The 288,358-nt window shown below is 44.0% G+C and overlaps 1 protein-coding gene and 1 long non-coding RNA gene across 6 annotated transcripts; one reads left to right on the top strand and one right to left on the bottom strand.

Annotated features, from left to right (window-relative positions):
* Positions 1-86,591: 86,591 nt before the first annotated feature.
* Positions 86,592-240,249, bottom strand: DCLK2 (doublecortin like kinase 2). Of its 5 annotated transcripts, none has more exons than XR_005776359.1 (18): positions 239,619-240,249; positions 198,815-199,149; positions 151,809-151,911; positions 148,941-149,039; positions 146,412-146,459; positions 139,680-139,774; positions 131,454-131,520; positions 130,659-130,767; positions 128,336-128,393; positions 125,017-125,136; positions 121,542-121,688; positions 106,760-106,893; positions 106,234-106,311; positions 104,151-104,247; positions 102,570-102,650; positions 96,447-96,560; positions 92,536-92,624; positions 88,526-88,655 (listed from the first exon to the last, which is right to left on the bottom strand). XR_005776359.1 is itself a non-coding variant. In XM_040418534.1 (18 exons), exons 1-17 carry the CDS (start codon positions 240,031-240,033, stop codon positions 92,607-92,609), a joined length of 2,118 nt encoding a protein of 705 aa, XP_040274468.1. In that variant the 5' UTR covers positions 240,034-240,249; the 3' UTR covers positions 88,636-88,655; positions 92,579-92,606. The 5 variants fall into 5 exon arrangements, 4 of the variants coding, with proteins under 4 accessions (XP_040274465.1, XP_040274466.1, XP_040274468.1 ...); XM_040418534.1 differs by having other exon boundaries at positions 88,636-88,655; positions 92,579-92,624; XM_040418531.1 differs by lacking the exon at positions 92,536-92,624 and having other exon boundaries at positions 86,592-88,655.
* LOC120990031 lies at positions 184,770-221,219 on the top strand. Its single transcript, XR_005776360.1, has 3 exons — positions 184,770-184,864; positions 220,010-220,077; positions 221,092-221,219. It is a non-coding gene; the product is annotated as an uncharacterized LOC120990031 (long non-coding RNA).
* Positions 240,250-288,358: the final 48,109 nt, after the last annotated feature.

The following is a 288,358-nucleotide window of genomic DNA, read 5'->3' as shown; positions in this document are numbered from 1 at the left end:
GGGAATAATGAGAGTGACAAGGGAGAGGGGGGGGATAATGAGAGTGACAAGGGAGAGGGGGGGAATAATGAGAGTGACAAGGGAGGGGGGTGGAATAATGAGAGTGACAAGGGAGAGGGGGGGGGATAATGAGAGTGACAAGGGGGGGGGGGTGGAATAATGAGAGTGACAAGGGAGAGGGGGGGGGGGGAATAATGAGAGTGACAAGGGAGAGGGGGGGAGAAGAGAGTGACAATGGAGTCCCCAGAGCCAGACTGCAGCCAGAGTCCAGATCATCTTATTGTCCTGGTGGTAAGTAGACAATGCAATATGTTTATTATTTAATTGTTTAGTTATTAATACTACATTGGAAACTAATTTTCTCAGCTTGACACCGGCCGACACTGCGCATGCGCTGGGAGCGAGCCTCACCAGCGGTTAGGGTAGGGAAAAAGCACTGGCCCGTACGTAATTTTTCCCTTCCCTAACCGCTGGTGAGGCTCCCGGTGCATGCGCAGTGTCGGCCGGTGTTCAGCTGAGAACATCCATCCGATCACTGCGCCTGTGCATTGGCCCATAGTTTTTCCCTACCCTAACCGCCGGCGAGGCTCCTGGCGCATGCGCACTCTACTGTGAAATTTCCCTAACCTGTCGTTGTGCGCCTGCGCGGCGCTGCACACCTCCTCACGTCATGTCCGGTGCGACCGGAAGTGACGAGGGTAGGGAAATCTCACGAAGTAGGGAAGTATAACATTACAGCGGCCTTTGGGGTGTGTGGGCTGGTAACTACTTGGTTGGATAATCAGCCAGCCTATGCCATGATGCCAGCAACAAGCAGTGTTTTTTTTTTTTTGGTGGGAGGGGGGGGCGCCACAAGGTTAGCTCGCACAGGGCGCCTGAACACCTAAGGCCGGCCCTGCTGACAGTGACATTACCAGTGCCACACCTGGAGTGTAACGTGTGCGCTGAAAAAATGTATCTGTGACATACAGTGTACTTTTTCAATAGACGGTGTCCGCTTCTGACAGTGACATTACCAGTGCCACATCTGAAGTGTAAAGTGTGCGCATCCAAAAAATATCTGTGACATACAGTGTACTTTTTCAATATACTGTGTCCGCTTCTGACAGTGACATTCATTTCCAGCAGAATCGATATACATAAATATTGTTGGGTATATAATTGTAAACAGTTCCAGCATAGAGAATAACCCCTAAAATAACAATTTTATTGATATACCTTAAAAGGGTTCCCGATTGGGTCCACTCGTTATGACATAAATAATATACAACCAGAGTAGTGTATCCTATAGTCACATCCAGTATAATTGGTAACCTGGGGTACGGGGATATTTGTCCCTATATCTACCCCTATCCTATAACCTCAGCCCAGGGAGGGCTCCTAATGGTGGAGGCCCCCTGTCCACGTACCTAAACTCCTACCCCTCACAGATCCCTATAGGGGTGCAACGGGGATGTTTCTAGATTATCTCAGGTATGGGGTGAGGATAATAATTAATCATAGATATATATATATATCAACTGGATGCAAGAAGAAAAAAAACAATAACATAGTACAGACATATACAAAAAATACGATTGGTCAGGGTTGACTGGATAGTCATACACCTTAACTACCTCATTACCAGTGCCACATCTGCAGTGTAACGTGTGCGCTTAAAAAATGTATCTGTGACATACAGTGTACTTTTTCCGTAGACGCTGCGGACAGTGACATTACCGGTGGTACCACTCCTATATAACATTTCCTCATGCCAAATACCTGTGACATTCCCTGTAATTTTTTATTAGCTGCTGGTGACAGCATTAACATTATCTGCGGTATATCTCCTGTGTGAGGTTTCCACATCCCAAATACCTTTTTGAATTTGTTTGCGCATACACTTCCAAATCCTACGCTACTGTACGTGTGACAGACCTTCAAGCATACAGTCAGGTCCATAAATATTGGGACATCGACACAATTCTAACATTTTTGGCTCTATACACCACCACAATGGATTTGAAATGAAACGAACAAGATGTGCTTTACCTGCAGACTGTTAGCTTTAACCACCTCCCGACCTCCTAACGCAGGGATGTGTCCTGCGGGCGGCCGGGTTATTCCTCCTGGACGCATATACGCGTCATCTTGCGAGACGCGAGATGACGCGCATATGCGGCCCCCACATGTGCAGTGCGGGTCGGCAAAATGCGCACAAGGAGTTGGTCACCAGCCTGCCAGCCAATGATCAGCGATGGCAGGTTGGTGACTTTTAAAATAACGAACCACCAGCCATATAACACATTATATTTATAAATATAATGTGTTAAATGGCTTCTGTGCTCTCCGCTGGGTCCTTTTCGTCGGTTGGTCCCAGCAGAGAGCACAGATCACAGAGAGTACACCAAGCACTACATATTTAGCCCCAGATCACCACAATTAACCTCTTGATCACCCCTGTCAATCACTAGTGAAAGGGAAAAAAGTCACTTTTTTTTTTCCCCACCAGTATTGACTGTTAGGTTTAGGTTAGTTTAGGCCCCTTTGGTAGGTAGTTAGCTTCAGTTAGCGCCCAGCCCACAGCACCACAGTCACTGATTCGCTGATTAGCGTATCGCTAATCAGCATTGGTACTTTATAGTATCTGTAAGTGATCAGAACTGATCACATTCAGATCTATAATAGTATTAGTGTCACCTTAGCTCGCCCTCCACCCAAAACGCAGTGTTTGCCCGATCAGGCCTGATCGGTCGCCCACACGTGCGTTCACCCACGCCCGCCCCGCCGCAGTGACAACATTTTTTATTTTTTTTTATCACTGCACAATCACTACACAAGCGCTGCGGCGATAAAAAAAAAATCAGTTTTGAAATTTTTTATCAATTGCAGCGGCTTCCTGTACTTCGCTACCCTCCCATTTGTAAGACAGGCTTGCTTTTTTTCTTGGGTAGTCTCAGGGAATACCCCCTAAATTTAGTTGACCAAATGGCAAGGAAGGGGTATTCTTCTGAAGAGGCCTACAGGCTTCTGAACCACTCGGATGAGGAATGGAAACCCTAATCTGACGAATCCAGCGGGTCAGAATACGAACCTGTAGAAAGCAGTGGCAGTCTGACCCAAAGTTCGGACGATGAGGTTGAGGTCCCGGATACCACCAGGCGTACCCGGCCCCGTGTTGCTAGACCACAAGTTGCGCAGGATCCGCTTCAAGGGCAGTAGAGTGGGGCTGGCACTGTCGGATTACGTGGTGAGGCATACACCAGCAGCGCAGCCCATCCTGGACCTAGAACCAGCACTGCCGTAGAACATGGTGAAGTGGCGAGCACCAGAAGGGCAGTTGAAGCTGGTACGATGGCACGTGCAGTAGTTCCCCCGTCGCTGCCACCGCACAGACAGGCCCGTAGAGCCCCTAGAGTCCCTGAGGTGCTGGCAAACCCTGATTGGCAGCCCCCATCTTCAGCCGCACCAGTAGTTCCCCCTTTCACCGCCCAGTCTGGAGTTCGGGTTGAGACAGCTCATATCGGATCGGCACTGGGGTTTTTTGAGCTGTTCTTCACTGCGGAGCTCTTTGACTTAGTCGTGGCAGAAACAAACCGGTATGCCACTCAATTTATAGCCGCCAACCCGGGAAGCTTTTATGCCCAGTCTTTCTGGTGGAAACCTGTCCAAGTTTCCGAACTTAAGACTTTTCTGGGCCTTCTCCTCAACATGGGCCTGACAAAAAAAGCATGAATTGCGGTCATATTGGTCCATGAACCCAATTCATCACATGCCCATGTTCTCTGCTGCCATGTCCAGGACACGATTTGAGACCATCCTGCGTTTCCTACACATTAGTGATAACAGCACCTCTCGTCCCAGAGGCCACCCAGCTTTTGACCGGCTCCACAAAATTCGGCCTTTCATAGACCACTTTAACACCAAATTTGCAGATTTCTATACCCCTGAGCAAAGCATCTGCATAGACGAGTCCCTGATACATTTTACCGGGCGCCTTGGCTTCAAACAATACATCCCAAATTGTATAAGCTCTGTGAAAGGGCCACAGGCTATACGCACAAATTTCGTGTCTATGAGGGTAAAGATTAGACCCTGGAGCCGGTCGGTTGCCCTGACTACCTGGGGAGCAGTGGGAAGACAGTCTGGGACTTGGTGTCACCCTTATTTGGTAAGGGGTACCACCTTTATGTGGACAATTTCTACACAAGTGTGCCCCTCTTCAGGCATTTGTTTCTAGATCAGATTGGCTGCTGTGGCACCGCGCGACCTAGTCGCCGGGGCTTCCCCCAATGCCTCGTTACCACCCGTCTTGCAAGGGGGGAGAGGGCTGCCTTGTGTAACGAAGAACTGCTTGCGGTGAAATGGAGAGACAAGCGTGACGTTTACATGCTCTCCTCCATTCACGCAGACACGACAATCCAAATTGAACGGGCAACCAGTGTCATTGAAAAGCCCCTCTTGGTCCATGACTATAATTTGCTCATGGGAGGGGTGGACTTTAATGACCAGATGTTGGCTCCTTATTTACTCTCCCGCAGGACCAGACGCTGGTATAAGAAGGTGTCTGTATACCTAATTCAATTGGCTATGTACAATAGTTTTGTTCTCTACAGTAAGGCTGGGAGAACAGGATCCTTCCTCAAATTTCAGGAAGAGATCATCGAGAACCTCCTGTATCCAGGAGGTTCCGTGGCCCCAACCACCAGTGTAGTGAGCCGTCAACACGAGCGACATTTCCTCAATGTCGTTCCTGGTACCTCAAACCAAGCGTCACCCCGAAAAATATGTCGTGTCTGTAGCAGGAGTGGAATAAGGCGTGACACCCGCTATTTCTGTCCTGACTGCCCTGACCACCTTGCCCTATGCTTAGGGGAGTGTTTCCGGAAGTACCACACACAGGTACACTTAGTATAGGGATTGCGTGACACAGGACAGGCACACAGGAGTCTTAGGGCCCTTTCACACAGAGCTGCTGCAAACCTCTCCTTTCACCTGGGACAAAGTGCATAATGTACTTCGCCACATCTCTATGCGATTTGCGCTTTGCACATTGTCCCATGGGGAAGGAGAGGTTTGTCCTCTAAAGGTTAAAAAAAATATAAAAAATCACAGGTAAGCAAAAAAGTTAATGTTCCAAAAGTTCAATAAAGTTTATAAAAGTTAATGTTCTGTTTCAAATGTTATATAAAGTTAATGTTAATAAATTTATTGCGTTGCTGCCTGTTTTTTTTTTTTTTTACCTTCTAGGTGGACCAAGCGATCAACCAGCTGCAGCACTGATGTGCATTCTGACAGAAGCATTGCGCTGCTGTCAGATTACGATTACACATAAGTCGGTGTATGCGGCGCTGCAAGACGAGATTTCTCCTCTGCAGTAAAAAAGATACGTTTGCCGAGGCTTATGAGCTGAGGGGCGGTGTTCATATGCTTTGGCAAACACTTTGTATATAAAAAAATAAAAATAAAAATTCCGGCAATGATTTATTCATCCACATCGATTGATGTGAATGGAGAAATTGGGTTTGCCAGGGCATACGGGTTGAGTGGGTTTGGATGTTGGGAGGAGCTCCTATGTCCTGGCAAACGCCTTTCCCCTCTTTTTTTTTTTTTTGCACATTTTTTGGCAGAGATTCTTTCATCCACATTGATCGATGCGAATGAAGAAATCTGTGCCGTTCATTTTTTCTTTCAGCCCAGAGGCTGAACGAAAAAAAAAAATCTCATTACCCGTATGTTCAGCAGAAACTCCTAATGCTGGCCATACATGTAATGATTGCGGAGACCCTCAAATGCCAGGGCAGTACAAACACCCTACAAATGACCCCATTTTGGAAAGAAGACACCCCAAGGTATTCGCTGATGGGCATATTGAGTCCATGAAAGATTGAACTGCAAAAAAGTGTCACACATGTAGTATCGCCGTACTCAGGAGAAGTAGGGCAATGTGGTTTGGAGTGTATTTTTACATATACCCATGCTGGGTGAGAGAAATATCTCTGTAAATTGACAACTTTGTATAAAAAAAATGTAAAAAGTTGTCATTTACAGAGATATTTCTCACACACAGTATGGGTATATGTAAAAATACAGCCCAAAACACATTGCCCTACTTCTCCTGAGTACGGCCATACCACATGAGTGACACTTTTTTGCAGCCAAGATGCGCAAAGGGGCCCAAATTCCAATGAGTACCTTTAGGATTTCACAGGGCATTTTAACGCATTTGGATTCCAAACTACTTCTCACGCTTTAGGGCCCCTAAAATGCCAGGGCAGTATAAATACCCCACAAGTGACCCCATTTTAGAAAGAAGACACCCCAAGGTATTCCGTGAGGGGCATGGCGAGTTCATAGAAGATTTTTTTTTTTTGGCACAAGTTAGCGGAAATTGATTTCTTTTTTTATAAAGTCTCATATTCAGCTAACTTGTGACAAAAAATATAAATTTTCATGAACTCACCATGCCCCTCACGGAATACCTTGGGGTGTCTTCTTTCTAAAATGGGGTCACTTGTGGGGTATTTATACTGCCCTGGCATTTTAGGGGCCCTAAAGCGTGAGAAGAAGTCTGGAATCCAAATGCCTAAAAATGCCCTCCTAAAAGGTACTCATTGGAATTTGGGCCCCTTTGCGCATCTTCGCTGCAAAAAAGTGTCACTCATGTGGTATCGCCGTACTCAGAAGAAGTAGGGCAATGTGTTTTGGGGTGTATTTTTACATATACCCATGCTGGGTGAGAGAAATATCTCTGTAAATTGACAACATAAAAAAATGTAAAAAGTTGTCATTTACAGAGATATTTTTCACACACAGTATGGATATATGTAAAAATACACCCCAAAACACATTGCCCTACTTCTTCTGAGTACGGTGATACCACATGTTTGACACTTTTTTGCAGTCTAGGTGCGCAAAGGGGCCCAAATTCCAATGAGTACTTTTAGGATTTCACAGGGCATTTTAACGCATTTGGATTCCAAACTACTTCTCACGCTTTAGGGCTCCTAAAATGCAAGGGCAGTATAAATACCCCACAAGTGACCCCATTTTAGAAAGAAGACACCCCAAGGTATTCCGTGAGGGGTATGGTGAGTTCATGTAAAATTTTATTTTTTGTCACAAGTTAGTGGAATATGAGACTTTGTAAGAAAAAAATAAAAATAATTCCATTTCCGCTAACTTGTGACAAAAAAATAAAAACTTCCATGAACTCACTATGCCCATCAGTGAATACCTTAGGGTGTCTACTTTCCGAAATGGGGTCATTTGTGGGGTGTTTCTACTGTCTGGGCATTGTAGAACCTCAGGAAACATGACAGGTGCTCAGAAAGTCAAAGTGCGTAAATTAATTTTTTTGCACCATAGTTTGTAAACGCTATAACTTTTACCCAAACCAATAAATATACACTTATTGCATTTTTTTTTTTTATCAAAGACATGTAGAACAATAAATTTAGAGAAAAATTTATATAGAAATGTAGTTTTATTTGAAAAATTTTAAAACAGAAAGTGAAAAATGTCATTTGTTTGCAAAAATTTCGGTCATTTTTGATTAATATCAAAAAAAGTAAAAATGTCAGCAGCAATGAAATACCACCAAATGAAAGCTCTATTAGTGAGAAGAAAAGGAGGTAAAATTCATTTGAGTGGTAAGTTGTATGACCGAGCAATAAACCGTGAAAGTAGTGTAGTGCAGAATTGTAAAAAGTGGTCTGGTCCTTAAGGGGGTTTAAGCTAGGGGGGCTGAGGTGGTTAATTTGAGGGTATTTACATCCAAATCAGGTGAAGGGTGTAGGAATTACAACAGTTTGCATATTTGCCTCCCACTTGTTAGGGGACCAAAAGTAATGGGACAATTGGCTTCTCAGCTGTTCCATGGCCAGGTGTGTGTTATTCCATCATTATCCCAATTACAATGAGCAGATAAAAGGTCCAGAGTTCATTTGAAATGTGCTATTTGCATTTGGAATCTGTTGCTGTCAACTCTCAAGATGAGATCCAAAGAGCTGTCACTATCAGTGAAGCAAGCCATCATTAGGTTGAAAAAAAAAAAAAAAAAACCCATCAGAGAGATAGCAAAAATATTAGGCGTGGCCAAAACAACTGTTTGGAAAATTCTTAAAAAGAAGGAACGCACCGGTGAGCTCAGCAACACCAAAAGACCCCGAAGACCATGGAAAACAACTGTGGTGGATGACCGAAGAATTCTTTCCCTGGTGAAGAAAACACCCTTTACAACAGTTGGCCAGATCAAGAGCACTCTCCAGGAGGTAAGTGTATGTGTGTCAAATTCAACAATCAAGAGAAGACTTCACCAGAGTGAATACAGAGGGTTCACCACAAGATGTAAACCATTGGTGAGCCTCAAAAACAGGAAGACCAGATTAGAGTTTGCCAAACAACATCTAAAAAAGCCTTCACAGTTCTGGAACAACATCCTATGGACAGATGAGACCAAGATCAACTTGTACCAGAGTGATGGGAAGAGAAGAGTATAGAGAAGGAAAGGAACTGCTCATGATCCTAAGCATACCACCTCATCAGTGAAGCATGGTGGTGGTAGTGTCATGGCGTGGGCATGTATGGCTGCCAATGGAACTGGTTCTCTTGTATTTATTGATGATGTGACTGCTGACAAAAGCAGCAGGATGAATTCTGAAGTGTTTCAGGCAATATTATCTGCTCATATTCAGCCAAATGCTTCAGAACTCATTGGATGGCGCTTCACAGTGCAGATGGACAATGACCCAAAGCATACTGCAAAAGCAACCAAAGAGTTTTTTAAGGGAAATGAATGGAATGTTATGCAATGGCCAAGTCAATCACCTGACCTGAATCCGATTGAGCATGCATTTCACTTTCTGAAGACAAAACTGAAGGGAAAATGCCTGAAGAACAAGCAGGAACTGAAGACAGTTGCAGTAGAGGCCTGGCAGAGCATCACCAGGGATGAAACCCAGCATCTGGTGATGTCTATGCGTTCCAGACTTCAGGCTGTAATTGACTGCAAAGGATTTGCAACCAAGTATTAAAAAGTGAAAGTTTTATTTATGATTATTATTATGTCCCATTACTTTTGGTCCCTTAACAAGTGGGAGGCACATAAGCAAACTGTTGTAATTCCTACACCGTTGTAAATACCCTCAAATTAAAGCTGACAGTCTGCAGTTAAAGCACATCTTGTTCGTTTCATTTCAAATCCATTGTGGTGGTGTATAGAGCCAAAAATGTTAGAATTGTGTTGATGTCCTAATATTTATGGACCTGACTGTATATAACATTTAATATGAAGAAGGCGAGCAGTAAGGGACGGGGCAGTGGCCGTGATGCTGATTGTGCATGCAGAGGCCGTGGCCCTGGGCGCAGTGGAACTGTGCCTGCTGCCAGAGCACAAAAAAACAATCATCCACGATACCTAGCTTCATGTCCCAGTTTGCAGGGCGGCTCAGGACACAACTCTTGAAGTCAGACCAATACGACCAGGTGGTCGGTTGGATTGCAGCAGATAATGCTTCCAGTCGGTTAAGCATCACCCTGTCTTCCACCAAGTCCAGTCTCAGTAGCCAAGAGTCTGCTCAACACAGTCCTCACCCTGATCCTCCTTCCTCCCACCATGGAGAGTCTGGGCAAACAAGTGATCCCACACTCGGATATACCGAGGAGCTCTTTTCTACGTCATTCTTTGATTTGGCCCTCTTACCAAGCACGCTTGAAGAGGGACAGATCTTTTGCCCTGATTCCCAAACTTTTGAGCATCCACAGTCACAAGAAGATGACGGTGGGGAACGGCAATTACTGTTTAATGAGGTGGATGACGATGAGACACAGTTGCCAATAAGTCAACGGCAATTACTGTCTCAAGAGGTTGATGAAGAGGATGAGTTGCCAATCACTGAGGTTGTGGTTAGGTCAACAGTAAGGAGGATGAGCAGAGTGAGGAAGTGGAAGAGGAGGTAGTGGACGATGAAGTCATTGACTCAACCTGGGAAGGTGGAAAGCCGAGCGAGGACAGCAGTACAGAGGGGGAGGGCTCTGCTGCACCACAACAGGCTGAAAGAGGCAGTGGGGTAGCAAAAGGGAGAAGGCAGGCCACACAAAACAGGCCCGCAACTGTTCCACTGAGCACCCCCTTACAGAAATCTCCCTTGCCAAGGGGTAGGTGTTCCGCAGTATGGCGCTTTTTTGAGGAAAGTGCGGATGACAAAAGAATAGTAGTTTGCAACCTGTGCCGTACCAAAATGAGTCGGGGTGTGAACACTAGCAAGCTTACCACCACCAGCATGATCCGCCACATGGCATCCAAGCACCGTAATAAGTGGGCTGAATGCCTGGGTCCACAATATGTGTCTGCGGGTCACACCACTGCCTCCTCTTCCCCTGTGTTACCTGCTGACCAATCCCCTGTCAAAGGTGCAGGCCCGGTTACCTCCCGCCCTGCACCTGGACCTTCGCAAGTACCATCAGTGACCACATCCACTTCCGTGTCCCAGCGCAGCGTACAAATGTCCTTACCCCAGGCATTTGAACGCAAGTGCAAATACGCAGCCACCCACCCACAGGCCATAGCACTAAATGTGCAAATTTCCAAATTACTGGCCCTGGAAATGTTGCCAATTAAGCTTGTGGACACTGAGGCCTTCCGCAGCCTGATGTCGGCGGCCGTCCCGCGTTACACAGTCCCCAGCTGCCACTATCTTTCAAGGTGTGGCGTGCCTGCCTTACACCAACATGTGTCCCGTAACATCACACGTGCCCTGACCAACGCAGGGAAGGTCCACTTAATCATGGACAAATGGACAAGTGTATTCGGCTAGGGATGCTACATTTCCCTGACAGCACACTGGGTGAACATTGTGGAGGCCAGGAGCGAGTCGTACCCTAGGATGGTACAGGAGCTACCGACGCCAAGGATTGCGGGCCCTACTTTGATCAGGGTTTCCGCCAGCGCCTACTTTAGTGGCTCCAACCCCCACTTCTCCTCCTCCGCCTCCTCTTCCACTTCCGAATTATCCGCATGCAGCACCAGTCAGCCATCAGTTGGTAGCTGGAAGCAGTGTAGCACTGCAGTGGGGAAGCGGCAACAGACCGAGCTGAAGCTGATATGCTTAGGGGACAAACAGCACACCGCCGCAGAGCTGTGGCAGGGGATAAGAGACCAGACTGAGCTGTGGCTCTCGCCACTCAACCTAGAACCAGGCATGGTTGTGTCTGATAATGGCCGTAACTTGGTGGCGGCTTTGGAGCTTGGCAAGCTCAGACACATCCCATGCCTAGTCCACGTCTTAAACTTAGTGGTTCAGCGGTTTCTCAAAACCTATCCCAATTTGCCTGAGCTACTGGTGAAAGTGCGCCGTGTGTGTGCACATTTCCGCAAGTCATCGACAGCTTCAGCTGGTCTGTCAACGCTGCAGTAGCGCTGGAAATTGCCAGCTCACAGGCTGTTGTGTGACGTGTGCACGCGATGGAACTCGACATTCCACATGTTGGCCAGGCTTTGTGAGCAGCAGAGGGCAGTCGTGGAATACCAGCTGCAACATGGTTGTCGCCTTTCCAGTCAGCATCCTTTATTCACAAGCGACGAGTGGGCATGGATGTCTGACCTCTGTTAGGTTTTAAGAAACTTTGAGGAATCAATACAGATTGTGAGCGGCGATAATGCTATTATCCCCCTTCTGTGTCTACTCAAACGCTCGCTGCTCACAATTAAGGACGACGCTTTGCATGTGGAAGAGGTGGAAATTGGGGAAGACATTACACAGAGTGATAGCCAGACCAACCTCAGTTCGTCTTCTCAGCGCGAATTGGACGATGGAGAGGAGGAGGAGCAGGAGACGGTTGCCTCTGCTACAGGGGGTAGTACCCATGGAAGTTTAATTCCATCTGTTCTGCATGGGTGGGCAGAAGAGGAGGAAGAGGATGAGGAGAATGAGTGTCATTCTCCTGATGACGACAGCGAAGTCTTGCCTGTTGGTACTCTGGCACACATGGCTGACTTCATGTTAGGCTGCCTTTCCAGCGACCCGTGCGTTATACGCATTTTAGACAATACGGATTACTGGTTGTTCACCCTTCTCGACCCCCGCTACAAAGAGACCTTCTAATCTCTCATTCCTCTGGTGGAGAGGAAGAGCAAAATGGTGCAATACCAGAAGGTACTTGTTAAAAAATTGCTCCAAAAAAACGCTGGCGGCAGAGTCCGTAGTTCCTTGGGCAACTGAGGAGGGGAGACAAGGGAAACACACAGCAGTTCCAACAGAGGCAGGGCAACACTCTCCAAAGCCTGGGACAGTTTCATGACTCCCTGCCAGCACCTTCACCCTGATGCGCGGCCTACTGTGGCAAGGAGGGAAAAATTTTGGAAGATAGTGAAGGAGTACATAGCAGACTGTGTAAGCGTCCTCAATGATCCCTCAGTGCCTTACAACTACTGGGTGTCCAAGCTGAACACGTGGCACGAACTGGCGCTCTACACCTTGGGGATGCTGGCCTGCCCTGCCATCAGCGTTTTGTCTGAGCGGGTATTTAGTGCTGCTGGTGGCATTATAACAGATAAGCGTATCCGCCTGTAAACTGAAAATGCTGACAAGTTGACTCTTATAAAAATTAACAAGGCCTGGATTGACCATGACTTCTCGACTCCACCAGAGGAAAGCTGATGAACATAAAGGTACTTTAAATGTGTTGTTTATAATGTACTGAATACACTGTATTCCCATGCACTCCTTCCACCACAAACAAGTGTATATGGTTGAATCTTCCTTTTCTCATCCTCCTCCTCCTCTTCCATCATATAAACATGCTTATTCGTCGCATATAATACCCTCGCATATAATGTTTTGCAGGGTCAGCTCACCAGCAGGCCCTCGCATATAATTTTTTAGAGGGTCAGCTCACCAGCAGGCCCTCGCATATAATTTTTTAGAGGGTCAGCTCACCAGCAGGCCCTCGCATATAATTTTTTAGAGGGTCAGCTCACCAGCAGGCCCTCGCATATAATTTTTTAGAGGGTCAGCTCACCAGCAGGCCCTCGCATATAATTTTTTAGAGGGTCAGCTCACCAGCAGGCCCTCAACTACAATCTTTTACAGGGTCAGCTCACCTGCAGGCCCTCACATATAATGTTTTACAGGGTCAGCTCACCTGCAGGCCCTTGCATATAATTTTTTAGAGGGTCAGCTCACCTGTAGGCCCTCGCATATAATTTTTTAGAGGTTCAGCTCATCAGCAGGCCCTTGCTTACAATTTTTTACAGGGTCAGCTCACCTGTAGGCCCTCACATATAATGTTTTATAGGGTAAGCTCACCTGCAGGCCCCCGCATATAATGTTTTACAGGTCAGCTCACCAGCAGATCCTCACCTATAATCTTATACAGGGTCAGCTCACCTGCAGGCCCTCGCATATAATTTTTTAGATGGTCCATTTACCTGCAGGCCCTCGCATATAATATTTTACAGGGTCAGCTCACCTGCAGGCCCTCACCTTCAATCTTTTACAGGGTCAGCTCACCTGCAGGCCCTCGCATATAATTTTTTAGATGGTCAGCTGACCAGCAGGCCATCAGTCGTAATTTTTCAAGGGTGTATGATGCCCTCCTTTATGTGTAATAAAGGGTGTATTGGAGTGATGGTTCCTTGTCTTTTTTGGCAGCCCTTTCACTTAGTGCATAGGCTTTATGAGTGTAGGAGTCCCTCTACCTGAACAATTGTACTACAATGTGAATGAGGCCCTCCTTTATGTGATATACAGGTTGTATCAGAGTGCCTTCTGTAATTTTTGGCAGCACTTGCACTTTAATACAAGTAAATATACAGGAAAGAATGTTTCCTAACCATTTTTCCTCTAAAATCGATTTTATCTTCATTTTGGTGTGCATTATTGTCAGTCTGTAAAAGTGGCGTACTACTCGGACAACATCGTTCCCAGCAGCGACCTGGGAGTCCAAGATGCATCCAGACATCCACCCCATGCTGTTCCCGAACCATTTCAGTGGTGTTTCCATCAATTTCGGACCTTTTCATATGAACCAGACACCCTTCCCAGGGGGTGCCTGGTTTAATGCTCAGGTTCTCCCATTGACTTACGTTGAGCATCCCGAGGTGTTTGGCCGAGCACCCAAGCACTTTGGTGCTCGATCAACACTAATTATTATAAATATTAATTATGTGACTTTTCTATGTTATTTTTCACCAGTTTTTCCCCTCTTCAGAGTTAATCTCCAGTTGCCAGTTTTCCTTGAGCTAGTAAATGGAGACTGCCTGTTATGATGTCTCCCATACACATGACACAGACAGAAGATGAGTTCCTGCTTCCCCCCCCCCCCTCTCTCTCTCTCTCTCTCTCTCTCTCAGATGCAGAAGCGTGGAGGTCATCATATAGCAGTACTGAGCAAAGTAGCTGAGAAGCACAGGTTTAAAGTAAACAGCTTGCCATATGCAACTGCCGCCTCTCTGTGTGTCCCTCTGCCTCTCTCTCCACCAGCAGCTCCTCCCTCCTCCTATTTCCCCCTCCATAGATTTTTTTTGGGCAGCAGCTGTAACCTGATCTCTCATTGAACTGTTAACCAGTATTAATTAGCAGTAAACTGAGAGTGAGTGCTCAGTGCAAGCGAGGCAGGCGGGGGCATGAAAGGAGTCTGATAAGTGAAGAGTGAGGCATTTTTATGCATTGAAATAAATTGCGCTTTCTTATATTTGCTTATACTATTGATTTATGAAAAAAAGTTGAAACAACAGCTAATCTTTAAGTTGCATATTTATGGAAAGGGAACTGCTTGTATTTGGCTTTAGTTAGCTGTCACTTAACTATCCAATCACCTGCCATTACCATATGTACTTTATACCCTGCAAATATTTGATGTCAAATTTTGAATTCAAAGTTAAATCATCTCTGAAGACACCGTTATAAGTGTTATCGATATGATGTCATTTGATATTCTCATCTAAAGCATACTTGTGGAACATTCATTGAAATGGTAGCTGAGCCAACTGCACTAAAACATTGTAGCAAATCATCAGGACAGGAAAGATATTTCAGCTGCTGTTGTATTTAGCCTACAGAGGACAACCAGAACTGGATACAATTATATACATCAGTTAGATGTGATTAGGCTCTATTGACTCCACATTTTGTGCACGCTGGATGTATCCATAGCATTCTTTTGGTAGACTTCAGTATAACTACTTTTTTTCACGGTATGAAATAGTGTAACCAATTGCACTGTTCCATACAAATGCATCCAGGGAACAAATGTATACCTCGTGGTATACTCTTTATTTTCAACATGCGTGTTGTCCAAGTTAGCCCTGTCTAACTAATAGTAAATCTGGGCCAGTGGGGGTGATTTAAACCAGTGCAAAGAAAAACTGACTTAGTTGCCCATAGTAACCAATCAGATTCCACCTTTCATTTTTCGGAGCTTATTTGGAAAATAAAAGGTGGAATGTGGTTGGTTGTTATGGGCAACTAAGCCAGTTTTCATCTCCACCAGTTTTGACAAATCTCTCCCTTTAACTTCTAAGACTTCAATGGAGAAAGCTGCATAACCATTTTACCATTAAAACTTGGTTTGGTCGGTGTCAGGAGTGCATGTCTGCCTGAAAATCTGCTTCTGACTGTAACATTTGGTGTTTGAGTAATAGTGGTCTGGACTCTGGAGCTAAGTATTAGCATTAGTTTGGACTATTACTCAATGGATATATTGCTACAGTGATAGTGACGTTCCACAAAGCAGATAGCAAGGCCCATAAAAATCCTTTGCTGAGGCTGAATTTGTGTTAAAGAACTCGACATAGAACTCTTAATGTTTTTCAACTTGGAGCCTTTGAACTTGATGGTGTCTTTTTTTCAGTGCGAGCAGCTATGTAATTAGAATTCCAACCGTGAAACAAGGTCTTATTGCCACCAGTGTTCAGCCTCATTAATGGACATAAATCCTCACAGCTAGGATCTAAAACCTGCCCAGATGAGGTGAGGCTGTGTTAGGCCGCCTTCACATGCGGCAGATTTTGTGGAAGACAATTCAGCGGCTGAAAATCAGTTCTATTTATTTGAATGGGGAAGCAAGCACATGGATTTCTGCAAGCCTCATTAAGGTGAATGGAACTGATTTTCAGTCGCAGAATTTTTGGCCACAAAATCTGCCGCATGTGAAGGCACCCTTAGATTGCGTTCACATCTCCATTTCGGAGATCCACCTGCTTGATCCGATGTACATGCTAGAAATCAGCCGGATCACCGCCAGGCCCAACCCCCCTGAGTGGAGTAGTTTTTTGCCAACATTTACACCTGGAAACAGGCGTAAATGCTAATAAATTTGCCAGGTTCCAGGTCTCAGCTCTGACCCAGTCCCTGCCACTCCCAAGTGGCGAACACGATGCAAACACACCCATGTGACGAAATATTATCACACAGGAAAATTTGCAAAAAGGGGATATGCGACTTTTGTTCACCAAAAATTGGTGAGATGCGTTTAGTAAATGACCCCATTATGTCTCATAGATCTTTAATCCATGCTGTTTATTAATGTAAATCTTGAAAGAAATTTTAACATTTGACAAACACCTTTATACTGTTTAGGCGTCATGCACGTGACCCGTTTTGCAGTCCACAAATCGCGAATCTTTGTTGTCCGTGTTGCATCTGCATTTTTTGCGGACTCGTTCACCCACTTCAATAGATCCGTTGTCCGCATTTTGTGGACAAGTATAGAACATGTTTACCTTTTTTCGGAACAGACATATGGATGCAGAAAGCACACGGATCATCTGTGTGGTTATTGCATCTGTATGTCCGTTCCGCAAAAAAGATTGTATATGTCTGCAAAATGTGAGCCACGGACCCATTGAAAACAATAAAATGCGGAAGACACACGGACCGCATCCGTATTTTGCAGATCCATGATTTGCGGATCACATTATGGATATGGTTGTGTGCAGGAGGCCTTAATCTTATATAATCTAATATACAGTAAAACGACAAGACTGAGATACACTGAGGTAATTACATAGAAACCTAACCCAGAGACAACAAGTCATATTTGCTGATACAGTCATTTTATGCAGCGGCGGGTGGTAAGCTGAACATGAAAGCGAACACTTTCGGATGAATTCCCATTGTACAGTAATTAGATGTGTGGCATCATTAATATTTGAATATGTTTTAACTATCATCCTTGGTTTTGCCTGCATTATTAATAATGGTCTATTGCCTGCATTTATCAGCGCGGTCATGTACAATATCACTCCATGCTGTGTGACTCTCTGGGGTAGATTTATTCAAATTCTAGGAATAACAACATGGAAACATTTATTCAAGTACAGAAGGGATACCGTTCTGTTAATTCTGTATCATCTTTCAGGTGACTGATAATTCACATTTATATCTGTGCACAATCTCACTGATTTCTGATGATAAAAGAGCACAATGCAGTCTTCTTAATAACACCACACTTATTTATATGGTAAAGAGGAGCTGTCACCTCTCCTGACATCCTTCAGAGAACAAAAAGAGCGGAGACAGCACGTCCATTCTTTGTGATTTATTCCAAATGGACCAAATCACATCTCTGGCCACATGGAATGCTGCAACCATGCGCTGGCCTCAGTGGTGACATACCTTTTAGCATCCATGGACTCAGGTGACCTAACGTTCAGAAGAATCAAAAGAGGCATAGATGCTCATGACAAGACACATAGGGGATCATTTATGACCAGATATACCCCACTTTTGTGGCATATATCAGGCACAGATTCTGTTGCATGCCATGGTCTAACATGCCGGTCTTAATAAATGTGCCCCATAGTTTTACCTCTAGAAATCACTACTCAGGCCACATAAGGAATAGTGTTGGGAAGCAGGGTTTGAGAATACATCTGAACAGAGATAGGGCGACCAAGGTAATTAAGGGAATGGGTGGAATGGTTCATTGCTAAGACAGGGTAACCAACATGGTGTAATTCAGTTTAGAAAAAAATACAAACGTTCAAATACATGAATGGACAGTATAGAGATCTTACAAATTATCTTTACTACACCTAGATTTGCAATCAAGGCAAGGGGGCATCTTCTACGTCTAGAGCAGTGTTCCTCAACGCCAGTCCTCAGGGCCCACCTACCAGTCATGATTTGAGAATATCCCACAGAGTGAATACCTATGGTAAGTCCTGATGACACTAATTATATCACCTGCTCAGTACTAAGGAAATCCTGAAAACATGGCTGGCAGGTGGGCCCTGAGGACCGGAATTGAGGAAAACTGGTCTGGAGGAAAGAAAGTTTTGCCATCAGGATAGGAGTTCTTTACTGTGAGAGCAGTGATACTATGGAACTCCCTACCCCTCTCGGATTCCTTTCTTGAATGTAATATCACAAGTTATGATTTCTAGATTTCTGGAGATGGGACCTTGATGCAGGTATCTATTCTGATTTGGGAAATAATTATTTCCTTAATATGGGTTTTCTTATTACCACCTTATAAGGGTTTTTACATTCTGGATGAACCTGTTTTTTTTTGTCAACTATGTAATTGTTGTGGCCCCAAATACAAAATCTGTAACATGGCCCCACCTATCATGTGTAATTTATATTACTGGTGTTATTTTATGTGGTAGAGGGACCTTTGGGCCCATTAGGCATCAAGACTAGAGTGTGACTTTTACTTCTATACTCCCTGTAGGTCCACCCTCCGTTCTTATGTAGCTGGATATTCAACACTACTGAGACCTAATGAGATATAACAGGTCTAAAATCTTGGATTGGTGACTGCAGAAGAGTGACATATATATCAGCCAGAAGTTTGTCACTGTAAGAGCTCTTTCACACGAGCGGATCCCGTGCGTGGAATCCACTGTGTGAAAGAGAGCCAAGCCCCGTTCTGGACAGCAGAGACACGGAGCATTAACATGATTGATAATGCTCTTTGCCTCTCTGTGACCTTTTTACTACAAAATCACGGTGACAACTTTATCTCACTTTGATTTTGTAGTAAAAAGGTCACAGAGAGGCATGAAGCATTATTAATCATGTTAATGCTCCGTGTCTCTGCTGTATGGAACGGGGCTTGGCTCTCTTTCACGCAGCAGATAAACTGCACGGCATCCACTGACGTGAAAGAGCCCTAAAGCTGACACTGGTTGATTGGCTGATGGGTATGAGAGGGGTCTCTTAGTATCAACAAGCTGCTGTGAATTACAGGTACACCTGTTATCGGTTGAGGGCCCCTGAAGTGAAGCTGTAAAGAATCATAAACTGTAAAGTGAGGAAGCAATTTCTATAATATTATCTAAGAAATTACTAGTTATGCAAATTCCTAATTTAGTTGTTAAAGCACATCAAATCCAAAACTGTATTCCACATATAGGGCTGTATCAAAAAATAAGACAAAATTAAGTCTAATGCTTTCATGTCAAGTGATGTGTAAAATATTCCATATTGTCTATGCAGTAAACAGCTTGCTTTAGCACTGAACGTACAGTGGATATACAAAGTCTACACACCCCTGTTAAAATGTCAGGTTTCTGTGATGTAAAAAAATGAGACAGAGATAAATCATTTCAGAACTTTTTCCACCTTTAATGTGACCTATAAACTGTACAACTCAATTGAAAAACAAACTGAAATCTTTTAGGTGGAGGGAAGAAAAAATAAACTAAAATAATGTGGTTGCATAAGTGTGCACACCCTCTTATAACTGGGGATGTAGCTGTGTTCAGAATTAAGCAATCACATTCAAAATGATGTTAAATAGGAGTCAGCATACACCTGCCATCATTTAAAAAGCCTCTGATTAACCCCAAATAAAGTTCAGCTGCTCTAGTTGGTCTTTCCTGAAATTTTCTTAGTCTCATCCAACAGCAAAAGCCATGGTCCACAGAGAGCTTCCAAAACATCAGAGGGATCTCATTGTTAAAAGGTATCAGTCAGGAGAAGGGTACAAAAGAATTTCCAAGGCATTAGATATACCATGGAACACAGTGAAGACAGTCATCATCAAGTGGAGAAAATATAGCACAACAGTGACATTACCAAGAACTGGAGGTCCCTTCAAAATTGATGAAAAGACGAGAAGAAAACTGGCCTGGGATGCTACCAAGAGGCCTACAGCAACATTAAAGGAGCTGCAGGAATATCTGGCAAGTACTGGCTGTGTGGTACATGTGACAACAATCTCCCGTATTCTTCATACGTCTAGGCTATGGGGTAGAGTGGCAAGACGAAAGCCTTTTCTTACAAAGAAAAACATCCAAGCCAGGCTACATTTTGCAAAAATACATCTGAAGTCTCCCAAAAGCATGTGGGAAAAGGTGTTATGGTCAGATGAAACCAAGGTTGAACTTTTTTGCCATAATTCCAAAAGATATGTTTGGCGCAAAAACAACACTGCACATCACCAAAAGAACAGCATACCCACAGTGAAGCATGGTGGTGGCAGTATCATGCTTTGGGGCTATTTTTCTTCAGCTGGAACTGGGGCCTTAGTTAAGCTAGAGGGAATTATAAACCGTTCCAAATACCAGTCAATATTGGCATAAAACCTTCAGGCTTCTGCTAGAAAGCTGAACATGAAGAGGAACTTCATCTTTCAGCATGACAACGACCCAAAGCATACATCCAAATCAACAAAGAAATGGCTTCACCAGAAGAAGATTCAAGTTTTGGAATGGCCCAGCCAGAGCCCAGACCTAAATCCTATTGAAAATATGTGGGGTAACCTGAATAGGGCTGTGCACAGGAGATGCCCTCGCAATCTGACAGATTTGGAGTGTTTTTGCAAAGAAGAGTGGGCAAATCTTGGCAAGTCAAAATGTTCCATGACTCATACCCAAAAAGACTGAGTGCTGTAATAAAATCAAAAGGTGCTTCAACAAAGCATTAGTTTAAGGGTGTGCACACTTATGCAACCATATTATTTTATTTTTATATTTTTTCTTCCCTCTACCTAAAAGATTTCAGTTTGTTTTTCAATTGAGTTGTACAGTTTATAGTTCACATTAAAGGTGGAAAAAGTTCTGAAATGATTTATCTTTGTCTTATTTGTTTACTGTATGTCACTTTTGTACTGTATGTCACTTTTCTGGGGTTAATAATCATTGCCATTTGTCAATAGCCATGCTATTTATCAGTATGCTTCTGTATAGTCTTAGCACTCATGCACATAAAAGATTTTTATGTGCTGGAGTTTAATCCCTTCCCGACTGCCACGCGGCTATATACGTCCTATCTGCACATACCCCGTGCAGCTAGCACGTGTATAGACGTCATGGCAGCTCTTTAATCCAAGCGCTGCAAAACGCTTGGATTAAAGCTTCTGCCCCTGCCCTGCTGCTGTCACGGACAGCATACAGTCCAGTAATGCCGGCAAGGGACCAATCAGAGTGGTCCATTGCCGGCAATTGATCCGATTGGTTAGTCTGTGGCAGACTAACCAATCGGATCGCGGCAGTGTAAAAGTGCCTGTTCCAGGCTCTGATCTGCACTCTGCAGATTAGAGCCTGAAATCAGGTAATGTGTCCTCGTGCCCCCCGATCTGTGGGCCCCATCTGTGCCCCCCATGTGCGCCTCCAAGCCCCCCTCTGAGCCCTGCCTCTTTGCCGGGCAGGCGCTCTACCGTTTGGCCATCTGTCCCCACTTGCCCCTGATGTGGTCCTCCCCCATCCATGTATTCTGCCCCCAACTGTGCCCCTGATGCGGTCCCCCCCATCCATGTATCCTGCCTCCATCTGTGCCCCCCGCCCCCGATGCAGTCCACTTGCTGTATTTAATGGCGGCGGCTTAGTTCCTGAGCCACCGCCATCAGCAGCGAGTGTCAGCTGTATGCTGACATTCTGCTGTAACCCCTTAGATGCCGAAGCAGCGGCATCCATGGGCTTAATAGAGGGAGGGGGCTCCCACTCTCAACCATCAGGGCTGCCGCGCTGCGACGGCAGCGCCCAATGGTTGCCATGGCAACCGGACGCTTTGCAAAGGAGTCAGGTGTTGCCATCTACAGGAAATCTAATAGTACTATACTTTGCAATGCAAGAGCATTGCAAAGTATAGTACAGCCATCAGCCCCACTGAATCTTCAAGATCCAAGTGAAAATCAGGAAAAAAAAAAAAAAATGTAAATTAAAAATAAAATGAACGACCAACTCTGTAAATATATCACATGATCCACCCCGTCCGATAAACACCATAATTTTTTTTTTTAACTGTCAAAAAAAGCCATTTTTGTCACCTTACATCACAAAAAGTGCAACACTGAGCGATCAAAAAGGCGTATGTCAAACAAAATGGTACCAATAAAACCGTCACCTTATCCTGCAAAAAATGAGACCCTACATAAAAAAATCGCTCAAATAATTAAAAAAAACTATAGCTCTCAGAACATGGAGACACAAAAACTTTTTTTTTTATTTCAAATATGCTATTATTGTGTTAAAGTGAAATAAAAAAAAAGTGTACATATTAGGTATTGCCGCGTCCGTAACATGCTCCATAAAAATATCACATGACCTAACCCCTCAGGTGAACACCGTAAAAAAAAAAAAAAAACTGTGCCAAGAAAGCCATTTTTGTCACCTTACATCACAAAAAGAGCAACACCAAGCGATCAAAAAGGCATATGCCCCCAAAATAGTACCAAACGGTCACCTCATCTTGCAAAAAATGATACCCTACTTAAGACAATCGCCCAAAAATAAAAAAAGCTATGGCTCTCAGACTAAAACATAATTTTTTTCATTTCAAAAATGCTATTATTGTGTAAAAAATAAATAAGAAAAGTATACATAGTAGGTATTTTCCACATCCGTAACGATCTTCTCTATAAAACTGTCACATGACCTAACCCCTCAGATGAACGCTGTAAAAATAAATAAATAAAAACTTTTCCAAAACAACCAATTTTTTGGTCACCTTGTCCTATAAAGTGTAATAATGAATAATCAAAAAATCCTATGTACCCAAAAATGGTACCAATAAAAACCTCAACTCTTTCTGCAAAAAATGAGCCCCTGAACAAGACGATCGGCAGAAAAAAAAAAAATAAATGGCATTCAGAAAATGGACACACAAAAACATAATTTCTTTTTCAAAAATGCTTTATTATCTAAACCTGAAACAAAGAAAGTAGACATATTTGATATCACCGCGTCCGTAACAACCTGCTCTATAAAAATAGCACATGATCTACCCTGTCAGAGGAATCTTGTAAAAAAATAATTTAAAAAAAACGGTGCGGGGGGCGGAGCTTGCCAATGGCGGAGTGAGCAGCACACTGCCTGAGCTCCTGAGCACCGCCGGCATTTACAGCCCCATATAGCATCCAGAAGCCCACAGATTTTTCATGGGTCGCAAGAGGGGCACAGCTAACACCCCGGCACCCGCATCACGAGAATCGGGGGACATCACAAAGTTCCTGTGCCCGTCCAGCCAGCCTGAAAGCCTGAGATCCGGCGCCACAACCTCCAAGATGGCGGAGCAGGCGCGGGAAACGAGCGCCTCTACTCCTCTGACTAGAGGGAAAACTGCGGCCCTCACCTCCAGGAACCAGGGGGAACATAGCACCGGAGGACCTCCGGTTTCATATGCAGCAGTGGCAGCAGCGGTGAGTCCTACCTTGGGGTCCGTCCCTTCATCGCCAGCCTCCAGGGGTTCAGAGGCCTATTCAGGCCCACAGCTCTCCCACCACAGCTCCCCTGCCTTGTCGGCTGCCTCCAGTAGATCGCCCACTGCCCTCTCCCATGAGGATGACTGGGACTGGAAGCTCCATTTAAAATCCCTTCCCACTACTGCTGAGGTAGATGCTTTGCTCAGCAGGATGGAAGCTTCCCACAAGCAAGATATTGCGGCCTTGCATCAGGATATCAGGCATGTGGGGCAGAGGGTAGAGGAGGTGGAGAACAAACAGGAGCAGATCTTTAATACTCTGGATTGTCACCGTGCAGTCATTAATGAGCACGCTGCTCAAATGCAGGACATTCTAACCCACATGGACGATATTGAAAACCGCAATAGGAGAAACAACCTCCGAATAAGGGGGGTCCCTGAATCTGTAGAAGATCTGCCATCCTGGGCGCAACGCCATTTTGCCTCACTTTTGGAAATTAATCCGGACAGGATCATTGAGATAGATCGGATCCATCGGGCGCTGGGCCCAAAATCAACGGACCTGAAACGTCCCAGGGACATTATTTGCCGTATTCACTTTTACAAGGAGAAGGAGTCCATCCTCAAAGCTGCTCGAGCTGCGGCTGGCCCTGAATCGGGCCCGAATACCATCCAGATCCTCCCGGACCTAGCACGCCGCACCTTACAACTTAGGAAGGCCTTGAAACCGCTTCTATCCACACTCAGGGACAATGAGATCCTGTATAGATGGGGGTATCCCTTCCAGCTCTCGGCCAAGAGAAACGGGAAGTCTGCTACGTTCAAATCTCTTGAAGACCTCCCCAGATTTCTGGCTACACTAGATCTCCCCGCGGTGGAGCTGCCTGACTGGCCCAGACCCCTCATGGTGCCGCCCGTTAGTGATCGTGAAGAATGGCAAGAGGCGATCCCGAAACCGCAGAGGCATCCCAGACGCCATTCCAGACCACCTGTTTGAGCCTAATTGGCTTTCGTGGGACTTCACATATTATCCCAATGCGCTGGTTCAGTGTATAGTATTCATGTTCTAATGTTTTATGCTATATGTTATATATCTTTGATATTCCTTTTTATATGCCGGGGGTCAGTGGGGCTGCTGCCTTGCCCTTGACCTCTCCTCCCCTCGTTAGGGGTATCGACACCTGGTGTCGAACGTGACTATAGTCACTTACTAGTCTACCTCGGAGCCATAGTTTTTGGCTCTCTCTTATAGGAGGTTTTTCTTTTGTTTTGTTTTTTTTCTTTTCTTTTTCTTTGTTGTTTTATCTGCGTGTTGCTTGTTAGTCCTTGTCTCTTTCCTTTTGTTTGGATCCTCGTGTTCCCTCCCCCACTTAATCCAGTTTCCTCTCAGAGGTCGGTAAGATGTCCCCTCTCTCTTTTTGTACGTATAATGCCAGGGGCCTAAATAAACCAGAAAAACGTAGCCAGATTCTATATCGCTTTCACCGGAAGCGGGTCATGCTTATTATGTTCCAGGAGACCCACTTTAAGCTTGCCTCGGTTCCCAGGTGTGACCGTGGGTATTACACGACTTGGTTCCATAGTCCCAACCCCGTCAAAAAAGCAGGAGGTGTATCTATTGCATTCCATAAATCTTTTCGGCCTACGATTTTGGCTACAGATATTGATAGTAGGGGGCGCTATGTATTCCTCAAGCTGTCTGATGGTCCACGTGTATACACGGTTGCTAATGTCTATTTTCCCAACCAGGGGCAGATTCCATATGGCTCCAAGATTCTCAGGAAACTGGCTCGCTTTGCAGATGGATCCTCTATCATCCTGGGCGGTGATCTGAATATGGTGATGGACCCGGATCTGGATTCTTCGTCTGGTAGGTCAGCTATCTCTCCGACATCCCAGCGTTCCTTTAGGGAAATCCTGTCCTCTCTCCGCCTTGTAGATCTCTGGAGGGTGCTGCATCCGGGAGTCAGAGATTTCAGTTTTCATTCTTTAGCCCACAATAGCTATGCCAGACTAGACCATTTATTTATTTCACAATCTTTGCTTGAGGAGGATCCACTTAGCTCAATGGATGGCTTCCTTTGGTCTGACCACACTCCAGTGTATGGCCTACTGAGATTTCAGCAGACGCCTTCCCGTCCCTTCACGTGGAGATTGAATGACAATCTTCTTAACGACCTGGTGTGCATGTCAGACATTAGGAAGGCCATCTCTGAGTTTACAGTTAACCACCAAACAGACCCCTCTCCCCCGCCGATTAAATGGGAAGCCCTTAAGTGTGTGCTCAGGGGGATTTTCATATCTCATGGCGCTAGACTCAAAAAGGAGAAGTCCGCTAAACTCTCCTCCCTACTTTCACAACTCGACGGGAAAGAGACCTCAAATAAATTGACCCCCTCTGATCAGTTGAAAGCTGATATCTCGCTGCTCCGCCAACAAGTAATTCAAATTCTAGACCAAAGATCACTATGTTTGCGTGATAAGGTAAAATTTGGATTTTTTGAATATGGCGATAAAAGTGGGAAGTGGCTTGCCAGAGCTCTACATCCTAGGTTACCCCAGACCCAGATATCCTCACTTAACACATCCGACAAGGGAATTGTTTATGCTCCATCCGAAATCTCATCAGAATTCCGCACCTATTATAGCTCTCTTTATGACTTGAACACAGGGAGGGACTCAGCGTCTGCTTCCTTTACACAGGATACTAAAGATTATCTAGACCAATTCGGCCCTGAAAAGATTCCTAGCGTAGATTCTTTGGCGCTGGAAGATGACTTTTCATCCCCAGAAATTGCGGGAGTTATAAGAGATCTCAAAAATGGGAAAAGCCCAGGCCCAGATGGCCTTACCCCACGCTTTTATAAGCTTCTTATAGATGAGCTATCCCCCTTATTACTCGAATCTTTTAATTCCATAGCAGTGGGAACCCCCTTCCCTCCCCAAACTTTACAGGCCCATATAACGGTTATACCTAAACCTGATAAAGATCCCTCTTATTGCTCCAATTATAGGCCTATTTCTCTTTTAAACGTGGACCTAAAGGTGTACGCTAAATTACTAGCCTTACGATTACACCCCCTCATCCCGAAGTATATCCATCAGGAACAGGTGGGCTTTGTCCCGGGCAGGGAAGCTCGAGATAGTACCTTGAAGACCTTGGGCATCATAGCTAGAGCTAGGAATACTAGGTCTCCTCTGTGTTTACTTTCAGTGGATGCAGAGAAGGCCTTTGACAGGGTCAATTGGGGCTTCTTAACCTTAACCCTGGAGCATTTAGGACTCGGTTCTAAAATGATTAAACGTATTATGGCTCTCTACTCTTCTCCCTCAGCTCAGGTAAGGGCTAATGGCCTTTTATCCACACCTTTTGCTATCAAGAATGGTACACGCCAGGGTTGCCCCTTATCCCCCTTCCTATATATTCTGACCATGGAATCCTTAGCTAATGCGCTGCGCAATAATCAAGATATAAAGGGGGTGAGAGTTGGAACTAAGGAGCATAAACTTTCCCTTTTTGCCGATGATTTGCTTCTCTATCTCTCGGACCCCAGAATAGGCCTTCCTTCGGTCCTGCGGGAATTTGAGAGATTTGGGAGGCTTAGTAACTTCAAAGTTAATATCCAGAAATCTGAAATCTTGAATATTTCGTTACCACGCAGGGAAATTTCTCATGTTAAAGAAAGCTTCTCGTTTAAAGTAGCCTCGGACTCGATTCGCCACTTAGGCATTAACCTCCCAGCAAACCCCAATCTCCTCTTTCAAATGAACTACAAACCCTTATTTAGGAAGGTAGAGGCTTCTCTCCAGAAGTGGTCCCCCCTGCAGATTTCTTGGTTTGGTAGAATAAATGCCCTAAAGATGGATATCTTACCCAAATTCCTCTACCTGTTCCAGACTGCCCCGTGTATTATACCAAATAGTTTTTTTGCCCAATTGCGGTCATTAGCTTCTAGGTTTATCTGGAATGGCACTAAGGCCAGGGTGAGTTACAGAGTTTTATCCAGAGCGAAGAGTGTGGGGGGAGCTGGCCTTCCTGACTTCCAGGCATATTTTAGAGCTTCCATTTCTAATTGTGTTCTAGACCTTATACACAAACGATCTCTGAAACTTTGGGTAGACATAGAACACACCCTCGAGCCCCATATGGTACCTGGGATATTTTGGCTCCCTATAGCAACACTAAATAGCCTTCTACATACTCTTTGTTCTCCCCTACTTCAGATCCTGATCAAACTATGGAGTAGATTTGCCTCCAAAATCAAGTTAATCTCCGCACCGGGTCCTTTGACGCATATTGTGGCTCATCCTGGCCTCCCCTCACAGATCAAGAATCTCCCCTTCTTCCGCACAATTCCCCCGCCCCGGATCCTAATTAGGGACATCTTTAACAGCTCAGGGCTCCTACCTCTCGTGGATCTATCACACATATTCCAAAACTCCCCGAGCCGCTGGTTCCACTACTTTCAACTTCGTAGCTTCTTGGGCTCTCTGGCTCCCGGATCGCAGCTGTCTGCCCCTCTGACAAATTTTGAAAAGCTCTGTGTTGCCAACACAGGCCCAGATCATGGTATTTCTTTGATATATGGCTTGCTGGGTGCCGGTGGAGATGGGGACCTATCACTCGTTGAACAGATGAGAGGTGTTGGGTTTGCCTCTGGTTGGGAGAGTGAACTGACGTTCTCCCTGTCCTCTGAGCAATGGAATCGTTCCCTCTTATTTACGCATAAATCATCCAGGTCCTGTCGTTTACAGGAGTTGAACTATAAGATCCTTACTCGTTGGTATAGGACGCCGGTTAAGTTGCATCATTTTTATCCATCGGTCCCCAACACCTGTTGGCGGTGCCATTCAGAGGTTGGTTCCATGCTACATATCTGGTGGGACTGCCCTGGGGTCGCCCCTTTGTGGCAAGATGTTTTTTCTCTGTATAATGCACTTTACCGGTCTACTATATCTCCCTCCCCTTTGATTGCCCTGCTCTCTATATTCCCGGGTAGGATCAAACATGTCAAAAAGGGAGTACTTAAAACATTTGTCCTGTCTATGAGACAGATCATACCACGCCAGTGGAGATCCTCAGACAGTTTGCAGAGAATTACGTGGATACGTGCCCTGGATGCCTTATTCAGGATGGAAGAAATGGAAGCTGAGGCCTGTAACCAAGTCCAAACATTTGCACTAACCTGGGAACCTTGGAATCAATTTAGGAGCTCCTCTCGTTTTCAAACCTGGTTGGTCTCAGGTGACTGTACCTGGGATACGTGATATGATGTCTTGTCCTTTCCCCTTCCCCCCCGCCCCCCCTACTTTCCACCCCCCCTCCCTCCCCTGTCTTTTGTTTCGTCGTGTTTTGTTCTTGTCTGTCCCCCTGTCTCTCCTAGGTTAACGATTTAATCTGTTTCACTTAAGAGTTACATATTAGTAGCCCTTTGTTCAAAACGCCATCACTGAGTATCTCAGGATTGTGTCCTAAGTTCCTTTTGCCTTCCCTTTCAGTAGTCAAGGTTCTTCATATCGTACTGTATGTATCTAATATTGCTGAACCTCTCCTTTAGCATTTATTTGATGGCATTTGTTTTCTCTGGTCTTCATGGTTGCGTCCCAGAGAAATATGGTGGTCTCTGAATCCATCTGTGCACTTTATTTTATGTTTTACATGGTCTTGGAAATGGAATTGGAGATATACTTTTCATACAATGTCTTGGTTGCTATGTATGATTGTTGTGTTCTTTTTCTATTCAATAAAAATAGATTCAACACTAAAAAAAACGGTGCCAAAACAGCCATTTTTTGGTTACCTTGCCTCACAAAAAACGTAATATAGAGCACTTAAAAATCATATGTACCCCAAAATAGTACCAATAAAACTGGCACCTTATCTAGTTTCCAAAATGGGGTCACTTTTTGAGATTTTCTACTCTAAGGTGCATCAGGGGGGCTTCAAATGGGACATGGCATCTAAAAACCAGTCCAGCAAAATCTGCCTTCCAAAAACCATATGGTGTTCCTTCTGCTCCCTGCCGTGTGCCCTTACATCAGTTTACGACCACATGTGTGGTGTTTATGTAAACCGCAGAATCTAATAAATATTGAGTTTTGTTTAGCTGTTAACCCTCTATGTGTTAAAGAAAAAAAATTATTAGAATTGAAAATCCGCCAAAAAAGTGACATTTTGAAATTTCATCTCCATTTTCCTTTAATTCTTGTGGAACACCTAAAGGGTTAACAAAGTTTGTAAAATAAATATTGAGTAACTTGAGGTGTGTAGTTTCTACAATGGGGTCATTTATGGGGGGTTTCCACTATGTAAGCCCCACAAAGTGACTTCAGATCTGAACTGGTACTTAAAAAGTGGGTTTTGTATATATATTATATATATATTTTTTTATTGCTTCTAAACTTCTAAGCCTTCTAACGTCCTAAAAAAATAAAATGACATTTACAAAATGATGCTAACATGAAGTAGACATACGGGAAATGTTAAGTAATAAATATTTTATAAGGTATTCATTTCTGTTTGAAAAAAAGAAATAGAAATTTTGAAAATTGCAAAGTTTTCAAACTTTTTGGTAAATTTAGAATTTTTTCATAAATAAAGGTGAAATATATTGACTTAAATTTATGACTGTCATGAAGTACAATGTGTCACGAGAAAACAGTCTCAGAATGGCTTGGATAAATAAAAGTGTTCCAAAGCTATTACCACATAAAGTGCCGCATGTCAGATTTGTAAATTTTGACGTGGACACTGGGGCATCAATGACCCTTGGTCATGAAAGGGTTAAAATAGACAGCACCCAAGGTGAAAAATTACCCACTAAAGTCAGTGGGTGTTTTTTCTCATGTATGATCACCATGTGTGAAAAAATAAAATCGGCAAGTGCTGTATTTTGCATTTTTTCAACAGTAATTCCCCATTTAGGTCAATGGGTCAGTGAAAAAACTGAACCACCCTAATGGACTGTCTGTTTTTACTGTCTATGGATTTCCCATAAAAATGAATGGAGCAGCTGCGCTCATGCCCAACCAGCCGATCTGTTCGTTTCTGGGGACTCCATGGGTACAGGGTCCCCCTTCTAGTGACTGGTGGGAGTCCCTGTGGCAGGACTACCACTGATCTAATAACTGGAATACCCCTTTAATATCTCCTCCTATTGTCTTCCATTATTATCTTCCTTTACGTAAAGTGATGAAATAACTACTTAGTAAGCAAAAATTCTATAAACTATAAATCTTTCATTTGTATTATACACTTTCTTCCAAATGTATGAAGCAATAGGAGCAGCTCATGCCTGAATAAACTAGCAGCGCACTACACAGATGGATTTTTAAGTAAAGAGTGACATCTAATGGTCACTGGTGTAATTGCCAAAAGGTTATCTCATCAGTGCCACCAACAGATTAGGTACCCTGGAGATCATCATATATAACCCCATACATCTCACAGAGAAGGTAGGGGAAATCAAGTTTTCATTTAAAAGATGACAAAACAAATTAAAGATGCAAAACCGGTATTTAAATGCAGTGTTGGATTGGGATGCCTAGGGCCCACCATTAATATTTATTTTGGGGGCCCACTGTACAGACACATTCAAATATTACATGCTCACAAAGCAGCAAGATAATACTAGATGATTGATGGGGGTCCCTGCAGCATCTTTGAGAAGGTAGGTCCTGGGGAAAAGAGGATACTAGCTAGCTTTCCTCTATACCTAGAAGTCATCTCAGCTCTGATCGTGTCTATAATTAGGGATGAGCGAATTGACTTCGGATGAAACATCCAAAGTCGATTTGCATAAAACTTCGTTCTAATACTGTATTAGAATGTATTGGCTTCGATGAGCCAAAACCATTTCCCGAACTCGGGTTCGGTTCCAAGGTACCACTTTCGGGAAATGTTTTTTTACAGTACAAATTAATGAAGTTATTGGGAGAGACTTCCCGAAGCAATAACTTTGGCTCATCAGAGCCAATACATTCTAATACTGTACGGAGCTCCTGCTCCGCACAGTATTAGAACAAAGTTTTATGCAAATCCACTTTGGATGTTTCATTTGAAGTCAATTCGCTCATCCCTATCTATAATAATAAACTGGGGAGTTTCTTAAATATTCTACCCAGTTTTTTATATGAACAGAGGCTCGTTGAGGTGCTGTACACTGCATATCTATATGTATTGCACTTTTTTTATGGGGTAGGAGACTAGGCGCCCACCGGGGGATTCAGCTGTACCCCTGTGGATCAATCTGAGCTTGCATAAATGAAGGGAAGCAGATGTGTTGTAGAAGTGGGAGTTCTGCCCTGGACAATTACTGGTTAAAAAGTGTAAATCATACATTTAAATGCTTCACACTGGTTGCTGTTTATGTGCATTTGCTAAAGCATGCAGTACTTATGAGTTGAAGGAGGATGTAAGTGTTTCCCAGCTATGGCTCTGTACCAACTTTATTTAGGCCTCTTTCACACTTGCGTTGTCCGGATCCGGCATGTACTCCACTTGCCGGAATTACACTCCGGATCCGGAAAAACGCAAGTGTACTGAAAGCATTTGAAGACGGAACCGTCTTCAAAATGCTTTCAGTGTTACTATAGCACCCAGGACGCTATTAAAGTCCTGGTTGCCATAGTAGGAGCGGGGAGCGGGGGATCGGTATACTTACAGTCCGTGCGGCTCCCGGGGCTCTCCAGAATGACGTCAGAGCGCCCCATGCGCATGGATGACGTGTCCAATGCGATCACGTGATCCATGCGCTTGGGGCGCCCTGACGTCACTCTGGAGCGCCTCGGGAGCCGCACGGACGGTAAGTATGCTGCTTCCCGCTACACTTTACCATGGCTGCCAGGACTTTAGCGTCCCGGCAGCCATGGTAACCATTCAGAAAAAGCTAAATGTCGGCTCCGGCAATGCGCCGAAACGACGTTTAGCTTAAGTCCGGATCCGGATAAATGCCTTTCAATGGGCATTAATTCCGGATGCGGCCTTGCGGCAAGTCTTCAGGATTTTTGGCCGGAGCAAAAAGCGCAGCATGCTGCAGTATTTTCTCCGGCCAAAAAACGTTCCGTTCCGGAACTGAAGACATCCTGATGCATCCTGAACGGATTTCTCTCCATTCAGAATGCATTAGGATAATCCTGATCAGGATTCTTCCGGCATAGAGCCCCGACGACGGAACTCTATGCCGGAAGAAAAGAATGCAGGTGTGAAAGAGCCCTTATTCAATTATTTTACATTACTTTAAAATATTATATCATTGTAATTCATAAATGTATCCCTTTGGTTAGATTCCTATAGAGTGTTTTATTTTCTGCTCTGTCCAGTTGAATACATCAGACATGGCTGCTATTAAAATTAAATTACACTAAAAATTGTTGGAAATGGAGTAAACAGAGTGTGCTCTGCTGCCTCCTGCTGGAGAATTTTAAAGATGCAGGAGATGTATAAGAAACAACATTTCCGAGGTATAAAGGTGAAATGCTGCCAGTAAAAAGTATAACTCTTCCCATAAAAAATGGAATAATAGCAATATTATGGGCCTTGGAAGGTGAGGATTAAAAATCAAAAATGTAGTTTTCAAAATTGTTCTGGTCCTAAAGGGGTTAAAAGCTGCATGCCACTACGGTTTTCAGTCGCATTGTGGGATGGAGTGTCCCTGTCACCCTGGTTGATCTCACTCTACTACTTTACTGATATATTAAATACTTGGTAAGGACATTATTGGGGCTTACTTCCAACGTTGGACGAAGTCCATTGGGCCCATCAGAGGAAATGATTCTGAGGGCCCACCCTCTGTGCATACAGGACCTTAAGAACCCTTCTTTATTATAGGTCCATTAATGTCAGAGTTTGGGCCCAATGGAGGATACTCTGGTGCGTCAGTCCGACCCTGCTTACTTCTGTGGATATGAACGTGTTTCATTGTACCCAGCAGCTCCATTGTGATTTACAGTGTGATTTATGTACAGTATTCATACCTATTGAACACATTTTTTCACGTTACACCCACAAACTTAAATGTATTTTATTGGGATTTTATGTGATAGAGCAACACAAACTAGCAAGTATGTCTAAAGTGAAAAGAAAATGGTACATGGTTTTCAATCAATAAAAATCTGAAAAGTGTGGAGAGCATTTATATTCAGCCCCCTGTACTCTAATACCCCTAAATAAAATCCAGGGTGACCAATTGCCTGCGGAAGTCACATAATTAGTAAATATAGTCCACCTGTGTGTAATTTATTCTCAGTATAACTGCAACTGTTCTGTGAAGGCCTCAGAGGTTTGTTAGAGGACATTAGTGACCAAACAGCATCATGAAAATAAGGGAACGCACCAGATAGTTCAGGGATAAAGTTGTGGAGAAGTGTAAAGCAGGTTTAGGTCATAAAAAATATATATTCTATCGCTATGAACATCTCACGGAGCACTGTTCTATCCATAATCCGAAAATGGAAGAGGTATGGCACAACTTCAAACCTACTAAGAGATGGCCGTGCACCTAAACTGACAGCCCAGGCAAGGAGAGGACTACAAATCAGATCAACAAAAGGCGACGGCAGCATCTCCAGTTCTTTCTTTATTGATCATACTTCAAAGAGAGTGTATATAAAATGCCAGACAGCAACGTTTCAGCTACATAGTAGCCTTTATCAAGCTAAATAACAAGTGATATCTCCAACCATATTATAGTGTCTAAAGCCCCTCCCATTTAGATTGGGAGCCAATCAAATGGGTGTCACAACCCCCACTTTGTAAAAATCGCCAATCCAAAGTGAACCCTCATAAAATATTGTATCCATCACAGTTGTGTATAATTAAAACAGTTGTGCATAATTAAAACACGTGTTTACCTTATCAGAGGCGGTAGTCATCAGTGGTACGCATGTCAAGAGAGGTTTTTGATATAGATCAGTCTTGAGCATGCCCTCCTCCACATATACTCTTACATCGAGGAACTGAAGTTCCTCCTGAGAAGCAGTTACAGTAAATTGTAAACCTGGTACTCCCCTGTTCAAATGCTGATGAAAGTCATCCAATGCCTCTTTAGTACCACTCCAAATCATGAAAATGTTGTCGATTTAACGCCACCAGCACAGGACTCTCTCCATATGTAACGTGCGGTAAACCAGTCTGTCCTCCACATACTACATAAAGATGTTAGCGTACGTGGGGGCCACGTTTGATCCCATGGCCACACCCCGTTTTTGTTGATAAAAGGTGTCTCCAAAAAGGAAATAATTCCTCAAGACCACCTCCAAAAGTTGGAGGACAAACCGGCGTGCACCAGTAGAGAGCCCTGTGCCAGTTAGCGCCATATCAGCGACATTTAGCCCATATTTATGTTCAATTGATGTATATAGTGATGTTACATCAAAACTCACCAGATAGAAATGAGTAGGCAAATTAATCTCCCATAACCTCATCAGGAAGTGGCCTGTGTCCCTGACATAGGAGAGAGCGCTGACCGCATGGACCCGAAGCAACTTATCCATAAACATTGCAATAGTGCCAAAAATAGATCCCCTTCCAGACACAATCGGTCTGCTAGCGGGATCCTCTAGCCTCTTGTGAATCTTGGGAAGGACATACAGCAGCGGGGTGATGGGGTGTAGCACTGTCAAGTATTCACTCAAATCTCTATCGATGAATCCCTTATCGAAGGCCCCATTGATGATATGCTTCAACTCATTCATAATGTCCCACTTGGGATCACCACCCAGTGCTTCATACACCTCCCCATCACCCAGCTGTCTGCGCACCTCCCCAACATATTTGCACATGTCCATCACGACCACCACTCCCCCCTTATCAGCCGGTTTAATCGTCATTTCTTTATTCTGTTCCAATGACCTGTCATGCCCCACTCTGACGGTGTGATGTGCGGAGGTCGGCCAGGATTGCAGCACGAGTTTAGTGTTTGTTTTGGAGTCGTGCTGGATCCGCCCCTCATCAGGTGCACTGGGTGGAGTCATTAGTTTAAATAGCTCCTCAGCCCAGTGCCCTGAGCGGATTATACTCATCATTGTGATCTTGGAAGCTAGGAAGGAAGGTTGGCTGTCTGTTCCAGCTCAGGAAGATAAGTGTTGCTTCTAGTTGGTTGTTTTGTGTCATCTATCCCATCCAGGTTCTGTGCGAGCAGGCTGTTCCTATTTCCCACTTCACCATCTCAGGGAATTCAGGGTTTTGTCAGCCCAGGCACGGGGACATCTCAGATCTACCTTCAAGGTCTGTAGGTGGGCTGAGCAGTGCAGAGAAAGAGGTCAGGGATTAGCTAGGAGGTGACCCTTCCCCTGTCTCTCGCCCAGAGCCTGGTTGGTTCGTTATCTGTTATACTGAGTGCACGCCCGCCGTGACATGACCTCAATGCATGTGTCATGTTATACCTTGATGTCACATTATTCTGTTCCCTCAAATCTTTAATCCGTTTTGTCACTATTTCAATATATTATTCAATGATATGATTATTCTGTGGAGGTGCAAAATAACTCTTTTTCTTCAACTCTAAATCTTTCAGTGACAATTCAACTGTCTCACTATTTAACACTTTAGTATCCCCCACTGTGGAAAAAAAGCCTTTTAATCCTAACCTCCTAAAAAAACGCTGTAAGTCCACTTCAATGTCAAACCAGTCCACGTCCCAGTACCCTAATCTGATCAGTATTAAGTTCCATGGAGGAGATATTAACAACTAATTGATTTATTTCTTCTGATTGCATCTTGTCGGTGTCACTTGGGTCTCCTTGCCGTAGCCCAGATACATAGGAGGGGGCAGATTTCTTCTGGGACCTGTGGTACCTCCTTCCGCCCCGTCGACATTTCCTTCTATTATGTGTTTTGATCGTCCTAAAAAAATGATTTCACTGATTCGTCGGTGGACTTAAAGTCACAAGTGGTGAATCCAAACTGCCCCTGTTCAAACTTCTTCCCCTTTCTTCTCCTAGGCCTATTTTGACCCTGTTGAGTTTGCTAATTATATACACGTCCAGATTGGTAATCCTCCAGATCTCTATGCCACTTATCACGTTTTGTTTTCTCAACCTCGGTTCTGTATCGTTGTACATGTTGAGCCGTCTTTTCTTTATGTGTGGCAAAATCCTCAGCCCCCAGCAGACTGTGTTTGTGTGTCTAATGTTACCAAGGTTTTCTTAATGGTGTCCACCTCTTTATGTAAATACTCAATATTCAACAACATCAGTTCAAATGAGTGTTGTTCAGCAACTCAAATTTCTTACAAAACTCCTCATTATTAGGGAAGAGACTGGGACGTAAGTGGGACCTCAATCCCCATGGAATTCTCTGTGTTTTATAATATTCTCTCAATATATTAAGGTGTAGTTCATTGGTAGTGAGTCTTTTCGTTTCTTGTTCATATTTCCTTTTTAACAGATCGATTGGTGTACTGAGGAAAGAGACATCACTCGTATCCTCGTTAATCAATCTGTGTATGTCCTCTTCTGTATATAGATACACACTCCCAAGTGGGACATTATGAATGAGTTGAAGCATATCATCGATGGGGCCTTCGTTAAGGGATTTATCGATAGAGATTTGAGTGAATATTTGACAGTGCTGCACCCCATCACCCCGCTGCTGTATGTCCTTTGCAAGATTCACAAGAGGCTAGAGCAGGGATGGGCAAACTCGGCCCTCCAGCTGTTTTAAGACTAAAAATCCCATCATTCCCAGTCTGCCTACAGCTATCAGCCTACAGCAGGGCATGATGGGATTATATTTTAAAACAGCTGGAGGTTCGAGTTTGCCCATCCCTGGGCTAGAGGATCCCCCTTGCAAACCGATTGTGTCTGGCAGGGGATCTATTTTTGGCACTATTGCAATGTTAGATCCCCTAACATTGAGGGTGAATTTAATAACCCACCATTAATGGAATACAAGAGGAATACCAATTTATGTGATAATTGGTTAAAACGGATATAGGGGCTACGGGTAGAGATGGACAGAGTTACTTGGCACCAAGAAAAATTGGTAATTTTCACTGTCTGGGTTGCTGCAACTGTGGAAATATGATAAAAGGAAATACCTTTGTCTATCCCTACAGTGGCAAATTTTACAGCATTAGGGATTTCTATACACGTAGATCAAGATATGTTGTGTACATGATTCAATGTCTCTGTAGCCTAATTTATGTGGAAATTAGAGAAAGAATGGACAAACATAAGAGCACAATCAGGAAAAAAATGTTGGATTAACCGGTGGCTAAGCATTTTGTGGTGTGTGGCCACTCTGTCATCCAGCTGAGATTCCGTGTGATAGACTTGGTGGGCATATTGAGAAGAGGGGGTGACAGAACAAATCCGTAGGAAAAAGGAATTAAAGTGGATATTTACCTTGAAAGCCTTACAACCTTATGGGCTTAATATTGAGTTCAATGTGAGTGGTATGGAGTAATATACATATTATATATGTCCAATTCAGTATGGGGTCTTTTATTTTAACTGTTTAATTGATTTTAACTTGTCACTTTTTTATGTCATTGTCTATAGGTGATTTGCGGAGTCCAGTGGGCTAATCGAGACACCCGGATTCTACTTACGTCTGTAATAGGAGAACATATATCCCTCCGGCAGTAGTTTATCCTTTTTATCCCTGTGCTCGTGCGCAGGATCCCCTATTAGATGGATTTCCATTGGGTGTTTTTTTTGCGCACGCGCATAGTGATTCATTCTGCTATATGAATGCGTCTCCATGGCGAGTAAGACGCTTTTTAGCTGAGTATATTGGCATAGATAGACACAAGTTGAATAGTGATCATACGATTATCACATGATCGATTTGATGACGTGATACTGCACGCCGCTGGTTGAGGCGTGCGCTGACATGCGCAGTTGAGATGTAGAGATGCGTATGTGGAACCCAGGTCTCTCAACATGCGTACCACTGATGACTACTGCGTCTGATAAGGTAAACACATGTGTTTTAATTATGCACAACTGTGATGGATACAATACTTTATGAGGGTTCACTTTAGATTGGCGATTTTTACAAAGTGGGGGTTGTGACACCCATTTGATTGGCTCCCCATCTAAATGGGAGGGGCATTAGACACTATAATATAGTTGGAGATATCACTTGTTATTTAGATTGATAAAGGCTACTATGTAGCTGAAATTTTGCTGTCTGGCTTTTTGGATACACTCTCTTTAAAGTACGATCAATAAAGAAAGAACTGGAGATGCTGCCGTCGCCTTTTTTTGATTACTGATCTGATGACTGCTGAGGATCTGCGGTCTTGGCTTGGCTGATGCATTCAGGTGTGGTCGATGAGGTCCGTGAGTGCTGCTCTGCAATTTGTGTCTGTACTTTTGGGGAGCTGCAGAGATCCACAGGACAACTATTACTTGTGTACTCCACAAATCTGGCCTTTCTGGACGAGTGGCAAGAAGAAAGCCATGTTTGCCAAGTTGGGGACACAGCAAACGTGGAAGAATGTGCTATTGTCACATGAGATCAAAGTTTAACTTTTTGGCCTAAATTCAAAATGCTATGTGTGGCGGAAAACCTAACATGGCACATCACCTTAAACACACCATCCCCACTTTGAAACATGGTGGTGGCAGCATTATGCTGTGGGGATCTTCAGCAGGGACAGGGAAGCTGGTTAGCGTTGATGAGAAGATGGAAGGAGCTAAACACAGGGCAATACCCGAGGAAAGCCTGGTAAAGTCTGCAAACGACTTAACACTGGGGCGGAGGTTTACCTTCCAGCAGGACAATGACCCTAAAAACAGCCAGAGCTACAATGGAATGGTTTAGATCAAAGAATATCAATGTGTTAGAATGGCCCAGTCAAAGTCCAGACCTAAATCCCATTGAGAATCTGTGGCAAAACTTGAACATTGCTGTTCACAGACGCTCTCCATCCAATCTGACTGAGCTTGGGCTATTTTGTAAAGAAGAATGGGCAAAAATGTCAGCTTCTAGATGTGCAAAGCTGGTAGAGATATACCCAAAATGACTTGCAGCTGTAATTGCCTCTAAGTCTACAAAGTCTTGACTCAGGGTGGCTGAATACAAATGCACGCCATACTTTACAGATTTTTATTTATTAAACGTTTTGAAAACCATGTATCATTTTCTTTTCACTTCACATATACTTGCTACTTTGTGTTGGTCTATCACATAAAATCCCAATAAAATACATTTAAGTTTGTGGGTGTAATGTGAAAAAATGTGGAAAAGTTCAATGGGTATGAATACTTTTTCAAGGCACTATAAATCACAATGGGGCTGATGGGTACTATACCCGTTCATATTCTCTACTAGAATCCACAGAAGTAATCAGGGTTAATCAGAGTATCCTCCGTTGGGCCCAAACTCTGACAATAATGCACCTATAATAAAGCAGGGTCCTTAAGGTCCTGTATGCACAGAGGGTGGGCCCTCAGAATCATTTCCTCCGATGGGCCCAATGGACTTCCATCCAATGCTCTGTGTGACCATGTGTTACACTATGGCTTGCAATTAATGTGCTGTGGTTATGCATATCGGATTTTGATATCAGGTTTGTGCCAATTTTTTTGGGAAAGGAAAATATTTTCTGCTGTGATATAAGCAGCACTGGTACTTTTTATCTCAGGCTGGGTTTACACCTGAGCGTTTTACAGCGGTTTCCTACTCGCTGAAAAACGCTCAACAGGCAAAAACCAATGATCCCCTATAGGCATGGTTCTCACCTGAGCGTTTTACAGCACGTACGAACGCGCTGTAAAACGCCCTACGCCCCAAGAAGTATAGGAGCTTCTTTGGGACGTATGGTCGCACGTTCCCACACATAGACTTCCGGGAACGCGCGACAATGGGCATATGCTTGTTTCCCTCCCACGTATGTAAACGCCCGATAAAATCGCGTATACAGAGTACGCTCAGGTCTGAACCCAGCGTCAAGATTACCCCGTCTTGTATGCTAAGTCTTTTTAACATTGAATTCTCTTTTTGGTATATTTGGTATATTTTTGATAGGTTTGCATTTTGTTGGTGAAGTTTTATCTCGCTTTCCCTAGAATATAATTTTGAGGCTATGTTTTGGATGAATATTCTTATTCACATGCAATTTTTTTGCCGCAGGTTTGCAGAAATTGGGATTTTAGTTTTTTATAATATTTAAAGCATTGTTCCACAACTCCAGTCCTCAGAGCCACCTGCCACTCATGATTTGAGCATATCCCACAGAATGAATACTTGTGGTAAATCCTGATGCATTGACACTAATTATATCATCTGAAGGGCTAGGCAGGAGTGATCATGTTTTTACTGCTTGGCCCGGTCAAAGAGGAAAGGGCACGTCAGTTAGAGCATATGAGAGAGCATACGAACATGGGACCAACACAGATGCCTTCAGCTGCCATGTAACAGGTCAGCCAGTAATCAGGGGCGGACACAGATAGCAGAGGGCCCCTGTGCAAAGAATGTGCCTGGGCCCCTCCACCCCCATGCTAAATTCTCAACCGAACCTATTCCCTCCTAATATTACATACAGCAATACAAAACATACATGGTAAGGCTACTTTCACACCCGTGGCACTACAATCCGTCCGGACACAAACCACAGCATGCAGCGGTTTATGTTCCGCTGATTCTCTGCATTTTTGCCAGATTGTGGTCGGATCTCTACCGTACCCCATTATAGTTAATAGGGCCGGTGGGCATTCCGTCTGCATCCAGCACTGCCGGATCCAGTGAATTCCGTCAGGCTGTTCTTAGCTGGAACAGCCTGCCAGAATCATTAACGCAGATGTGAAAGTAGCCTAATACAGCACCACATACCTTGTACATCCAGTGACGTCTTCTTAGATCTTATCTTTCCTCATCTTCTCCTTTCAGACCAGACCATGATGATTCCTTTCAGCCGTCTCTTCTCCCTGCAGAGTTTGACAGACATCTTAGTTTCCTACTTTTCCAACATCCTCCAACCTTCTGAACACCCCATCCTGTCCCTGCTGTGCTCCCCAATACTATACTGCAGAAACAGATAAACCCCCTGAAAATACTAGTACCAGATAGTGCCCCTTCAATAATTATTGGCACATGTGTCCTAAAAAATAACTGCGCCCAGCAAATAGTGTCCCTGACACTAATAAACATAATGTCCCCCAAAATGATACCAAAAATGCCCTGTTGTGTGGCAGTAAAATAAATACCTCCTGTTAGTGCCCCTAGTAGACCCAATGTCCCTATAGTGCCCTCATAATGTGCCAATGACCCCTACTGTGTGCCCCCAAAAAAGCCTCTTAGTGCCCCCAGTGGAGCTAAAGTCCCCATAGTGCCCCATAATTTTGCACCAATATAAAATACTCCTATATAGTGCCCCCAGTAGATGCACCCATAGTGCTCCTCCCCCCGTTCCATGGTGCCTGACATAATGTGCCAGTATAAAATGCCCCTATAATGTTCCTCTTCCCCCTTCCCCATAGTGCCCATATAATGTATGCAAGTATAAAATGCCACTATGGTACTCATCCCCACCCCCATATTGCACATATAGTTTGTGCCAGTATAAAATGCCCCTATATAATGCCCCCATAGTGCTCCTCTCCCCCACTTCTCCATAGTGCTCCCATGCGTGACAGTATATAATGCCAATATATAGGGCCCCCAGTAGATGCCCTCATATGGCTCCTCTCCCTCCATAGTGCCAGTATAATTTTAATATATAGGGCTCCCAGTAGATGCCCACATAGTGCTCCTCTCCCCCATGTGTGCCAGTAAATAATGCCCCCTAGAAGATGCCCCCATAGTGCTCCACCCTCCCATGTGCCAGTAAATAATGCCCTCTTGTAGATGCCCCCATAGTGCTCCCTCCCATCTGTGCCAGTAAACAATGCCCCCTAGTAGATGCCTCCATAATGCTCCTATCCCCCCCATGTGTGCCAGTAAATAATGCCCCCTAGTAGATGCCTCCATAGTGCTCCTCTTCCCCATGTGTGCCAGTATAATGCCCCCTAGTAGATGTCCCCATAGTGCTCCTTTCCCCCCATGTGTGCTAGTATAATTCCCCTTAGTAGATGCCCCCATAGTGCTCCTCTCCCCCCTTCTGGGCAATGGTGTTGTATGGTTCAGGCGGCGCGATGATGTCAATGCGCTGCCTGCACCGTCCTCTGATAGGCTGCAGGCACTAGGCCTGCAGCCTATCAGAGGAATGGGTAAAGGAAACACTTCTCCCCTGCCCCGCTGCAGCATCCATCTGTATCGCTGTCCTGAGGACGGCGATACAGATGAATATAGAGATGAACACTTCCACAATGCAAGCGCTCATCCTTCCCTGCCCTGCCACAGAACCTCTCATGGGCCCCCCTACCGCACTGGGCCCCTGTGCAGCCAAACCGGCTGCACAGGCGGTATGTCCGCACCTGAGCCAGTTTGATAGGTACAAATTTGTTGACAGATGCCCCTTTGTTCCTCAACTCCAACGCTCAGGGCCCACTTGCCAATCCTGATTTGAGAGTATCCCACAGAATGCATACCTGTGGTACGTCCTGACCGACAGGTGAACCCTGAGTACTGGAGATGAGGAGCACTTAAAGGGCATCTGTTAACATATTTGTACCTATGGAACTGGCTGACCTGTTGCATGTGAGCTTGGCAGCTTAAGGCATCTGTTTTGGACCCATGTTCATATGTACCCACATTGCTGAGAAAAATGAAGTTTAAATATATGCAAATGAGACTTTAGGGGCAATGGGGGTGTTGTCATTACTCCTAGATGCTGTGCTCCCTCTGCAACTGCCATTCCTTCTCCCATTTGATTGACAGGGCAAGGCAGGAGTGATCATGTTTACACTGGATATAAGTATAGGCTATCAATATCAAAGTTCCAGGAAACCCCAGACTGGGTATCACCACATCACAGATGGAGCCATATGGGGCAGTTACAAATCACTTGCCCTTTAAATTGAACGCAGGAACCCACAGCTGTAAGACAGTTATGTGGTTGAACCTGCTATAGAGGATGGCCAATATAGGAAGCATGGTGTGCCCATGGTTCCATAATGTGTAATGTTGTCCAAATTCAATGTAATGAAAAGTGTTTAAAAAAAAATAAAGAAAAAAAAAATCACCTTTTAAAGGCTTGCAGTTCCAATACCACAGCTCCCATCTCTATTGTTTCTAGTCCCTCTATGGTTTCTAGTCCCTATAGCATTATCTGCTCACATGACCCCTACAGCCAATCAATAGCAGAAATGCCACATTACCACAGAGGCTGAGTGGTTATGTGCCGTTCGAGTTCTTTTCGGATCTTTCGGTTCTTCCTGGATTTTTTATGTGACCATAAAAATGCTCACTGCACAGGGAGATGCTCTGCCGATGAAACAGAGAATGTACTGCCAACAACGTAATGTGTGCATGGGATGAACAATCACAGTAATGATAATTCATCCCCCACATAGTTTTGAATACCCATATAAAGGCTGTTTAAATGAACACTTATCAACTTTTTTATCATCAGTTGGTGCCTGCTATGGCCCCATAACAGGCTGTCTAAAAAGACACTACAAGGGTAGGTTCAAATGTCAATTCCAGCAGGAAGCAGACAAACCACAATGAGGGTTGTGATGCTTAGAATTTGAACTGCACACAGATAAGGCTTCTATAATGTGCAAATCACACTGTTACTGTATGTAATGTAGTGCACCATGCTGGCTTACAGTCTATTAGCCATGCCCACGCTGGCCAGTCATTGTAATAGAAGTTTAGCCAGCCTGATTTATTAGTAAAAGTGTGACCAATAGGCTGCTTTCTGGGCTCGGAGGAGGTGTTAACACCAGCAGATTCTACTGTATGATGTGTGTGCGTGTAAAAAAAAAAAATATATATATATATATATATATATATATATATATATACACTGCTCAAAAAAATAAAGGGAACACTTAAACACTTCTGTGAAATCAAACTGTCCACTTAGGAAGCAACACTGAGTGACAATCAATTTCACATGCTGTTGTGCAAATGGGATAGACAACAGGTGGAAATTATAGGCAATTAGCAAGACACCCCCAATAAAGGAGTGGTTGTGCAGGTGGTGATCACAGACCACTTCTCAGTTCCTATGCTTCCTGGCTGATGTTTTGGTCACTTTTGAATGCTGGCGGTGCTTTCACTCTAGTGGTAGCATGAGACGGAGTCTACAACCCACACAAGTGGCTCAGGTAGTGCAGCTTATCCAGGATGGCACATCAATGCGAGCTGTGGCAAGAAGGTTTGCTGTGTCTGTCAGCGTAGTGTCCAGAGCATGGAGGCTCTACCAGGAGACAGGCCAGTACATCAGGAGACGTGGAGGAGGCCGTAGGAGGGCAACAACCCAGCAGCAGGACCGCTACCTCCGCCTTTGTGCAAGGAGGAACAGGAGGAGCACTGCCAGAGCCCTGCAAAATGACCTCCAGCAGGCCACAAATGTGCATGTGTCTGCTCAAACGGTCAGAAACAGACTCCATGAGGGTGATATGATGGCCCGACGTCCACAGGTGGGGGTTGTGCTTACAGCCCAACACCGTGCAGGACGTTTGGCATTTGCCAGAGAACACCAAGATTGGCAAATTTGCCACTGGCGCTCTGTGCTCTTCACAGATGAAAGCAGGTTCACACTGAGCATATGTGACAGACGTGACAGAGTCTGGAGATGCCGTGGAGAACGTTCTGCTGCCTGCAACATCCTCCAGCATGACCGGTTTGGCATTGGCTCATTAATGGTGTGGGGTGGCATTTCTTTGGAGTGCCGCACAGCCCTCCATGTGCTAGCCAGAGGTAGCCTGACTGCCATTAGGTACCGAGATGAGATCCTCAGACCCCTTGTGAGACCATATGCTGGTGTGGTTGGCCCTGGGTTCCTCCTAATGCAAGACAATGCTAGACCTCATGTGGCTGGAGTGTGTCAGCAGTTCCTGCAAGACGAAGGCATTGATGCTATGGACTGGCCCGCCCGTTCCCCAGACCTGAATCCAATTGAGCACATCTGGGACATCATGTCTCGCTCTATCCACCAACGTCACATTGCACCCCAGACTGTCCAGGAGTTGGCAGATGCTTTAGTCCAAGTCTGGAAGGAGATCCCTCAGGAGACCGTCCGCCACCTCATCAGGAGCATGCACAGGCGTTGTAGGGAGGTCATACAGGCACGTGGAGGCCACACACACTACTGAGCCTCATTTTGACTTGTTTTAAGGACATTACATCAAAGTTGGATGAGCCTGTAGTGTGTTTTTCCACTTTAATTTTGAGTGTGACTCCAAATCCAGACCTCCATGGGTTGAAAAATTAGATTTCCATTTTTTTTTTATTTTTGTGTGATTTTGTTGTCAGCACATTCAACTATGTAAAGAACAAAGTATTTCAGAAGAATATTTAAATAATTCAGATCTAGGATGTGTTATTTTTGTGTTCCCTTTATTTTTTTGAGCAGTGTATATACATACATATACACACACACAAAACTAAACATATAGAAAAACTAAACAAAAACAAAAAACAACACAAAACAGTATTTAAAAGATGTTTGGGTACTAACTCCACCCTATAAAAATATCCAAGTTACTTGGAAGGTCCACTATATTCATCCACTTTCAGATCCTAAATGTCCAATTGGTGAATCACCACATATGCATATACAGTCAGGGTATACGTATAAAGAGAAATGGTACTTGTCTGTATCCGATGTAATTCACATTTAGGCATTAGTCCCTCTGTATAAGTCATAGTTGTTAGTATAATCAGTATCCCTTATTGTAAAGCCAGTGGACAGTTGTTAGTTGTCTAGTTACCAGACTTGCAATAGTGGCAGTAACTAAGCGTTGCCAGTATAGTTATACTGCCCAGCATATAATTGCTCAGTTAGTCACTTAGCATTCCCATTAAGGATATCTTACAACATCCATATTAGAATTATTATGCCGTACTTTTCAGATCCTGTGCCCGTCTCTATACCCCGTTTCTGTCCGCACTGCTGGATGGACGTGCATATGTTGTCTAGCTTACCGATCTTCACAGGCTGCGTACCACGTGTTCTCGGCGTAGCATGTGGCGTCCCATGTGGTTCACTTTCTTCAGCGCTATTGGTCCTGTAGTAGAATGTTGCGGTGGTATTTATTAGAATGGTAGAGTGGGTAGGAACGGTTGAGTCTATATGCATAGATGATAATAAGACTTAAAAATCTCTCCAAAAGATCTCCTTATATCATCGATGTATACCAAACGTGTTTCGGAACTAAAATGTTCCTTCTTCAGTAGCTAACAGCGATTACTTAGGATTTTTCCTTTTTTATAGTGTATCTACTTAATACGAAGGAGGTGTCTTTATGTATTATCTAAAAGATGGACCGGATCCGTGGGCTATATATTCTGTCCAAATATCTGATACAGTGCGAAATTGTATAGGCTCCTTTCACTTGGGGTACAATATACACAATAAAATCACTAAAAAGGTGCTCTTTTGTGATGGTTCTACTTATAATAAGTTCTATACATTAAAAACATCTGATTTGCAAAAAATGGAGAGACTGGAAGATGCACAGAAAGGCATAGAAGTGGACATCCTTTGGCCCATCCCACACTGATGACCGCTTCATTGTAAACAATGCCCTGTGGAACTGGATGATAAATGCTACACAACTCCTGCTAGACAACCTGCAAGGGTACCTGACCACAGACGTCATCGTCTTGCATGGGCCAGGGAGCTTTAACACTGGATGAGTGACCAGTGGGCCTCAGTGCTATTTACTGATGAAAGTCGATTTAGGCTACGCAAAAATGATGGCCACCAACGATGTTGGAGACGTCAAGGCTATGCATCAGCCACTGCTGAGCCTTTGGTGGTGATGGTGGTTACAGTGTTGGCAGGTGTGTCTAGTCAATACAGAACTGCCCTTCTGTCACGATGGACGTGCACAGTATAAAAGATAACACACCAACCAGGCTCTGGACGAGAGACAGGGGAAGGGTCACCTCCTAGTTTATCCCTGACCTCTTTCCCTGCACTGCTCAGCCCACAGGCAGACCTTGAAGGTAGGTGTGCTGTGTCCTCCAGCCTGAACTGACAAAAACCCTGAACTCCCTGAGATGGTGAAGTGGGGAGATAGGAGCAGCCTGCTTGCACAGAACCTGGATGGGATAGATGACAACAACAACCAAACAAGAAATGACACTTATCTTCTGAGAGCAGGAACTGACAGCCAACCTTCCCAGACCAAAATGATCAGTATAATCCGCTCAGAGCACTTAGCTGGAGACCATTTAAACTAATGACTCCACCCAGTGCACCTGATGAGAGGCGGATCCAGCACGGCACCAAAACAAATACTAAACTCGTGCTGCTATCCTGGCCGACCTCCGCACATCGTCAGAGTGGGGCATGACAGTACCCCCCCTTCTACGGGTGACCTCCGGACACCCTGGACCAACCTTATCCGGGTGGGACCTATGAAAGGCCCTCACCAGTCGGCTGGCATTGACATCTGATGCCGGAACCCACATCCTCTCCTCAGGACCCTATCCCCTCCAGTGCACCAGGTACTGGAGGGAACCCCGCAGAACTCTCGAGTCGAGAATCCTGGAGATCTCGAACTCCAAGTTTCCCTCGACTAGAACAGGAGGAGGAGGCAATGGCGATGGTACCACCGGTTTAACATATTTTTTTAGTAAAGACTTGTGGAAGACATCATGGATCCTCCAAGTCTGCGGCAGATCCAGTCGAAACGCCACAGGATTGATCACCGCAGAAATTTTATACGGACCAACAAATCTTGTACCCAGTTTCCAAGATGGCACTCTCAACTTGATATTCTTAGTGGACAACCACACCAGATCACCCACAGACAGGTCCGGACCAGTCACACGTCTCCTGTCAGCCATTCGTTTATACCTCTCACCCATCCTCTCCAGATTCCCTTGAATCCTCCGCCAGATAGAGGATAAAGAATCTCTCCTCCTCTGGCATCCCGGAGGAACCAGACCCAGAAAAGGTACCAAACTGAGGATGGAAACCGTATGCGCCAAAAAATGGCGACTTACCCGTGGACTCCTGCCTACGGTTATTCAATGCAAATTCTGCTAAGGACAAGAATGAGGACCAGTCCTCCTGATTCTCAGCCACAAAGCACCTCAAGTAGGTCTCCAGGTTTTGATTGGTACGCTCCGTCTGACCATTCGACTGTGGATGAAAAGCCGACCAGAAAGAAAGTTGAATGCCAAGTCGAGAGCAGAACGCCCTCCAAAACCTGGAGACAAACTGCGTGCCCCTATCAGAGACCACATCCGAAGGAATACCGTGCAATTTCACAATATTATCCACAAAAATCTGCGCAAGAGTCTTAGCGTTAGGCAGACTTGTTAGTGGTATAAAGTGAGCCATTTTACTGAAACGGTCGACTACCACCAAAATCACTGTTCTCCCGGAGGAACTCGGCAGGTCCGTAATAAAGTCCATGGACAAATGCGTCAAAGGACGAGATGGAATAGACAATGGAAGAAGTGAACCAGGTGGTCGAGTATGAGCAACCTTTGACCGAGTGCAGGTTTCACAAGCTGTCACGTAATTCTCAATACTCTTACGCAACCCTGGCCACCAGAACCTCCGGGACACCAGATCACAGGTGGACTTACCACCAGGATGTCCAGCGAGAACAGTATCGTGATGTTCCTTGAACACCTTGTATCGTAGGCCCTCAGGAACAAACAACCTCCCTGGGGGACACGAACCAGGAGCCCTCTCCTGAGCTCCTAATACCTCCATCTCTAATTCAGGGTACAGAGCGGAGACCACGACTCCATCCGCCAAAATCGGCGCTGGATCTTCTGAATCACCTCCCCCAGGGAAGCTGCGAGACAAGGCATCTGCCTTGACGTTCTTGACCCCTGAAATTGAACCTGGTAAAAAACAGTGACCATCTGGCCTGTCTAGGGTTCAGACGCTTGGCAGATTGCAAGTAAGCCAAATTCTTATGGTCTGTATATACAGTAACGGGGTGAGAAGCCCCCTCTAACCAGTGACGCCATTCTTCAAAGGCCAACTTGATAGCCAACAACTCCCTATCTCCAACATCATAATTCCTCTCGGCGACCGAGAGCTTCCTGGAGAAGAAGGCACACGGAACCCACTTGCCAGGAGAAGGACCCTGCGAAAGCACCGCCCCAACCCCCACCTCTGATGCATCAACCTCGACCAGGAATGGCTGAGATACATCCAGCTGCACGAGAATGGGAGCAGACGCAAAACGCTCTTTAATAGCCGAAAAGGCCTGCAATGCCTCATCCGACCAGACAGAGACATCAGCTCCCTTCTTGGTCATATCAGTAAGAGGTTTGACTAGCGTGGAACAATTCGAAATAAATTTTCTAGAATAATTCGTGAAACCCAAAAACCGCATCAAAGCTTTCGGATTCTCCGGTCGGTCCCACTCCAGAACCGCCCGGACCTTTTCGGGGTCCATACGAAAACCGGAATCAGAAAGCATGTATCCTAAGAATTGAAGCTCTTGCACCGCAAACAAACATTTCTCCAATTTGGCGTATAACTTATTCTCCCGAAGGATCGTCAAAACCTGTCTCACATGATCCTGATGGGTCTTCAGATCAGGAGAATAAATTAAAATGTCATCTAGGTAGACTACTACGAACCTCCCCACCAAGTGATGAAAAATATCATTGACGAATCGCTGAAATACCGCTGGCACATTCGTCAACCCAAAAGGCATTACCAGGTTCTCAAAATGACCCTCGTGCGTATTGAAGGCCGTTTTCCACTCATCCCCTTCCTTGATCCTTATCAGATTGTATGCTCCTCTCAAATCCAACTTGGAGAACACTTTGGCTCCAACAATCTGATCAAAAAGATCAGAGATCAAAGGCAGGGGATATGGATCCCGGACTGTAATACGGTTCAGCTCCTGGAAATCCAAGCACGGTCTCAGTGATCCATCTTTCTTCTTCACGAAGAACAAACCTACAGCCACTGGAGACTTAGATGGTCTAATATGACCCTTTGCCAAACTCTCGGCGACATACTTTCGCATGACCTCTCTCTCGGGTTGAGAGAGGTTGTAGAGCCGAGACTTAGGCAATTTAGCCCCCGGAATGAGATTCACTGGACAATCATAGTCACGATGAGGGGGCAATTCCTGAGCCCCACCCTCCGAAAAGACGTCCGAAAAATCCGAGAGATACTGAGGCAAGGCCGTAACGGACACTTCAAAAATAGATGTGACAAGACAATTATCCGAACAAAACTTGCTCCAACCAATGATTTGTCTCGCTTGCCAGTCTATAATTGGGTTATGTCTAGACAACCATGGCAACCCCAAAACTATTGGAGCTGGCAAATCCATTATGACGAAACAGGAAATAATCTCAGCATGTGAATCACACACCCTTAAATGAATACCATGAAAACCGTGAGTAAGGCTTCCTTGAGAAAGAGGGGAAGAATCAATAGCAAAAACACGAATCTCGTTCTCTAACGTGCAAGTACTTAGTCCCAAACCCTCAAGAAACAGAAAGTCAATTAAATTTACCCCAGCACCACAATCAAGAAAAACATCAACAAACACATTTCTAGACTCTAGCGCCACCATAGCTGAAAGGAGAAAACGGGAACTGCAGGGAACTTGCATACCAGTCTGCTCCACCACACCATTCATACTACCAAGTGTGAGGGGAGTTTTTTTTTTCTCTCTTTTTTCTTTATCTCTTCCCCCTGTGGTTCAATATACGGACAAGAAAAAACAAAATGACCCCTCTTCCCACAATAGAAACATAGATTGTGCACTTTTCGAAAGTCTCTACTATCCGAATGGCAAGATATCTGACCTAACTGCATGAGTTCCTCCCCTACCCCAGAGTAACAAGCAATATCACCCTGAGCAGCTGGTGAAACAAAACCACACGCGGGAGGAATCCCCTGCACGGAGGGACCCTTACACCTCTCTCTGATACGTCTATCTAAACGTATAGCCGAAGACATTGCGTTCTCCAAAGTATCTGGGTATTCATGAAAAGCCAGAGCATCTTTCAACCTTTCAGATAACCCCTGACAAAACTGGCTACGTAACGCGGGGTCGTTCCACCCCGACTCAGTAGCCCACCTCCTAAACTCTGTGCAGTAAACCTCAGCAGTATGTTTACCCTGTAGTAAGTTACGTAATTTTGATTCTGCCATCGAAACTCGATCTGGGTCATCGTAAATCAATCCCAGGGCTTTAAGGGCTTTAAAAAATTCCTCCACCGACCGGAGGGCCAGAGAACCGGGCGGCAGAGAAAAAGCCCAGGATTGCGCGTCCCCTTTAAGCAAAGACATGATGATACCCACCCTCTGATCCTCATTACCTGATGAAAATGGGCACAATCGAAAGTACAAATTACATGACTCTTTGAAACGGAAAAAATCATCAGTACCCCCTGCAAATTTCTCAGGAAGAGCGACTTTAGGCTCCCCAACAATTTGACCTGTACCTGAAGCCAACACCCTCTGACACTGTGTGACAGTACTACGCAGATCCGCAACCTCCAGGGACAAACCCTGCATGCGGTCAACCAATGCATCAATTGACGCCATCACATAAATGCTGAGCAATGGCAGTCACAGTATGGCGGATTATAATGTCATGATGGACGTGCACAGTATAAAAGATAACACACCAACCAGGCTCTGGACGAGAGACAGGGGAAGGGTCACCTCCTAGTTTATCCCTGACCTCTTTCCCTGCACTGCTCAGCCCACAGGCAGACCTTGAAGGTAGGTGTGCTGTGTCCTCCAGCCTGAACTGACAAAACCCTGAACTCCCTGAGATGGTGAAGTGGGGAGATAGGAGCAGCCTGCTCGCACAGAACCTGGATGGGATAGATGACAACAACAACCAAACAAGAAATGACACTTATCTTCTGAGAGCAGGAACTGACAGCCAACCTTCCCTCCAAACTTCCCAGACCAAAATGATCAGTATAATCCGCTCAGAGCACTTAGCTGGAGACCATTTAAACTAATGACTCCACCCAGTGCACCTGATGAGAGGCGGATCCAGCACGGCACCAAAACAAATACTAAACTCGTGCTGCTATCCTGGCCTACCTCCGCACATTGTCAGAGTGGGGCATGACACCTACAAAGTAGTTATGAATACTCAAACTTTGATTCCCCACCATACTTAATGGCTGTAGACATGGTTCTAAAGGTCACCAAACATATGAGATAAATATTCTTAGACAGGTGGACCACCTATCCATTTGTACTGCAGGCCAACTGTATCAGTGTTAGATACATACCTGTATATGAAGCAGGGAGTTAAAAAGATAAATTACTGAAAAAAACTGTTAATAGATAAATCATTTGAAATGTTCAAAATTAGGATTTCGGACGATTTTTTGTTCAAATCTTATGTGAATAGAGTCCCTTAAAGTTCCTTTGTGCTTTCACTGCCTTCACAAGGCCTTCAATCACTCTACGGTTTAGAATCATCAGTCCATGTACCTTACCCCACATCTATGGCTATGGAGTCATAGTGGAGTCTACCATCTGTGGAGCTTGTTTTAGTATTGGGTATTTGGAGCTGGAGTCAGAATGTAGAAAAATACAGTCAAAAGTTTGTCTTACTGGGGGGGCGTGTCTGGATGTCAACTAAGATGGCCGCTTGAGTGATCGGCTCCTGCCTGCACCGGCGCACTCTGGCCAGCGACACCCGAAATCTTAGCCAAATGGGGGGAAAAAATGCTCCCCGAAGGTCCTCTCCTCCTCCCCGATCTCCCTCGTAGCCCAGGACGTGGGCTCCCAGGACAGCGCTCCACGCTGCAAGGAGTCTCCCACCATTGCTCCCTCCCACAACCTCGACAAAGCGCTCGAGCGGGAGCACGGGAAGAGCCACAGGAGCGGAGGGACGAACCACCCACCATCATGGAGGCGGCTTCACCACCTGGAGAATCTGCACCCCCAAAGACCGGACCGGAGCTCTCTTCTGCAGCGAGGGACTTGTTGCCTGCCACATCCAGGAGGTCAGGAGTTAACATGGCGGCCCCAGAAGACAGCGCACAACAGGGGTCTGCGGATACAGGTACTGTGCCCTTACCCGCCCTACAGAACGCAGCTCCCTCATCCTCCTCACAAAGACCACCCATTGCCCTTTCTGGGAACCCCTGGTCTGCCCCTCCAGAGGGTACCCCACCTTCCCTGGCTAATGAAAACAGCAGCTCCCCATTCCCCACAGATGCCTGGGCAAGCTCACCAAGCCCTCCCCCACTGGCTGCTATGTCTCCTCGTGCTGCTCCTGAGCCCCCACAATCCTGGGCAGTTTACCTCAGCCAATTCCCTACAAAAGATCGGATGCTCATATCTTAGTTAAGTGAGCCTGCAGGGCAGAGATTGCTGCTGCCCGCACCGATATTAAGCATATTGTCGATCGAGTGGACTCATTAGAAAATGCACACGATGACACCAGACAGCACATATTCGCGAGTCTGTAACATCTCAAACAGCGGCTCTTAGGGAAATGGGTTGGCACTTGGAGGATCTGGACAATAGGTGCCGCAGAAATAACATCAGAGTCAGAGGTCTCCCGGAGGCAACTGGAAACGAAGACTTTTTGGTCACTTTGGAGGCTATATTTAAAATAATTCTTAGAGAGCCACCCTCGCACAAGATCAAACTGGACAGGGCCCATAGGGCACTGAAACCCAAGGGCATCTCCACTCGTCCCAGTAACATAATTTGTCGTGTCAATGATTGCACTCTCAAAGACCATTATGGCGAAGGCTCGGACTCTACGCAACTTTGAATTTGATGGGGCCCCCGTGCAGCTCTTCCCTGACCTCTCCTAGATTACCTTGCAAAAAAAGGAGACACCTACAGCCTCTCCTCACATTGCTGCGAGACCGTCAAATAGCCTACCGCTGTGGATTTCAGTTTGCTCTGCCAGCACGCCAGCAGGGAAAGACAGCAACCCTTTGATCCTTCTCAGACATACTGTACACCCTTTCTGCGAGATGCTGGGACTTCCTGTACCTGCAATGACGGACTGGGAGATTGAACCTCCTGTGCCACCACCACCCCGTGTCTGGTCCTAGGTGACAAGGAAGAGAAGAGCAGGTCTGAACGCAGACCCCTCTATCTCCAGGACATTGATCGCCCTATTGATCCCTCTTTAATTTAGGTAGAGTGTTACAACCCCGATTCTGCCCCTGAGCTACCTACACAGGTAGGAGTCCCCTATCACTGCGGACATTATGCTGCTATTTGTCATATCTATTTGCTTTTTAGCCTGTTACTTACATAATGTTATTTTGTTTTTGCTTTCATGTTGCAGGCCCCCCTGAGCACCGGTTGACCTTAGAAGGTCTTGTTAGTCAGTATTTGCTCCACAAGGAGCCTCGGTCAGTTGACCTCTGACACTGCAATCCCAGAAGAGGCCCCGATAGTTGCCTCTAGCAGGGATATACATCCCTGGAAATTGTTATTCACTGTTAGTTATATTTTTTTGAGTTCTGTCTTTTCTTGTCCTCCCCCCCCCCCCCTTGTTTCCATATCCCTTTCTAGCTGCCTCACATTCCTCGATCAAGGCCCCTACACTGACCTCGGCATTAGACGAGAATTCATCAGACGTGAAGTTCTTCAACTAACGAACAAGGAACACGTAGAATTAATTTCTGTGAATATTGGTAAGCTGTATTCTCCCTGCACTTCACTCCCTCCTACATTACCATGGTGCAGTGTATGACCTTAAATATCAAGGGACTCAACTCCAACGCCAAGAGGAGACTTTTGCTCTTGGAGTTGAAATCCCTCAAAGCGGACATAGTGTTTCTTCAGGAAACCCACTTTGACGAAAACTTCTCCTTTCGCTTTGCATCTCACCTATATCCCACTGCATACTCTCCCACCCATTCTCGCCGGAAGGCGGGAGTCGCCATTCTCATATCAGCCCACTACTCCATCAGAATTGAATCTTCAATATTAGATCCGCAGGGGCGCTATATCATTCTGAGAGGTAAACTTGCAGGACAGTCAATCACACTTTGTAATTTGTATGCCCCGAACACGTCCCAGATTCATTTTCTTAGCAGGGTGTGTTCCACAAGGTTTTCGGATTTCCCGATTCATTGGTCCTACTGGGAGGGGACTTTAACACTATTTTCTCTGACCCTATGGACAGGCTGGCTTTGCCAGGCAGGCCCTTACACTTAACACAACAGCGATTAACTAGGGACTTTCGCAAATTAATCTGGCGATACTCCTTACTCCTTATACGAGCTTTGGCAATTTAATTATTAATTACTGATAGGTCTTTCTCCTTTTACTCTGCCCCACATGGTACCCACACCTGAATTGATTTCTTTTTTGGAACCATCTCCACTCTCCATGTTAAAGGGGGCTAATATGGGTCAAATCACCTGGTCCGACCATGCCCCAGTAATGGTTGGAATAGACCTCAGGTCTGGTCACACTCGCCAATGTCATTAGAGTCTTAATGACACCCTGCTTAAAAGACCACTATTACGGGATGAACTACGCGGTCACCTACAATCCTATTTTGACCTTAATGAAGGGTTGTGGGGATGTACGTTCCCTATGGGAGACCCATAAGGTGGTAATGAGAGGGCACTGTATCACCCTGGGCACAAGACTAAAAAAAGGACTCAATAGCTACAGTATGGTCTCTGAAATCCCGTTTGCATAACCTGGAGGAGACTATCATGCCCTGCTCAGGTTATGTGCGGAGGTCTGCCAGGCTAGCAGCACATGTGTAGTTTGTTTTGTTTTGGGTTTGGATTTGAGCTGTATCCGCCTCCTTCCAGGTGCACTGGGTGGGGTCGTTTGTATGAGTTTAAATTACTCCCTTTCCCAGTGTCCTGTGCGGGTTATAGCTTCTATCTTGCTCTGTGGAAGGAAGGAAGGAATTGCTGTTTCTGCTCAGATACAGATAACTTGGTTTTGTTTCTCTCTTGTGTTCTTTCTAGGCTGTTAGGGAGACACCTGCTCCCTCCTTGCTTGAGGAAGCAGGCTGTCTCTTTTCCCCTTTTCCACTATCTTAGGGATCTTAGGGTTTCTTCAGTCTTAGGCACGGGGGCACGTTTATTCCCACCTTCAGGGTCTGAACGTGGGCACAGAAGTCCAGGGAGAGTTGGTAAGGATTTGCTAGGAGGTGACCTTTATCCACAGCTTCTGGCCTAGACACTTGTTTCATGGTTTTCTGTGTTTGTATTGTATCTTGTATCCTACCCAGCGTGACAGAGACCATGTCTGCCCATCCTACCCACCGCACACTAAAGCATATAGTTGAAGTTAGAGCCCATCTACATAGGATAGCCCTGGGCAAGGTCGACAAGCTAATGTTATACACCCAAAAAACAATATTATGTATGGAGGAATAAGCCCCACAGGCTGTTGGCGAGACAACTTAGGAATCGCCCCTAACAAACAGGCCCATGTGCAGTTAAGGGAACGGATTGGACAGTTCACTATGACCCCAGGGAAGTTGTGGAGCGATTCTCGATCTACTATACCACCTCTATAATCTGCCTAGTGACCTCTCCACAAACAAAGGGACCAGAGAGCGTCTATTGCAGTTATATTTGGCCTTATGTAACCTCCCCACCCTTTCGACTGCAGATACTACTGCCGTTAATAAACCTGTGATTGTGAAAGAGATAGAGAATGTAATTGACCACCTACCGGAGGGCAAGTCCCCGGGCCCTAACGGCTACTCCTATAAATATTAGAAGATCTTTAAGACAGAACTGATCCCCCATGTGGCAAATCTTTTTAATCAATTCCGATCAGGTAATGCCTACTCCCATGTCCCACTCATATCTTACGTTGATCCCGAAACCCGGAAAGGACTCTCTCGATTGCCAAAATTATAGGCCCATTGCACTACTTAATTCAAGCCTCAAAATTTTTACTAAAATACTGGCCTCCCGCTTAAACGCCTTTCTCCCCTCATTGATTTATAAAGACCAGGTAGGTTTTGTCCCATGTTAACAGTGACAACACGAGATGGAACATCGACTTCATGGAGGTGGTTGACTGGTCGGGGGAGGAGGCATTGCTTCTTAGTTTAGACGCTGAAAAAGCATTTGACCGCTTAAGATGGCCGTTTCTGTTCGCGACCTTGAAGGCATATGGTCTTTCAGGCCATCCGAGGCTTATACTACTCCCCACGGCAACAATCAAGCTTCCACACGCTGAGTCTCGACCAATACACATTGCAAATAATAAGGGGGATAAGGGACATCCCTGTCTTGTACCATTGGCTATGTGTATTGAACCCCTAGCGGCTAAAATCAGGGATTACCCAGATGTCAGGGGTATCATGGTCAGGGATAAAGAGTTTAAGCTGTCACTATATGCGGATGATGTCCTCCTCACCCTCACTAAACTTCATGTCTCCCTCCCAAACCTCCACTCCATTTTACAGGAATTTCGATCACTGTCAGGGTATAAGGTCAACACCCATAAAACTGAGGCTCCCCCGCCTCAATATACCTTGGGGGACCCAAGGCTTCCTCCGGGCAAACTTTCCTTTCCATTAGAAAATCCTGTACCTGTATGAGACCTTACCCATTCCGGTCCCCCTCAAAGATTTGAGATCTGTTCAGTCCCAGCTCCTCTGATTTATATTTGCCGAGAGACGCCATAGGATCCCTAGGTCTGTACTTCTGTCAAGCAAGTCACAGGGTGGTCTGGGAGTACCTCACCTGATCAAATATTATTGGGCAACTCAGTTAAACTGCATCACAGCTTGGGCATCTCTGCAACCTTATTCTATCTGGATGAAGATAATTCCCTGCTATGGTCTAGCCCATATAGTACGTCATCAACAAGGGAACTTTTGGGGGGCATGGCCTCCACTAAATCCATTTGGCGGACCTGTAGTAGTAGGCTTCCTCTGGTCTCTCGACACTCTTCCATGACTCTTCTATATCCGCCTCTACTCCCAGCGAGTCTCACAACTTCAGCGACGAGACTATGGTTTCAACGCGGCGTCTTTCAATATACGGACATTGTAGATCCATTCACAAGGGACCTTTTACCCTTCTCAGCTATTCAGAAAAAATATGGCCTTCCCCCTTCGACCAACTATTTCTACATTCAGATTAGACACTTTGCCCAATCTATCTTCTCGGGGTTCAATGTTTCCCTCCTGACGACATTTGAACGCCTGTGTAGAAGAGGGGTGCATATAAAGGGGCTAATATCTGACCTGTACTCCATTTTGTTGACCCCTTCCCGGAACGGATTCAAAGACACTCTTACATGGTCCGTTGGTAGGAATACTTGGGGTGAGTTCTGCCAGATGCACTGTGGCGCCTTATATGATATTACTGTAGGGGAAAGCTTGAGATCTAGTGATCACCAGTCAGTGTGGTTTACTATAAGTACAGTGACTGAGTCACACCACACAAAAACAAAAGTTTTAGATTTTAGAAAAACTGACTTTTCTAAAATTAGATTAGTGGTATACGAGTCCCTATCAGATTGGAACAATTTCATTGGAGTCCAGGAGAAATGGGACTACTTAAAAGTGGCACTATTGAAGGCAACAGAAAATTGCATTAGGCTTGTCAGTAAAAGCAAAAAAAGGAAAAGACCACTGTGGTACTCAGCAGAAGTGGCCAAAATCATTAAAAACAAAAAGATAGCATATAGGAATTATAAAAAAAAAAAAACGAGGATGACAGGCTAATTTACAAGATTAGCCAGAGAGAGGCCAAACAAGTTATAAGAGCTTCTAAAGCACAGGCAGAAGAGAAATTAGCTCAGTCAGGAAAAAAAGGCGATAAGGCATTCTTCAGATACATAAATGAAAAAAGGGAACTAAAACAAGGAATTACAAAATTAAAAACAAAAGAAAGAAGGTATATGGAAGAAGATAAAGAACTAGCTGACTGCCTCAATGAATACTTCTGTTCAGTCTTTACGAAGGAAAATGAAGGAAAAGGACCTCAGTTAGGAAAGAAGACTAATGAATCTTTTGATGCATGTGTCTTTACAGAGGAAGAGGTTCTAAGTCAGCTGTCTAAAATCAATACAAATAAGTCACCGGGGCCTGATGGGATACACCCAAAGCTATTAAAAGAGCTCAGCGGTGAACTAGCAAAACCATTAACAGATTTATTTAACCAATCACTGGCAACAGGAGTCGTCCCAGAAGATTGGAAATTAGCAAATGTTGTGCCGATTCACAAGAAAGGTAGTAGGGAGGAATCGGGCAACTATGGCCTGACATCAATAGTGGGGAAATTAGGGGGCGGAGCTAGCGCCAGACGGAGATGGTGGTGTGTGTCTGAGCTCCGGCTAGCCTGCATTCTATACCTCAGCTAACGTTAGCCCTAAAGACCTGAGAATGGTGAAAATAGGCAACCCGAAACAGGGGGAACCTTCACATCACCCGAAATCATCTGTCGCAACGGGCGACATGGACAAATTCATTAAAAAAGCGGCGGCTATACATGTCACTAAAGAGGCTAAAATGGCGCCGGCAGCCATTCAGGATGATGAAATCCAAGACTCCGCTGAAAGAGATAGCGACTCGGAGGACACTGGAGGTCGATCAAATCTCCCTATATCTAGGAAATACCTCAAGTCTGTCCTAACTAAAGCCCTGGATCCGCTGGTAAGCGAAGTTTTTTCCCTGCGTCAGGATATTAGGCACATCGGGGGAAGGGTGGAAGATTTGGAAACCGCACAGACCGCTATGCTCGATTTTCAAGCTGCGGCCTCCAACAACTTACATGCGGTACAGTCCCACTTAAACTCTGTTTATGCGGCCTTAGAAGATCAGGAGAATCGGGGCAGGAGAAACAATTTGAGATTTCGAGGCCTGCCTGAATCGATTATTAATTCAGAAGTACCGGAAGCTATAATGGCTCTCTGTGAACAGCTCCTGGGTCCGGATCACCCCAGCCCGATCATAGAAAGGGCTCACAGGGCCCTCCGCCCTAAACCTAAACCTGCTGAACCACCTAGAGACATAATATGTCGTCTGATAAATTTCCAAGACAAGGAAGCCATTTTGAAAAGTGCAAGGAAGAAATCGGAAGTCATGTTTAGAGAACAACGCATCCATGTATATCAGGACTTAGCTCCGATTACCTTGAAGAAGCGCAAGACACTTAAACCCCTGACTGAGTGGCTTATACAGCGGAAAATCATCTATCGGTGGACTTTCCCTTTCGGCATATCATTCCTTTACAAGGGGAGTAGGATCACGATCAGAACATACGCCGACCTACAGCACGCGTTACAGCATCTAGAGATCCCTGATATGGAGATCGAAAACTGGGACTTCATCCAAGATGTCGCCTCCTTACCTGAAGTCCCTAAACCGCAACCCTTTGAACCCAGGAGGACCCCCAAAGCCCATCGTCAAAGGAAGAAAGCCAACTTGATCTCTCCTAGACGTCTTTCCACGGACTCTTTTTGAACCTTTCTCCTGGTTCTTTATTAAGTTGCCGGAGAGGAAACCTCATTGGGATAAGGTGGAAATAATCGGGTTTCTATTCCCTTCCGTCCATATGTAACTATTGTTATGGTTTTCTGGTTCCTTACCCTCTCCCTCCTTCCACCCCTTTCCTCCCATCCCTCCCCCCCTCTCCCCCCCTCTCCCCCCCCCCCTCCCTAGCCTTTCCCTCATTGTATTGTATTTTCCTTTCTTCTTCACTTTCTATGTATTTCTTTAAGGGAGCGTTTTTCTATCCAATTTGGATTTAGATGCCTCTCCTCTGGTATGATCTCCTTTGTTTCACTACTCCCCTTCTGGTTCTGTCCATTAACCCAGAGCTAGAGGGAATTTTTTGGCTCACCCTTAGGTTTGGGAAATATATCATTTGCTTTCTCGGTATTAGAATGCAAGTATAAGGGTCATTACCCATACTTCCCCCTATGTACATGATTTTGCAGATATACTGCTTATGTTTCTTGTTTTCTTTTCATTATTTTAGTTATTTGGTTCGTTACGTTACCTCGTCACCAGAAAATTCCGGAAGGATGGTAATGGTGTGGGATGCACGATTAAGGTTTGACCTGACTATACTGCCTATAGATCACTACACTCCTTCATCTATCAGAGTAAAGCTCCCTTCCCCTCACGTTCAAGATGGCTGACCTCAATTAGCATCTTACAACGTCAGGGGCTTTAACTCCCCTTCCAAAAGAAGGCAAGTGTTCGGAATGCTGAAGAAGGAGCGAGCCACAATAGTGTTCCTTCAGGAAACGCACTTAAAGATAGGTCATTTCCCTAACCTTACCTATTCCTACTTTTCTCATTGGTTCCACAGTGGTTCTAATTCTTCCAACTCTAGAGGTGTGAGTATAGGGATGCATAAAGGAGTTCAGTTTCATCTTCTGGACCAATGTTTGGATCCAGAAGGAAGATACATAATGTTGAAGGGGACAATCCTTCAAAACTTATATACGTTTGTTAATGTATACGTCCCTAATAAGAAACAAATTCCATGGTTGAAAAATATTCTGGACAAAATTAACAGTTTTAGGGAAGGCACATTAATACTAGGGGGAGATTTTAACTTGGTTTTAAACCCTCTTTTAGACTCCTCATCAGGAAAGTCTCCTCACTCTCAGTTAGCAATTCGCTCCTTAACCTCTAAACTCTGGAAAGCCCAAATCATTGATATTTGGCGTACCTTCCACCCAGATACTAAGGATTACTCCTACTACTCAAATGTCCACGGCTCTTATCAGCGTCTGGACTATTTCTTTATCTCTAAAAATAACCTCCAGTATTGTAAGGAACCATCCATAGGTAATATTCTCCTTTCCGACCACTCCCCTATTTATATTTCTATCAACTTGCCAAAGAAAAGTAGAACCTATACATCTTGGAGATTGAATGAGCAAATTCTTGGAAACACTGAGTCTATTGCAAAAATCCAAAAAACTCTGACTGAGTATTTCCATCTTAACTCCACCTCAGAAATTTCTCCCCAGACACTATGGGACGCCCACAAAGCTGTGGTGAGAGGACAGTGCATTAGCATTGGTGCCCATCTCAAAAAAACTAGAAATAAAAAAATAAACGATCTCCATGAAAAAATTTCTCTCTTAGAAAAATCCCATAAAGTGTCTCTACTAAAAGCTCATTTGGAGGAGTTAAATAGTTATAGACGTTCCCTTAGAGACCTTTTAAATACTCTCTCAGCAAAATATTACTTGAATTCGCAATATAAGATCTACGCGCATGGAAACAAAGCCTCTAGGTTTGTTATTAATAGGGTTAAACAGAGGAAATCAAACAACTTCGTACATAAACTAACTAATGCCTCAGGTTCACACATTTTTGATTCAGATCAAATTGCAAAGCAATTTAGGAATTATTATGAATCCCTATATAACCTGGAGGGACTTACCCCCTCTCCTCCATCTCCTGAGCTATTATCATCCTTTTCCGAGTTCTTGGGGAAATTACATCTCCCCTCCTTGTCGGAAGAGAATAAATCACTGTTGGCTTCCCCCTTCTCTCCTACTGAACTCCTAGAGGTTATCCATAATTCTCCTAAAGGGAAAAGCCCAGGCCCGGACGGCCTTCCTATTTCTTATTACTCTACATTCCAGGATATTCTTATTCCCCATCTCATTCCGCTTTTTAACCTTACCCTAACCAGTATTCCCTTATCCAAAGATATGACCAAAGCCCATATTGTCCTAATTCCCAAGGAGGGTAAGGATCCCTTATTATGCCCTAGTTATAGGCCCATCTCTCTCCTTAACATCGACCTCAAATTACTAGCGAAAATGCTGGCGAATCGACTAGCTTCTATACTACCTTCTTTGATCCACAGAGATCAAACTGGCTTTGTTAAGGGGAGAGAGGGTAAGGACAATACTGCTAGGGTCCTTAATATCCTCTTTCACGCCAAAAAAAAAGCTGTTCCATTGGTCCTTCTCAGCACAGATGCTGAGAAGGCATTTGATAGGGTTAAATGGTCCTTTATGAAATATGTCCTCTCCTCTCAAAAATTCCCCTTACCTTTCCTATCAGCCATAGATGCCATGTACTCAAATGCCTCTGCCTCAATCTCCATTAATAATACCTTATCATCCCCATTCATGATATCTAATGGTACCCGTCAGGGTTGCCCCCTCTCCCCTCTCCTCTTTGTATTGATTATGGAACCCCTATTGCAGTCTATTTGATCTGACAAGGATATCAAGGGGATACGCCTTGGGGACCAGGAACATAAGACAGCGGCCTTTGCTGATGATCTGTTGATCATGATCAGTAACCCAAATGTTGCTCTCCCCAGAGTTTATCATCACTTAGAAAATTTTAGTAAACTTTCCAACTTTAAAATTAACCACAGCAAATCCTTAATCATTCATTCTGGCCTTTCTAACTCCTTGAAAAATCGTCTAAAACTGAACTCACCCTTTAACTGGACGGCCCCGCATTTAACCTATCTTGGCATTAAAATAAGTAATGATCCCTCCCAACTTTTTGCCTTAAATTATACCCCCCTTTTGAGTCACATATCCACCACTTTGAAAAACCTAGACCTGCCAATATTTTCTTGGTTTGGTAGGAAAAACCTTCTTATGTCTTTAGTATTACCCAAACTGTCTTACTTACTTCAGGTCCTCCCTATTCCCATTCCCTCTTCCTATTATGCTTCGCTTAGATCACTTTTTAGCTCATTCATCTGGAACAGAGGGAAGGCCCGACTCTCATACAAATCCCTAAACAGACCCAAAGCTCTTGGTGGTATTGCGCTACCGGATCCTGAATTGTATGGAAAGGCCATCCTCCTCTCCAGAATTGTGGACTGGTTGAGATCTCCCCCCCATAAATCCTGGGTCCAAATGGAACAATCTTTAGCCAAAACATCCTTTAAAACTCTCCTACTGGGCCATAAATGCCCTCCCCCTGTGTCACCAGACGTAACCCCTTTAATTAAAGCTACTTACAATACTTGGAAATGGCTTCAAGCCACTCATCTTCATATCCCCTTCCCTTCTCCACTTCTCCAAATAAGAGATATCTTACAAATTGCTCCCAAGGTTTTCCAAGAGTGCTTACCCACTAACCTGAAAGAGTCTGAGGTTAAGCTGAGAGATTTATACCAAGATAACAAGCCCATATCTCTAAATAGTTTAAAAGAAAGCCTCTTAATCCCATCATCTCTCCCACTCAGGAATCCCATATATTTTATTAAGGCTTACTTATCTCAACATGTCTCTTACAGTGACCTGATAAGACCTCTGAACTGGTTTGAGAGCTTGGTAGAGAGTTCGCAAGACCCTATAAAAATGATATCACAATTTTACAGCAGAATAAGATCCCAAACAACTTCTATTTTACCCTCCTTTATCGGTTTATGGGAGAAGGACTTAAAACATACTTTTTCAGCTAAAGAAATTCATATTATTTTGAACTCTCCTCACAAAGCATCTAGATGTGTACGCATTCAAGAAAATGGGTTCAAGATAATCACTAGGTGGTATAAAACCCCGGACGTGGTCTCTCGATACTCATCATCTGGTTGTGACAAATGTTGGAGATGTCTTGCTGATAGAGGTTCTTACTTACATATTTGGTGGGAGTGTCCGAAATTACTATCTTGGTGGAACAAAATATTCCAAATTAGCAATCACATCTGTGGTGGGGATCTCTCCCCCTCCCCCGAGATAGCTCTCCTGAACATTTTCCCTCTTAACCATAAAATCCCAAACCTAGGTCTTTTTAAACATCTGATTGCAGCAGCCAAACTGCTTATCCCTAGACTTTGGCTCTCCACAGAAATCCCTCCTATTAAGCAATGGCTTTCGAAGGTTGACCAGATGCACAGATTTGAGGAACTTTCCTCCTGGGAGCTGAGAAACTTCCAAAAGTTTTCAAAAACGTGGGAGGCATGGAAAACATTGAGGAACTCCAACGACTTGCCAACAGTATAAGCTGAACTCAGTGGGGACTATTGCATCCTCTGAACAGGTCTTAACCTGAGGGTTTTCACCCTCCATTATCACATCTCATTATCAATGTGTCTTTGCACCCATACCTTACCATCTCTTTCTTGTATGCCGGATCCCTGGAAAGGCAGGCTTTATTATACAATGATATCCTCGCACTTATATATGTCTAAGTTATGTGACGTTAAAGTTGTATGTTATTTGACGCTACAGACAGGAGGTTACCCCTCCTTATTGTATGGAATGCTGAAGTTTCTTAATAAAAAATTTATAAACAAAAAAAAATAAAAAAAAAATTGTGGGGAAATTAATGGAAACCATATTTAACCACTTTCCATCCGCCCATAGGATATAAACGTCCTATGGGTGGATCTCTATTTCTGAACGGACGTTCCAGAACGTCCGTTCAGAAAGTGCAGCTGCACGCTAATCGTGCAGCTGCTGATCGGGTTGCCCGCTGTCAGTGACAGCAGGGCAACCCAGAGAGAAGGCAGGGACAGTGCCCAGGTGTCCCTGCCTTCTAGATCGCTGCATACACAGCGCTCACCGACCGCTGTGTATGCAGAGCAGGAAGCGCTATGCGCTTCCTGTTCCGGCCCGGCGGTCATGTGACCGCCGGGACCGGAGAGTGCAGGAGCTGTGTGAGGTCTTTCACAGACCTCGATCAGCCCTGCACTGAGGCTGTACAGCGCAGAATTATGCTGTACAGCTTCTCTGGGGGGTGTATTTGTCCTGTAACTGGGGCTACTATGTCAGCCCCAGTTACAGGAGAAATCAACAGTGAAAAAAAAAAGAAAAAGTGAAGTAAATGTCCCCCAGAGGTCTTGTATGACCTTATGGGGGATGAAAAGTGTAAAAAAATAAAAATAAAAATAAAAATAAAGGGTTGAAAAAATAAAATAAAAAAAAGTTTCACATGTGAAAGGGATTTTCATAATCTTACTTTTGATACATCACAGATTAGACATATATTATACAAGCCTCATCTCTTGTGGCATACAGCACATCAAATTAGCACATATCACACCCTGCCAGTGCTGGACACAATAGCAGCATCCCTGAACAAAGGAGCTATTTAACATCTCACCTCACATACAATGAAATGAACTGAGATACCCTATTCAACTTATTAGCATATAGAGGAAAACCTGTTCAATGTAAAATAGCTCTTTTGCAAGTATTGTATATAGCAGATACCAGCATTGTTTAACAAAGTTTCAACTGTATTTTGACAACACATGTTTCCCAAGGCCTGCTGAGAACTACCAGGATTGTTCCAATTGGATCTTGAGAGACAATATGCGCCCACCCCCAAAAAGCCCTATAAGTATGTGCTGAAAAATAAAGATGTCAGATATTTAACAACCTAAGTTCAGTCTGGGCTGGTTATTTACCTCCTGATCAGAAGCAAACCGGATATTCGTTGCACAGGGAAATATTCATGGGTTGGAGGTTTGATGCCTCATTTTATAACCATCATAAACCTGCCTGAAGAAAACCGCTAACAGTTTGGTGTCAGAAGGTGGGATCCACCAAAATACAGTATCGGGTAAGTGATTCTATATTTAAGATATATATTATTACTGCCCTATACTGTAAGAGTGGATTATTTGAACCCGGTAAGCGCTTCTGATAAGCGTCTCCCAGGAATCTGATATTCCTAAAGAAATAGAGGGATCTGAAGTCCCAGAGGAATCTGATATTCAAGAAAAAAATGGGGTCTGTAGTCCCCTAATCTGAAAAACAGTATTGTGTGCAACGAATATCCTTTGCTAAAACCTGTATATTGCTGTATAGTTGCTTAATCATTTTTAGTCGTTATATATATATATATATATATATATAAGGTTGAATTTTACTGTATAGACTGTGTATAGATTATGTATAGATTGTATGTGAGTTCATGCTGAAATTGAAGGTATAAAATTGGCCATCAATAGTTTAAAATCTGCCATAAATTCAGGAGTAATATGAGCCTGAATTAGAAGTAATACCATCCAGAATAGTTTAAAATCTGCCAAAAATTTCTGGAGTAGTTATGAACCTGAATTAGAAGAAATAGGAAAAAAAACCCACATAAACTGATAAGCATAAGGTTTATCAGTAAGTATTTTTGCACTGAACACAAACATAATCATCCTTTGATAAACCTCCAAATTCAGCTGATCTCACTGTATATTTTAGCTAAGTAAAAATGGGCAATTCTTATGGTAAGGAGGATCCCAAAAATAAACTGAATTTTTTAATTTAGAACTGAAAATCATGTTCTGAAAATCTGCTGCGAATCACTCTATGGTGAAACTGTCTCCTAAAAATGAATTGGGGGAAAGTCCAAAAATGTTTAAAAAAAAAAGTCCCCAAGTAAGGAATAAAAAAAAAAAATGTTAAAAATAGAAAAAATAAAATAGAATAGACATATTTAGTATTGCCGTGTCCATCTCTATAAAAATATCACATGACCTAACCCCTCGGGGGAACACCGTAAAAAAAAAAAAAAGATGTCAAAACAAGCAATTTTTGTCACCTTACATCACAAAAGGTGCAACACCAAGTGATCAAAAACGCGTATGTCCCACAAAATGGTACTAATAAAACCGTCACCTCATCCCGAAAAAAATGAGCCCCTACATAAGAAAATCTCTCAAAAAATAAAAAAACTATAGCTCTCAGAACATGGACACATTAAAACATAATTTTTTTGTTTCAAAAATTCTATTATTGTGTAAAACTTTAATAAATGAGAAAAAGTATACATATCAGGTATCGCCACGTCCGTAACAATCTGCTCTATAAAAATGTCACTTGACTGAACCCCTCAGGTGAACGCTGTAAAAATAAATAAATAGAAACTGTGCTAAAACAACCAATTTTTTGGTCACCTTGCCCCATAAAGTGTTATAATGAATGATCAAAAAATCATATGTACCCAAAAATAGTACTAATAAAACTGGCACCTTATCCCCTAGTTTCAAAAATGGGGTCACTTCCTGGGAGTTTCTACTGTAAGGGTGCATCAGGGGGCTTCAAATGGGACATGGCATCTAAAAACCATGTGGCGTTCCTTTGCTTCTGCGCCCTGCCGTGTGCCCATACAGCAGTTTATGACCACATGTGGGGTGTTTCTGTAAACCGCAGAATCTGGGTAATAAATATTGAGTTTTGCTTGGCTGTTAACCATCGATGTGTTAAAGAATTTTTTTTTATTAAAATGGAAAATCTGCAAAAAAAGTGAAATTTAAAAATTTGATCTCCATTTTCCTTTAATTCTTGTGGAACGCCTAAAGGGTTAACAAAGTTTGTAAAATCGGTTTTGAATACCTTGAGGGGTGTAGTTTCTACAATGGGGTCATTTATGGGGGTATCCACTATGTAGGCCCCACAAAGTGACTTCAGACCTGAACTGGTCCTTAAAAAGTGGGTTTTGGCAATTTTCTTAAAAATTTGAAGAATTGCTTCTAAACTTCTAAGCCTTATATCGTCCTAAAAAAATAAAATGACATTTCCAAAATGATGCCAACATAAAGTAGACATATGGGGAATGTTAGGTAATAAATATTTTATGAGGTATCACTTTCTGTTTTAAAAGCAGAGAAATTGAAATTTAGAAAATTGTGAATTTTTCTAATTTTTTGGTAAATTTGGGATTTTTTCATAAATAAAGGTGAAATATTTTGACTCAAATTTATGACTATCATGAAGTACAATGTGTCACGAGAAAACAATCTCTGAATGACTTGGATAAATAAAGGCGTTCCAAAGTTATTACCACATAAAGTGAGATATGTCAGTTTTGCAAAATTAGGCCTGGTCAGGAAGGGGGCAAATGGCCCAGATGGGAAGTGGTTAAGGAGAGGATTGTGGAACATCTAAAATCCCATGGATTGAAAGATGAAAAACAGCATGGGTTTACTTCAGGGAGATCATGTCAAACTAATCTTATTGATTTTTTTGATTGGGTGACTAAAACAATAGATGGCGGAGGTGCAGTAGACATCGCTTATCTAGACTTCAGTAAGGCTTTCGATACTGTCCCATATAGAAGGCTTATCAATAAATTGCAGTCTTTGGGCTTGGACTCCCATATTGTTGAATGGATTAGGCAGTGGCTGAGGGACAGGCAACAGAGGGTTGTAGTCAATGGAGTATATTCAGACCAAGGTCTTATTACCAGTGGGGTACCTCAGGGATCTGTTCTGGGATCCATATTGTTTAATATCTTTATCAGCGAAATTGCAGAAGGCCTCGATGGTAAGGTGTGTCTTTTTGCTGATGACTCAAAGATTTGTAACAGGGTTGATGTTCCTGGAGGGATACACCAAATGGAAAAGGATTTCGGAAAACTAGAGGAATGGTCAAAAATCTGGCAACTAAAATTTAATGTGGATAAGTGCAAAATAATGCACCTGGGGCGTAAAAACCCAAGAGCAGAATATAAAATCAGTGATACAGTCCTAACCTCAGTATCTGAGGAAAGGGATTTAGGGGTCATTATTTCATAAGACTTAAAGGTAGGCAGACAATGTCATAGAGCAGCAGGAAATGCTAGCAGAATGATTGGGTGTATAGGGAGAGGCATTACTAGTAGAAAGAGGGAGGTGCTCATGCCGCTCTACAGAGCACTAGTGAGACCTCATTTGGAGTATTGTGCTCAGTACTGGAGACCATATCTCCAGAAGGATATTGATACTTTGGAGAGAGTTCAGAGAAGAGCTACTAAACTGGTACATGGATTGAAGGATAAAACTTACCAGGAAAGATTAAAGGACCTTAACATGTATAGCTTGGAAGAAAGACGAGACAGAGGGGATATGATAGAAACTTTTAAATACATAAAGGGAATCAACAAGGTAAAAGAGGAGAGAATATTTAAAAGAAGAAAAACTGCTACAAGAGGACATAGTTTTAAATTAGAGGGGCAAAGGTTTAAAAGTAATATCAGGAAGTATTACTTTACTGAGAGAGTAGTGGATGCATGGAATAGCCTTCCTGCAGAAGTGGTAGCTGCAAATACAGTGAAGGAGTTTAAGCATGCATGGGATAGGCATAAGGCCATCCTTCATATAAGATAGGGCCAGGGGCTATCCATAGTACTCAGTATATTGGGCAGACTAGATGGGCCAAATGGTTCTTATCTGCCGACACATTCTATGTTTCTATGTTATATGGAGGAAAGCAGCGAAATCCTCAATGTCAGTTCTCTGCCAAGAGAACCAGTATAAGATCCTGATGTACTGGTACCATACTCTTGATCTCCTCCATAGATTGAACCCAGCAGTTGTGAGGGTCTGTTGGAGATGCGGGACACATGGGGGTACGCTACACCATATCTACTTGGACTGCCCTCTAATATGTCCCTTCTGGACCAGAGTCAGCACTCTCTTGAGTGACATTTTTGCCTGCAGTATACCACCTGACCCCATATCCTTCTTACTCAATATCACTCCAGCACATATAAGGAAACATTCACTTAAACTGTTCATACAAGTACTGAATGCAGCCCGCTGCCTTATTTCCTGCTTCTGGAAACGCCCAAAGGTCTCATACCTATATGCCATGGTGACGGAAATCCGGCCCTGGAACATATGACTGCAATGTTCCAGGACAAAACAGATCTATTTCATGCTATTTGGGATGCTTGGGACAATTACTGGGCTACTAGGCTACCCTGAGAAGAGCCCAAGATAATAATAATGTAATCCTCCCCCCCTCCCCTTGATGTGTCACTGTCTGTATTGTCTACGTCTCTGTTGTTATAGTGTTTTTCAAAATAGGTTTCACCCTAATATTAGATTAATGTAGCTACTCCCTCGTGAGAGTTCCTTATACGATGGGACGCCATTGATAATTGTCTCTTTTTTCACTTATCATTTTTCTTCTTTTTCAATATCAATTTTTATTAAAGAAATGAGTACAAGATGCAGGAATCTCATGTAACCTTTATTGACTCTTGTCTGATTTACATTGCACATAATATGTGAAGTTATAGTATATGCTCATTTGTTGAATATGTTGCTTTGTTCACTTTACCTTGTACAATTGTGCATACAGTTGAAACAGAATTGTTTTGTTGTATTTCAATAAAAATAAAATTATTTAAAAAAACGTTTGTCTTACTGATTACACAGCCCTGCCCAGCGTCTTATCCAATTCCCTTTTCTAGTACAATTTTTTAAGGAGCAGTTATTGGACAACCATCCATATTTCCAGACCTATGAGCTTTCTTCCTTCAATGTGGTGGTGTTCAAATCTGAAGGAAAAGTGGGGCCCTTTTCATTCCTTAAGCACATGAATTACAGTATATATAATCTCCTTCTTTAGCTATTTTTGAAGCACATGAGAAGGACAGTTACAATGGTGGTGGAGGTGTGTTAAGTAGTTACTTGTGTGAATATCCATCTCTGAACGGTAATAAAATATGACATTTGTTGGGGAGCCTTTTGGTCAGTGGACACAGCTGCAACTTTTTGGTTTTTACAGTTTGTGAACATGCAACTGAAACCATGCAAATTTTCCACTGTGGATCTGCATGTAGCAAATCCAGTGTTTTCCAGTGCCAGAAAAGTGGATGATAGTTTAAGACAGTGATGCCCAACCTACGGCCCGCGAAGCCGTGTCATGGACTTTATCAGCGCAGGGAGCACTGCGAACGGCACAGGCAGCAAAGCAATGCTGCCTGTGCCTGCAATCTCCCCGCCCAGCGCCGGCTCCTAGCTAATTTATTCACTGCACTTGCCTCTGTGAAATTGAAGAGAAGCGCCGTAAGCTCACACAGGCGCACTGGCAGAGGCATCGAAGTGCCCATGCACCGTCTTCCCGGCCTCTGCCAGTGCGCCTGTGCGAGATTACGGCGCTTCTCTTTAATTTCACAGAGGCAAGTGCAGTGAATAAATTAGCTAGGAAGCGGCTCTGGGTGGTGGGGGGGATATCTGTGGACGACACTGAAGGGGGGATATCTGTGGACGACACTGAAGGGGGGATATCTGTGGACAACACTGAAGGGGGGGATATCTGTGGACGACACTGAAGGGAGATATCTGTGGACGACACTAAAGGGGGGATATCTGTGGACGACACTGAAGGGGGGATATCATAATTTTTTTTGCTATGGAGCCCAGTCATTTCTAGCTACGCCCCTGATTGGTAAGATTGGGCAGGCACTGGAGCGATAAAGCGCCCTGCTGTAGGAGAAGCCGGCGGGAGATGAAAGGAGGAGGGGCCAGCTCCTGGTGGTGTCGGGCACACGGCGCAAGCATGGCGGTGGAGGATCTGACTGAAGCCTAAAGACCAGACATCAAGGTAGACCTACAGAAGAAGGTGACAGCGCAGTATGTAATGTATACATGTGTGCAATGTATGTAGTGCAGTGTGTGATCATCAAATACTGCACTACATACATTACACACATGTATACATCACATGCCCCCTCACAGTAATAATGCCAAGATATGTGCCCTCTTCACAGACGTAATGCTCACACATGCCCCCTCACAGTAGTTTATGCCCAGATATGTGCCCCCTCACAGTAATAATGCCAAGATATGTGCCCTCTTCACAGACGTAATGCTTACACATGCCCCCTTACAGTAGTTATGCCCAGATATGTGCCCCCTCACAGTAGTTATGCCCAGATATGTACCCCCTCACAGTAGTTATGCCCAGATATGTGCCCTCTTCACAGTAGTAATGCTCACTCATGCCCCCTCACAGTAGTTATGCCCAGATATGTGCCCCCTCACAGTAGTTATGCCCAGATATGTGCCCCCTCACAGTAGTTATGCCCAGATATGTGCCCTCTTCACAGTAGTAATGCTCACTCGTGCCCCCTCACAGTAGTTATGCCCTGATATGTGCCCTCCTCACAGTAGTTATGCCCAGATATGTGCCCTCCTCACAGTAGTTATGCTCAGATATGTGCCCCCTCACAGTAGTTATGCCCAGATATGTGCCCTCTTCACAGTAGTAATGCCCACTCGTGCCCCCTCACAGTAGTTATACCCTGATATGTCCCCTCCTCACAGTAGTTATGCCCAGATATGTGCCCTCCTCACAGTAGTTATGCCCAGATATGTGCCCCCTCACAGTAGTTATGCCCATATATGTGCCCTCTTCACAGTAGTAATGCCCACTCGTGCCCCCTCACAGTAGTTATGCCCTGATATGTGCCCTCCTCACAGTAGTTATGCCCAGATATGTGCCCTCCTCACAGTAGTTATGCCCAGATATGTGCCACTCACAGTAGTTATGCCAGATATGTGCCCTCTTCACAGTAGTAATGCTCACACATGCCCCCTCACAGCGTTTGCATTTCTTTCTGGCAAAGCTACCTGGTTCCGGCCTGCGAAATTTATACCAAGTCTAGTGTGCCCCTCAGACGGAAAATGGTTGGGCACCACTGGTTTAAGAGATCTCATTCACATGATGCAGAAAACATCTTTGGTGTAAATTGACCTGCGGTGTACATTTTAAATTCGCAATGTCAGTTAATGCTGTGGATTTACACGGCAGATTATACTCTCTTAAAATCCTCAATGTCACAGCTTTAGATCTGTATGTTCCCTGAAGGCCTCATGCACATGACTGTATTTTTTATTCACATAAAATCCAGATTTTTTGCAAATAGCACACTGAGCCATTCTATGGGGCCACGCACACATTAGTATTTTTGGCAGATCCGTGTGACCGTTCTGCAAATTACAGAACATTAGTACTATTCTTGTCCATATTTTGGGGAGGTTGATGGGAGTAAGAAAAATGCAGAATGCATTCCATATTTCGTGGATCTGCTGGTTTTTCAGACCGAGGAACACAAGTTAGGCTACTTTCACACTAGCATTTTATATTAGAATAGTGGCTCACCCTTTAATTGTATCGGACCAGGTGCTCTATCCGTATGATTTCACCCTATCACAATGTAGCTACAGTTGTGTTCAAAATAATAGCAGTGTGTTTAAAAAAGTGAATAAAGCTCAAAATCCTTCTAATAGCTTTTATTGCCATACACACAAATGCATTGGGAACACTGCACATTCTATTCCAAATCAAAACATGAAGAAAAATATATCAAAAGTGAAGAAAAGTGAATATTAGCATATATTATAAAAAAATAATAGCAGTGTTTGTATTCTTCTTTACAAACTCAAACATTCACTATATAAACTGAAAATTTTTATAAGTTTTTGCTTTCCTTTGAATCGCTTAACTAATATTTAGTTGTATAACCACTGTTTCTGAGAACAGCTGTACATCTGTGTTGTATGGAGTCAACCAACTTCTGGCACCTGTGAACAGGTATTCCAGCCCAGGATGATTGGACTACAATCCACATTTCTTCTCCATTTCTTGGTTTTGCCTCAGAAACTGCATTTTTTATGTCACCTCACAAGTTTTCTATTGGATTAAGATCCAGGGAATGGGCTGACCACTCCATAACGTCAATCTTGTTGGTCTGGAACCAAGATGTTGCACGTTTACTGTTGTGTTTGGGGTCGTTGTCTTGTTGGAAAACCCATTTCAAGGCCATTTCCTCTTCAGCATAAGGCAGCATGACCTCTTCAAGTATTCTGATGTATTCAAACTGATCCATGATCCCTGGTAAGCGATAAATAGGCCCAACACCGTAGTATGAAAAACATCCCCATATCATGATGCTTGGGCCACCATGCTTCACTGTCTTCACAGTGTTCTGTGGCTTGAATTCAGTGTTGGGGGTCATCTGACAAACTGTCTCCAGCCACTAGACCCAAAAAGAACAATCTTACTTTAATCAGTCCACAAAAAGTTGCGACATTTCTCTTTAGGCCAGTCAATGTGCTCTTTGGCAAATTATAACCTCTTCAGCACGTCTTTTTTTCAATAGTGGGACTTTGCGGGGGCTTCTTGCAGATAGCTTGGCTTCACGTTTTCTAATTGTAACAGTACTCACAGGTAACTTTAGACCTTCTTTGATCTTCCTGGAGCTGACTGAGTCCTTGTCACGATCAGTGTGGGGGGAATCTATCTATCTATCTATCTATCTATCTATCTATCTATCTAAATAGACCTGGAAGGTAGGAATATTTATATGCAGTATACCTAGGCCTTTATATCCCTATAAGGCCCTGGAAAAAGTTAGGACCAGAGACAACCCATTCCTCCCCAGATGGACGAATGGAAGTCTCTGTCTCAGGCCTAGATACAAACAGAGAATATAACAAACAAATGTGAGGCTTCCGGTTCCGGCGCTGGTATGAGGAGACGCGCTTAGCGGAGCTCCGCCACCTTCCCGGACAACTTCACCCTCCGATCACCGCCTACGGGCTCAATTAACCAAGTGTCGGAAAGTGTCGGAAGCCGGAGGACGGAGACGAGCCGCGGCCGGAGCGGCTGCATAAAGAGGCCAAGATGGCGGCCGAGATTGAGGCCACGCCGCGGGCTGTTGATTTGAATCAGCCTCTACTATCCTCACAGGAGGACTTGTTCCAGCATACCCCGTTACCAGCTGCGGATCTCAAGAGGCTGGCAATAGAGGTTGTGGCCCACTTGGCACCTGATCTCAAATGCACGCTAGCAGCGACGATACAGGAATCCCTTACAGAGCTGCAGGAAGCCTACAGCCAGCAGGGGTACCGCATAGACAAACTTGAACAGAGGACGTCCTGCGTGGAAGAAGATATGCAAGGCACACAATCGCGAATGAAAACGCTGCTACAGACGGTGAATGAATTAAAAGATAAAGTAGATGACCTTGAAAATCGCTCACGCCGTAGTAACCTCAGGTTAGTGGGTCTCCCAGAGGAAATACCGGGCTCAGAACTTAAACATATATGCGAGTCAGAACTTCCCAGAGCGCTGGGACTATCTATTCCCCGCAAAGTGTAAAGAGCGCATAGATTGGGGTCATTGCAAAGCCCTCCTGGGGGATCCAAGGAGGTATCAAATCGTCCGCAGAGGGGCAGACAGGTCATAATGAAATACCTTGATTTCTCTGACAAGGAGGACATTATACGCGCTTTTAGGGCGCGAAAAGAACCTCTGACCTATAGGGGGCAAAAAAAATCATGCTCTTCAATGATTACTCGGCAGTGATCACAAAGAAAAGGAGAGGTTTCAGTGAAATATGCACGTCATTGTTCCAGAGGAAAATCCGTTTCCAATTACTGTATCCGGCAGTTTTAAAAGTGAAGTGCGCAGACGGAGTCTATAGGAACTTTAATAATGCATCGGATGCTACAGCTTTTTTTTCACAAGGCCCATATATCCCCGAACCCGAGGATCCGGCGGAAAAGGGGAGAAAAGGATCACAGAGTCCACAATTTGGTTCGCAAGGGACTTCTCGTGACAAGTCGCAACGGAAGGAAGAGGTCCTGCATTTTTCGTCCAGTAACCAGCGGAAGTAGCGAAAGTGAGAGACGTTATACATCATATATAAACACCTCCATAAAGGGGGGCGAAAGAAATTAATGAGGGGGCTGATTGATCTGGTAGTTTTAATCCTCCGATGTCAGCTATCCAGGGGGAAGTTTGTGGTAATGTAAGATGGTACCAGAAAAAAGTGAAGCCCAGGATGTGATGTTTTGTTCACTTGCATTCACAGGCTACTCAGGGATGTTTTTTTATGTTCTTTTTTCATGTTTCAGTTATGTTAGAATTGTCCTGCCAATCTTCAAGGTTTATACATGTGACAGCGGGGGGAAGAACCTACTAAAAATGTGGGGTAATGATTAAGATTCTAACTTGGCACATCAAGGTCTTGCGCTCCCCGCAGAAACGCATAATGGTGCTGTGCCATCTGAAGCACTTGGGGGCAGATATTGCGTTTCTGCAGGAAACGCATCTCCTAGAGGCAGATTTTATGAGAATGTCAAGGCTATGGGTAGGAAAGGTCTATGGGTCTCCAGCAGTGCAGGGCAAAGCGGGTGTAGTCACTCTGGTACATAAGAATTTAGTGCATAGGATCCAAGGATATGCTGCAGATGATGAAGGCAGGGTGTTGGTATTAGCAATGAAAGATGGGAGCAGGAATCTCAACATGTATAATATATATGCCCCCAACGTAATGCAAGGTCGTTTTTTTGCCTCCCTGAGAGACAAGCTCTTGGCGGATCCCGTGGGTAACATACTGGTGGGAGGGGACTTTAATGCCACAATGGTGGAAAGCGAGGACCGTAAACAGTCAGATCTGGTGAGGAAAAAAGTCCATGGGAGAAGTGGGGTTTTGTATTCTCTTATAGAGGACATTGCTATGGTGGATACCTGGCGGATCTCACATCCGGATGAACGAGATTTCCCCCACTTCTCCCATGCACAAAATTCATGGTCTCACATAGACTACTGGTTTGCTAAACCAGAACTTCTTTCCAGAGTTAGTGAGGTAGTTATTGAAAATTTGGTGATCTCCGACCATTCGCCAGTGGTTTTGACATTGGCGGATATGGAACCGAGAGGGGCAGAACATATCTGGAAATTCCCGTCTTTCCTAGCTGATGATGAGACCTTTGTAGAATTACTACGGTGTTAGTGGCTGGAATACAGCACTCTCAACCAGGAGCATGAATCTGACCCTCTACTTTTTTGGGAAGCAGGCAAGTCCGTTCTAAGAGGCAGATTGATAGCATATATAACAGGTCTGAAGAGAGCTACGAAGGCACAATTCATTAAGTGTAGTCAAGAAGTCCAGAGTTGCTACAGGGTTTTTGTGCAATCTCCAACATTACAGAACAAAGACAAATGGATTGCAGCTAGGGGGGATTTTGAGCTCTGGGCAACGAGAAAGGAGTTTTTTCATAAAGCTAGGTGGGAATTGGAGCTGCACAAGTTTGGCAATAAGGCTGGTAGACTCCTGGCCAATTTGGCTAAGGGGCGTAGACAAACAACCCCAATTACCCATTTACGGGACTCCGCAGGAAATTTGAGGTCCCAGCCCCCCGACATCTTGAAAATCTTTAGAAGTTACTACTCTGACCTGTATAGTAGACCACCTGATAATGTAGTGACAGACCCCAGTTTATTAGATGGCTTAAATCTCCCAATGGTCACACAGGAGGATCTGGCCCAGCCTAATATGCCCATCACGGAAGAGGAAATTCTGAATACGATATCACAATTACCTGGGAATAAGGCACCGGGACTTGACGGTTATTCGGGTGACTTCTATAAAGCCCTAAAAGTACAAATATCACCAGTACTATCTAGTTTGGGTAATGTCCTTTTACAGGGGGGAAGGCTATCCGCTCAAATGAACATGGCACATATACGCATGCTCCCTAAGGAGGGTAAACCAACAGAGGACCCCGCGTCGTACAGACCGATATCTCTCATCAATCAGGATGTTAAAATCCTACCGAAGCTTATGGCCAACAGATTAGCACGCATCCACCTGAGTCTGATCAGCCCACTACAGGTTGGTTTCATAAGAAATCGATCAGCGGTCACCAACATACGTCGAGTCTTGGCGGTCTTAGACTACAGTAGGTGGGACGGAGAAAGGGAGATCGACACCCTCTATAGTCACCCTGGACGCTGAGAAAGCTTTTGATAAAATACACTGGGAGTGGCTATGGAGGGTGTTGGACAAATTTGGGGTAAGGGGCTCTTTCAGGGAGTACCTTTCTCAGCTATACACAACTCCTATGGCCAGGATAGGCATGCAGGGCTTTCTTTCTGACCCTTTTAGCTTACATAGGGGAACCAGACAGGGCTGTCCCTTATCCCCTTTGCTGTTCGACCTGGCTGTGGAGCCACTGGTTCGTCTCCTAAATTTGGGTGGGATTTTTGAGGGTATTAGAATAGGGAATTCTGAACTGAAAGCAATTTTTTTCGCTGATGACATACTCTTATTTATGAAAAACCCCATTTCAGATCTACAGGCGGTATTGAACAGCATAGCAGAATTTGGTCAGTTCTCTGGTTTTAAGATAAATACATCCAAGTGTGCTCTTTTACAACTGGGGAGGGGGGGGGACAAGATTGAACTCGAGGAGTGATATAGGTGGGATACCGGTGGCTAAAGACCACATTACATATTTAGGAATCAAGATAGGTCCCAGAGCAGAATCCTTGTATGGTCTAAACTACACCCCTCTACTTAACAAGGTGACTTCTGAGTTGCGTAAGTGGCAGAATCTGCCTCTACCCCTACTGGGCAGAATTCATTTAGTCAAAATGATCAGCTTCTCCAGACTTCTTTATCCTCTCCAAACGTTGCCCTTGCTGATTAAACATGTGGACGTCAGCAGACTTCATGGTGAGGTGGCATGTTTTATCTGGAAGGGAAAGAGACCAAGAATAAGTCTGAGAAAGCTGATGGCCCTTAAAATTAAAGGGGGAATGAATATGCCTGACGTTATAATATACAATCATGTGTGTCTTCTCAGACACATTATTGACTGGCTACGTCACACAAGTTTTCACTCTGACTATGCTTTAGAGAAGGAACTTTGCGCACCTTGGGATCCTTGCACCCTGTTACACACGGCTTTGAGAGCCCTCACCATGCACCTGCGGAACTCAACTATTTTCCGTCACACTTGGGCAGCGTGGCGAAGTATTAGGAAGAATTTGCGACTCTGTCAGAGGGTTTCAAAATTTTTGCCTTTGTGGGGACATCCGGAATTCGAGCAGGGAAGGAGTAATTTCTTGTTTAAGGAATGGAAACAGAAGGGAATACTAACGGCCCAGCAGTTGTTGCATAAGACCGAGAATAGATGGCTGTCATGTCAGGAAGTTAGGGACATTTTTCACCTGAGTCCTTTTCAAGCTATTCAATACACCCAAGTCAGTAAATTCCTGACCGATAGGTTGAGAGATGTTTCTAAGGAAATAACGAAAAATGAGTTTGACAAGATAGTATTGAAGGGCACAGGCCCACAATCCATATCTCTCTTATACACCCAGTTACGGGAGACTTTGGGGGACGGTCTGCCACACATGGCTTTTCGCCCATGGGCCCGTATCTTAAAGGACGATGAGGCAGGGGAGAAGATCTTGAAAGGATGGTGGGCTTTGAGGAACTCAGTCATAAATGAAACTTGGAGGGACACGCATTTCAGGATAATGCATAATGCCATCTATGCTTTCAATCTCCCGACAGCTCCTAATAGGCCGGACAGGATCACTAGTTGCCCAAAATGTAAGGTAATGCACACCGACCTATTTCATGGTCTATGGTCCTGTCCTCAAATACAAAGCCTATGGATCCAGGTAGCCCAGATTTCAAAGGATAGTTGGAATCTGACGGTCCCGTTGAATCCTGTGATCTTCTTGTTTAATTACTGGGAGGAACTGAAGGATGGGGTCCCTATGGAACGTAGATTGCCGACCCTCTTCCATGCACTTTGTATGGTAGCCAAAAGGAGCATATTGCAACACTGGCTTCAGCCTTCAGTCCCCTCTAGGGATGACATTCTAGCCTGTCTCAAAGAGTTACTGACCTTGGAGCGAGGAGATGTAATAAAACATAAGGAAGGGAAGGGAGGCAAATTTCTCAAGAAATAAAGAGGCTTCCTGGCACAGTTCTTCTCTGATTATTTTGTGTTTCCTTTGAAAAATAAAAAAAAATTCTTAAAAAAAAACAAATCAAATGCGGCACTTAACTTCTGTAGAGACGGACGAGCAGGAATACCAGAGAAACTCACACCAGCTCAGCCAAACCCAAATTAAGCTATCTACCGCATAGTCAGAAGGGAGGGGTCAGACTATAAAGGGTAGAAGTGATGACTACTGAGCAACAGCTGAGAAAAGGAAAGTGGTCATTAATCCTATCAACACTGAATCAAGAGAAATCAAGGAGGCTGTTAGATTCCTCCACATTCAGCCAATCGCCTTGATTTCCTGACATCACCCCCCTTCTAAGGGTGACCTCTGGGCAGCCAGGACCGACCTTATCAGGATGGGCTCTGTGAAAGGCCTTCACCAGACGATTCGCATTAACATCGGCCACTGGAACCCACATCTTCTCCTCTGGTCCGTAACCCTTCCAGTGGACGAGAAACTGGGGGGATCTACGGAGAACCTGGGAGTCCACAATCCTGCTGATTTGAAATTCTAAATTACCGTCCACCATGACAGGAGCAGGAGGCAAGGAGGACGGCTCAATAGGTTCGACACATTTCTTCAACAACGACTTATGAAAAACGTTATGAATTTTCAAAGCCTGAGGAAGTTCAAGACAGAAGGCTACAGGGTTAACAATGGAAGTGATCTTATATGCCAAACCCAAATGAAGCTATCTACCGCATAGTCAGAAGGGAGGGGTCAGACTATAAAGGGTAGAAGTGATGACCATTGAGCAACAGCTGAGAAAAGGGAAGTGGTCATTAACCCTATCAACACTGAATCAAGAGAAATCAAGGAGGCTGTTCGATTCCTCCACGCTCAGCCAATCTCCTTGATTTCCTGACATCAGTCACCTGAGGGACTGTGAAAGTCCTTGCCATTTTGGCTATTTTTCTATCCATTCAAATGGTAGTTTTTAGCTTTCTTCCACGTCTTAGGTTTTGGTTGCCATTTTAAAGCATTTGCGATCATTTTAGCTGTGTAGCCTACCATTTTCTGCACTTCTTTATATGTTTTCCCCTCTCCAATCAACTTTTTAATCAAGGTACGCTGTTCTTCTGAACAATGTCTGGAACGACCCATTTCCTCAGAATTTCAGAGAGAAATGCACTGTAACCAGCATGTACAACATTTGCTGCCTTCCTTCCTTAAATAAGAGCAATAATTGGCACCTGTTTTTCAAAGAATGAATGTCCTCACTAATTGAACTCCACACTGCTACTATTTTGAACATGCCCCTTTCAATTAGTGATTCAATTACACAGAATCAGCAGCATGCATGTCATGACTGTTGGATTTCTATTACTATACTACACCTGCTAGTAAATGATCTGCCATGTAGAAATATAATTTCTACCAAAAACAGTGATTGATCAGGTTAGTGATGTCTGACTACTATTATTTTGAACACAACTGTATATATATATATTTATATGGTTAGAGAGGCACACTTCATCTGGGATTGCTTAGAGACTTTTGAATTCTACAAGTCGTTTATTATAACACCCTATATATGTGCCGTAGCACAGCTCAGTACATACAGGTGAAACTCGAAAAATTAGAATATTGTGCAAAGTTCATTTATTTCAGTAATGCAACCTAAAAGGTGAAACTAATATATGAGATAGACTCATTACATGCAAAGTGAGATATTTCAAGCCTGTATTTGTTATAATTTGGATGATTATGGCTTACAGCTTATGAAACCCCAAAGTCTCAATTTTGAGGTATCTTTTGCTCAGGGAGTATGGATTAATTAGCTGACTAGAGTGTGACACTTTGAGCCTAGAATAGTGAACCTTTTCACAAAATTTTAATTTTAAGTTGCATTAATCCAATTCCTTTTCATTTGCATTACTGAAATAAAAATGGACTTTTGCACGATATTCTAATTTTTCGAGTTTCACCTGTAGGTCTTAAAATTCCAGAAAATACTTGACCAAAAATTGCAGCTATAAACAGTAAAACATAATAAATATATTAAAACATATTGCAGTTAAAAACAGTTAAAGGGTGTTATTATAAACGACTTGTAGAATTCAAAAGCCTCTGAGCAATCCCAGATGATGTGTGCCTATCTAATGATATAATTATATACTGTCACACTAGCATTTTCAATTCCGCTATTGAGATCCGTCATAGGATTCATTGTCAATGGGGAGAAAACTGAACTGAACTAAACTGAATGCTTCAAAATGCATTCCGTTCCGTTTGCAAGCAGCGTTTTTCTGTCCGCGATGTGGTGCGGAGGAAGACGAATCCGTCCTGGCACACAATGTAAGTCAATGGGGACGGATCCGTTTTCTCTGACACAATAGAAAAAGGATCCCTCCCCCATTGACTTTCAATGGTGTTCGTGAAGGATCCATCACGGCTATTTAAGACATAATACAACTGGATCCGTTCATGACGGATCCGCAAACAACGCTAGTGTGCCTTAATGAATTAAAATATCAGTGGGGTGTACAACAGTATATAGTGGGGGAAAAAGTACGGAATTTGGTAATGTTCTGATAAAGACTTAGGTAACTTATTGTTGAGGGACGTGTTGGATTTAAATATAGATGTATATATGCCCTTACATATATGCATGTATATTGGCCCTTTTGCATGGGCCGGTCCAGGTGGTATGGGTGTATACATGGAGATGTATGTATGCCCCCTTGTCAGCATACATCTCTATGTATAATATATCCATATGCAGGTGGGCTTATTACTGCCCATTTATGATATTGTGTATATGGACATGCATGTAGATGTGCCCCAAACATCTATATGGATGTATATACCTAAGTGCTCCCAGGTTGGGTAGTATGTATATGTGTACATCTATATATATATATATATATATATATATATATATATATATATTGATCAGCCTGGTTCGTTTATGACGTGGGAGTGTGTGATGTTATGTAGCAGCTGGGGGCTTACAGCTTGTGCAGAAAGTCCTTTGTTTCAGCTCTAGCATTCCGTCAAACGACCCCACGATGATGTCATCACCCTCCTGTTGAAGAAGGAGGAGGGGGCTGCTTTTGTGCTATAAAACCCCAAACCGGACAGAGTTGCGGTCTCTTGGATACCTGGACACATGGGAGCTGCACCCTGAAGGAAGAGAGGCCACATGGCCCTGAGAATGGCTGAGTAACCCTTTCCCTCCAGACCCCCAATACACCTGCCCTGATTCACCCCTTCCCTGCCACCAACTCATACCCCTGTAGCTGCCCTGTAATCTGCCTGCATACCCCAGTAGTAACTGAGTGTGTGCTGCTAAGGAATGTATGTATGTGTATTGTACAGCTAGAGTGTGGGGTGGAATTGTCTAGTGTAGTGAGGTTTGTATTGTGGTGTGTGCATCTATATGTATATATATTTATAACCATTGATCTATCAATATATATAGATATAGCGTATAATTAGACTTGTATTGTTGTAAGTGACCCCCCCCTGGTTAACCCCTATTCCCCCCCCCCCTGGTTATCCAAACCCCTACTTTGCTTTATCCAAACCCCTGCATTGCTGAATCTCCTTATACTTGCAAGGCATTAACCCTTGCCTTGTTTGTGTCCCTGATGTGCACCCTGGGCCCTGATTAACCCTTGCCTTGTTTGTGTCCCTGGTACTGGGCACCCTGGTCCCCCAAACCCCTGCCCTGATTTCCCTGATCCTGTGCCCCTGATATACCCTTGCCCCGATTACCCTTCCATTGTCACGGTACCTTACCCCATTATTTGTGGTTTACTTACACCCCTGTAAGACCACCGTTAACCCTCGTCGTACCCCATAGGGATAGTAAATAGAGACAGGTGGGGTGGGCTGCTAATACGTGTGTGTATGTGTATTGCATAGTTAGTTTGTGGGTGGAACTTGGGAACTGTGTAGTGTAGTTTAGTGCTGTATTTATAGTACTGTATTGTTAGTGTATTGCGTGCTTAGTGTATTGTTGGTAATAATAAATACTGTGTTTTATATATAACTATCTGTGTAATGTGTGGTTATTAGCGATAGTTAGTTTAGTAAGGCGCATGCAACTAGCTTAGTGATTAGCGTAAGGTAAAGTATAGTGAAAGTATTGTAATATTATTGTATAAATGGGCGGAGTCATCAATAGACGGCTCCTCCCATTTATGATTATTGATATTTGCATAAATATTAGTGATTAATATTCCCCCTTTACACTTATCTTTTACATGATTTTACTAGAAATCTAAAACTGCATTTACTGTTATTTATGCTACAGCAATGACCATCACTGACAGCTAATCAAATAATCTACGCAAACGAATCAATAAAGAAATACAGCAGTCTTCCATGAAGAGGATGTTTATTGGAAATATTTTACATCTCTAATACAAAATGAAAGCCATATACTGAGAGGTTCTAAAACATGATGTCTGGAAAAATGAGTAGCAAATACATGAATAGATAATACCTTGTGAAAATGTACCTGTGCACCTGAAAAGTGCAATACTGCCTAAAATAAGCAACCAAATGACTAAACTCTAACATTCATATGGAGAACCTTTAGGCGATATTACTGCTCTCTGCCGTCTTACAAGGACTCGAGAGTTAATGCCTTTGAACAGGCTTGACTTAACTCATTGGGCTATTGTCCCTGATAGGTCCATTCCAGGATAAAGATGCTCAAATAATCAGTACTTTCATTTCTTGCTTATTGTCATGGTTTTGTTGTTTAGCAGGATGAGGTTGCAGGAAGTCCACATTGACCATTACAGTCATTCTACCTGGGCATATGTGATAATGATATTGGGTGCAGGACAAACAATTTTTCTGGGAATCTTGTTATATAGACTAAAGGCTATTGGATAAAAAATTTTAACTCGACTCGACCAACTTCTTTCCAGACAATGAGGTTTTGGTAGAAATCGTCCATTCTCTTCAATTATTGCATATAGGCCCTTTTGAGTAGGCCCCATAAATGGAACTTAACAACCTCGTCATCTATAGGGATGTACAAGGAAACATTTCATTTATATCTCTTTTTTTGGATGTTACATGACTATAAATTACCAGTTTAGGTCACATTTCAACTGGCCTGTGGAAATTTTAGTTCACTGTTAGAGTTAGTCTCTAAACTTTTTTCTTTAATTCTGTATACGAAATACACCAGAAAAAAAAAAGTACTATACACTTAAATGGATTATCGAACCCCTATAATGCCCCCCAAAATGCCTGGGCACCTCATACAGGTTATACTTACCCCACTCCTCGACAGATCATAACATCCAGCGATGGGGGAGCAGCCGATAGCAGGCCGCAATGGTGACAAACCTCCCTAGCATTGCAGGTCCCGGTAGAGAGGCTCGTTCCAGTCATGGTCCGCTATTACCTGCCCCCTTCCCCTGTCTGTTTTGATCCGCGCGATGGAGAGATGCGTTGGCGGCTGTGCTGGGGAGCGTGGTAAATATAACCTGTATGAGGTGCCTGGCCATTTTGGGTGGCATTATAGGGGTTGGATAGTATAATGAATAAATGAAACATTTAAAAGCTATGGACACCTTTGGGCATTTTTTTTTTATTGTATTCTACTCATTTTGGGCTAAAAATAATTTTTTCGGTGGTTCTCTTGTAAAAATGTTCACTTTTTTTTCTCTACAGCTTTCACTCATTTAGCCCAAAATAAGTGGAAAGCAATAATAAAATAAATTGTCCTCAAGTGTGTCCATAACCTTTAATTACATATAGCAGGGATAGGCTCATTTTTAATAAATATATGTATTCATTTAGACTTTATTCAAATTGCTTAATTAGGCCATTTTGGATAGTATTCATGCAGTTGTGTTTATTTAGCTTGATGTCCACATTTTCAGTTTCCAGGCCCCTCTGTTGAACGTATCTTCTTCTGCTCTTGCCATATAAAAGAACAGCATAGAACACTCTTATTCTACTGCCAGATTTAATATATAAAAGTTAACCCTTGGTGTACTATTTTCTGTTTGAAAGAGTCCTAACCAGACAGCTATATCCATACCTTTGGCTACTATCCAAAAATATAAATTTCATTAGGCATGTTCTGTTTGTCTTGGGAGATTCTTAAACTTGAAGGTCTACAGGCAGGTGATCTATAGAGGAGAGGGCAACCCTTACCAAAGGTCAAATTACCCTATTAAGGTTTCACACATTACCAATTCTTCGTCCCCTTGGTTGCTTACAATGCAGTTGTACAAGCAGATAAGAGTCCTGCACAAAGACATAAGACCAACCAAGGCAGGATCCCATCCTTCCAAAAGCCCCATAGCAGCTGCAGTGTCTACCTCGGTGGTAGGTACGCCTTTGCCAATAGGGTCTATGAAGTTCCCATCACATTTAACAATATTACCAATAATAGTCTTGTCCATTTCGAGGTGATTTTTACAGAAAATTAGAAAATATATTTACTCTATAATATCAAACCAATTGCTTAACCTTTTCAGGCCACTGTAGAATGAGTAGGCCCATTAACCATGATTGTCTTTACCTCTTTAGAGATAGGTGGATTCCTGTGATAATTTGTGATAACAGAAGGCCCTATGTAAGTAGCATAACAAGTAGAAACCATGCAGGATAGCAGCTTCTAACCAGGTATGGACCTGATGAGCAATCTTTGCTGCAAGTTGGTTGTTTGAGCAATGAGCGCACAATATGGAAGGGTTATTAAAAAGCATATCTATATGCTTGTGTATGTTTAATGCTAGAATGGTCTATCCAGTATGACCATGACACATTTTAGATTAGCCCCTAAATTACATATTCCCGCTGCTTATATGGATATGGAGCAGTAATTTTTTCTTAGAAAATGTTTTAAAATATTTAATTGCACCACTTCTGTTGAGATGTGACATGCAGCAACCTCTACATTCCATTCTGTAACAGAATTATTAGCAAGTTCGTTTTACATAAATAGTCGTAGATCCAAAAAAAGTAGTCACACATCAGTCAATGGAAGAACATGTCTTCAAATAAATACCCACGTGTTGAAACCATGTACCCTTTTCACCAAAGGTCTGAAATACTGCAGAATTTTTAAACTTGGCCCATTACATTGTAGGATTCTAGAATCCAATTTTAGGATTTCTTAAAAAACTAAAAACTATAGAGAAAATGAGAATCCTCTGTACCCCCCACCTAAAAAAAGGAACTACCATGATCAAAGCTGAAATTAGGACGTGCCATAGAGATTTTCTTCTTAAAATCTTAGTAGTGTTAACAAATCAGTAGCCATCGGACCAGTACTTCTTCTTCAGGAACTAACCAATACAGAAACATATGGAAACATAACTATACCTGTCAGAAACTAATTCAAAGTCCAAATCTAACACTCTAGTATAGTCCTTTACTGATTGTAATGAAAACTGGTGGAAGTCAGTAAGTGTTCCTGAAAAATAAAAACAAGTTGTAATAAGAACAGATATCACCCGCTGGATATGGTCATTAGTTATCCTCAAGGTTAGTGATCACGCTGCCCAGTAGACATTAATCTGCTCCAGGCTTGTATCCATCACATCAATTTGGTAGACCCCAAATCCAGGTGACGGTCATCAGCCAACGCTGTCACGGTGCTGGTGTTCTCCGGGTCAGTGGTACCATTGTTGTCACAGCGTTTGCAAGAAACAATCTGCCCTTGTTTATCAAGAGCTGTGTTCTGTAGAAGGATATGGATCATATGTTAGAAAACCTGAGACATTTCATACAGTAATTGGTGACATTGATTATAGGCATGCAAGGAAAAGGAGAAATAATAATGTGAACTTCCACCAAGATCATTGCTGTGGTTGGTAACCTCTTTAGATGACCCTGGTTGCACTCTGATCATCTAGTGTGGTATTACTGCTTGGACAACATTAGCTTCATGAGTTACCGTCTCTGTAGCCAATCCTAGTATTAGACATATTCCCAAATTATAATAAAAATATAAAAAATTATCCAGAGTGTTAGATCTACGTAAACTGTGAGTCATTTTTTCAACTGTTTGATGCTGTATATTATCATTATTATAGTTGGATTATGACACTAATAGTACACGATAACAAAGAACACGCCAATAGACATTGTGTATGGGAAACAAGTTTTCATGAAACAAAGTGACACTGAACTGTTTTAATGGAAGGCACATAAAACTGGTTGAACTGACTAACAAAATTGCTGCACAGTTCCATGCAACACAGTATTGAAAGGAGTCTTCCAGCCTCAGCAAATAAGGCTTATTCATGGTACGGTGAAAAAATATCCACTTTTTATAGGACTTGTTCACATCTGTGTTGTAGTCTCCATCAAAAAGACTGGCCAAAAAAAGTTCTGAATGCATGACTTTTTTGTATGGTAAAAAACAGGATCCTAAACACATATTGATCAGACTCCATTGTAGTCGTTGGAGTCTGTACAATCCATTCACCTATGTGCCCAATCCGGTACTTCTGTTATTTTTGTTGTTCTGCCCTTTAAACAGGGTGGAATGGAAATATATAGCAATGATGTGAACTTACCCTTATGTGTGTGTGTATCATTTCCTCACAGTTTTCAAGATTTGCCTTATGTTAGTGAATGTAATATCTACATTTTTCTTCCAGAGGGTCACCATGAACAAGCACAGATCATGAAAACTGATGAACTGATACACACCACATAGCATGGTGCATATTTTTTTCCCTTTATACAATGAATGATCTTTATTTGCTGAAATCTAGACAATCCCTTTAACACAAACACTACATCTAATCGACAATAAATAATGGCTACTTACATAAGTGCCATGCAGAGGGTACTATTAGAAGGAGAGCCAACAAGCCACTTTTCAAGGGAAAAGTCACATATATGGTATGTGGCCTGCAATTACTGTTTTATCCACATGGCGGAAAGCCATGCCCACTGCAATGCATAGGGTCTGCAACCAGGGCTGAGAGTCACTTGATCATACTGATAATCTCTAGCTACATGTTTTTTATATTTTACATTAATAATTTGAGGGGAAATCTTACATGCTTGGACAGTTTGACTTTTCCCCCCTCCGTAATAATGATCTCACAGTTTATATATACAGGCATTATTATATCTCCTTCTCTTTAATGGAACAGGGTACTATGTTATGCATTTATGCAGCAGATAAAGCATTGCAGATGCAGTTATACATACCATTGTCCTCGACCTATGCAGAGGGGAAGCAAGGCAGGCGTTTGGAAACAGGAGGGATGGAGGAAAGAAGCAAGGGATAGAAACTAGACTTACTAGAAGCAAAGTCAACAACACTGAATACAATAGAAACAACAATGTATGTACAGCACTACCGATGCACCATGGCAATCCTCGAGGAACGATATAGCCCACAGTTTAGGTGTTCTTAAAATAATACATAGGGGGGAATTTATCATGAGGGGAATAGTTGAAGTCAGTCTTGCTTGAGTCTATGTTGGAGTATTTTATGCCACATTTATTAAATGTCACATGTTTAATAAATTTGTCTTATCCTTAAACCTAACACTTTTCTAGAAAAGCTACTCCAATTTTCTTACTTCACCCTCCTACTGGAGTGAGGCTGAGTGATAAATCTGGAGTGAAAGTCATTAACACGTCGCAAAAAAAAATCAACAAAAAAAACTCATTTGCGACTTTCTGTATTCAGGAGTGAAGAGGAGATAAATCAGGGCCATAGTGTCTATATTGTACTTTAAGGTGGATTTAGACGGCCAGATAAATCGGGAACGAACGTAGTTCCTGCGAACACTCAATTCTAACAATCTGCCCGTCTAAAGGTGCAGCTGATCACAAGTGAACAACGAAATGCTCGTTCATTGGGTGAAACAGTCGTTCAGGCAGGCACCTAAATTATCGTTTGAGGGCAGCAGATCGTGCCGTCTAAACAGTGATCTGATGCCCCAAAACAAGGCAGCAGATGTGGTAATCATTCGTTCTTATACTGTAGAGGTGATCACTGCATGTAAACGCTTCCTTCCTGACAATCTGCTGCTCATCGGCCCGTCTAAATCCACCTTTAATAATACAGGACTAAGTGCTGACCGGTGTCTGGCCTGTTTATTGCTAGCAGTAAGTTAAAAACATAAATGGCTTCAGTATCCTCTTGTAACTATAATTTCAACAAGTGACAAAAAAGGAAACAAAAAACGTGAACCGTTATGTAACTTTAGATAATAATTTGACATGGAGAGATTTTGGACATTTTCCTCTAGGTTAAATGTTCTTATGGTTGTTCTTTGGTTTGGCCATTCCATAAAAGTCACCATCTCACCTTGCTATTTAGCTGCTGTTATACTTTTTCACTCTACTACAATTCTATTATGCAGAAAACTGCATTCACTATAAAAGGGGCTTTTACACTGTGCCAACTAGCAAACAATTATCGGGAAGAAAGCGTTGCTTCCTGACCTGCTGGTCAGAGGAGGTGAAGAGCTGTATTTACATGCAGCGATCTCCTCCATTGTATAGGGACAAGCTATTGCTACTGCTGCCGTTTGACCTCATACAAATTAAATTGTTTCTGGGCAGCAGATCATGGTTTACACTGCGCAATCTCCTGCCCAGAAACAAGGATTGAGGTATCAGCGCGAACAATTATTCCACCTGATGCTTGTTTTGATCTGCGGCACCTTTACATGGGCAGATTATCATGAATGAGCATTTGTACCAAACAATCGCCAGTGTAAGTGAAGCATTATAATGGCATACTATGTATCCTGTAATCCTTGGGCATTTACAGTATACAACTATCTTCCAATTCAATTATATTAAGCAGAAGGCCTGAGATTAGAGTGATAGGTCTCCATTTTTGAAACACTTGAAACAGATATCTTTAAAAAATTCTTAAAGAACATAAAAGACTGGGTATGTCCAAATGACTAATAATGCTGTTGTGCAAAAATGGGGAGGTTTTGCCCCCCCCCCCCTTCCCATTCTGCTGCACATGCAAAAGGGAAGACTACTTACCTGCTTCCTGGCGCTGGCTCCCCACCACTTCTACTGCAGGCCTGTGATGGGCTCTAGCGAGGTCAACATCTGATTTGACATTGCCACAGCCACTGATTGGCCGCTGTGTTGTCCGTCTCCCATGGTGTCATGTGACCATTTGTCATGATGCAAGGGGAGCCGGACACTGTTGTGATGTCAAAGCAGATGTTGACATAGCTGGAGCCTAGCCCTGCAGGAGAAGAAGCAGGAACCAGCACTGAGAAGCAGGTAAGTCACCTTCTCTTTGGGTGTTTGGCAGAATGGAGGGGGGGGGGGGAGATGGGGGTTTCTAACCACCCCCATTCTTCCACAAACCCTTTAAAGAATACAAGAGAACATACTAGAGACATTTATAACAATGAAATCTCTTCAGTATTCATGTGCAATTTGAGAAGTCTGTTAGGTTAGCAGAAATTATTTTCAGAGACTTTTGTGAAGAAAGCAGTGCTGGAAGTCAATTTTAACTTTCCCCAGCAAGAATTGAAGAACAACGTGAAAGAAGAAAGCCAAGATAAGTGGCATGCAGAAGATTTCTTATTAAAGTGTAGCACAGTATATTTGTATACCAAGCCTCTGCTGCCTTCTCATCGTCACTGGCCCAATACTAACGCAAGATTTGGCGGTCAGAAGTGTCTTGTTACAAGTCAAACTCAAACTGTGAAATGAAATGTAGACAGCATCATCTGAAAGCTTTTCAGAAGTACAATTCTGGTTTATGGGGTTTAAAGCTTTAAACTACATTAACTGTAATCATTGTATTAGGAAATGCAAGTTTCAATTTGTCACTGTAAGATCTCTGCTGTCAGTGGATGAGAATATTCTTTTAGGTAATCCTATATGAACTAAAGTGTAAAGGTGGATTTACACCACACAATTGTTAGGCCGATTATTGGGAACGAACCTTACTATGAATGGTCATTCCCAATAATAGGCCCTTATAAGTGTGCTGCCGATCAACTAATGAACAAGCATAATGCTAAAATGATCTTTCATACAGCACATTAAATAATAATTTCTAGACAGCAGTTCATGTAGTCTTAACTGTGATCTACTGCCCGTAAACAATGAATCTGTATGAGGACGAGCGATTGCAGTAGCAATTAGTCATCCCTATACAGTGAAGGTAATCGCTCCACGTAAATGTAGCTTTTTACCCCGACTGATGAGCAGGCAATTATTGAGAAGGAACAGTCCCTTCCCGATAATTGCCTGAACAGTTGGGCAGTCCATTTGGTCATTTTCTTGCGGACAAATCTATTGCTCTGTCTTATTGGCTCTGTCTTATTGGCTGATCCTCTTTCACTTCTCGATAACGACATCACGGAGCTGGTGGATGTTAGAGACATTCACCAGTTGTCCCATGAAAAGATACAATAAAATATTTACAAAAATGTGAGGAGTGTATTTTTTGCGTCTCGGATGCAGACCCATTGACTTCAATGGGGCTGCAAAAGATGCGGACAGTACTCCACGTGCTATCCGCATCCGTTTCTCCGTTCCATGGCCCAGCAAAAAATTAAATAAACATGTCCTATTCTTGTCCATTTTGCTGTGTGGTACGCATACGGCTGGCATCCGTGTTTTGCGGATCAGCAATTTGCGACTGCAAAACATCACAAGGTCATGTGCATGAGCCCTAAGGGAGAGTTCAAATCACAGTTTTTTTTCCCCCTTTCTTCTGATCCGTCAGAAGAGCAGAAAAATAAAGAAAAAAAAATGATCCTGTAAAAAACCTGAACTTGTGCATCAGTTATGCACATTTGGCATCCGTAAGAGCCATTTCCATCTGAAATCCATTTTTTAGACAGAAAAAAAAAGCACAAAAGACTTTTTCTGTCTAAATTAACGGATTTCAGAAATGGCTCAAACTGATGCAAAATGTGCATAACTTACACAGGATCCATTTTTTTCCTTTATTTTCTGATCTTCTGACGGATCAGAAGAATAAAAAAAAATAACAGTCATGTGAACTCTGCCTAAGGAAGTCAACAAGAGGAGTGGGACTGTGATATTCTGAAGGAAAAAAAATTATGCATTTTGATGGTAGTTTACAGGATAGATGGTGAATTTGAGAGGGCACTAAAAAGAAAATGTACTTTTATATTTGGACATTCATGAAAAAATTAAATACATAAATCAACAATATTATTTACTGACTCCCATATGAAATTTAAAGACTATTAATACCTTATTATTTTAATTGAATCTAAATATTTTTAGAATTTGTTTTAATAAAAAATTCTCAACTATTGTCTTTTGCCACCTGTACGTGTTCACATACATTGCAGACTGCTCAGTCCCATCAGATGATCTTTCGTATGGCCCATTCTGCAGCCCTTATCTCTGCTCTCCTTAAAGGGGTTGTCTCATCATGGACAATGGGGGCATAATGCTAGGATATGCCCCCATTGTCTTATAGGTGCGGATCCCACCGCTGGAACCAGCACCTATATCGAGAATGGAGCCCCGCAAGGTGGCGGCTGGAGGACTCCGGTCCGGCAACCAACAAGCCGACTCCCCAAATAAGTGAATGGGAGCGTACCAGGCATGCGCGACCTCCACTCCCATTCATTTGTATGGGGCCGACGGAAATAGCCAGCGCTCGGCTATTTTTGCCGGCCCCACAGAAAATGAATGGAGGGCGGCTGCGCATGCGCAGTGCGCCCTCCTTCACTTGCGGGGCTCCGTTCTCGATATAGGTGTGGGACCCGCACCTATAAGACAATGGCGGCATATCCTAGCGATATACCCCCATTGTCCATGATGAGACAATCCCTTTAATGATCTTTATAAGCTGACATCTTTGGAGCCCAAAAAAATAAACTTAAATCACAACAATTTCAGCTTGAAAGATCCTTCAAGAGAACAGAAATAAGAGCTACAGAGTGAGCCATAAGAGAGCTCATCTGATGGATTTTTACTCTGAATGGAACCGAGCTGCCTGCAATGTATGTGAACACATTGAGACATTGAAAGACAAATGATTGAGAATATTTCATTTTAAACAATTAGAAAATATTTTTTTTATCACATAACATGCAATTCAGTAAAACATATATTTGAATGTGTCCATAGCCTTCAAGCCATACAGTTATTAAGAAGGTATATTGGTATATTCCATATGTGGGTTGCTACTAAACACAAAGCATATAAGTTTCCACTCAAATGCTATATATTTTAAGGTTTTCACTGATTTTCAAGCTATGCTATTTAGGTTATATTTATACCCTCTCTGCTTATTCTTAGATCCACTTCTAGTTAGTATAATTTTTTTTTTAAACATACACAGTGAGGGTTGTTTAAAAGTGGACTTGATTCATGACATTCCAGTTCTCACAGGCATGTAGTAGTATAATAACACTGATATACACAATGGACAGTGTCTAAAATTTACTAATTGAACTACCTAGAAAAAGCAGATATAGTGAAGACATTTTAGTGGAGACCCATTTCCACTCTTTTAAATATCTGTACCTTGTGTAATTCATCTGAATACCTTTAGGGTACATGCACACTTTCAGGATTCATGTGCTGAGAATCCGCACTGAAATCCGCAGGTGTTCGCAGGCAAATCTGTGCGGTCAATCCGCATCAATTGGTGCGGATTTGTGTGCGGATTTTCCTAAATTAATGAAGAAAATCCGGTCAGGAAAAAAATAATTAAAATCCGCACCGCAGGTCAAAATCTGCATCGTGTGCATTGAGAATTTCAAATTCTCATAGAATACAATGTACATGACCTGCACGCAATCCTGATCGTGTGCATTTAGCCTTAGACTCCTTCTAATTGATTTTGATGTTAAGGCTACTTCATAAATGCTCTATAGGTAGAAACACTTGGATGTAAAGTGTGCAGACTAGTGTGGGCCCCATACCATACATAAAAGGGTGGCTGGTTTATTCCAACACAACCTACCATTCCAGAACAGAAGAGCTCAGTTCTTGATACCTTCCCCCACCCTTAACCCATCCCTTGCATAAGAGAAGACTGGCATGGCAGTGGTTTTGACTGCTATCTTTGTTTTAATTGTGAATAGAAGCCCTGAATAGGTTCACACAGCAAATAGGAAAGGTGCACCGTCTATTTGGTGTATTTCAATAGGATGGCTCTGATATAAAGTGGGTAATTAGGTCAGGACTCACTCTCTAAATTACTAAAAAGGTCATAAACACTTATTTAAGCCACATTCTTATCAGTAAGATAATTGAGCCATAATGAGTATCTAGAGAACTAGTGTACTAGAGAATCTCAAGACTGTACAGAGAAAAGGGCTCAAAGTCTTTAATAAAGACCAATTGAAAAAAAATATTTTGAGCTCAAAATAAGTACAATGCACTATTAAAAGCTGTACATAGCCTTTAAAATGTTTAAGGTTATGTTTTATTGTTACAGAGAAAACTATCACAGAAAACATACATTATGGTACATGCATCATCAAGCAAGCCTTTAACACTGCAGAGAGTAAACCATACTTACCATGATCACAGACACTGCAGCTGTAGTGTTATTATCCTTAGGTAATGAGTTAAAATGCTGTTTTAATTTACCTGTGACTTCAACCTGCATATTATTCCCCAGTGAGGCATCGTCCTGTATTAAAAAAAAAAAAAAAAAAAAAAAAAATTGCACTTATTAATTGCCATTGTAACAAAATAAATTTCGGCTGACCTCCCTGGTGCAATCAGCTGTTTGCTAGGGGTGTCTGGTGCTGGTCTGTTTGCGATCAACTGATTGCAATAGCGGCTTGAATATGAAGGGGGTTGTCTCTGATTAGGCTACTTTCCCACTGGCGTTTCTGGGTCCGCTTGTGAGATCCGTTTCAGGGCTCTCACAAGCGGCCCAAAACAGATCAGTTTAGCCCCAATGCATTCTGAATGGATAAGGATCCGTTTAGAATGCATCAGTTTGCCTCCGTTCAGCCTCCATTCCGCTCTGGAGGCGGACACCAAAATGCTACTTGCAGCGTTTTGATGTCCGTCTGACGAAACTGAGCGAAACGGATCCGTCCCGACTTACAATGTAAGTCAATGGGGACGGATCTGTTTTCACTGACACAATATGGTGCAATTAAAAACGGATCCGCCTCCCATTGACTTTCAATGTAAGTCAAAACGGATCCGTTTGCATTATCTTGCATTTTTTTGTTCATGGTAATGCAAACGTATCCGTTCTGAACGGATACAAGCGTTTGCATTATAGATGCGGATCCGTCTGTGCTGATAACAGACGGATCCGCACCTAACGCAGGTGTGAAAGTAGCCTTAGACAACGGCTTTAAGGGCAGCATATTATTATGACAGGTGGGGCTAGCAATTATACCAAAAGGCACAAACAATAGTGTGCTGATTAGATAATAGCCAAGAAGATACAATACAGAGGACTCCCTTCGCCTCCAGCCTCCAATGACTAACAGCCAAAGACTCTGCTAAAACACTGCTAAAATAAGCGGTCAGCCATTCATGAAATGGTGAGGGAGTGCAGAGATCATGAATACAGCAGCGTCATTTCTATAATGCATTTTTTCTTAACTATAAGAGCGCCATAACACTTTTCTTTTTCTAATTGGACCACGCTTCCATAGTAATTGCTGAAAGCGTGGATACATTTAATATAGGATTGGACATCCTCCTTGTAAAACCCAATATGCAGGGTTAGGGCTCATTCAGACGACCATATGTGTTTTGTGGTCTGCAAAACACGAATACCGGCTGTGTGCATTCTGCATTTTGTGGAACGGAACATATTCAGCTCTATCTTTTTTGCAGGGCAACGGAATGGAAGTGTAGATGTGAAGAACATCACATCTTTTGCGGCCCCATTGAGGTAAATAGATCCGCAAAATTGTGAATCGGATGCGGAAAGAAAAATATGGTCATGTGAATGGGCCGTTAATGGTATTAAAGGGATTCCGTCACCACAAAATGCTGTCTAATTTGCAGGCAGCAGATCATAAAGCAGAAGGAACTGAGCAGATTGATATATAGTTTTGTGGGAAAAGATTCATTATAATGTGTTTATTCATCTAAATCGTTCCTCATTCTGAGCCAAGGAGTCCTGTGGGCAGTCCAAATCAATTTAGATTAATAAAAGTCTCTGCCTCTTTTAATCTGGCAGAGAAGTGGCAGCTTTCCTCGGCAGATGTCAGTGGAAAGAAGGGTCAGGCATGTTGTATTTGTCACGGTGCGGTTCACTGTGAGAGTTGTGCCGTGTAGGCTGGCTGCATGCCCTCTCGCGTACTGGTTGCAGGCCGACTCCTGTGTATGCTGGTTGCTTGGGGCTGCATGCTGGCTGCGGTGTCTTGTGTGAACTGCTGCCTGTGAATGTGTGCACTCCCCGTGTCTGCTTCTCAGTGCAGTCACTGTTGCCGTGCAGGCTGGCTGCAGGCTCCCTTGCGTACTGGCTGCAGGCCATTACCTGTGTATGCTGGTTGCTTGGTACTGCGTGCTGGCTGCAGTGTTGTGTGTGAACATGACCTGAGTATGCATGTCTATTTGTATCACAGTGCAGGTGTGTTACTCGTTGTTGTGTAGGCTGGCTGCCTGTAACCTCGCACTGGCTACAATTGTCCTGTGTATGCTGGTTGGCGTTCGGGCGTGCTAGCTGCAGCATTCTGTGTTAAATCTCTTTATTATTCAATTATATTCTGCAGGTCATAGAATACAAAGAAAGTATTTTTCTCACAATAAACAGCACAATCTTTTAGAGGTTTAAATATGAGCCATGACAAATTGTTCTAATGCAAACAGACTCTTCTTTAACTGACTGCATTTTGATGTCTACCTCTACAGTGCTAGTGAGATGTGGATCAACAAATTTGAAAAAAAAAAACAGAACAAAATTAGAAGGGTAAAAAGCGAAAAAGAGAGTAAAAAAAATAAAGAAAAAAGGTAAAAGGTTTGGGAGGTAAGGGGCAGTGATGGCCAGTTCGCAGTGTTCGCCAGCGAACACATGCGGGCAGCCATCTTAACTCACAAGTCCGGCGATGCACAGTTAAGCCCTTACCTGTGCCGCGCGCCGGTCTGAAATAAAATACGGTCACGGGGAGCAGGCAGTTCCAAGAACAGCCCCCGGGGCCTTTTACGGGCTGTTCTCGGAACTGCCTGCTCCCGGTGACCACATTTGATTTCAGACCGGCTCACGGCACAGGCAAGAGCTTACCGGTGCATCGCCGGACTTGTGAGTCAAGATGGCAGCCCGCATGTGTTCGCTGGCGAACACTGCGAACTGGCCATCACTGGTAAGGGGGGGTTTAAAGGTTATGGGTTGCACTAGTTCATCGTAGGGTGCAAGTAGTAAACTATAGGTAATATAAAATTCAAGGCTGTGTAGGAGCCAGGTGGGATGTGTCCATGTATTTGGGATCCCAGATTTTGAGGAAGGACGTTCTGGTCATAGCTTCCCAGTGAGCTAGGTCCTCTAGTCGAAGCATTTGATTGACCTTATTGGCCCAGTCTTGTAGGTTTGGAGGCCTTGGGTTCCGCCAGAATGTTGGGATTAACAATTTAGCTGCAGATAGTAAGTGGGTATATTGTGTTTCCGCGGCATAAAAGAGGAGGTTGGGAACCACACAAGAATCAACTGAGGGGTAGTTGCAGCATTCTGTCTGGTGTGAACTAACACTTGTAATTGTAGGTTCTTTGGTTCTGAAGGGGTTAACTTCTCCTGGTCTGTTCCTGGGTGTGGCTTATCAGGTGCCCTGTTAGCAGCTATAACTATCTGTGTGCTGCTCACCCAGGAGGTCAGTCTATCGTCTGCCTTGCTGGGTGTTACACCTTGCTGCTCACGCAGGGGGTCAGTTCTGTCCTGTGCCTTGCTGAGTGTTGCCCCTTGCTGCTGACCCAGGTTTTTTTTGCCATCTGCCCTTTTGTGTAGTGTCGTCAGGTAAAGTGTTGTTGTTGCCGCCTAGTCTGATCTTCTGTGCCTGTTCTGTAATGTTGTTTCCTTGTCCATGCCTTGCCTGTTCTTCTATTCCTGTTCTCTGTCTGGATCCACTCTGTTCCATGTCTAGCCTAGCAGTGTTCTAACTGCGTCTGATAGCCTGGCAGTGCTAAACTGCTTCTGATCCTGTCCTATGTCCAGCCTGGCAGTGCCTACTGCTTCTGATCTAGTCTGTTCCTTGTCTGTCCTGCAGCGCCTTACTGCTTCTGTTCCTGTGTTTGTCCTGCCTTTGTGAGAGGGTCCCTGGATTCTCCAGAGGGAGGATCTCTAGTCTGTGTACAGCTCTGCCTGAGACGACCATGCTTCCATTCCACTTGGGGTCCAGGCACCTGCTTCTGTGCTGGTTCCTGTTTGTCTTGTTGTCTGATCCATGTCCTGTGTTTGGTTGGGTTCCAGTCCTGTGTCAGTGGTTCTCCGCAGGTAGCAGCCAAGTGTACCGGGACCTTCCTGGAGGTGCGACCAGTGAGCCCTCGGTCCAGTTCATCCCCACCACCAGGAGCTATGTTAAGAACAGGGCCCACTGGCTCTCTGGTAGTGCTACCACTATAGCCTAAACTGCATATGTTACTGTCGAGTTTATTTATTACATGTGAAATAAAGTATTCTGTTGGTCCCTGGTCTGAATCTTGCCTGTGTCCTGTTTGCAAGATGTCCCGGAGGTCATCTTGCAACATGTCCGGTCACCTGGTTCCACTGACAGAGAGCCACTGCCACTGAGAACACCATCTACTGGGGACAACAGAAGGACTGTTAGGGAGCCGTCGCACGCGACAGATTTTGTTGCAAAAAATTTCTGCGACTATGAAAAATATTGAGTAAACATCTCAGAAAACCCCTTTAAATGAATACTAAACAAACAAAATGTAGAAAAAAAATTCTTAGCAATTTCTCCCTTAATCTTCTCCTGTCCTTTGATTGTATTCTGTGTTATATTACAATTAAAACTGAGAAATAATCTTTTGTCTCAGGTGATCAGCCATTACCTCTTCCTGTTCCTTGTGTATGACTATGTGACAACTGGCTTCAGCAGGAGCATCCTCCCTCTGCAGCAGGTAACCAAGATTGATAAGCCCCACCCGTAGCTAAGCCTCACCCCCTGGTTGGTCACCAGCCAAAACTGGAAGAGACCAGCAGGAAATTAACCCCTGTGTTCTCTGCATAATTTCTACAAGACTGCTTGTTGCAAGAACAAGTGTGAGTTATAGTATCTCTTGGTATCATTCATATCTAGTGATCCATCAATTCTATTTGTTCTGCAAACATGACCTATAGTCAGTGACTTCTTACGCCTACTAGGTGCTCTCCACAAGGAATAATAGTACTCCCGCATCCTGAAAAAGGCCTTTCACCCAGTTTTCTCTGTTCTGCGCTGATGAGGGGCAATCAACCCAAAACAACTGTCTGCAGATGAGTTGCTGGCTTAATTATTATCCAAGTTATGTCTCAAGGCCTGTTTAAAGAGTCAAACATTGACTTATGGGAAAGCTACCTTACATCTGGTGACACTAGAGATGCAGCTTTAGCTTCTTTTTTTTTGAAGGAGTGCTAATTTGTATGCTCTAAGGCTGTGATGGCTAACCTCCAGCACTCCAGCTGTGGTAAAACTACAACTCCCAAGATGCACACTTGCTCGGCTGTTCTCAGAACTCCACAGAAATGAATGGAGCATGCTGGGAGTTGTAGTTTCACCACAGCTGGAGTGCCTGAGGTTAGCCATCAGTGATCTAAGGTGTTAGGGAAAAAGAGAACAAACCCAGATAATTCTTCCTGCTTTGTTTTCTTCCTTATGTACTGTTAAAATATGTATTGATGCACAAATGACTGTACATGTGTCTTATTTTCTTTATTTTTACAAAACAGATTTTTGCTGAAGGCCTTTTTTTTTTTTTCTCTGAAGATCACATTTTTATAAAACATACAGAGGAACATTTATTAAATCCCTTACGCCACTATTGTGGCAAAAGTCACACGTTATGGCACACACCCCTGGCTGGCGTAGACTTCAGTTTCTGGCGCACAGCAGGGCACAGATGCGACTAATTTATTAGTGACTATCTTTTATTGTCTTACTGCCCCCGATTCTCCGCTGTCAGTGCTCATAGCTGCACTGAAATACAAAGTCCTGAGAGAACATAATGGAGAGGACTTGTGCGCATGCACAGCAGTCCTGACAATGTATTTCAATGTAGCTCTGAGCGCCGACAACTGGGAAACGAGGGGGAGTAGGAAATAAAAAAATAGTGATCTGGGCTCCATATCAGCAGTACTACTCGTGTATTACTGCAGATAATGGTCCAAAATCAGGGTGACAGATTCCCTTTAAGAGACATCTGCCTCTTAATTAGATGCATCTCAAGCCAGTGCAGGGAGATCAAGACTGGCATGTGGGTACACCAGTCTTGATTAATCTCCGATATGTTGTCAAATGTCTAAACTACTGATGAACATCACTTTATTGAAAGAAACTCTGCAAACCACTCTATTCTGTTTCTTTATCTGATGGATGCAGTGTTTCCGGCTGTACACCCGTATGAACAATACTTTAGTAAAACATTTCATTAAATGAGAAAGGAAAGGATGGTCAAAGGACACAAGCAGCAGGGTGATAACTTTTTAAGTAGCACATTCACACTACAGGATGGATATTGGGATTGTACTTACAGACACCCAGGGGTGAGACAGGATCTGATCTGCTGTGAACCTGTCATCTACATTTACTTGTAACATACAACTGATCAGCTCCTAGAGAGAAAATGTCTCCATTACTTTTTACAATACTGATTTCAGTGTTTGAGAAATGCAGAGCCCTACGTTAATACACCGTAAATGTAGACGAAAAGACATGGGGAGATTTATCAAAACTGGTGTAAAGGAAAACTGGCTTAGTTGCCCACAGCAACCAATCAGACTCTAATTTACAGTTTTCAGAGCTCCTTTGGAAAATAAAGGCGGAATCTGATTGGTTGCTATGGGCAACTAAGCCAGTTCTACTTTACACCAGTTTTGATAAATCTCCCCCATGGATCGCACAGCCACATGTTATGCATTTGCCAAGCAAAATTTAGTACATGCGGTTCTTAGTCCATATTTTGACCAAACTGTATAGGGCAACTTGCCAACTTCACAATGACCTCTTTCAAGTTGGGCCCTAAATGAACATCTGGCAGCCACATGGGTGACAGTGGGTATCATCCCATGCAAACAGAGTACCACAAATGAACATCTGGCAGCCACATGGGTGACAATGGGTATCATCCCATGCAAATAACCACTGTAAACCCAACTGGCCAGTCCTGTACTTCATATTTACTGCTTCATGTTATATGCCCTGGTTATAAAAATGTTTCATCATTACTGCATATTTATATATTATAAATATTTTACATAATAGCATATTATATTACAGTACAATATCCCTTATTACATAATTAGCTTTCAAAATAAATATGATGGGGGGGGGGGGGGTCAAGTCAATCATATTTTACATATCAGGTCCAGGTACTGAGTACAGAGCCCTTAAAATGGATTGGTTGAAAATTATTTCACCAAGATTCAAACTTGTCTGTTTTGTTTCCAGTCAATAAAAAAATAGTTGTAACTATACCAATATCTAAAAGATAAGGGTAAAGCTTTACATATTGATAAAAATGAAATCTATTGACCTAGAGGTAACTGTCCAATAAAATAATAGATTTAACTGGATTTCTCTGCTGGCACTGAAATAACAAAAAACATCCAAAAAAACTACACTAATAATGAAGGCTCATAAAAAATATATGTTTAAATGGGCATTCCCTGGCATCCCTTGAAGTTAAATAATGCCAAATAATTATTACTTAATGCTGATTTTGCACACAATGCAATCCCATGATGGCACATTTCAAAAGCTCATTACTACGGTAAATTACTGATGACAAACCAGCGGTCATTACCCATTCCAGTCTCCTTAGGCTGCCTCATACACATTAGACATCCAGTTGCTGGGGGTCATGGATGTCACATCATATCTCCAGACAGCCATCATATAAGTCTTGCACACACTAAACAGTGACTTATAAGGCCATATGAGTATGTATAAAAAGTGCGTCTTTGGACAAAAGCAAACTATTATCCCCTGCTTAAAAGCAGTTGTTATATTACTAGATATTACTAAAACAGTAATGCATCCACTGGATCGAGCATTATAAAGCTCCATCTATAATTATTTTATGATACAATGCCATTCATATTTTAAACTCAAACCTTTGCAGAGTCTGTAATGTTATCCCAGTATGGAGAAGGGAATTCCAGCTTCCCAATCAGAATCTGATCAAAAAGATCTTCCTGAAGATTATTCTCACTGTGAAGAAAAGAAATGACCCAAAATTCTGAGGTTAGAACATTTCCATCTGTCTGCACAGGACTGCTTCCATCAAGTTGTCCTTTGATGTCATCTGTGAGATGGAGGCTGTTAGTTCTGTCTATATACCAGGGCAGTTCATTGATTCCAAGTGATGCATCTAATCAGCTCTGAAATGGTTCCAGGCTGATATGCTCAGACACGTCTGATGAAATATGACAACTGAGCTTATCTGCCCCTAATTACTGCTTTACGGTATACTGGGTGTACATATACACACACACAGGTATGCATACCTCGAGCTGTACACTGGATGCAGAACGGTTCTAATAAATAATCTCGACAGACAGATTAGCACACCAGGGTGGTCTATTTGAAATGAATGGGAGCTCAGCTGCAGTACCCCGACACGGACAGTTGAACTATCGGCTCCTTTCAAAATGCTAGCTCTGGCAGGGCTCCCAAGTTAGAATAGTGGTACGAGGAGACTGCAGTGACCCAATGTTTGGAGAAGCTTGTAGAGTTTAATCCAATCATAACTCCTCTCTGGCCTCCTACTTGTACAGGCAATTTAGATTTTTTTGTTCCCGTCCCTTTCGTATTGCAGCACCAAAACCAAAAGTCCTTTCCTTTTGCACGACTGACACTTTATGAGGTCATCTTTGTCCCCCACAGCTTCTTTTTGCTCTCCGTCATCCACCCTCATCCTCTCTATATCCCCCTTTTCCCTTATTTCTTTCTTCTTTCCATTTGTTATTTCTTCCACGTTTCTATTATTGATTATAGTGATGTATCTAATTATATTTAACATTTTTTGGTTATAGTTATAAGTGATTCTGCTTTCTTCATTTGCCTCATTTATTTACCAAGGGCTCATGGATATTGCCATTGCCGTATACCTACATGTCATGTGTTGTATTAGGTTTGCTTTCTTCACATCTTATAATCTTATAAAACAATAAACCACTCAAATAAGTTAAAAACATATACAATGTAGTAAATTTATTATTTTTACAATAAGAGATGAAGGCAGACCGCAATCTGTAAAGGCTAAACCAGCAGAAACAGAGGCAGCACTTCAAGACTATCAACGTTGGAGGTTTCTCAAACTACAAAACTTCACTTCACTTGCTGCAGTCCAAATTAATGGTCTTGGTACTCAGATACACCAGGCCTTAAGTGAAGCAGAATTACTTAACATCCAGGACATTCGCTAGAGAAGATATATGCATAATAAGGTTACAGATGAAGCTGGATAAGAATGACAACGGATGAGGGAGATGGAGTCCAGCAATGGAGCAGTTTACAATGGCATACAGGTGGAGAGTGATTAATGTAGCCGAAGAATGAACTGACAAAGACCAACAAGACAGCAAACAAAATCACACAATCACAAAACCCACAAAAAAACTAAGTGGACAAGGATTTTAGACACTGGCAATAATTGCGCAAAGCTTGCACTATACTCAAAGACTATGAAAAACTTTAACACTTAACAATCAAAAAGCCCCTTACAGCAAACACTAGACTAAGCAAGTTTATAACAGAACCAGATTCAAAGTTAGTAAAAAAAAAAAAACAGGCAAGAGATTGCTCATAACAAAGAATTCCAAAAGGATGTGTATATTTACTCATCCATGGTTGAGACAACGGCTCCATGAAAATAGATCCATGGAGGAGATGAAACGGTGCATTTTCTCAACCATGGGTAAGTACATTTACAAGTCTAGGAGTGCTGCCTCTATTTCTGCTGGTTTGGTTTGACTTTGAGGACATGTGGTTGAGTCTTAGGATGTCTGGCACCCGTTGCCAGGAGCATAATTGTCACAGAGCTGCTTAAACCTATACCTGTTGTGTCCAGGCTATACATCCTTATCATATAGATTGTGTAAAGAGAGCTCAAAGCTCTAAAAGGTTTCATTATTCAAACAAGTTACAAATTAGCTATATTGTGTCTTCATAGTGAAAAAATAAAATACATGTTACCTTCTGAAAGGCGGGAATCCACAGAGTAAGATGTATGTGATCACACCAGCTGCCCATATATCAACCTTTAAACCATACCTAAGATAAAACAATGCACGCACGTTGATTTCAATAGGAACATGTCTGCAGTCTATAGCATATTAACATGGTGGCATTCTGATAAGTTACGTAAACTCTTGCGGCATCTCCATTGTTGCAATTTATATTCAAGGTAGGCCAGAGGTACAGCCTCATAGCAAAATGTGGAATGGGACCAAGGCCCACCAAAACCACCTTCGACAGCAAAGTCTAATGTTTCTTTTCCTCATCTCCTTGGTCTACAAGTTTATTTCCCTTCCACAATGATCACAGGGTTCCCTTCACCTCTGAGTGGAACAAGGTCTCCTAGGCTTGCAGCTTTTATATCTGCCACTCTAGTTGTTATACCCATGGTATGGTCAGACTCTCATACTCAAAAACATGCAGTCATCCCAGTAAAATAATACTTGGGTCACGTAGCAAATATGTGACACATTATGGAACTTACCCAGTCTCTGCAATTATTTCTGGAGCAACATAGGTTGGTGTACCGCAGACCGTGTACAGTGGTCCATCCACTATTGTGGCCAGTCCAAAGTCTCCGAGCTTTAGAGATTTAGTTTTATCTGGATATTCACAAACCTTAATGAGATCGAACACATTAAGAAACAGAAAATATTTTGTCACAACCAGTCACTTTTTGGGTCTTCTTTTGATTACAATAAAAGACTTAAGAGGAGATTTATCAAAACTGGTGTAAAATTGGCTAAAGCAACCAATCAGCTAAAGCATCCAATCAGCTTCCATCTTCCAGCTTGACAACTTTATCTCACTGTGATTTCGTAGTAAAGAGATCACAGAGAGGCACGTAGAATTATCAATCATGTTAATGCTCCGTGCTTCTGCTGTCTGCATCGGGTCTTGGCACTCTTTCACGGAGCGGATGCCACGCACGGCATCCGCTCGTGTGAACTCAGCCTAACTCTGAGCATACACTTAGGAAACTGTCTAAAACAGAAAAGCGAAGATTTATCAAAACTGGTGAAAAGGAAAGCTGGCTTAGTTGCCCACAGCAAATATTCAAATTCCACCCTTCATTTTCCAAAGGAGCTCTAAAAAATAAAAATAAAATTGGTTGCTACTATGGACAACTAAGCCAGTTTTACTTTATACTAGTTTTGATAAATCTTCCCCAAACGGTCTTTGATGCTCACAGCAGCCAACCACAGCGCAGTTTTCATTTCTTAATGCACCCTTGAAAAATGAAATCTGCACTCTGACTGGACAACAAAACAGTGTTTCTTCTTGACAAATTTCATTAATTTGCCCTTTTGGGCTTAACCTACACAACGTAACAGTTTAATTAGCTTAGAAGAGTGGATCTGGAGATCGTCCTAAGAAGACTATTTGAAGAGATCAGTGCTGGACAATGGTGCATCATTAAAAAGATGCTTAGAAAATCCCTTCTATATCCCCCTCAAACTGCCAATCACAGGGTATAAATCCAGGTTTGTTCTCTCTACGTTATCCATTTAGGCTTTATCTATAAAATGGAATTAGCTATTTTAAACTAATACCAGTTATCTTCTTATAGACCATCACTTTAATTTAGTCCTTAATACAGCCAATGCTTGTCTAGATTAAGGCACGCAAATTCCAGAGAAACAACGCACTGAAGGAATGTGAAAAAATGTAAGCCCATCATATTTGTACAGATCTGTAAAAAAAAAAAAAAACACTGCCAGGAATGTGCCATTCACTGATTATTAGGTTAAAGGCAATCTGTCCACACTGTCCAATACCAGCAGGGCACAAGTCGCCAGATAGGCTGGACAGACAGCAGGACCATTACAAATAAAATGTTTTTCTATTTTTCTATTAGAAAACTGCCGAGCCACATACTATACTAATAACCTGACCTCTTTGTCAAGTGCTGCTCTGTGGTACTAAATATTCATGTCTGCTGAAGTGTTCACTGAGAACAGCAGTAATAATAAATGCTCAAACAGAAAGGAGAAATTCTACTGCAACACATGGCGGCACGAATGCTGCGAGAGGTTTACAGACTGTAATTAGATCTTGTAAAACTAGGACTGTTAATATGACAGGCAGTTTGTTTTCCTTTGGAAAAATGGGCCCAAAAAAAAAAAAAAAAAAAAAAAAAAAAAAAGACTCTGAAAAGTCAAAAATTGTTAAGTCTTTCAGAGGGATGTAGCACCCTTGAAATTGCTAAGATATTGAAAGGGAGTGTGCCAGTAATTGGCATTTGCCCCTCATGGTGTCATTGAGACATATAAAATGTATTGTTGGTGGCCATGTCTCTCTACCCCCTCTGCCCCCTTCTTTCTCTCCTTTTCCCGACATTTATTTATCCTCAGGTAAATCTGTGGCTAGCCGGCAGCTGAATTAAAGGTGATTGGCAGAAAAGGGTTGCTGACCAGTTGCTGGGCAAAGGGCTATTTTTAGCTGGAACAATGGATTGGTCAAGGGCAGTTTTCGGCAGGAATGAAGTAGTATTTATAGAAGACACTCACCATTGGAAGCTCTGTCAGCGGCTGAAGAGTGAAGAAAGAAGATAGTGTCCCGCCCGCCCTCCCAAGGGTTTAGTCGCGGTCTTTTGAAAAAGGGGGAGGTAGGGGGGGTTAGTCGCTCAGCCTTAGGCTCCATTCACACGTCCGTTTTGGTGTTCCGCATCCGTTCCGATTAAAAACGGAACGTTATGCGGATCCATTCATTTTCAATGGAATCCACAAATAATCGGAGAGCACTCATGGTGCTCTCCGATTCCGTGATTCCGTTCCGTGGGATCCTGGAAAAAAAATATACCCTGTCCTACTATTTGTCCGATTTTGCGTTCAGTCATTACATTCTAGTCAATGGATCCGTCAAAAAATCGGATGACATGCTAAAAGCATCCTCATGTCATCCAGATTTTCGGATCCGCAAAAACCAGGAACGTTTATCTGGAACGGTAAAAATACTGACGTGTGAATGCACCCTTACTGGGTGGACTCTTGAGTAGTGCACTAATGGACTTGAGTTAATATTGGTGGGAATTTCAATGGTTGAATAATTTATGGAATTTTATTATTTATGGTTACCCACTCCCCCCCCAGTTTAAAGGGCTTCTGTCACCCCACTAAACCCATTTTTTATTTATTTGCGTACTTATAATCCCTATCCTGCGATATATACTTTTATAATATGCTAATTACCGGTCTACCAGCAAGTAGGGCGTCTACTTCCTGGTAGCAGCCGCAAAAAACTGCCCCCTCCTCCTGTTGATTGACAGGGCCAGCCGCGATCTCCTCCTCCGACTGGCCCTGTCAGCTTTTCAAAAATCGTGCGCCTGTGTTGATTCGGCGCAGGCGCTCTGAGATAAGGAGGCTCGCCTCCTCAGCACTCCCTCAGTGCGCCTGCGCCGATGACGTCACCGAAAGAGAAGACGTCATCGGCGCAGGTGCACTGAGGGAGTGCTGAGGAGGCGAGCCTCCTTATCTCAGAGCGCCTGCGCCGAATCAACACAGGCACGCGATTTTTGAAATGCTGACAGGGCCAGTCGGAGGAGGAGATCGCGGCTGGCCCTGTCAATCAACAGGAGGAGGGGGCGGTTTTTTGCGGCCTACTTGCTGGTAGACAGGTAATTAGCATATTATAAAAGTACGTTTTTTTACATATCTACTGAACTAAAATGATTAATAACATAATGTATAGATATATCGCAGGATAGGGATTATAAGTACACAAAAAATAAATAAATGAGTTTAGTGGGGTGACAGAAGCCCTTTAATAAAGACCGCGGCCATTTTTATCCACAATGGTAGTCTTGTGTATTTATTATAATGGTAAGGTTAAAGTGTCGAGTATGGCACCATGGGGTGTGATCACAGAGCCATTAAACGTTTTGTTGCAAATAGTCAACAGGGTCGAATGAAAAAAAATACACAAATAAACTGCCAAACTGATGAGAAGAATCAAACGTGAATTGACCATGAACCCATTATCCTCCAGTGCTGTCATATTCCTTAAGTGCAACCTCCCTTGAGTGCCCAGAAGTATGAGGTTCAGTGCTCAGAGACATGGACAAGGTAAGGAAGCCTGACCCCCACTGAACAAGGTACATAAGTTTAAATGTCAAGACTGGGCCCAAAAATATCTGAAGACAGATTTTCCTTTGAATCCAAAGGAAAAAAAGCAGTCTGGTTTTAGAGATGCACGTATACAAGCAGTCAAACATTGCGAGTTTGTGAGCGTTCGAGTGTTTGATTTCAAGTGTGCGTTTATATTAAGTGTGTTACATTAGATTACATGACTTGAGATTCAGGGACTTTTGGAGGCGACTACAGCAAGTTAGATTCTTATCACTGCACTATATTGTATTTTTTCTCTTTTCCTGGGTAATCCCCATTGGTATGTGTTCAATTATTGACAGTGCAGTTCAGTGCACATCTTGTCTAATGTATGCAGTCCTGGAACAGCCGTTTGAGGGTGCATATCTTTGTTCAAAATGTGAGCACATTGCCCTTTTGGAATCGCACATAGTGTGTCTAACCGGGAAAGTTTCAACACTGAGAAGCGTTGACAATTTGGAAAAGAGTTTGCTGCTCACTGAGCAACTACTATGGGGTAGATGTGGGAAAGGGTGGTCGCGAAGAAGCTCAGGAAAGTGAGGTAGGTAGCTGGATAACAGTTAGAAAGTGGGGTAGAGGGAAGAGTGCCAGGGAGGCTAGCCCTGATCTGACACAACCCAACAAGTTAGCAAGGTTGGCAGATTAGGGGGATGTCAGTTCAGGGAGAGCACTGCTGCAGCCGGACACTTCCTCTGCCAGTCAGGGGAATGTCAGCTCCAGTAAGCAGGGGACCAGGAGAGCAGGGCAGGCCAGACAGGTGCTGGTAGTGGGAGACTCAATTGTTAGGGGTACAGACCGGGATCGCTGAACGGTGTGTTGTCCTCCTGGCGCTCGAGTTCAACACATCGCGGATCGGGTTGACAGATTACTGGGAGGGGCTGGAGAAGATCATGCAGTCATGGTCTATATCAGAACCAATGACAAAGTTAGAGGTAGGTGGAGCGTCCTTAAAGATGATTTTAGGGATTTAGGTCAAAAGCTTAGGGCAAGGACCTCAAAGGTAGTGTTTTCCAAAATACTACCTGTACCACGAGCCACACAAGAAAGGCAGTGGGAGATTAGAGAGGTTAACAAGTGGCTCAAAAACTGGTGTAGGAAGGAGGGGTTTGGGTTCCTGGAGAACTGGGCCGACTTCTCTGTCGGCTACAAGCTCAATCGTAGGGTTGGGCTGCATCTCAATGGGGAAGGGGCAGATATGTTGGGAGAGAAGATGGCTAGAAGGTTGGAGGAGTGTTTAAACTAGGGACTGGTGGGGGGGGGGGGGGGCTTGTGTGTAATAACATTATAGTATCAGATAGTGCAGATAGAGACCGGGGGACGAGGTAATGGAACTGGGGGAAGAATGGAAGGAGGGACTAGAACAGTTCAGAAGGAAAGGTATAGGGTAAAAAATATACATAAACCTCTTAATTGTATGTATACTAATGCCAGAAGCCTGACTAATTAAACTGGTGAACTGGAATTAGTGATGTCCGAGGCGGACTATGACATAGTGGGAATAACTTAGACATGGCTGTATAATAGCTATGACTGGGCAGTTAATGTACAGGGTTACAGTCTGTTTAGAAAGGATCGCCAAAACCGGAGAGTGGGAGGCGTCTGCCTTTATGTAAAGTCCTGTCTAAAGCCCACAGTCCGAGAAGATATAAATGAGGGACATGAACAAGTCACGGAGTAGAAATATATGGCAAAAACAATAATAAAATACTAATAGGAGTTTATTATAAATCACCTAATATACAAGAGTCCACAGAAAATCTACTACTAAACGAGATAGACGAGGCGGCAGATCATAATGAGGTCGTTATTATGGCGGACTTCAACTACCCAGATATAGACTGGGAAACTGTGGGCCATCCACTTAGCCCTGCCCCAGAAGTGGAAGAGATTGAGTGCACTGATGCCCAACCACTTATGTTTCTGCATGTGGACATGGGAGGACCACAGCAGCACTGTCACGGCTGTATGTGAGCAACAATAGTAATTCACAGTACAGAGCAACTGACTGGACCCAGAACTAGGGAGGATAAAGGGTGACCCCTGTCCGACCCTCAACGCTTTCCCTATTCTGCTAAAGCACATGCCCGGATCCAAATGGCGGAACGAGGCATGCCCACGTGCCTAAGACTAATGACCACTGTAACCCCTACAATAGTGGAAGGGGCACGGCCACCAGTGCCCTACTCAGTATATGGAGGGAACCGTGGCCACCTCAGATCCAGTCAGAAAACAAACAGGAATACAACAATGTCTGCAGACTTAGCTGAAGGTGTTATAGCCGCAGAGAAGATGGATCCAAGGACAGGCTGGCAATATCCGGAGTGCTAGCTGCAGCAGAACACCGGTCCAGTGAACTGATAGCTACAAGTGAAGAAACTAAAGCAAGAGCTACAACTGAAGTGAGAACTATAATCCACATCCTATCATAGGAGGAGGGGTGATATAAGGAGAGGGAAATCAAACACATGAAGAACAGCTGTGGTGAAAGAAACCAAAAGTAAACAGAGTAGTGAGAACTCCTCCCAGCTCTAGTAGTGACATCATCACAGGGGTGGAGAAACAGAGCTGTGAGAACGTCCCAAAGCTCTGGTAGTGACAGTACCCCCCCCTCTACGGGTGGACTCCGGACACCCAGGACCCACCTTCTCAGGATGAGCCCTATGAAATGCCCTTTAATGTCCGACACCGGAACCCACATCCTCTCCTCAGGACCATAACCCTTCCAATGAACGAGGTACTGAAGAGAACCGCGGACAATGCGAGAGTCCACAATTCTGGAAACCTCAAACTCCAGATTGCCATCAACTAAAATCGGAGGAGGAGGCAAAGAGGAGGGTACCGTGGGCTGGACATATGGTTTTAAGAGAGATCTGTGAAATACATTATGTATCTTCCAAACCCGTGGAAGATCAAGACGGAAGGCAACAGGATTGATGACTGACAAGATTTTATAAGGCCCAATAAACTTGGGACCCAATTTCCAGGAGGGAACCTTCAACTTAATGTTTCTAGTAGACAACCACACCAGATCACCCACATTCAGGTCCGGACCAGGCACACGTCTCTTATCAGCCACACGCTTATACTTCTCACTCATTTTTTTAAGATTACTCTGAATCTTTTGCCAAATGGTAGACAAAGACGAGGAAAATCTCTCCTCCTCAGGTAAACCAGAAAGAGCCCCTCCCGAGAATGTCCCAAACTGCGGATGGAACCCATATGCACCAAAGAATGGTGACTTATCAGAAGATTCCTGACGACGGTTGTTCAGAGCAAACTCAGCAAGAGGGAGAAATGAACACCAATCCTCCTGGTTCTCTGCCACAAAACAGCGCAAATATGTCTCCAGATTCTGATTGAGGCGCTCAGTCTGACCATTCGACTGCGGATGAAAAGCAGAAGAGAAGGACAGCCGAACCCCCAGGCGAGAACAGAAAGCCTTCCAGAACCTGGACACAAACTGCGTGCCTCTATCGGAAACAATATCAGAGGGAATGCCGTGCAATTTAACAATATGGTCGACAAAAGCTTGCGCCAACGTTTTAGCATTGGGTAAACCAGGGAAAGGTACGAAATGAGCCATCTTGCTAAAACGGTCCACCACCACCAGGATCACCGACTTCCCCGAGGAACGAGGAAGATCCGTGATAAAGTCCATGGACAGGTGTGTCCAAGGACGGGAAGGAATGGGTAACGGGAGAAGGGAACCTGAAGGCCGTGAACGAGGGACCTTAGCTCGAGCGCACGTCTCACAAGCAGCCACAAAACCCTCCACCGACTTACGAAGAGCCGGCCACCAAAATCTCCGAGCAATGAGATCTACCGTGGCTCTACTCCCGGGGTGACCAGCAAGAACCGTATCATGATGCTCCTTAAAGAGTTTGTGACGTAGCTCAGGAGGCACGAACAACTTCCCAGAAGGACAACGGGCAGGTGTCTCAGTCTGGGCAGCCTGGACCTCGGCCTCCAAATCGGAATATAGAGCAGAAACAACTACCCCCTCCGCCAAAATGGGACCCGGGTCCTCTGAGTTTCCTCCTCCCGGAAAACTGCGAGAGAGAGCATCAGCCTTCACATTTTTTATCCCAGGTCGGAATGTAACAACAAAATTGAATCTGGAGAAGAACAGAGACCATCTGGCCTGTCTCGGATTCATACGCTTGGCCGACTCCAAGTATGCCAGATTCTTATGGTCGGTAAAAACGGTGATAGGGTGCCTGGCCCCCTCCAACCAATGGCGCCATTCCTCGAAAGCCAACTTGATGGCCAACAACTCCCTATCTCCCACATCATAGTTTCTCTCTGCCGGGGAGAGTTTTTTTAGAGAAAAAGGCACAGGGTCGCCACTTGGCAGGGGAAGGGCCCTGGGACAAAACCGCACCCACACCCACCTCGGAAGCATCCACCTCAACAATAAAAGGTAAGGAAACATCGGGATGCACCAAGACGGGAGCAGACGCAAAATTCTCTTTAATCTTAGAAAAGGCTGTAAGCGCCTCCTCCGACCAAGAGGAAAAATCCGCCCCCTTTTTTGTCATGTCAGTGAGGGGTTTGACAACAGAGGAATAATTCAAAATGAACTTTCTGTAATAGTTCGCAAAACCCAGAAAGCGCATCAATGCCTTCTGATTCTCAGGAAGCTCCCACTCAAGTACAGCACGGACCTTCTCGGGATCCATGCGAAAACCAGAAGCAGAGAGGAGAAAACCCAGAAATTGAATCTCCGATACCATAAAAAGACATTTCTCCAGCTTGGCGTACAATTTATTTTCCCGCAGAATCTGCAGAACCTGAAAAAGATGATCCTGATGGGTCTGAACATCAGGGGAAAAAATCAAAATATCATCAAGATACACCAATACAAATTTCCCCATTAAATGATAGAAAATACTATTAACAAAATGCTGAAAGACGGCCGGAGCATTCATCAGGCCGAAAGGCATAACGAGATTCTCGAAATGCCCGTCAGGGGTATTAAAGGCCGTTTTCCATTCATCCCCCTCTCTGACCCTGACCAGGTTGTACGCGCCTCTCAAATCCAATTTGGAAAACACCTTGGCCCCAACAATTTGATTGAAGAGGTCCGGGATCAGAGGAAGGGGATAGGGATCGCAAATCGTGATACGGTTCAGCTCCCTAAAATCTAGGCAAGGTCTCAGAGAGCCATCTTTCTTTTTAACAAAAAAAAAACCCGCGGCCACAGGTGACTTTGAGGGACGAATATGCCCCTTTTCGAGACTCTCGGAGATGTAAGTTCGCATAGCGATTCTTTCCGGTTGTGAGAGATTGTAGAGGCGTGCTTTTGGCAGCTTGGCGCCGGGAATGAGGTTAATGGGACAGTCAAACTCCCGGTGAGGAGGTAGCTCCTGAACACCGCTCTCGGAAAACAGGTCCGAGAAATCAGAGAGAAATGATGGCACCGTTTTAGTAGACACCTCTGCAAAAGTCGCTGTGAGACAATTCTCTCTACAAAAATCACTCCACTCATTTATTTGCCTTCCTTGCCAATCAATAGTGGGGTTATGTCTAGTGAGCCAGGGTAACCCCAAAACTAGAGGAGACGGCAATCCGTTAAGGACAAAACAAGATATATCCTCCACATGAGTGTCACCTACAGCTAGCCGGATATTGTGAACAATGCCCTTCAGAGATCTCTGTGAGAGTGGAGCAGAGTCAATAGCAAAAACAGGTATATCTTTATCTAATGTGCAAACCTGAAAACCATGCATGGCTACAAATTGAGTGTCAATAAGATTGACGGCCGCTCCACTATAGACAAAAATCTCACAAGAAATGACTTTGCTCTCTAGCGCCACCCTGGCAGACAGGAGAAAACGGGAACTGCAGGTCAGAGGAAAAGCATCAAATCCTACATCAACTTTGCCCAAAGTAGCAGATGAAGCAGAACCTGATGATTTACCTTTTGAGATTTTTCTCTTATTATCGCTCTTAGTACGGTTCAAGAATCTCCTAGACGGACAAACATTTGCCAAATGACCTATGCCCCCACAACAAAAACAGACCATACTCTGACGACTAAATCCTCTTTTATCAGGGGCAAGTCGAGCTAGCTGCATGGGCTCCTCCTCAGAGGGGAGCGAGACAGGATGAGGCCCCTGCACACTGAATGAGTCCGCACCACTGCCCCTAGACTGACAATGGTTGGACAGAGAGGTCTCGTTTCTTTCTCTTAGACGCCTGTCAAGGCGTACCGCCAATGACATGGCAGACTCTAAGGACGTTGGTCTCTCATGGAAAGCAAACGCATCTTTTAATCTCTCCGAGAGACCATGACAGAACTGACTCCGGAGTGCAGCATCATTCCAACCCGAATCAGCTGCCCATCTCCGAAATTCAGAACAATAAAGCTCCGCAGACCGTTTGTTCTGGCATAAAACACGTAGGTTAGATTCGGCCAGAGCAACACGATCCGGGTCATCATAAATCTGCCCCAGGGCCACAAAAAATCCCTCCACGGATCGAAGGGAGGGATCCCCTGATGGCAGCGAAAAAGCCCAAGTGTGAGCATTACCCCTGAGCAGGGAAATGACAATCCTCACCCTCTGCTCCTGATTACCAGAAGAGTGAGAACACAAGCAAAAATGGAGTTTGCATGCCTCTCTGAAACGAACAAAATTCTCACTGCCCCCGGAGAACGTCTCCGGAAGTGAGACCTTTGGCTCGCAACAGACTCCATGAGCCGGAGCAGGGCCCAATGCTTGAAGCTGGGTCATAGATTGACGGAGATCCGCTACTTCCAAAGAAAGACCCTGCATGCGGTCAACCAGGTCAGAAAGCGGATCCATGTCAAAAAAGGACGGTTTTGGTGGATTATAATGTCACGGCTGTATGTGAGCAACAATAGTAATTCACAGTACAGAGCAACTGACTGGACCCAGAACTAGGGAGGATAAAGGGTGACCCCTGTCCGACCCTCAACGCTTTCCCTATTCTGCTAAAGCACATGCCCGGATCCAAATGGCGGAACGAGGCATGCCCACGTGCCTAAGACTAATGACCACTGTAACCCCTACAATAGTGGAAGGGGCACGGCCACCAGTGCCCTACTCAGTATATGGAGGGAACCGTGGCCACCTCAGATCCAGTCAGAAAACAAACAGGAATACAACAATGTCTGCAGACTTAGCTGAAGGTGTTATAGCCGCAGAGAAGATGGATCCAAGGACAGGCTGGCAATATCCGGAGTGCTAGCTGCAGCAGAACACCGGTCCAGTGAACTGATAGCTACAAGTGAAGAAACTAAAGCAAGAGCTACAACTGAAGTGAGAACTATAATCCACATCCTATCATAGGAGGAGGGGTGATATAAGGAGAGGGAAATCAAACACATGAAGAACAGCTGTGGTGAAAGAAACCAAAAGTAAACAGAGTAGTGAGAACTTCTCCCAGCTCTAGTAGTGACATCATCACAGGGGTGGAGAAACAGAGCTGTGAGAACGTCCCAAAGCTCTGGTAGTGACAAGCACGTCTCTGATGATGACGAAACACAGGTGCCAACTGCTGCGCCTTTCTGCAGTGTGCAGACCGGCAAGGAGGTCAGGGATGAAGAGTGGGTGGAAGATGATGTGGAGGATGAGGAGGTCCTAGACCCCACATGGAATCGAGGTCATGTGAGTGACGTGTGCAGTTCGGAGGAAGAGGTGGTGGTCACAGTGCCAGCCACACAGCAAAAGAGGAAGCAGGGTGCAAAAGCAGAGTGACCGTCCCCTAGCCAGTACGCCTGCTACTGCCCACCGCACCCAGGAATTGAGCACACCAAAGCCAGCTCCAAGGAGTTCCCTGGTGTGGCAGTTCTTCAGACAATGTGCTGATGACAAGACGCGAGTGGTTTGCACGCTGTGCAATCATAGCCTGAAGCGAGGCATAAATGTTCTAAACTTGAGCACCACCTGCATGACCAGGCATCTAATTGCAAAGCACGAACTGCAGTGGAGTACACACCACAAAAATCACGAAGGATCTCAGGCTCCTCCTGGTCCCTCTTCTGCTGCAGCCTCGGCCTCTTCCTCCCCCTCTGGAGTGACATTGGCACCTGCCACCCCGCAAACAGAGGATGTGGCAGCAACACCACCACCTCCACCAAGCATCTCCACACTGTCCCATGGAAGCGTTCAGCTGTCCATCCCCCAAACACTGGAGAGAAAGAGGAAGTACCCCACTACCCACCAGCGATCCCTGGCCCTGAATGCCAGCATTTTCAAAATTCCTGGCCTTTGAAATACTGTCATCCCGTCTGGTAGAGACAGAGACTTAAAAAACCTTATGGCAGTGACTGTCCCACAGTACGTGATTCCCAGCCGCCACAACTTTTTTAGGCGGGCCATCCCTGCCCTGCACAAAAATCAGGTGTGCACTGCGCAACGCCATCTGTGGCAAAGTCCACATAACCACCGATACGAGGACCAGTAAGCATGGGCAGGGCCGTTATATCTCCCTAACTGCACACTGGGTAAATGCAGTGGCGGCTGGGCCTTAGGTGGATAGCAGTTTGGCGCATGTTCTTCCGCCACCAAGGATTGCAGGACGTTTCTCGTTGCCTCCTCCTCCTCATCCGGTCAGAGTAACACCTGCACCACTAACTTCAGCACAGCCAGGGGGAAACGACAGCAGGCTGTTTTGAAATTCATCTGTTTGGGGTAAAAAACCCACACCGCACAGGAGCTGTGGACGGGTATTGAACAACAGACCGATGAGTGGCCCGGCCTGGTGGTGTGCGCGAACGGGCACAAGCTCGTAGCAGCTCTGGGCCTAGCCGATTTGAGGCACATCCCGTGCGCATGTGCTGAATTTGGTGGTGCAGAGGTTCCTAAAAAAGTACCACGATATGTCAGAGCTGCTGCAGAAAGTGCGGGCCGTCTGTGCGCACTTTCAGCGTTCTCACCCTTCTGCTGCTCGCCTGTCTACACTGCAGCGTAACTTTGGCCTTCCCGCTCACTGCCTCATATGCAACGTACCCACAAGGTGGAACTACACCTTGCACATGCTGGAGAGACTGTGTGAGCAGCAGAAGGCGATAGTGGAGTTTCAGCTGCAGCACACACGGGTGAGTCGCTCTGTGGAACAGCACCACTTCACCACCAACGAGTGGGCCTCCATGCGGGACGTGTGTGTCGTGTTGCGCTGTTTCGAGTACTCCAACTACCAAAATGGCCAGTGCTGATGACGCCGTCCTCAGCATTACTATCCCACTTCTATGTCTCCTTGAAAAAACGCTTTGGGCGATGATGGAAGAGGATGTGGCACAGGAGGAAGAGGGATCATTTCCACGGTTATCAGACCAGTCATTCACAAGTGGCTCGGAGGGTGGGTTCCTGCACCAACAGAGGCCAGGTACACAACTGTCCAGCCAGGACACAGTTCTGGAGGATGATGAGGAGGAGGAACCGTATTCACAGCAGGGTGGCACCCAAAGCAGCTCATGGGCATCAGTGGAGCGTGGTTGGGGAATACAGAGGGCACAGACGATATACCTCCTACAGAGGACAGCTTGTCGTTGTCTCTGGGCAGCCTGGCACACATGAGCATTTACATGCCGTAGTGCCTGCGCAATGACCGTTGAGTTGCCCACATTCTAACCAGTGCTGATTACTGGGTGGCCACCCTGTTGGATCCCCGCTACAAGGACAACGTGCCGTCCTTAATTCAGTCACTGGAGCGTGATAAGAAGATGCGCTGCTGATGGCATTCACACCTGACAGCGGGGACTCAGTGGAAGCACAAGGCGAAGGCAGAGGAGGAAGTCGAAAGTCGCCAACGCAGCTGGGGCACCACCAGCACCTCAGAAGGGAGGGTTAGCATGGCTGAAATGTGGAAAAGCTTTGTCAGCATGCCACAACAACCAACTCATATGGAACGTCTTAGCAGGAGGCAGCATTTCGGCAACATGGTGGTACAGTACGTGTGCACATGCCTACACGTACTGACTGATGGGTCTGCCCCATTCAACTTCTGGGTCTCCAAATTAGGCACATGGCCTGGGCTTGCCCTTTACGCCTTGGAGGTGCTGGCCTGCCGTGCGGCCAGTGTATTGTTCGAACGTGTGTTTAGCATGGCAGGAAAGAGGGGGGGTGATCACAGACAAGTGCAGCCGCCTGTCCACAGCCAACGTAGACAAGCTCACATTCATTAAAATGAACCAGGCATGGATCCCACAGGACTTGTCCGTACCTTGTGCTGAATAGACAAGTATAATGGCCGCACCCAGGTATTGTTATATTCCAGCGCACTTTCTCTTTGCGTTCTCTTTTCCATTTCCCAATCTTTTGGGGCCTTCCCAAATTTATAAAAATTAAATAAACCAAAAAACAAACAAACAAACAGTCTTGGCTATCTCCTTCTCCTCCACCGCTGCTTCCACCTACATCACCACATCTTCCGCCTCCTCAACATCCTACTCCACTTTGACCTCCGCCTCCTAACTCAAGATTATTATTTTTCATTTTTTTTCCATTCTATGTTATTTTAAGTCATTTCCCTATTCACATTTGTTTGCAGGGCAATTGTCATGCTCTTACCCCCATTTTGCTTCCTTTTGCAGCCCTCTAGCCCTTACTATTACTATTTTACAGCCATTTTAGTGCACTAAAGTTCGGGTCCCAATTGACTTCAATGGGGTTCTGGTTCAGGTCCTGAACCCGAACTTTGACCCGAAGTTCGGCCGAACCCGAACATCCAGCGGTCTGCTCATCCCTACTTGTGGGCACTTCTTAAACGGGAGATTTACGGTAAGGGAAGAGTCCACCTTTCTGAACTGTGTCTGGGAGGTAAATCTTTTGTGGTTTGTTTATTATTCCCACTTTAACAGAAGAAAATAAGGCAAATTTATTTTTTATTAAATTACACAATAAGCACACAGATATTCCAAAGCCAAAACCTCCCTTTTATTTTCTTAAATATTCAGGTTTGATTAAAATTTTGGATTGACAGACAGCACTGTTCAAAATTAATCCTGAAAAATACAGCTTGCCTAAAAGTTGTATACACAGTGGACAACTAGTGAAAAAGGCTTTCAACCAAACCATGCAAAATATGTGGACACTGAAAATATTTCTGCTAGTATAAATCAGCTTGTAAGTTTTCTTATCATCTATATAGGAAAATGAATCAAGTATCAGACAAAACCCATCAATTCCAACTTACCAGAAGGTTTTCAGGTTTGATGTCTCTATGAACTATATGAAGGCTGTGAAGATACTTCATAGCACTAGCAAGATTGTATATCATTGCACTGGCATCTCGTTCTGTGTACTTTGTTGAAGATGTGATTGCATCAAATAAGTCTCCTCCCTAGTCATATAGAAAATGGGATTGTAAAACATAATAGTCATTCAGAATAAGTGTTCTCACAAGCAGAGACATCTCAGAAGTAGTGACTGGTGGAGTTCTGGGTGCTGGGAACCCCACCTATTGCTAACGACAAGGGGTGCAATCACTCTGTTAAGTGCTGTATCCCTTTAGCTCCCATCAATCTTCCCTGCGGGCATCCTGCTGCATGCTGAGAGTCAAAGAGAACCTGTCACCACGAAACGCCGTACAATCTGCAGGCACCATGTTATAGAGCAGGAGAAACTGAGCAGATTGATAAACCGTTTTATGGAAAAAAAGTCAATAAAACTTGTAATTTATACTTTTAAATCTCTGCTATTTCTGACTTCAGTTGTACACAGAGGGCATTTTATCAGGGATTGATAGCATTCTCTGTGTAAGTGTGTATACATAGCTGTCAGTCACTGATAGTTGTACAGGTGGGAGGTGTTATCAGTGATTGATAGCATTCTCTATGTAAGTGTGTATACATACGGCATACAGGTGAAACTCGAAAAATTGGAATATCGTGCAAAGTTCATTTATTTCAGTAATGCAATTTAAAAGGTGAAACTAATATATGAGATAGACTCATTACATGCAAAGCGAGATATTCCAAGCCTTTATTTGTTATAATTTGGATGATTATGGCTTACAGCTTATGAAAACCCCAAAGTCACAATCTCAGGTACCCTTTGCTCAGGGGGTATGGATTAATTAGCGGACTAGAGGGTGACACTTTGAGCCTAGAATATTGAACCTTTTCACAATATTCTAATTTTAAGTTGCATTACTGAAATAAATAAACTTTTGCACGATATTCAAATTCTTTGAGTTTCACCTGTATAGCGGTCAGTAACTGATAATTGTACATAGGGAGGTGTTATCAGTAATTTATAGCATTCTCTGTGTAAGTGTGTATACATAGATAGCTGTCAGTCACTGATAGCAGTACAGGAGGGAGGTGTTATCAGTGATTGATAGCATTCTCTCTAAGTGTGTATACATATATAGCTGTCGGTCACTGATAATTGTACACAGGGGAGGTGTTATCAATAATGGATAGCATTCTCTGTGTAAGTGTGTATACATAGATAGTTGTCACTGATCGTTCTACATGGGGAGGTGTTATCAGTGATTGATAGCATTCTGTGTAAGTACTCAGTCACTGGTAGCTGTACACAGGAGTCATGTGACCATTTGTCATGATTTAAGGGGAGCTGGTCACCTTTGCGGCCAGTGATTGGCTGCAGGCAATGTTTAAACTCCATTCTTGCACAGCCCCTTTAAGTTCAGAAATAGCAAAGATTTAAATGTATAAATTACAAGTTTTGTGGAATCTCACTCAATAAACCTATATATCAATCCCCTCAGCTTCTACTGCTCTATAATATGTTGTCTGCAGATTGCACTGCATTTTGTGGTGACAGGTTCTCCATGAAGATGGGCCAAGGACACTGAGATATTTGTTTAAATGATAAGTAACGAAAACCTGATGGACCCATTACATGTCAGATCTGACATGGATCCTGTAAAAATGGACGCCATGAACACAGCCTTGGCTGGTCTTCAAAACGGCTTACTGTTTCCACTAGGTGTATGTTACATTGCTCCAACAAATGCTAAATAGTAGCAGCAAACTGATTTTTCTTTGGTGCTCTTTTAAGGACCATGCGTCATGTGAGAGCTTCAATCGTTCTTCACTCATTATAATGTCAGAAGTTAATTGAGCGACATCCTCTGCGTCTGGAGGAAAGAAGGTTTGTACACAAACATAGAAAAGGATTCTTTACGGTAAGAGCAGTGAGACTATGGAACTCTCTGCCTGAGGAGGTGGTGATGGCGAGTTCACTAAAAGAGTTCAAGAGGGGCCTGGTTGTATTTCTGGAGTGTAATAATATTACAGGCTATAACTTTTAAGGACGCTATTTGGTTTGCTAGGAACCGGCTCATTCTCAGGAGGGAGAACAAGTCCGTCCAGGACTGCCGCAGACTTATCCATAGTATGCTGCAGGACTACAACATCTCGGACGTCGACGAAGAAGAAGAGGACTAAACCCCTCTCCTTCCCCTTCTCCCCCCGTTTGTATTTGTCTTCTCAATAAAGATAAGGACATGTGATTCCCCCTCCCTATCCCCTCCTTCCCACCTCCCCTTCCCCTCATCACTGTCTAAATGCTTTGTTGGAAGGTTTTGTGATTGAATAGGTATGCTAGTGTAGCATTCATTGCGATGTATAGTGTGGGTTAGCCCGTGCTTTACATAACAATACCATGCTCGCAAAGACGACTGTAAGTAATTTATTATGTACTGTTTCATGGCCTGTGCTGCGTCACAGTACTAATGTATGTAAGTATGATGACTGATTGTAATAAAGACGTTTCAATCAAAAAAATATTACAGGCTATAACTACTAGAGAGGGGTAGCAATATTACTGAATAAAGGCAGCTACACTAAATTCGAAGCATAGCATTTTTGTGGGATATTTCCAATAATTAATTTGAAGATAATAGTAAAGGGTGGCCCATGAAAAAGTAGCCTGCCTTCAATATCTCCAAATCAAAGTGCCTAATAGTAAATCTGTATTAGTTGCCCATAGCAACCAATCAGCTTTTAATTCCTACCGGGCCCTGAAAAAATTAGAGATATTGGAGGTGGGCTACCCTGTATATGCTTCTTATCATCAAGCTGTACAACTTGCCATACATATTAGATACATTTCGGCCAAACACACCAGTTTTGGTAGGCTCAGCTGACCATCTCGTGTGTATGGAGGCCTCCTGATGCTCTCCAAAAGATAGATTTTGGGGAAGATAAGGATAGAGTATTCAGCCAAAAACTACCCAAAGCTGGAAGGAAGAGTTTTTTTTCCTTTTTAGTACAATAAAATAACAGAATGTACGAGTATCTGCACATTGCTTGGCCTTATGATCCTATCATAGCAATTAGAGATGAGGACTCCCCTGCATAACGGAAATGGGACGGATCCGTAATGCAGGCCATAGACTTCTATTATGACGGAATGAATAACAGAACTCCTGTAAAGGCATTCCGTCATAGAATTGCGTTATTGTCAGTGGTAACGGAATCCATAATGCAATTCTGCTTTTACCACCAAACGAAGCGTGAATGAATTTCTAAATATGAAATTCGCTAATCTCTAATAGCAACCTTTAAGTAACTGTTCCATTTAGTGGTTTTCTTAAGTTACTGGATCTACTTTATCATCCTAATTACAATCATGTAATCTTATTAATGCCTCTGTAGAATGCCCACTTATGATTAATGAAATTGGGATAATCCTCTTACCTTGACTAATTCCATCACCAGATACAGCTCTGTTGTAGTGTCCATCTCCTCTATGAGCATTATAATATTGGGGTGTTTCACTTGGCGCAATATTGACACCTCATTCTCAATCAGATGCTCCTGTAAAGTGGGGAGACATCTTGAATTAGAAGTAATATAACTGGTTAAAGGGAACCTGTCACCTGAAAAACACATATTAAACCGACCACAGTACCTTACAGTATCCCCCAGTGTGTTGCTAATCATGTTTTTCTTGCCTCTTTGTGTTTCTTCATACTTGTTAAAAATTATGCTTTAATGTCGGTTGGAGCTGTCTCCGAGTCAGGCTTGGAGTCAAGGGGGGCGGCGGCCTAGGCGTCTCCAATCCTGCTCTCCCCGCCTCCCGCCGCATCTCAGTGCCGGGACCGCGCTCTCAGCCCGCATGCGCAGTAAAGGTGCTGTAGCGCGATCCCGGCTCCGTCTCGTACACTCAGCCGGCTTCCGTCTCGCTACAGCGCATGCGCCCGCCAGCCTTACATACTCGCGGGCTGAGAGCGCGGTCCCGGCACTGAGATACGGCGTGTCAATCAAGGCGGCGGGAGGCGGGGAGAGCAGGATTGGAGACGCCTAGGCCGCTGCCCCCCTTGACTCCAAGCCTGACTCAGACACAGCGCCAACCGACATTAAAACATCGTTTTTAACAAGTATGAAGAAACACAAAGAGGCAAGAAAAACATGATTAGCAACACACTGGGGGATACTGTAAGGTACTGTGGTCGGTTTAATATGCGTTTTTCAGGTGACAGGTTCCCTTTAAGTTCATTAAATGACGAAAGCTTTAACTGGCATGTTTGGCTTGGCATCGCACACAGATTACACAGGCTTATCTGGGTATATTATAGAAAACCAGCAGCTGACTGAAATATGCTCAGAGCTAAATAGCTAACTAGAAAAAACTGAAACATACCATACCCCAGTGTAGTAATTCTATAGTATAGTCAGTAGTCATGAACAGGACTATATAGGCACAAGAGCTTATACACAATTCATAGGGCCTGGAGGCAAGGAAGTCCAATGGGTTTGGGGGTAAGCTGTCAGGCCAGGCTGACATACAGACAGAAGACATTAGTGGCAAATATTACCAGACTACTGGCCATACATACTGGACACAAAATAGAATGAAAATCTATGCAACAGGTATAACTAAAATATGCATGTCATTTGCTGTTCAAAGGTAACTGGACTGTTTTTGCTAAGATCATTTTTTACAATACCTAAATACCTCCATTGCCCAAACTATGTAAAAGATATGTTAAAAAAAAAACCTATGAAACAATGTAAAACTGTGGAATTTGCCATCCTAACAAACAAGAAATTGTGATGAAAGTTTGAGAAACTCTATAGCCCCTTAGCAAACAAATGCAATCCCCTACCCAAAGCCTAATAAAGCTGATATGAGTTGCAGCGGTCATTAAAGACCGTGTAGATACAGCAATATTAGGGTCCATTCACACGTCCGTGGTGTATTGCGGATCCGCAATACACCCGGCCGGCACCCCCCATAGAACTGCCTATTCTAGTCAAGAATAGGACATGTTCTATTTTTCTGCGTAGCGAATGGGTCTGCACCTGTTCCCGATATTGCGGAACGGATGCGGACCCATTTGCGGACGTGTGAATGGAGCCTGTTATATGATCAGTAACCCAAGGTATGAAGCACAATGTTTCACTTATAAATCTTACAGCATTAGGCTTATTGCTCAAATTCCTCATTTGCATATTTTTTAAAGTTGCTTTTTCAGTCATACCGGACCTACTACATGAGAAATAAAGGTATGGTTTTTGTCTGCGTCATCAGCCCTACCAGGCTATATGCCTGGTAGAGTAGGCTTGAACCGGTTGACAGAGCCTTTTTAAATACAAAAGTGACATGGAAAATGAAAAACAACATCAAAAATTATAAAAAAATATGTTAAACATAAAAAGTGCCCCTAAACGGAGGGGCACTTTTGCAACCAATTTTCTCGCCTGCACTAAGAAATTAAAGCTGGAATATAATCCTGCAATTCCCTTGATCCAATGTGTTCATGTGGATATCAATTCGGTTATTATTAGTTTCTTACACTATTAAGAATGAAAGTCTGGTCAAATCAGAAAATGTAAAGGGAATCCGTCAGTAGTTTTGACAATGGTAAACTGTTGACAGCACTAGGTAAGGGCTGGAGAGAGCAGTATAAACATACCTTTTGCGGAGCTTTTATTATCAGGAGTAATGAGAATATAAACTTTATTCTGCCAGATTCTGCTCCTTAAGTGCAATGGAGGTGGAGTTTCTCTGTGGAGTGCTCTCCACATTATGAGGCTTCACAGGCTATCCCCTCTGAGTGACCTCTGGAGTGGTCTCCTTGTTGGATGCTATAGCTGTCACTTAGGGAGATGCTATGAAGCAGCTCAATGCAGAGAGAACTTTACAGTGAAGCTCCTCCTCCATGGAATATAAGGAGCAGAATAAAACTTCATAGTCACACTACTGATAATTAAAGCTCAACAAACGGTATGTTTGAACTGCTGTCTCCAACTTTTTCCTAGGGCTGTCAGCAGTTTAGCATGGATAAAACTGCAGAATCCATAAAAGTGCACCACCCATAAAAGTGCTCTCAGGTGGTCAATGATCCTGACATTCTCTTGCTTTCTCCTTGCAGAAACGTGTGAAAGCATGCAATTGTTGTAAAGTTCAGGGCAATGGTTGTCATAGGCTGCCCAAGAATCTCTACAGGGAGTACGGCTGACCATACACATGATAGTTCATGCATATGTAGGCTCTGCCGAGTGTGTATGTGTTCTAATTGGGAGAGAGGATTTAGCCTGCTGCCCCTGTCCCCTTTAGACACCTCTGGCAGCAGCATAGCTTCTAAAAACAAAAGGATAAAGCACACCGCAATCCAACAGTCCAATGCTTATCCCCTCTAAAATCTGCCATTGGGACCCCCACCAATCTGAACAAATGAAGCGGTAGTCAAGCATGCATGCCACCAGTCCATTAATCTGTACAGGGCTGCTGGAGGTAGCTGAGCACTGTACTAGGCTATCTCAAGCAGCCCCATAGAGTTGAATGGACTGATGCTCCGTTCACATAGGGGACTTAGTGACCTCTGTTCTCATTATCAGTGGGAGAGGTTTGTGGACATGTGATAAGTTTCAATCTTGGGCAAACCCTTTCAGTTTATATGTGCTACTGTCTGTAATCAAGCCAAAAGAACAGAACGCTAAAGATCCACATATTAATAAAGTTACAAAGAACATATAACTGCAAACACTAAGACCTGGGTTATTACAGTACCTTTCCGCAGCACTTTGCCTTGTCTATGATTTTTAATGCATATTCTTTGCCTGTAGACCTGTCAAGAAGAGAAAATATATAAGAAATCAGAGAATGGATACCGTACGTTCCTCATACTGACCAATGATATTTAAATGTCTACCTGTACATAATGAAAGTAAAGTAACAGAAGGAATATGGTAATTCTGTTTTAAATTAGATTTTTGTTACAAAGCTCCCATTAATTATCACTTCTAAATTATTCTGTGTTAGAAGCCGAGTCTGTGTGACTCATACTGTCTGCTTATATAAGTCGTAGAATGATTTCCATTGGTTTAGGGCTTTGACACTTCACAGTGAACATATATAAAAGTGTTCCTAGAGACCAGTATAAAGTCAGATTGTTATATTAACCCGTTTTTACCAACTCTAAACCATTCAGAACCATAGGATCTGTACCTAAATACATCCCACACATTGCAACGGTTCCACACTGGTCCGGCTTGATGGTCCATCATGCGCCTACGAATAAACACACACACACACAATGCTCGGTGTGTGAGAAAGGTAAGACAACAGGGTCAGACTGGCCATAGACCTTACAGGACAGTCTCCCAGTAGGCTGATGCTCATGGGGCCGCCCCCAAGCTCTCCTCTCTGCCGCCGGCCGGGTAGATTATAATTTAAAATTATTTAGCAAAAACACAATAAAGCAGATTTACTATTGCATTTGCACCAAAATTCTGACTCAAACTGAAACCGAAATCTGGCATGCAGGCGGTGCATCACATTTATTGTCTTATTTAGACACTTTTTTGCCTTGTCTAAAAAGGGGATGTGGCCTAATGGAAAGAGGGCATGACTTTGCAGCAGAGGGGCAAGGCTTAAGATGTGCCAAAATTGCACCATGATTTTTGCACAACATTGTGACACAAGGTAAGCCACCTACCAACTATTAAGTAGAAACTTAACTAGACAGTCTAAAGGTGCACCAGATTTATCATCCAGCATCAGCCATTGTGACTGCCCATAGTCCCTCAATAGATGCCAACCGAACGCTCATTTGGCTTAAGGGTGTATTAGACACCCCGATCACACAGACGATTGTCAGGAGGGAAGCGTTCCCTCCTGGCAATCGCCTGCTCATTTGCTGAGGAGACCGCTGTTATTACATGCGTCGATCTCAACAATGTGGGGAGGAGCGATCGCTTTGCCATCGCTCGTCCCCATGCTCTAAACTTGTTTGCCACTGGCAAATCCTGATCTTTCAGCATGCTGACAGATCTGGATTGCCTGATGAACGAGCGTTTACTTGTTCACCGTGCAATCGGCGGCAGTATTACACTCCCAGATGATCGCGAACAAGCATTACTTCAAACGTTTGTTAGCGATCATCGGACAGAAAATCTGCCCTTCTAACATACCATTTACAGCTCACAATACTTGAATATGTATGGAGGCCTGTAGACAGCATTAGTAAGGGCTCTTTCACACCTGCGTTATTGTCTTCCGGCATAGAGTTCCGTCGTCGGGGCTCTATGCCGGAAGAATCCTGATCAGTTTTATCCTAATGCATTCTGAATGGAGAGAAATCCGTTCAGGATGCATCAGGATGTCTTCAGTTCCGGAACGGAACGTTTTTTGGCCGGAGAAAATACCGCAGCATGCTGCGCTTTTTGCTCCGTCCAAAAATCCTGAACACTTGCCGCAAGGCCGGATCCGGAATTAATGCCCATTGGAAGGCATTGATCTGGATCCGGCCTTAAGCTAAACGTCGTTTCGGCGCATTGCCGGAGCCGACATTTAGCTTTTTCTGAATGGTTACCATGGCTGCCGGGACGCTAAAGTCCTGGCAGCCATGGTAAAGTGTAGTGGGGAGCGGGGGAGCAGTATACTTACCATCCGTGCGGCTCTCCGGGCGCTCCAGAGTGACGTCAGGGCGCCCCAAGCGCATGGATCACGTGATCGCATGGATCACGTCATCCATGCGCATGGGGCGCTCTGACGTCATTCTGGAGCGCCCCGGGAGCTGCACGGACTGTAAGTATACCGCTCCCCCGCTCCCCGCTCCTACTATGGCAACCAGGACTTTAATAGCGTCCTGGGTGCCATAGTAACACTGAACGCATTTGGAAGACGGTTCCGTCTTCAAATGCTTTCAGTACACTTGCGTTTTTCCGGATCCGGCGGGCACCTCCGGCAACGGAAGTGCATGCCGGATCCCAACAACGCAAGTGTGAAAGAGGCCTAATTCGGCACAATGATTTGTCTTTAAAATGTACAAAAAAAAAACACAGGGTGACAAAGACAATCGTTGTATTCACATATGTATCAATATACACACCTTTCAACGCATTCTTTCACAACGGCAAAGTTGCCATCTCCAATCACTTTCCCTATTTTATATTTCTCCAGGATTGTGGAAGCATCAAGATACCTATTTCCATTAAGTCCTTGAGAAGAAAAAAATGTAAATCGTGAAACACAATGGACTGCACAGCCAAAGTAACCAGACACTAAATATAAGGCCCCATTCACACAGCATTTCATTGTGGATTCTGTGCAAAAAGCTGGCGGCAACCACGTGTTTGTGTGGCTAGTGATTTAAAGCCACAACCACGCCTAGAAAGGGGATGTCCTTTCTCGACACGGTCTCTGGACAGAGGCCTCTGCAAGCTGCGGTGGGTGTCCATTTGCAGTTTAGATCCATTCAATGGGACTAAACCACAAGCGGGTCCACGGCCTTCAATAATCTGTGTGTACATAAAAACGTGTTTCATAACAAGCTTGGTAACGATTTATGGCCACCTTATGGTGTCACTTGTGTGTACACCTGGATTAAAACTTTTCTATAAGAAAGTCATACATTACTGTATTAGGCTAGGTTCACATATGGCAGAAGCCTCCGTCGCCAACTCTGGCAAAAAAAAAGAAAAACGAAATGCTGTTGCATGCAGTGGTATTTTGTCCAGCAAAATGCCAGTATTCTCACCAGACGGACCTCATTATAATGAATGGGATCCAATGGGCGTTGGCAATGTCTGTCATATGCCAGAATCGGCGGTTTCAGTATTCTGGTATGCTGGAACAGATTACAACAATCAAAGCGCATATGTGGATGTAGCCTTACCGAACTTACCTTCAGGACTATTAGGAGCGTCAGGAAGACCGTTCACATTAGACGTTGATCCAAAATGAGGCGAAATCTGGAAACGTAAGAATTATTTGTTACCAACAACTGCGTGCATTTCTGATGGTGGCATCTGTAATCATATTCAGGCTATGTATCCTCTGTCAGGTGCCCTTCCTAAGGAGAACCCCATAACTCTTTTTTAAGTAAATAACTGTAATGCCAACAATTTCGGAGCATCTTTTCTTAGAATTCTGTGTTGTTACATTCCTCTAGTATTCATCCTTAAAACGTATGACGAAATTAACAACTGGGTGTTATCATTACCTTGTCAATATGGTGTGACCCTACACAATTGCATACTATCAGCCCATACCCTTTCAATTACTAATCGCCCACATCTCACCAGACTCGCCCATACACATGCATGCCTGTTCAAGGGAGAGAGAGGAGAAAGCCACTGCCGACCACCTCTTGTGTCCTGGGAGAACATAAAGATCGGGTGTGAAATTCAACATGCCCGATCGTTCTTTCCCATGTATAGGGACATACCTCATTGACAAGAGGAAAGATAACACATAGTTGTCATTTGATTTATACACTTCCAGGAAGAATCACAGAGGAACAGCACAACATATATGATCCATTTCATGGGGAATGTACTTACTAACATACACGTAAGGAGGGATGACACATACTTTTAAAAAGAGCAACAAAACACTGGACCAGATGGGGACTACAGCCAGTAACTGTAATATATATATAGGCTCATACATGAGCCTGAGAAAGGCTCATGTATGAGCCGAAACGTTGCTCTTTGCCACCATATGGGTGAATAAAAACACACTGTTTTACTGAAGAACCGTCTGGAGTGCAGTCCGATTTTTGCTCTTTATAAGTGGGTAAGCACCTGTTACCATACTTGGACATTGCACCAGCTCTTTTCCCTTATACTCTTTTTGGGTGGTGCTGCCGGTGTTTTTTTCTGATATATATATATATAGTAGAGACCAAAAGTTTGGACACACCTTCTCATTCAAAGAGTTTTCTTTATTTTCATGACTATGAAGGCATCAAAACTATGAATTAACACATGTGGAATTATATACATAACAAACAAGTGTGAAACAACTGAAAATATGTCATATTCTAGGTTCTTCAAAGTAGCCACCTTTTGCTTTGATTACTGCTTTGCACACTCTTGGCATTCTCTTGATAAGCTTCAAGAGGTAGTCCCCTGAAATGGTCTTCCAACAGTCTTAAAGGAGTTCCCAGAGATGCTTAGCACTTGTTGACCCTTTCGCCTTCACTCTGCGGTCCAGCTCACCCCAAACCATTTTGATTGGGTTCAGGTCCGGTGACTGTGGAGGCCAGGTCATCTGGCGCAGCACCCCATCACTCTCCTTCATGGTCAAATAGCCCTTACTTTCAAAGTTTTCCCAATTTTTCGGCTGACTGACTGACCTTCATTTCTTAAAGTAATGATGGCCACTCGTTTTTCTTTACTTAGCTGCTTTTTTCTTGCCATAATACAAATTCTAACAGTCTATTCAGTAGGACTATCAGCTGTGTATCCACCTGACTTCTCCTCAACGCAACTGATGGTCCCAACCCCATTTATAAGTCAAGAAATCCCACTTATTAAACCTGAAAGGGCACACCTGTGAAGTGAAAACCATTTCAGGGGACTACCTCTTGAAGCTCATCAAGAGAATGCCAAGAGTGTGCAAAGCAGTAATCAAAACAAAGGGTGGCTACTTTGAAGAACCTAGAATATGACATATTTTCAGTTGTTTCACACTTGTTTGTTATGTATATAATTCCACATGTGTTAATTCATAGTTTTGATGCCTTCAGTGTGAATCTACAATTTTCATAGTCATCAAAATAAAGAAAACTCTTTGAATGAGAAGGTGTGTCCAAACTTTTGGTCTGTACTGTATATGTATATATATATATATATATATATATATATATATACATACATATATATATACACACACATACATACACACACAGACATAAAATAGTATATACAAAAAAAGATAACTTCTGCATAACAAAGACTTTTAATGATTCAGAGCAGACACTCAAAAGTTTCTGATATGTGTGATGATTAACTGGACGTGCTTGACCACATGGCTAAAATAAGACATATCCAGACAATTAGTCAGGAATAACCAATGGAAATGAAAAGTTGATAATTTGAGAAAAATGAGAAACATATTCCCAAATCTGCTGAACTAAAGGGGTCGTCCAAAGATATTTTTTTATTCTTTGTATGTTTATATCTAAACAAAGCAGATGAGGTGCTGGCTTATTTAATATCCAAGTCATATCTCAAGGCTTATTTTAAGGGTCCATTCACACGTCCGGAAGTGTTCTGCGGATCCGCAACACACGGACACTGGCAATGTGCATTCCGCAATTTGCGGACTGCACATCGCCGGCACTATAATAGAAAATGCCTAATCTTGTCCGCCATTTCGGACAAGAATAGGACATGTTCTTTTTTTTGCGGAAACTGAAGCACGGATGCGGAAGTGCGGATCCGAAAATGCGGACAGCACATTCCAGCACCATTGAAAATGAATGGGTCTGCACCTGTTCCGCAAAATTGCGGAATGGATGCGGACCCATTTTGCGGACGTGTGAATGAACCCTAAGAGCTGAACATTGACTTATAGGATTAGCATTAGAGGCAGAGCATTAGAGGCAGAGCTTGTTAAGAGCTCATTTGCATCCCTTCCCTCCCAGAATTCCAGAGGAGCATGTATGGCCTGTAAGTCTCCTCACACTGATTAAGGTGCTCTCTCCCTAAGGAGAGTTAGTTCCCCCCTGACCCGGACACAGGCCTCTCACCCAGTTAAGCCAGTACTCTCTGCTCTGCACTGATGGGGGCAATCACCCCGAAACAGCTGTCTGCAGATGAGGTGCTGGCTTATTTAATATCCAAGCCATGTCTCAAGGCTCATTTTAAGAGCTGAACATGGACTTATAGGATAGCTGCCTTCCATCTGGTGGCATTAGAGGCAAAGCTTGTTAAGAGCTCATTTGCATCCCTTCCCTATCTAAACAAAATAATGTATTTTCAATTAATTAACTTCTTCTACAGTGGCCCCTTCTCATATTTCCCATGTTCTGTGACATCAGCTTCTTTGCCTGCTCCGATGACATGCCGTGCACCAGCCTAGAGCTGCAGGAGGGAGCAGTCCTGCCCTGGACATGGAACGTCACTGAAGTCTGATCTTTGGGCTGTGCTTGCCAGAGGGACAAGCCATGCCCCCTGTGCACGGGTCCTCACTATTGAGGTCTGCAGGCTTAGCTGTCTCTCTATGCTCCATCCACCCTTAGCTGAGAGCTGTCTAGTTCATTCATCCTCAAAGAAGCTAGCTTGCCAGCTGCCGGTGTGTATGGGCCATAGTCATATGCAGGTAACATCAATACTGAAAGCAAAAAAATGGGCGGAGCTTGTTGTCGCGAAGTGACGACCCCTGCAACTTACTGGAGGCAGAATAGATTTTATAACCCGAGCAGAATGGGAATTCCTCTCACCATGAAAGTAATGGAAGAAGCAGCAAGATGTAAATGGCCAGGAGAGCAACAGAAGAAAGAATGTCTGTGTGAGGTCAGTAACTACTGGGAAGAGCTGCAGCAAGAGAAGATGGATCTGTCAGCAAGACTGTGCAGGGGGAGGGGGAGGCAGTCTTAGCTGGCACCCCCAAATATTCATGAGAAGAATGTCACAGCTCTGCAACTGCATGTAAACAAAGGGGCCAGAGCAGCACTAGGTTCGTGTGGAAATAGCATTTTCTCACTTATTGAATGTATATATTCCTATTCATCAGGTTTCCACTGTCTCAATTTTTTCGTAAGGCTACTTTCAAACTAGCATTTTTGCTGCATCTGGCAGGGTTCAGCAAAAAACGCTTTCCGTTACTGATACATCCGTTATAAATGGATCCGGTTGTATTATCTTTAACATACCCAAGATGGATCAGTCATGAACTCCACTGAAAGTCAATGTGGGATGGATCAGTTTTCTATTGTGTCAGAGAAAATGGATCCATCCCCATTGACTTGAATTGTGGGTCATGACAGATCCATCTTGCTCCGCATCCCAGGATGGAAAGCGAACACAGCATGCTGCGGTTTGGTCTCCGGTATGAGAACGGAACGGAATGCATTTTGGAGCGTTACGTTTTGTCCCCATTGACAATGAATGGGGACAAAACGGAAGCGTTTTTTTTTTCTGGTATTGAGACTAGGGATGAGCGAATTTCATATTTTGAAATTCGTTTTCGGTTCGTGTTGTGGTATAATGTGAACTGCGTTATGGATTCCGTTACCACAGACCATAACGCAATTCCATGACGGAATGCATAACTGAATGCCTTTAGATGCATTCCGTTATTAATTCCGTCATAATAAAAGTCTATGGCCTGCATAACGGATCCGTCCCGTTTCCGGACTCCAGCATAACGTAAACCGGACGAATCAGTTATCACTATTTCCTGCATGCCTATACAAACTGAGCCAATACTGTGGATTAAACTCCAGTTACGGAGTAAACATGTAAAGACAACCCACTAGTATATATTCTGTTTGATGGAATTTTGGAGGCCCATTCAAGGACGACCTGGCCAATTGCCCCTTTTTTGTACAAGCTATAATAAAGCCAGGTCCCTGTGAGATAATTTTTTTATCATTTTTATTATTTTTGGGTTGGAATTTTCTGTCAACCATCCAGGGTTTACTAGACCAGCAATATATAATCTAATATTACAAATGCACAATTTGGACCCCCCCCATTCTTCAATTAGATAAACTCATCTGGACCCTGTATAAATCACAGCCAGACGATAGGTTGAACTCTTGCTCTAGATTAAAATAAAGGGAAGATGATAAAAGTTTCCTCCATTGAGACCTCAAGTAAAGGTCATATTGTAGGCATGTATGTGACCTTTTCTTACAATGGCTGGGAAGCCTTTAAACGCAAGCGAGAGCATTCTGACAAAACATACGATTTCTAGAAATGCTGACACTGGAAGGATGCTGCCAAATAGCAACAGTGCAGCCATCCAATTATTTATTTGGCTCCCTTCACTAAACTGCAAGAACAGAAAAGCAAATGAACTTGCTATGGGATAAAAGCAGTAAATGTGTTCATTATTTAGGGCACCGGAAGACATTTCTACTAAGTGAATAATTAGAGACCTTCCTTGGTGGACTTGTTTAGACGTTCCAATCAGAAAGTGAAGAAATTGACCAAGACCAATCAAGTATGTCAGTAAATGCATTAGACTGGCCATCTAGAGGAAGGTGTATAGTTCATGGAGGAATCCGCACCAGTGTATATAGCTGTAGAGCAAGGATCAGAAACTACAACTCCCAGAATCCTCCTTTCACATCTATGGGAGTTACAAGAACAGTGGAGTAAGTGTGCATGATAGGAGTTGTAGTTTCACAGCAGCTGTCGTGCCAAAGGTTGCTGATCCCTTCTGTAGAGGAAAAGCTGGGAACTGTGATCTCTCTTTAGAAATGGTATTAGCACTTCCATTCTGTGTGTTTGGAATGAAATCCCTCGATTATACAGGGCTCATGCACACAAACTTATTTTGTGTCTGTGTCCATTACGTTTTGTTTTTTTTGCGGGCCGTATGCAGAACCATTTACTTCGATAGGGATGCAAAAAAACGGAAATGACTCCATGTGCATTTCGTGTCCGTATGTCCGTTCCACAAAAAAAAAAAAAACATGTCCTATTATTGTCTGCATTATGGACAAGGACAGGACTGTTCTAGTATTGGCTGCCTGTTCTGTTCCGCACAATGCAGAAAGCACACGGCCGTAATCTGTGTTTTGCAGACGGCAAAACAACAACGATCGTGTGTATGAGCCCCAAGTATGTTTCAGCTTCCTGTTGCTACTATATTTGTGTCTTAACCGGTCATGGACGTTCTTTCAATGGCTGCTATATCTGTATGACGCCTTCTTTTGTATCACAGTAAGGCCTCATGCACACGACTGTCCATATTACAGTCCGGAAACCGTCCTGTGCAATCCACATTCTTCTCACTCCCATTACTAGAAATTACTATTCTTGTCTGCAATATGAACAAGAATAGGAAATGGGTCTATAATTTGTGGAACGGACACACAGATGTGGACAGTACATGGATGATATCAGTGTACTGTCCGTTTTTTTTGTGGACCCATAGCAATCAATCAGTCCATGTGCAATCTGCAATAAATGTGTATCGGACACGGACACAAATACGTTTGTGTGCATGAGGCCTAAGGCTGTGTTTACAATTGCGTTGAGCTTTCCGTTCTGATCCACTTTAATTTAAAGGGACACTGACAGGCCCAATTAGCATATTTAGGCATATATACATGTCAGTACAGGTCTTATAAAGTCTATTAAAATCATCTAAGTATCCCCCCTGTCCACCTTATAAATACCGAAATATTAAGTTTTATAACCTGCTTGTCCGGTCACCAATCTGCCCAAGGGGCGGCGTTTCATCTGAAAATGCGCCCAGCCAGCCGCTCCCAACTGCCGTCTGCAGCCCCGCCCAGCTCATCAATATTTACTTCGCTGGGCGGCGGCTACAACTCTCCCGACTCAAGATTCTGCGCACAGCCCATTCGATCCTCTGGGCACGTCCTCCGTCCAATCTTCAGCGCATGTGCCCGGCCGGGGTCACATCGCGCCTGCGTACAGAGCGCTGCAGCCCCTGCTTTTTGCGCATGCGCCGGGCACTTGAGTCGGGAGAGTTGTAGCCGCCGCCCAGCGAAGTGAATATTGATGAGCTGGGCGGGGCTTCAGACGGCAGTTGGGAGCGGCTGGCTGGGCGCATTTTCAGATGAAACGCCGCCCCTTGGGCAGATTTGTGACCGGACAAGCAGGTTATAAAACTTAATATTTCGGTATTTATAAAGTGGACAGGGGGGATACTTAGATGATTTTAATAGACTTTAAAAGACCTGTACTGACATATATATGAATAAATATGCTAATTGGGCCTGTCAGTGTCCCTTTAAGGATCAGTTGTGTTCAGTTTGTTTCCGTTCAGGACCTTTTCTCCCATCAAAAATAACTGAAGTCTGACGGAACTGACACAACCTGATGCAAATTGAGCACAACTGATGCCATTCAAATGGAAATTTTAAAAAAAAATCTGTTTTTCTTTCAAATTCAGAAGAACAGAAAGTTCAACTCAAGTGTAAACACAGTTTATTAGGTTGAAAAAAGACAAATGTCCATCAGTTGCAGATGTAATCTTACAGTGTTGAACCAGAAGAAGAAAAAAAATAAAAAATTAGGAGAATGCAAATTGACCCATATTAGGGGAACAAATTCTTCCAGACTCCTCCAAAGAGGATCAACATCTACACAAATCTAGTGTACATAATGTGCAATGTTATGTTTTTTCAGAATGGCATCCAGGCCCTTCTTGATCTTCCATGAATGAACCACCACAACCTCCTCCATTTCCATAGTCTCACTGCTCTGATGATGGCCATTGTCCTGGTTACAGGTGTAAAACAATCATTAGAAAGATGGCTTCACTGTCCATCATGCCTACTGATGTTATGTATTAGGCATTGCATGGTATTGCCAAGCACATCTGCTCTTTTTCTGTTCTCTGTGACAGTTTTACCTTGGTAGGCAGTGTATTCTAGATTGTAACTGTGCTGGCAGCAGGTAAGGAAAAAAGTGACATGGTAGCAATCAAACATTGCCATTCCTCATTTCACACTACTAGTATTTCTTGACAACAGGAATATGAATATGGAAACTCTGCAAGGCTTTGAGAATTAAAAGAGTTTTCCGAGATTTTATTACTGTCCTATCCTCTGGAAAGATCATCAGTATCTGATCGGAGGGGGTCTGACACCCGTGACCACTGCTGATCAGCTGTGTAAGAAGGCACTGGAGCTCACGTGAGCGCCGCGGTCTTCTCTCGGCTCACCAAGCACAGCGTTGTACATTGTAAAGCGGCCTTGCTTGGTATCGCGCTCAGCTCCATTCACTTCTATGGGGCTGAGCTGCACCTAGGCCAAGTGACAGATGGACGTGTCGTCAATGGCCTGGGAAAAGTTGGGAAAAGGCCGAGACGCCAGAGGAGCACCAATACCTTCTCAAACAGCTGATTGGTGGGTGTCCCGGATGTCAGACCTCCACCGATCAATAATCTAGTGTACCTGTAAGTACATTTTCTATCTTACCTTTAGACCTCGGTAACTTCCAGGACTTGTTGGCGATGAACACGATGATTTTGTAGATTTTGGAGTAGACAGCTGGCTGCTTGGTGTCCCATTTACTAAGATATAAAATTACAATGATATTTGTAGTTTAAACCATGTATCTAGTAAGCTATTGTACAGCTACAGTCCAAAACATTAAAGGGGTCGTCCCATGAAAATATCCTACAGTTTTCAAACCAGCACCTGGATCTAAATAATTTTTTATTACATACAATTACAAAAGTATGCAATCTGCTACTGGCTCCTTCTGATCAGCCCCCTATCCCAGGACATATGGTGGTGATAGAAGCTGGCAGGCCCTGCCAGCTTCTGACTCCACGTCTCAGTTCTGCAGGGGGGAGGGGGGTGACATGTAGCCCCCTTTTTGCTGCTCAGTGGCTGAATGTGCTTCCAGAAGGAGTATAGGTGAAATGTTATACTGTGCCTCCTCATGAAATGTTTTGAGGGCCATTTATTTGGTGTAGTTGTGCCCACGATTTTGACATTAGGGAACAGTGGGTGACCTAGGAACTTACAAGGGTCTCTCTAAGCGCTAGGCTCTCATTAATCCATAGCAGGCACACCAACTCCAGTTTTAAAGGGGTTGTCTCACTTCAGCAAATGGCATTTATCATGTAGAGAAAGTTACTACAAGGCACTTACTAATGTATTGTGATTGTCCATATTGCTAGCTTCATTACTTTTTTCCATCACATTATACACTGCTTGTACCCAGGGGGTTATGACCACCCTGCAATCCAGCAGCAGTGGCCATGCTTGCTCTCTGGTGGCCGGAAGCACGCATAGGGATGCATGCACAGCAGATCCCATCCCGACCACCTCATATCTGCACTGAAATGGTGGTCGTAAATAGTGTTGAGCGAATTTCTGTTTTAAGTTCGGCTTCCGGTTAGCGGAGAATCCTGATATGGATTCCGAATTCCGTTGTGGTCCGTGGTAGCGGAATCAATAATGGCCGATTATTGATTCCGCTACCACGGACCACAACGGAATTCGGAATCCATATCGGGATTCTCCGCTAACCGGAAGCCGAACTTTAGACGCCGAAATTAAAACAGAAGTTCGCTCAACACTAGTCGTAAACCCTGGATACAAGCAGAATATAATGTGATGGAAAAATGTGTAATATGGACAATCACAATACATTAGTAAGTGTCTTGTATTGACTTTTTCTACATGATAAATGCCATTTGCTGAAGTGAGACAACCCCTTTAACCCATTCCTAACCACCCCACATAAATTTACATCAGCGGTCAGGCATTTAAAAATGACACCCACTCGCGAGCGCCACAGATGTCAGGTCCCTGCTGTTTTAAACTGCAGGCACCCAGGACTAATATATGCGATCGATGAGAATGTCGATCGCATACATTTAACCACTCCGATGCAATGGTCAAATGTGATCACAGCATCTGGGAGGTTAAAGACCAGGAGCATGCGCTTCCGCCATGAACTGGCTCCCCGCTGCGAGGATTGGGGGAGCCGGATGTTGTGCCTTGGAGGCCTCTGTACTCGGGAGAGGTACAGGGCTGCTGCACATTAGTTCCTATAGAGCCCCCCCTGTGGCAGGGCTCCATAGGAACATAGTGTAATTCTCATAAAGTCAAATGATAATGCACTGGAGTATATGAGAAAAGCAATCTAAAGATTGCTTGTTATAGCTCCCTAGGGGAACTATTAAAAAGTGTAAAAAAAAAAAAGAAGAAAAGAAAGGTTTTTAAAAAAATAAAAATTCAAATCACCCCAAAATAAAAATACACTAACAATTTAAAAAAATTAACATCATGGGCATTGCCACGTGTGAAAACACCCATGCTATTAAAATATTTATTCCATATGGCAAACAGCGAAACGGGGTAAAAAAGTAAAAATGGCTGATTCACCAGTTTTTGGTCACTTCAACTCCCACAAAAATTTATCAGAAAGTTATATATACAGCCCAGAATGGTATGAATGAAAAGTACAGATCGCCCTGCAAAAAATGAGCTCTTACACAGCTCCGTTCACAAAATCAAAAAGTTATGGGGGTCAGAATATGGCAATGCAAAGAAAAAATTAGTTTTTTTCCTAAGTTTTTAAAAAAATTTCAGTATTAAAATATTAAAATTGGAGAAAAGCTATAGATATGTAGTATCGTTGTAACTGTACTGACCTGGAGAATAAAAGTAACAGGGCAGTTTTACCACATAGGAAGCAGTGTAAACCTGACCCCCCCCCCCCCCCAATAAAACAGTGGCGGAATGGTGTTTTTCCCAATAGTGCCATTAGAAAGTACACCTTGTCAAGCAAAAAACGAGCCCTCATACTGCTATGTGAATGAAAAAACAAAAAAGTTATGGCTTTGGGAGGGCTGGGAGTAAAAAACTTTGTACAATTAGGCATAAGGCACACTATGGAGGAACTGATGCATTTGTATGCCAAATATCATTCAGTCTCTCTGCTTCACCAAAATATGCCATAACTTTCCTATAGGTGTAAGGCCACTTTTCACATTTTTTAAATCACTAATTGGAACCTCCTGGTCTCATGCACACGAACGTGTGCCAATCTTGCATGTATTGCGGCCCGCAAGCAGCGGATACGCAATATACGGGCATCAGAAGTGCGCTCCGTATCATGGATGCGGATCCATTCACCTGAATGGGTGCACAATCCGGAAGATACAGAGCAGAAGGCCACAGAAGCATTACGGAGCGCATCCGTGGTATTTTGGTACATGCCTCCGCACCGCAAAAAAATAGAATATGCCGTAATTTTTGGTGTACATTGAAGTTGAATAGGTCTGCATCCGCCAGCGCAAGCCACACGGACGGCGCCTGTGCATTGTGGACAGCAGGGAGGAACACGTTCTTGTGCATGTGCCCTAGAGTATATCTCTTACTGAAGGATCTTTGAGCCCCCTTTATTTCAGCACAAAATAAATATATGAAGTGATAATTAAATCTAGAAGAAATATTGCAATTTATTCTTGTATTTATGCTAGAATTTAGCAAATCTATCACCATACTCCTGGCACCAATATCTGCAGAATCGGGGGCCATATTCTACGCAGAGGGCTTGGCACACACCATACGGTTTATACCTTGGCTATAGGATCTGCAAGACGCCTTTATTTTTGGTTGGTGGAGGGGTACACAACAGGAACATAACTGCTATTGAAAACTGAAAAGCTTCACAACATTTTGTCAGACAAAAGTGGATCGCAAGCAGACAACATATCTTGGGTCCGGTATGACGACTGAACATTGCACTTGTACAACATATGTACGTGTACTCATAAAAAAAGCGCCAGAAAATTAACATTTAAAGCAAGATTCACACAGTGCAGTTTAGTCGTCAGATGTTCTTTTCAATCGCTTTTTTTTTTTTTTTTTAGAAACAGCTGAACAAAAACTAAAGTTTTTCTTTTCCTGTCCTTGGGATCTCATCCCAGATTCACTTAAACAAACCTGCGACTGCACCACAAAGTGTGAACCCTTGGAAGGCTTCATGCACACGGGTCTATGAGGCCATACTGTACCTCCGTATTTCAGCGCTTCTAGTGCCTCCATAGTGCCGAGCTGTAGGGACTCTAAGTGCAAACATACAAGCTATTTGCACATAGCCCTGAGTGGCAAGAGGTTTGTTTCCACATGGACCAGCTGTCTCCTGAATTACCTTATATGTCTGTGATCTGAGTAGATACTGGAGGGATCTTGAAGGCATATGTCCACCTCTGAGGACCATTTTACAATGTAAATGCAGAATTAATCTACATACAATGTTCTGCACTGTACTGATTCTTGTTGCACTATGTACTACGGTCTAAAGGGTATATTAGACTGCCAGATTTTCTGCCGATAATCGCTAACGAGCGTTCCTATGAATACTTGTGAGCGATCATCTGGTAGTCTAAGGCTAAGTTCACACGAACGTGCGTGACCCGTGGCCGTATTGCGGCCCGCAAATCGCGGGCCGCAATACACGGCCACAGTTCCGTGTGAATTCCGCATCACGGATGCGGACCCATTCACTTCAATGGGTCCGCTAATCCGGAATCGCGGAACGGCCACACGGGACGGGACCCCTCGGAAGCACTACGGAGTGCCTCCTGGGGTTACGTCCCGTTGTTCCGTTCCGCTAAAAGATAGAACAAGTCCTATCTTTTCGCGGAACGGCCGGATCGCGGACCCATTAAAGTGAATGGGTCCGCGATCCGATGCGGCTGACCTACGGCCGGCGAACAAGCATTGCGGCCCGCTTCACAGGCACGGGTCACACACGTTCGTGTGAACCCGGCCTAATACTGCCTCTAAATGTCCAATGAACGAGCAAACGCTCATTGGGCAGTCCAGCATGCTGAAAGATCTGGATTTACCGGCGGCAGATCGCTCTGTCTAATAACGAACTACCACCAGCACACCGCTATCCTGCATGGGGATGAGCGATGGCATAGCGATCGCTCCTCCCCATGTGGCGGAAGACAATGCTGCATGTAATAGCAGTGGTTTCCTCTGCTAGCTATCTGACGATTGCTGGGAGGGAACGCTTCCGTCCAAACAATTACTAGCAGCATCAGGGTGTGTAATATATCCTTAAGGCCTCATGTACACGACCGTTTTTCGGGTCCATATCCGAACCACAGTTTTTGTGGCTCGGGTGCGGACCCATTCACTTCAATGGGGCCGCAAAAGATGCGGACAGCACTCTGTGTGCTGTCCGCATCCTTTGCTCCGTTCGGTGGCCCCGCAAAAAAATATAGCATGTCCTATTCTTGTCCGTTTTGCGGACAAGAATAAGCATTTCTACAATGGGCCGTCCGTTCCGTAAATTGCGGAAGGCACACAGGCGGCTTCCGTTTTTTGAGGATCTGCAGTTTGCGGACCGCAAAAAACGGAACGGTCGTGTGCATGTAGCCTGAAGCTCTGTGCAAGTGTCTATGTCTACAGAGCATAACTCTGGGCTAGGTTTAAAGGGCTTCTGTCATCAGGAAATTAACCGGCACAAGGTACAACGCCTTGTATGGCTAGTTCAGCTGAACGTAATGATACCTTTTACTTAAGGTCCTTTTACACAGACCGATTATCTGTCATATCATCAGGGAAGAGGGTATAAATGCTCATTCCCGATAATCTGACAAATGCTTGTTCATTTTTTGTTCCACCGGCATGAAAAATCATCATTCTTGTGCAGCAGATCTTGGTGTATAAACAGTGATCTGCTGCTCAGGAACATTGATTTTCTATGGGGACAAACGATCACTGAATTGTTTGCTTGTCCCCATAAAGTGGAGGGGATTGCTGCATATAAATACAGCCCTCATCTCTGCATGTGATTGGAAGAATCTGCTTCATTCCCGATCATCTGTCAGATAATCAGTTCGTGTAAGACAGGCATCCTCAAACTGCGGCCCTCCAGCTGTTGCAAAACTACAACTCCCAGCATGCCCGAACAGCCTAGAGGTATCGGCCTACAGCAGGGCATTGTGGGAGTTGTAGTTTTACAACAGCTGGAGGGCCGCAGTTTGAGGATGCCTGGTGTAAAAGGACCCTTAGAAATCCATTGCTGCATTCTGGAAAAGGGTTACTTCAGTCAATATGTAAATGAGTAGTTAAGTGCATTAACGGCAGGACTAAGCTACTGCATCCCCCATCAGCCCCTCCCTCTCCATGTTGAGGAACAGGGCCAAATCCCTGAATAGTCTTCTTGCCTAGCCCTGTCACTCAAGAAGGGGAACGGGGGGGGCTAGAAGAGGAAGCAGGAGGAGCAAGGATGCACAGGGTGTCTTGAGCCTGCCTTGGGTGCACTTACATGCTGTTTTGCATAAGGATTAAAGTACATTTGTGCCTGGTTTAACAGGGAACTTTCTGGTGACAGATTCCCTTTAGTCCCCAGCCCACGCTTTTCCTTCTGATTTTTTTTTTTCTTTTGTAGTTATGTGGGAAAAGATGTATTCATTTGAAGTGGGCGGTCCCATCAGTGACTGACAGCCTTCAATGTGATGTAGTTATGTGACAAATTCTTTTTTTTTTTTTTAATAAAAAAAAAAAAAAAGAATTTTGCTCGTTTATCAAGTGGAACCTTTAGGCTAGGTCTACACGACGAATTTGTCGCACCAATGTCACGCAACAATTTTTATAATGGTAGTCTATGGTGTCGTATGGCGACATGATGCGATTCAGGATGGATTTTTCGGTGACTGTCAAGTCACAGTCGCAGCATGTCACAGTGCAACACCATAGACTACCATTATAAAAATTGTCGTCGTGTAGACCTAGCCTTAGGGTACCTTTGGCAGCATTTGTGGCAGAAAATTCCACGACTGAAAATCAGTTCCATTCACCTTAATGGAGCCTGCAGTAATCCATGTGCTTGCTTCCCCATTCAAATAAATGGAACTGATTTTCAGTCGCAGAATTTTCTGCCAAAATCTGCCGCATGTGAAGGCACCCTAACATGGGTCAATTATTGGCAACGAGCACCTGTACTAATCCCAACAATAGGCCCGACAACTGCCCCATGTAAATCTGGTATACAAACTTGGAAACAAGCAGCTGTATAAATGCCACTATAAAACAGCAAGGAATATATGCGCATTGCGATGAAGGAGCTCAGATGCTGAACAGAAGAGCTGTATGGAGCTTGACAAAAGGTGAGCTAGCTGGTGAGCTAAAAAAAAGCCAAGAAAGAAAGCCACAGTCAGATTGGCTCACCTGGGGACCGTGAAGAATAGGCACTGGAGTAGTAGCCAGTCCTCCTTACTGCAGTCATTTTACAAGGGTAAAGATATCAAGATGAGACATTAATTAACATTTTCTGTCTATTGTACGCAAACACTAAAATTGGCAAGGCATCATCTAGATTAGGTTTCCTTCACATATATCCCTATGAAATCTGATGACAGAATGGATCCAAATATTTCCTATGCAAACAGTTGTGACATCAGACATCTCTCAGCAAAGGACAAAAAAAAAACAAAAAAAACATGGTGTGGTGTTTTTCTGACTATGGACACTGGACCAGTGCACAAAAATGTGATCAACGGTTTTATGCACAGGCATAAAAACTGTCCAGACAGATATAAGTGAACCCAGGCTTATCTGGTTTTATAGATTTTATGTCACCTATCAATTAGGCTACATGCACACGACCGTGGTGTGTTTTGCGATCCGCAATTTGCGGAACGGCTTGGACAGCCTTTAATGCAACTGCCTATTCTTGTCCGCAAAGTGCGGACAAGAATAGGACATGTTATATTTTTTTTGAGGGGCCATGGAACGGAGCAACAGATGCGGATAGCACACGGAGTGCTGTCCGCATCTTTTGCGGCCCCATTGAAGTGAATAGGTCAGCATCCGAGCCGCCGAAACTGCGGCTCGGATGCGGACCAAAACCACGGCCATGTGCAGAGGCCTTAATAGTATACTTTAGAGTGTTACAATACCAATTCAATGGGAGTAGGGTCAGCAGTCATCTCATTATCTAATTATCGTTAGAGGACAAAATTAACATGGCTATAGACATTAGATCAAAATTGTTTCGACCCTCTAAATCTGACGAGATCAACCTACAAAGAAGAAACGAGCCCAAAGCCGTACCCATAAAATATAATAAAGCTTTATTGTGCATACAAATAACATTAAAAAAAAACGCGCTTTAAGGTCACTTCCACCATTGACCAGTTTTTTATACTCTGGTCTAGACATAGTTATTACTATTTATTCCTGCCACTATTTCTAGCTATGTTTTTTACAGGTTACTATCCCAGTGGATGTTGTCCAGACCATACATTATAATATATACACTTTTCTATATTCACCCCCCTTTGTAAATTATGTGATCTCTGGTGGATGCTTTTTCTGCCACCTGTCCTTGCATCATGTGATTTTTTGAATTTTATATATTTTTTTAATGTTATTTGTATACACAATAAAGCTTTATTATATTGTATGGGGATTGCTTTGGGCTGGTTTCTTCTTTGTAGGTTGTTTGCAGTTTTTGAGCTGGTACCTTGGTTACAATCATATATACGGGTAGTGTTCAAGCAAAGTGAACTGTACACACCCGTGACTTATGACTTATGAGTGCTTGGCCTGGTTGGTCTTTTTTCTTTATTCTAGCAAGATCAGCCAAAATTAAATGTATAGGGGGAGCCCAACAGCTGGAGACAAATAACATAGGATCCCGCCCTTTACAACAGGTGATGAGGACGTAAGCCAATAGAATGACTTGGAAAATCTCTGTAGGTGCATGTTCACAATGGGTGGGTCTTCCATCCAGATTTTGACAGTGGAAAATGTGCAGTGTATTACAGTAGAAGGTAAATGGTCCAGGTTTTAACCAATCTCATCCACACACACTGCGGAAAAAAAAGGCAGAACAGAATCCACATGAAATTGACTTGCGGTGTGGATTTTGAATCCTCAGCATGTCAATTCTAGTTGTGGATTTGCACTCTGCCATAGCTAGGGTGAAATCCACGGCAAATCTGCTACAAAAGCTGCATTTAACACGACCGTATGGCTTTTACAGTGTTTTGCGGGCCATATTTAACGGATCTATTTTTTGTTTCCGTTGTTTTTCCGGTTCCATTCCGTTTTTCCGTATGGCATATACAGTACACAGTTATTACATAGAAAAAATTAGGCTGGGCATAACATTTTCTATAGATGGTTCCACAAAAACGGAACGGATACGGAAGACATACGGAGGACATTCCGTTTGTGTTCTGTTTTGTTTGCGGACCCATTGACTTGAATGGAGCCACGGAACGTGATTTGCGGGCAATAATAGGACATGTTCTATCTTTGAACGGAACGGAAACAGAATGCATACAGAGCACATTCATTTTTTTTTTTTTTTTTGCGGAACCATTGAAAGGAATGGTACCATATACGGAACTCAAAAAACGGCCCGTATACGGAACGCAAAACCTTAGTGTGAACGCGCCCTAAACAGGAGGATTTCACTGTAAATTCCACAGAATCGTATCCACTGCAATTCATGGCATGTGTGGACGTATCCCGTTACTACTAGAGGGGCTCAGGCTACATGTAAGGAAAATATACAATCACAAATAAAAATGACAGAATAACATTCATAGGCAAAACACATGATTTCAAATACAAGTTGATGCCATTGGCAGCAGTAGAATAAATTGGCAAAAGATAACTCGAGAAAGTTCATTTTTTTTTTTGGAAACAACATAACTTTAATGGTTGATTTGCAACAATGCCACTTACCCGCTCCGGGAGATTTACTACGCCGCGAAGACCCAGGACTCTTGGAACCCGTTTGCTTCTGGGAGCGGGAATATGAAGAAGTTTTCAAAACACGACATTCTGAAAAAAATAAAGGGTTAATAAATTCCTGCGGTAAAATACTGTTCAAGTGAATTGCCTCCGGGGTGAGATGAGCGTGTACTACTGGTAAAGCTTGAACTAGGTAATGAAATGTTTGTAATGAAATTAAAAAGCAAGATTTATTTTAAAGGGAATCTGTCACCAGCGACATTCCTAACACACTGTGCACAGACACATAGCTGTGATTCACCTCATTAAAACGCTGTTTTTCTTTTGTTGATCAGAGGCCGCGTTTCCGAGTTACGATACTTTTAATATGCATATCAGGCCTTTGAAGCAATGAGGGCGTCACTTTTGCTCTTTTTGCCCCAAGCTCCACTCCTTTCTGTGGCCAGTCCCTGCCTCGCTGCTTTGATTGACAGGCCCAGGAAGCGTCAGAGTAAGTCAAGGGAGGGGCTGGCCACAGAAATGACCCCCTCATTGCAACAAAGGCATAATTTGCATATTAAAAAAAAGTATCATAACTCAGGAACAGAGTCTCAGATCAACAAAAGAAAAACGGTGTGACCCACAGCTATGTGTCAATGTGTTAGCTGGATGGAGAGGTCGCTGGTGACAGATTCCTTTTAAAGGACAATATCTTGGAAATATAGCTTTTTACAGGGTGGTCTATGAAAAAGTAGCCTGCTTCGAATATCTCCAAATCAAACTGCCGAATCGTAAATCTGTCTTAGTTGTCCATAGCAACCAACCAGAGCTCAGATTTCATTTTTTTCTGAGCCCTGTAGGAACTGGGCTCTGATTGGTTGCTATGGTGGTGTCCTCCCTGGAACAGCGAATAGTGATTGTGGAAGGCTGTGTGTGAAGCAGATGGAGTAAGGAAATGCAAGACACCTTTGCCCACAAGTACCCAGGAACAAAACCACCAGCCAAATGTTGTATTCAGAGTCTGGTTCAGAAATGGCATCAAACTGGCTCCATTTCAAACATGAAGAAACTGAGGCCTCCATCGACCAGGACAGCTGAATGACATTCAGCAGCGGATTGCAAGTAGCTCCAAAAATTTAACTGTCTCATTAAAGGGGCTATCCAATTTCAAGAACCCCCCCCACATGTGCCGTGCCCCTCACCGGTAATATACTTACCCTGCTCTCCGCACCGCCGCTTCTCCCTGTACACGGATGAAAACATCCGGTGTCAGGGGGGGAGCAGCCAATGGCAGGCGGGGACGGGCCTCCCTAGCATCACAGGTGACGCTAGAGAGGCTCGTCCCCGTCCCCTCCTGCCATTGGCTGCTCTTCCCCGACACCTGATGTTTTTATCCGTGTACAGGGAGAAGCAGCAGGAGTGGCGCCGGGAGTGGGGTAAGTATATTACCGGTGAGGGACCCGGCACATGTGGTGGGTTTATTTATTTTTTATTGGATAGCCCCTTTAAGTTAGTGTATCAGGAACGACGTGTCTAAAATCTCTTAACCTGAAACCGTACCGAATAACGTGTGTGTAGGAACTGAAAGAGTCTGACAAAGCTGAATGCAGAAATTATTGGACTTGGTTGCTGACTGGAGGTGGTCTACTTTTTCATGGGCCACCCTGTATAATTGGCTTTGTACTGTATTAATACATGCCTCAACTGTAAGTTGGTTGTGATAAAACCATGATAGGACTTCCAAACTTCTTAAAGGCTTTTAGAAGGCTTGTCAATTTACACTTTGGCAGTTAAAGGCTTAAACTCATTTCCATAGCAAAAGTCCTCAAAGGCTGTTGATGGCTATTTTAAAGTAAATTACAGCGTTTCTAGCATTAACAAAACCTAAGCTCTGGACAAAATCATTCTCCTTCCTCCTCTGGCAGCTGACAATATAGTATCTTCTTACTTGCCCTGCAGAAGAAGTCTTCTTCCCTCCCTGAAATCCGGGGCAGAAAGCTATTCCTATTAGCTGCTCTACAGTGAGCAGACGATCACCATGCAGAGACCTGGTTCTGGACAGGCTGGTCCACCAGCGCTCAGCTCATTAGCTGGATGTGCACATTGTGGAACAGGTGGTACCATACTGTGCAAGTAAATGTCCTAACTATTCACTGGATCATTATTAACATCATGTAAATGCTGAACCCTGTTAAAGGGGTTGTGCAGTGATGTAATATTGGTGACCTACCGTATCCTCGGGTCATTTCATCAATATTATATCAGCGGACGTTTGACTCCTGGCATCTCCACCGATCACCTGTTTGAAGGGCTCATGTAAATGTAATTACACTGCACCACTACTACACAGGGGACGGCGCGCAGGTAAACTACGAAGAGGAGGCAGCGCTCACTGACCAGTAGGAGTGCCAGGAGTCGGACTCCCACCTGAGGATAGGCCAGCAATATTACTCCACTGCACAACCCCTTTAATTATTTATAATCTGTTTAATGAACATGATATATAACGGTGGGACAACCCCAAAATGCTTCTTTGGCATAGTCTCCATTAAGGATGAACACATTTGTAACGGAAAAAAGGGGTTTATACAAAATACAAAGATTGATGATTAGTATAAATTTTAAAATAAATAAATAAATAAAATCATTCCTATTATCTGGATTTCAGGTATATGTGCCTACCTACATAGAGGTTTCAGAGGGGCATGAAATCATTAACCACTCCAGCAAATTTCATGGATAATTATTCTTTCAAAAAATATGTTGATTGTGTTTTATGTAGACACCTACTTGCTGATGTAACAACATCTACATTAAGTTATAAAACACAAAATCGGCACATAAATGAAGTTTATTCCATACAGTTTTAATCATAATTACCACTGTGGTCCAGAACAAAGTCATCCTGGGCATATCGGTATTTTTCTGGTCCACAGGCTACAAACACATCGTCCTCACCAAAAAAGTCTTGAAGACATGTAACCTAAAGAAATGTCAAAATAACAGAAGAATTATAAAGTGCAACGTCTATTACGAGGTATATACTAGTCTTAAAGAGGTTGTCTGACTTCGGCAAATAGCATTTATTATGTAGGGAAAGTTAATACAAGGCACTTACTAATGTATTGTGATTGTCCATATTGCTTCCTTTGCTGGCTGGATTCATTTTTCCATTGTATTATACACTGCTCGTTTCCATGGTTACAACCATCCTGCAATCCAGCAGCAATGGCCGTGCTTGCAGACTATAGGAAAAAGCACCAGCCTATGTGAGCTCCTACTGTCCAGGCCACCAGACATGCCAGCACTTTTTCCTATAGTGTGCAAGCACGACCACCGATGGCTTGCAGGGTGGTCATAACCATGGAAACGAGCAGTGTATAATGCGATAGAAAAATAAATCAAGCCAGCAAAGAAGGCAATATGGACAAATGCACAGCACTTACTAATGTACTGTGATAGTTGGCATAAACACCGGGCTGTGGATATTAAATCAGTAATATTCTCTATACTATTCGATCCAATATTTCTCAATACTTAAACTAAATCTATAAACAATTTTACCTCTGTATAAGGCCTCCTGCACACGACCGTTGTGTGCACCCGTGGCCGTTGTGCCGTTTTCCGTTTTTTTTCGCGGACCCATTGACTTTCAATGGGTCCGTGGAAAAATCGGAAAATGCACCGTTTTGCAGCCGCATCCGTGATCCGTGTTTCCTGGCCGTGAAAAAAATATGACCTGTCCTATTTTTTTCACGGCCAACGGTTCACGGACCTATTCAAGTCAATGGGTCCGTGAAAGAACACGGATGCACACAAGATTGGCATCCGTTTCCGTATACCGTGGCCGTAGGTTAGTTTTTATACAGACGGATCCGAAGAAGGGGTTAATTGTGCTGATCACGGCCCCCTGTAAGAGATCAGGGCTGCCAGGCAGCAGGGGGCAGACCCTCCCCCCCCTCCCCAGTTTAAATATCATTGGTGGCCAGTGCGGCCCCCCCCCCCCCCTCTATTGTAATAATAGGTTGGTGGCCAGTGCGGCCCCCCCCCCTCCCTCTATTGTAATAATTCGTTGGTGGCACAGTGTGCGCCCCCCCCTCCCTCCCTCTATTGTACTAATTCGTTGGTGGCACAGTGTGCGCCCCCCCCTCCCTCTATTGTAATAATTCGTTGGTGGCACAGTGTGCGCCCCCCCCCCCTCTATTGTAATAATTCGTTGGTGGCACAGTGTGCGCCACCCATCGGCCCCCCCTCCCTCTATAGCATTAACAACATTGGTGGCGGCCTCCCATCTCCCCCCCCATCATTGGTGGCAGCGGAGTTCCGATCGGAGTCCCAGTTTAATCGCTGGGGCTCCGATCGGTAACCATGGCAACCAGGACGCTACTACAGTCCTGGTTGCCATGGTTACTTAGCAATAGTACAATAGTAGAAGATTCATACTTACCGGCTGCTGCGATGTTCGTGTCCGGCCGGGAGCTCCACCTACTGGTAAGTGTCATTGCTAAATGAACTGTCATTTACCAGTAGGAGGAGCTCCCGGCCGGACACGAACATCGCAGCTCGCAGGTAAGTATGAATCTTTTACTATTGTACTATTGCTAGTAACCCGCTGCCACCAATGATCGGGGGGACGGGGACGGGGGGGGGGGGGGGGGACGGGTAGATGGGAGGCCGCACACTGGCCACCAATGTTGTTAATGCTATAGAGGGGGGGGGGGAGGCAATGGGGGGCGCACACTGTGCCACCAACGATTTGTTACAATAGAGGGAGGAAGGGGGGGGGGGGGCGCACACTGTGCCACCAACGAATTATTACAATAGAGGGAGGAGGGGGGGGGGGGCGGGGGGGGGCACACTGTGCCACCAACGAATTATTACAATAGAGGGAGGAAGGGGGGGGGGGGGCACACTGTGCCACCAACGAATTATTACAATAGAGGGAGGAAGGGGGGGGGGGCCGCACTGGCCACCAATGATATTCAAACTGGGGGGGGGGGGGGGGGGGGGGTCTGCCCCCTGCTGCCTGGCAGCCCTGATCTCTTACAGGGGGATATGATAGTACAATTAACCCCTTCAGGTGCGGCACCTGAGGGGTTAATTGTGCTGATCACGGCCCCCTGTAAGAGATCGGATGCTGCTAGGCAGCAGGGGGCAGTCATGTACACAGTTTGTAGTATATTCTAACTAGAAGCGTCCCCATCACCATGGGAACGCCTCTGTGTTAGAATATACTGTCGGAAATGAGGTTTCACGATCTAACTCATATCCGACAGTATATTCTAACATAGAGGCGTTCCCATGGTGATGGGGACGCTTCAAGTTAAAATATACCATCGGATTGGAGAAAACTCCGATCCGATGGTATAAAAGGGACTCCAGACTTTACATTGAAAGTCAATGGGGACGGATCCGTTTGAAATGGCACCATATTGTGTCAACGTCAAACGGATCCCCATTGACTTGCATTGTAATTCAGGACGGATCCGTTTGGCTCCGCACGGCCAGGCGGACACCAAAACGACCTTTTTTTTCATGTCCGTGGATCCTCCAAAAATCAAGGAAGACCCACGGACGAAAAAACGGTCACGGAAAAACGGGACCCGTTTTTGCGGACCGCAAAAAAATACGTTCGTGTGCAGGAGGCCTAACAACGCTTATGCAATGTTTTACCATAAAATAATGTGCACACATCACTGGTACGCACAGACGCAGGTTTAGACATTGAGTGACGGTTGGCAGCATCTTCCAAGGGTATAACAAGCTTACAATCCTGACATTTGAGCAGAAAATGTGACATGTTGACAAACGGTGATGCAGTAAATGAATAATACACCCTATGAGAGGCGCACAGGATTATTTCTATGGCAGCGGTTGTCAGACCAGACATAAAACAGTTCTGCTTCCACAAAAGTTGGAAAATAAGGCAAAAAAAAAGAAAAAAGAAAAGCTTCACGGGGGCAGATTGCCAGCAAATTCTGAAAACAGCTGACTCCATGCAGCTGCACAATGTCAGTGAATACATTAAGCAGCAGTGTGGAAGACTGTCCGTCCCCTGGGAGCAAAGCTGATCTGCTCGGGTTCTTCAACCCTCCTCACTTAGCTGAGACATTGAGTGCAGCACCCTCATGCGATTTTGGCTAAAAATGCTAACAAATGTTTGGAGCAGTGAAGTATGACACACCCTTCATATGGGAGAGAAACTGGACAAAAGCTCAACAGGATGTAACATAGCTCAGCTCAAACAAAAAGGTTTGTCGTAAAACCTCGCTTTTCCCTTCTATCGGTAACGCAGGATGTGGCTGAAAATTCTAGGAAAAAGGCCATCAATTGTATGACAAGAAGGAAGGGACGTTCTAAAAAAGGGAAGTTATTTGAAAAAAAATATATATATATCACCTGGGTATATTTTATTTAGTGTAGCTCTTGACCTAAGCATTTCCTCATACGAAGGGAAATCTCAACACAATAGAAAGGTGACTTTATTAACACAGTCTTCCTGTATCTGTTTTAGTGATTCTTATGTGCCCCATGAGGAACTGCTCCGAAGACAGGACAAAAAACAAAATGTGGTGCTCCCATTGTATTCAGGTAAACAGCTATATAGATGGCAACGACTCTGCAAGGTGTAGTTCCTCAATTATTCCTACTGTAATTAATGAATAAATTACAAGCTGGGGGTATCCCTACACTCTCGGACGGTGGCTAATCAGGGCTGTCGCTTGTTGGTGACACACCCCTTTGACAAGGAGATTGGTAATTCGCAGTCGTCAATTTATTCAGAAATAGCCAAGAGGAATAAAAGAGGAACAATGCAACGCAGAGTTATGAGAAAAGATGGTTCAGCATTGTTATGTAGATATCTAGGTCTGCATAGAAGCTGTAGACACAAAACTGTTATCAAGACTGTTTCCAAAGTTTTTTTCTTTAATTTTAGGTGCACAGAGAAAAATGAAGAGCTATGTACTAAGTCAGGCATGCTCAACCTGCGGTTCTCCAGCTGTTGCAAAACTACAACTCCCATCATTCCTGGATAGCCTACAGCTATCAGCCTACAAAAGGGCATGGTGGGAGTTGTAGTTTTACAACAGCTGAAGGGCCGCAGGTTGAGCATCCCTGTACTAAGTGATGCAAACTGCAAAAGAGTGAAGAAGATGGTCACATACAACACACCCTCTTGTTATTACACATTTCTGCTCTTAAAACCTAACATTTCTTAAAAACACAATATTAAATATACGGACTAGAACTGCAATGTACCCTATTTTCATGTGCTAGCACCCCCACTATGGAAACAGTGCCCAGAGGATTAGATAACTCTTATGATCGATAAAATATACACAGCAGCCTGGTCCTACTGCTGCACTTATCACTTAGGCTTATTGCAAACGAACGTGTTCGCTCCGTGGCCATATTGCGGACCACATTTGCGGATCCACAATACAAGGGCACCGTTCCGTGTGCATTCCGCATCCAGGATGCAGACCCATTCACTTCAATGGGTCCGCAAATCCAGAGATGCGGAATGGTGCGGAACGGAACCCTACAGAAGCACTACGGAGTGCTTCCGTGGGATTTCGTCCCGTACTTCCGTTCCGCAAAAAGATAAAACATGTCCTATCTTTTTGTGGAGCGGCCGGATCGCGGACCCATTAAATTGAATGGGTCCGAGATCCGCTGCGACTGCCCCACGGTGGGTGTTCGTGCATTGCGGCCCGCGTTCGTGTGCAAGAGGCCTTATACTTATAAACGTACATGATGTAAATTGTAGTGAAAGTAATTTTCTTACCAGTGACTGTATTTGTGGGTTATAACCTCCCTTCTGATCCTCAGCTGTGTCATGTGACCAACATACTGACTCTCCAAATAACAAAGCATCTTATATGTGGACACGAAGCCAGGCTCATAGGAATAAATAACTGACCTCCTGGCCTGTGTCAGTTGAAAATAAGAGTGCTGGTCACATGACACAGCTGAGGATCAGAAGGAAGGGAGGGGATAACCCACAAATACAAATGCTGGTAAGAAGATTGCCTTCACTACAGTTTACATCATGTACCTTTCTAACAGGTCAGAGAGTAAAAATGTTTGAGGGAGTGCTTCTTTAAAGGGGTTCTTTACTTACAGATGACCTACCCAGGACCCCCACTGATCAGCTGTTTGAGAAGGCAGCGGCACTCACAGTAGCGCCACGGACTTCCCACAGACCAGTGACGTCATGAGTATGTCACGTGGTCTGGGCGCAGCTCATCCCCATTGAAGTGAATGGGGCTGAGCCCCACCTAGGACCCCCGCCGATCAGATGCTGATGAGTAGCTTGGGTTGGACGGCACTCCTCTGGTGTCGTTTTGGTACGGTGCCCAATGGTAATTTGAGGTAATATAGTGAAGGAAACCACGGCACTCGTTTTTAGTAGTTTTGAAAAATTATATTTTCATTTCATAATATTTCATATCATTTTAATTTCCTCATTTATCATTCTATTTTTGTCAGCATCCAGGAATATAATTTGCACAAACTGGCCAACGTTTCGGTCCTAGTATGGGACCTTGATCACGGCCTTAGTCTTTGCTGCATGTTGCCTGTGTGGGATGCTGATGACCTGTCCAAAGGATAGATCATCAGTAAAAAAAAAAAAAAGGTAAAGAACCCCTTTAATATCTGATGTAATGCAGTCTTGTATTAGACAATACAATAAGAATAACCCAATAACCGGTCCCATCCAGTTCTCCAGTGACACAAAAGCCTTTAAAAGACTTCTTAGTGAAATTAAATGATGGCACTAATAACATTCTGGCTTAATGATGGCCAAGAATATTGTTGCAGGCAAAGCAGGTCATCCTTTGTGTGTGTTCATCCAGGAGTGAAGGATTTGCTGGCCTTCCACAGTCTAATCTTCTGTTCTGCTGGAACGCCACAGTTGTGGAGGATAACCCCGACCTTCACAAAGCCAGAGAGACTTTGTAGCAACCTCTTATGGTTTGGTACTGAGAATATTTCCTGCAGTCAGTAATTGCAGTCTGTTTCACCTTCGGAGAGCCGTACCGGCTAGCTTGGCACTGAGTAGTGTTTCACTGGTACACCCACTCACTATGTACATTTATAGAACTCGCACGCTCGCTTTCACGGTCACAAACCAAACCAGATCTTATGGTGGCCATACATGTTTAATAGCTGTCGGCCAACAGCCATCTCTCCTGAATCCCCCATACATGTACACTTTCGGCTCGATAGAAAATGGAGAGGGGGAAGAAAGCCGCCGTCAGACGCTGGTGGCTGCTTATCTCCAGGGAGAACAAGAGGATTGGGCAAAAATACTAATTTCACCTGATCTCCCAAAATCTTCTGTATGGGGGAGAGTTGGGAGCTGTAGTACCCTTCTTCCTCGCTATACTGTATCAGTTACTATCTGTATAATTATTGCAGAAAGGTATGGGCAGATTGAAGGTGGGGATGTTACTCTGTCTAATAATATTCATATAATCATATGTACAATTGGTTGTAAGGATGAGAAAGCAAAGGGTGTGATGTGAATTCTGCAATACAAATAAGATTAAGGCGTTGGATTGACACAAAGTGGTGGAAAATAGAACATCATATTGTCAGAAGAGGCAGGGAAGGGAGAACTACCGGAATAGATGTAATAAAAGGTGAGAACAGCCATTGACACCCTTTACTGGAGGCAACTGTAGCATTCATGTTATTCTGGGCAGGAACATTCCCATGTCATTTGTTTCAGAATGTCGACAAATGAGGTTTGCAGACACCCATCCATATACTGTGGAGACAACCCATTCTGAAGTATGGAACAGATTTTTTAGAAATCTCTGCAATACAGTTACCACATGTGAACCTACCTTTAGGGATAGGTAATGTTTATGGATCCCCTGATCCACTTAAAGAGTTCTGGCATAGAGCCTATATTGTAGTACACGGAGCCTACACATCTCCTAAGGGTTCACACAGGTGGCAGAGCAATCCGATAGAGGAGCAGCCTGCTGGAGTTTTCTGGATCCAGTCTAGCCGGACACGGACGCTCCCCAACACTTATGCTGGGATTCGGCCGGACAAAAAAAACTGTTGTGTACAGTGATATTTGTCCGGCTGAAACCCGGCATAAATGGGGAGAGGCCAGTTTCCCACCTAATCCCATTATAGTCCATGGGGTCTGGTGGGAACACGGCAGTATCCGTATCCGCAAACCTCAGGACACCTGACAGATTGTTCTGCCTCCTGTGTGAAAGAAGCCTAAGTATATATAGCCGTATAACTTTTGTGTACTGCTATACAGGCTCTGTTAGACTCTGTGTGTGTGTGTGTGTGTGTGTATGTGTGTGTATATGTGTAATATTTATATATATATATATATATATATAAAAAAATTATTTATTTATTTTCCTCCAAGTAGCAGTTGCTAGGGGAGACTACTAGAATATCTCCTATGTACATACAGAATATGGTGGTGGCGCATGGAGCAATATTTTTTCAGGAAAAAAAAAACGATGTATGCATCTGTATGAAACTGAAGGCACATGATGGTTCAGTAGATGGTTCATGCTCCACAAACTGAAGGCACATGATGGGGAAGGTAGATTGTTTATGTTTTATATTCCGCCATCCATACAGTTTAAGAATTAGTCTTCTTCATCTGTTCAAGATGAATATCAGGGGTAACTGTACTAATACATCTTTAGATGGAATATTTAATAAAAAAAATGACCTATGGTTTAAATCACATGTTTATGTTAAACATATTGGGGGAAATTTATCAAACTGGCGTAAAGTAGAACTGGCTTAGTTGCCGATAGCAACCAATCAGATTCCACCTTTATTTTCCAAAGGAGCTGTGAAAAATGAAAGGTGGAATCTGATTGGTTGCTATGGGCAACTAAGCCAGTTCTACTTTACACCAGTTTGATAAATCTCCACCATTATTTAAACTTTTTTTTAGTTTTCTGAATCAATATCTACCGTATATACAGTACAGACCAAAAGTTTGGACACACCTTCTCATTCAAAGAGTTTTCTTTATTTTCATGACTATGAAAATTGTAGATTCACACTGAAGGCATCAAAACTATGAATTAACACATGTGGAATTATATACATAACAAACAAGTGTGAAACAACTGAAAATATGTCATATTCTAGGTTCTTCAAAGTAGCCACCTTTTGCTTTGATTACTGCTTTGCACACTCTTGGCATTCTCTTGATGAGCTTCAAGAGGTAGTCCCCTGAAATGGTCTTCCAACAGTCTTGAAGGAGTTCCCAGAGATGCTTAGCACTTGTTGGCCCTTTTGCCTTCACTCTGCGGTCCAGCTCACCCCAAACCATCTCGATTGGGTTCAGGTCCGGTGACTGTGGAAGCCAGGTCATCTGGCGCAGCACCCCATCACTCTCCTTCATGGTCAAATAGCCCTTACTTTCAAAGTTTTCCCAATTTTTCGGCTGACTGACTGACCTTCATTTCTTAAAGTAATGATGGCCACTCGTTTTTCTTTACTTAGCTGCTATTTTCTTGCCATAATACAAATTCTAACTGTCTATTCAGTAGGACTATCAGCTGTGTATCCACCTGACTTCTCCTCAACGCAACTGATGGTCCCAACCCCATTTATAATGCAAGAAATCCCACTTATTAAACCTGACAGGGCACACCTGTGAAGTGAAAACCATTTCAGGGGACTACCTCTTGAAGCTCATTAAGAGAATGCCAAGAGTGTGCAAAGCAGTAATCAAAGCAAAAGGTGGCTACTTTGAAGAACCTAGAATATGACATATTTTCAGTTGTTTCACACTTGTTTGTTATGTATATAATTCCACATGTGTTAATTCATAGTTTTGATGCCTTCAGTGTGAATCTACAATTTTCATAGTCATGAAAATAAAGAAAACTCTTTGAATGAGAAGGTGTGTCCAAACTTTTGGTCTGTACTGTATATATATTTTTTAATCCTAAAATCCTGCAGTTTTCCCACTGACCCCTATGCCTAATAGATGTCAAGACTTCCCTTTCTGTACAGATTACTTCTCAGTAATCTCATTATAATAACAGTCAGGATTACAATGAAATGTGCCTCTTGCACACGACCGTATGGCTTTTTCAGTATTCTGCGGTCTGCAAAGAACGGATCCGCAGAAAATACGGATGACATCCATGTGCATTCAGTTTTTTGCGGAACGGAACATCTGGCCCCTAATAGAACAGTACCATCCTTGTCCGTTATGCGGACAATAATAGGACATGTTCTATCTTTGAACGGAAAAACTGAAATACGGAAACGGAATGCATACAGAGTACATTCAGTTTTTTTTGCGGACCCATTGAAATTAATGGTTCCGTATACGGAACGGAAGAAACAGAAAAAAATAAAATAAACGTTTGTGTGCATGAGGCCTTATACAGATAACACAGAATTCTCCATTCACAGTAGGCAATGTCACAGATGTCTGCTGCCTCCCTGTACAGTGACCTCTGCACAGGTCACAGAGCGTGTCTAGGAGAGTCCCCTCCAGTCTATTGTGTCTATAGCCCGCGTGGCTGCTGTAAAGCATCTCTCTCCCCTTAAGGAGTTGCAAAAAAAGGGGGTTAGTCAGCACCTCCCAGTGCGCAGGTGCAAAGACCTAGAAGAAAAAAAAAAAAGACACAATGCAGAAGCACCCTGCAAATCAGATAAAGTACAATAATGCCAAATATTATAGTGCTAATGCTACGCTTATTTATAAAGTGAGATGCTTGGCAAATGCATTTTGTACAAAACCATCTGAGCCCGTCTGCCGATCTCTGTTAGACGGATCCTAACACTAAATACTACCTGTTATGCGCCATAATGTTCAGGGAGTGTTGGATCCACATGCATGCTGGATCCACTCTGCTTTTTACAATAATGGCACTATTACAAGGGATGCAGGTACCAACATGCATGCCGAGCCCACTCCAGACAGCTTCCAATGAATGTAGTGAGAGCAGGCTACAGCTTTAGGCCTCATGCACACGGCCGTGTTCCGCGGCCGAGAGCAGTCCGTGGTAACCCGGCTGGGATTCCTTCTGACAGCAGCGGCAGCATGAAGCGCACGGCGTCATAGCAACCAATGACGCCGTGCGCTCCTGCTGTCAGAAGGAATCCCGGCCGGGTTACCACGGGCCGCTATCGGCCGCGTGCATGAGGCCTTATACTGAAACTAATTAAAATCAACCTATGGGGCAGACAGGCTGATCAGGAGTGCACTTTATCTGATTTGCAGGGTGCTGCTGCATTGTCTCTTTTTTTCCTCTAGGTCTTTGCCATGGCGGCGTGCACCTGCGCACTGGGAGGTGCTGACTAACCCCCTTTTTTTGCAGATTTACAGTGCTGGAGATGTGGCACTCCAGCGAGCCGTGCACTCCTGATCAGCCTGTCTGCCCCATAGGCTGATTTTAATTAGTTTCAGTATAAAGCTGTGGCCTGCTCTCACTACATTCACTGGAAGCTATCTGGCACAAGGAAAGGTATGGAGTGGGCTCGGCATGCATGTTAGTACCTGCATCCCTTGTAAGTGTTGGAGGCCATTTTGGCACCAAAAATGGTAAAAAGGCAGAGTGGACCCAGCATGCATGTGGATCCAACACTTCCTGAACTTTATGGCGGCCATTATGGCGCATAACAGGTATTTAGTGTTAGGACCCGTCTTACAGAGATCGCCTTGACGTTCGGCAGACGGGCTCAGATGGTTTTGTACAAAATGCATTTCCCAAGCATCTCACTTTATAAATAAGCGCAACATTAGCACTATAATATTTGCGACTATGGCATTATTGTACTTTGTCTGATTTGCAGGGTGCTGCTGCATTGTCTTTTTTTCCTCTAGGTCTTTGCCATGGCGGCGTGCACCTGCGCACTGGGAGGTGCTGAATAACCCCCTTTTTTTTGCAGATTTACAGTGCTGGAGATGTGGCACTCCAGCGAGCCGTGCACTCCTGATCAGCCTGTCTGCCCCATAGGCTGATTTTAATTAGTTTCAGTATAAAGCTGTGGCCTGCTCTCACTACATTCACTGGAAGCTGTCTGGCACAAAGAAAGGTATAGAGTAGGCTCGGCATGCATGTTGGTACCTGCATCCCTTGCAATGCAGGCCATTATGGCACCAAAAATGGTAAAAAGCAGAGTGGATCCAACACTCCCTGAACTTTATGGCGGCCACATAACAGGTATGGCACATAACAGGTAGTATTTAGTGTTAGGACCCGTCTAACAGAGATCGCTTTGACGTACGGCAGACGGGCTCAGATGGTTTTGTACAAAATGCATTGGCCAAGCATCTCACTTTATAAATAAAGCGCAGCATTAGCACTATAATTTTTGGAATTATTGTACTTCATCTGATTTGCAGGGTGCTGCTGCATTGTCCCTTTTCTTCCCTTAAGGAGTTGTTGATTACGCTAATCAAGCAGTATTCTGCATCTTAATCATGTGAACTGTAGAACTGCGTTCAATTATTTAAGCAAATGAGTCTGCGAAGAAATTATGGCTTGGACGCGGGTGTGACACAAAGGAGGCATACGACAGTACAAAGAGCATTTAAACAATACGGACAGATAACCAATATGACGTTTCTGAAGGGTTTCTTTTCAACTTCACAGATTGCAACATAGTAACCTATTATATAAGGCAAAAAATAAAAGAAAAAAGACATTTCTCCATCCAGTTCGGCCTGTTATCCTGCAAGGAAGGCAAAAAACCCTGCGCAGAACATAATACAATCAAAAACAAAAAGGTACAGGAGCCGTCCGAATTGTCTGCAGATGACTGCTGTTTCCAATATGATGTCATGGTGTTAATTTATTATACCGCAATAAAACTGTGCACCTAAAACACAAAACACTTAGGCCCCTTTCACACGAGCGAGTTTTCTGCGCGGGTGCAATGAGTGACGTGAATGCATAGCACCCGCACTGAATCCTGACCCATTCATTTCAATGGGTCTGTGTACATGAGCGTCTTTTTTCACACATCAGTTCTGCGTTGCCTGAAAAACGCAGCATGTTCTATATTCTGTGTTTTTCACGCAGCCCTGGCCCCATAGAAGTGAATGGGGCTTCAGTGAAAAACTGCAAGTGTGGATGCAAGGTGTTTTTCACTGATGGTTGCTAGGAGATGTTGTTTGTAAACCTTCTGTTTTTTTTTATCACGTGCATGAAAAAAGCATTAAAAAAAACCTGAACAACTGAACGCAATCGCAGACAAAACTGACTGAACTTGCTTGCAAAATTGTGCGAATTTCACTGAACACACCCTGAACGCATCCGGACCTAATCCGTATCGTTCATGTGAAGGAGGCCTTAGGCCCCTTTCACACGGGCGTCACGTTTTGGCTCCGGAGGCGTCCCAGGTGCAATGCGGCAAACCCGCGCGAGTAGGTACCCAATTGCAGTCAGTTTTGACTGCGATTGCGTTCCGTTGTTCAGTTTTTATCGCGCGGGTTCAATGCGTTTTGCGCGCACGTGATAAAAAACTGAATGTGGTACCCAGACCCAAACTTCTTCACAGAAGTTCAGGTTTGGGTTCAAGGTTGTGTAGATTGTATTATTTTCCCTTATAACATGGTTATAAGAGAAAATAATAGCATTCTGAATACAGAATGCATAGTACAATAGGGCTGGAGGGGTTAAAATAAATAAATAAATAATTTAACTCACCTTAATCCACTTGTTCGCGCAGCCCGCCTTCTCTTCTGTCTTCTTTGAGGAACAGGACCTTTTGATGACGTCACTGCGCTCATCACATGGTCCATCACATGATCTTTTACCATGGTGATGGATCATGTAACGGACCATGTGATGAGCGCAGTGACGTCACCACAGGTCCTTTTCCTGTGCACAGCAAAGATGAAGACAGAAGAGAAGCCGGGCTGCGCGAGCAAGTGGATTAAGGAGATTTAAATTATTTTTTTTAACCCCTCCAGCCCTATTGTACTAAGCATTCTGTATTAATAATGCTATTATTTTCCCTTAAAACCATGTTATAATGGGAAAATAATAATGATCGGGTCTCCATCCCGATAGTCTCCTAGCAACCATGCGTGAAAATCGCACCGCATCCGCACTTGCTTGCGGATGCTTGCGATTTTCACGCAGCCCCATTTACTTCTAGGGGGCCTGCGTTGCGTGGAAAACGCACAAAGAGGAGCATGCTGTGAATTTCACGCAACGCACAAGTGATGCGTGAAAATCACTGCTCATCTGCACAGCCCCATAGAAATGAATGGGTCCGGATTCAGTGCGGGTGCAATGCGTTCACCTCACGCATTGCACCCGCGCAGAACTCTCACCCGTGTGAAAGGGGCCTTAGGGTACTTTCGCACAAACGTTTTTCTTTTCCGGCACTGAGTTCCGTGATAGGGGCTCAATACCGGAAAAGAACTGATCAGTTTCATCCCCATGCATTCTGAATGGAGAGAAATCCGTTCAGGATGCATCAGGAGGTCTTCAGTTCAGTCACTGAACGGCGTTTTGGACGGAGGAAATACCGCAGCAAAATTTCGGATCAGTTGCCAGAATGCCGGATCTGGCATTAATTTACATTGAAATGTATTAGTGCCGGATCTGGCATTATAAATACCGCAATGCTGGATCCGGTAAAAATTTGAAAAAAATATATATAACGGATCCGTTCTTGCAATGCATTTGTAAGACGGATCCGGATCAGTCTACAAATGCTGTCCGTTTGCATGCAGATTGCCGGTGACGGAACTGCTTGCCGGATCACTCTGCCGCAAGTGTGAAAGTAGCCTTAAAGGGGTTTTCTGAAAGTTTTGGTCGGTGAGACACCTGGGACCCCTGCCGATCAGCTGTTTGAGAAGATACCGGCACTCCTGTGAGCGCTGCAGCCTTCTCGCAGCTTACCAAGTAGTATGGTTGGTATCACGCTCAGCCCTATTCACTTCAATGGGGCTCACCTGCTGTGTCGTCACATGGTCTAGGAAAACTACTCCACTCGCCGCTAACTTCTCAAACAGCTGATTGGCGGGGGTCCCGGGGCGTCAGACCCCCTCAGATACTAGTGACCTAGACAGGGGATAGGTCATCAGTATAACACTTCTGGAAAAGCCAATTTAAAGCCATAAAACCAGAAACCCATCTGTAGCTGCCTCAGAGTTCTTGCCACCTAGCAGTACAGAGCAGGGTAACTAGTCCACTGGAGGAGATGGAGCTCACTGAAGAGATCCACCACGGGAAAAGTATGCATATTAGGGCTCGTCCAGAAGGCATACTTGTTATTACATATAAGAAAGCATTTTTAATTTTACATTTTTGAGTACAAACGCATTTTGCGCAGAACTGTCTCCTAACCCTTTGTAGAACAAGGTGCAAACTGAAATTTCCAAAGGTTTCACCCTTCCCCATGACCTACACAGCTGCCAGCAAAGTCACCACATGGCTATCTAGGAATATGACAGTGGTAACCGTCTTTGCCTCTAGCAGTTACCAAGGCCTGTATTACACCGACAGATTCCCGTTTACACACACAGATCTTTTGTTATACACACCAACTATTCCGCTGCAGATTGTGCGTTGCAATTTGCAAAGGGTGAATCCGTGGTCAGCATTTGTGGCGTTTACACCAGATAATGGTGTAGCACCATGTCTGTATCTATATCGTGTGACATCACTGTGTGCATTCCTGTATCATGATGCGGTGTGGCATTCCCGTGTTGTAAAATTACTGTGACTTTGACCGTTAGCTGTGTAACGCTTCATTTTCTATGATATTATCTTTATGCTGTGCAATCATTTTTTCCGTATCACCACATCACGGCAATAACCTCATATTCACCTGACTTCACTCTGTTTGCTACCCATATACTATTTTGTGACATCACTTTGGGCATTATCCAGGTATAGTGATATACGATGACCATGATTATTATGTGTATCGTCCCTGTATTATTGTTGTGCTATGACATCGCTTACGTTTTTATTATCCCTGTAACATAGTGGTGATGCCAGTGGTGATATCACGGTGTGTATTGACATTATTGTAAAGGCTGGCCATACACTCTAGATGTACATCATTGGAACTCGCTGATTTTGGCGGGACTGACTGTATGGAAGCCTCCAGACTCTCCTCCAATGGAACATATCATGGTGGAGAAGGGTCCAACACGCCCAATGTTTTTGATATGGGGAGGATAACCCGTCTGCCATAGGTTTCTGTCCAGAATTTACTGCTCTCTCATTGACAACACATGCATGCTCGGCCAACTAAGCATGAATGTGTATGGGAGTGAGCTTGGAGAGTTAGTTGTTGGCATTTGGCTGACAGTAATCTCATATGTATGCCAGCTTTAGAGACATCACTGTGTGCATTTTTCAGGGTTGTAACAATATGGGGGCAGAGTCTGCTTGCACAACCAATGGTTCCACTGCAATATAAAGGCTACTAATACTATAAATTACACAAACTATTGGGTGGGGTTGGCTCCATTTACAGAACAGGGATACAAATTACTAGTTCTATGGAGTTGTGGGGGGCCACAGTGTCCTACTGATGTTATACATTTTTTGGGGTGTCTGGGCATGCTGGGAGTTGTAGTTTTGCAACAGCTGGAGGCACGCTGGTTGGGAAACACTGTTATATGCCCATTTATTAATTTATTAACCCTTGTACAAAGGAAAAAGTAAAGCAGTTGTCCATAGCAACCAAATTCCAGCTTTAATTTTTTTCATTGCTATCAACAACTGCGCCGCTGTTTCTTTGCACAAGGTTTGATAAATCTCCCTTATGACTAAGTTAAACTGAAATTTGCTCAGACCATAATTGGTATCGGTGAGTACTTAAATAAAAGTATCGGTACTCGTACTCGGTCTTAAAAAAATGGTATCGGGACATACCTAGTTGCTACGTTCCGTGGTCCGCAAAAAATTAATAAAAATAACCTGTCCTATTCTTGTCCATTTTGCGGACAAGAATAGGCAGTTATATCAATGGCTGTCCGTGCCGTTCTGCCATCAGTGTTTTGCGGATCGGCAATTTGCGGACCGCAAAACACACAATGGTCGTGTGGATGAGGCCCAAGTCTTTCCTTTATAATTTCCTTCTGAAACCACATTTGGTTAAAAAGAAAATGCATGAAAACTGCAAAAAAAAAACGCTGGAGAAGATTTACTAATAAAAAATTTGGCAAAAAACTGGTGCATATACTTTGCATTACGTTTACTGTTTTACACCTTTTTCTAAGGTTTTTACGCCACGTCTGGCAATGGGACGTGGCTTCGACAGAAAGGGAGTGTGACGAAAAATGCACTAAAATCTTGATGCATTTTTGGGGTAAAACTAATCCAACTTAGGCTAATTTCACACTCGCGTTTTGTGCGGATCCGTCTAGTATCTGCACAGACGGATCCGCACGAATAATGCAAACGCTTGTATCCGTTAATAACGGATCCGTTTGAATTATTCATAAAAAAAAAAAGTCTAAGTAAAAACGGATCCGTCTCGACTTACATTGTAAGTCAGGACGGATCCATTTGGCTCCGCATAGTCAGACGGTCACAAAAACGCTGCAAGCTGCATTTTAGTGACCATCTAAAAAGCGCAACGGAGGCCAAACGCAGCCAAATTGATGTATTCTGAACGGATTCTTAGGCCCCTTTCACACGGGGGAGATTTCCGCACGGGTGCAATGCGTGAGGTGAACGCATTGCACCCGCACTGAATCCGGACCCATTCATTTCTTTGGGGCTGTGTACATGAGCGGTGATTTTCACGCATCACTTTTGCGTTGTGAAAATCGCAGCATGTTCTATATTGTGCGTTTTTCACACAACGCAGGCCTCATAGAAGTGAATGGTGCTGCGTGAAAATTTACTGCATTATTTTCCCTTATAACATGGTTATAAGGGAAAATAATAGCATTCTTAATACAGAATGCATAGTACAATAGGGCTGGAGGGGTTAATTTTTAAAAAAAAATATAATATAACTCGCCTTAATCCACTTGATCGCGCAGCCCGGCTTCTCTTCTGTCTTCTTCTTTGCTGTGCACAGGAAAAGGACCTTTGATGATGTCACTGCGCTCATCACATGGTCCGTCACATGATCCATCACCATGTTAAAAGATCATGTGATGGGACCATGTGATGAGCGCAGTGACGTCATCAAAGGTCCTACTCCTCAAAGAAGAAGACATAAGAGATGCCGGCTGCGCGAACAAGTGGATTAAGGTGAGTTAAATGATTTTTTTTTTAACCCCTCCAGCCCTATTGTACTATGCATTCTGTATTCAGAATGCTATTATTTTCCCTTATAACCATGTTATAAGGGAAAATAATACAATCTACACAACCTTGAACCCAAACCTGAACTTCTGTGAAGAAGTTCGGGTCTGGGTACCACATTCAGTTTTTATCGCGCGGGTGCAATGTGTTTTGCACGCGCGTGATAAAAAACTGAACAACGGAACGCAATCGCAGTCAAAACTGACTGCAATTGCGTACCTACTCGCACGGGTTTGCCGCAACGCATCCGGACCTTATCCGGACACGCTCGTGTGAAAGAGGCCTTATCCATTCAGAATGCATTGGGGCTTAACTGATCCGTTTGGGCCGCTTGTGAGAGCCCTGAAACGGATCTCACAAGCGGACCCAGAAACGCCAGTGTGAAGGTAGCATTATATGTGGTGTAACCTTACACTAGACAGTTTTTTGGTGCACAGACAGAATTTCTGGCACAAGAACGAAATTCTAGCATAAATCTATTGCAGGATTTATGAGACTCCAAATTTACAAAGGTCTATGGGCCAGAATAGTAAGGCCTATTACACATGACCGTATGGCTTTTTCTGTATTTTGCGGTCTGCAAACAGAGGATCCGCAAAAAATACAGATGACGTCCGTGTGCATTCCGTTTTTTGTGGAACGGAACACCTAGCCCCTGATAGAACAGTACTATCCTTTGTCCGTTATGCGGACAATAATAGGACATGAACGGAACGGAAAAAACGGAAACAGAATGCACACGGAGTACATTACATTTATTTTTTTGTGGACCCATTAAAATGAATGTTTCCGTATGCGTACAGAACGAAAAAAAATGGAACGGAAAAAAAAAAAAACGTTTGTGTGCAAGTGGCCCAAGACTGTGATTCTTATTTTTAGGTGCAAAGTGCAACACTATTAGTAAATCTGCCCCACTGTCTGTGAAACCACCCTAAGGCCTATTGCAAACAAACGATACAGATTAGATCCGGATGCGTTCAGGAAAACTCGCCATTTCGCAAGCAGGTTCAGTCAGTTTTGTCTGCGATTGCGTTCAGTTAAATTTTTTTTGTGCTGTCCACATCCGTTGCTCCGTTCCGTGGCCCCGCAAAAAATATATAACATGTCCTATTCTTGTCCGTTTGGCGGACAATAGGCATTTCTACAATAGGCCGCCTGTTCCGCAAATTGCGGAAGGCACAAGGGCGGCTTCCGTTTTTTTTGCGGATCCGCAGTTTGCGGACCGCAAAAAAAACTGAACGGTCGTGTGCATGAGGCCTTTGGTCAGTGATTTCCATCAGTGATTGTGAGCCAAAACCAGGATTGGAGCCACCATAGACATAAGGTATAAGGCCTCTTGTACACAACCATATGCTCACCATGACATATGGTCCGTGAGCGGGCCATATGTCCCAAAGTGGCATTGATTGTGCGCACGGGAGCGCACAGCATCATAGATTACAATGATGCTGTGCACGTCGGGCATCCCGCACTCATATGATCTTATGAGTTCAGGACAATAGTCCCGCGGGTGGCCAGACGTGCATAGCATCATTGTAATCTATGATGCTGTGTGCTCCCGTGCGCACGATCAATGCCGCTCCGGGACATATGGCCCGCTCACGGACCGTATGTCATGGAGGGCATACGGACGTGTGCAAGAGGCCTAAGGGAAAGATCTGCACCTGTTCTGTGTTTAGAGCCGGACCTGGCTTTGGCTCAAAATCACTGATGGAAATCACTGACCAAACACTGTGAATATGGCATTACTGGTACTGTGCTATGCTGCGTTTTTTTCTGCAAGGGAACCCGCTGAAAAAACGTGCATATTCCGCTATGTGTGCAGATAGCCTAAGGCCCCTTTCACACGGGCGAGATTTCCGCGCGGGTGCAATGCATGAGGTGAACGCATTGCACCCACACTGAATACAGACCCATTCATTTCTATGGGGCTGTGCACATGAGCGGTGATTTTCACGCATCACTTGTGCGTTGCGTGAAAATCGCAGCATGCTCTATATTGTGCGTTTTCCACGCAACGCAGGCCCCATAGAAGTGAATGGGGCTGCGTGAAAACCGCAAGCAAGTGCGGATGCGGTGCGATTTTAACGCATGGTTGCCAAGATGAAAGTCTATTCACTGTATTATTTTCCCTTATAACATGGTTATAAGGGAAAATAATAGCATTCTTTAATACAGAATGCTTAGTAGAAGGTCAATTAAAGGGTTAAAAAATAAAATAAATTAACTCACCTCCTCCTCTTGATCGCGTAGCAGTTTCTTCTTACTTCTTAAATCATGAGCCGCCGGCTAAAGGACCCGTGGTGACGTCAGATCACATGGTCCAATCACATGGTCCATCACTGTGGTGATGGACCATGTGATGAGCTCAGTGACGTCACCACAGGTCCTTTGACAGGTCGTGAAGAAAGAACAGGAGACCGGCAGCTACGCGATCAATTGGAGGAGGAGAGTTAATTTTTATAAAAAAAATGTAACCCTCAATTGACCTTGTCCTAAGCATTCTGTATTAAAGAATGCTATTATTTTCCCTTATAACCATGTTATAAGGGAAAATAATTACATCTACACAACACCGAACCCAAACCTGAACTTCTGTGAAGAAGTCCGGGTCTGGGTACCACATTCAGTTTTTTATCACGAGCGTGCAAAACGCATTGCTCCCGCGCTATAAAAACTGAATGGAACGCAATCGCAGTCAAAACTGACTGCAATTGCGTACCTACTCCCGCGAGTTTGCCACACTGCACCCGGACCTAATCCCGACACGCTCGTCTGCAAGGGGCCTAACAGTCTTCAGTGGCGCTTTGTGCAATTTTGCACTTTTAGTGCCGTTTTTTGCACCTGCAGTTTTTGGTGCATTTTGTGGTAAAGTGTATGAGAAATATGAAACCTAGAAAATGCATTTTTTGCCTTTCATGTGTTTTTTTTAAGGCATTTTTCAAGTTCTATGGTAAAATACATGAACAAAAACACACCTAGTTTTTGCAAAAAGGACATCACAGACCCAAAAATGCACCAAAGGTTAAGAATATTGCCACAAAAAAACTCTGTTTGTAGCGTGTTTTATATTTCCCTACAAACTGCCTGAAGTGGTTTTTAAAGAAAAAAAACTGGGAGGAAAAGCATCGAAAACACGGTGACAAATTCATGGCTAAATCAACATGAGTAACGAGGATTTGTCATGGATTTTGCTGTTGATTTGCCACGGGTTTTAGCCTATGCATTGTAGGGTGAAGTCCTTGGCATACAGTAAATTGACATGCAGCTGATTTGAAATCATGCCAAGGCATGCATGCCAATTTCTGTGCGGGGTACATGCAGAATGTTTTATGTGACATCTTATCCATTTTCTGCAAATGTCAACTGTTTCTGCAGCATATTCTCCCTGTGTGCACTTATGCCACTGAAAACACAAGGCGAAAGGTTCTAATGTAGAACAATTTCAACTCCATTGGGCCTCATGCACACGACAAACTGCAGATCCGCAAAAAAAAGGAAGCAGTCTGTGTGCCTTCCGCAATTTGCGGAACTGAACGGGCGGCCCATTGTAGAAATGCCTATTCTTGTCCGCAAAACGGACAAGAATAGGACATGTTATTTTTTTTTTTGCGGGGCCACGGAACGGAGCAACGGATGCGGACAGCACACGGAGTGCTGTCCGCATCTTTTGCGGCCCCATTGAAGTAAATGGGTCCGCATTCGAGCCGCAAAAAATGCGGCTCGGATGCGGACCAAAACAACGGTCGTGTGCATGAGACCTTATTTAGTGGAATTTTTCTCTTCATATTAAAAAAAAATAAAAAAAAATAAAATTACAAATTCCCCTAGACGTTTAGCAAACATCTGGAGATAGTATAAAAAAAAACACCACAAAAATCTTAGTGTGAACAGAACCTCAGACAAGGCTTTCGCCTTGCAAAATCCGCCCCAGTTTTACAGCTTGAATGCCGTTGACCCGTCTGTGGTGTGTAATCACTGAATCGAACCAAAACCTAAAAACACTGGCCAGTGGAGTTGGTCCAGACACCTTGCCAAGGAAGATTTGCCCTTTCTTTTTTTTTTTTTTTTTTTTTATAAATATTTTATTATTATAATACAAAAATTTAAATCCATATTACATACTTGATATTATAAATTCCATAGATCCGCCAATTCTGATCTGTAAACATAATTGACAATAATTTCATGCAGATATCCATAATATGTCAGTATTTAAAAATCAAAGGGAGGTCTCCTACTGGGGAGGGTGACAGGGCTCACCCGACATCCTAGGCTTGATAATGCAAGTGGAAAAAGCAACCCACTTAGCCCAGGTTCTCCATTCGCTACAGGGATAGGGGCCCGAAATCCAGACAGCCGCCCGGCAGCGAGCGCCGCTCGCGCACGCCCTCCCCCAGACACGGGCAAGTACGAGCGGAAGGACTGGCACTCATGTGGCCGATCGCTTTATGCTCACATGCTGCCTAAAGGCGAGCTTGCAGCGATCTTTAATCGCAGGCATTTGATAAAGCAAAAACCAGAGAGGGGAGTCCAGCAGTCTTTTACCACAGTGGTAGAAACCCACTCGTATATTTTACTGCCTCATCCCCATATGATTAAGTCAGCTATCGGTTGCATGGTTCACCATGCTTTGCGTTTATTCGCATTGATATTTCATGCGACAGAGAACTCGAACCGAGTGTCACTCAGCAATTAAAAAGGATATAAGCAAAAAACAAAGCCAGATACCTGCTCTGTCTCTTAAAATGAGCACATAGTAGCGCGCCCACCGCGTGTGTCACCTCCCTGCCCGCAATCGAGCCCCATGTCTGACGGGAAGAGCCGTATCCCGAGCCGCGCCCGATATCCGGGCACCTCCAGACCCCGAGCCACGGTCCCCTACCCATGTACCGCTCGATATTATACCTGGATAAAAAAATTTTTACCATTATTTAATACCGGGAAGTCCCCCCTCTTTCAGTCCTGGAGACCCTCCCATGCTTCCAATATACCTCCACATTCTTAATCAATATAATACATACAGAAAAGCCGGACAGCTAGAATTTTCCCCAACTCACCCCATAAACCCACCCCCCCCCCCCACCTTGCAGGGAAAAAAAAGAAAGAAAAAGGGATCATAATTAATTAGTCGTATCCCAATCTTTCCATAAGCTATTCCACTTTAAATAGGATCCTCTTTTTTTGTACAGGATCTTCTCGTAACTTTTCACTTTCTCTACCAAGCCCAGCCAGTTATTACAGTCTGGGGCGGAAGAACAGAACCAGGATCTAGAAATCAGGAGCCTAGCTAAGAACATCACCTTAGTCAACAAATGGCTTTTTATGGGTTGATAATTAACCTCAGATAAATCTCCCAGGACCCATATCCTGGGAGACAAGGGAACCACAATTCTAAGTTTACTCGCCAGGTTCTTTTGGACCATGCTCCAATAACTACTCACCATTGGGCAGTCCCAGAACAGATGTAGATGATCTGCCTCGGGCTCGCCACAACGGGGGCAGTCAGAGGAAGCCCTGAGTCCTCTTCTATATAACCATATGGGTGTTACATAAATTTTGTGCAAAATATTAAATTGTACAACAGTGTGGTTAAAATTATGTGAAACCAATTTTAAACTTTCCCCTATATTCTCCCAGTTAGGAGGGCCTGCCTCTGAAAGAAGAGAAGACCAGGCTCTCTGTCCCGGAGAGAAAACATCCAAAAAAAAATTATCCATTAAGTGTCTGTAACAGTGAGATAGTTTAATTCTCGTGACAATTTTCTTACAAATTAAGTCCTGTAAAAATACAGAAGTATCTATAATAAAAAGGTGACTATTCAAAGTATTAGAAAGTGCTGACCTCAGTTGGAAATATGCATACCAAGCCACCTCGCCTAAATTTGCCCTTAGTTCCATAAGGGGCAAAATTTGTCCTCCACTAACTACTTGATGTAAGTATTGCACATTTTTGGTCCTCCAGTACTGGCGGCAACTTAAGTCTTTTAAATTAAGAAGTTTTTGGTTATGCCATAATGGGGTGCAAATAAGCGATGCCTTAACTCCACACCAGCTCCTTATGGCCGACCAAGTCTTTATAGCCATTCTGCAGAACAGTGTAAACCCTCTTATAGAATTTGACAAATAATCAGATTCCAGTACGGTAAAAAAATCGGAAAAACCTGCATCTTTCACCACTTTACTGCAGAAGGGGCTATTTTCCCAATCATTAAAAAGGCAGAGTTGGGAGGCCACAAAGTAGCCCCTAAAATAGGGGAGGTTAAGACCTCCCCGATTGTAGGGCATAGAAAAATAGAGTGCCTTCAATCTCACGCGCTTCCTCCCCCATAATAAATCATTGAGCACCCGCTCTATCAATCTAAAGTGTTTATCTGTAATCCATATAGGCGAGTTGCGCAAGACATAAAGAACCTGGAGAAGCACTACCATTTTTATTATTGAAATTCTATCCGCTCTTGCTAGAAGAATTTTTTGCCATATCTTAATTTTTGCTCTTAACTTTACTAACAAAGGAATTAGGTTAAGTTGTAAATATTCTTGAGGTTTAGCAGAAACTGTTATCCCCAGGTACTTTATTGAATCAGAGATCATTACCTGATTATTAAGTTCGCCTCGCAACTCATCTATAGGAAGAAGGACGGTCTTATCCCAGTTGATCTCAAGTCCAGATAACTCGGAGAAGTGGCCAACCAAGTCCATTATACGAGGAAGAGTCGTATCTGTTTGATGGATGAAAACCAGGATATCATCTGCGTAAAGAGATACGCGGTCATGCTGCCCCATTATGCCAAAACCAACCACCTCCGAGTCCTGTCTTATCGAAGCCGCTAAAGGTTCAATATAAATATTAAATAAAAAGGGGGAAAGGGGACAGCCTTGACGGGTACCTCTTCCCAAAGTGAAACTCTCTGTCGTCGAATCATTGATCCTGATCCTGGCAACTGGGGAATTGTAAAGTAGCTGGACCATCGCCATAAATCTTGGGCCAAAGCCCATTCTTTTCATTACCTCCCAGAGAAAAATCCACTCCACCCTGTCGAAGGCTTTAGTAGCGTCCAACGACAGGATGGAGCGGGCACCACGCCCTGGGGACTGAATATTCATAAATAGCCTATGCAGATTATGATGAGTACCCCTATTTGGCATAAAGCCATTTTGATCTGGGTGAATAATCGTGGGCATAACCCGCGAAAGCCTCCTAGCCAGAACTTTTGATAGTAACTTAACATCGGTATTTAATAATGATATTGGTCTGTAGGAGCTCAATTCTGCCGGGTCTTTGTCCTTTTTTAGAATTAAAACAATAAGAGCCTCCATCATAGAGTGTGGTAGTCTCCCTCCCTGTGTTGCCTGGGAGAAAACCTCTAGCAACTGAGGGAGGATGACATCACTATACTTGCGATAGACCTCATATGGAAGGCCATCCACTCCTGGCGAGGAGTTCCCCGAGACAGACCCAAGGGCCTCCTGCAGCTCCATAAGAGACATCTCCTCCTCGAGATATTCCCTCTGAACTTCATTTAAAGTAGAAAATGAAATTTTCTCCAGGAAACGCATCGCCAGTTCAGCTGACAGACCAGGGGAGGATCTATATGTCTGGGCAAAGTATTGTAAAAAAGTATTCTCAATTCCCTCTAAATCTGTTATGGTTTTGCCCTCTGCATTACGGATCGAAGTAATGGATAGTTTTTTCTTATCTTGTTGTGAAATAATTCTAGCTAAAAGTTTCCCCGGGCGTCCAGACTCGATGAAGTAATTAAGCCCCTTAAAAAATACCCTGTGGTTTGCTTTCTCTGTTACATATTTCTCCAGAGAGCAGCTAGCCTTCTGCATCTCTTCCCTGTTGTGTTCAGTTGGATGGCTAGTATATCTCTCAGTTGTAAGTACAGCAATCTGAACCAATTCCTCCTCTTTCTTCCTAAATATTCTCTTTGCTGCGACAATCTCACTTATAAAAACCCCCCTCAAATATGCTTTCGAGGCATCCCATACTGTATTGATACTGGCGGAGGGAAGATTGACCTCCCAAAAGGAGGACATCAATAGTTTAATCGACTGCAGGTTGTCCATAATAGTGAGCCAGTATGGATTCAACTTAAATCCTAGCCCCCTAATATCCTTATTCTCCCCGCTGGAAACCTCAATCAGTACGGGTGAGTGGTCCGAAACTGTTCTTATTCCGTATCGCATCTTGCAGATATTACTCAAGTTGCTCTCATTGGTGAGTGCTAAATCGATCCTAGACATTGCTCTACCCCCCCTGCTGACACAAGAATATACTCTCTTTCCACCGCCAAGATATTCCCATATATCCACCACTCCAACCTCTAAACAAAATTGAGACAGCGGGGAATTACAGAAATTCCTCCCCCTTCCTGCATCTATTGAAAATCTATCTTTATTAGGGTCAAGGACCGCATTAAAATCCCCCATCAGGATTAAGCGGCATTCTGGTCTTTTTTCAAAAAATAACATTAGTTGAAGCAGTGGGTACATTGAGAATGGCGGAGGTATATAAAAAAAGGCAAGAATATAGCTGTCGCCATGCAGCTTACCATGCAAGAAGATAAATCTACCCTGAGCATCTATGTAGGATTTTATAAGGGTGAAATCTATGGAGTTATGAATAAGAACCGAAATACCCCTAGAGGAGCCAGTAAAGGTGGAGTGATACGATTGGGACTGCCATCCCGTTGTCAGACGGAACAAGGTTTCTTTAGTTAAATGGGTTTCTACTATACAAATAATTGCTGGAAGATATCTTTTTAATGCATCCATGATCGCTTGCCTTTTAACTCTTTCCCCAAGTCCTCTGACATTCCAAGCTACTATTCTAGTGGACATCGCTCACCGAAAAAAAGAAAAAAAAAAAAAAAAAAAAAAAAAAAAAAAGGAAAAAAAAACATTCCTGCAAGGTGGGTACCCCCCCCCCCCCTATCCATTGATCCGCCCGAACTGCTCAGCGAACCTCTAACCACCGGCCGTTCTCCCCCAGCCTGGCCCCCCCCCCTTCCATCCCTCCGATCATAGTAATACACAATTTCAAATGCCTATTTGATCCATCCAGTCTGATGCCTGTTGTGGTGTCTCAAAAAAAAGAGAAGTCCCATTGTGAATTACTCTTAATTTCACAGGATACTGTAGGGAATATTTAATCTCCTTAGCCGCCAAGCGTTTCTTTATCTCTATAAAGCTTTTCCTTTTTTCCTGGGTCTGCCGCGCAAAGTCAGGAAAGAAGAGCAGATTAGTGCCCTGGTATTCAATAGGTGTACATTCTCTTGCTCTTTTCAGGATCATATCTCTGTCCGCGGATAGTAGTAATTTGATTAACACTGCACGCGGCGGTCTCCCCGGAATCAATTTCCCTCCTGGAATTCGGTGGGCTCTTTCTATTTGAAACATAGAAGAGAAATTATCGCTGCCGAAACTATGCATAATCACATCTTTAAGTTGTTCCTCCAGCTGTCGGCCTTCCACTCCTTCTGGGAAACCAATTATGCGGACATTGTTGCGCCTTGACCTATTTTCTAAGTCCTCTAGTTTGTTTTGAAGTGCTTGATTTTCTGAGGCTAGAAGCAGAGTTTTAGACTTTAACGTATCCATGTCCGTTTGCAAAAAGTCGACAGTTTTTTCCACACTAAGAACTCGGTCCCGGATCTTTACTAGGTCTTCTCTTATTAATGAAATATCGCTCTGCACTGACCCCAATTGGGTTGACATTTCTTGCACTAAAGTGCCATTATTTTCCACAGCGCATAGGATTTTGTCCAAGACAGATGGGTCGTATTCAGTTCGCATTTGTGCAGAGAGACAGTCCTCGCCTGCCTCCTGGTCTGCCCCCTCCAGTCCATCCTCAGAAAGTTCATCATTTTGGGAAGTTTTAGCGAATTTTTTCAGTTTGGCAGGGGGTTTAGTTTTGGCTAGGTTCTTTTCATTTGAAAAGGGCGATTTCAGAAACTTGTCGATTTTGTTCTCTGGGGTCTTAGTCCCAGACTTAATTGAAGAGGAATCAACTGAGCGTCGCTTTGGGGGCATTCTCCCCAATTCCCCCCCCCCCCTAACCTTCTGCTTAAGTTTCTGCTTTAGTCTTCCTTTCCCTTCTCCCCCTACCAGGTTTTCATTTTTATTTTATTTTTATATATATTTTCTTTCACCTATTAACCCTTTTTTCTGTCTCTTCTTTCCCTTTTTTTTCCCCCCTTTTTTTTTTTTTTTTTTTTTCCCTTTGTGCCCTCTTTTCCCACTTTTCCTTTCTCACCCTGTCTCCTCCTTATCCCCTTTTCCCCAGACGGCACAAGATTTCAACATAAACAAAACTATGCCCTCTTCACAGCAATATACACTGCTATCCCTCTTGCAACAATATAGCAGAAAAATCAACAGTACGGCAGGTATAGAATAACTGAATGGAATTGCTATTCTCACGTGTCCGGAGGCCTAATCCCGAAGCACGCCGTGACTGTGGCGGTGCAGTGGCGAAGTAAAGGGGAGACAGCCGAGGTATCCAACAGTTGAGATATCCAACAGGGCGGCAGTCCGGTAACAGGCAGGAGCAGGAGCGGCAAGGTGGAATCAGGCGGTCCAGTGGCAAGAAGAGCAGGAGGCAGCAGATGGAGCCAGCAGCCAGGCAAGACCAATCGATCGGAGCCGGGGAGGCAGAGCCGAACGACAGCACGCAGACAGAGCAGGCAGAGTGGCAGCGAGCGAGGACGGCAAATGGAGGAACCAGAAGCGGGGCAGCGATGGAGCCCAGTCGAGGGACAGGAGCAGTGCCGGAGCGGTATCCAGCAACGGCAGCAGCCAGACAACTCCCCACAATCAGCAGAGACGATCCAGCGACAAGACCAGGTGGAGTATAGTGGCGCGTCGCGGCTCACAACTCAGGGCATCAGCTGTTCCATCTCGGCTGTTTCGGCATCAGCATCAGCTGTTCGACATCGGCCTGGAAGGGGAAGGCCAGCAGTGGGGGAGATCGAGACGCGACGTACACTCACGTCATCCCGCCGCCTGGATGCCCATTTATTAATTTATTAACCCTTGTACAAAGGAAAAAGTAAAGCAGTTGTCCATAGCAACCAAATTCCAGCTTTAATTTTTTTCATTGCTATCAACAACTGCGCCGCTGTTTCTTTGCACAAGGTTTGATAAATCTCCCTTATGACTAAGTTAAACTGAAATTTGCTCAGACCATAATTGGTATCGGTGAGTACTTAAATAAAAGTATCGGTACTCGTACTCGGTCTTAAAAAAATGGTATCGGGACATACCTAGTTGCTACGTTCCGTGGTCCGCAAAAAATTAATAAAAATAACCTGTCCTATTCTTGTCCATTTTGCGGACAAGAATAGGCAGTTATATCAATGGCTGTCCGTGCCGTTCTGCCATCAGTGTTTTGCGGATCGGCAATTTGCGGACCGCAAAACACACAATGGTCGTGTGGATGAGGCCCAAGTCTTTCCTTTATAATTTCCTTCTGAAACCACATTTGGTTAAAAAGAAAATGCATGAAAACTGCAAAAAAAAAACGCTGGAGAAGATTTACTAATAAAAAATTTGGCAAAAAACTGGTGCATATACTTTGCATTACGTTTACTGTTTTACACCTTTTTCTAAGGTTTTTACGCCACGTCTGGCAATGGGACGTGGCTTCGACAGAAAGGGAGTGTGACGAAAAATGCACTAAAATCTTGATGCATTTTTGGGGTAAAACTAATCCAACTTAGGCTAATTTCACACTCGCGTTTTGTGCGGATCCGTCTAGTATCTGCACAGACGGATCCGCACGAATAATGCAAACGCTTGTATCCGTTAATAACGGATCCGTTTGAATTATTCATAAAAAAAAAAAGTCTAAGTAAAAACGGATCCGTCTCGACTTACATTGTAAGTCAGGACGGATCCATTTGGCTCCGCATAGTCAGACGGTCACAAAAACGCTGCAAGCTGCATTTTAGTGACCATCTAAAAAGCGCAACGGAGGCCAAACGCAGCCAAATTGATGTATTCTGAACGGATTCTTAGGCCCCTTTCACACGGGGGAGATTTCCGCACGGGTGCAATGCGTGAGGTGAACGCATTGCACCCGCACTGAATCCGGACCCATTCATTTCTTTGGGGCTGTGTACATGAGCGGTGATTTTCACGCATCACTTTTGCGTTGTGAAAATCGCAGCATGTTCTATATTGTGCGTTTTTCACACAACGCAGGCCTCATAGAAGTGAATGGTGCTGCGTGAAAATTTACTGCATTATTTTCCCTTATAACATGGTTATAAGGGAAAATAATAGCATTCTTAATACAGAATGCATAGTACAATAGGGCTGGAGGGGTTAATTTTTAAAAAAAAATATAATATAACTCGCCTTAATCCACTTGATCGCGCAGCCCGGCTTCTCTTCTGTCTTCTTCTTTGCTGTGCACAGGAAAAGGACCTTTGATGATGTCACTGCGCTCATCACATGGTCCGTCACATGATCCATCACCATGTTAAAAGATCATGTGATGGGACCATGTGATGAGCGCAGTGACGTCATCAAAGGTCCTACTCCTCAAAGAAGAAGACATAAGAGATGCCGGCTGCGCGAACAAGTGGATTAAGGTGAGTTAAATGATTTTTTTTTTAACCCCTCCAGCCCTATTGTACTATGCATTCTGTATTCAGAATGCTATTATTTTCCCTTATAACCATGTTATAAGGGAAAATAATACAATCTACACAACCTTGAACCCAAACCTGAACTTCTGTGAAGAAGTTCGGGTCTGGGTACCACATTCAGTTTTTATCGCGCGGGTGCAATGTGTTTTGCACGCGCGTGATAAAAAACTGAACAACGGAACGCAATCGCAGTCAAAACTGACTGCAATTGGGTACCTACTCGCACGGGTTTGCCGCAACGCATCCGGACCTTATCCGGACACGCTCGTGTGAAAGAGGCCTTATCCATTCAGAATGCATTGGGGCTTAACTGATCCGTTTGGGCCGCTTGTGAGAGCCCTGAAACGGATCTCACAAGCGGACCCAGAAACGCCAGTGTGAAGGTAGCATTATATGTGGTGTAACCTTACACTAGACAGTTTTTTGGTGCACAGACAGAATTTCTGGCACAAGAACGAAATTCTAGCATAAATCTATTGCAGGATTTATGAGACTCCAAATTTACAAAGGTCTATGGGCCAGAATAGTAAGGCCTATTACACATGACCGTATGGCTTTTTCTGTATTTTGCGGTCTGCAAACAGAGGATCCGCAAAAAATACAGATGACGTCCGTGTGCATTCCGGTTTTTGTGGAACGGAACACCTAGCCCCTGATAGAACAGTACTATCCTTTGTCCGTTATGCGGACAATAATAGGACATGAACGGAACGGAAAAAACGGAAACAGAATGCACACGGAGTACATTACATTTATTTTTTTGTGGACCCATTAAAATGAATGTTTCCGTATGCGTACAGAACGAAAAAAAATGGAACGGAAAAAAAAAAAACGTTTGTGTGCAAGTGGCCCAAGACTGTGATTCTTATTTTTAGGTGCAAAGTGCAACACTATTAGTAAATCTGCCCCACTGTCTGTGAAACCACCCTAAGGCCTATTGCAAACAAACGATACAGATTAGATCCGGATGCGTTCAGGAAAACTCGCCATTTCGCAAGCAGGTTCAGTCAGTTTTGTCTGCGATTGCGTTCAGTTAAATTTTTTTTGTGCTGTCCACATCCGTTGCTCCGTTCCGTGGCCCCGCAAAAAATATATAACATGTCCTATTCTTGTCCGTTTGGCGGACAATAGGCATTTCTACAATAGGCCGCCTGTTCCGCAAATTGCGGAAGGCACAAGGGCGGCTTCCGTTTTTTTTGCGGATCCGCAGTTTGCGGACCGCAAAAAAAACTGAACGGTCGTGTGCATGAGGCCTTTGGTCAGTGATTTCCATCAGTGATTGTGAGCCAAAACCAGGATTGGAGCCACCATAGACATAAGGTATAAGGCCTCTTGTACACAACCATATGCTCACCATGACATATGGTCCGTGAGCGGGCCATATGTCCCAAAGTGGCATTGATTGTGCGCACGGGAGCGCACAGCATCATAGATTACAATGATGCTGTGCACGTCGGGCATCCCGCACTCATATGATCTTATGAGTTCAGGACAATAGTCCCGCGGGTGGCCAGACGTGCATAGCATCATTGTAATCTATGATGCTGTGTGCTCCCGTGCGCACGATCAATGCCGCTCCGGGACATATGGCCCGCTCACGGACCGTATGTCATGGAGGGCATACGGACGTGTGCAAGAGGCCTAAGGGAAAGATCTGCACCTGTTCTGTGTTTAGAGCCGGACCTGGCTTTGGCTCAAAATCACTGATGGAAATCACTGACCAAACACTGTGAATATGGCATTACTGGTACTGTGCTATGCTGCGTTTTTTTCTGCAAGGGAACCCGCTGAAAAAACGTGCATATTCCGCTATGTGTGCAGATAGCCTAAGGCCCCTTTCACACGGGCGAGATTTCCGCGCGGGTGCAATGCATGAGGTGAACGCATTGCACCCACACTGAATACAGACCCATTCATTTCTATGGGGCTGTGCACATGAGCGGTGATTTTCACGCATCACTTGTGCGTTGCGTGAAAATCGCAGCATGCTCTATATTGTGCGTTTTCCACGCAACGCAGGCCCCATAGAAGTGAATGGGGCTGCGTGAAAACCGCAAGCAAGTGCGGATGCGGTGCGATTTTAACGCATGGTTGCCAAGATGAAAGTCTATTCACTGTATTATTTTCCCTTATAACATGGTTATAAGGGAAAATAATAGCATTCTTTAATACAGAATGCTTAGTAGAAGGTCAATTAAAGGGTTAAAAAATAAAATAAATTAACTCACCTCCTCCTCTTGATCGCGTAGCAGTTTCTTCTTACTTCTTAAATCATGAGCCGCCGGCTAAAGGACCCGTGGTGACGTCAGATCACATGGTCCAATCACATGGTCCATCACTGTGGTGATGGACCATGTGATGAGCTCAGTGACGTCACCACAGGTCCTTTGACAGGTCGTGAAGAAAGAACAGGAGACCGGCAGCTACGCGATCAATTGGAGGAGGAGAGTTAATTTTTATAAAAAAAATGTAACCCTCAATTGACCTTGTCCTAAGCATTCTGTATTAAAGAATGCTATTATTTTCCCTTATAACCATGTTATAAGGGAAAATAATTACATCTACACAACACCGAACCCAAACCTGAACTTCTGTGAAGAAGTCCGGGTCTGGGTACCACATTCAGTTTTTTATCACGAGCGTGCAAAACGCATTGCTCCCGCGCTATAAAAACTGAATGGAACGCAATCGCAGTCAAAACTGACTGCAATTGCGTACCTACTCCCGCGAGTTTGCCACACTGCACCCGGACCTAATCCCGACACGCTCGTCTGCAAGGGGCCTAACAGTCTTCAGTGGCGCTTTGTGCAATTTTGCACTTTTAGTGCCGTTTTTTGCACCTGCAGTTTTTGGTGCATTTTGTGGTAAAGTGTATGAGAAATATGAAACCTAGAAAATGCATTTTTTGCCTTTCATGTGTTTTTTTTAAGGCATTTTTCAAGTTCTATGGTAAAATACATGAACAAAAACACACCTAGTTTTTGCAAAAAGGACATCACAGACCCAAAAATGCACCAAAGGTTAAGAATATTGCCACAAAAAAACTCTGTTTGTAGCGTGTTTTATATTTCCCTACAAACTGCCTGAAGTGGTTTTTAAAGAAAAAAAACTGGGAGGAAAAGCATCGAAAACACGGTGACAAATTCATGGCTAAATCAACATGAGTAACGAGGATTTGTCATGGATTTTGCTGTTGATTTGCCACGGGTTTTAGCCTATGCATTGTAGGGTGAAGTCCTTGGCATACAGTAAATTGACATGCAGCTGATTTGAAATCATGCCAAGGCATGCATGCCAATTTCTGTGCGGGGTACATGCAGAATGTTTTATGTGACATCTTATCCATTTTCTGCAAATGTCAACTGTTTCTGCAGCATATTCTCCCTGTGTGCACTTATGCCACTGAAAACACAAGGCGAAAGGTTCTAATGTAGAACAATTTCAACTCCATTGGGCCTCATGCACACGACAAACTGCAGATCCGCAAAAAAAAGGAAGCAGTCTGTGTGCCTTCCGCAATTTGCGGAACTGAACGGGCGGCCCATTGTAGAAATGCCTATTCTTGTCCGCAAAACGGACAAGAATAGGACATGTTATTTTTTTTTTTGCGGGGCCACGGAACGGAGCAACGGATGCGGACAGCACACGGAGTGCTGTCCGCATCTTTTGCGGCCCCATTGAAGTAAATGGGTCCGCATTCGAGCCGCAAAAAATGCGGCTCGGATGCGGACCAAAACAACGGTCGTGTGCATGAGACCTTATTTAGTGGAATTTTTCTCTTCATATTAAAAAAAAATAAAAAAAAATAAAATTACAAATTCCCCTAGACGTTTAGCAAACATCTGGAGATAGTATAAAAAAAAACACCACAAAAATCTTAGTGTGAACAGAACCTCAGACAAGGCTTTCGCCTTGCAAAATCCGCCCCAGTTTTACAGCTTGAATGCCGTTGACCCGTCTGTGGTGTGTAATCACTGAATCGAACCAAAACCTAAAAACACTGGCCAGTGGAGTTGGTCCAGACACCTTGCCAAGGAAGATTTGCCCTTTCTTGGTGCGTCATAGCTTTAAACCTCTGGCTCCATGAACGGCAGCACGACCGCCCATTGAAAACAACCACCAATATTATAACCCCGGGCGTTGATATGTCACGTTAATATAAAAATAAACGTTCAGAAAATTGTTATAACAAAGATTATATATATTATCATCAGTATTATCATATACTGTTACATAGTAATTAATAGGAGATAATATTTTTGAAATCAAATGAAAATGAAACGAATTGAGCTGTGAAAATGTAAAATAAGGATGATTAATATGCTAGTGATTTCCTGGAAGGTCAGTGCACAACGCCTTGATCCTATATTTACGACACTGGTCTTACAAATCTTGAAGCAGAGAAAAGCCACTAAAACGCATGCTGACATCAGCTGATTTTCTAGATTGAAATTCATTGTCAGACTCTTGGAACAAGTCATTTACTCTCAGCATGCGATGCCTTTTCATTATTGATCCAAAGCCTAATCTGCAAAATATTGAGTGTTAAAAAGGATGCATCAGGGCGAATATAATTCATTTAAAGCTATTGATGTGTTACGTTCTCATCACGAAAATAAAGAGGTCCCTTGTAACAAAGAGAGCTCAAAGCATGCACAAGTGCGCCGAATAGATGAAGCCCTGTAATGTGTGCCAAGATGCTCCTATTTACACATAATTACGCCAAATTCACAGTCATCCCACTCGTTCTCCATGTTAAATAGAAGGATTACAAAGCCCTTTACCAACATCACGCAGCACAATGCACCTGCTACACCAGCTATGGTCTGAAGCAGCTGAGATCCTGGAAAACCACGCTGAGTCAGAAGGAAACGCCACATGAGACGCCGTTAGCCCCATCCACGAGTCAAGGAAACCTACAAACACCCTTTACTGTGCACAAGTCAAGATGGAACCTATTCAATCTGATCGCACGAAGATGTAAAAAACGTATGGAGGGATGCCACATAATATAAGGAATCTGATTGATCAAACTTACAATGAATAACCAATTGTACTGTATAATGAAGATTCCTCTCGGTCACCCGACTTTCCAATTAGACAAATATCCCTTAGGGCAGTGGTTGCGAACCTATGGCACGGGTGCCAGAAGCAGCACTCAGAGCCCTCTCTGTGGGCACCCGCTCCCTGGAAAAAGTCTATGCTGTACCAATATGCCTTAGGCCCCTTTCACACGGGGCCAGAATTCCGTGTGGGTGCAATGTGTGAGGTCAACGCATTGCACCCGCACTGAGTCCGGACCCATTCACTTCAATGGGGCTGTTCAGATGAGCGGTGATTTTCACGCATCACTTGTGCGTTGCATGAAAATCGCAGCATGTTCTATATTCAGCGTTTTTCACACAACACAGGCCCAATAGAAATGAAGGGGTCTGCGTAAAGATCGCAAGCATCCGCAAGCAAGTGCGGAAGCGGTGCGATTTTCACGCATGGTTGCTAGGACTTGATGTAAGTAAATTGATAAAAAAGTCAATTTACTGCATTATTTCCCCTTATAACATGGTTATAAGGGAAAATAATAGCATTCTTAATACAGAATGCTTACTAAATGTGGATTTAGGGGTTAAAAAATAAAAAATTAATGTTGTTCGCCGGCATCATCTTCTTTCAGGACCTGCCAAAGGACCTTTGATGACGTAATCGTGGTGACGTCTGCGCAGGTCCTGCTGAATAAAGATAGAGGATTTCTATGTTCATTCAGCAGGACCTTCGCTGAATGATGCTACGTCAAAGGTCCTTTAGCAGGTCCTGAAAGAAGAAGGACCCCATAGACTATAGTGGGATACGTTATGTTTACACTCAGAAGATGATTTTGAAGCGGAGACAAAAGTCCTTCGAGCACAACTTTTGTCTCCGCTCCAATATCATCTTCTGAGCGGAAACTTAACGGACCCCATTATAGTCTATGGGGTCCTTAGGCTCCGTTATGTACTGCATCCGTCCTTTCCGTTCTCCTGCTTCTATAACGGAGCAGGAGAACGGAAAGGCTGAACGGTGATGTGAACGAAGCCTTAAATGTGCGAAGGGGAGCTTATGTCCGGGTTCAGCTCTGAACCCACACAACCCCTTTAACAATTCCAGAATTTAGCAGTTGTCTTCCAACTGGACCGCTATCTGCAAGCCTGCTGGTACCATTAGTGCCAACCTGTCTTATAATCCGTAAATAGCTATTGATTTTCTGCCTTGAACACAGAAGCACAAGGCCAGCTTCTATTCTGCAGATGGGATGTTCTCAAGGGTATTCCGTATGTGATACACCACAGTCCACAGTGAATGGTTGCTATGGTAACCATGCAAATGTTACCTGTACAGATTGATTCTACACGGTTTCCCATGTAAAGGTTTCATGGAACTGCTCCACAAACCTGTTTTCTACAGTTAAAAGCAGATTTATATAAAGCTTCTTTCACATTAGCATTAGGCTTGCCCGGCAGGGGAACAGCCGTACTAACGCTTGCACACGTGTGCTGCCACAAGTCTGGCCCGGCTCCATTCACTATAATGGGGACGAGCAGGAGATGCGGCCGCAGCACGGCAAACATGCCTAACGCTAATGTGAAAGAAGCCTACGGCAACTTTCACACGAACGATACGGATTAGGTCCAGATGCGTTCCGTTAAAAATGCGCGATTTTGCTCTCAAAAAAGGTCAGTTATGTCTGCGATTGCGTTCAGTTGCTCAGTTTTTTCCATGCGGGTGCAATGCGTTTTTCACGAGCGTGATAAAAAAAAAAAAAAACGAAGGTTTACAAACAACATCTCTTAGCAACCATCAGTGAAAAACGCATCGCATCCGCACTTGCTTCCGGATGCAATGCGTTTTTCACGCAGCCCCATTCACTTCTATGGTTCCAGGGCTGCGTGAAAATCTCAGAATATAGAACATGCTGCGATTTTCACGCAACGCAAAAGTGATGTGTGAAAATCAACGCTCATGTGCACAGCCCCATTGAAATGAATGGGTCCGGATTCAGTGCGGGTGCTGTGCGTTCACGTCACGCATTGCACCAGCGCGGAAAACTCGCTCGTGTGAAAGGGGCCTTAGGAAACCTTTGCAGGCGTTTTGTGTTGATTATCTGATTAGAATGTGACCCCATGAGTTTACTATATTGAAGTTATCACAATAATCTCATTTTCCGAGATACCGACTTTTGGGTTTTCATTATCATCAACATTAAAAGAAACAAATACTTGAAATAGATCACTGTGTATGATGAATCTATACGAGTTTGACTTTTTTAAATTGAATTACTGAAATCAATTAACTTTTCAATGATGTTCTAATTTATTTAGATACATCTGTAGGTGCTAATTTTAAAGAGGATCTGACAGCTCTCTTTACATATCTGTCTAATAAACTTTGGAGCATCATTTTGTAGATCCCATAAGCACTGACTGTGCAAGAACATGCCCCCAACTGGCTACAACCCGTTTATAAATTTCTAGTAGAAATAACAGAGGAACAGCAGCAGAAGGTAGAGTTCTACTACTGTTATGATTACTTGGGCTACTTTCACACTGGCGTTTCTGGGTCCGCTTGCGAGATCCGTTTTGGGCCGCTTGTGAGAGCCCTGAAAAGGATCAGTTCAGTCCCAATGCATTCTGAATGGATAAGGATCCGTTCAGAATGCATCAGTTTACCTCCGTTCAGCCTCCATTCCGCTCTGGAGCCAGACACCAAAACGCTGCTTACATCGTTTTGATGTTCCGCCTGACGATGCGGAGCCAAAAGGATCCGTCCTGACTTTCAATGTAAGTCACGATGGATCTTAGAGGTTTTTTTTTAAAGAATAATGCAAACGGATCCGTTCTGAACGGATACAAGGGTTTGCATTATCGGTGCAAACGGATCCGCACAAAACCGGTACAAGACGGATCCGCACAAAACGCAGGTGTGAAAGTAGCCTAAAAGGCGATGGGTACTCTTTACTGGCAAATGTTTCCAGGACTGTTTCTTTTGGACAGTTTTTCACAAATTCCCATTAACCTACTTCTAGTATCCGCACACTGATCCAAGACATTTTTTCATAATTTTTATACATTGGCTAAAAAACTACTAAAAGTGCCTGACACTGGTTTTCTCCACTCTCCCCACTGAAAACACATAAAAGCTGTCAGTTGAATGAAGGCTTGGTTGACAGCTACTGAAGGGGTGTAGGCACCTTTAAGCCTCTTGCACCCGGCCGTTGTGGTTCCGTAATTTGCGGTCCCTAATGCACGGGCAACGTCCGTCCAGTGGCCGGGATGGATCAAGACCCATTCAACTTGAATGGGTCAGTGATCCGTCTGCACCGCAAAGAAAAATAGAACAAGTTCTATTTTTTTGCGGTGCAGAGACGGACAGAAACACCACGGACGCACTCCGTAGTGCTTCCATGAGGTTCCGATCCATCCTTCCGTTCCAAATCTACGCGATTGTGGACCTATTCAAGTGAAGGAGCCGCATCTGTGATATGGCCACGGGCACACAACGGCCGTGTGCAAGAGGCCTTAGAGTAAGGGCTCATGCACACGAACGTATTTTCATTCCATGTCCGTTCCCTTTTTTTGTGGACCGTACACTGAACCATTCATTTCAATGGGCCCGCAAAAAACGGAAGGTACTCCGTGTGCATTCCGTTTCCGCATGTCGGTATTTCCGTTGCACAAAAAAAATAGAACATGTCCTATTATTGTTCGCATTATGGACAAGGATAGGACTGTTCTATTATGGGCGGCTGTTCCATTCCGCAAAATACGGAATGCACACGGATGTCATCCGTACTTTTTTGCAGATCAGATTTTGTGGACCGCAAAATACATACGGTCGTGTGCATGAGGCCTAACATGGGAAATTGGACAGAGTCCTCCTAAAATCATCCACTGATTTAAAGAAATGTTCTTCAGTAACAGGAAACATTCAGTGTCGCCGCCTGTTTTCATAGTAAAAAGCCTGTTTACAACTGTCTTATTTTTTAAAGGGGTCATCCCACAAAAAAAAAAAATACTACGGTTTTCAAACCAGCACCTGGATCTGAATACTTTTCTAATCGCATGTAATTAAAAATTTAGCATAGCCACTGAGTTATTCAATAAAATGGATCTGTATAGTGCCACCTGCGGTTTTACTTTTACTTCTTATTTCTTTGTCCTGCTCAATGAGATGGCCGCACATGCTCAGTTTCACCCTTCAACTGCCTCCTGATCTGTTATAGGGAGAGCTGAGACACGCCCCCTGAGCTGCAGCAGAAAAGACACTCCCCTTGAGCTGCCAGCTTGATTTAAATCTAGCAGAGCAATGAATGGGGAGATCTCTGGATCCATGTGAGGTACAGGGCTGGTTAGAGATTTTCATGGACTATATGATGTCTGATTTTTATTTTTTACATCAGTCATGGGATAACCCCTTTGAGTCTCATTTGCCGCCTGTTGCGCCTATTTTGACTTTTAAAACAAATTCAGAAGTTTTCTAACTTTTGTGCCTAATTTATGTTCTATTTATGTAGGTGCGCCTTATTTTACACCAGATTTTGTCGTAAAAACAGTCTAATTTCTACGCCACCCCAGGGCTGGTGTACTTTTCAGTCTCTGTTTTGAGTGGTGAGTTGTGCAACAATTAGCTTATTTTCATGAAGATGTGCGCCAAAAATAAAGTTCACTTGCGCTACATTTTCATGCGCATACTATTTAGACTAGTTTTAGTGAATTTGAATCTGTCTTACAAGAAAACAACAACTAGATGTGAGACATGTTCTATTTTTTTTGTAGAACAGAAATACGGAAACGGAATGCACATGGAGTAACTTCAGTTTTTTTGCGGACGCATTGAAATTAATGGTTCCATAGATGGTCCGCAAAAAAATAAAAACGGAACGGACACGGAAAGAAAATACGTTAGTGTGCATGAGCCCTAAAGCTCCAGCCACTGTGCACAAGGATGATGGATACAGTGAATTTAGGATCACACGGCCTCTGCCAGCAAAATCTGATGTGACACATGACATCTGCGGGGGGAGGGAGGGGAAGATTTTACACACTAATTACCGTAACTGCTAATACCAGGAAGCTCAGTGGGACACAATGTATATTGACCACAAATTTACAACCAGCTCCGTGATTTGCCTTTAAAATGACAGATGGTGGGCTAGGCTAATAATCAACGGGCGTTACATATTCTGGCTAAGCAATCTACTGCTCATGTACTACAGAGAAAAGAACATAACAAAGAGAAGTATACATTAAAGTAAATGAGCTATAGGGCCCATGCACACAACCATTGTTTTGTGGTCCGCAAATTGCAGATCCTCAAAACACAGAAACCGGCCATATAGATTCCGCATTTTGCGGAACGGAAAGGCCAGCCCCTAATAGAATGGTCCTATCCTTGTCCGTACTGCAGACAATGATGGGACATGTTTTATTTTTTGCGGAACATGCGAACATACGGACACGGCACATAGAGTAATTTCCGTTTTTCTTTGCAGCCCCACTGAAATGAATGGTTCTGCATACGTGCTGCAAGAAAAAACTGAGCGGACACGGACAAAAAATACTTTTGCCCATAGGTGAATGTATCATATACAAATATATTAATAATTATCACAAGATATTACAGGCTAGGTTCACAATCGTTAAAATGACTTAATCTTCAGAAAAAGCAGGGAATCCGTAATTTCCTGCCAACTGATGAAACCAGCCAGTAAACGGCAGTGAGGGTCTACTGACAGAGCAAGCAAGGAGACAGCGAGGTGGTCCTAGAATGCCCCCACGTATAAATCATAACAGTGTATGGGGGAAGTGTTGTTTATGCACCTTCCGAAGGGCTCATGCACACGACCGTATATATGTTGCAGTCTGCAAAAAATGGATCCGCAAAAAATATGGATGACATCCTTGTGCAGTCCGTATTTTGCAGAACGGAAGAGCTGACCTCTAATAGAACAGTCCTAGCCTTGTCCACAATGCGGACAATAATAGGACATGTTGTACTTTTTTGCGGAATGGACATACGGAAACTGAATGCACAGGGAGTAACTTCCATTTTTTTTTGCGGACCCATTGAAATCAATGGTTCCGCAAAAAAATAAATAAAAATGTAACAGACACAGAAAGAAAATGCGTTTGTGTGCATGAGCCCTAATACTGTATATAAATGCCCAGAAGAAGCTGTTACAACATCTCTTCACGTTTTCCATTGTATGTCGTGTGGGCTGCTTGCCGGATGGATCTGGGGCCATGTGTCGGTGTGGCAGTGCATATTCGCCTCTTTTTTGAATACTGGCTGCGGATACTTTGTCGTATGAACGTGTCCATTGGGTAGGTCTCTCCTCTCTGTTCAGAAGGGCAGGGGTTAATTGTCTTGCGTGCTGTGTGCTCTGCTCCATGTAGGGGTTAATCCCTCTTTCTGTCTGTGTGCACCAGTGGGTGCTGTGGGCTAATGGGCTCAGCTATAGGTTTGTGTATCCTGGCCCTTGGCTTTGCAACAGCAATGTTTCCCAGCAAAAGTTCCAGTATCCGAGTCTGTTGTTCTGTCCTCTGTCCAGTCCTTGCCAGTCTGTATGTCTGACCCGTGTCTAATGTCATGTCTGACCTTACCCTGTCTGTTGTCCTGCTATCGCCTGTTATGTAGCTTGTTGGTCCCAGTTTTCTGTTCATTAGTCCATTATAGGAGCAGAAGAAGAAAAAAAATAATGGAAGTGCACTTAACTGAAGCGAATGGAGCCTACAGACCCCATTGACTATACTGGGATCCATTAGGTTTCTGTTCAGGAGAACGTTTTTGTAGCGGAGAGAAAAGTCCTGAATACATCTGCTACACACAGATCCAGCACGTCTTGATAGGTGGGAGGTACCCACGTTAGAATAGTCTGAATAGAGGGACAGGTTGCAAAATGCATATCAAGGGGTCTGAAAATGAAAGATGGAATGAAGATTGCAGGCTGAAACTTAATGTAACCATAATGTGAAAAATAATGTTTCCATGTGAAAAGTGTCCATAGCCTTTAAAGGGGTTGTGTCACTTCAGTTAGTGGCATTTATCATGTAGAGAAAGGTAATACAAGGCACTCACTAATGTATTGTTATTATCCATATTGATTCCTTTGCTGGCTTTATTCATTTTTCTATCACATTATACACTGCTCGTTTCCATGGTTACAGGCCACCCTGCAATCCATCAGTGGTGGTCGTGCTTGCACAATATAGGAAAAAGCATCAGCCTATGTGCGCTCTTATGGTCCCGGCCACCGGATAGCTTAGCGATATGTGCAGGACATTCTGTGTCCACATATGTTCCCTCTCATGGCAGGGCTTCCAACGGTCATTTTTTTAGCAGGATAATGCTCCCCCACACACAGCAAGGGCTTCCCAGGAATGTCTCCCCCAGATTGTAACACTTCCTTGGCCGCCTGGTCACCAGATTTATCATCAATGGAGCATTTATGGGACACCAGGTTCAGCAACCTATAAGTGTGCAGGATCTACAAGCTCAGCTGTAACATGTGTGGGCAAATGTGCCACAGGATACCATACAGAACCTGCATGTCCAACCATATCTCATCTAGAAGTGGCCCAACAGGGCACTAGAGCCTCCTTTATACAGTTTGCCCAATAAACATCTTTTTAAACTAATAATGTAATCACTTACCTATATCATCATCATCATCACATTCCCACATAGAAGGTTTCATTGGATTCCAACAACTCATTCTTTGGCCTACGATGGGCTACACTTAATTCAAACGGTTACATGTTATAAAAAGGCTTCTATGTCTAGTGTATAGAAGGTGGCAGCCTATGGGTATGTATCAGCCACCAGCACTGGAAAGACGTGAACTGCATAGGAGGCCCCCTCCTCCAGCCTAATACATTAGAAAATACTTGGCAACTTCCCACATCAGAAGTTACTGCAGAGTCTCCATCTGCCATGTTTAAATCCTTTACATTTCTAACATGTTTGTTCCTCTCCTGCCGTTAACCTTGTTCCTTTTCACAATCTGTCAATACACGGTGGTATGCTTCACACTGGTTCCTATGATTCTAGAAAATACACAAATAATGCTCCCGAAGCCTCCTGTATATAGCGTATGAAGCCCCGAGCACCAGACATTCCATGCATACATACAAGATATTTCATTAGACACTATGGCCCTCATTTATCAAACTGATTTTCTTTACTTGGGAATAAAATGTGGCTTTTCTGTTTTACTTGTAAGACACATTTATAGCCTGCAACAGGCCAAGTCATTTTTTTGCTCCTGCTTAGCTAACTTTAGAAATCCAGCTGTTGGTGCCCTTTTGTGTGGTTTTTGGCCTTATTTATCATAGGGATGGTCTCAACTGCACCCCTCTCCTGACCTGCCTTACAGCAGGTCCACACCTCTGTGTAACCGATCCAGCAGGCTGTTCCGGCTTTTAGCTGGACAACAACCTTTGCATGGAATGGTTTTTGTCCACAACTAAACAGGCACTTATGCTGGAAAGCCACCAGATCCCTTCTGGATCACATTATAGTCAATGGGGTCCGGCGGTGAATGGCAGTATCCGGTGGACTCCGGCAGGCTGTTCTCTGCCAGAACACAGCCTTCTGGATCAGTTAAGCGGACGTGTGAACCCACCCTTAGCGGTGTCAGGTGAAAATAAGTCAGAATGTGATCCCTGGCCTGTGCTAAATTCAGCAAATGCTATGCGCCACTTTCATAAATTTGTCGTACAGGCTGTTATCTTTACACAAGTAGACAAATGTGAAGACAAACTTCAAACTGCCCTCTGTTGATAAATCAGGGCCTATAGGGCCCTGTACACGGGCCAACAATTGAACAGATCATCGCTAACCAGCGTTAGCAGTAACACTCGCTAGCGACAATCTGGCAGTGTAAATGCACCGCCAATTACCCGATGTACAAGCAAAAATGCTCGTAATTGTATCTTCTGTAGCACAAAAGATCATCATTTCCCAGTAGCAGATTGTGCTATGTGAACTCGATCTGCTGCCGAGAAACAACGAGAAATTATGGGGAAGAGCGATCGCATTAGTGATCGCTCCTCCCCATACTCTGGAGGAGATTGCTGCATGTAAATGCACCGGTCTCCTCCACCAGCGATCAGCAGATTGTCAGGAAGGAACGCTTCCTTCCCAACTATCTGCCTGTACATCATCCTATGTAAAGGGACCATTAATAATTGGTCGTGAAGGAACTTCTCTGCCAATTTTCTATACGCCATTTTATTTTACTATAGTCACAAAGCTATCCAAGTGGCAGCATTAATAGGCAATACGAAATGCAGTCTGTAAGTATAAAATCCTATTAAACTAAAGGGATTATATGGCACAACAAAGTGAATGCAAAGCACCAGGAAACAATCTGGTTGCCATTTTGTTGGGATTTTGTTACATTTGTAAATTCAAAAAATGCAGTCGCTTCTCTTTTCTCAATCCTTTTGGCCCAGTACCTACATGTTGACCAACTGATCCCATCTATTGGCCTTGATATCACCTATATGCAGATCCACGACCTGTCCGTGGATCTGCATATAGGTCCACGATTTTTGTTGTGGATTTTCTGCTTATGTTAACAACCACACTGAAGTCTATAGGGAAACCACTGCATATAAGGTGCAGAATTGCACAAACAAATGACATGCAGTGAATTTCAAAATCCACACAGCAGGTCAATTTCCACACAGAAGAAAAAAGAAAGGTGTACATGACATTGGTCAGATTTCATTCACTTTGCTGGTACTGTATCACGCTGCGGTTTTAATGCACAAAAATACCTACGTAAAAACGGCACATAAAATGCATCGTGTGCAGGTAGCCTTACTCGGCCTATCATTTGCCTGTGTAAAAATAGTCTTTAGATCAGGCATGCTCAACCTGCGGCCCTCCAGCTGTTGCAAAACTACAACTCCCAGCATGCCCGAACAGCCTACAGCAGGGCATTGTGGGAGTTGTAGTTTTACAACAGCTGGAGGGCCGCAGGTTGAGCGTGCCTGCTTTCGATTATATTCAAACATGTCAGATTTGACATGGATTTCAGTGTGGTTTCTGCACCAAAACCAGCATGAAATTTGACATTAATCCATATTCCTTGTCTGTAAACCTTGCTCACATGCAGTGGAAACGGTTATGTCTTTTTAGCACTGCTGTGCAAAAATCTGCTGCAAATTTAGGTGCCCTGCTACTTATTTTGGGGAGAAACAATGAGGATTGGGTCCTGGAATAATAATATGGTTTCTCCTCCTTGTGCGCATATGCTGGATACCAGCAGTACCTCCATAGCAAAATCTGAGCTTTCTATGGATCTTGTAGCAAAATGCCAAAAATGAGGATGAGGTTTATGAGGAAAAAAAAAAAAGATAAAATATATTTGTGCTCTGCATTTTATTTTCTTACTTTTTATTTTAGTTTTTTTGTGTTGCTAGACAAGATTGTTGCTTTGCAGTTTTGGGTATAATTGTGTAGAACAGGCAATGAAAGTGCAGGTTTGCGCCTACAACGTAGAGTAGTACAGGACATGTAGCGGATGCAGTCTGTCTCTTCAATTCGCCTCCTCATCATTTGCATTCTGCGTGCTACACGAGCCTCCGTGACATGACCCATAGACAGGAAAGAGAAATACTGATCTACGGCTCCTGCCATAGAGACGTGGATATCTATCCCCATTACAGAAGTTCCTTTATTCAACTGGTTGCTGTTTAGAACAGAATGAAAACATTGACCCTTTAGTCACTTAGGATACTTTCACACTCGCCATTTGGGCGGATCCGTCATGGATCTGCAAAAACGGATCTGTTACAATAATACAACCGCATGCATCAGTCATGAACGGATCCGTTTGTATTATCTGTAACATAACAAAGACGGATCCGTCATGAACTCCGTTGAAAGTCAATGGGAGATGGATTCGTTTTCTATTGTGTCAGAGAAAACGGATCCGTCCCCATTGACTTACATTGTGTGCCAGGACAGATCGGTTTGGCTCAGATTCGTCAAGCCAGCGGAAAGCCAAAATGCGAGTGTGAAAACAGCCTTAGGCTACTTTCACACTGGCGTTTTGGCTCTCCGTTTGTGAGATTCGTTCAGGGCTCTCACAAGCGGTCCAAAACGGATCAGTTTTGCCCTTATGCATCCTGAATGGAAAAGGATCAGAATGCATCAGTTTGCCTCCGTTCCGTCTCCATTCCGCTTTGGGAGCGGACAGCAAAACGCTGCAAGCAGCGTTTTGGTGTCCGCCTGACGAAACTGAGCCAAACGGATCAGTCCTGACACACAATGTAAGTCAATGGGGACGGATCCGTTTTCTATGACACAATAGAAAACGGATCCATCCTCCATTGGCTTTCAACGGTGTTCAAGACGGATCCCTCTGTGCAGATCCATGATGGATCCGCACCAAACGCGAGTGGGAAAGTAGCCCAAGTCATACAATCAGCATCAAGCGTCTTACTCCAGTAAACACAAACCCTCGTTCTTAAGGACTCTGACCTAGCAACATCAAATAGTTATAAAGGAATCAAAAACCGGAGAACTTTTTGCTTCTGAATGCACCTTATTACGCGGTAATCCTCTCCGAGACTGCATACCAACTACAGATTTGGATGCAAGAAAAAAAATATGTATTTATTTACTTGGCTCCTAAAGAAGAAAGATTTCTATTCCTGCTGTTACTATTATGTGCCCTGCAGCATGAGCTATTCACTGACATTTCACCCACACAGACGAATTTTAAAAGCAAAAAATAAAATAAAAAAATAATAATTATATATACCTAGATTGTTTTTGCTGTATTTTCTGCTACACAACACCTGGGCTCAGCTACCACTTGTGGTTCCACATTGTAGTATATTGTAATAATAATATTTTTTTATGTAGTGCCAGTCTTAATAAATGTGCCCCTATGAATAGGATTTCTCTTCTAGATATTCACTAACCTGTTTTCCATCCAGAGTGCATAACCTCTTGACAACACCTGAATCCAACTTTATAGCATCCGTGATGTCTGTTAAGACCTGCTCAAAGGAGTGAGCGGTCTTCTTATTTAGAAGGATGCGAACAGCCTTGCGTGGCTTTACTCCACTCCGGATGACCGTCACAAGCTTGGGTTTAATAAAGTCCTTGCCTTCTCTCATTTCATTCTTCAGTGTAGTTAGGGACGACAACGATCGTCCAGACCCAGTCCTTACATTCACAGACCAGTTGGGACTTGTGTTTCGATTGTAGTCCACCTTTCGATAAGACTCATTTGAGGCACAAACATAGCTTTCTCCTGTAATCAGAAAGAAGAAAAGAAATGACAACATACATCTTCTATTGCATTAAATGTGTTAGAGACGAGAGATGAGCGAATTTCATGTTGTGAAATTCGTTCACGCTTCATTTGGTGGTAAAAGCAGAATTGCGTTATGGATTCCGTTACCACGAGCCATAAGGCAATTCTATGACAGAATGCATAACGGAATGCCTTTAGAGTCATTCCGTCAGAATAGAAGTCTATGGCCTGCATAACGGATCCGTTCCGTTTCCGTTATGCAGCCCATAGACTTCTATTATGACGGAATGAATAATGAAAACGGAAGGTCTCTAAAGGCATTCCATCATAGAATTGCGTTATGGTCCGTGGTAACGGAATCCATAACGCAATTCTGCTTTTACCACCAAACGAAACGTGAACGAATTTCAAATTATGAAATTCGCTAATCTCTATTAGAGACAATAAGTCCACAAATAAATCTGGAATGTATGACTGAAGAACACACCTGTCAAATGAGTGAATGGATTATTATAAAACAGGAAATTGTGGCCTGATTCAAATGGCCATATTTTTGCTTCCTGTTAGAAGTCATACCTCTGAAACTCAGAGCATGCACTACTTTGGTCCATGTCTTGTGGGACACTGACCTAGAGACCACTGAGACAATGGTCACCACTTGTTGCCAGGTCTGTGTCCTACGTGGACATATGGAGTTCACTGCCAGATTAAGAAAATCCTGCTGGTATCACTAAGTGCTCATGCCCACGGCTGTTGCCCGGCAACGGCCGTATTGCGGCCCACAGTGGGTCTGCAATACATGGGCACCGGTCGTGTGCACACCGCAGACCCATTCACATTGCAGAATGGAGGCACGGATCGGAAGCACTGCTTCCGTTGGTTTTCTGTCCGTGCCTCCGCACTGCAAAAAAGTAGAACATGCACTACTTTTTTTGCTGTGCGGATAGCTAAGTGAATGGGTCCGCGATCCGCATGCGGCGGCCCCATGGTCGGTGTCTGTGCATTGCGGACCACAATTTGCGGTCGGCAGCATGGGCCCGGCCGGCACACATTCGTGTGCATGAGGCCTAACACTGACACTGTGAGAGCAAAAAGACGTGGACCAGAGAGCAGGCTCTCAGGCTACATTAATATCTGTGGTAGGCCTCATGCACACGACCGTTGTTTTGGTCCGCATCTGAGCCGCAGTTTTTGCGGCTTGGATGCGGACCCATTCACTTCAATGGGGCCGCAAAAGATGCTGACAGCACTCAGTGTGCTGTCCGCATCCGTTGCTCCATTACGTGGTCCGCAAAAAAAATATAATCTGTCGTATTCTTGTCCGTTTTGACCATGGGGATCCGGGGGAGTGCGCCGTTATCTGGCTATGCCAGATACAGTAACTCCAATAGTCTGTTCCTCTGCCAGGACAGACTACCGGATACCTTAAAGGGGTTCTGCAGTTTGTTTAAACTGATGATCTATCCTCTGGGTAAATCATCAGCATCTGATCGGCGGGGGTCCGACACCCGGGACCCCCGCTGATCAGCTGTTTGAGAAGGCAGCGGCACTCCAGCAGCGCCGCGGCCTTCTCACTGTTTACCGTTGGCCCAGTGACGTCACGACTAGTATCAACTGGCCTGGGCGCGGCTAAGTTCCGTTCACTTGAATGGAGCTTAGCCCCGCCCAGTTGATACTAGGCGTGACGTCACTGGGCCAGCGGTAAACAGTTAGAAGGCCGCGGCGCTGCTGGAGTGCCGCTGCCTTCTCAAACAGCTGATTGGCGGAGGTCCCGGGTGTCGGACCCCCGCCGATCAGATGCTGATCATCTATCCAGAGTATAGATCATCAGTTTAAACAAACTGCAGAACCCCTTTAAGCACAAATGTGAACCCACCCTAAGGCCTCTTGCACACGACCGTATGACTTATTCAGTATTTTGCGGTCCGTTTTTCTGGGTTTTTGTTTCAGTAGTGTTTTCGTTCTGTTTTGCCATTCCGTTTTTCTGTTTGGTTTCCGTTTGTGATCTGTTTTTTGCTGATCGAAAACGGAAACAGAAGCATACAATATTGTTTAACCTCTTCAGGACACAGGGCGTACAGGTACGTCGTTATGTCCTGGTACTTAAGGACACAGGGCGTACCTGTACGCCCTGTGTATTTCCGATCACCGCCACGCGGTGATCGGAAGCCGGTGCCTGCTCAAATCATTGAGCAGGCACCTCGGCTAAATGCGCGAGGGGGGGGTGGGGTCCCGTGCCCCCCCATGTCAGCGATCGCCGCAAACCGCAGGTCAATTCAGACCTGCGGTTTGCGGCTTTTTATTGTGCGGGCGGCGGTGCCGCCATCGGGTCCCCATGGGGCTGTGGGGGGGACCCGATGGCATGGAAGGCAGCACGATGCCTTCCGGTGACGAGCCTGTGAGATCCAGCCCCCTGGATCTCACAGACCGGAAGCTGTATGAGTAATACTAACTGTATTACTCATACAGCCAATGCATTCCAATACAGAAGTATTGGAATGCATTGTAAAGGATCAGACCCCCAAAAGTTCAAGTCCCAAAGTGGGACAAAAAAAAAAAAGTGAAAAAAAAAGTTGAAAAAATAAAGTTTCCCCCCCCAAAAATTAAGTTTCAAAATAAACTAACGTAATTTTCCCCAAATAAAGTAAAAAAAAAAAATTGGTAAAAAATATTTTAAAAAAAGAAGACATTTTAGGTATCGCCGCGTGCGTATCAACCGGCTCTATAAACATATCACATGACCTAACCCCTCAGATGAACACCGTAAAAAATTAAAAATAAAAACTGTGCTAAATGAACCATTTTTTGTCAACTTACATCACAAAAAGTGTAATAGCAAGCGATCAAAAAGTCATATGCACCCCAAAATAGTGCCAAACAGTCATCTCATCCCGCAAAAAATGACACCCTACTTAAGATAATCGCCGAAAAACTGAAAAAACTATGGCTCTCAGACTATAGAGACACAAACATGTTTTTTTTGTTTCAAAAATGAAATCATTGTGTAAAACTTACATAAATAAAAAAAATTGTATACATATTAGGTATCACCGCGTCCGTGACAACCTGGTCTATAAAAATACCACATGATCTAACCTGTCAGGTGAATGTTGTAAATAACAAAAAAAAACGGTGCAAAAACAGCTATTTGTTACCTTGCCAAAATCATATGTACCCTAAACTAGTACCAACTTCCACCCTATCCCGTAGTTTCTAAAATGGGGTCACTTTTTTGGAGTTTCTACTCTAGAAGTGCGTCAGGGGGCCTCAAATGGGAGTGAGTCAGGGGGCTTCAAATGGGACATGGTATATAAAAAAAAACAAAAAAAAAAAAAACAGTCCAGCAAAATCTGCCTTCCAAAAAACGTATGGCATTCCTTTCCTTCTGCGCCCTACCGTGTGCCCGTACAGCAGTTTACGACCACATATGGGATGTTTCTGTAAACTACAGAATCAGGGCCATAAATAATGAGTTTTGTTTGGCTGTTAACCCTTGCTTTGTAACTGGAAAAAAAATATTAAAATGAAAAATCTGCCAAAAAAGTGAAAATTTGAAATTGTATCTCTATTTTCCATTAATTCTTGTGGAACACCTAAAGGGTTAACGACGTTTGTAAAATCAGTTTTGAATACCTTGAGGGGTGTAGTTTCTAGAATGGGGTCATTTTTGGGTGGTTTCTATTATGTAAGCCTCGCAAAGTGACTTCAGACCTGAACTGGTCCTTACAAAGTTGGTTTTTGAAAAGTTCTGAGAAATTTCAAGATTTACTTCTAAACTTCTAAGCCTTGTAACGTCCCCCAAAAATAAAATGTCAATCCCAAAATGATCCTAACATGAAGTAGACACATGGGGAATGTAAAGTAATAACTATTTTTGTAGTTATTACTATGTATTATAGAAGTAGAGAAATTGAAACTTGGAAATTTGCAAATTTGGTATTTTTTTTTATAAATAAAAATTATTATTTTTTTACTCCATTTTACCACTGTCATGAAGTACAATATGTGACAAAAAAAACTATCTCAGAATGGCCTGGATAAGTCAAAGCGTTTTAAAGTTATCACCACTTCAAGTGACACTGGTCAGATTTGCAAAAAATGGCCTGGTCCTTAAGGTGAAATAAGGCTGTGTCTTTAAGGAGTTAAACAGTAAGTACATTAGAAAATTTGGGCTGGGCATAAAATTTTCAATAGATGGTTCCGCAAAAACGGAATGGATACAGAAGACAGCCACGGAACGTGATTTGCAGGCAATAATAGGACATGTTCTAGCTTTGAACGAAACAGAAATACAGAATGCATACGGAGTACCTTCCGTTGTTTTTATGGACCCACTGAAGTGAATGGTTCCGCATACAGACCGCAAACGGAACACAAAAAAAAAAGAACGGAAAAAAAAACTGGGTGTGCAAGAGGCCTAAAGCAGATAGATGATATCAACTCAATGCCGACCACATCCAGGAGCAATGTGCAGTTGGATCTACAGTACGCCGGAAGCTGCAGCACATCAAGACAGCATAAAAGCTATTTAGAAAGTTGTTTAAATTTGCATTTTGAAAATAAATGAACAAAAAAAAAAAAGGTCAGTGCGATGCGCCATAGCCTTTAGATGGCCATATTATGGCTCTGAAAAACAGTATAGTTCTACAGAATCGCAATATGTCACCTATGGACACATGCGGGAGCCTACCGTACCTGTGATTTTATGTTTGCCTAGGTGAGAATGTAATATGTCTCCATAGGCAGTAGCATACAGTGACTACTGCTCTGTAGTATGAAGCAGCAGGGACTCCATGGGCCTGATTCAACAATATCCGCATCTGCTGCACGGCCTTGATGGGGCCTGCGCTACCAGAGGAGGCATGTATTAAATAAGGAGGTGCAGACCTCTTCTCAAATCACAATCGTCTCGCCGTGCGCTGGAATGAAATCTACTACAGCTCGGAGCGGCTATAGATTTCAGTCATTATTTGCGCCAGTGTCTAGTGTAAATAATGATGAATGAGCTGGGGTCGACAGCCTTGCCTCCTTTTTGTATAATTCAAGGGTGATGTAAATTTCTAATTGCAACTAGAATCCGGTGAATTTGCAATTTTTTTATAACGCCAAAAAACAGCATTTTGGGGGGGGGGGGGGGACACAATAAATTTCCCCCCATATGTCTCTATATAGGGTTTTATACAGTGCTCTGCCATATGCATGACACCTATTCTATTATTTATTAAAAGCTAATAAACCCTTTGACCTGCGCATTGCAATGAGCAATTTCAAGGATCCCAGAAATCATGGTAAGGGTCCATTCACACGTCCGTTGTTTCTTTCCTGATCTGTTCCGTTTTTTGCGGAACAGATCTGGACCCATTCATTTTCAATGGGTCCTAAAAAAAAAACAATCGGACAGCTCAATGTCTGATTTTTTTTCAGGACCCATTGAAAATGAATGGGTCCAGATCTGTTCCGCAAAAAACGGAACAGATCAGGAAAGAAACAACGGACGTGTGAATGGACCCTTAATGTGTTTCATGTGAAGAGCCTAACAATTAACTAGGCAGTTTATGTCAATGGACAAAACTAAGGCTACTTTCACACTGGCGTTTTGAATTCCGTTTGTGGGATCTGTTTCAGGGATCTCACAAACTGTTCAAAACTGATCAGTTCAGCCCTAATGCATTCTGAATGGATAAGGCCCCTTGCAGACGAGCGTGTCCGGATAAGGTCCGGATGCGTTGCGGGAAAATGCACGATTTTTCCGTGCGAGTGCAAAACATTGTAATGCGTTTTGAACGTGCGTGAGAAAAATCGGCATGTTTGGTACCCAAACCCGAACTTCTTCACAGAAGTTCGGGTTTGGGTTCGGTGTTGTGTAGACTGTATTATTTTCCCTTATAACATGGTTACAAGGGAAAATAATAGCATTCTTAATACAGAATGATTAGTACAATAGGGCTGGAGGGGTTAAAACATTTTTTAACTCACCTTAATCCGCTTGCTCGTGCAGCACGGCTTCTCTTCCGCCTTCTTCTTTGAGGAATAGGACCTTTGATGACGTCACTGCGCTCATCACATGATCAAATCACCATGGTGATGGATCATGTGATGAGCGCAGTGACGTCATGCATCAAAGGTCCTTTTCCTGTGCACAGCAAAGAAGAAGACAGAAGAGAAGCCGGGCTGCGCGAGCAAGTGGATTAAGGCAAGTTAGATTATTATTATTTATTTATTTTTTTTAACCCCTCCAGCCCTATTGTACAATGCATTCTGTATTAAGAATGCTATTATTTTTCCTTATAACCATGTTATAAGGGAAAATAATAATGATCGGGTCTCCATCCTGATAGTCTCCTAGCAACCGTGCGTGAAAATCGCACGGCTTCCGCACTTGCTTGCGGATGCTTGCGATTTCCACGCAGCCCCATTCACTTCTATGGGGCCTGCGTTACGTGAAAAACGCAGAATATAGAACATGCTGCGATTTTCATGCAAGGCACAAGTGATGCGTGAAAACCAACGCTCATGTGCACAGCCCCATAGAATTAAATGGGTCCGGATTCAGTGCGGGTGCAATGCGTTCACCTCACGCATTGCACCCGTGCGGAAATGTCGCCTGTGTGAAAGGGGCCTAAGGATCCGTTCAGAATGCATCAGTTTGACTCCGTTCCGCCTCCATTCCGCTCTGGATGCGGACACCAAAACGCTGCTTGCAGCATTTTGGTGTCCACCTGGCGATAGGCGTGCCAAATGGATCCGTCCTGACTTACAATGTAAGTCAATGGGGACAGATCCGTTTTCACTGACACAATATGGTGCAGCTGAAAACGGATCCGTCCTCCATTGACTTTCAATGTAAGTCAGGACGGATCCGTTTTGACTTAGACTTTTTTTTAAAAGAATAATGAATGCAAACGGATCCGTTCTGAACGGATACAAGCGTTTGCATTATAGGTGCGGATCCGTCTGTGCAGATAACGGTGTGAAAGTAGCCTAATGTGCTCATGTAATGACAGTCATATTAGTCAATTCAATTACAGAGTAGCTGGCATCAGAAAGCAGTGGACATCTTCCAGGTGTCTCTGTGTCATCTTTTAAACATGTGACATCTATTAAAATATGTCAGAAAATCAAGAAGGAAAATCTGAACGAACCATATATGATATTGTTCTGTCTGGATACAATATCTGTACAAATCTGCACACGTACAGGCGCCCTGAAAGGTGGTAATATTGAGACTCTTGCGACAATCAGATGTTTCATTGATATGTATGATTTTGTGTTGTAGTGATTGTGAGGTAATGTCCTCTACGTGGACACCTTCAAACAAATACAAGTCTTCAGAAGTACCGTATATTTCTCCCTGTGCTGTAAATCACATAGAACCTACAAGACCTTTCAGTTGATCAATCAGTCAACATGCTATCTCATTGTAAGGTACCTACAGATAATTGCTCCACTATAAAGAATATAACACATCCCTTATGGATGGAGACTCATGAGACTCACTCTGGAAGAGCAAAGGTTCATTTGTAACAAGTATGTCTTCATAACTATTAATCAGGAAGGTCACAGAACAAATGAAGAAAAAGGCCACGCAGAGACTACCATATAATCACTGGGAAGAGCTCTACTTGTACATACTTCTCTCAGTCATTGCTTAGGTTGACTATAAGTACTGCAGAGTTCATTATTTTACTAACCGTTGTGCATCAATCCGCATCAGAAATACACCTAATTTAGGCGTATTTCTGTTTAATAAATGACCCCCATAATCCAGGGGCTCTCCTCCCTGGATTAATGACCCATCTCCAGTAATTAACTAGTAACTATAGCTTGTTATATTTTTACTCTCAGGAACTGCATCCAGGCCCCTCTTGAACTCTTAGGCCCCTTTCACACGGGAGAGATTTCCGCGCGGGTGCAATGCGTGAGGTGAACGCATTGCACCCGCACTGAATCCGGACCCATTCATTTCTATGGGGCTGTGCACACGAGCGGTGATTTTCACACATCACTTGTGCGTTGCGTGAAAATCGCAGCATGCTCCTCTTTGTGTGTTTTTCACGTAACGCAGGCCCCATAGAAGTGAATGGGGTTGCGTGAAAATCGCAAGCATCCGCAAGCAAGTGCGGATGCAGTGCGATTTTCACGCACTGTTGCTAGGTGACGATCGGGATGGGGACCCGATCATTATTATTTTCCCTTATAACATGGTTAAAAGGGAAAATAATAGCATTCTGAATACAGAATGCATAGTACAATAGGGCTGGAGGGGTTAAAAAAATAAAATAAAAATAATTTAACTCGCCTTAATCCACTTGTTCGCGCAGCCGGCATCTCTTCTGTCTTCTTTTGTGAGGAATAGGACCTTTGATGGATCATAGTGATGGATCATGTGACGGACCATGTGATGAGCGTAGTGACGTCATCAAAGGTCCTATTCCTCACAGAACAAGACAGAAGAGATGCCGGCTGCGCGAACAAGTGGATTAGGGGAGTTAAATTTTATTTATTTATTTTAACCCCTCCAGCCCTATTGTACTATGCATTCTGTATTCAGAATGTAACATGGTTATAAGGGGAAATAATACAATCTACACTACAACTAACCCAAACCTGAACTTCTGTGAAGAAGTTCGGGTCTGGGTACCACAGTCAGTTTTTTATCACGCGCGTGCAAAACACATTGCACCCGCGCGATAAAATCGGAACGCAAGCGCAGTCAAAACTGACTGCAATTGCGTTCCTACTCGCGGGGGTTTGCCGCAATGCACCGGGATGCATCCGGACCTAAGCCGGACACGCTCGTCTGCAAGGAGCCTTAGTTAATTCACCACCTCCTCTGGCAGAGCGTTCCATAGTCTCACTGCTCTTACAGTAAAGAACCCTCTGGGACTTTTCTGGCTCCGTTCTAAGTATAGGTGCCAGTCCCAGAGGTGCGGCTCTGGGACCTGCACCTATCAGACATTGGGCGCATATCCTAGCAATATGTCCCCAATGTCTGAGATGGTACAACCCCTTTAAGAAATATTTTAAAGAGTCCATGGCCCAGTAATGACCCCTGTAGTATATTGGCACTGGATATATACCATTGTGATGCCAAGTATACAGTTAGAAGCTTTTGTATGGAAAAATAACCACATGAAAAGAAAACGTGAAAATGAAATGAATGGTCAGAAATCACAATATTTCTCACGCTGTACAAGGAGGTGGTTAATGCCGCGCGGCTCCTATTCACTTAAAATGGGAGCATTGCTTCAATAACTGTAGTTCCAGCGCCAACTTAATGTGTTGGAGATACACTAAAACAGCTGATCAACAGGGATGAGAGGTGTTGGACCCCCCCTACCCCACCCCTGAACAGATAGTGATGGTTTATCCTGAGGGTAGGGCATCACTTTAAAAAAAAAAAAGCAAAAAGCTGGACAACCTTGTTAAGGCTGCCCATAAATATTCAGCTTTTGTTCAGTTTTTTTATTGCCATTTTATAGCTAAAACCAGAAATGGATTCAGAAAATAGGCAGTAAAGCAGAATCTGCTTGTTAGACTGAATTTACATGCTCAGGTTTTTGATGCAGTTTTTGAAGTCCAAGCCAGGAACGGATCATAGCCTGAGGACACAGATATAAGGAAGGCTGGGTTGTATCCTCTTTTTGAATCCACTGCTGGCCCTGGCTTCAAAAACTGCATTAAAAAAAAAAAACTGAACACATCAATCCCGCCTTCTACTTTCCTTCTGCCTTTGGCAAAATTAGCTGTATATTCCATGGCAGAAATCCCTCTGGTTTTGGGCGCTGTTTTTCAATTTTAAAACGTTGGCCTGCTCACACTTTAGTCTTATTGAATGGACCTAACCTGCGGCTACACCTGCTGCAGTTTCCAGCAGTGTCTGTGCAGTCGGAAAGACAAACTTAAACAGCATAAACAGCAGCGCCACCTCCCACCAAACGCAACAGGAAGTGCTTTCCGTGTGGAGGGCATTTTGGAGTAAAATCTGTGTGCACTAGCCCTTTACCACATAACAGTGGGGGGGGGGGCTGCTTTAAATGCTGCTATCTCCTGAGAGGTAGCAGCTAGAAACATGCATCTGGCAGCGAGAGTACAAGCAACAGAGGAGAAATCACTGTTTGAAGTCAAGTCGGGAATAAATCGCGGGTAAAACCTGTTTTCACTTTCAGCTACATTCACTGCATCCCGATTTCCATCAGCGATATCTTCCCCTGTACTGAACACATTGCTGTTATTCTTGTATCGTCTGAAAGCTTGGAATGTCAGTTGCAGGTTTCTAGCTGCTACCATTCAGTAGATAGCAGAATCTAAAGCAGCCCTCCCCTCCAGTTATCTACATTTCCCACTGCTGGAGCTGGACTGGGGCAAAACAGTTAGGGGGTTAAGCTGGATTTCAATGTTATGGTTTTCTGATGCAGGTTTTAAAGGGCTTCTGTCACCCCACTAAACTTTTTTTTTTTGTGTACTTATAATCCCTATCCTGCGATATTGCTATACCTTATGTTATTACTAATTTTCGTTCAGTAGATTTAGCAAAAAACTTACTTTTATGATATGCTAATTACCTTTCTACCATCAAGTAAGGCGTCTACTTGCTGGTAGCAGCCGCAGAAAACCGCCACCTCCTTCTGTTCATTGACAGGGCCAGCCGCGATCTCCTCCTCCGGCCGGCCCTGTCAGCATTTAAAAAATCGCGCGCCTGTGTTGATTCGGCGCAGGCGCTCTGAGATAAGGAGGCTCGCCTCCTCAGCACTCCCTCAGTGCGCCTGCGCCGATGACGTCTTCTCTTTCGGTGACGTCATCGGCGCAGGCGCACTGAGGGAGTGCTGAGGAGACGAGCCTCCTTATCTCAGAGCGCCTGCGCCGAATCAACACAGGCGCGCGATTTTTTAAATGCTGACAGGGCTGGCCGGAGGGGGAGATCGCGGCTGGCCAGGTCAATCAACAGAAGGAGGGGGCGGTTTTCTGTGGCTGCTACCAGCATTAGACGCCCTACTTGCTGGTAGAAAGGTAATTAGCATAACATAAAAGTAAGTTTTTTGCTAAATCTACTGAAAGAAAATTATTAATAACATAATGTATGGCAATATGGCAGGATAGGGATTATAAGTACAAAAAAAAAAAAGTTTAGTGGGGTGACAGAAGCCCTTTAAAGCCAAAATGAGAGTGGATCATAACGTGCAAAAGACAGATATGACCATCACTTTTTTTAATCCAATCCTGGTTTTGGCTCCATCCCAAAACCTGAACGTGTAAACCCAACCTCACAACAGGGTCAAAAATGCACATTACAAATTCCAATCTAGCCATTAGCCATTCTGTAATTGGCAATGAGAGATGAATGCTTTATCGCACATAGCTGCCTATTACATCGGAAACTGAGTTCACATGTCAAACAAATAATTTAGGTGTCTCTGTTCTCATACTACGACTCACGTCTCAAATTCCCTTCTGACTTCACCAAACTGAAGAGTGAAGAATTGCACAGGCAATAAATGCTTAAAATCCCCCGGTGATAGCTTCATTTAGTGCATTTAACCTACAATACCATACATTCTGTGTATTCCTTTTTTATGGTATGTTCAGTGACAATGTAATGTGCATGAAGATGTAGCTTTCCTGACAACATATTATAAATGACATGAGCTCTCACCATTTACAGAGATCACACTTTTATATATTGCTTCTATATTCTCTAAGCAAGACATAAAAAACCCCAAAACAATATTCAACCATGTTCCTCGGCGGATCCATTCACTGCAGTGAATTTAAAATGTGCCTCACTAAAGTGAATACATCTGGTGACACAATTCAATACTGTTTTTGAGTGGTTACATATATCATCCCAGTGAAAAGCTTAGCAGGGAGCTAACACGTGATGTTAAAACATTGAATAAACTCATATTTGCCACATTTGCATTAGCTGAATGTATCACAATGCATACTGTATGAACAAGAAAATGTGTTGTGCTTACTGAGCTCCATATTAAGACTCTTAGACATGGGGCAATGATCATCCAAATGATCATGTCCACCAATAAGCCAACAAAAGCATCTTTACGATGACGATTGTTGGCCCGAATAGAGATGATAATTTCACAATCTAAATAAAAGAAAACAAGAAATGATTGTCCACCGTGTAAAAGGTCCTTCATACTCCCATCCAAGACCTGCTTCTAACCAAAGACATTTCACCACACAAAACAGAGTCTTCTACAATAGCACCACATATGGGACACCTAGATCCCATAATATCAAACATCCTGAATGTAAACCCATTAGAGCCCCAGAGCTACCTTCTAAAATCATCTCTCTTTCCATAGATAATCACCATCCCCCACGTACACCCGTCGCCAAGTTGGCACCGTTACTCAACAGAATTACTAACCCTGGGTTACTCAACCTGATTCCCAAAAAAGCCCCATCCGTCCACATAGTCACCACTGGCAAGAATCCACAACAGCCCCTTTTGGACACGTTAGAGTACCCCACTCTGAACGAAGCACACATTCCATCAGTTTCCCCCAAATCGACCCTGTCCCTCACTGACCCCTGCACATCTCCCAGTCACCTTGCATTCAAAATTTCTGTCAACAACATTTCTACCAATTCAGTTTCCCATAGTTCCTGTCCAGTTAAATCACCACCATTCCCCAGCAATTCCACATCCCAACCCTCCCTAAATGACATCTCCACACATTCAGTTTCCACTATCCAATTGGATATTTTTTTAGATCTACCGTCCAACCTCTCTGGAAGCCCTTTTTTAGGGAGAATTTCACCCACAATGAGCAATCAAACTCCGCCTGCAAGACAGACAATTTCCAGTCTTCAAATCCTGAGTCCCTTCTTCACCCCTACAGGTCCGATCCAGCCCACCCAATCGTACAACCCCCCCCAATTTGAAAATAACGCATTTCTTCAGTCCCATCCCGTCATCACGAAAAAGAACAAAAAAAGATTCAGGGGATACCGAGGGGGAAGAACCAAACACCCCAATGAGAAAAAAAAGCCAAATCCCTCATCACAGCAATAAACAATCCGACACCCTAACCACCAATGCACAGATAGAATCCAAAAGTGACCCCAAACCCACCCCACTAAAAGACACCAGAGGGATTTTCAATCTATCTAAACATATACTCAACGTTGACGAACTTAATCTGTTACGTAACGTAAGGGACTCTCTTTCTGCCCAAATAATCACTCTGACCCCTTTGAACTTTTTGTGGACGTAAATTGACATTAAAAAGACACTTTACCATCAAAAGTATTAACCTGGGAGAGAAGACACATCCAACATCCATACCGATACTGCCACTAGTGAGGTTCCCCCAAATACAGAAGGAATCTCCATTCCCATTGAAAATGAAGCCCCGGCTTGTATTCCATCAGGCCTAAAAAAAAAAATCATCCTTTTATCCGCTAGAGAGCAGAGGGCCTCACCTAGAGAGTTTTTTTAATATGGTCTTACACGACCTCAACACCTTGAAAAAAACTCGGGTCCCACCACTCTCTAATAATCTCAACACTAGAGAAAAAAAAGAGCGCTATCAGAATTAAAGAAAAACAAAGAAATAGTAATAAAGAACGCGGATAAGGGAGGAGGAGGTGTAATCATGAATCTTGAAGAAGATTATGTGAAAGAATCCCAAAGAATTCTGGCAGATCCAGCCTATTACAGAGTTCTTGTAGAAGATCCTACGCCAAATTTCAAGAAAACCTTACTAGAATTGCTTGATTCTGGTTTTTCCCAAAATATTATTGATAAAAAAGAAAAAAATGTTTCTCATCACCAATCATCCGACCATAGCCCGCTTTTATTTCCTGCCTAAAATTCACAAGTCTCTTACCAATCCACCTGGCAGACCGATCATTTCCGGTATAGATTCCCTCACCTCAAACCTCTCAGCCTGTGTCGATAGCTTTCTACAGAAATATGTACAGAAATTGCCCTCATATCTAAGAGACTCCTCTGATCTTATCAATAACCTTAACAATGTAGAGTGGAGGGAGGACTACATATGGGTCACACTTGACGTAGCATCCCTTTATAGTAATATTCAACATGATCTGGGAATACGCGCAATAAGACACTTCCTTGAACTAGACTCTGGAATGCCTCCCATTCAGAAGGAGTTTATTATAAAATCAATTAAATTCATCCTTGAGCACAATTACTTCACGTTCAACGAGACATTCTACCTACAAACTAGGGGTACCGCTATGGGGACAAAATTTGCACCCTCTTATGCAAATCTGTTTGTGGGCCTTTTTGAGGAAAAAATAGGGTCTCCAATCTCATAAGAATGTAATCTTCTATCGTCGCTATATTGACGACATTATCTTTATTTGGGGTGGCAAGAATGAAGATTTAATGTCATTTATGTCCCTGATAAATCAGAACAATTGGGGTCTTCAGTTCACCTGTGATGTTAACCCCAAAATTGCCATCTTCCTGGACCTACACATTGAGATTGTAGCGAACAAGATAACCGCCAGCACCCACTTTAAAAAGGTGGATGCTAACAGCTCTCGATTACTCCAGTTGTCATCACACAAAATGGATAAGGAACATACCCTTTGGCCAAATGAAAAGGATCCAGAGAAATTGCTCTGACGACAAGACCCTAAAAACACAACAAGGAGTCCTAAAAGAACGATTTTTTGGATAAGGGCTACCCTAAAAGTCTAATCAAGGCCTCATCTCAGAGAGTTCTAAAATTAGACCAAAAAGAGGCTTCGAAACAAGCCCCCCAAAAACCACTGATCCAAAGGGATATCAATATAATCTCATAACCAGATACAATAGAGACCATCATCATATCAGAAAGATACTCACCAAACATTGGGATATCTTGCTAAAAGACCCGATTCTCAAAAATACACTCCCCAAACAGCCATCCATAACTTTCAGAAGGGCACAAACGATCAAAAATATCATTGCCCCATCTTGTCCCAAATTGCGAGCACCCAATAAAACTATTGTTCCTTTTCCAACTAGAAAAGGTTCTTTTAGATGTGGAATAAAAAGATGCAAATGTTGTGCAATGATCAACCATGGCACTAGTGGAATTGAAGTAGGAGGCCTATCAGGAATGTGGACCCTCAAACAAGAACTCACCTGTGGGATGAAAAATATAATATACCTACTAAAGTGTCCTTGCGGTTTAAAATATGTGGGTAGGACCACCCAAACCCTACGAGAGAGAATGTGCGAACACCGTTCCAACATTAAACGCAAAGTTACAACACATAGCGTATCGCGCCATTTTTCTGAAAAACATGATGGCTCCCTGATAGGCCTTACAGTAACGCCTTTGGAGACCATCACGTCATCCTACCAACAGTTATGCCGGAAGGAGATGTATTGGATATACACACTGAATACCCTATCTCCTTTCGGCCTAAACGAATGTTTAGAATATTCGAATTATTAAAGTAATAGTACGGAGAGGCCCGTAGCAGATACACATCCCTCAATGTGTATTTCCATGCCCTCTGCACATATAACACTTACATGTAGTCTTCATGATTTCATCTCAATTTGGATAAACGCCAGGTCCATAAAAAGTCTTTTACTCCTACCCCCTATACATCACTGTGGTATAGCCATGATCCACGCGTCCTTTGTTTATCATATATGTCCACATTTTTACTCTTTACTATATTTAATTATATTTAGCTAAATCTTTAGATGTGACATATACGTATATACTTCGCTGTTATACATTTTATGTTCCACTACTTGCGATCTATAGGTTTTTATCTTGTTTTATCATGTCTCACTATATATTAACTCAGCTATGGGTCCATGCAGGCAGGAACCCCTGCATTCATCTCCCATTATCTGTGTTTGAACCCTAATTGGAATATTTATGTCCTTTTATGATATTTTTATGAAAAACCATTTATCCATCTTCACTATTTTTATAATTGTCTTTGCTATTGACCACTATCAATATTATTGAGTTTATACATTTTATATATTTTTAATATTATATTATTATATATCTGTCCTCCCTAGGCTAGTTCACTAGAGCCCCTACTAACATCTGCTAAAGATGAATAATATTTTTTATCACCCATCATCATCATCTAACACATAGGATCACAGGTCACCATCAGAGCCCCAGACTGGGATGCTGGGATCCAATCACGTGATCGGGGCTCAATCACGTGATGTCATGCATGTTCTTTCCTCCATCAAAGAGACCCCTTAGAATATACTCTTGCTGATCGCAATGAGGAAAAGTATACTAGAAATAAGTTCTATCATTTTCACCATTCCTCTGAGTGCACTTCCGGTTTAGATGCGTTCCACTGTGGAACGCACCGGAAGTCTAGTATGCACTCTGTATTGGAGACTTCGGGCGCATGGCTTTTTGCCATGCTTTCCTTCGTTTCTAAACACTCTGCGCATCCAATTTAGTATACCGACTATTATCAATTATTCATATCTACTTTACTCAGGTATTGAACATGCAGCATCCTTTCAGGTTCCACTTCCGGTTTGTTTGCGTTCCACTGTGGGGACGCACCGGAAGTTCTATATTGCGTTCCATGGGGAACGCAAATGAATATAAACATAAGAGCACAGTAAACGGCATCCCACAAAAATAAGGGACACCATATTACAGTCTCATGCATATATTTTGTTTGTTGTTCTTTTCCGATTATAATAACTCTGACCTGATGCATATTTCTTGACTGCATCATCTCTGAGTGTCACTTCCGGTGCGTTCCACCCTGGAACGCATACTGACACCGGAAGTGACATCATTGTAAGTGTATCTTTGGCGTTTTTTTCTGCTATTTAAAGATGATCATTGTATATGTTGATTGTACCTGCTCCTGATGAAGGGGACCCATACAGAGGCCCCGAAACGCGTTGAGCCGTCCACTTCCCCCACCCTGGCTTTGGAATAAAGAGAAAGAAAAGGGATAAGACTCCTGAGTGTGTTTTGATCCGAATCTGACATCTCTACGGGCGACCCAGGCGCAGGAGGTGTGGTGTGGGTGTCTTGAGCTTTATCCCACATTACCCTCCTGGGTGAAGTGAGTCATCTTTAATACATATGATTTTTTATATATATCGTTTATACTTTTATGTGGTCATATGTGATCTTTATATGATATCATTTATTTTAACACGTTATTTCAACACGTGATTCCATATACTCTTTGGGCACACACCTATTTAAAGTGTGTCAACACCAAGGGTTCGTAAAGAGTTCCACTCTTATCCCTTATCCGTATCTAAGGGTCTTTGGCGCCATCCACCTGGTCTTTTTTAGCGTTCCCACGCACAACCACTTCTCGTCCTTTAGGTAGGTGCCATTCAAAGGAACTTGATAGACCAAAGTCTTTTTGCAACTTGCGGTATGTTACAAGCCAAAAAGCAATAGAGGGAATCTGGCCTCTATTAGACCTTAACTGTTCGGTGAAGAATGGAGAACAAGTGTTTCTTGCTGAAATGCTGCCCGTCAAATTAAAGTACAGGGCCTGAAAGAAATCCTGGCCCTTGCTCATGCATTCCAATTCTACTGTCATTTTCTCACACCCCTGAATAGATGATAGCACAGAAGATGATAAATCCTGTTTAAAGAGGACCTCTAAGCTCTCCAGAGCTATGGAAATGCTAATGTCTAGTTGTCAATTTACTCCACATTTCTAGAAGAAAAAGATGCTCCGAAGAACACAAGTATTCACTGAAATGGACATTTCAAGAGTGTTTTCAGATGATTTAAAAGGGGTTTTCTGCAGTTACTAAGGTTTTTACCAGCTGTCCTCATATAGTTGTTTACCTCATGTGCATCTTCTTCATGCTTTTTATTCTAAGTTTGGACTTCCCTGTAGGGATCGACCGATTATCGATTTTACCGATATTATCGGCCGATATTCAGGATTTTGACAGTTATCGGCATCTATTTTGCAGATATACCGATAACGTATTGGGAACACAGAACGCGCTGCTCTCAGCGCTCTCCGTGTTCCCTCAGCAGCACAGGGGAGAAGGAAGCAGTGTCTCCTCCCCCTGTGCTGCCACCAATTAGAGGAGAGAGGACAAAAGAAAGGGAGGGGCCGTGGCCACCGCGCCACCAATAAAGATAAGTCTTTCATTAATTCATATACAGGAGGCGGGAGCTGGCTGCAGAATCACATAGCCGGCTCCCGACCTCTATCAGCGGTAGCTGCGATCTGTGGTAGTTAACCCCTTAGGTGCCGCGGATCGCAGCTACCGCTCCTAGAGGTCGGGAGTCGGCTATGTGATTCTGCAGCCAGCTCCCGCCTCCTGTATATGAATTAATGAGAGATTTCTCTTCACTGGTGGCGCAGTGTGCCCCCCAAGCCCCCCAGTATTAATCATTGGTGGCGCAGTGTGCCCCCCACCCCCATCCCAGTATTAAAAACGTTGGTGGCGCAGTGCGCCCCCCCCACCCAGTATTAATCATTGGTGGCAGTGGCCACAGGATCCCCTCTCCCCTGCTCCTCCGATCGTAGCCCCAGCTGTGTAATCCTGGGGCTCCGATCGGTTACCATGGCAGCCAGGACGCTATTGAAGCCCTGGCTGCCATGTTCAGCTCCATGCTGCTGTGTGCAAAAAGCACAGAGCAGCAGGGACAGTGTGAGCTCCTATTCACCGTGATAGAGATCCATCAGGGTGAATAGGACAAGGGTTCTAGTTCCTAAGGAGGCTAAAAGTTAGTAAAAAAAAAAAAATATATATATATATATATATATATATAAAGTATAAATGAAAAATAAAGATTTAAAAAACAAAAACAAACACACGTTAACAATAAACATATTAATTTTCAGCAGATTTGTGTAGGAAATATTTTTTTTACAAAAATGAAAATTCCCAGAATATCGGTATAAATTATTGGCTATCGGCCTGAAAGTTCACAAATTATCGGTATCGGCCCTAAAAAATAAATATCGGTCGATCCCTACTTCCCTGACCCATTTTCACCACATAAATAAATCACTCTGGTTTCATTACATTTGTATGTAGTACTTCCTATTGCTGTGTCCAACCAAACCCATGATGCTAACGCGAAACGTGCGTTGGGGAGTGGACTGGGGGTGGTCGTGTGTGGTATACGAGGCTGGTTGGTCAGTATTTTCTATGTGCCTATTACATTTTTGCTGCTCTATTGCCTCAGTCAGCCCTTGTGGTGTGCATTATCACCCACATGTTTAGGTGTCTGCTGTATAAATATGCATATGAGTTTTTTTGTACTATGTATTTTTGAGCCATAGTGGTTTGGTTGAACAAACCTTTTTTACTAGTGACCAATCAAAATTATTGCACTTGCACTTTTCAAATATATACCAACAGCCCACCATCGGTCCCCTTGGTTTTTAATATTTTTATGTATTGTGACCTGTGTTAAATGTGTTTTGTGACTTGTGCCAATTATGTCCTTTTGTGATTCAATAAAATCATGTTTTTTTTGGATTACTTCAGTATTATAAGTGTTTTTGTACCATTTCCTTTGGTTGGCTCCCATGATGCACTTCTCCTTTCTATACCACAGCTCCAGCACTGCCCCTAAAAATGCCCAGCTAGTTTATAGCTCCTCACCCAAATAGTTAAATAGACACTCCCCTATCACTGCCCAGCTAGTTTGTAGCTCCTCCCACCAAGTTATTTACATGGGCACGCCCCTATCACTGCCCTAACACCCAGCTAGTTTATAGCTCCTCCCACCCAGCTAGTTACATACATTCCCCTATCACTACCCCTAACAACCAGCTAGTTTATAACTCCTCCCACCTAGTTTATAGCTCCTCCCACCCAGCTAGTTACACAGACATTCCCCTATCACCCAGCTAGTTTATAGCCCCTCCCACCCAGTTTATAGCTCCTCCTACCCAGCTAGTTACATAGGTACTCCCCCATCACTGCCCTTGTTGCTGGTTTGACACTCCCATGGACATAACATGCCAGGAAATAAGAAACAGCCGCATGGACATGGTCATGTGACCACAGCACAGAATGGAAGACAGGAGCAATATAGATAAAAGAAATGCGTTACAAAATGACAGCTACCTTCATAAAAGATTATTTTTTTATAAAGGATTTGGATGCAAACTGGAAAGCCCCTTTAAGGACGAAGTACAAGTAGCTGGCACTCAGCTAACATTATTGCAATAGCTACATGGTAAAAAAATAAAATGTAACCAGAAATTGGTAAAACCACAGTTCTAACACTAATGTGATCTACAAGTTGTGTGCGTGTGCAGTGGAAGGAAGGGGGGGTAGCAAGAATTAGGGTGAGAAGGTAATATTACTGCAAGGTGAGACTACTCAAAGCATGTTTGTTGTCTGTTACCCTGGAGATGCTAGTCTGAATAGCAGCTGTTGATATAAAAGTAGGAAATCAGTTACCAAAACAATTCGCAAAGTTGTTTATTTTCATGATGGGCATAGGATCCCGAAATTACTACCAAGACCAGTTAACTTCTGAATAACATTTATTAAGGAAATGATATAAGTTTATATGTGGAGGTAAAGGCCGCGATGTTAATTCTTTAACTAACTAATAAACTGTTAAATAATTATAATAATAAACAAGTCCACAAGTAATGAGCGACTTCATCCACAAGCCATGTATCTCATGGCACCCCCCAAACATCGCAGGCATTCTTCTATCATGTTTTGGAAACCCACATTAAGAATATCATTGCCTATATCAGACAAACGCCAATAGTCAGAAGTGTAAAGACCTTCCGTAAATCCTTCAAGTTCCATGTGTCTGTATGAGAAACCATTCAACTGAGGTAAAAAAAAAAAAAAAAAAAAAAAAAAATTCATCTGACGATTGACTTTTTTCATGATTTTATCCAGGAATCGTAGATCACTGTGAGACCAGTTGAGCTTCGGAATAATTTCCGAGAAGATAATGACAGAATTAGGTAATAAAGAATTAATATTCCTAAAAGTTTATTTATATTTATTAATAAATTCCAGAAAATGGATACGTCCCAAGTAATTTTCACCAAAATGTAGAATAATGAGACCTTGTAAGAAGTAAGTAGAATGCTAGGGAGTTACACAAAGACCAAACATCTCAATTTTAAAATCGGATTGTGCAGACCAATGAATGTATATATAAAATTTTAAACCAAGGTCGTGTAAATATTTTCTTTGAGAAGCTCTCTTTAAAGAGAACCTGTCACCTGGATTTTGTGTATAGAGCTGAGGACATGGGTTGCTAGATGGCCGCTAGCACATCCGCAATACCCAGTCCCCATAGCTCTGTGTGCTTTTATTGTGTAAAAAAAAGATTTGATACAAATGCAAAGTAACCCGAGATGAGTCCTGTCCCTGACTCATCTGACATACAGGACTCATCTCAGGTTAATTTGCATTTGTATCAAATCGTTTTTTTTACACAATAAAAGCACACAGAGCTATGGGGACTGGATATTGAGGATGTGCTAGCAGCCATCTAGCATCCCATGTCCTCAGCTCTATACCCCAAATCCCAGTGACAGGTTCCCTTTAAGGCTTCATTAACGATGTTACAACGAAGACAAATGAAACTATTCTGGTCTGATATAGATCTTGAATCTATCAGATTTCCATCTACCTAGATTTTTTATTAAGGATGAAGACAATCCTCGCTGCTCCTATTCTGAATGAATAGGCAGAAATATTATAGTCTTGATAGCCTAACATATGTAGACTTTTCTTTAAAATTGCATTAAATTGAAATCTAGTAAGGGAAGAATGGTCCCGGTGTATGAATGAAGGACCATTCATCTTTGTCCTACTGTTTAACCAATTTTGCATAGCCATAATAGGGTGTTATGGAGGGGGTGTAAAGTTATCCAATGACTTTTTTGTAGTTGATCTGTTTTTTAAAACTATATTATCGCAAACCAAATCGGAAATATTAATTGGTGATGTACTGTGTTTATTCACAGCTGTGAATTTGCTGATCCGGAGAGCAGCGAAGAAGGCCAAAAGAAAAACAGATCGGAAAAGCAGAGTTTCTAGATCCGAAGAACATATTGAGGGTAAAATGGCATAATTTTAATAAAATTTTCTTGGATATTGGTCTGTTTTTTTCTTCTTCTTCTTCATAGTACTTCTATTCAGACCTTTTAAGGCCCGATTCAAAATGAAATAATTTTTTACTGGTTATAGACCTAAAATTTTGAAAAAAAAATGATACCGATAAAAATGTTGTTTATAGTATGGAAAGAGTTTTTATTTACCAGTAAATTATTGAAAAATTTGATTAAAAAGGTAAAGAATCATTGGAAAACTTATCAAAATTTTTGAAGTCACAAAATGACGTCCATATTTCCCAAGCAGATGCATAAGAAGACCATGTATTTGGGGAAAGAGATTTCCATATTAAAGAGGACCTTTCACCGATTCTTACCCTATGAACTAACTATACAGATAGTAGGCGGAGATACCAGTCCCTAAGTTATGGTAGGCGGAGTCTGCCCTACCGCTGGCCAATCGCAGCGCAGAGCTCACAGCCTGGGAGGTTATTTTCTCCCAGGCTGTGAGCTCTGCAATGCGATTGGCCAGCGCTAGGGCAGACTCCGCCTACCATAACTTAGGGAACGGAGATACCGGAGGACATAGCAGGAGAACGGAGCGGCGCCCGGGGATAATAGTAAGTGCAGTGAGATCCCCGGGCGCCGCTCCACATGTATGTATACTTAGTTCATAGGGTAAGAATCGGTGAAAGGTCCTCTTTAAGTCCCGCAGAGCGCCTAAATTATTTTCCAAAGATGAGTCGGATAGGGAGAGTTGCAGGTTGCCGCTTCTGGCATTAGTTCTTTGAAGAGTGTGAGATTCTGATGAGAAAAATCATCTGCTATTAAAGTTAGACTTTCCAGGAACAAATTTTGCTTTTAGCCAAATATTAAATCAGACAGAACAAAACTAGCTCGCGAAGCAATATAGTAAGGCTACTTTCACACTAGTGTTCGGGGCTCCGCTTGAGAGTTCCGTTTGAAGGCTCTCACAAGCGGCCCCGAACGGATCCGTCCAGCCCTAATGCATTCTGAGTGGACGTGGATCCGCTCACAATGCATCAGTTTGGCACCGTTTGTCCTCCGCTCAGCAGGCGGACCCCTGAACGCAGCTTTCAGCGTTCGGGTGTCCGCCTGGCCGCGCGGAGGCAAACGGATCCGTCCAGACTTACAATGTAAGTCAATGGGGACGGATCCGTTTGAAGTTGACACAATATGGCTCAATTTTCAAACGGATCCGTCCCCCATTGACTTTCAATGTAAAGTCAAAACGGATCCGTTTGCATTATCATGAACAAAAAAAAAAATTATTTTTTTTTTGTTCATGGTAATGCAAACGGATCCGTTCTGAACGGATCTAAGCGTTTGCATTATAGGTGCGGATGCGTCTGTGCAGATACCAGACGGATCCGCACCTAATGCAGGTGTGAAAGTAGCCTAACCGTGATAGATTTTGACGCAAAACAATTAATAGCGAAAAGTACACCCATGTTATCTGATAACAGAATTCTTTTGTTAGCAAAATTCGACCTCCAAATATGCAATGCCACTAAGACAGGAAATAGTTCAATAAAGACTATATTTTTTACTATACCTGTATCCTATTTTTGAGGCCATACTTCCGCAGACCAAAAAGGATTAAAAAACGCACCATAACCTATGGATCCTGCTGCATCTGTGTACAATTGTAATGCATCAGAATCTATGAATTCCTGCTGCCAGATTGTTTTGTCATTGAAATTAGATAGAAATAATAGCCATATACAGTACAGACAAAGTTTGGACACACCTCATTCAAAGAGTTTTCTTTATTTTCATGACTATGAAGGCATCAAAACTATGAATTAACACACGTGGAATTATATACATAACAAACAAGTGTGAAACAACTGAAAATATGTCATATTCTAGGTTCTTCAAAGTAGCCACCTTTTGCTTTAATTACTGCTTTGCACACTCTTGGCATTCTCTTGATGAGCTTCAAGAGGTAGTCCCCTGAAATGGTCTTCCAACAGTCTTGAAGGAGTTCCCAGAGATGCTCAGCACTTGTTGGCCATTTTGCCTTCACTCTGCGGTCCAGCTCACCCCAAACCATCTCGATTGAGTTCAGGTCCAGTGACTGTGGAGGCCAGGTCATCTGGCGCAGCACCCAATCACTCTCCTTCATGGTCAAATAGCCCTTACTTTCAAAGTTTTCCCAATTTTTTGGCTGACTGACTGACCTTCATTTCTTAAAGTAATGATGGCCACTCGTTTTTCTTTACTTAGAATTTGTATTATGGCAAGAAAAAAGCAGCTAACAGTCTATTCAGTAGGACTATCAGCTGTGTATCCACCTGACTTCTCCTCAACGCCACTGATGGTCCCAACCCCATTTATAAGGCAAGAAATCCCACTTATTAAACCTGACAGGGCACACCTGTGAAGTGAAAACCATTTCATGGGACTACCTCTTGAAGCTCATCAAGAGAATGCCAAGAGTGTGCAAAGCAGTAATCAAAGCAAAAGGGGGCTACTTTGAAGAACCTAGAATATGACATTTTCAGTTGTTTCACACTTGTTTGTTATGTATATAATTCCACATGTGTTAATTCATAGTTTTGATGCCTTCAGTGTGAATCTACAATTTTCAGTCATGAAAATAAAGAAAACAATTTGAATGAGAAGGTGTGTCCAAACTTTTGATCTGTACTGTATGTAAATCTTCTCTTAACTCTTTTGTTAATCTAATATGTGAGAAAGGTGAGCAAATGCCTTGTGCAGAATTATATAATCTTTTAGAGAAAACTCTACCCATGGGTATGACCCGAGAAATGAAGTTTAAAGAACCCAATAATGATTGTAGTTTGCAGTATTTTCTTCTAGCCAATAACAAATTGATAGAAATTTTGAGGTTGTCCATTTTTTCTTCAGGAATACTGAATTCCATTTTGGAAATATCAATAGTTATACCTAGAAATGTTAATTTGTTAGTTGGAAATACTGTTTTCTCTTCTGCTAATGGTATATTGAAAACGTTAGTTTTTTGGAAAAAAAAAATTCCAGTAATAGACAGTTGTTGGAATCTCCTCTTTCCATGAATAGGACGTTGTCTAAGTAATGTAATATATGTCCATCTATGTGAAATTGTTCAATAACCCATTGTAGAAAAGATGAGAAGGCTTCAAAAGTAAAAAAACATGAGGGTAAAACCCATTGGTGTAGAGTCTTGTCAAATAAATATTGGCCCTCAAATTGAAATCCAAGTGAATTAAATTCTTTAGGGTGAATAGGAAGAAGTCTGAATGCCGATTTAATATCTGTTTTGGCTAGGAGTGCATTCTTGCCCAATTCCCTTAATTTGACAATCGCCATATCAAACGATAAATAAGAAACAGAAGCGAGACTTTTTCTATTTAATCGTTTAATGACTGGTGCTTGGGGAAGCAAAGGTTGCGAATTAAACAAAGAGTTAGTTTCTTTTTTGTCTGGTTCACGTTCACACATCACTGCCGCATAAATAGTGAAAGCCTGTAACCAATTAAAAATAGATTTATTTTTTGTTTCCGGATCCTTATTGTCCTTTAATTCGGTTTTATTACCGTAAGATGGGAGTAGGGAATATAGATCAATATATTTCCTGTTCCATATTTTTTCCTTTACTGTGAATGACAGGTGATATCCAAGAGGTGAAATATGACAAATCAAAGCCTCTTTAAGGCAGGATTGATGTATACCTTCTAAATTATTCGTTTGAGGGTTAAAGACAGAGACAAGATCTTTATTTATGCCCATAAATCTGTCATTGCCTGATTGAGGATTGACAGATGTCTTATCCACCCAGACCTGAGTTAAGGAGTGAGAATCCTCCTTATTTATGTTTGATAACAACTTTAAAAACTCATTAGGTAAATATAATTTATCATCAGTCTGTGGTATTTGGTTAATAAAATTGCGCAGCATCGGTGTGCCAACTAGGGTTGTTTCGGGTATCGAACTTTCGATACCCAATCGATACTTTTATGCCAGTATCCAGATGTTAGTTTTTTCAGTACTATACTGCGCTGACAATATGGCGTGTGCCGCGCTCGGCAGACAATGAAGAAGGAGGAAGGGTGGAACAGAGGGAGGGAATCCCTCCCTCCTATGACGCGGCCACTGTGAGACCAATGAAGTGAGCGGGCTCTGAAGCTGCCCGCACAACTTCCACGGTGCGCCAATGAATGTTTGGCTATTAATGAAAGCAGGAGGGACGGGGGAGGTAAAGTTACCTCTGCGCCGGCTGAGTTAGTGAGCTCAGCGAACGGCAGCAGCAGCAGAATCCTCCTCCTCCTGAGTGCACAGCTCACGGTCAGCACCAGAGTCAGTGCCCTGAACAGCCAGCATAGAAGGTACCCCACACCCCCACAGTGCAAGTCTAGAGTGATTAGCCTGCCTCAAAATAAAGGCAGGCAAAAAAACATTTGCATCAGGCAGCCAGCAAGATTGGGCTTAATGTGACTCATTAACCCCAATCTTGCCACTGCCATGTTTTAAACATGATGGGGGTCACTTATTTTTAATGTCAGGCTGGGCACATTTGGACTGGACCCCATGTGTCTCACATTAATAGTAAGTGATCCCCAAAGTAGTGTACCATCTCACATAATGGGCAACATGGGGTTAATGTTGGGGTTGAGTTTGTAAAACATAGAATAAATGCTCCAGAATTATTTTCCTAAAGAGTTGTCGTGCAGGAGAGGTGAAGGCTCCTTCCTCATTATCACTGTTACATTGTCAAATTCAATATCGAACTCTGACAATCTGATATCTGGTGCAGGTTTTTCTGTTTAATTCAATAAATGTTTTACATTTAAATAATCAAAAGGCTTTTTTGTGTTTTATTTTATTTTAGCGTGGTATCGAAAGGTATCACGTATCAAAATACTTTTTTATGGTATCGAAACCGAATCAAAATATTGGTATCGAAACAACCCCAGTGCCAACCTGACTGTTTTGACCGTCAATCTCACCCTTGCTAATAGGTCCAACTGTAGAAGGCTCGAGAGAAGGATACAGAAGCTCTGTATATCACCTGCCTCCTGAGCTGAAGGGGTAACAGGGGAGTGTCTTTTCTTTTCTTTTTTTCCGGAGGAGGTGGAGGAGAGAAGGTCTTTGGTTCCCGGGGATTCAGTTTTGAAGGTAAGTTTTCCTTCGGGCTGTCACAGCGCATGCGCGTGCCAGTGACGTCTGAGATATCGATCCTCTCTGGGCTCGTGCTCGGGGCTGCGCAGAAGACCTGAGAAGAAGATCCTGGAGCTTCATCCGAAAAGGTAAGTTCATCGCATAAGCATTTTTGCAGCCAGGTGACTCCTCCTTTAGATTCAGCTTTGTAGATGAGTTGCTTGAGAAGTTCTTCCATAGGTAAGTATGACATAGGTCCTGTCTGTTTGTTGTCCAGTGCCGTGAATACGCACTGACCATTATCTCCTTCTAATACAGGTACCTGGAACGTATGTTGAAGAGAAGGACCAATCACCATTCTCCAAGGGCCCCTGCAACTTTTCCCAGACGTCATTCGCCGATAACTTCACCAATCAAATCCTGTTGCCAGGTAAGAAATCAATAACTTTATTATACACCTATACAATGAACGGAACCATGCCATCAGGTGTTCTCTTCATTATATACACACTTCCGGGACCATACATACTAGAAGCAATGGAACAATAAAGGGCTAATGGCCCATAAGGCTACAGTTATTGCACAGTATTTTCAGTGGTAATGTCAGGTTTGCAGAACTTCTATGGCAGCTCTAAAGTACATGACTGTATTCACACTATAGATTTTATAGCATTATTATATTGGTAATACCGGTTTATGGTAATATATTGGCAATGTACTATATTGTGGTAGTATAATGGAATACAAACTGACAATTTAGATAATGAGGGTGACCACCTGAGTCAAACAGAAGAATTGTATGGTAAGTGGTCAGAATAAAACTTAACGTTTAATAAAGATATTTAGAAAAATAGGTCCCAAGATAAGAGATATGAACAATTTATATAAATATACATAAGCGGAGCACCACGGCGGTTTACCAAACAGATGTAAATAGTGCCAAAACCAAATATACAATAATGTAAGATGCTCGGCGGCACCAGGATAATAACCGATTGGTCCTACCGCTCAGATGGGGTACTCCAGGATCAGCAATTGACCGGCCGGTGTTGATAGATTTTCACACCGTTGTTGACGGCAATTACGTAACGCAGGGTGGTTTGTAGAACTGGCTGGCCCTAGAAATGCCCTAGAGCCCTACACTCGCCTATGTGACCGGATGACGGTTACCCGCCACCAGTCACCTACAGGAACCTCACCCTGGAATTTATGCGCCCTTGCTTACCTAGTCCCTACATGCATGTTTCACTGGGGAGGGATGAGTAACAAGCTCATCAGGGGAAACATGGGAGCTTGGGCTGAACCTGTGCTGGGTGCACTGACAATAATGTCAAAGGTGCGCTCTGCACAGAGACAAGAGACACCACAATCCAGATATGGATCTAAGTGGGCGATTTAGCTATGAAGGGAAAGGGGAATCAAGATATGGAGACCCTCTCCTAACAGCTCACTGAGACGCATGGGCTGATGTAGCCCGGGTAGCAATTTAGAAGCGCTACCTTTTGAAGTGAAAGCCAGCCTCAGAATGAGGCTTGGCTAGAGCACGCCCACCTCAGTCCGAGCGAGTGGTGGACGCTCACACATGCGCGGAGCGGTACAGCGCACAGAGAGAGGAAGGCAGGAAGGTGGATGTGAATGACAGAGATAACGTCATCGCGTCCCATCTCGCAAATACACGCGAGATGACGCGACGGTTGCCAAGCCAACGGGACGCTATTCCCAGGAATCGTCGGGCCGCACAGCTCCGGATATGTTGATGCGCTCAATATGAACATGGTATTAGATGGCAAAAAGATAAAGTAATATATGAATCCAGACTATGTTGGCAGTATATGGACACATGTAAGAGGGGCATAAGGGGAGATGGTAAAATAGGAGGGAGGGGGAGGGAAATGGTATATACTTAAATACAAAAATGTAACTATGAATATGTATGGGGGCAATGGAGGGCACCCTAGAGATATTCAGTGGGTGATCAATCATTGGGCTATATGAAACAGCCGAAATTGAGCTGTTCATTAAGCCCCGTGGGTGAGACTGTGCCCAGCGTAAAGATCCAGCGGGATTCCTTCTGGAGTAGCGTGCGGTCCCAGTCTCCACCACGGGCCGGACGAACAACTTGCTCAATTCCTATTGCCCTGAGGCAATTTGGATTCCCCTGGTGGTGATCGTGTACATGCCTCGACACTGCTGTGTCCCTGTTATTGGCAATATCGCCAAGATGCTCACCAAGGCGTCTACGCAGCTCACGTTTTGTTTTTCCCACGTATTCCAAACCGCAGGTGCAGGTGATCTTATAAATGACGCCCTGTGTCTTGCAATTGATAAAATCTCTGATGGGGAATGTTTTTAACAAATTGGAGCTGTAAAAGGTTTTGCCTGGTTGAATGAGCCCACAGGCTACACAGCCACTACACCTGAAGCAGCCTATTGGCCTACGGTCAAGCCATGTGCCTTGCCTAGGAACAGGTGCAAAATGGCTGTGAACAAGGAGATCCTTCAAGTTGCTGCCCCTTCTAAATGTAATTTGAGGGTAGTCATGTACAGCTTCTTTAATATCGGGGTCCATCATCAAGATGGGCCAATGCTTACAGAGGATCCCTCTTATCTTGTCACTTCCTCGTTTACCGGTCCCTTCCTCCTATTTTACCATCTCCCCTTATGCCCCTCTTACATGTGTCCATATACTGCCAACATAGTCTGGATTCATATATTACTTTATCTTTTTGCCATCTAATACCATGTTCATATTGAGCGCAGCAACATATCCAGAGCTGTGCGGCCCGACGATGCCTGGGAATAGCGTCCCGTTGGCTTGGCAACCGTCGCGTCATCTCGCGTGTATTTGCGAGATGGGACGCGATGACGTTATCTCTGTCATTCACGTCCACCTTCCTGCCTTCCTCTCTCTGTGCGCTGTACCGCTCCGCGCATGCATGGGCGTCCACCACTCGCTCGGACTGAGGTCGGCGTACTATAGCCAAGCCTCATTCTGAGGCTGGCTTTCACTTCAAAAGGTAGCGCTTCTCAATTGCTACCCAGGCTACATCAGCCCATGCGTCTCAGTGAGCTGTTAGGAGAGGGGCTCCATATCTTGATTCCCCTTTCCCTTCATAGCTAAATCGCCCACTTAGATCCATATCTGGATTGTGGTGTTTCTTGTCTCTGTGCAGAGCGCACCTTTGACATTATTGTCAGTGCACCCAGCACAGGTTCAGCCCAAGCTCCCATGTTTCCCCTGATGAGCTTGTTACTCATCCCTCCCCAGCGAAACATGCATGTAGGGACTAGGTAAGCAAGGGCGCATAAATTCCAGGGTGAGGTTCCTGTAGGTGACTGGTGGCGGGTAACCGTCATCCGGTCACATAGGCGAGTGTAGGGCTCTAGGGCATTTCTAGGTCCAGCTAGTTCTATAAACCACCCTGCGTTACGTAATTGCCGTCAACAACGGTGTGAAAATCTATCAACACCGGCCGGTCAATTGCTGATCCTGGAGTACCCCATCTGAGCGGTAGGACCAATCGGTTATTATCCTGGTGCCGCCGAGCATCTTACATTATTGTATATTTGGTTTTGGCACTATTTACATCTGTTTGGTAAACCGCCGTGGTGCTCCGCTTATGTATATTTATATAAATTGTTCATATCTCTTATCTTGGGACCTATTTTTCTAAATATCTTTATTAAACGTTAAGTTTTATTCTGACCACTTACCATACAATTCTAGTATAATGGAATGCACTATTATATTGTCACCAACCCTTATCACGATGTACGGCACAAATATATTATATCTGTACTGTGTAACCCTTTTAAAGATTTTATTGTAACTGTACACTCCTATTCTACAATGACAATTTATAGGCTACTATACGGACGCAGGCTGTGGCAATGGCACTGCCGGAGGCATTACATCCCAGGAGCGGACACGTCGGCACGCTGAAAGACCAAGCCCAGAATTTACACTGGAACTCATAGGACAGCGATTGCAGCAGCAGCTGGAAAAAATCCCACCCATTGAAGAATGCACTCACTGATGAATTTGACATTGCAGTAAAGATGATAGCAACAATTTTTTTTTTTTTCTGTAAGAAAATTCACTTTGCTGTCTGTTGTAGTGATGTCTAGGAGATAAGAATATTAATCACAAGTCTTTCATGTACCCGACTTACAAATGAGAACAAAATGCTGCCAAGTACGAGGCATGAAAATTAACTGAGACTGTCTATAGTCTAAACAGATGTAATGAAATGAAAGTAACATTTCAGGCAAGCAATAAGAAAGCAGCAGAAGACTTGTAGATGCTGAGCCGTCCTTCCGTCTGCCGTGACCTGTTGTATTATAAATGGGATAATGTAACCCAGCACTATAGAAGCCAACGAGACTTCCATGACCACATAGGAGCCAGAGGCTTTTATACACAGACTTCTCAAACCTGCAGTGGCTCCTCGTAGTCTTATATTACTGTAGAGGCTATATTATTCCTTAGAAAATGCTGTGTATCCACGCTCGCCGCATGAAATCTCGCACATGCGTAGGAGCGAGATGCGAGCGGCCGGGAGGATGGTGGTACAAGGAGCATACAAGGTACAGAGCAGGGGGCGGTATACAAGGTACAGCGCAGGGGGTTCATATGCCGTGGGTTACATCGCAGCTCTCAGCTGCTGGGGATACAATGCAATAGCCCGGGCTCTCTCTGTTGATAATTCGGGCATCCCGGCACTGCAGCGCCCGCCATACCCGGCGTATAAGACGACCCCCCACTCTAGAAAATATTTTCTAGGGCTCAAAAGTCGTCTTATACAAGTTTACACAGTTTTGCATAGTGTTATGGGGGGACATTTATCAAGACTGATCCTTTATGCGCCGGTCTTGATATCCCCTGTGCCGCCGTAGGATGCGCCTAATTTATGACTAGGCACAAATGAAGATAAAGTGGCATAAATGAAGATAAATTTGTCAGAGCCGCTTGACACAGCCCCTTCAGGCACTTGCGACTTTTTAACTAAACTTTTCAGGTAAAAGAGAGATGATAAACCTCCCCTATGGTCTCAAGTTACAAGAGTTTTGACTTCCAACTCATGAATTTTAACTTGAGGGACCACTGTAAATGAATAAAAGTGTCCTCAGAAATGCACTGCATGCAAAATAAAGATGAATAAAGTAATATCATTTATCAAATCTTAGATATCCCCTCTTCTGCCAGAGGATGCTCTTTATTTATGACGCATCCTCTGGCAGTCCATGCACCTAGATTGAAATCTACTCCAGCCAGGAAACTGGCATAAATGTTAGTGAATTTACCAGGACAGATGGGCCCACCACCAACATGCCCCCACCCACCACTCCACAGTGGTGAGGATGGCCTAGAAAAACCGACTGCGCCTAATACATATAACCCCCAATTAGTATATATTTGTTGCTTTCTTACGGTGTGTTGTAGCACTTAGGTTATCTTGATCATGTTTGTGAACTGCCTTAGGCGCATGCACCCGCCACCATCAAAGCATTTAAGGCGGGTTTACACAGGTCGATGGAATACCTGATTGAACGCTTCCTCCCTGACATCGATCTCCTTCACAGTAGGAGTATAGCGATCGCTCGTCCCCGTACAGAATCATAGTTTCTGGGCAGCAGATCGCTGTTTAAACAGCACGATCTGCTGCCCAGGAATAATGACTGGAGTGCCTGCACAACGACAGGATCTCCCGATAAACAAGCGTTTTGCTCGCTCATTGGTTGTTCGGCTGCATATTTAGATGGCCAGATTATCGTGAATAAGTGTTCACAGAAAAGGGGATTCCCGATAATCTAGCCGATTATTGGTACATGTAAATTAGATTCCCAAAACCCTCATATGAGCAAGTAAAGGAGGAGACTCAATCCAGGCATACAGGCCAGCAAAAATCGACAAGGGATATAACAAATCCACAATATGGGAGGCACAGTAAACTGAAGGACAAAAGGAGATGAATTGAGGACAAGAAAGGCAGAAGCAAGAATTCAAGGACAGACAGACTGAAACATCTAGGAGGATAATAGATGCCAGACAGGAATACCGATCATGACAAGAGAATGGGCTTCTATTCATACACTGCCATGAAGTATACTGACCATGATGTGAATGGCCCTTTACCTAGGCTCTTTGCGTTCTCAAAGGGTGTCCTTTTGGCATACGGCAGGCTAGTTTGGCATTTCTTTTGTTTAGCTGTATAGCTTAGTAGACTACACTATTCTAGGCATATAGAGATACATATGTTGCAGCCTTCCCAATTAATAACCCCGTAAGAGGGCTCAGTGCAGCATGAACAGAACCTAAGGCTTCAATCATATACTTGTATTTAAAGTGACCCTGTCACAATGAACATGATGTCTAAGCTGCAGGAGGAGCTGAGAAGATTGATATATAGAGTCAGGGGCAGATTGGCCATAAACCTTACAGGGAAATTTCCCGGTGGGCCGATGCCCAAGGGGCCGTCTGGGCCCTCCTCATGGCTGTCAGTGGAAGTTTTTGGGTATGTATTTTGTGAGGCTGGCAGTATATTGTGATGGACTGTGGTATTTGGCTGTGTTGGGGTGGTATAATGTGCCACAATATGGTATTGCTAGCCCCGCCGACTTGTGTTGGTCCTGCCTTCCATCAATTTGGGCCCAACTACAAAAACGGGGCCACTTTTAGTATTTTTTCCAGGGCCACTTTAAGTTCCCAGTCCGCCCCTGTATAGATTTGTGGAAAAAGATTCAGTATAATTTGTAATTTCATTCATTTAAATAACGGTTCATACACAGTCATAGAGGGAAGGCCGTCAATCACTGATAGGTCCGCCTCCTTGACTTCAAAGACCAGAATTACAAGTTATATTGAATCTTTTCCCACAAAGCTATATACCATTCTGCTCAGCTCCTCCTGCTGTATAACATGCTGCCTTCAGCTCAGGCACCATGTTCAGTGTGACAGGTTCCCTTTAGACATTGCTAGACATGGACACTGAGTAACATATGTATCCATTCACCTACATACTGTTTTGAAGTGAGGGAAAACTAGCCGAAACGGAAGGAATATTTCTTAGAGGAAGATCTAAGCTGATGTTGTAAAGTGATTTATATATTGCTAAGGAAAGGATGATACAAAATAAAGACGTTTTCCACGGAAATGTTTTATGACACGGCAATAGGACGCACAGTAGAGGAGTGATTGGTGGTGCTCCAACGGCTGAGACAGCACTCCGATTTTCAGATCTACAGAGCACCAAACCTTTTTCTCTGACATGTGAAGAACGCGGAGATTCATTGCTCTGAATGTTGTGTCAAAGATTTTCAGTTCTTGAAATCTCAAAGGGGTTGTCCAGCTTTGGGACATTTCTAAATGTGGGCAGCAGAGTGCTGTGCCTATTGAAATAATTATACTCCCCTCACCGGCTCCCTTTCATGGTCTTCTGGTCCCTGTCATGTAAAACTTCCAGATGGATGGGGTCATGTGCTCCATTGCAGCCAATGACACTGGCCTCCACTGTGACCTGTACCCAAGCGGCATGTGACCCAGTAGTGATGTTTCGCTTGGGGACAGGTCACTGCTGATTGGCTGAAGTGGCACAAGTGACGCCGTCTGTCCACAAGTTATCAATAGTCATTACTATTTTCAGTTTGTGCATGAGGGTTGTCCAGCCTTTACTAAAACATGGTCTATCCTCAGGACAAACCATCACTAGCTGAATGGCGGGGGTCCGACACTCCACAATCCAGCCAATCAGCTGTTCAAGTGTAGCTCAGTCTCCGGAAACTGGCGCCGGAACTACACAGCCTTGTAATGGAAGGAGCTTAGTTGACTTCATTGGGAGTAGCGCCCTCCATATCTATTTCCCTCCACTACAAAGTTTACAGTGCTGTGTAGTTCTGGCGCCAGCTTCTGGTGACTGAGCTACACCTGAATGTTTGGAGCCTTCGCTGGAGGCAAGTCAGGAAAAACTCACAACCTATACCTCTAACACAGGGGTCCGCAACCTTCGGCACTCCAGCTGTTGCAAAACTACAATTCCCAGCATGCTCCATTCATTTCTATGCAAGTTCTTACAAGAGCAGAGCAAGTATGCATGCTGGGAGTTGTAGTTTCACATAGGGCTGCAACGAGTACTCGACTAAAACTAGTAATTCGACACAAAAAATCGTTTGTGTCACGTGACGCTTGCTATTACTCCCGCTCTGTGGTTTTCTGCTGGCCAGCAAAATACTCGCCTTTCCACCTCCTGCTAGCTGCTCCTGGGCACCACCATCTTGCCTCACGTGTCCCCAGGTCTACTGCCGTGACCCGCAAGTGACGTAAAGGAACGGCCTACAGCTGATGCTTGGTGATGGTGGATCTCGGCTTATCGGAGGTGAGCAGCAGGAGACTTCCTTGTAGCGCATACGTCGCCAAACAGACTGCTACTTCTCCCATAATATCAGCCATTGCTGGGAATGTTTATATCTGCCACATATCCCACCAGCTGCTACAGTGAGCTGCCAGAGACAGCCTCTGTAGTACTACAAGTCTCAGCATGCACTGCAGACTACCAGACAGCTGCATTCAGCAGAGCTCTCGGTAACACCTGGAAGATGGATAAGGCATGGGGCAGACTTTCCATTCACTTCCATGGAGGAGGGCTGTCATATTGCACTCATGTTAAACAGCTGTAAGCTATGATGATGCAGATCTGCTGACTCCTGACACAAGCTGCCTGTGCACAGTGCTGGTTGTCAGGAGAACATTCATGCCTCTTTAGTTCAGTATACAAAGAGGGATAAACAGCTGCCAAACATCCGGGGTGCCGCTTATCTGCCTGCGGAAACAGGATCAGACATGTCTAGATCTAGTCTGACCCTGACAACACCCCAAAAGCTTCACTAATAACAAACACCTAGACATAGACTGTACAGTAATCTAAACAGTAGTCTGATCCCATCAGCTTGATGGGGTTGTCCTACTCCTTGCAACAAGTGCTCAAAAACAGGTTCAGTGAACCAAGGCTCTTTTATTTTTTTTTAAAAGAGTCTGAACACTTAAAGGGGGTTGTCCACGTTCAGAGCTGAACCCGGACATACCCTTATTTTCACCCAGGCAGCCCTCCCCTGAGGCTAGCATCGGAGCATCTCATGCTCAGATGCGCTCCCTTGCCCTGCGCTAGATCGAGCAGGGCACGGCTCTTTTGTTTTCAATAACACACTGCCGGGCGGAAACTTCCGCCCGGCAGTGTGTTCGGTGATGTCACCGGCTCTGATGGGCGGGCTTTAGCTCTGCCATAGCCATTTTACTAGCTAGGGCAGCGCTAAATCCGGCCCATCAGTGCCGGTGACGTCACCGGGGTTGCTGGCAGCCCCATGGAGAGCCCCGGTACTTCAACGGATCTCAAAAAAACGCCTTTGCCCTGCGCGATTTAGCACAGGGCAAAGGAGAGCATCGGAGCATAAACTGCTCCGATGCTCCTGTCGGGAGGGCTGCCGGGGTGAAAATGGAGGTATGTCCGGGTTGAGCTCTAAACCCGGACAACCCCTTTAATTTACTTTAAATGGGAACTCTACATATAATGGAAGTATACAGGCTCCATAGAAGTCTATAGGCCCATCTTGATTTCATCCTCAGCAGTGAGGAGAGAGAGCGCAATATATGTGGGTGCTTCTCTCCCCTCGTTCTAGGAATCGTGGGGGTCTCAGCACTCAGACCCACACTGATCTAAACTGTTGATATGTTGAGCTGATGGCACTGGGGTGGGGGAATCGAGCTGATGGCACTGGGGTGGGGGAATCGAGCTGATGGCACTGGGGTGGGGGAATCGAGCTGATGGCACTGGGGTGGGGGAATCAAGCTGATGGCACTGGGGGAATGGAGCTAAAGGCACTGGGGGAATGGAGCTGATGACACGGGTGAAGCTGATGGCAGGGGGTCTGATGAGTTTTTTTTAAAGGAAAACTGTCTATTAATTCATTTTTTCTTATTAGATTACTCGATTAATCATAAAAAATAATCGATAGAATACTCCGATACTAAAATAATCTTTTACTGCAGCCCTCGTTTCACAACAGCCGGAGTGCCGGAGGTTGCCTACCCCTGCTCTAACAGAAGGCCACAATATATTTCCCTGTACAGCCACACAGTGGGCTATGTCATCGTACTATATACCTTTGTATAGAATAGTGTTGTCTACTATGATATTACCACAAAAAAGGTATATCAACATACCCTGGCCCAATGGAAACCAAAACGGCACACCTCTGGCCTCCATTGGGTGAATGGAGCCATATGGATACATTTGGCGTATATGCTAGATGCTTGTCCTGTTTTATATGCCATATGTAGGCTCTGAACATAATGTCAGAGTCTTAAAAGGGTTGTCTCATCTCTGCGAGATGAGAATAAACCCCGACCCGGAACAGCAAGGTGGGCTGGCGTTCCACAGGTTAGGGAAACCGTATAGCTTGCCATGCTACGCTGTTCCTGTACCTCCCATTGCAGCGCATGAATCAACACCACTCCGTCCCGCTGTGCTATTTCCCGGCCAGCTGGTGGTCTTAGAAATGGTGAGATGGGACAAACCCTTTAAAAATTCATTTTCAAATGAGGCGAGTGCTGTCTCCCATGCTAATACCCCCATACTCCAGCATTACAAGGGATTCCACGGATTCCAGCAGCAGTACAGCCTGGGATCATCTTATCTTTGTGCATGGGATCATCCAAAGTGGACAACCCCGTTAAGCTTTAGTCACAGAACCCATTGTAAATATTCATGTCAGACCAAATCTGTAAAAATAAGGTATGAAGACTAAGCAGCAATCACAAGCACAGTAAATGAGACGATTGATGGCAACACAGCAATAAAACCCAAAGGGTTAACATTCAATGTCAGAATAAGGATTAAGGGGAAGTAATAAATGTGCGATACCGCAGCGACAAAACACTCCAAACGGCGGGCAATGGTGACAGATGAATTCAGGACCACCTGCTGACTGCATCGCCTGACAAGACCAGGCACACAAATTCCAGATTTCTGCTCTACAACTGCCAAAATACAGAAGCCACGGAAAGGGGAAGCAAATGTACAGTATCCAATTAGTGCCTAAGACTCATAAATGGATTTGTTTAATCGCCATCATCCACCGGGGACCGCTCTAATTGCCTGTGATGTCAGAGGGTCCCTCTTGGTGCATAAACAAGCACACTATACGCCGCGGCTTTCCTGTTATTGATCTCCACGTCACATGGTGCGGGGAAGCCGATCCAGCCATCCAAGAATGCAGAGGACTGAGCAGCCGTATGATCTCAGGACAGGCTCCCCATGGATGCCCGCCGCCAGCCTGCAATTTCAGGAATGCCAGGACATGTGCATGATAGTGGTGCTGTTATAGATTGCATCTTTTAATGACTGATTGATGTTAATTGTGGCATTAAAAGGTACTTTCACACTGGCGTTTTTGTTTTCCGGTATTGAGTTCCGTCACAGTAGCTCAATACCGGAAAAAGACTGATCACTTTTATCCCCATGCATTCTGAATGGAGAAAATTCTGTTCAGGATGCATCAGTTCAGTCCCTTTTACGCTTTTTGGACGGAGAAAATACCGCAGCATGCTGCAGTTTCATCTCCGGCCAAAAATACTGAACACTTGCCGGAATGCCGGCATTAATTTACATAGAAGTGTATTAGTGTCGGATCTGGCATTAAAGGGTTTCTGTCATCAGAAATTCTGTTATGTAGCTGACTGATATTAGCGATGTGTGAATGTCAGCCGTACATAACAGTGGTCTTTATACTTTTGTCCCTGCCGCTGTTCTCCTAAAAAAAAAAAAAACACTTTTAAAATATGCTAATGAGCCACTAGGTGCTGTGAGGGCGTTGATTTAGCACCTAGAGGCTCAGTCCACTCACCATTTATCCCGGGCCTGCGCCGTCCACTTCTGTATTCGGCGCAGGTGCAGTGAGTGAAGGACGCGCTCCTGGTTCCGGCTTCCTCACTGCGCCTGCGCCGACTACGTCACAGTGAGGAAGCCAGCACGAGGAGCGCGTCCTTCACTCACTGCGCCTGCGCGAATACAGAAGTGGACGGCGCAGGCGCGGGATTTCTTCAGCGATCCAGCTGACTCGGACGTCACTCAAGAGGTGCGGGGGGAGCTAAACGGAGGACCTGGGAGGGATAAATGGTTAGTAGACGGAGCCTCTAGTTGCTGAATCAACGCCCTCATAGCACCTAGAGGCTTATTAGCATATTTTAAAAGGGTCTTTTTTTAGGAGAACGGCGGCAGGGACAAAAGTATAAAGACCACTGTTCTGTACTGCTGACATTCGCACATCGCTAATGTCAGTCAGCTACATAAAGGGTTTCTATCATCAGAATTTCTGTTAAGTGTTCCGGCAAAACGGATCCGGCTTTTCGGTCTGCGCATGCACAGACCTTTAAAAATGCAAAAAAAAAATTAAAATGAATTACCGGATCCGTTTTTTCCATTTGACACCAGAGAGACTGACAAATGGCAGCAGTTTGTGTCCGGATTGCCAGATCCGACAGAACTGCCTGCCAGAATCCTCTGCCGCAAGTGTGAAAGTACCCTGAGATGGCCATAAAGGGGGGGGGGGGGGGGGGTCTCTTCCCGTGAGCTCTCCTTTGCACTTTTCTCAACTGAAATTACCATCACAGGGACATATGTATCCGTTTCATTCCGCCAGTATGGAGTATCTGCATGGAAACTAATGGGATTCATGCTGAACACCATCTCTATCAAGCTGCCATCGCCATTTTTTTGCTGGTCGGACGTGGACCCATTCACTTCAATGGGGCCGCAAAAGATGCAGACAGCATGTGGTATGTCTGTTCTGTGGCCGCGCAAAAAAAAAACAAAAAAAAAAAAAACAGAACATGTCCTATTCGTGTCCGTATTATGGACAAGGATAGGACTGTTCTATGTTACACAAAATGCGGAACACACACTGCCGATGTCAGTGCTTTGCGGATCTGCAATTTGCGGACCACTAAAATGGCTCCGGCCGTGTGCATGAGCCCTCGCTTTGCACAAGTTCCCACAGTTGATTGGGCAGCGTCTTAGAGCATACTATCGTTACTACTGCTGTACCATAGCTGGACCCTTGGTGGTGATACTCCATCTCACCAGACATTATGGAGGACATGCTCCATATGTAGCATCTGCTGGACCATGGCTGATGCATATATGGTCATGTATGAGCAGCTGGTGCAGAAGATACCCCTCCCCTCCCCCCCCCCCCCCCAGGGTACCAGCATGCCCCAGAATACTAATGCATCACGAGCCATTTTGTGGAGGTGCCAGCTCCCTCACCTTCCTGCAGCTCGTCCAGGCTGGTGATCTTCCTGGTGCCATCCAGCGTGTAGAGGCAGCGCACCCCCTGCGGCAGGCTGACATTGTCGCTCAGGGAGCGGGTCAGCTCCATCAGCAGACCTTCGAAGGACCTGAAGCGCTCGGCGGACACGGCGTAGGGCAGCCCCTTGAAGTAGCGGTCCCCGTTGCGGTAGAAGCGCACCTTCTTGGCCTTCCTCTCGGAGCTGAGCGCCTGCAGGGTGCGGGTGCGGTAGAAGCTGCAGTGAGCGCTGTGTGCCGGGCTGGGGATCAGTCCATTGCCCCGGGCTCCTGCTCCAGAGCTGCTGCCCGGACCTCCCCCGCCTTTTCGGGATTGCCTCTGGTTTTTCTTCCTCTCCTCGAAATGCTCCAGCTCAATGCTCCTGGCGCTGTCCATGGCGATAGAGAGCAGGCTGCAGTGTGATGTCAGTGGCCGGAGCGGCTGTCACTGCCCCAGCAGTCCGCTCTGGAGACAATGCTCACGCTGAATGCAGCCGCACAGGCATTGTCTCCATGGCGGGTCCAAGGGAGACGCTGCGCCGCACACACCCAGCCAGCTGCCTGATCCCTGCTAGTGGGGAGCCGGGGTCGGCATGCAACCCTCCTGATCTGCAGGGTGGCAGCATCTACACCCCCCGGCCGCCGATTGGTGGCTTTTCAGCTGTGGAGGAGAACCCGGCGCAGCCTCGTCTTGTGACGTCACCAGAGCCGGCTCCACTGCAGTCAGGGCTCCAGGAGGTGGACGTCACTGCAGCTGAGCTATGACGTGGCCTCTCACAATGTTCACCTGCTGATGGAGTCAGCTGCATAGAGTGGCCCCAGGACGTGAATAGGGCTGCCACCTTTCCCAACAAGAAATACTCGGCGTCACCTCTCTTCCGTGTATCCCACTGACAAAGTAGACTGCAAATAATAGCTGTCCTCCTAGTGGGGCTCCCAATCTGAGGTACAGAAAAAGAGACAATGCAGCAGCACCCTGCAAACCAGATAAATGCCATAGTCACAAAATTATTATAGTGCTAATGCTGCGCTTATTTATAAAGTGAGATGCTTGGCAAATGCATTTTGTACAAAACCATCTGAGCCCGTCTGCCGAACGTCAAGGCGATCTCTGTAAGGCTACTTTCACACTAGTGTTCGGGGCTCCGCTCGTGAGCTCCGTTTGAAGGCTCTCACAAGCGGCCCCGAACGGATCCGTCCAGCTACCAATGCATTCTGAGTGGAGGCGGATCCGCTCAGAATGCATCAGTCTGGCAGCGTTTGTCCTCCGCTCAGCAGACGGACACCTGAACGTTGCTTGCAGCGTTCGGGTGTTCGCCTGGCCGTGCGGAGGCAAACAGATCCGTCCAGACTTACAATGTAAGTCAATGGGGACGGATCCGTTTGAACATGACACAATATGGCTCAATCTTCAAACGGATCCGTCCCCCATTGACTTTCAATGTAAAGTCTGGACGGATCCGTCTGAACAACTTTCACACTTAGAATTTTTTCTAAACTATAATGCAGATGGATCCGTTCTGAACGGATCCGTCTGCATTATAGGAGAGGATCCGTCTTGGCAGACGTCAGACGGACCCGCTCTGAATGCAAGTGTGAAAGTAGCCTAAGACGTTCAGCAGACGGGCTCAGATGGTTTTGTACAAAATGCATTTTGTACAAAACCATAAATAAATAAGCGTAGCATTAGCACTATAATATTTTTGTGACTATGGCATTATTGTACTTTGTCTGATTTGCAGGGTGCTGTTGCATTGTCTCTTTTTCCTCTAGGTCTTTGCCATGGCGGCGTGCACCTGCGCACTGGGAGGTGCTGACTAACCCCCTTTTCTTTGCAAATTTACAGTGTTGGAGATGTGGCACTCCAGCGAGCCGTGCACTCCTGATCAGCCTGTCTGCCCCATAGGCTGATTTTAATTAGTTTCAGTATAAAGCTGTGGCCTGCTCTCACTACATTCACTGGAAGCTGTCTGGCACAAGGAAAGGTATAGAGTGGGATCGGCATGCATGTTGGTACCTGCATCCCTTGTAAGTAATGGAGGCCATTTTGGCACCAAAAATGGTAAAAGGCAGAGTGGACCCAGCATGCATGTGGATCCAACACTCCCTGAACTTTATAGCGGCCATTATGGCGCATAACAGGTAGTATTTAGTGTTAGGACCAATCTTACAGAGATCGCCTTGACGTTCGGCAGACGGGCTCAGATGGTTTTGTACAAAATTTATTTGCCAAGTATCTTACTTTATAAATAAGCGTAGCATTAGCACTATAATATTTTTTGTGACTATGGCATTTTTGTACTTTATCTGGTTTGCAGGGTGCCTTTTTTTCTTTAGGTTTTTGCCATGGCGGCGTGCACCTGTGCATTGGGATGTGCTGACTAACCCCCTTTTCTTTACAGATCCCAATCAGATTTATTTAATAAAAAGACAGTTGAAGGGGTTGTTTGAGACTGACCAGGGGGCTGGATATGCTGTAAGAATTAAAACATAAAAACTCATTGAGTTTCTCAAGTTCAGAGCCATGGCTCCCGTACCTGCCCCTTCTCGTCCCCAGCATGCTAGAAGTGCAACGTGTCATTTCCGTACATGCACATCACCACTACTGGACAATTAATGCGAGCTGAAGCGCTGGAACTTGGATGCTCTGATAAGGTGTGTGTTTTAATTCTATGCCTGGCCTTCTGGTAATTTGTTCGCCAGTCTTAGACAACCTCCTTAACCCCTTAAGGACACAGCCATATTTCACCTTAAGGACCAGGCTATTTTTTGCAAATCTGACCAGTATCACTTTATGTGTGAATAACTTTAAAACGCTTTTACTTATCCAGGCCATTCTGAGATTGTTTTTTCGTCACATATTGTACTTCATGACATTGGTAAAATGGAGTAAAAAATAAATAAATAATTTTTTATTTATTAAAAAATACCAAATTTACCCAAAATTTTGAAAAATTAGCAAATTTCCAAGTTTCAATTTCTCTACTTCTATAATACATAGTAATACCTCCAAAAATAGTTATTACTTTACATTCCCCATATATCTACTTCATGTTTGGATCATTTTGGGAATGCAATTTTATTTTTTTGGGATGTTACAAGGCTTAGAAGTTTAGAAGCAAATCTTGAAATTTTTCAGAAATTTTCAAAAACCCACTTTTTAAGAACTAGTTTAGGTCTGAAGTCACTTTATGAGGTTTATATAATGGAAAGCACCCAAAAATGACCCCATTCTAGAAACTACACCCCTCAAGGTATTCAAAAATGATTTTACAAACGTTGTTAACCCTTTAGGTGTTCCACAAGAGCAAATGGAGATAACATTTCAGAATTTTTTATTTTTTTTGTGCAAATTTTCCATTTTTTCAAGTAACAAGGCAAGGGTTAACAGCCAAACAAACCTCAATATTTATTGCCCTGATTCTGTAGTTTGCAGAAACACCCCATATGTGGTCGTAAACTACTGTACGGGCACACGGCAGGACGTAGAGGGAAAGGGCCGCCGTGTGGTTTTTGGAAGGCAGATTTTGCTGGACTGGTTTATTTACAGCATGTCCCATTTTAAGCCCCCCTGATGCACCCCTAGAGTAGAAACTCCATAAAAGTGACCCCATTTTCGAAACTACAGGATAAGGTGGCAGTTTTGTTAGGACTATTTTTAGGGTACATGTGATTTTTGGTTGCTCTATATTACATTTTTGTGAGGCAAGGTTACCAAAAATAGAAATTCTGAAATTTCATCTCCATTTGCCATAAACTGTTGAGGAACACCTAAAGGGTTAATAAAGTTTGTAAAATTTGTTTTGAATACCTTGAGGGGTGTAGTTTCTTAGATGGGGTCACTTTTATGGAGTTTCTACTCTAGGGGTGCATCAGGGTTCTTCAAATGGGACATGGTGCCAAAAAATAGGCCATCAAAATCTGCCTTGCAGAAACCATATGGCTTTCCTTTCCTTCTGTGCCCTGCCGTTTGGTCATACAGCAGTTTACGACCACATATGGGGTGTTTCTGTAAACTACAGAATCAGGGTAATAAATATGAAGTTTTATTTGGCTGTTAACCCTTGCTTTGTTACTGGAAAAAATGGATTAAATTGAAAATTTGCCAAAAATACCTTTTTCTTTTTTTTGCATAATTTTTATTTTATTTTTTGGACAGTGTTCATCTGAGGGGTTAGGTCATGGGGTATTTTTATAGAGCAGATTCTTACGGACGTGGCGATACCTAATATGTCTACTTTTTTATTTATTTTAGTTTTACAAAATATTTCTGAGAACCATAGTTTCTTTTTCGATTGTCAGTGGCTAAATTGAATAAAAATTGGGGAAGGGGATTATAAATTTAGTACTCCATGGAAGTGTGGTACTCCCTGAAGCAACCAATAATGCAGAGGCCCGGATGATCGGGGCACATGTCACACTGAGTGGTGGTGTCCTTCCGTATCCCCCTCCTGTAACACACTCTGCACCTTTTTTGGGACCATCCCTTCTTTCCAGTATAGGGGACAACACCTGGAAAGTGTTGGCCAGGGACGATCTGGGCGCCTCCAATTCCCGAGGTACTCTGGCCTGCTCTTTCCCAGTCAGACAAGATCAGGGCCTTGAGGACTGCCTCATAGAAGTGAAGTAATTTCCCTGTGTTGCCAGCGCTCTGGGACAGCACAAAAGAGTTGTACAAGGCAACCTGTACCATGTAGACCGCAACTTTTTTTTGTACCATGCTCGGGTTTTGCGCATGGCGTTATATGGCTTGAGGACTTGATCAGAGAGATCAACTACTCCCATATACCGATTGTAGTTGACGATACAATCGGGCTTGAGGACCGTTGCCACGGTACCTCGCACAGGGACAGGGGTGATGCCGTTACCGTGAATTGTGGACAGTACAAGGACATCCCTCTTGTCCTTATATCTGACCAGCAACAGGTTTCCACTGGTAAGGGCATGGGTCTCACCCCTGGAGATAGGTACCTGGAGAGGGTGGGTAGGGAGGCCCGTTGATTTTTCCGCTAGGTCCCAAAAGCGGACGTGGATCTGGCGGCGAGGGACTGGAACAAGGGGATACTAGTATAAAAGTTATCCATGTACAGGTGGTAACCCTTATCTAGCAGTGGGTGCATAAGGTCCCACACAAGTTTCCCGCTAACACCCAGAGTGGGGGGACATTCTAAGGGATGAATATGGGAATCTCGCCCCTCGTACACACAATTTGGAAGTGTACCCTGAGGTACTCTCACAAAGTTTGTACAGCTTCAAGCCATACCTCACCTGCTTAGAGGGAACATACTGGCGGAAAATGAGTCTCCCCTTGAAAGCAATGAGAGACTCATCAACTGCGACTTCCCTTCCAGGTACATTGGGGCCAAATTTTTGGAGGCCTAAGTGATCGATGACTGGCCTGATTTTGTACAGGTGGTCATAGGCAGGATCACCTCGGGGGGGGGGGGGGGGGGACATGCTGCATTATCTGCATAATGCAGGAATTTCCGAATGGCCTCAAAACAGGAGCGTGTCATGGCCGTACTGTAAAGTGAGGTCTGGTAGAGGACGTCCCAACTCCAGTACAGCCTGACACAGTTTTTTTTTACCAAGCCCATGTGCAGCACGAGGCCCCAAAACGTCCTCATTTCGGCTGCACTGACCAGAGTCCAGCCACCGGCCCTAGCCAAAAAGGAGCCTGGGTGTTGAGCAATGAACTGTTGGGCGTACAAGTTCGTTTGCTCCACCATCAGATTCACAAAGGGGTCACTGAAAAAAAGACAAAAATAGTCATATTCAGTGAAGCCCACTGTGGGAATCTGGATTCCTGGTTGGCCAACAAAGTCAGGAATCACAGGCTTAAAATCCTCTGGGGTACACCATGCAAGTTCACCGGTAGGGGGCTCAGGTGGACTTATCTGGTGGGCCGGAAAACTAGTACGAGCCCCAGAGCTGCTCGTACTAGTGTGGGCCACAGGGTGCCTGGCATGGCAGTCCCCTTGCTCCGCCTGGCAGTGTCTTCGCCACCTTGGGGGCTCATCATCATCGCTAGATGATGAGGACGCGGATGACAAGAGGAAAGTGTGGTCATCCTCGTCCTCACTGGGGCTCTCGGACTCGGAGGCAAGCAGGGCATATGCCTCCTCGGCCGAGAGCATCTGGCGGGCCATAGGGGAGTGTGTGTGCTAAACTTTATTTAGTGTGTGTGGGGGCACGGGTGTTCGTGGACTTTGCCTTAAACCTAACAGAAAAAAAAACGAAATAAAGTGAAAACCCCAAAAAAAGGCAAAACAGAAAAAAAATAGGACCCCAGACACCCGATCAGGGTGATGCAACAGTGAACTTAATTTTTTTTTTTCCCCCTAAACTTTCCCTGAATATCCCTGCCTAAACTAACCTTTGCCTAACCTGTCCCTATGTACCTTTTAGTGCTGTGGAGGGTCAGATGGCACTGTGGAGGGGAAAAGATGGAGGTGCTGGGCTCACTGATGGACGACGCTGCACTCTCTCCTCGCTCCCGGACACAGAATGGAGGAGGAGAGGAGAGCTGGGGGGAGTTAACCCCAGCAAATAGCAAGCGATCCTGAGAGGTGATGGTGATTGGTGGTGTATTATCACACCACCGATCACCATCCTATTCCGGGTTATCGGGTCACCAAAGACCCGAATAACCCAGAAACGTAGCAAATCGCAGGCGGTGATCGTGAATACACATGGCGTACCAGTACATCATATGTCCCTAAGAGGTTAAAGGGATTCTGTCACCAGGATTTACCCTACAGAGATATTCATATGTGCCCATCAGTCTCCTTGTTTTGTATTAAATTATCCCACTCTTACTGCTCTGTGTGAAATTACCTTGATAAGGAGCCCAAGGGGTTTTCCCACGATCCGTTGGAGCCTGGCCGCACCCATCATTACGGAGCCCAGTTAATTTATTCACTGAACTTGCCCTGACGTCATTCCTCCCAAGCGCCGTATTCTCGCGCAGGGAGCTGGCGCATGCACAGTGGGATCGACTAAGCCTGTGCCAGTAGTCCACACGGGCACAGACTACTGTGTACACTGCGCCTGCGCAAGATTACGGCGCTTGGAAGGAATGACATCAGGCAAGTGCAGTAAATAAATTAACTAGTAGGCGATGCTGGGCTCCGGAACGATGGGCGCGGCCGGGCTACAACGGATCGTGGGACAGCCCTTTGGGCTCCTTATCAAGGTAATTTACATAGCAATAAAATCGCTTTTTTGACGAATAAAAGACACACAGAGCAGTAAGAGTGGGATCATTTTATACAAAACAAGGAGACTGATGGGCACATATGAATATCTCTGTAGGGTAAATCCTAGTGACAGAATCCCTTTTAAACCCCCTTAAAAATGTTTTAAAAAATATACACAAAATTAAGAAATATATACACTGCGTGCAGAATTATTAGGCAAATGAGTATTTTGACCACATCATCCTCTTTATGCATGTTGTCTTACTCCAAGCTGTATAGGCTCGAAAGCCTACTACCAATTAAGCATATTAGGTGATGTGCATCTCTGTAATGAGAAGGGGTGTGGTCTAATGACATCAACACCCTATATTAGGTGTGCATAATTATTAGGCAACTTCCTTTCCTTTGGCAAAATGGGTCAAAAGAAGGACTTGACAGGCTCAGAAAAGTCAAAAATAGTGAGATATCTTGCAGAGAGATGCAGCACTCTTAAAATTGCAAAGCTTCTGAAGCATGATCATCGAACAATCAAGCGTTTCATTCAAAATAGTCAACAGGGTCGCAAGAAGCGTGTGGAAAAACAAAGGCGCAAAATAACTGCCCATGAACTGAGAAAAGTCAAGCGTGCAGCTGCCAAGATGCCACTTGCCACCAGTTTGGCCATATTTCAGAGCTGCAACATCACTGGAGTGCCCAAAAGCACAAGGTGTGCAATACTCAGAGACATGGCCAAGGTAAGAAAGGCTGAAAGACGACCACCACTGAACAAGACACACAAGCTGAAACGTCAAGACTGGGCCAAGAAATATCTCAAGACTGTTGGCCCTAAGGTTTTATGGACTGATGAAGTGAGAGTGAGTCTTGATGGGCCAGATGGATGGGCCCGTGGCTGGATTGGTAAAGGGCAGAGAGCTCCAGTCCGACTCAGACGCCAGCAAGGTGGAGGTGGAGTACTGGTTTGGGCTGGTATCATCAAAGATGAGCTTGTGGGGCCTTTTCGGGTTGAGGATGGAGTCAAGCTCAACTCCCAGTCCTACTGCCAGTTTCTGGAAGACACCTTCTTCAAGCAGTGGTACAGGAAGAAGTCTGCATCCTTCAAGAAAAACATGATTTTCATGCAGGACAATGCTCCATCACACACGTCCAAGTACTCCACAGCGTGGCTGGCAAGAAAGGGTATAAAAGAAGAAAATCTAATGACATGGCCTCCTTGTTCACCTGATCTGAACCCCATTGAGAACCTGTGGTCCATCATCAAATGTGAGATTTACAAGGAGGGAAAACAGTACACCTCTCTGAACAGTGTCTGGGAGGCTGTGGTTGCTGCTGCACGCAATGTTGATGGTGAACAGATCAAAACACTGACAGAATCCATGGATGGCAGGCTTTTGAGTGTCCTTGCAAAGAAAGGTGGCTATATTGGTCACTGATTTGTTTTTGTTTTGTTTTTGAATGTCAGAAATGTATATTTGTGAATGTTGAGATGTTATATTGTTTTTTACTGGTAAAAATAAATAATTGAAATGGGTATATATTTGTTTTTTGTTAAGTTGCCTAATAATTATGCACAGTAATAGTCACCTGCACACACAGATATCCCCCTAAAATAGCTAAAACTAAAAACAAACTAAAAACTACTTCCAAAAATATTCAGCTTTGATATTAATGAGTTTTTTGGGTTCATTGAGAACATGGTTGTTGTTCAATAATAAAATTAATCCTCAAAAATACAACTTGCCTAATAATTCTGCACTCCCTGTAAATACTCAAATCACCCCCCTTTCCCGAAAATAAAAATACCTAAACATTAAAAAGTAAACATCATGTGCATCACCGCGTGTGAAAATGCCCATACTATTAAAATAAAAAATAAAAATTTTATCCCATAAGGCAAACGGTGAAATGGAAAGAAAAGTTAAACTGGCCGATTCGCCAGTTTTTGGTCACTTCACCTTTCACCAAAAAATTTAATAAAATGTGATCAAAGAGCTCTACACCCCATAATGATATCAATGAAAAGTACAGATCGCCCTGCAAAAAATTAGCCACCATACAGCTCTGTACACATAACTACAAAAAAGTTATAGGGATGAGAGTATGGTGACGAAAAGAAACTTTTTTTTTCACTATTAAAACACAAAGAAAACTATAAATATGTGGTATAGCCATAATCGTACTGAACCAGAGAATGAAAGTATCAGGTCAGTTTTACCGCATTGGGAATGCCATAAAAACAAACGCCATAAAACTTGCGCAATTGCATTTTTTTTTCCAATTTCACCCCATTTGGAATTTATTTCCAGCTCCCCACTACATCATATGCAATTTCATTTATTTTGCTCACTTATTGTTGTGGCAGACCTAGGGTCATAAGGATCGAGCCACGTGTTCATGGTGAATGTGGTCGACGGGTAAAATGATAGAAGTCGGCACACAGGTTAAAATTCTGCCAGGATCCCAAGTTGGGAGTGTCCTAGGCCCTTTATTTATACCCATTCCAAGGGTGTAACCTCTTAAAGTATTGACATAATTGGTTTACAAAAATTCTTGAAGAAATGACTTCTGATTGGTACACAAATCTACTAAAGGGTTAATTGCTGAGACTTATGCTTTTTAGCAAGAAATGCACACTGCTCGTTTAGCACATACACAGCTTATCTTATCTCAACACACACTTGCTAAATTCCTCAGGATAGGTCATTCATATCAGATCAGCAGGGGTCCGACTGCTGACACCCTAGGCAATCATTCTCTACTCTCTTTACCTGCTCGCCATAGCAATTGCAGTGGTTAGCAGCAGTGGTGTACATAGAGAAGTAAGGGCCCCATAGCAAGGATAAAACCAGGCCCCCCAACACAGGACAGAAGAGTTTCCGCCTAAATCCCTTTTAATGACCCTTGGGCCATTCTTTCCACTGCCTCGTTTGCTAAAAGTGTATTCTTTAGAGGGTGGAGTCCTGGCCAAGTTTTCACCCGCAGTAGAAGAGGAGATTATTGTAGTGCCCTGGAGCAGGGAGTACTTTGACATTTGGACATTTGCCTATATCCCCTACTTATTACTTTATTTCACCTAAAAGGGTTAACTTGCACTGTTTAATGCTGTGTAACTGCATTATTTATATTATGTGTGTGTGTGTGTGTATATATATATATATATATATATATATATATACAGTTGCAAGAAAAAGTATGTGAACCCTTTGGAATGATATGGATATCTGCACAAATTGGTCATAAAATGTGATCTGATTTTCATCTAAGTCAAAACAATAGATAATCACAGTCTGCTTAAACTAATAACACACAAAAAATGTAATGTTACCATGTTTTTATTGAACACACCATGTAAACGTTCACAGTGCAGGTGGAAAAAGTATGTGATCCCCTAGATTAATGACATCTCCAAGAGCTAATTGGAGTGAGGTGTCAACCAACTGGAGTCCAATCAATGAGATGAGATTGGAGGTGTTGGTTACAGCTGCCCTGCCCTATAAAAAACACACACCAGTTCTGGGTTTGCTTTTCACAAGACGCATTGCCTGATGTGAATGATGCCTCGCACAAAAGAGCTCTCAGAAGACCTACGATTAAGAATTGTTGACTTGCATAAAGCTGGAAAGGGTTATAAAAGTATCTCCAAAAGCCTTGCTGTTTATCAGTCCTCGGTAAGATAAATTGTCTATAAATGGAGAAAGTTCAGCACTGCTGCTACTCTCCCTAGGAGTGGCCGTCCTGTAAAGATGACTGCAAGAGCACAGCACAGACTGCTCAATGAGGTGAGGAAGAATCCTAGAGTGTCAGCTAAAGACTTACAAAAGTCTCTGGCATATGCTAACATCCCTGTTAGCGAATCTACGATACGTAAAACACTAAACAAGAATGGATTTTATGGGAGGATACCACAAAGGAAGCCACTGCTCTCCAAAAAAACATTGCTGCACGTTTACAGTTTGCACAAGAGCACCTGGATGTTCCATAGCAGTACTGGCAAAATATTCTGTGGACAGATGAAACCAAAGTTGAGTTGTTTGGAAGAAACACACAACACTATGTGTGGAGAAAAAGAGGCACAGCACACCAACATCAAAACCTCATCCCAACTGTGAAGTATGATGGTGGGGGCATCATGGTTTGGGGCTGCTTTGCTGCGTCAGGGCCTGGACGGATTGCTATCATCGAAGGAAAATAGAATTCCCAAGTTTATCAAGACATTTTGCAGGAGAACTTAAGGCCATCTGTCCACCAGCTGACGCTCAACAGAAGATGGGTTTTGCAAGAGGACAACGACCCAAAGCATAGAAGTAAATCAACAACAGAATGGCTTAAACAGAAGAAAATACGCCTTCTGGAGTGGCCCAGTCAGAGTCCTGACCTCAACCCTATTGAGATGCTGTGGCATGACCTCAAGAAAGCGATTCACACGAGACACCCCAAGAATATTGCTGAACTGAAACAGTTCTGTAAAGAGGAATGGTCAAGAATTACTCCTGACTGTTGTGCATGTCTGATCTGCAACTACAGGAAACGTTTGGTTGAAGTTATTGCTGCCAAAGGAGGTTTAACCAGTTATTAAATCCAAGAGTTCGCATACTTTTTCCACCTGCACTGTGAACGTTTACATGGTGTGTTCAATAAAAACATGGTAACATTTAATTCTTTGTGTGTTATTAGTTTAAGCAGACTGTGATTGTCTATTGTTGTGACTTAGATGAAGATCAGATCACATTTTATGACCAATTTGTGCAGAAATCCATATAATTCCAAAGGGTTCACATACTTTTTCTTGCAACTGTATATATATATATGTTGTGATATATATCCTGTTCATTATCACTGTATTTACATGGCTCTGTGGAAAGGGGTAATGAATAGTGATGAGCGGCAGGGGTCATATTCGAATTTGTGATATTTCGCGAATATTTTTTTAGAATATTCGTTGAATATTCGCAAATTCAAATATTCGTTATATTCTACATTTTTTTATTTATTTTTACTCGAAAATTGGCAAGCTAATGATCCCGTAATATGCGAATATTACGCGATCAATACAGGCGTGGGTCAAAAACGAATATATATCTCTATAGAATATAGTGCTATATATTCGTTTTTTAGAATATTCGTCATTTTTTCCATCTGAACACATGTTCCTCTCTGCTTCTTCCTTGTGGGCCAATAAGTCATTGGCCCACAAGCAACTTAAGCATGGAGGAGCATGGAATATTCTAAAAAACGAATATATAGCACTATATTGAACATAGTGCTATATATTCGTTTTTTAGAATATTCGTAATTTTTTTCCATCTGAAGTCATGATTCCTCCCTGCTTAAGTTGCTTGTGGGCCAATGACTCATTGGCCCACAAGCAAGAAGCAGGGAAGGAATCATGTGTTCAGATGGAAGAAAATTACGAATATGCGATATAACGAATATATAGCACTATATTCTAAATATTCGCGAATTCTTGAAGTGACGATATTCGAGATAAAAATTTGCTTTTCGAATATTTGTGCTCAACACTAGTAATGAATACTGAGAGACTATTAGGGCTTTGATTGAGAAGCTGGTAACTTTCCACAGCTGCCAAAGGATTTAAAGAAGACCATGTTTTGGAGGGAAAAACCCAGACTTGTTTACCACCAAAAAGCAGACAGACTGACCTTTTAAATGTCTGGTTTTAGCTATGTTATGTCTGGAAAATGTTTTTTGTCTGGAAAACCTGCTGTGTCATTGACATTGAATATCATTGAAGCTCTAATGTAAGTATATACCAGGCGGGAGCAGAAACATTGTATCTGTTTGTGCTAAGTTTCTCCACTCCACCCCTCCCACTAGAAAGTTCTAGTCTAGCAAAAACTGTATATAAGGAGAGCAGTCAGAGCCCCTAGTGTGCTGCAGTTAGGGAACAGTGCTTGGAAGAGGAGACTCTGCCAGACTACTGAGTGACCAGAAGAAGACTCTAAGACGGGGATACGCTGCCACAGACCCTGGATCACCAGCCTTGGACAAGGCCACCCAATTAATACCGGACAGGAATAAATCACAAAAATTGTTGACTCGCACGACGTGGAGCCACTAACATTACCCAAATATTGAACCACAATCTTCACAAAGTGAAAATCGAATAAACTTTATTGACAATGTAAGAAAATTTCATACATAATGATAAAAGGCAGCACAAAGGTGAGATACAAGGATGAGGAACAAGGTCCAAGAGGGGGCCGAGAGGTCATCACACCAAAAGACCAGGGAAAAGAATGATGTAAGATGAAAAAAATTAGAAAAAAAACACCAAGACCGGTTTAAACAGTAGGCCCCAAGCTATGGAGCAGCAAAGGCAAAATGGAAGGGCACAAAACTTGGTGATTAAAGAAAGATATTCATACCCTGGATGGTGTGTCGATCTCTCAGCCGCCTCCTAACCCAACGACGTTTTGCCAGTAATCTGGCTTCTTCCGGGGATATAGAACATTTGAAAGAACTTCCCCTATTATAGTGCTATTACAGGTGTGGAATAAAGTAATTAAAAAACCTTAGTGAGCCTACACCAATGAATATGGAGTTTCGCATGCTAGAGGCCAATCAGCGGAATCACAGGGAGGTGCCGGAGGCGGGGCAGATCCGACGAGGCGGCCACGTGACAGAGCACATGACCGCAGCGTCAGAACCACATCACAATCACCGCCTCTGCCAGAAACCAATGGCCAATCTGCAACATCGGGAGGAGGTGCCAGGGTGACGGGGGCGGGATAACCATGACGCAGAGTTCTTGCATTACAATGCCCAGATATGCCGTTCCTTGACTTTAAGGAGCTTGCAGTAAAGGTACTGGGTTCTGATTCAGACCCAGGTTATAATTGTGCCATTTTGTCTGCACAAAGGAGCACACCAGTAGAGTTGGTGTTGCAGCTTGCAAAAAATACTGAGGTGTTACAAAAAGAGGTACAGGGCATGAAACAAAGCTGCCAGCCTGATATAGGTACTTAGTACCCTAGAGGTAGACTGAGATATGGTTCTAATAGTAATCCTAGGAATTATGGTCGATTACCCACTGATCAGTTTGATGCCGGTGGCCATCCAATATGCCGTAAATGTCAAAAAGTTGGTCATGTGGAGTGGTAATGCAAGAAGTTAAACTAGTGTCTCCTGGGGCAATGGACCAATCCTCAGGGGGAGACTGCTTGGGTCCAAACTTTTCTGCATATATTGGTGAATGTCCCACAATTACTGTCAGAATTAATGGTGTGTCCTGCCTTGCTTTAGTGGACACTGCGTCACTACTATGCAACTGCCATTCTATCAGCGGCATTGGGAGCTAGACCATCTTATCCATTCTACTCAGATTAAGATAAATGTAATCGCCAGCAATGGCCAGCCCATAGCATCCAAGTGATACTGGGAGCCCACTCTGCATATTGGTATTACTGAATTACAGCGGCAAGGGTTAATAGTTGTGCATGATGAGGGGTTTTCCCCCAGTTGTATTGGGAATGAATATTTTGCAAAATTGTATGGAGGAATTGATGTGTATATTCCAGCAAGAGTTACTTACAGCCCCTTTGCCGGTCCACAGAGTGTTACAGCATACACTGTGGGCACTCAGAGGGCATAAACATTTCAGGGACCACAAGGGTGAGATTGGAGATGTAAGGGTTACCGATGCTAAACCCATATGGTTACAACCTCACTCAGAGACATTACTTTGGTGTAAAGCACGTATAAGACCACATGGGCAAGCTTACCAGGCCCTTGTGGAACCTATACTGGATGGGGGAAAGGAATATTTGCTTGCTGCCCGCAGTCTAGTTACTGTAAAGTGTGGCAGGGTGCCAATCCGCATGCTAAACATTAGTGACCGACCTATTCAGTTGAACAAATACCAGACTGTTGCTAAATTAATACATGTTGGGAACGATCATATTGTTCACTTCGACTGTCCAGCCACGCAGTCTGCCAGCCAGGAGGAAGTCTGTCCAGAGGGTCTCTGGTGGGAGCAACTGCATATTGGGGATCAGAACACCCCCGCTGAGTGGAAGGAGGGTGTCCTGAAGGTTGTTAATGAGCATGGAGCTGCTTTCAGTAAACACCCCACAGATTTTGGGAAAGTGGAGGTGATCCAACACACCATCCCCACTGGGTCCCACCTACCCATTAAAGAAAGATACAGGCCCACACCACCAGCCATGTACCAGCAAGTGAAACAGCTATTGAACGACATAAAAGCCTCTAATGTAATTCGGGACAGTCATAGCCCTTGAGCCGCACTCGTAGTGCTTATGCGTAAAAAGGACAGTACAATAAGATTCTGTGTAGACTACCGCAAATTAAATAACATCACCCATAAAAACGGATTCCCTTTGCCTAGAATAGAAGAGTCCCTATCAGCCCTAGGCTCTGCAGCATTCTTCTCTACTTTAGATTTAACTGGTGGGTACTGGCAGGTCCCCATGGCACCCAAAGCCCGGGAAAAGACTTTATTAGTTCAATTATATGCCATTCGGCCTGTGTAATGCCCAAGCCACTTTCCAGCGTCTCATGGAGTATTGCTTAGGTCACAAAAACTTTGAGACTGTGCTATTGTATCTGGATGATATTATTATATACTCTAAATCCTACGAAGACCATTTACAACACCTGTCTGAACTATTTGCTATACTCATAAAACATGGACTCAAAGTGAAAACCATCCAAGTGCCACTTATTGCAGTCTGAGGTGCACTATTCTAGGGCATGTGGTCAGTGCTCAAGGAGTCCTCCTTGACTCCAATAAAATCGCTGCAGTTAAAAATTGGCCTGCACCTACCAATATCTATGAGGTGGAGAAATTTCTAGGCTTTGCTGGATATTACAGTCTATATAGACAAAAACCTGATGGTTCATGTTTCCACTGCACATATAGGTGCCATAGAACAGCGCTCGGTCTCTAGATTAGCTAATTACAAATTCACCATCAAATACCATTATGGCAAATGTAATATTAATGCAGATGCACTGTCGAGATTTCCTATAGGTGCACCAGCCAACCTGTCTGATGACAACTGGAAAGATGTTGAAATGCCAGCCTTTTTCGTCTTGGGTCTCAAGCAGGATACTATCACTGCCAGAGAGGCAAGTCAACAAAATCCCATCCATCCAGAAGCATCCAGAATGGATTGGACCCAATTACAATGTGAGAGCAGAGTGCTACAGGAACTATGGACTGTGCTACAATCTGGTAAGAGCCTTACACCACATCAGAGAGAAACAGCCGACCCTGAGGTACTCAAACTGTTGAGACAGAGGAAACACCTCTTTTATGAGAAGGGTCAGATCAAACGTTGCATTATTGATCCTCTGACAGGTGACCGTATTAAACAGATTGTGGTACCCAGACAGGATGCCCATCTGATCCTGGATGCATACCACTATCAATCAGGACATTTTGGGTGTCAGAAAACAGAGTCACTAATCAGACAGAGATTTTTTGGGGTTGGAATGTGAGATGACACAGAAAAATGATGTCGCGAGTGTCCTCTGTGTGGTGCCATCAATAGGGATGACGAGCCCAGACAAAAAGCACCACTGCATGCAATTGAGAGTCATAGGCCATTTGAGCTTATTGCCTTGGACCATGTTAAATTAAGACCCAGCTGAGATGGGTATGTGTATGCTCTAACAATCATTGACCATTATAGCAAGTATGCCATGGTAATACCAGTAAGGGTGGGTTCACATCTGCGTTCTGGTTTCCATTATGGCTTTCCATTATAAAATAGTTATAACGGAATCCATAAGACGGAAGGACAGATCCGTTATGATGCCCATAGACTTGTATTATGACGGAATGCAAAACCGAAGCCTTTAAAAGGCATTCCATCTTAATAGAAGTCTATGGGGAAGCATAATGGATCTGTCTGGTTTCCGTTATGCAGAACGGAGAAAAAAGTCCTGTCGACAGGACTTTGTTTTCCATCTTGCGTAACGGGACCCAGACGAATCTGTTATGATTCCCATAGACTTCTATTAAGACGGATCAAAACGGAATGCCTCTAAAGGCTTCCGTTTTGACTTCCGTCCTATGGATTCCGTTATTTTCCGTTATATCCTTGTTATAACGGAAAGCCATAACAGAATCCAGAACACAGATGTGAACCCACCCTAAGAGACTTATCAGCGCAAACCACTGTGAATGTGTTTGAAAAGAGGTTTATTGAGGTCCACAGACCACCAGAAAAGATTCTGACTGACCAAGGCTCAGCACTTGAGTTACATTTATTCCAAGAAATGTGCACATTGTACAATATAAAAAAAATATGTGCGACTGCCTATCACCCACAATGCAATGGTTTATGTGAAAAAATGAACCAAAACATAATAAATCTATTGTGTAAATTGCCAGAGTGTGAAAAAGCAAAATGTCCGACATGGGTATCTAAACTGACTTTCCTATATAACCATACACCGCACTGTTCACCTAAACAAGAAACCTATACATTAATGTTTGGACACAAAAGTTGGTTGCCGGCTGACATATTGCTAAGTGTACCAATTGACCATGATAACAGCCCGTTACCAAAAACTGACTGGGCAAAAGAGCAACTGAGGTGCCTCAAACTGATCCAACAAATAACTAATGAAACAACCCAGGAGGCTCAACAAAAACAAATGGATGATTATAATGCCAAAGCTGAGGCTAAACCACTATGTGTAGGAAATCACGTATGGATACGAAAACAACACAGGTCAAACGAACTGGGAAAAAAATGGGAATCTGTGCCCTAAAAGATCAAAGCCATACCAACTGCTGGTGATGAGAGCCTAAAAATTATTCACTGTAATCAATTGAAGCTGTGTTTATCCAAGGAACTTGGGGAAGAAACCCCTACGTCTCAAGAAGATGTACCAACTGAAAATGTATTACCAGAAATTAAATTAAAACCAGCTACAGTCAGTGAGTCCCCCTTTAACTGGTTTTCAATTCTAGAATGGTGGATGATACCAAAAATGTCATTACTTGTGTCTAGTATGCCTGAACTTTGTGGTTCCAGTGCCGAGGTCACCAATAATGCTCTTTCTGATCCTGTGATCGACCCACAGCCTAGGAGATCTGAAAGAGCCACAAAAGGTATCAAACCAGCCAGATACCCAGATTAACTGTTCCATCCACATTTCTGTTATGTAATTTATGGGTCAGAACTGCATTCGTAAGAATATGTGATGATATACTGTATGACTATACCCAAGCTTCTAAGGTTAATCTATGATGCTGCCCATTTTTGCTGATAATGCTGAAGATCTATCCTTTGGAAAATATTATAGTGTTGCTGAAAGCTATGATAAAAGGCTTTAAGATCAGCCCTGTAAAGGGTTAAGTGAAAAGGGGTCAAAATGATGCTTGACATACTGTAATGACCATGTTGAGAAGGGGCTTTCTCATGTACACCATGTATATTGTGCATGATGACTATGTTGGTGGTACTGTTTGCCAGTCCAGTAATTGGTTCGGCCCAGTTAATTATGTCCTTTTGAGTCTTTTTGCTACAGGTGCATATGCCAGCCAGAAAGCCAATGAAAAAGTAGGGAAGCGCCTTACTTGTCCTAAATCTGCGACTTGAATACAGTACCTGCTATCCTGTTCTCCTATCATACCGTTTGGTTGTATCTAAGATACCTTGGCAGGTGTGAACAAGTTTCTTTAATTTTTATTATAGTCATAAACCTAATATATTTACAAATAATAATTCTTGGAACTTTTAATATATAAAATCTTGCTGATATGATATCATAGATTTTGACCTATACTCTAGTAGTGTATTGAAGTATAGCTGCATGAACTCTGCCATATTACCAAATGTTCTCTCATGGCCTTGACCTTTGGGTAGTTTTTCTTCTGTCAGATTCTATACCAATAAAGCAGTGTTAAGCCCCATCAAAGGCTGCATTGTTCCTTGGAGACAATAGCTCCATGCGGATGTAGCTTGTATGGTAGCATACAGGGACTGTATGGCTCCTTATTAGGGTTCTTTACAGCCTCTGTGCCCTGCTATTAAAGCTATGTGCTAGTGGATCTGCCATGGGATCTGCTTGGGACCTAATAATTGTGCTAGTTCTGGTTACATTTATTCTTAGACATTTTAGATTTCTAAAGTACATGATGAATCAAGACTACGGTAAATGCTACTGACAAAACCTCTTAATTAATATACAAATATATTGCTGCATTTCAAGTTTCAACAAAACAGTCCTCCTCCCTCAAGTAAAGGTTTCACACATAATATACATACTATAATATACATGCACAATAGATATAAAATGATACTGGGTGTAAAAGGCTAAATACCACTCACAGCTTATTGTGAAATATCTAGGAGGGATGAAATTTCATGAAATGACTTGTACAAAGGTGGCATCCTATTACAGTACCATGCTTGACATCAGCGAGAACAAAACTATTCTTTCACAAATGTTTGTAAAAGCAGACTGCATGGCTAGCCACTGGATTTTATACACCCGTGGCAATGACACTGAAACAAATACCTTGATTCAATGATTTAGAGGAGTGTCCCAATACTTTTCACCATATAGCGTATATAAAGTGCCAATTTTTTATAAATAGTGCGGCACTTTTGTAACTGGACTGGACAAGAATCCACTCACCAATCAGAAAACACCCCGTTAAAATCATAGCAGCATGTATCTATATTGTATATATGGTCGTCTACTGTATTACACTTTTTTATGCTTTGCATATTTAATTGCATATAATTATGTAAATTACTTTGAATTGCATGTATCACATTGCTTGAAAAAAGTCCCAATGTGGGACTGAAACATTGCACTGAACGTGAGTCAATAAATTGCTGAATTCTTTTGATATCCTGAAGTCAGTATCCTGATATCCATAAGTAGGTATACAGTTTAAATAATCAGTAGATATTAGGCTTGAACAAATTGAGCTTCGGATCAGAGATCTGAAATCAATTTGTTCGAACATTTCGGTTTTAATGCTGTCCGGAGACCTGTCCGTATAGCATTAATATGTATTGCCTATGTGTAGGCAAAATTTGTTTTAAACGAAGTTATGCGAAACATCGGTAAATTAATTCATTATTCATTTCTGCATCTTTAAAAACATTTAAAATTAGGAATCCGAAGTCGGGTTTGATGCAGAGGTACCAACCCGGACCAAATCTGACTTTGGATTCCTAATTTTAAATGTTTTTAAAGATGAATACCGAATTCATTCAAAGAAACCTCGCTCGACTTTGAGTGAAACGAAGTTTGGCTCCACTGAGCCAATAAATTTTAATGCTGTACAGAGGCAACATTAAAATCAAAGTGGTCGACTGTTCCAAGCTCGATTCGCTCACCACTAGTAGATATTATACACGTATAAAATATATATATATATATATACACACAGTGCCTTGCAAAAGTATTCACCCCCTTGACTTTTTTTTGTACAAACCGGATTCCAAAAAAGTTGGGACACTATACAAATCGTGAATAAAAACTGAATGCAATGATGTGGAGGTGCCAACTTCTATTATTTTATTCAGAATAGAACTTCTTACAACACTCAACAGACGTCTGGGGACCGAGGAGACCAGTTTCTCAAGTTTACAAATAGGAATGCTCTCACATTCTTGTCTAATACAGGCCTCTAACTGTTCAATCGTCTTGGGCCTTCTTTGTTGCACCTTCCTCTTTATGATGTGCCAAATGTTCTCTATAGGTGAAAGATCTGGACTGCAGACTGGCCATTTCAGTACCCGGATCCTTCTCCTACGCAGCCATGATGTTGTGATTGATGCAGAATGTGGTCTGGCATTATCTTGTTGAAAAATGCAGGGTCTTCCCTGAAAGAGATGACGTCTGGATGGGAGCATATGTTGTTCTAGAACCTGAATATATTTTTCTGCATTGATGGTGCCTTTCCAGACATGCAAGCTGCCCATGCCACACGCACTCATGCAACCCCATACCATCAGAGATGCAGGCTTCTGAACTGAGCGTTGATAACAACTTGGGTTGTCCTTGTCCTCTTTGGTCCGGATGACATAGCGTCCCAGATTTCCAAAAAGAACTTTGAATCGTGACTCGTCTGACCACAGAACAGTGTTCCATTTTGCCACACTCCATTTTAAATGATCCCTGGCCCAGTGAAAACGCCTGAGCTTGTGGATCTTGCTTAGAAATGGCTTCTTCTTTGCACTGTAGAGTTTCAGCTGGCAACGGTGGATGGCACGGTGGATTGTGTTCTCTGACAATGGTTTCTGGAAGTATTCCTGAGCCCATTCTGTGATTTCCTTTACAGTAGCATTCCTGTTTGTGGTGCAGTGTCGTTTAAGGGCCCGGAGATCACGGGCATCCAGTATGGTTTTACGGCCTTGACCCTTACGCACAGAGATTGTTCCAGATTCTCAGAATCTTCGGATGATGTTATGCACAGTTGATGATGATAGATGCAAAGTCTTTGCAATTTTTCGCTGGGTAACACCTTTCTGATATTGCTCCACTATCTTTCTGCGCAACATTGTGGGAATTGGTGATCCTCTACCCATCTTGGCTTCTGAGAGACACTGCCACTCTGAGAAGCTCTTTTTATACCCAATCATGTTGCCAATTGATCTAATTAGTGTTAATTGGTCTTCCACAGTGGCGTACCGCCCATAGAGGCAGACCACGCCACTGCTATGGGGCCCGCGGCACTGGGGGGCCCGTAGCGCAGAGAAGGCCCCGCCCACACTACTTGGCCCCGCCCACTCATTACCTGCCCTCGACGCACAGACCCCCCCCCCTTGACCTGAGACTGATCCTCTGTCTGACGCTGACCTCAGTGTCTCAGACGTCACGTGACCTGACCTCCTCCTGACCCGGACCGTCTGCCGGGCCCGGAATCAGGATCAAACCAGCCTGCATGTGGCGCTCGAGCCGCTGGCCAATCAGCACAGGCAACTCTCTGTTGAGGCAGCTGCTGATTGGCCAGTGGGGCAAGGGGGCGGGCGAATCGGCTCGAACTTCGCTGTCGGCCGTCACCTCACCAGTGCCTGCCTAGTGCCTGCCCTGCAACTTCTGCGCTGTCCTCCTACTGTAGTTCTGTGTGCGATCTCATCCATTCATCCGGCCGGGCTGAGTGATCGGGTGCCACCGTGCCAGGTAGGCAATGCTACTAGTTCTCCCCCTGCTGCCCTCTCTGACCCCCCCCCCCCACTGCTGTCCTCCCCTCCCCTCCCCCCGGGCCCCGGCGATGCTGCAGGGTCCGTGTCCCCAGCTGGAGGTGACATTTCCCCAGCAGACACGTCCAGGTCACTGACACAGTAGTTCTCCCCCTGCTGCCCTCTCTGACCCCCCCTCACTGCTGTCCTCCCCTCCCCCCGGCGATGCTGCAGGTTCCGTGTCCCCAGCTGGAGGTGACATCTCCCCAGCAGACACGTCCAGGTCACTGAGACAGTAGTTCTCCCCCTGATGCCCTCTCTGACCCCCAACCCCCCCCCCCACTGCTGCCCTCCCCTCCCCCCGGGCCCCGGCGATGCTGCAGGGTCCGTGTCCCCAGCTGGAGGTGACTTCTCCCCAGCAGACACGTCCAGGTCACTGACACAGTAGTTCTCCCCTGTCGTGACTGTCAGACTGAGCAGTGTGCTGCATGCATGCACCGGCTGTGTCCCTGGCTGGTAGCGCCTGGGCCTGGCCTGAAGTAAGTCACAGTCTGGGGCCTGGGGCTGGGCCCCTCTATGTTTGGGGCCCGGGGTCTCCTCTGGCTCTGCTCTGCCTCCTTCCCTTAAGTTTCATCCTATGTCCAGGCACTGGGCTGGGTGGGCCCCCCTCTATGTATGGTGGGGCCGTGGGGGTCTTTTTTGGCTCTACTCCTCCTTCCCTTGCATCCTCTGTCCAGGGACTCCAGGCACTGGGCCCTTCTATGTTTGGGGGTCTCCTCTGGCGCCGCACCCCTCCTTCCCCTGCATTCTCTGTCCAGGCACTGGGCCCCTCTATGTTTGGGGGTCTCCTATGGCTCCGCTCCCTCCTATCATCCTCAGACTTGATGTAAAGTGTCATCCTTTCACTTTTTTTTATTTAATGGGGGTGTGGCATGGGAGGAGCCAGGTCAGGAAGTGGGAGGGGCCATGGTGGGTAGTGGGCGGGGTTAAGGGGCCCAATTCAGATTTTTGCTATGGGGCCCAGTGATTTCTATGTACGCCTCTGGTCTTCCAGCTCTTCGTTATGCTAAAATTTACATTTTCCAGCCTCTTATTGCTACTTGTCCCAACTTTTTGGGAATTTGTTGACACCGTGAAAATTGGAATCAACGTATTTTTCCTTTAAAATGATACATTTACTCGGATTAAACGTTTGATCTGTCATCTACGTTCTATTACAAATAAAATATTGACATTTGCCATCTCCACATCATTGCATTCAGTTTTTATTCACAATTTGTTTAGTGTCCCAACTTTTTTGGAATACGGTTTGTATTTTGGTGTCTCACAACCTGGAATGCACATGGATTGTTTGAGGATTTGCATCATTTAAATTTACAGAACATGCCCACAACTTTGAAGATGTTGTTTTTTTTATTTTTATTGTGAAGCATACAATAGGACAAAATAACAGAAAATCAATTTGCATAACTATTCACCCCTCTAAAGTTAATACTTTGTAGAGCCACATTTTCCGGCAATCACAGCTCCAAGTCGATTTGGAGAAGTCTCTATGAGCTTGCCACATCTTACCACTGGAATTTTTGCCCATTCCTCCTTGCAAAACTGCTCCAGCTCCTTCAAGTTGGATGGTTTGAGCTTGTGAACAGCAATCTTTAAGTTTGACCACAGATTTTCTATTGGATTAAGATCTGGGCTTTGACTAGGCCATTCCAACACATTTAGATGTTTCCCTTTAAACCACTCAAGTGTTGCTTTAGCAGTGTGTTTGGGGTCATTGTCCTGCTGGAAGGTGAACCTCCGTCCTAACCTCAAATCACGCACAGAGTGGTACAGGTTTTGCTCAAGAATATCCCTGTTGTAACGGGGTTCCGAAGGTGCACTCTGTCCCCCATTACCCGCAGACCTGTTGCTTAGCTTTGGGAATGAGGATCTGTGTTTGACCTCATTCCCAGGGCGGCTTTACTAGCTGGGTGGCTCCCTGCTCCTAGTCTGCCTTGAGCGCCGAGCTGATCACTCGGTGCTCGACTGGTAGGTCTGTCGGTCATGTGACGCTGGCCACGTCACATGACCCTCACTCCCCACTATAAATACAGGCAGCCTGCTGGCCACAGGTTCCACCTGTGATTTGGTCTTTCCTGGCGTACTTACCTCCTGCTGAATTCCTAACAATCCTCTGCCTGCTCCTTGTGTACTTTGCTGCTATCCTGGTATTCTGACCCCGGCCTCCTCCTGACGTTCCTCTGCTGACTCCTTTGGTACTTCACGTCTCTCCTGGTATTTATGACCCCGGCTTCTCCTGACAATTCTCTGCTTGCTCCATTTGTACTTTGTAGCTTTCCTGGTATTGACTCGTCCGTTCACTTCCTGTTGTTTGTCTGTCTGTCATCCCTGCACTTATTCCAAGTTAGGGATTGCCGTCCAGTTGTCCCCTGCCATTAGGACTCGCGAGGCAAGTAGGCAGGGCCAGGGGTAAGGGTGGAGCGCAGTGGTCACTTCCCTCCCCCCTGTGTGTGTGTGTGTACGCGACCGTTACACCTGTATTTAGCACCATCCATCTTTCCTTCAACTCTGACCAGTTTCCCAGTCCCGGCTGCTGAAAAACATCCCCACAGCATGATTCTGCCACCACCATGTTTCACTGTGGGGATGGTGTTTTTTGGGTGATGTGATGTGTTGGGTTTGCGCCAGACATAGCGTTTTCTTTGATGGCCGAAAAGTTCAATTTTAGTCTCATCAGACTAGAGCACCTTCCTCCATACGTTTTGGGAGTCTCCCACATGCCTTTTTGCAAACTCACAATGTGCCTTTTTGTTTTTTGTTGAAATTAATGGCTTTCTTCTGACCACTCTGCCATAAAGCCCAACTCTATGGAGCATACGGCCTATTGTCGTCCTACGGTATGTACAGATACTCCAGTCTCTGCTGTGGAACTCTGCAGCTCCTCCAGGGTTACCTTAGGTCTCTGTGCTGCCTCTCTGAATAATGCCCTCTTTGCCCGGTCTGTGAGTTTTGGTGGACGGCCGTCTTTTGGCAGGTTTGCTGTTGTGCCATGTTCTTTCCATGTGCTTATGATAGATTTGCTCCTGGGGATCATCAAAGATTTGGATTTTTTTTTTTTATAACCTAACCCTGACTTGTACTTCTCAACAACATTGTCCCTTACTTGTTTGGAGAGTTACTTGGTCTTTATGGCAGTGTTTGGTTAGTAATGCCTCTTGCTTAGGTGTTGCTGCCTCTGGGGCCTTTCAAAAAAGGTGTGTATATGTAATGACAGATCATGTAACACTTAGATTGCTCACAGGTGGACATCATTTTCACTAATTATGTGACTTCTGAAGGTAATTGGTTGCACCAAAGCTTTTTATGGGCTTCCTAACAAAGGGGGTGAATACATACGCACATGCCAATTTTCTGTTTTCTATTTCTAAACAATAGTTTTATTTATATATTTTTCTTATTTCACTTCACCAACTTAGACTATTGTGTTCTGGTCCATCACATAAAATTCAGATTAACAAAACATTGAACTCAAGGCTGTAATGTAACAAAATATTAAAAAAGTCAAGGGGGTGAATACTTTTGCAAGGCACTGTGTGTGTGTGTGTGTGTGTGTGTGTGTGTGTATATTATATATATATATATATGGTATACAGTTTAATAATATTATGTTGATTAACAAACCAATTACAAGTACAATCTCTTATATGCTCAACTTGGTGGTCCTAACTATTTACACATTACTGTTATCTAGTTTTTACACTCAAGCACACTTTGGCACAAAGTTCTTTTATTGGCATTGATTTTTTGGCATGCTTCTTTTACAAACTAAATCAGGTTATCAACCGTGCGTAAGTTTTCTTGAATATACCTTATCTTTTGATAACCCCCCAAAAGAAAGTCTACAGAGGTAAAGTCTGGTGATCGTGGTGGCTATTTAACTGGGTCTTGTCTACCTATTCACCTATTGGGTAATTTTTCGTTAAGAAAATCACACACCGCTAAAGCATAGTGAGGAGGGGCTCCATCTTGCTGAGGATAGAAGTCTTCATTTTCGTGTTCCAACTGCAATTGTGATATTACATTCTCTTGGTGCATGTTAAGGTACAGTTCTAAGGTAACTGTTGTAGTGTTAAAGATAGGTCCAATTACCCCTTTACATGAAAGGTCTGCCCAAACTGTAACCCCAGGTCGAATTAACTGTTCTTCAATTGTTGCAAGGGAGTCTGAAGTTGTCTTCATTGGACCAAGATATTTTTCCAATAATGCTATCTCCTTGTGTTTCTTTATTCAAAATTAATTCACAAAATTGTAAACACCAATCTAGATCAACCTCTAATAATCCATGAATTAATCTTGGCCGATACATTTTCAGCCCTAAGCGTTGCATTAGGTGAACCAAATATCTACAAGCAATCAATCACAGCACCGCTTTCACTGCTTATAGTGCTGTTGAGAAATGAAATATTTTTAGACTGTTTGAAAAACCTCCTGTTGTCACGGCTGAGGATGGGGGAAACCCTCAGCCATGTGCCGAAGGATGATGGTCGCTGCTTGACCAGGACAAACAGGATTAGGGAGCAGGTCACCTCCTACAGCATCCCTAACCTGACCCTAACTCCTACCTTCATGGGCCGACCTTGAAGGTAGGAGGACCCATGCGCAGGAACCTCGGATCCCTACTCGCCCTCCGCCGGTCCCTAGGCTAGGAGTCAGAGTAAGACATCCTGTTCCTTCTGGATCCGGAGGAACAGGAGTCTCACTGGCCAAGCTGCAAGCAAGGGGAAACAAATGCAACCTATGGCAATGGCAGGTACTTGCGACAAGCATAACAGAGACCTACCACAGACAACAAAGCCTGGAACCCATGTGGATGTACTGCCCACAGACAGCAGGACTCAGCACACAAACACACAACACACGGGAACCCAGGACCACAGGTGCAATAAAGAAACATAAAACCAAACACATCTTCCAGACACCAAAGGACATATATTTAGCTTATGACCAGAAGGTTGGCCCCCACTGGCAGTTGGTAAGTAACCAGGAGGATGTCTACAGCCAGCATGGCTGAAACACCCTCCCCGGCTACTGCCTACAACTGAGGCTTTATAGGGCCAAGAGGCCACACCCAACAATCAGACACACCCCGTGACTCACACACACTGAAAGGGAGTTAACCCTTCCAAAACCACAGAAGGGAAAACATAACTTAAAGGGGAAGTGTCCAAACAACAAACACACTGTGGCTGTTGCCGCAGGCAACGACATGAGTGGCAAGCGTGTCCTGGGAGTCAGCCCGAAGGCCGGGACACTGCCACCACATGTACATAATACAACCAAACGTTGCCCCGGACAGCCACAGTGATGGGAAAATGTCAGTGCACACCAAACATAAACAAAGTGCACACCGACATACAAAAGTGCTTACAAACGCACACACAACTCTGAGCGAACCGCACACATAGCTGTTGTCCGCGGCAACCGCACTTGAAGCTAACAACCTTATGCCTCAAGCTGCGGTTGACACTACAACCCAAAACCGCGGGCAACAGTATGCGGCTCCCAAGGAGTCACGGCCAAAACCGTGGCCGTGACACCTGTATACCTACTTATGCAACTCCTTTATAGACAGATACAGTAGATAGATAAAACAAACTAAAAGAAATTACTGAGAAGTCTCTCGGTGTCAGTCCACTTAAAAGAACAGTCAACCAACAATAATGGATATAGTTGCAGTCCATTTGCTGGTAGCGTGGAGAGCTATTTTCTAGACCAGTTTCACTGTGTTAGCCACCACAACCTTTATTGCATTTGCTGATGACATGATGTGATGGTGATCAGATCTCAAAGAGTTATTAGTCAATGTAATATTCACTTTGACATCCTTATCTTACAGTTTTCATCTGACCATTCAGATTTGCTGTATATGACTTTTTGCTGTCCTGGAAACCTGTAGAATGAGTCACATCACCTTAGAAATGTATTGCAGATATTTGAGTTTCTGCCTGTTTATTGCGGAGTCTTTCTAAAGCCATAGCATACATTCTTCCCCAAGTAAGGATCCTCTATTTTGGCTTCAGAGCTGTAATGGAAAAATGGCTCATGAGGATGGTCTCATTATCCTAAGGTGCATTGTGATATACACTTTTAATTGGAGCTTTATTGCTTGATTCCTTTTCTTACAAAATCCCACTCCTATCTTAATAGCTTCCCTTTAGCCTATTGGCATATAAATTCTGCTCCAAAGCTACAACTCCTATCATACCCTTTGGTTGTATCTAAGATACCTTGGCAGGTGTGAACAAGTTTCTTTCATTTTTCTTATAGTCTTAAACCTGAATAGATCCATATTTATAAATGTTCTTGGAACTTTTAATATATAAAATCTTGCTGATATGATATCATAGATTTTGACCTATACTCTAGTAGTGTATTGAAGTATGGCTGCATGAACTCTGCCATATTACCAAATGTTCTCTCATGGCCTTGACTGTAGCTTTTGGGAAGTTTTTCTTCTGTGAGATTCTATACCAATAAAGCAGTGTTAAAGGGGTTATCCCACTTTGCGTTTTTATACTTACCTGCTGCCACCGCGCGTTCACTTCCTGGATTCTGGCTGGGGGCGGGCTTCATCTTGATTGAAGTCTTCTCCCGGCCGGGCCGCGCACTGGACTGAACGCGCACGCCGCTGCGCATGCGCCATGGTGACTTATTTCTGGCCAGTATAGTACAGAGCCGGCGTGCGCGTTCGCAGCTCTGTACTATTCTGGCCGGGAAGAAGTCACCGTCGCGCATGCGCGGCAGCGTGCGCGTTCAGGACAGCAAGTGGCCCGGCCGGAAGAAAAGAAGGAGTCTTCTGGGCAAGCGCGACCATCGGGATTTTGCAGAAGAGCGGTGGTCGTAACCAGGGGAGACCGAGTCACAACAACAAGGTAAGTGGGGATGAATTTTATCCTAATCGGTGGGAATTTGTTAATAAAGTATATTTACAAAAATGATCACTGTCAAATCATTAACAGATTTAACAGTGATCATTATGATGGGATAACCCCTTTAAGCCCTATCAGAGGCTGCATTGTTCCTTGGAGACAATAGCTCTATGCCGATGGAGCTTGTATGGTAGCATACAGGGACTGTATGGCACCTTATTAGGGTTCTTTACAGACTCTGTGCCCTGCTATTAAAGCTATGTGCTAGTGGATCTGCCATGGGATCTGCTTGGGACCTAATAATTGTGCTAGTTCTGGTTACATTTTTTTCTTAGACATTTTTGATTTCTACAGTACATGATGAATCAAGACCAAATGCTACTGGCAAAACCTCTTAATTAATATACAAATATATTGCTGCATTTCAAGTTTCAACAAAACAGTCCTCCTCCCTCAAGTAAAGGTTTCACACATAATATACATAATATAATATACATGCATAATAGATCTAAAATGATACTGGGTGTAAAAGGCTAAAGGCTATAAGGTGTATTGTCAAAGTGGTCAAATTTTTAGAATAGAACTGGAGTATAAAGTGGTGCATGGACTTGTGCTGAAGATAGGCTACTTTCACACTTACGTTTTAGTTTTCCGGTATTGAGATCCGTCATAGGGGCTCAGTACCGGGGAAAAAAACCGCTTCAGTTTTGTCCCCATTCATTGTCAATTGGGACAAAACTGAACTGAACAGAATGGAATGCTCCAAAATGCATTTGTTTAGTTGCGTTCCCATACCAGAGAGTAAACCGCAACATGTTGTAGTTTGCTTTCCATCCTGGGATGCGGAGCAAGACAGATCCGGCATGACCCCCAATGCAAGTCAATGGGGATGGATCCGTTTCTCTGACAAAATCTGACACAATAGAAAACGGATCCGTCCTCCATTGACTTTCAATAGAGTTCATGACGGATCCGTCTTTGCTATGTTAAAGATAATACAAACGGATCCGTTCATAACGGATGCAGATGGTTGTATTATCAGTAACGGAAGGTTTTTGCTGAACCCTGCCGGATCCAGTAAAAATGCTAGTGTGAACGTAGCCTTAATTAGCGTCTAGCTGCAATTCATTTAGTTTTCTCCACTTTATCTGACCATCTTTTCCAATGTTAGCTGACCATGTTTCCTTTTTAAAGCAAGACTAATTAGACCATGCACAAATAATATGGTTTCTTAATTCACTTCTTTTTATAATTTGAAACATTCAAGTTTTTGTGACATTTTAATATATGTTCTGCCCAGCAGGGTTAGAAAATTATTCAAGTTCATTCTGCCAGAGTCTTGGTATTTCTGAAGTGGTTAGTGTGGTTATAGCACCATCTAGTGGTGTTAAGTTATATTACACTTTGTTTTTCTATTACAAAGACTACTGCATTGTGGGAATGAAAAGTAAAAAGCATCCTGGGAAAGAGAAGTCTCCAGGACATATCAGCAGAGCTGTCCTTTTGCATTTCTACTTCTTAAACTCCACTATCCTTGTATAAGCATTACTGGTGAGAGTTCTACCTTTGTTTCAGGGACATGATGTTACACAGAGCTGTTCAGCTAGTTGAAATTGTTACTCAGGGAGTTGTTACTACTGTTAGCTAGACATGTAATCCTATTAATCCTATGTATAGGCAGCCATTTTACCATGTGCTTTCAGTGTAAATGCAAATGTTATAGTACATGCTATCTATACTTTATACTTATACTTGCTATTTGTATTCTTATAGCTTTATCAATCAAACAATCCTGTTTTACCAATAAACAAGTTAGATTGCAAAGAACAGTGCTTTTATTTGGAAGACAGGAATGGTTTATGCTGAATGTCAGACTGCACACTGTGTGAACTTGTATGAAGACAGAACAGTAAAACAGATGCTAGTCACCAGCTATAGTGGATCTGACTATACAGAGCTGCCATCGGCAACGCGGTCCTGGGCACACGATTGCAGCGGCTGCCATACAGTCACAAAAAGCGAGAGTGCAGCCCCCAGCAAGTGCAGCACGATCCAGACCATGCTGAAGTCTGTTCCTACCCAGTCTGCACAGAGACATTAAACAGCCAGCAAAAGACACACAATGTCCGCTAGCCAGGCATCATTATACAGGACCAGGTCACAAGCAAGCTGCTCTAGCAAGTCCTCAATAAAAGAAAAGGCTGCTCTTGCCTGTGCAAAAGTTGAGGATGCAAAAGTAAGATCTACCTTTGCTGCACAAGAGATGCAACTAAAGAAAGAGAGAGAATCAAAGGAAAAAGAGAGAGCGTTACTGGAAGAAAAGAGATCATGCTTGCAAGCCTCAAAGGAAAAAGAGAAGGCGTTACTGGAAGAAGAGATGGCATGCCTGCAAGCGTCACTGGAAAAACACGCCGCAGAGAAAGAAGCAGCAGCCGCAGTGGCCAAAGCAGAGTTCCTAGAAGCCTTGGAGTTTCCCAAATCCGAGAAACACAGCCAATACTTGGGCCAGACCTAGATCAACAAGCTGCAGGACAGCATGTCTTAGTATATGTCCATCAGCATCCCAAGACAGATGACAACTATGATCCAGCATTTCAGCCAGCCTATACAGAGTGTCAAAGATCCTACTTTGAACCACAGTACCTTGAGCAGGACGGGATGCGACAAATCTGTGCCAGCCACAACTATCGCCCTACAGAACAGAAGCTACAACCTTTGCTTCGACTTAAAGGGACAACCTTCACGTCAGAACGATATTATACAGACTTCCCTAAGCCAGAAACCCCTAAAAGGTATGGTAATACACCACACACGCAGCATAACGACAACACATCGGATAGTATTGGCGCTAACCAGGCCACCATGGACTTCGCTAAGTTCTTTGCTAAACGGGAGCTGGTTACCAAAGGACTTATAAAGTTCACCAATTGCCCTGAGAACTATAGGGCATGGCGGGCCTCTTTCCAGAATGCCATAAGGGACTTAGATATTTCCTGTAGTGAGGAGTTAGATCTCTTGGTAAAGTGGCTTGGAAGCAAGTCTGCTGAACACACCAAAAAATAAACTATCCGGGCAAAGACCTAAAGGTGGTGTGGGAAAGACTTGATGAGTGTTATGGGTCAATAGAAGCTATAGAAAATGCTTTATATAAGAGAATTGATCATTTTCCCAGAATAGTGGGTAGGGGTTACTAGAAGCTCAGGGAACTCAGTGACTTGTTGATAGAGGTACAGGTTGCTCTGGCAGAAGGAGATCTGCCAAGGCTAGCATTCCTGGACACCGCCAGAAGTGTCAATCCAATTGTCCAAAAACTCCCTTATAATCAACAAGGGAAGTGGATCACGTATGGTTTCATAATGTACCATTCCCCCTCTTCATGGTTTTTGTAGACTTTGTTACTCAACAGGCAAGGATCAAACCTCATAAAACACCAGTGGCAGTCCACAAAACGAATGTTGCCTTCACAGGTTCATCTTACAGACAGTTTAAAGGGAACCTGTCAACGGGATTTTGTGTATAGAGCTGAGGGCATGGGTTCTTAGATGGCCACTAGCACATCCGCAATACCCAGTCCCCATAGCTCTGTGTGCTTTTATTGTTGAAAAAAAATGATTTGATACATATGCAAATTAACCTGAGATGAGTCCTGTCCCTGAGATGAGTCAGGGACAGGACTCATCTCAGGTTAATTTGCATATGTATCAAATCAGTTTTTTTACACAATAAAAGCACACAGAGCTATGGGGACTGGGTATTGCGGATGTGCTAGCGGCCATCTAGCAACCCATGCCCTCAGCTCTATACACAAAATCCCGGTGACAGGTTTCCTTAAAGTCTTCTCAAGAAAAGAACATACCCAAAGATCTTACCAAAGAATGCCCCCTGCACAAGAAACCACATCCTCTACTAAAATGCAGAGCCTTCAGGGAGAAGTCTTTAGAGGACCGCAAAGAATTCCTCTGAGAAAACAACATCTGCTTCAGGTGCTGCGCTACTACATCTTCGCCAGGAACTATAAGGTCAGTGTGACAGAATGCACAGAATGCGGTAGCACAGAACATAACACGGCTTTACACCCTGGACCACCCTCTCAGGTATCATCCCAAGCAGAGGAGTATGATGGAAAGCAGATAGACACCGACATAGATAGCCAAGTAGTCACTTCTCACTGTACAGAGATCTGTAAAGGACTTGCAGGAGGGAAGTCCTGCTCAAAAATCTGCCTTGTCAGAGTTTATCTGGGCGGTCACCAAGATAAGGCAATCAAGGTATATGCAATCTTAGATGATCAAAGCAACCGGTATTTAGCTAAATCCACATTCTTCAACATCGTAGGGCCCGGTTCTCCCTTCTCCTTAAGGACATGTGCTGGTACCGTTGAGACGGCGGGGAGGAAGGCAACTGGGTACAAGGTAGTCCATAGAGGGTCAGACCTGCTTGTTCCTGCCAACCATACTGGAGTGCAACCACATTCCTTACAACCGATCTGAGATACCTACACCAGAGGTGGCAGCATACCACCCCTACCTGAGGAGTATAGCTCACCTGATACTGGAACTAGACCCAGAAGCCCCGATAGTCTTACTCCTTGGAAAAGACATACTAATAGTTCATAAGGCTAGAGGACAGATTAATGGTCCCCAAAACGCTCCATGCGCCCAGAGACTTGACCTAAGAGACGTCTATCTAGTAGGAGCACACAAGCCGACCTCAGCCAACAGTATGCTCACCAACACACTTGAAAATGTGTCACAGCAGTTTCCTGATAAAAGAATTGCCACACAATGCTCCCGTGCCTTGTCCTTTCATGGATCCCTCCTGTGAAGAACACGTCTGTGATGATGAGAAAGATCACTTAGGGTGCACAGTCTTCCACAGGACAAGAGAAGACAGCAGGGTCGCAAAGTCAATAGAAGACAGGCTGTTCTTGGATATCATGGATCAAGGAATAGTAAAAGACAAGTCAAAAAGCTGGGTAGCACCTTTACCGTTTAAACCCCAGAGACAACGCATACCTAACAACAAAGAACTTATCTACAGTCGATTCATATCCCTCAAGCACAAACTTCAGAGGACACCGGAGACTAAAGAACATTTCTTTACCTTCATGGAAAGAATATTCCAAAACAACCATGCAGAAATGGCACCCACTCTTCAGTGTTAGTACTTACCCATATTCGGCGTGTATCATCCCAAAAAAATAGGGCAGATACGAGTAGTATTCGACTCTAGCACCAGGTGCGAAGGCGTCTCACTAAATGATGTCTTACTGTCTGCTCCAGACTTCTAGAGGTACTTTCCGTAGCATTTATGGCCAACATACAACAGATGTTACACTGCTTCCTCATCAAGAAAGACCACAGAAACTACTTGAGGTTCTTCTGGTACCGCAACAACGACCCCAATGAAGACATTGTAGAGTACCGAATGAGAGTGCACATCTTCGGAAACAGTTCTTCCCCTGCAGTCGCTATATACAGTCTCAGACATTCAGCCCGAGAGGGTGAAGCAAAGTATGGGTCAGATGTCAGATCCTTAGTGGAAAAGGAATTCTATGTGGACGGCTGCTTGAAATCCACACCCACGAATGAAACTGCAATCAGTCTCTTGAAAAGGGCCCAAGAAACGCTTGCTCTATCTAATCTAAGGTTGCACAAAATCGCAGCTTTGAGTTAATTGAGGCCTTCTCACCCTAAGACCATTCAAGTGATCTAAAGGACTTGGATATTAGCACCAACTCTCTTCCCATGAAGTGGAGCCTCAGTTTGCTCTGGGATTTAAAGGCAGACACCTTCACCTTCCAAATTAGCAAGGAAGAAAAGCCCTTCACATGCAAAGGAGTTCTGTCCACAACAAACAGTTTACTTGATCCTCTGAGCTTCGTAGCGCCTGTTACCATCCAAGGTAAAATGATGTTAAGAGACTTCACCACAGAGACATCTGATTGGGACCTGTGGACAGGTTGAAAGAAGTCTCTTGAAGCTTTGACCAGCCTTCACGTGGCACGACCCTATGCTTCCATGCCATTAACTGAAGTCAAGATGCAAAGACTGTATATCTTCTGCGATGCTTCAGTCAAGGCAATTGCTGCCATAGCATACCTGAAGACTATGGACGTCAAAGAACGATGCCATATAGGATTTGTCATGAGCTGGACCAAACCAGCACCACTCCGCGTACACACGATTGCCAGACTGGAGCTCTGCGCTGCTGTGCTTGAAGTGGTTTACAAGTCCTGCATTCCTGTACCGTTCCTGTACGTCTTGCAGCATCGGATACGACACGTTTGAATTGGTAGACCCAGATGCCGATTAAGAAATCCGACCTCAAGTATCTGTTCTACGTACGGTGACTTCGAACCACCAACTCAAATCCCATTGTTTCAACAGGTTCTCCACCTGGGTGTTGCTCGTTTGTGCTATGGCCTGTGTAGTTCATATAGCACAGTCTTACAAGTTGACATTATCTGTGAGCCAGAAGCCCTGCAAAGGTTGGCATCACTGCAAAAACGCTTTTACCGATCCTAATCTAAAAAGGTCCAAGAACATAATAATTTGCATTATACAATGTGAATGTCATGCTAAGGAAATAGACTACCTCAGCAAAGGTCAAACAGTCTCTAAGAATAGCGCTTTGATGAAGCTTGATCCCATCATTGACCAAAATAGGTTGCTAAGAATGAAGGACCTAGTAGTGGCGTCTGTTGACGCCAGACGCGGAGTGTTCTGCCCAGCAGGGTTCGAAAATGATTCTAGTTCATTCTGCCAGAGTCTTGGTATTTCTCAAGTGGTTAGTGTGGTTATAGCACCATCTAGTGGTGTTAAGTTGTATTACACTTTGTTTTTCTGTTACAAAGACTACTGAATTGTGGGTGGTGCACTGCACTGTGGGAGTGAAAAGTATCCTGGGAAAGAGAAGTCTCCAGGACACATCAGCACAGCTGTCCTTTTGCATATCTCCTTCTTAAACTCCAACATCCTTGTATAAGCATATCTGGTGAAAGATCTACCTTTGTTTCAGGGACATGATGTTATGCAGAGCTGTTCAGCTAGTTGTAATTCTTACTCAGGGAGTTGTTACTACTGTTAGCTAAACATGTAATCCTATGTATAGGCAGCCATATTACCTGCTTTCAGTGTTAATGCAAATGTTATAGTACATGCTATCTATAGTTTATACTTATACTTGCTATTTGTATTATTATAGTTTTACCAATCAAACAATCCTGTTTTACCAATAAACAAGTTAGATTACAAAGAACAGTCCTCTTATTTCGAACACAGGAATGGTTTATGCTGAATGTCAGACTGCACATTGTGTGAAGTGAACGTGTATGAAGACATAACAATATACAGTATATTACATATACCTTTCTTTCAGCAAAATCAGCTCAAGTTCGATAAAAACAAAACTATTTTTGCTGACGAAATACTGTTGAAAAAAATAACTTTTTTTTCTGTTACTTTTTATGTGAATGACAGAAATAAAGTGTTGTGTTCCATTGAATACCGTTTTATAGAGATAATGCTCCTTGTGGAGAATATCCCTGTAATGCAGCAGTGTGTATATCATCATACAGTGGGGCATGGAGTGCTTTACTGAATGGAACCACAGAGACGTTGTGTGTCTCTAATGGGTTCACATGTCTTTGCCATGTGCAGAAAGCATAATAATGTGCTTGAAGGGCATCTGTCAGCAGATTTGTACCTATGAATCTGGCTGACATGTTACATGTGCACTTGGCAGCTCAATGCATCTGTGTTGGTCCCATGTTCATATGTGCCCACATTGCTAACAAAAGTTATGTTTTAATATATGTAAATTAGGCTCTAGGAGCAATAGGGGTGATGCCGTTACACCTAGAGGCACAGCTCTCTCTGCAAATGCTTCACTCTCTCTACTTTGAATGACAGAGCCAGGTGTGATCATGTTTACACTGCCTGGAAAACTCACCATTTTGGAAAACTCACCATTTTCTAAATTTGAATTTCTCTACTTTTAAGGGCTCATGCACACGACCGTATGTATTTTGCGGTCCACAAAAAACATCAGCAAAAAATACTGATGACGTCTGTGTGCATTCCGTATTTTGCTGAACGGAACAGCTGGCCACTGATAGAACAGTACTATACTTGTCCGTAATGCGGACAATAATAGGGCATGTTCGCGAAACGAAAATACGGACATACGGAAATGGAATGCACACGGAGTGACTTCCATTTTTTTTGCGAACCCATTGAAATGAATATATGGTCCGCCCCCAAATTTTTTTTATGGACACGAAAAGAATATACGTTTGTGTGCGTGAGCCCTAAGACAGATAGTACTACCTCATAAAATGGTTATCAATCAACATTTCCCATATGTCTACTTTTATGTTGGCATAATTTTGTAAATGTAAATTTTTTTTTTAGGACATTATAAGGCTTAGAAGTTTAGAAGCAATTTTTCACATTTTCAAAAAAATTTCCAAAACCATTTTTTTAAGCACCAATTCAGTTATAAAGTGATTTTGAGCGGCTTACGTAATGGATACCTCCCATAAATGACCCCATTTTAAAAACTACACCCCTCAAATTATTCAAAACTGATGTTACAAACTTTGTTAGCCCTTGAGGTGTTCCACAAGAATTAAAAAAAAAAAATGGCTGTTTTTGGCCTATTTTTTTTTTCTTTATAGCATTCACCTGAGGGGGCATATAATGTGATATTTTTATAGAGCAGGTTGTTACGGATGCGGAGATACCTAATATGCCTATCATTTTTATTTTTGTGCGGAGATACCTAATATGTCTATCATTTTTATTTTTGTTAATGTCTATCATTTTTATTTTTGTTAAGGTGACGATCGGGATGGGGCGGGAGACATGGTGAGTAGACGGAGCCTCTAGGTGCTGAAAAGACGCCCACATAGCACCTAGAAGCTCATTTGCATATCAATAAAAGTACGTTTTTAAGGTTAACCGCAGCAAACAAAGGTAATACAAGAACACGGTTAAGTACAGCAGACACTAGCAGATCGCTAGTGTCAGACAGCTAAATAGGTCAAAATCTGGTGGTAGAAACCCTTTAAGAATGCTATTATTTTCCCTTATAACCATGTTATAAGGAAAAATAATAAAATCTACACAACGCTGATCACAAACCCGAACTTCTGTGATGAAGTCCGGATTCGGGTCTGTGTACCAAACATGCAGATTTTTCTCACGCGCGTGCAAAACGCATTAAAACGTGCATTTTCCTGCAATGCACCCGCATCTTTTCCTGCAATGCACCCGCAACGCCTGTGTTAACCCAGCCTAAGGAAGCTATCGGGCTGCCTTCCCTACCATCGGGTCCCCGTCACAGCAGCGCTGACCACGGCAGTGCAAGGGTTAATGCGCCGGCATCTGTGTTTTCATCGATGCCGGCGCATACAGCAGGGGTCCAGGTATCTGTGACTGCTGGACCCCTGCAGCTGATCGGGCGGGTGCAGCTACTGCACCCGCCCAATCAGAGCGCCATAGCTGTACGGACCTGGGATTTCTGGAGTTTCATTATCTAGTAGAACCCGCCTAACAATTTAGGCGGTCACAGGATAAAAATTTAACTGTAGGCCAGTACAGGCCCCGAAAATTAGCCAATAGGCATTCACCTGACAGCAAAGAACTTTGGATTCTGTGGCTGGAGGTACATTAGGCAGTCACAGGATAAATATGTAACTGTCGGCCAGTACAGGCCCCAAATATTAGCCAATAGGCGTTCACCTGACAGCAAAGAACTTTGGATTCTGTGGCTGGAGGTACATTAGGCATTCACAGGATAAATATGTAACTGTCGTCCAGTACAGGCCCCAAAAATTAGCCAATAGGCGTTCACCTGACAGCAAAGAACTTTGGATTCTGTGGCTGGAACGTACATTAGGCAGTCACAGGATAAATATGTAACTGTCGGACAGTACAGGCCCCAAAAATGAGGCATTAAACGGACATAAAAGGCCTTTTATGCCGCTGTATTTACTTAAGACAGGGACCATGATTTGTTCTGGGTGGTGGCGGATATTTGTGAGCTATCATGAGGAAATTCAATCAAACATGGTCAACTCGTCACATGTGTTGAATTCCTCAGAGATCCAAGCCTCATTCATTTTTAGAAATGTGAGGTATTCCACACTGTCGTTAGCTAGGCGAGTGCGCTTATCGGTAACGATCCCCCCTGCTGCACTGAACGTCCTTTCGGACAGGACACTGGATGAGGGGCAAGCCAACAGTTCCATGGCAAATTGTGCCAGCTCTGGCCACAGGTCAAGCCTGCACACCCAGTAGTCCAGGGGTTCATCGCTTCTCAGAGCGTCCACATCGGCCGTTAACCCGATGTAGTCAGACACCTGTCTGTCTAGGCGTTCCCTGAGGCTGGATCCGGAGGACAGCTGTCGATGGGTTGGCTGCAAGAAAGATCTCATATCCGAAGTGACCAACACATCTTCAAACCGCCCTCTTCTTCCATGCGCTGTTGGATTGGTACCCACAACTGTTTCTCTGTGAGTGGAAATTCCTCTGCCAGCGCCCGCAAAAGCAGAATGCAGCATTTCTAGAAACAAGGCCTGGAAGTGCTGCATTCTGACAGCCCACTGTGATGGTGGTAACATTTCCGCCATTTTGTGTTTGTACCGGGGGTCTAAGTATGTTGCCACCCAGTACTGGTCCTTGCCCTTTATGCTTTTTATACGGGGTTCCCTCTTCAAACACTAGAGCACGAAGGCCCCCATTTGCACTAAACTGGAAGCGGTGGAGTGGCCTGGCTCCTGCTCATCATCCAGGATAATGTTATCCTCGTTCTCCTCCCCCATCCACGGACAACACCAGGGATCCCAGAAACGTTTAAAGCATGCTCTTCTTGCTCCTCCTCCGCCCCGGCACCATCCTCCTCTGACTCTTCTTCAGACTCCTGTTGTTGACTTGTCTCAGAAGGAGTAGCCCCCCTGGAAATTCATCCAGCATTGCGACTTCCTCATCTTCCTGCTCCTGCTCATTGACGGCTTGATCAATGACACGACGCAATGCACGCTCCAGTAAGAAGGCGTAAGGTACGATATCACTGATGGCGCCCTGGCTGCGACTGACCAGTTTGTGTCACGAGGGTGTCAAGAGCCACGTCTGACTCCGTTATACCCGGGGTCAGGAAGTCGCAGCGGGTGGCTGCGCTTTCGATATACAAAGACAGTGCTGTTTCGTAATGGTAGCTTTCTGGGTTTGCCTTGCAATCCTTTTTGGCTCACTCAGGGATCCGTAGCTTCTCCTCCTCAGCTGTTTCTTGTCCAGCAATCCCAACCTCCTTATATTCCCATCTCCCACTTCTCTGGTTGCCAGATATAGAGCTTCCTGCCTGGACTTCTATACTGACCCACTGGAGCTGTGTAGCTGTGTTCCCTGGTTGTTGTTCCAGAACGTTACCCTCCGGATCCCTGTTGGGCCTTGGTGGTCTGCTGTTGTCGCCCACCTGGGATTATATGTTTGTCTGTATTGTCTGTCCTCTCCTTGGTGTTTTCCTCTTAGTGTCAGTGTTGCGGACTAGTGATCCCATCACCCCGTTCACTACACAGGGCTCATCTTAGGGAAAGCCAGGGTTTAGGCACGTGATCGGTGTACGGGTGAGGAACCCGTCTAGGGACGTCAGGGCAGTCAGGTGCCAGCCGCAAGGTGAGTCAGGGGTCACCACCTTTCCCTCTCCCTTGGACAGGGCCTTCCCATTTCCCTCCCTTTGCGTGACGCCGGTCATTACATTATATCTGGCCCTTATTTTGTGTAGGTAAAAAAATAACAAAAAAAACACTTTTTCTTTCTACCTACTTAGAATCCAGTATGGATCCAGCAACAGCAGCAATTGCAACAGACCGCAAGCCCAGCGATTGCTACAGGTAACCAGGTTGTTGCGAAACCCAAGGTTGCTCTTCCTGACAGATTTTCTGGGGGAAGGGACAAATTTGTGACGTTCCGTGAGGCCTGTAAGTTATATTTTAAACTGCGCCCTTACTCCTCTGGTAATGAAGAACAGCGGGTGGGGGTTGTTATTTCCCTGCTGCAGGGGGACCCGCAATCTTGGGCGTTCTCTTTACCCACTGATTCCCAGGCTCTCCGGTCAGTGGAATAATTTTTTGGGGCCTTGGGTCTCATATATGACGACCCTGACCGATTCGCACTGGCTGAATCAAAATTACGGAGACTCCTACAGGGAGAGCGGCCAGTAGAGGAGTATTGCGCAGAGTTCCGTAGGTGGGCTACGGATACCCAGTGGAACGACCCGGCTCTCAGGAGTCAGTTCTGCTCGGGGTTATCCGAAAGGATTAAGGATGCGCTTGCGCTATATAAGACTCCCTTTTCCCTTGATGCGGTGATGTCCCTTTCTATCAGAATAGATAAACGTCTTAGGGACAGATTGAAAAATCCGGAGCAATTGGTAACCCCTCTCAAGCAGCAGTTAGTCTGTACAGACTTAGACGAGCCTATGCAGCTAGGAGGAACTACTCGTCTTGTCCATCCTCCTGAGGCTCGCCGTAGCCGTGGGGTTTGTTTTTTCTGTGGGGAGAGGGGTCATTTTATTAATGTCTGTCCTTCCTTCCTCAAAAACAAAAGACCGTCGGAAAACTACTAACCCCAGGCTGTGTGGAGGATGTCAGCCGGGGGGTATACGTTTTCTCCATACGAACATCGCAATTTGTGTTGCCAGCGGTTGTTGTTTTTGGCGTTAAGACGGAGACTATTTTTTTTTTCTAGACAGTGGAGCAGGAGTAAATTTGATAGATGCCCATTTTGCCCACACTATGGGTTTGTCTCTCTGTACGCTACAGAGACCTATTCCCATATTCGCTATTGATTCTGCTCCTCTGTCTCAGAGAAACCTCACTCACATTGTCCATAACTTACACCTTCGGGTAGGGGACCACCATAACGAGTTGCTTTCATGTTATGTTCTGGAGGGGCTTCCCACTCCGGTGGTGTTGGGTCTTCCCTGGTTCGTAGCGCACAATCCAGTGGTGGATTGGCAGGCCAGGGAGATATTGGAGTGGAGTGAGCAGTGCAGAGAAAATTGCTTAAATAGCAATTGCTTAGTCGCCTCCATAGCTACCCTACCCACATTTGTTTCGGACTTTGAGGACGTTTTTTCTGAAAAAGGTTGTCAGAAGTTACTACCTCACCGTCCTTATGATTGCCCGGTTAACCTGATTCCCGGTGCAAAATTACCCAAGACCAGGTTATATAATCTTTCGGGTCCAGAGAGACAAGCCATAAAAGATTATATCTCCGAGAGCTTGGCTAAGGGACACATCAGACCCTCTTCTTCACCCGTGGCTGCAGGGTTTTTCTTCGTTAAAAAGAAAGATGGGGACCTGCGTCCTTGCCTAGATTTTCGCTAATTAAACCGGATAACCATCCGAGACCCATACCCTCTTCCTCTCATTCCTGACCTGTTTAATCAGATTGCAGGTGCTAGGTGGTTCTCCAAACTTGATCTTAGGGGGGCCTACAATCTGATTCGTATTAAGGAAGGGGATGAGACAGCTTTTAACACCCCTGAGGGGCATTATGAAAATCTAGTCATGCCTTTTGGTCTGACCAATGCTCCTGCTGTCTTCCAACATTTCGTTAATGACATTTTTAGTCATCTTATCGGGAGGTTTGTGGTGATATACCTAGATGATATTTAAATTTATTTGTCGGATCAGAAAACACATGAGGTGCATGTCAGACAGGTACTGCAGGTCCTACGGACGAATAAATTATATGCGAAAATTGAAAAGTGTGTTTTCGCCGTTCAGGAAATACAGTTCCTAGGGTATTTATTATCTGCTTCAGGTTTCCGTATGGATCCTAGGAAGGTCCAGGCAATTTTAGATTGGGATCTTCCTGAGAACCTCAAAGCACTGCAACGGTTCTTGGGCTTCGCAAATTTCTATAGAAAATTTATTAAAAAGTATTCGGTGATTGTAAAACCCCTTACTGACATGACTAGGAAGGGGACTGATTTTTCTAAATGGTCTGACGCCGCTAAAATTGCTTTTTCCTCTCTAAAAGAGAGGTTTACCTCGGCACCTGTACTAATCCAACCTGATGTCTCCCAGCCTTTTATTGTTGAAGTAGATGCGTCAGAGGTGGGAGTGGGGGCTGTGCTGTCTCAGGGTCCGTCTCCTGGCAAATGGCGTCCTTGTGCTTTCTTTTTTAAAAAACTATCTGCAGCAGAGAAGAACTATGATATTGGCAATAGGGAACTATTAACTATTAAACTAGCGTTAGAAGAATGGTGTCACTTTTTAGAGGGGGCAATCCACCCCGTCACTGTGATTACGGACCACAAAAACCTTCTGTACCTCGAATCAGCTAAGCGTCTCACCCCTAGACAAGCTAGGTGGTCGCTATTTTTTACCAGGTTTAACTTTGTTATAACCTTTCGTCCTGGGGCAAAAAATGCCAAGGCAGATGCATTATCGCGTTGTTTCCCTGGAGGGGGTAATGTGAGTGATCCGGTACCCATTCTACAAAGAGGAGTGGTTGTCTCTGCGGTACACTCTGTTCTGGAGGGGAAGGTGTTAGAGGCCCAGGGGGACACCCCGGTCTCTTGCCCCTCAGAGAAATTGTTTGTATAGTTGAACCTGCGTCTCGAATTATTAAAGTAACATCATAATTCGCCACTTGCTGGTCACCCGGGTAGTAAAGCAACCTTGGAGCTATTGTCTCGTCGTTTTTGGTAGCCAAGGTTGCGTCAGGATGTAATGGATTTTGTGTCTTGTGACAGACCCATCTGTATAGACCAGACCTGGGCAAACTACGGCCCGCGGGCCGTATACGGCCCGGCGGACCTTTTAATCCGGCCCCCGGGCGGAGCCAGAGGCGTGCCAAGCAACGATACCCCTCCTCCGCGAATGAAGAGGACTTCCGACTCGGCGTGCTGCGTGTGGCATGGCGCGGTGGCAGGGAGGCAGCGTCAGCGGCAGTACTGTCTAGGTAAGACACAGCAGGGGGGGGGGTGCCTCGTGCGAGCCGTACCGGGACCCGGCCGGCCGCAATTATTCCCTTCTCTGTAACAGCGCAGCGCCCGCGGCTCTCATAGTATCGGCTGTGACTGTCTGACACTGACAGTCACAGAGCCGACAAGCATGAAGCTGCGGCCGCCTCCCCCTGTGCTGTGTGTAGTCAGTGTGACTAACACATGGCTGATCATCTCTGAGCATTACGTTTCTAAAGGCAAGGGGAGGGGGGGAGGGGTGTGTACTATTGTAAGGGGGGGGGGGGGGTTCTGTATATGATGGGGGGGCCGGGGGGGTGTTCTGTATATGAGGGGGCCTTCTGTATTCTGGGGGGATTCTTCTGTATTCTGGGGGATCTGTATTGTGGGGGGGGGGGGTGTTCTGTATATGAGGGGGCCTTCTGTATTCTGGGGGGATTCTTCTGTATTCTGTATTCTGGGGGATCTGTATTGTGGGGGGGGGGGTGTTCTGTATTTTAGGGGGGTTTGAACTGTAGGGGTGGGTCTGTATTGTAGGGGGGTTCTGTAGGGGGGTCTGTATTGTAGGGAGGGGTCTGCACTAGGGTTGTCCCGATACCAGTATCGGTATCGGGACCGATACCGAGTATTAGCGGGAGTACTCGTACTCCCGCTAATACCCCCGATACTTCCCCCCAATCCCCCCCCCGCCGCAGCCGAAACCGCCGCCGCCAACAACGACGCCGCCGCTACAACGTTAATCACCGCGGCGCGGGGAACATTACAGACAGCTTTCGTTTGAACAGCTGTTTTCCCCGCTGCGCATAGACACTCCCCCTTGGACGGATCTGTCCAATCGCGAGCAAGGGGGAGTGTCTATGCGCAGCGGGGAAAACAGCTGTTCAAACGAACGCTGTCTGTAATATTCCCCGCCGCGGTGATTAGGTACAGTAGGTACGGGGGACAATGGCTGGATTCACAGGGGGACAATGGCTGGATTCACAGGGGGACAATGGCTGGATTCACAAGGGGACAATGGCTGGATTCACAGGGGGACAATGGCTGGATTCACAGGGGGACAATGGCTGGATTCACAGGGGGACAATGGCTGGATTCACAGGGGGACAATGGCTGTATTCACAGGGGACAATGGCTGGATTCACAGGGGACAATGGCTGGATTCACAGGGGACAATGGCTGGATTCACAGGGGACAATGGCTGGATTCACAGGGGACAATGGCTGGATTCACAGGGGACAATGGCTGGATTCACAGGGGACAATGGCTGGATTCACAGGGGACAATTGCTGGATTCACAGGGGACAATTGCTGGATTCACAGGGGACAATTGCTGGATTCACAGGGGGACAATGGCTGGACTACCCCTTTAAGATTTGGAGTGTCTTTGCATTATGTCTTGAGAATGCTAAGAACCTCTTTCCAACAGTAAATGAAACTCAAAATGTGTTTGAGTGAACGTGATTGTAAATTTTCACTAATATGAGTCACAAATAGTGAAAAATGTTCATTGTTTTGGGAAATTTTGTTTAATAAATTTAAATTTTTTTCTTGTAAGGCAACCTCACTTTTTCATTGTTTAACTATAACAAGTACTCGTACCAGTTGTCCAACAATGATATTTACTGCTTTTTATAAAGAAATACAATTGATTTTATGCAGTATTGAGTTTAGCCTTTTGGCCCGGCCCTCCAAAATATTTTCAGTTTCTCATGTGGCCCCATCGAAAAAATAATTGCCCACCCCTGGTATAGACCTATATTGCTGGTTCGTCTGTTTGCCTTCATTTCGCTGGATTGCCTGTCCGTATGCCCCTGTTCGTGTGTTTCCCCAAACACCGATTGGAACTACTGAACGGACGGCCACCCAGGAGAAGAGTGTGCTGCTAGTTAACCTAAATGGCCTCATTGTTCACAAAGGACTTGAACTAACCTGAACTCCTGGTCTAATGCGTGCCATTTTGGGATGTTAAATGTCTGTGTATTGAAAAGGGTTGTGACATTGTATGTTTAAATGGTGATGTCTGTTCTGTTGTCCCCACATGTGTATTGTGGTTTCCCTCTGTCTTGAGAGATAATGGGATTACTCCTCGGGTGTCTCCAGGGCAGAGAGGAGGAGACCATGATGCATTGTGGGGATGTATTGTCTCTGTAGTGTTGCATGTCTGTACTGTGTCAGTCTCCATTCTGGTCCCCTAGGGGCGTGTCCACCAGATGGAGACCTGCATAAATACGGGCAGGTAGCCCTCAATAAAACATTCCTGTTTGACTTTCAAGACGGAGCTTGGTCTCGTTTGTGGAGGGAGTTATTATTGGGACAGCGCTTTCGTATATTGCTAGCTGTGGAAGGAGTTTGACGATCGGCTGGATTAAAAACTGCATTTCTGGAGAAAGGGGCTTATTCACTAAACGGCGGCTTCATCTACCTGGCGGTGAGTGTCGTAACAATTGGTGGCAAGCAACGGGATGAATCCCACCGCCCAGAAGGCCAGCTACAAATCCCAGGGTGGAAATGCAGTATGAGGAATTAAGGCGTGCTACCCTTAAAGATATATTGGAACGCAGAGGACGATCAGCGAGTAATCTCAAGAAGAGAGAGATTATTTCTATATTATTGGAGATGGATGCAGCACAGGGAACGGAGAGAGCTAATGTGCCTGACATACTGGATTTAACACCTGAGGAGGTACAATTTAACCGGGCAGTCCAGATAAGGCTGGCACACCTTGGCCCCAACCCTGCAGCAGATATTGTGGTCCAGGTGCAAGCAGCAGTAGCAGCACAACAGGCGCTCCAGGGAAGAGGAGCTGTAGCAGCAGAGCTACCCCATAATAATAATGGAAGGAGAAAGGTACCTTTTGCTGCATTTAGACATTTTGTGGAAACGGAGGGAGAGATTGACAGGTTCCTGGCCGATTTTGAAAGGCAGTGTGCCTTACACCAGGTACCCGCAGAGGAATGGGTCACTATCCTCTCTGGGAAATTATCCGGCCGGGCCAGTGAGGCTTTTCGGGCCATCCCAGAGGAGGAAATTAAAAGTTACCGGGCAGTAAAAGATGCCCTTTTGGCCAGATACGCTGTCACCCCTGAGGCGTACCGGCGGCGATTCCGGGACACTAACAAGCAGGCTGGCGATTCTTATGTGGAGTGGGCATGCAGGGTACACCGCACCGCAGCCCACTGGATGGCAGGGTGTCAAGCGGTAACTGGGGAAGAGGTGCTGCAAGTATTTTTGTTGGAGCACTGCTTTGATCGGTTACCTGCAGGAGTCAGAGAGTGGGTTAGGGACCGCAAACCCGCTACCTTACCTGAAGCTGCTCGTCTGGCCGATGAATACACAGATGCACGAAGGCTAGACCAGACAGCACCCAAGGTTCCTACCCGAGTGGAGTACAAACCGGCAGCACCTCCAACCACTACTGTGTACCACCCCCCAGCGCAACGCACCCCCACAATACCACCAAAGAACAATTATGTTCAGCCAGCTCGGTTCAACGCCCGGGATTACTCTCAGCCTATCCGGTGCTATGGGTGCAAACAGTTGGGGCACAAGAGACCGGAGTGCCCATTGAACAATACCAACCAAGCGCAGTCGTGGAGAAAACCAGCCGGCGGACATCAGCAGCCACCCCAGCCTTCCGCTCACTGTCTTGAGCAGGAGGAATTTTGGGGTATACTACATGAGGCCGATCCAGTACAAGCAGCCCAGCAGGATAACCGGCAGCAGCACAGGTCGACCGTTAGACTAAATGGCAAAGTGGTCACTGGTCTGAGAGACACCGGAGCCACTATGACCCTGCTCCAAAAGAACCTTGTTTCGGAACACCAACACACTGGAAATACTGTGGCAGTGAGGGTAGCAGGAGGCGCCGTGTTCCGTCTACCTGTTGCCTGGGTTCATTTGGATTGGGGAGTGGGCTCTGGACATGTGAATGTGGGGGTTATGAAAGACTTGCCTGCTGATGTCTTGCTCGGGAATGACCTGGCCCCTTTGGTTTCTGCTTATGCTCCAATGGGACCAGCTGATGTCAACCCAGTGACTACCCGGGCCCAGACCCGTGCTGCTGGAACCAGCCCACCTGCTGCTGAGACCCAGGTAAGACCCGATTCCCTGACTGATACCCTAGGACAGACCTTTGCTAGCTGGGATTCCCCAGAGGAGTTTGGGAGGGAAACTCAGGCAGATCCGACTCTCCAGAAGTATAGAGACAGAGCAGATACTGGAGAGGTAGGAGTAGATGGGGAGCGGTATGAATGGGTGGGGGACAGGTTATATAGGATCCCTAAACCGTCCCAGAAAAGGGTTGCCCATTCGCCGAATCGACAGCTGGTGGTGCCCGCAAAATACCGGCAGGAGATTCTGCGGATAGGGCATGATGTTCCCTTAGCCGGACATCTAGGGTCCCGCCGCACAGCCTATAGGATCATGCAGAACTTCTTTTGGCCAAATTTTAATCAGGCTGTGCGGATATATTGTAGTAC

The sequence above is a fragment of the Bufo bufo genome, chromosome 2 (assembly GCF_905171765.1).
Source record: "Bufo bufo chromosome 2, aBufBuf1.1, whole genome shotgun sequence".
Taxonomy (NCBI): domain Eukaryota; kingdom Metazoa; phylum Chordata; class Amphibia; order Anura; family Bufonidae; genus Bufo; species Bufo bufo.
This window is presented reverse-complemented; position numbering and strand designations above follow the sequence as displayed.

What these genes read in the sequence shown, in the direction of transcription:
- DCLK2 (XM_040418531.1), bottom strand. Translation starts at nt 240,033, where the DNA reads ATGGACAGCGCCAGGAGCATTGAGCTGGAGCATTTCGAGGAGAGGAAG. An exon ending in CTTTGTTCTGGACCACAGTG is followed by an intron (nt 149,040 to 151,808) that starts GTAATTATGATT and finishes TATTTTTTTCAG; the next exon opens with AATGTCGTGTTTTGAAAACT. An exon ending in GGATTCCCGCCTTTCAGAAG is followed by an intron (nt 104,248 to 106,233) that starts GTAACATGTATT and finishes TTTTCTTCACAG; the next exon opens with TGAGAATAATCTTCAGGAAG.